This window comes from Thamnophis sirtalis, unplaced genomic scaffold (assembly GCF_051295495.1).
Source record: "Thamnophis sirtalis isolate CommonGarterSnake01/CBP01778 unplaced genomic scaffold, rThaSir2_p1.2 scaffold_13, whole genome shotgun sequence".
NCBI lineage: Eukaryota > Metazoa > Chordata > Lepidosauria > Squamata > Natricidae > Thamnophis > Thamnophis sirtalis.
In genome coordinates, this window is record NW_028261393.1 from 39,850,011 (window position 1) to 40,088,557 (window position 238,547).

Consider the following 238,547-nt stretch of genomic DNA (forward strand, 5'->3'; position numbering starts at 1 on the left):
ACTTTAAATGGCTAATCCTGTAAGGAAGGCAGGAAGGAAACATTCTGGTGTTGTTTCTAGCCTGATCTTTATTGCCCTGCTTACAGAAACTGCCTCTCCGGTTAACCCTGATGACACTGTCACAGCTAAGGCGAAGCGCCCATCGACTTGAATGATGTCAGTTTGGTCATGCCTATCCAGTCACATGACCACTGAGTCACGCCTGCCCAGATGGTCATTAGGGCAGAGAACCGGTTGTTAAATTATTTGAATCCCACCATTGGGTTGCACCTACGGTACCTATTACTACAGGTAATACTACCAGTAGAAAGCAAAGGTACTACTACTTTTGCTTTCTCTTGCCATGCTCCTTGTATTTGTATTTGCTGGTCTTTGCATTTCGTTGCTTTTCCCGGATCTATCTTTTCTCTCCAGGTCTTGCCATGTCCACTCTCCAGACTGTTTTGTCTTTCTTATTGACAATTGTTAAGTCTGCGTTATCATGGGACAGAGGCCTGTCTGTTTAAGATGAAATTGCCTTCAGTAGCCTTGCTGGTTGGGAAATTCCGGGAGTTGAAGTCCATTACATCTTATAGATCAGTGATGGTGAACTTTTTTGTAAAGACATGACAAAATTGTGTGCCCACGCATGGGGAGTTTTCACCCTCCCCAGGCTCTGGAGGCTTTCCTTCAGCTTGGGGAGGGTGAAAACGGCTTCCCCTTGCCCCCGGAAGGCCCTCCGGGAGCCACAAACATTTTTTTTCTGAAAATCCAGTTGGCCTCTTGGGCCCGTTTTTCAACCTCCCCAGGCTCCAGAGGCTTTCCTAAAGCCCGGGGAGGGTGAAAACAGCCTCCCCCAGCCCTCTAGAAGGCCAAAAATCAGCTGGCCGGCACACACAAGCGTGCTTGAGTTGACGGCTTGTGTGCCGGCAGTTATGGCTCCGCATGCCACAGGTTCGCCATCACGGTTATAGATGCTCAGGTTGACAGACATTGAACCAAATTCCTAGACCAGTTCTCCACAAATGAAATGACTCCCTTCAACCCAATGCCCTCCCAAAAATACACACATGTTGCCCTGAGTAGAATTGCTACAATGACTATAAATAGTCACCAGTGGGAAGTAAATGTCCATACTTTCTAGGCCAGCAGTGCTAAAGGCTAAAAGCCGTGCCGAGCATCTATGTTCCCTATTTCCCACAGACTGGCTTAAAGGCTCCTTATGTTACACTAAGGCTTTTGATGTTCCTGTGAGCAGCTGAGATTCTTTCCTGGATGAAATGGAATTGAAGAACTGATGGGGTGTGCAAAGAAGGATCCAGGATGAAATTCGGGAAGGATATTAGCAATGGAATTCTAGGTGTACTCTCTGGGAGTTAATCTCATTGAGTTCAGCTCGGGGAAATGCATTTTGGTTAGCATTAAGCCAAATAGTAGAGTGCTTGCAGTGTGGGAAGTAGAGCTGAGGACATCTGTTAGGTTTATTTCTCTCTTTCTCATTTGTGCAAATCTGTTTTGGTTTACCCCTCCCAGATTTTCTTTCAGTTGGTTCATGCCATATTTAAGCATTGTATTTGTATATAAGCTGTGTTTAATTTTGCTCAGATTTTCCCAAAGGTGTACATTTGCATTTTTGCTAAAGGGACACCCAGTTGACAAACACATTTCTCCTGCTACAAAGCAATTTTGTAAAAAAATATTATTATTATTATTTACAGACCCCTCACATCCTGGACATAAATTGCTTCAACTCCTGCCCTCAAAATGATGCTATAGAGCACTGCACACCAAGACAATTAGACACAAGAACAGTTTTTTCCCAAACGTCATCACTCTGCTAAACAATTCCCTCACCACTGTCAAGCTATTCACTAAGGCTGCATTACTATTACTATTAGTCTTCTTATTGTTCCTATCACCCATCTCCTCCAATTTATGACTGTAACTTTGTTGCTTGTATCCTTACGATTTATATGGATATTGATTGTTTCCTGACTGCTTATTTGTACCCTGTGACTATCATTAAATGTTGTACCTTAGGATTCTTGACGAATGTCTCTTGTCTTTTTATGCACACTGAGAGCATCTGCACCACAGACAAATTCCTTGTGTGTCCAATCAAACTTGGCCAATAAAGAATTCTATTCTATTCTATTCTATTCTATTCTACTCTATTTAACAGTTATTAAAGTATAAACAAGTATAAAGTATATCTTTATGCTTAAAGCAAAAAAGAAAGAGAGAAAGAAAGAAAGAGAGAGAGAGGGAGAAAGAAAGAAAGAAAGAAAGAAAGAAAGAAAGAAAGAAAGAAAGAAAGAAAGAAAGCCTACAAAAAGGAAAAGAAATCAGCAGGAAGACAATCCCAAGCAAACTTTTTCTCTTTTTCTTTCCTTAGTTTGCACTCTTAATTTGTTTGGGTTTGTCATGAACTATTATTACTTTTTATTATTTGTTATTCCCTTTATACAATTGTTTTCTTTTTGAAGAGTTATGATTAGAATTAGAATTTTTTATTGGGCAAGTGTGATTAGACACACAAGGAATTTGTCTCTGGGGCATAAGCTGTCAGTGTGCATACAATAGTAATAGATCATTATCATACAGCAGTTCATTTAGTGACCGTTCACAGTTACAAATGCAGTGTAAAAAGTGACTGATGACTATTTTCACACTTATAACCATTTGCAGCATCCTTGGGATTGCGGGATCAAAATTCAGATGCTTGGCCACTGACTCATATTTATGCGGTGTTGATCCACTTTCGCATCCTTCCGACAAGCAAAGTGAATGGGGAAGCCAGATTCACTTAACAACCGGGTTAACTAACTTAACAACTGCAGTGATTCTCTTAACAAACTGTGGCAACAAAAAGTCATAAAATGGGGTGAGATTCACTTAGCAAATATCTCGCTGAACAATAGAAGTTTTGGGCTCGCTTGTGGTTGTTATCCAAGGGCTACCTGTCATACTAAAGTAATAGGAGGAGGATGTTAGTCATATTTAATTCAGTGAATTTATACTGAATCCCGTTTCAGTTCAGCGTTTGACTTAGTGCAGATGTAGGTTTTTTTTTGCTGCTGTTACCCAGAAAGCTAATTATGAAAAGTCTCAGAATGGGGGAAGCGCTTGGCTGACCTGATCTTAACTCAGAAGCCAAAAAGGTTTGATTCTGGTACATACTGGGATAAGACACAGGAACTGACATCCCAGAAGGGGGTGGGGGGGGGAGAAACCCTTCTGGATTGTTGCCAAGAAAACCAAAGAGATCTCTTTTTGAAATCACCAGGAGCAAAGCTTGACAAAGTAGGAAGTTTTATTCTGTTTGATCTTATTTTATTTGGTGAAAAGGTAACAGTGGAGAGCAGTGCTGATCAATTTTAGCTAACCTCAAGAAATGAAGCTCAGATCAAGCCTAGTTATGATTAAAAGGAAATGTTCATTGTGTAACTAGGTGGGAACATCAAGATGTCTTCCCAGAAGACTGACAAACAAAGGCTATGTTCTACATATGTAAAGGGTTACTTGTACTATATTTGTATGCATGCATGTGTGGGTGAGGGTGTGCAGGCACATTGATAACCGAGACTCCCAATCATTTCATCACCCTATTATAAAGAAGATATTGAGACTCTGGAAAGAGTGCGGAGAAGAGCAACAAAGAGGGGACTGGAGGCTAAAACATATGAAGAACGGCTGCAGGAATTGAGAGTGAATAGTCTAGTGAATAGAAGGGCTAGGGGAGACATGATAGCAGTCTTCCAATATTTGAGGGGCTGCCACAAAGAGGAGGGGGTCAACCTATTCTTCAAAACACCAGAAGGCAAACAAGAAACAATAGATGAAAACTAATCAAGGAGAGAAGCAACCTAGAATTAAGGAGGAATTTCCCGAGAGTGAGAACAATTAACCAGTGGAACGACTTGCCTTCAGAAGTTATGAATGCTCCAACACTGGAGGTTTTTAAGAAGATGTTGGACAGCCATTTGTCTGAAATGGTATAGTTTTTTCTGTTGGACTAGATAGAAGACCTTTGAGGTCCTTTCCAACTCTGTTATTCTGCATTATCTTGTAATCAGGGATCGCTGGATTTCACAGGAATACTTTGGACCCTTGCAGCCAGCTGGTGCTGTGCAGGAAGAGAAGGAAGTATTGAAGATCCCATTTCACTCCCTGAAGGAAATTGCTAACATACTTTCCAGAGGTCAGACATTTCTGGGCCAAGCATCTGCCTGAGACCCACAGGTGTCACTTTACTAGCTTTCCAGTGGCAACAACTGCCACCATACCTACGTGATCCCTTGGTCCTCCAGCTCCTTGAGTCATTTCTCCTCAGGAAATATATTTTATTCAATTTTCACATTCCATTTGCAATCATTTATATACAGGGTATTTACTATAAGAAAAGAAAAAAAAAGAGAAAAAGGGAATAAAACGAACAAGTAAAAAGGAAACACAACTCATCATTCACAACCCCACCTAACCCTTGCGTCCTCCATACACCCCATCTACCCCCTCCAACTTTCCTTTCTCCCTCTAACACTCCCCTCCTACTTCCCTTTCCCCTCAAGCCTTCCTTCTCCCCTTACTCCCCAGACACCCTCCTTACATTCCCCTTACTCCTTACATTCCCCTTACTCCTTACATTCCCCTTACTCCTTCCTTACTCCTCCCTCTTCCTTCCCTCTACCTCCCTCCTTGGTGTATGCCTTTGTTCGAGTGTTGTTTGATCTGATAAAAGTAAAGTAAACCAAGGAAAATAATAATAATAATAATAATAATAATAAAAAAAAAAAGGAACCACCGTATATAAATACATTCTTGTTCTTATTAAAACTATATTAACACCCCCCCACCCCACCCCCCACAATCCCCATCCCTAATCCTCCCGACTTCCCAGGGTCCACACCTGGCACTACCTTCTATCTAAGATATCTTGTATACATATGGATTAAAAAATAAAAGTAATATATCAAAAAAAGAAAAAAAAAGAAAAGAAAAGCAGAGAAAGAAAAAAAAGGAAAAAAAGAAAAGAGAAAAGAGAAAAAAGAAAAAAAAGAAACCACTCTTTGTGTTGATCTCAGCCCCCCATCTTTATCTATGCTTAAATAGTATAAATCATTCTATCTATATTTTATTCTCATCTCTTACTTCTTTGCTATTTACCCCGACCTTCTGTAGACTCTCCCGTTCCCTTCCTAAACCTCATGATCCCTTCCAGTAAGATTTAAGCAGCGTAGTTTATGCCATATATTCAAATATAACTTTACAGACAAATAATCAAACTTTCCCATCTAATAAAATTTAAGCAACGTAAATGATCTTTCTTTACCCCTTTTTCAAACAGTAATTCAAAATAATCTAACCCGATTTCCCCTTCTTAGTAAAGTTAAGCAGCGTAGATCAGATATTACTTTACACAGGAATCAATTTCTGTAATTCCAACCGACTTCCCCTTCTAATAGAATTTAAATAACTTAGTTCATTCCACATGTATTTTACCCTCATCCCCCACTTGTCTGATATTTACCACTATCAAATTTATACTACCATTTGTTTAAAATATAACTCAGAGCGATTTGTAGCATGAATCCTTCCACATATTCCAATAATACTTTCAGCAAAATTCAGTTAACCTTCTATTTTAAGGTAGTCGCTTCTAACAAAATTTAAACAGCATAAATCATTCCACATTCTTTTTACAGTTATCTTAAGATAATCCCAAGCGGCTTCCTGTTCTAATAAGCTTTAAACAACGTAAATTTTGCCCTCATCCCTTGCTTGTCTAATATTTATCACAAATAACGTAGTACTACCATTTGTTTAAAATATAACTCAGAGCGATTTGTAGCATGAATCATTCCACATATTCCAATAATACTTTCAGCAAGATTCAGTTAACCTTCTATTTTAAGGTAGTCGCTTCTAACAAAGTTTAAACATCATAAATCATTCCACATTCTTTTTACAGTTATCTTAAGATAATCCCAAGCGGCTTCCTGTTCTAATAAGCTTTAAACAACGTAAATTTTGCCCTCATCCCTTGCTTGTCTGATATTTACCACAAATAACGTAGTTCATTCCACATGCATTTTACCCTCATCTCTTGCTTGTCTAATATTTACCACTATCAAATTTATACTAGCGTTTATTTGAAAAATAACTCAGAACTATTACAACCAACTTTCCCTTCAAATAAAAGTTAAATAGCATGGATCATATTCAAATAATGCTTTCAGCAAGAGTCAGTTAACCTTCTATTTTAAAATAGTCCCATCTAACAAAGTTTAAACAACATAAATCATTCCGCATTCTTTTAACCACTATCAGATTTATGCTAACGTTACTTTAGAATCTAGCTCAAAGTAGTTTCACCCAGCTTTCCCTTCTGATAAAAATTAGTCCACTTTTTCTACCGGAGAGAGGTCTCAAACCCCCATTCAGTCCTCAACTTTAGGAAGTCTTTTGAAGTATCTAAATTCTCGATCTGCGTTCTTCTGCTTCTCCGAGGGAGGAGGGGCTACCCCCTCCATCTTGCAGCCGCATGGCCAGCCGTTTGCTTTCTCCTTCCGCTTGTCTCTCCTCTCTTCCAAGCGCGTCAGGAAGTCCCGCCTTCAGAATCCTACAATAAAAATCTTGAGCTTCCGAAACAGAGTTAAGACGAAATCTTTGATTCTCAAATGTAACCGTGATGCCGGCAGGGGCCTCCCATCTGTATCGAATCTGTTGACTCCTAAGCTCTTTAGTTAAAAAGGCGTAGTCCCTTCTTGCTCTCAACATTTGGAAAGGTATATCTTTGAAGACAATCACGTCCTGGTCATCAACTCGGAGACTGTTATTATGGAACTTTTGCACAATCGCGTTTCTAGATTCTTTTGTAGAGAAATGTATAATTATGTCCCTCGGGAGCTGTCGCTGTTCCGCTATCAAAGAGTTCTGGCGATAGATTTTCCGAATCTGCCAATCAGAGTTAAGTCCCGGGCTTCCCAGCGCATGGCTGAAGGCTTCAGCAAATGTCTGTTTCAAATTCTCTTGCTCCTTTTCACGGAATCCTCTGACTCTTATTGAAAATGCCCTCCTATCAAAATTTAGCGTCATAAGCTGTTCTTCGTTATTTCTAATTTTTTCTTGTAAAATTTGAATATTGGTAGTCAAATCAAAATTAGCCTTCTCCAGACTTTCCAATCTGTTCTCTATTTCAGCAGAGTAATCTGACAGGGCAGACACGGCTGCAAACGTATTCGCCTTCATTTGATTAACTTTAGATTTTAGATCCTCATAAAGTTGCAATACAAATTCCTTAAGTTCTTGCTTAAGGGCATTAAATATTTTAAAGAGATATTCCTGTGTTAAAACTTCTCCAGTAGAGGGCGTAGGAGACAAAGGCTGAGTTTCCAAAAAAGATTGTTTAAATTCTTTAGACACATTTGTAGCAAGACGTTTCTTTGATCTGGGTGCCATAATAGATAAACAAGTAAGCAGTGCTTCGCTCCCCTCTATTTCCAAAGAAAAAGAGTTTATTTTGTTAAGGAGCGGTCTGCAGGAAGATAAGCCCGGCTAAGTACATCCAGTAATCATCCACGGAGAGAAATCGCCATTTTAAAGTCTATTTAAACAAAGAAGTCTTTAAGACAAATGGTGCTGGTATTTAAGATAGTAATAAAAGCATAAATCTCACAGGGGTGGTACCCTCCCGTATCAACTCTAGCTTGAAAAAAAACTTTGTTTTGTCCTGGGGGGGGCTAGCCTGTCTGGGGCTGCCAAAAAAAAAAAAAAGGCAGCTGAGAAGAACTGGCCGGAGATAAAGGCTCCGCTTCGGCTGGATCTAATCTCTTCCACAGCCAAAAAAAGAAAAAGGCTGTGGCTTACGAATAGACCCTAACCTGCGGAGCTATCCTCCCTGCCCCTCTCTTAGCCAAAAAGGGGTGCTATCTATGATCTTATTTAGATATACAGACCAGATCTCTGAGGAGCTCGGTGGAGCCCTCCTCGGCAACAGGCCACGCCCACAGGAAGTCGAGTCATTTCTCCTCAAAAGAGTAGAGGGGACACTAATTATTAATGGGAATAACCCAAAGTAGCTCTTCCTGACACTTTTCCAAGAAAGGCACTGCAATCCATCTGCCCATCTGCATTGAGCATAGGTGCAGCGTTTAGGTCCATGTACTCCTTGACTTATGACCACAACTGAACTCAAAATTTCTGTTGCTAAGCGAGACAATGAGTTTCATCCCATTTTACAACCTTCCTTAAGTAAAATCGCTGTAGTCGCTAAATTAGGAAAATGGTTGTAAAGGGAATCTGACTTCCCCATTGATTTTGCTCATCAGAAGGTCATAAAAGGGGATCACCTGACAACGGGACACCACAAAAGTCATAAATATGAACCATTTGTCAAGCATCTGATTGTAAATCATGTGACCATGTGGATGTTGCAATGGTCATACATGTGAAAAATGTTCATGTCACTTTTTCAGTAACTTTTGTAACTTTGAACAGTTACTAAATGAACTGTTGTAAGTCAAGGACTACCTGTACACTCTGGGTACTTCTACTCACTAGTAGAAGCGGGGATGTAACTCAGAAATACTGTAGTAATGTAGGAATTCCTTTAATACTGACATGTATTTACCTGGATCCAAGGGTGAAACTCAGCAGGTTTTGACAGGTTCTGGAGAACCAGTAGCAGAAATTTTGAGTAGTCTGGAGAACCGGCAAATACCACCTGTAGCTGGACCTGGCCCCATCTATTCTCTGCCTCCCGAGTCCCAGCTGATCATGAGGAAATGGGGATTTTGCAGTATCCTTCCCCTGGAGTGGGGAGGGAATGGAGATTTTCCAGTATCCTTCCCCTGGAATGGGGAGGGGGAATGGGGATTTTGCAGGAACCTTCCCCTGAAGTGGGGAGGGAATGGAGATTTTGCAGTATCCTTCCCCTGGAGTGGAGAGGAAATGAGGATTTTACAGTATCCTTCCCCTGCCATGCCCACCAGCCACGCCACAGAACCGGTAGTAAAAAAAAATGAATTTCACCACTGCCTGGATCGTATGGCTCAATGTGTCACGGTTCCAAGTAATACACCCAGAGAGAACAAAACTCCGAGGCAGGTAGATTCCTCAAAGAATAGCTTTATTTGGATATATCATATTGGCACAGTTCTGGTGAAAACCAACTCTAATGGCTCCCGCGGTTTTCACATAATTAAAAGTTTTTTCCTCCTTTCCCAAACAGTCAGTCACATGGTCCAGTCACGATGCTGTCTGGTTGCCTGATGGCATCACTCCTCCTCCCTCTGACCAGGATGAGAATGTCCTTGGTTCCCAAGAGAAAGTATTTTGTTTTAGCTACAAACCCCAGCTATCTCCATTCCCCCGTCCCTATTCCTCAGCTCCAGTGTGGCAATACTGAAGCTCCAAGATGGCTTCAGTCAGGTCAGCTTCAGGATTGACACAGTGCAGCTAGTTTCTTTAAGAAGGTGGATGCCCAAACATTTGTGCATCAAATCTTTTCTTTAACTCTGAGATGTTTATTCCCATGTTTTCTTCAAGAGTGCCATGGAGCATACATAGACAATTCCTCATAACAGCCCTGTGAGTTAGGCTGGGCTGAATGTGACTAGCCCAACATCAAATTTTACAGCCCTGCCTTGTGTAAATATGGCTGTAATTCCTAGTGTTAAGTTCTTTGTCTTGAAGAGGACATAATATAAACCAGACTATTAAAACTGAGAACTAGGCATACAGCCCAATAAGGTGTATCCTTTGTTTCATAGCTTATTATCCTGTAGTGCGGTGTTCTCAATCATGGCAACCCTTAGGTGTGTGGACTTCAACTCCCAGAATTCCCTGGCATACATTCTCTCTCTCTTTCCCTCCCTCCCTCCCTCCCTCTCCCTCTCCCTCTCACACACACACAATACTTACTTATTATTTTCTCTGTTGTTTTACACTGAGTCCTTCTGTACCAGAGAAAAATTCCTTGTGTCTAATCAAACTTGACCAAATAAAGAAGTCTAGTCTGGTCTGCTCTAGTCTTTTTCTCTATTCTATTCTATTCTATTCTATTCTATTCTATTCTATTCTATTCTATTCTACTCCTATGCTATTCTATATTCTATTCTATATTCTACTCTAGTCTATTCTATTCCCTATTCTATTCTATTCTATTCCTATTCCATTCTATTCCCACTCCCACTCCCAATTATATTTGCTTTGGAATATTTAGGGACATTCCTTAAGAACACAACAAAATGATCATCTGGAACCCATCAAATATGTTATTTTTACTTACACACTTTCCAATCCATGATTTACTTAGCCCTGGCTTACTATATAAATCACAAATGACTGGACTTATCTAAACTATAGTAAGGAAGCCACAAAAGCTGGACTCACAATCAAACACAAGCAAACCATACTTAGGTTTAGTGTATGCAGAGAAAAAACAACAAATCACAGGACATAGTGAATTGTGTGAACTCATTGCAATTTGTAAACCAAGTGTACTGTTTAAGCGCAGACAATTGTGGCTTATTCAGTAAATAAATTCAAGCTGAACATTTCCCCTCCTCCCCCATGCTTGGGGATGTTAAAAGGGGCCAAAATATCTGATCTTATTTATAAAATATCAGAAGAAGCCAGGGCAAAGTAATAGAAGATAATAGTTTTCCTTTAAGTAAGTAATCCATCAAACAACAGAGTAATTTATATTACTAAGAAACCAGTTAATTAGGTATCCAAAGAAATAAATGTGTTGTACAGAGCCAGGCTGAAAAAGATTAAAATAGGCTATTAAATATCCATCTCTCTAAAGATCTCCTTCCTCCCCTTCCACCGTGTTATTTAGTTCATTAAAATTCCTCACCAGTCCAGTTTGTGCAATAAACAGATATTTAAGGCAGCAAATGAAAGGCTAACCAGCTTCAAGGCTCTTTTTGATGTAACCGAATTTAATTAAAGTTCTTCCTGCGTGGTTTGGTTGAAAGAGAGCGACAGTTACGTCATTCCCACACCCTTAGGTTGAAAACACAAATGAGCCTCTAGTTCTCTTGAAAATGTCTAAATTGGAAAAGAAGTCTTGGATGGGAGGAAGGGGACCATGCAGTACTCCGAAGTGTTGAACCTGGGATTATCTGAGATTAAATTGGGTGCCTTCCTAGAGGCAATCTACATGTTAAGATCAGAAATAGAACCATCATGAATACTGAATACTCATCATGGTCATATCATGGATTGGCCAGGATGTTTCTAAGCAGCAACAGAAGGCAACTTTAGTTGGGTTAGCCCTTTGAAAAGGAGGGACAGGTGTCTATGGAGATTCTCAATCATCCAGGTCATAGTTGTCCCATGAATGGAAAAACTGAAGTTTCAGTTTTATTTGTCTTGTATGCCGCCCACTCCCGAAGGACTCCGGGTGGTTTACAATAAACAAGGGCCTTGAAGAGGCTTCTTGGATTAGAAGTGAAATGTTTTCAAGGAAAAAAACAAGAAAGATCAGTTGCCTTTTGGAAAAGCACTTTTGGGATAAAAAGAGGGGCAGTTCTCCATCATTTTATAATAGACCCAGAGCCAAGATAGAGCAGATCATTGAATCAGTGCTACCAAAACTGATGTCAGGGTTCCAAATAGCATCCAAAATTAAATCAGAGTCTGAGGCAAATGATTCCTCAAAGTTCCAATTTATTAAGAGAGCCATGTTGGCAATGTTCCCTCTAATTTTTTTTCAGTGTGAGCGGAAAAGTATAGTGTTTGAGCGGCACATTTTCATGCCTGAGCACCTGAATTTTTTTCACAGATGTCACCTAAGACAACAACGAAATCAGTATTATTTGAAACTCAAAGTTATGTTTATTCAAGGTACCCGCTTAATTAAAAGTGTTATATAATATCAGTATCACTTAACAACGGTCCTGCTTAGCAACCAAAATGTTGGCTCAGAAACTCTGGCATTGAAGCGTGCAAGTCTTAAAGCTGTCAAGTTACAAGACCCTCGCACCCCTAACCCTTTAGGAAAAAAACCCCAGGGGTCTTCAAACCTGACAGCTTTAAGCCTTGTGGACTTCAACTCCCAGAATTCCTCCTCCAGTCATGTTGCAGCAACGTCATCTGCGTGGATCTGCTCCATCTTCGGTTTTTTCACAGGAGGCAGGGCTGCTGCTGAAGATGCCAACGAGCTCCCGCCGCCACTAGAATATGCATTTGTTTAGCATGACATAGAATAGTCTTTCAACCAGAAGTATGGAATAAAAGAGAGACTGATAAATATTAAAAAAAATAAAACCAAAAAGCAGCTATTTATTTGAGTTCTAGATAAACATTTAGTTCAGAAGAGATTAGAATAGAACAGAGAAAGAATAGAATATAGAGAATACAATAGAAATAGAATTGGAAGGGACCTTGGAGGTCTTCTAGTCCAACCCCCTGCCTAGGCAGGAAACCCTACACTACTTAAGACAAACGGTTATCCAAAATCTTCTTTAAAACTTCCAGTGTTGGAGCATTCCCAACTTCTGGAGGCAAGTTGGTCCATTGGTTAATTGTTCTCACTGTCAGGAAATTTATCCTTAGTTCTAGGTTGCTTCTCTCCTTGATTAGTTTCCATCCATTGCTTCTTGTCCAGCCTTCAGGTGCCTTGGAGAATAGTTTGACTCCCTCTTCTTTGGAGCAACCCTGGGCCCTGAGATATTGGAAGACTGCTATCATGTCTCCCCTAGTCCTTCTTTTCATCAAACTGGACATACCCAGTTCCTACAACCGTTCTTTATATGTCAATATCATTTAGACAAAGTTGATCCCCTTATTCTCCACTCCAGAACCTTGGAGTTTGAAGTTCTTTGGTTCTCTTCTCCCACCCTCTGTGTTCCCACGAGGGGATTAGCATCATAGCTCAACTGCCCCCCTCCCACCCATAAAGACCAGGAGAGCATCGCTGCGCATAGCCAAATGCTACCATAGCAACTATGGCGTTGTCTGATGTCTTTCTTGCACGCTAAGATGGACTGACGGGGTGAAGCATAGCTTGCATTGTCCCTAGTGCGGATTCTTTTCCCAGCCTTGGTCACTTTACGAGGGGTGGACTTCAGTTCCCAGAATTCTTCAGCCAGGGAAATTCTGGGAGCTGAAGTCCTCTGTCCCTCCCTTATTCCTGTTTCCTTTTCCTTCATTATATTCAATTGTTTCAATATTAAGTGTAATTCTTCCTTCCTAACATTTTTCCATTTTTTTCCTTATATTCTTTTCCATTTCAACATTGTCTTTGTTCCTTCCATTCTTTCTTCCTTCTTTCAATCCTTCCAATATTTTTTCCTTCATTCCCTTGTCTGTTTCAATATTAAGTACATTTCTTCCTTTCTTCCTATACTTTTTTCCATTTTCTTCCTTATATTCTTTTCCATTTCAACATTGTCTTCCTTTTTTCCTTCCTTCCTTCCTATACGTCTTTCCATTTTCTTCCTTATATTATCTTTTCTGTTTCAACAGTCTTTGTTTCTTTCTTTCTTCCTTCCTTCCCTTCCTATACTTCTTCTTTCATTCATTATATTTTCTTTTCCATTTCAATATTAAGTGTAATTCTTTGTTCCTCCTTCCTTCTTTCAATCCTTCCAATACTTTTTCCTTCATTCTCTTTTCCTTCAATATTAAGTGCAATTCCTTCCTTCCTTCCTTCCTAAGTTATTTCCATTTTCTTCCTTATATAATATTTTCTGTTTCAACATAAAGTGCCTTCCTTCCTTCCCTCCCTCCCATCCCTTTCTTTATGTTTTCTTCATGCTTTCTTTTCTTTTTCCTCTGCTCTTTTTAAATCCCCCCCCCTTCTTCTCCTCCTCTACATTTAGGTTGGATTAGTTTGTACAATGGTCATCAAACTTCTGAAGTAAAAATAAATAAATAAATCATATTTAAGAAGAAGAAGAAAAAGGAAGACGTTTTTAGTTAAGTCAAACGTTTTAATAAAAGTTTCATCTTTTAAGATTTGTCCAACACATCCAATTGTAACCTTAACAGTAAAGAATATCACCCCAGCTGCTAAAGGTTCAACCAGTCTGAGAACCATTGAAAAGACAACAGTGCAAAATCCAAAAGACACAACTTCCTCACCGCCATTGCTTTGGTACCAAATCTTTGAGGAAGGGGCTCCAGAAAGGAGGAGGAGGAGGAGGAGGAGGAGGAGGAGGGAACCAAAGAGAGGCTTTTACCGAGTCTGCGCCCCACAGCCAGGACCGTCCTGGCGCCTCAAGCCGCGTTTCTTCCCCGCAAAGCCCTTCGGGCAACCCGAGAGTTCCTTTTGGCGCCAGAAGGGCTTTGCAGGAAGAAACGCGGCGTTTCTTCCTGCAAAGCCCTTCTGGCGTCAAGCGGAACTCTCGGGTTGCCCGAAGGGCTTTGCGGGGAAGAAACGCGGCTTGAGGGGCGCAAGGACGGTCCTGGCTGTGGGGCGCAGACTCGGTAAAAGCTCTCTTTAGTTCCCTCCTCCTCCCCCTCCTTCCACAGTCTGAGTGACGCTGCCGCCAGGCTGAGAGCTGCCGCTGAAACAAGTTTGGGAAGGTCCTTTGCGGGCGGCCAGTTCTAGCCGCCTGCAAAGGACTCCCCCACGTTTGCTTTGAAAGAAACCTCTGCGCGGGAGTTAGAAACCTCTGCGCGGGGGTTTCTTGCCATGTGCGCGGCCGCGCGGCCGTGCACCTTAGAGGGAACAGTGCATGTTGGTACATTTGGGAAAACCTGAATCTGAAAGCTTTCTGGTTTCCCCCACACAGTTGAAAGTTCAAGATCTTGCCCCGACACCCACAAGTCCATCACATGGTCCAATCTTCCACTGCTATGTTGGCAGTTCCACCCATCCAGTTCCGGTCAGGTGCAGAGACAAAGATGACCTTGAGTTTCTAGGAAGAATGTTGTTATGGCTACATATCATCTAACTCCGTACAATCTCCTCCCTCCCATTTTCCCACAATAGAAAATGCATAGTAGAATAATAGAAATTGTGGCAGGCCAAAGATCCAAAAGAAAAGATGGCTGCAGACCTGACAGGGGGAAAGATCTCTGGCTTTCCTTTGGCTCTTGCATTTACATCTTGAGTGAAGAACCTTGAATGAGAAGTGAAACATTTTCAAGGAAAAAAACCAAGAAAAAGTTCAGTTGCCTTTTGGAAAAAGCACCTTTGGGACAACCATGATGACCTGGATGGTTGAGAACATCCAAAGAGGCACCATACTTTCAGAAGATAAAAGTCTAGGGGCTCTGCAGTTGCTTGTCCCACAGAACCTTCTCCTGATAGCACCATCAAAAAATTTAGCAGCAAAGTGTCTGGTTTGGGGTAGACTTAATTTACAGGGTTCCTCCCCTCAAATAAAGATCAGACAGGGTGGATTAAAAAAAAAGATTTTTTTTAAAAAAATTAAAAAATTGATCTTTAGAATTTAAATCAGATTTTTAAAAATCAAACTTATTTTAATAAAATGCTTTTGGAGTAAAAATCTATCTAAGGATACTTTTCTATTTACAATACATTAATAATTTAGTTTATTCAGTATGAAATGGAGCTTAGTTACTGCACTTTTCGAAGTATAAGATGCACCTTTTTTCCTCAAAAAGAGGCTGAAAATCTGGGTGCGTCTTATACACCAAATACAGCATTTTTTGCCTCCCAAAGCCCCACCCCTTCACCAAAATGGCCATGTATACCCCTATGGAGGCTTTCAGAGAGCTCCTGGGGGCTGGGGAGGGCAGAAATGAGCAAAACATGGGGCATTTTTGCCCCCAGCCCCCAGCAGCACTCTATAAGCCTCCATAAGGGTATGCTTGCATTATTTTTACTCGTTTGCTCATTTTTGTCCCCCCCCCCACTCCCCCAGGAGCACTCTGCAAGCCCCCCACAAGGCTATTAATACCTTTTTTCAGGGGGGAATGGGTCCATTTTTGTGAAAAATGGGCCGTTTGTGGGATGTTTGCAGAGTGCAAAAAAATTTTTTTTCCTTTCTGAAAGCTCTTTAACTGATGAGAATTACATTAATCAAGTGCTGTGCCAGCAGAAACACCTATCTATCTACTGTATTTCTCTCTCTCTCTCTCTCTCTCTCTCTCCCTCTACCTACCTACCTATCTATTTACCTACACATTCACACTCTCTCTCCCTACCTACCGACTGTATTTCTCTCTCTCTCTTTTCTTTCTCTCTCTCTAGCCTTTTCTACCTACCTAACTACTCTCTCTCTCTCTCTCCCTACCTACCTACTGTATTTCTCTCTCTTTCTCTCCCTCATTATCCCTCTATCTACCTACCTACTTTTTAAAAAAATTGTCTCTTCAAACCCTTGGTGCGTCTTATATTCTGGTGCGGTAGGTAGGATCAGGATGTATTATTCTGCAATATTTACATTTTTGGTAAACTCATTCAATGAATCCAAGCTCTCTGCAAGCTCAATAGGAAACCTTCATTTTGTTTGCAAATAATAATATTAAATATTCTAATTACCAGCAAGAATGAGTCTTTACATTTAAAGAGCATCTGTCATTTCAGATCCATCAGGACAGTGCCTGTTAGCGGGCATCCCCTTACCTGCTTCCCCCCATGTCCCTCATCTTGTTGGGTCACTGCCGCATCACCAGCCCTCCCATTAAAGTGATTGGGACTGTCGGTGAGTCAACCAGTGGGTCAGAAGAGGAGCTGCTGGGTGACAAGCGAATATAGTTGCTGTTTAAAAATTATGATTTAAATCAACTTGATTTAAATCCACCCTGAAATCAGATATACCTGTTAATCCTTACTAACACTTAAGGCATCACTTCTGAATTTCCATACCACAATGTTCTATAATGTTTGTATCATGTTTTGGCTACAACTGCAGGAAGCCTATCGTGTAATACTGCCCCATATCCATAATCTCTTCATAAATATAAATGTTTACGTTCACCTACTACTCTAGGCTGAAAATGAGAATATTGAGCTGTTGCCTGAAATGATGTAATGAACCAGGCCATTTCCTTGAGCCACAATATGATTTATTTGTTCAGGCATCGTACGTTGACATTGCATTTCGATTCTCAAGATTTGGGGTGTAAATCCGAACAATCTTATAAATTGGTAAATACTTTTTGAATCTTCCCTGGTCAGTCTCAGAAAATGCAAAAGACATCTTTGGATCTACTGTTGTTGTTAGTTGCGAAGTGGTGTCCAACTCGTCACGACCCCATGGGCAACATTCCTCCAGGCCTCCCTGTCCTCTACCATCCTCTGGAGTCCATTTAAGCTCACACTGACTGCTTCAGTGACTCCATCCATCCACCTCATTCTCCGTCGTCCCCTTCTTCTTTTGCCTTCCATCTTTCCCAGCATGAGGCTGTTCTCCAGTGAGTCCTTTCTTCTCATTAGGTGGCCAAAGTATTTGAGTTTCTTCTTCAGGATCTGGCCTTCTAAAGAGCAGTCAGGGGCAATCTCCTCTAGGACTGACCGGTAGGATGGCCTTGCAATCCAAGGGACTCGCAGGAGTCTTCTTCATCACCAGAATTCAAAGGCCTCAATTCTTTGGCGCTCAGCCTTCCTTATGGTCCAACCTTCACAGCTATACATTGCAAGTGGGAAAACCATAGCCTTGGCTGTACGCACTTTTGTTGGCAGGGTGATGTCTCTGCTTTTGTCTAGATTTGCCATAGCTTTCCTCCCCAGGTGAAAGCATCTTTTAATTCCTTGTCTGCAGTCCCTATCTGCGGTGATCTTGGAGCCCAGGAAAATAAAATCTGTTACTACCTCCATTTCTTCCCCATCTATTTGTCAGGAATTGAGAGATCTTAGTTAACTTAATGTTGAGTTTCACCCGCATCAAGAAGCTCTTTAGTTCCTCTTCATTTTCTGCCCTTAGGGGTATCATCTGCACATCTGAGGTTGTTGATATTTTTCCCGCCAATCTTAATTCCAATTTTTGATTCATCTAGCCCTACCTTTCTCATGATGTGCTCTGCATATAAGTTAAATTGGCAAAGCGACTGTATATAGCCTTGCTGGACTCCTTTCCCAATTTTGAACCAATCAGTGGTTCTGTGTCCAGTTCTCACTGTTGCTTCAAAACTAAAATATAAAGCGGGAGGGGGATTGAAAAAGGCAGTCTGTTTTTGTGCCCCCTCTTCTATTTCATTTTTTTTGACATTTTTTTTTCACTCCTTGCACACGCAGAAACATGACTAATTTTTTTCTTTTTCTTTTCTTTCTTTTTTCTTTTCCCCTAATTACTTGCATTGGGATTATTCCTTATACTATTTATGTTGTTTGTATTTGTTATCATGGACTGCACCAGTGAGGCTAAAACCATTTTTGCAATTGGATCAGAGAGAGTTTTGGCTGTTTGGGGATTCGATTCTAGTTTTCCTGCCCTATGAGATAAGATTTTGACTCAGCAAGCATGAACTTTGTTCCTCGCAAGTGATAAAAAGAGGGCAGCAATGCAATCCCATTGGAAGAAATGTCCTACTGGGTTCAGCTCCAAGTGGGGAAAAAGACACTGGAAACATGGAGGCTGCTTGGAAAGATGGTTTAATGGTGGGCAGGATCACATGGCTTGAGCTCCTGAACAGAAAAGGGGAATCATCACATGCTTCCAGATGTTGGGTGAAGAAGAGGCAAAGATGCTGAAAGTCCCTGGTTTTATGCCCTCTCTGGCCTTTGATCTTGTATTCTGATTGGTTGTCAGACTCCCATGGGGCCATGCAGGGGCAACTCTCTTGGCTGCGTTTTGAGTCCATGTTTGGTTGAGCATTGCTTCTTGCCAGGTGTCCTGTGGCGAGATGGGTAAAGGGCTAATACTACCATGCCTTAATCCTATCACCCTGGAGCTGAAGGAGGGAGATCTTTGTTATGTAGAATAGACAGACTCAGGCCTTTTAATAGCCCATTGACAAAGTTGGGGGCTATTAAGAGTGAGTCTGTTTCCTGCCTAAAAACATCTTTCTCCATTTTTTACCCAGGGAAATATAATATTCTTCCTTTTCAATATTTTCCAGGATATTTCCTTTTTCTAGGAGAGAGGAGGGTTTTGAACTTCCTACACCCCATTTCACATGGACTTGAATGTTAACGTGTGTACTATAGAGGTTCTGATGTGAATCACAAGGCTGGAAGGTCACCTTGTAAATGCCCAACGCTGGAATCCTGTTCCCCCAGTTGGGTGTCACTGCAGTTCAAGACAAACCTCTTTATTCCCAGGGATGCTATTATGGAGCAAAATTGGAGGAAGATGCATAATTCTGTCTTAACTCCAAAGAAGGAGTAAACTAACAGGCTTGGCCAGCAGCAAAGCCAAAACCAGTTTGCCAACTTACCTGATGGAAAAGAAGCACAATGCTGATTGTACGCAGCCTTGCGTTTTAAAGCCTAAATGGGATAAACAGAAAAACAGCGGTTTCAGTAGCTCAGAAACTTAAGAGATTCCTCTGGGAATCGGCCGTCATTTGGATTCATTTATGCTGTACATTCAAATGAGTATTTCAAACAGTACAGCTGTCCTGGGGCCCCATTTTAGCTCTGCAATTTTAATTTAGGAACATGTTGTTTAGAATAAATAACTCCTCTAACAGTTATTTATTTAAGCTGTCTAGAGTTTTGGTAATCGGGAGGGCTTTTCACATCAATGATGATTGAGCACCTTTTGATTGTTGTGGGTGGAATTAAGAGAAGGATAAGCTTCTCCCATTGAAAAGATGTTTGGGTTATAGTTCCTGGCATTTGGGTCAAATAGTTGGTTTGGAAATAGTTTAGCTACTGTTTCTGTGATTTGAAATGGAACAATTGGTTGGTCTCAGGTGTGTAATTACATTATGGCTGTTTGGTTCGGTTTTAAAGACAGTTCTATAAATTGTGTTTTTGTTTCCTGGAATTTAACTCTTAATATATCATCTAGAACAGTGTTTCTCCTCCCTACAATATTAAAATGTCTGGATTTCAATTCCCAGAATTCCCCACCCAGCCAACCATGCTGGCTAGGGAATTCTGGGAGGTGAATTCCAAACATCTTAAAGTTGCCAAGGTTGAGAAACAGACCTAAGAGCAGTGGCCCTCAATCTTTCTGGCACCAGGGACCAATTTTGTAGAAGACAATTTTTCCATGGACTCTTGAGAGGAGGGAGGAGTGGTTTCACATGCAACCTAGATCCCTTGCATGAGCAGAACCACAGCCCAGAGGTTTGGGACCCTGGACATAGAGAGAGATGGATGGTTGCATGAATTACTTAAATAACATAAAATACATCATCCTGGAACCTGATTGGAACATGATATATTTTTATTTCCCAACTATAAACTCATTTCATCACTTTGCATCTTCTGTGACTTACACGGTAGCCCGAGAGGTGCTTAATCAATAATATTAAGTGGTCAATAAACAGTCAGAGTGAGACTGGCCGAGCCAGGGGGAGGAGTCAAACATGGAATTAGTCTGGAATCCTTATGTGGGCATAAGAAAACAAAGTCTGTAAATTGTCAGTTTGAGAAGATTCCTGTGTTTTATAGGTTTGAGCAATAAAATAGCTAATTCACATTGGATCCGATTGTTCCGCTTGTTATAAACAGGGCTTTTTTTTTAAAAGGAATTTAATCTGCATTTCAACATTAATGTCCTGAAATATATATGAAGAACAGTTACATGAACTGGGTATGTCTAGTTAAATGAAAAGAAGGACTAGGGGAGACATGATAGCAGTGTTCCAATATCTCAGGGGTTGCCACAAAGAAGAGGGAGTCAAACTATTTTCCAAGGCACCTGAGAGCAGACAAGAAGAAATGGGTGGAAACTAATCAAGGATAGAAGCAACTTAGAAGGAGAAATTTCCTGACAGTTAATCAATCCAGAACAATTAATCAATGGAATAACTTGCCTCCAGAAGTTGTGATTGCTCCAACACTGGGTGTTTTTAAGAAGATATTGGATAACCAATTGTCCAAAGTGGTGTAGGATTTCCTGCCTGAGCAGAGGGTTGGACTCCAAGGTCCCTTCCAACTCTGTTATTCTATTCTATTCTAAATTGCCTGCATGTTTTTAGAAGACTCATTAAACCAAAAAGTCATGCATTTTTGTGATAGTATCTAACTTTTCTGTGTCCCTCTGTTGGAACTCTTCTAGTTTACACATCTCAAGAATGACCATTCTTTTATTTCGCTGCAAAAGCATGAACTTTTCCAGCTTGAGACAGAATGATAGATTCTGTGCTTGACCTTTACATTCCTCTGAGTGATGAGTTTTATAATTCTGAGCAATCTCCTTTGGGGAGGGAGTCACTTTATGACTTTCAAAGCCTTTGACATCTTTTCTGCACTGATGGATTGAGTCTTTTTTACAGTCTGGGACTAAATAACAACAGTGATGCAAATCCCAAAGTCAAAACAGACAGAAAAAAAGATAAAGTAAATCATAGAAGAATAAACTAAGGTAGACTAAGATACATAATGTGGAGATAAAATATTCAGATCCATGGATCAAAGGTAAGTTAAATAGGCAACTCCAGCATTTAAAATAAATTGTCGGCACTGATATATTGCATTGGAAAGATAAACCAAATAATGCTGTATTATACAGGTATGCCTCAACTTACAACAATTTGTTTAGTGACTGTTCAAATTTAAAACAGCACTGAAAAAAGTGACTTGATTGATTTTCATACTTATGACCAATGCAGCATCTTCATGGTGACATGATCAAAATTCAAACGCTTGGCAACAGGCAAGGTGAAGTGGACTGGGCTAAGAGAGAGAGGGGCTGGTCCAAAGTCACCCACCTGACTTTTGTGGCTTAGGTGGAACTAGAACTCACGGTCTCCTGGTGATTGGGCCAGTCACCCAGCCACCTTTCATGCCTAAGGCTGGATTAGAGCCAAGAGATGAAGAGATGGTTTTGCCAGCAGGCCAGAGACCCCAGGGCACTACGGAGCCCACCAAGGGGTGGGTTCAGTTGTTGTCGTCAGGGGTATCATGATGCTTTATCAACCATGAAAGACAGGGAAGTGCTTTTGACTACACAGGTAGTCCTCACTTAGTGACTTCGTATTCAGCAACCATTCAGAGTTACAACAGGGTTCAATAAGAAGACTTACGGCCGGTCCTTGGAAGTTGTGGCTGTCGCAGTGTCCTCACAGTCACAGGATCATGAATTGGGGCACTTGGCAACCGGCACACAGTTCCAATGGTCACACCTTCCCACAGTCACATCATCCCCACTTGTGATCTTCACTGCCAGCTTCCAATAAGTCAGGTCATCAGCCACCACCTGATGATGTGCTTAATGACTGCACATGATTCCTTAACAACCACAACCTGAACTGTCATTGTACACGGAAGATCACATTTAATTTTGTTGCACAAGATGCAATGACAGTAGAGTAAGAGTCACCTAGCTGGCTTTCATGCCTAAGGAGAATTAGAACTCAAGAGTCTTGTTGTGATTGGCTCAAAAACTCACCTGACTTCCATCCTAAGGCAGGTCTAGAACTCACTGACTCCTGGTGACTGGTCCAAAGTCTCCTAGCTGGCTTTTATGCCTTAGGTGGGACTAGAATTCACAGTCTCCTGGTGATTGTTCCAAAGTCACTCAGACAGCTTTCATGAGTAAGGCAGAACTGGAACTCATGTGTAGTTCCAGGTTTAGAAACTTGGCGCCTTAGCAACTAAACTGGCTTAACCAGGGGCTTCCAGAGATTCTCCACAAATACACGTGGTTGTAAGGAAGGGCAGATTCCCTCAAGTGGAGTCCACTGAAAGCATGTTCAGTTCAGGGGTGAAATCCTACCGGTTTGGGCCAGATCTCCCGAACTGGTAGTAAAAAAATGCTTAAAGAAAGTAAAAAAAAGTTCTGACATTTTTTAAACTTTTTTTTAGCATTTGGGGCAGAGGTGGGTTCCTACCAGTTCGCACCTATTCGGTAGAACCGGTTCGTCAAATCTACCAAACCGGTTAGAAGAGGTTCCACCAGTGGACCTGGAAAGCAGGCCACACCTACAGAAGAGGTTCCAATTTTTTTGAAACCCACCACTGGTCCTTGGATATGATTATCCTACACTATCATGCTCCTATTTATAAAACTCAGTGCCCCTGTGAAAGGTAAGGATGACTACTGCGTTTGTGGTACAATCAGAACATTGCGTGTGTTGAAGTTGTTTTAACGCAAACCAAAGATGCCTTTTAAAAAACAAGTTTACATCCTATTCTTATGCATGCCAGTGCTGTGTGTCAGGTAATTTAAGGTGGTTCTGACAAGTGTCGTCGGCATCTTCATATCCGGCCACATGGGCGGCAAGCCACTCCCATCCGGTCACATGGGTGGCAAGCCACTCCCACAAAGGAAGCCACACTCACAGAGTAGGTTTGAACAATTTTTGAAACCCACCACTGATTTGGGGTCTGATTTCATTCCCAGGAGGCTTTCCTGAGAGAAAGAAAGAAAGAAAGAAGAAAGAAAGAAAGAAAGAAAGAAAGAAAGAAAGAAGAAAGAAAGAAAGAAAGAAAGAAAGAAAAGGAGGAGGAGGGAGGGAAAAAGGAGAGGGAGGAAGGACCACAAACCTGGCACTAGATGCCGCTTCAGAGGATACTTTGAAAGAACACAGCAATCCAGGGCTGGAAGGGACCTGGAGGTCATCTAGGCCTCCTCTCCAGGAAATGACCGGGGTCAATGCTCTTCAGAGACCAGCCAGGCCTGCTAGAAGTTGCTACCTCATGAAAATAAGACCTCCCCGGATAATAAACCCAATTGGGATTTTGAGTGCATGTGCTAAAATAAGCCCTCCCCCAAAATAGTGCCATACAGCAGCAGCCATGTGGTGACTATGCTCGCCGCCTCCTGCACCTCAGAAATAATAAGATCTCCCAAAAATAAGACCAAGCGCTTATTTCGGGTCAAAAGAAAATAAGACCCTGTTATATTTTCGGGGAAGCACAGCACTCCCATGTGTTATTGTTGCAATCTATACAGGTAGTCCTTGACCTACAACTATAATTGAGCCAAAAATTCCTGTTGCTAAGTGAAATATTTGTTAACTGAGTTCTGCCCCATTTTGCAACCTTTCTTGCCACTGTTCTTAAGTGAATCATTGCACTTGTTAAGTTAGTAACATGGTTGTTAAGTGAATCTGGCTTCCTACTGACTTTGCTTATCATGTTATCAAAGGGGACCAGATGACCCTGGGACACGGCAACTGTCATAAGTATGAGTCAGTGGCCAAGCAGCTGAATTTTGATCACTTGACCATGGGGATGCTGCAATGGTCATAAATATAAATTTGAACGGTCATAAGTTACTATTTTTCAGTGTTGTAACTTTGAACGTCACTAAATGAACTGGTAGTCCTTGACTTACAATAGTTCATTTAATAACCATTCCAAGTTCCAAATTTAACAACTTCATTAATTCTGCTAAACAAATAATTCCCTCACCACTGTCAAACCATTCTCTAAGGCTGCATTACTATTAATATTAGTCTTCTCATCATTCCTATCACCCATCTCTTCCCTCTTATGACTGCAGGACTGTAACTTTGCTGCTTGTATCCTTACGATTTATATGGATAATGCTTGTTTCCTAGTTACTTATTTGTACCCTGTGACTATCATTAAGTGTTGTACCTTAGGATTCTTGACGAATGTATCTTGTCTTTTTATGTACACTGAGAGCATCTGCACCACAGACAAATTCCTTGGCCAATAAAGAATTCTATTCTATTCTATTCTAGCCTATATTCTATTCTATCCTATTATTCTATTCTATTTTATTCTATTCTATCCTATCCTATATTCTATTCTATATTCTATTCAATCCTATTATTCTATTCTATTCCATCCCATTAACAAATTGGCCAAGAAAAGTCGTAAAATGGGGCAAAACTCACGTAACAAATTTCTCACAGCAACATAAATTTTGGGCTCAATTGTTTTTTTTAAGTAAAGGACTACCTGTACTGTATATCTATTTTTTCCCCATGCATAGGCACAATCTTGTTAGTTTTAAGGTGAGACGCACCTCTAGATGCCATGGAATAGAGCTGGTGCTAGGCAGGGCATTCCCAAAAAGAATGGGGGCATCTTGCCAGGTTGGGTTGCGAGGAATCAGCGCTGTATAATTACATCTTGGAGCTCCTGCCAGTCTTACCTCACTGGTTTTGAAATAGCCAGCCCGATGTTTTCGGTGGCACCGGTTGGGCAACTCAAGTTTGGGTGACGAAGGCTGTTTATCCCTGGCTAGAAACAAACCCAGTTCAGCCAGCCAAAGCCCCCCCACCCCAAATCCCCTTTGCCAGCGTTGCTGGGAAGGGATGACCTGGCTTTTCTGAGCGCCAAGCAAAGGGGCGAGGGGTCCCCACTGCAAGGTCAGGTCGCGGGGGAGTTTTGATCCCACCGGCTTTGCTCCTCTTAAGCAAAAACTCCTATCCGGCTCTGTCCTGGGTTTGGGGACTGCTGAAGGGCTGCAAAGCCGGCAAGGGTTCCAATGGCCTCCAACACAGGGAGCACCCCCCCCCCCTTTGCTGACCCTCCTTTCTGGAGAGATCCTGAGTAAGAGCTCCCCACCTGCAAAATGGTCAATGGTCAGTACCCATTGACTGTGTTCATATTTATGTTTATACTTACACCTGTTACTTTTTACATGTCTGACAAACTAAATAAAATAAACTCCAGAGCAGGAGCTGGCCCTTCGAGGGAGGTGAAAGAATAGGATCAAAGGCGGCGGCGGGGAGGGGGGGGGAATGGCATATAGAAAGCTGGGTGGGGGGAAGGAAAGAGAGTTGACTAACGGCTTTTTTCTTTCTTTCTCCATCACTTTCTCTCTCTTGTCCTGTCCCCCTTTTTGGCCCCCCTTTGCTCCTCCTCTCCCCGCCTTTCTCTGCCCCTCCCTCCTCTTTCCACGCCCCTTCCCTTCCCCTATTTGCTGGGATTCCCCCTTGCGACCCTTCCTCAAATTCCCCCCTCCCTCCTTTCCTGGCTCCTCCCTGCCCCTTTTTCTCCCCTGGTCCCTTCCCCAAATTGCCCCTCATCTACCCTCCGTCTCCCCCTTCTTCCTGTTCCTGCGCCCCTTCCTCAAATTCCCTCCCTCCTTTCCTGGCTCCTCCCTGCCCCCCCCTTTCCTCCTGGATCCCTCCCCCCCCGCCCCTACTCCAAATTCCCCCTCCTCCCTTGTTTACGTCCTCCCTCGGCATCTTCGCCCCGCCTTCTCCCTGCGCCCCTTCACCAAATTCCCCTCCCTCCTTTCCTGGCTCCTCCCTGCCCCCCTTTTCCTCTCCCGGCCGCTTCCCCAAATTGCCCCTCTTTGCTTGCTTGCTTCGTCCTTCTCTCCTCCGCCTCCCCCTCCCTTCCCTGGCGCCCTTTCCCCAAACTCCCTTCCCGCCTCCCCTGGCCGGTCCGCCCTCCGCTCCCTCCCCCTCCTTTCCGTAGGCGGAGCTTCCCCGGCAGGAGGCGTGGCCGCGGCTCGCCCCGCCCCCGCCCGGCCGCGCGGCCCCCCCGCCATGGGTCGGAAGCGCTGCGTGGGGGGAGACGGCTCCAAGATGGCGGCGGGCTGCTGCGGGGTGAAGAAGCAGAAGCTCTCCAGCTCCCCTCCGTCGGGCTCGGCCGGCCCGGGCGGCGGCGGCGGAGGGCCGGCGGGGAGCTCCCGCTGCGGGGAGCCGGGGCTGCTGCCGTCGGGGGCCCCGTCGGGGGCGTCCTCCGGGGGCATCCCGCGGTTCAACGGCCTGGGGGGTCTGGCGGGGGGCTCCCCCGGCTGCGCCCTCTCGCCGCCGCCGCGCCCGCCCGGCTGCGGAGGGACCCCCGGCGGCGGCCTCTCGGGCCCCGCCGCGCTGCTGGGCTCCCCCGGCGCCGGGCCCGGCGGCTGCAGGAAGATGGTGGTGTCGGCCGAGATGTGCTGCTTCTGCTTCGACGTGCTCTACTGTCACCTCTACGGCTACCAGCCCCCGCGGAGCCCCCGCTTCACCAACGACCCCTAGTAAGTAGAAGCCCCCCCTTCTCCCCCCCGCCCGCCCAGGGCGCCCCCAGACTGAGCCCCCCCCCGCGATTCCAATGGACCCCAGCCCCCCCCGGGGGGGGGAAGAGGGAGAAGCCCCTCCCGAAGCCAGACTGGCCTCCTCCTTGATCCAGTCCCACTTGGGCGGGATGGGGGGGCTTCCACGTGTCCCCCCCTTTCCTCCCCTCCCTGCAGAAACCCCCTTCTTGGCTCCGTGCCAGGCTGGGTTTCTTTGCCCCCCTCCCTGTTGCTCTTTTTGGGGGGCAGACCCCTCCCAGGATTTGATGGGGCAGCTGGCTTTCCCCTTGTAGGCAGTCCCCTCCAACTCTTTGTTGTTCTATATATATATTCTATAGGTCCTGTTTGGGGGGGTTCAGGAAGCCCAGCCATCTCTAAGGCGACTCCCCTGGGGTCCTTTCTGCGCCAGGGGGTATCACATTGAGCTTAGCTTGAGTGGATCCCCTATTATGCCTTGTCTTGCTTGCTGTGCTGTGATCATTTTCCTGGGTCCCCCCCCCCCAAAAAAAAATCTCAGTCTAGGGATTTCCTAATGGTCTCCTTATCTACAGCTGGGATTAGCTTTTCCAGGTTTTCAGGGGAATTTCCCCATGATTAATATCTGGCAAGCCATATCTGGTAGGAGACCCAAACCCTTTCCATGGTTAGCGTCCGTTTTCTTCTCCACCTTTGCCTGGCTCTCTGTGTAGCTTGGCACTGGATGAATGGGGGCCCGTTTCAGCTGTCATTCATACATTTTTAAGATTTCCTCTGGCTCTTTGGCACAGTCCCCGGATGCAGCCCTTGGGTGTAACTTTGGCTTCGGGTTGTGGGATCTCTCGGGAAGGGTCTCTCTTCTTCCATACTTGATCCGCAGGGAGGGTGAAGGGCTACGAGGTTGGAGGATATGGTGTTTGTACATGCTCCTGCTGGCTTCACCAAATTTAGGGGACGTGATTAATGGCTTGATTCTAGCTGTCCATCTGGCAGGGTTTCTCCGAAACCTTCCCTGGATAGTTTCAAAACTTGTTTTTTTGCTGCATGGTCTCAGGGTTAGGGATTGAGACCTAAAACCAGCATAACGTGTGTTTGTGTGTGTGTGTGTGTGTGTGTCTGTCTGTCTGTCTGTCTATCTGTCTGTCTGTCCGTCCCAGAGTAGTTGTGGTGGAAAGTTAAAAAGAATATGAAAAAAGGAAGACGTCCTTTTTCCTACTTACTAATCTCATGCTGCTCCCTCGCCCCCATATCTCTCACTGTAACATCTCTACTACCCTGTTTCCCCCCAAATAAGACTTCCCTGGATAATAAGCCCAATTGAGCTTTTGAGTGCATGTGCTAAAATAAGCCCTTCTTGAAAACATTGCAACACAGCAGCAGCCGTGAGGTGACCACACTCACCGCCTCCTGCACCTCAAAAATAATAAGATTCCCCGAAAATAAGGCCAAGCGTTTATTTCAGGGGGCAAAAAGAAAATAAGACCCTGTCTTATTTTGGGGGAAACACGGTATCTTGGCAAATATTTATTAATAAAGGTAGTCCCAGTGGTGGGATTCACTTAACTTCCCTACCAGTTTGCAAATATGATCATGCTTACATGCTTGCTTCACTCACACGCACCGCACCTGCCTTCTGCACATGCATGCAGTGCTCACACATTACGTTTGGGTGGGTGGATGGAGCCTCCCGCAGCCGCCACTTCAGGTTTATCCGAACTGGAGAGAATCAGCTGAATACCCCCTCTGGGTAGTCCTCAACTTAACAACCGTTCATTTAATGACCGTTCAAAGTTACAACGGCACTGAAAAAAGTGATTTATGGCTGTTTTTCACTTACGACCGCTGCAGCATCCCCGCGTTCAGGTGAGCCAAATGCAGGTGCTTGGCAACTGCGTCATATTTATGGCAGTTGTCATATCCCGGGGTCGTGCGAAATCCTTTGGCGACTCTCTGAGATGCGAAATCAATGGGGAAGCCAGATTCACTTAACAACCGTGTTACTAACTGAAGAGCTGCTGTGATTCAATTAACAACAGTGGCAAGAAAGATTGCCAAATGGGGCAAAACTCACTTAATAAATGTCTCACTTTGCATTATAAAATTTGGGCGCAGTTGTGGTCGTAAGTGGAGGACTCCCTGTTATAGGGTTTCCAGAGTAGTCCTCGACTTAACAACCATTCATTTAACAATGGCTCAAATTTACAATGGCCTTGGGAAAAGTGATTTATGACCTGTCCTCGCATTAAGACCTGTGACCATGTGATCCTAATTTGGGAGTTTGACAGCTGAGCTACTAGTGGCAACCTTCTGTGGTTGCAATCTGCAACCTTCTCTTTCAATTTCCAACAAGCGATGTTAATTGGGGATGCTGGATTCACTTAATAACTGTGGTTTTCTTAATGGCTGCAGTAAAAATTGGCACAAAATCAAGTCCAGCCATGTGATGACTCACTTTATGACCAGACCGACTCAGGATGGACCACAATTGTGATTGCAAAGCTGAGGAGTAGCTGTCCTGTGATTCATTAGTGCCTTACTAATGAATAATAAGGGACACGGTGGCTCAGTGCCTAAGACACTGAGCTTGTGGATCAGAAAGGTCAGCAGTTCAGTGGTTTGAATCCCTAGCGCCCCGTAATGGAGTGCTCTCCCGTTGCTTGTCCCATCTTCTGCCAACCTAGCAGTTCGAAAGGATGTAAAAAATGCAAGTAGAAAAAAATAGGAACCACCTTTGGTGGGAAGGTAACAGTCTTCCGTGCGCCTTTGGGCGTTGAGTCATGCCGGCCACATGACCACAGAGACATCTTTGAATAGCACTGGTTCTTCGGCTTTGAAACGGAGATGAGCACCGCCCCCTAGAGTCTGGAATGACTAGCACATAGGGTATATGCGAGGGGAACCTTTACCTTTAAGGCAAGGGTGTTACTCCTGTATATAGTAGCTGCATGAATCTATATTTTAAATTCTATGTTGTTCATTCTGTGCCGTTTCCAGGGCAGTTTTTACAAAAGAATAATGCAAGAACAAGCCAACCCTAACAACATTTCTTCTATCTTACCCCAGAAGCACCAAAGGTGGTGTTTCCTGTATCTGCTCAGGACTAAAAGTTAGAGACTCAAGGGAAAGGGCTAGAAGTTAAATTTGAAAAGCTGATAGGAGATAGGGATAAAACATAAACTGCCTTGTGTTCCTGTCTGTGGACTTTTCTTGACTACAACATAGACACGGTGTTGTGTTATCTTTTTGGCCCCAGGCAATGTGTGGTCAAGTTAGTCTCCTAGAAATGGAGGTATTGCCAGTGGGAAGCGATATCTCACATTCCCATATATTCCTAACCCAGGAGTTGGCAACCTTAAATACTCAAAGAGCCATTTGGACCTGTTTCCCACAGAAAAAAAAACAAACACCAGGAGCCACAAATCCCTTCCCGTGCCTGACTATTTCCTGAGCGCCCACAAAACTAGCATTTGTATTTGAATTAAAGCTTCTGTTTTCTTCTGAAACTTTTCGTTTCTTGGATTAATCAAGGGTTGGCCTACTGGGAGTAAAAAAGCTCAATAAATCGTTTGCTGGCAAGTGTCGCACATTGGCGATTGTGATGCATAATTTGAGCGACAGTGAGCCACAGCAGAGGGATGAAAGAACCACATGTGGCTGCAGAGCCGCAAGTTGCTGACCCCTGTCCTAACCTAAGGTGACCCTCATGCATTGCAGCGGTGAACACAGTTCTTCCTTCAGCCACCCAGCTACGCATCCCGTAAACATAAACGAACGCTTAGAGGTGGAACAAGAACTAGTCAAAGTACAGTCCTAATAGCCATTGAAGTACAGTCCTAATAGCCAATCCATATTAAGAGGTGATTTAACATCTATCTTTATATCTAGGTAGTGTCAGAGCCATACAATTTGCATTACAGTAGACTGATCTATAGAGCTTAGGAGAATCTAAGAGTGCCTGGACTATCCATGACCAGGAGAGCCACAGCTTAATTCAAGAAAGGTGTTCTATGTCACAGAAGCTACGTTGGCCTTGAGTGAAAGACTGATCTTGACATCAAGACTAAGCATTTCAAGAAAATGCAGTTTCACAGCTAGACCTAAGAGTAGATCCACCCATATGAACATGGCACGTGACAATCAACCATTTCTTGAAAACTAAATTATCAGAATAGTTGCTCTAAATTAAAAATGGGAGAATGCTTCCTTCTCATTCTTCCTAAATTTGTTGATAGCTTTTGTCAGCCAGAAGTCTTTTTTTTAAATATTAATTTGCTTGCAGATGTTGTCTCATAAAGAAGTCACTCTTAGACTGTGTAGTAAAGCAAATTGATCGAACAGTTCTTTCTGGTTACAAAACGTGCACATAAATAGTCTTTGAGCCAGTCAAGGCCATCTAAAATGTTCAAAATTTGTAACTGAATTCCCTTGGGGGACACTATAAATTGACCATTAAAAGGGAAAAAAAGATCTGAGAAGGAATGACAGAGACCCAAACGGTGTAAAGATTTCCTGAAAATTGCTGATTTATCGGATTACAACATTTTTGCCTGTCTCTACCTTACCTTTGATTGGTTTAAAATTGGTTTAAATATTCTTCTCTTGGCTTGTGGACAATTTGTTGTGTAACTATAAAATTGTGATATTTAAGCCCTGATTTTTAGAAAGAGCTTGGCTTATTAATGCCATGAAAGTAATTTCTCATTATACAATTTTATTTTGCATAGTTATATGCACTGACAATTTATTTCTAATGAGCAAATAGGGGTATATGCATCCGTGAATGTTTAAAGATGCAGTTTTACAAAGCTAAAATGGTGTCTTCCAGGGTACCAGCAGTTTCTATATTTGCTGTGTTCCTTGGTTCTGAGAGAAAGAGATTTGATTTTCTGTATACTGGCACATAGATTCCAAGGGTGTGCGGTTTTTTTATTCAGTTCCAAAAGTTGTTTCAGAAACCCTGGAACCATGAATGTATCATCAAGCTATGAGAAAAGACATAGCTGCTTTAAAGAGTTGTACACAGGTCCAATGCTGGCTGTTTTGTGTTTTCCAAAACACCTTTTGGAATGGAACACAAAGGCTCTAACAATTGCTAGATTCTGCTTCCATACATCACTTCTCATGAAGATATATGGTTTCTACCAGCATTTAGGTTAGGAATACAATCCACATAATATAAATATATTAATCAACCCCTGGATAAATTATAACAGGAGAAAATAAGGACAACAGGATTGCATCTTACTTAGCTTTTAAATTTGCACAAAAAAGATAAAAGTACATTAAGCATAAACATTCATTTGGTGGGGGGGGGGAAGAAGACATTCTGAATTCCTCAAATGTACTTGTGATCTTTGTACAGCCTACAAAATTTCAGCTGCCATATTGCAGCAATTCTTATGCAGCACCTTTTATCACTTCTCCCACATGGGAACCCTATTTTAATATTCAGCAGTCTCCCCCCCCCCCCCCCCCGTGCATTAGTTGCCTTATCCTATTCCTAATCCAGTTTATTGACCTCATTGCTGATGCTCCCTCATGTGCCAGGCTGAGCACATTAGATTTGTTTCCTGTAACAGTGAATTCAAAATGGAAGGCAGAGCAGTTGGAACAAAAGGTGCTGGAGAAGATAAGGGAGATTCCATCATGGGTGGGCAAGGATCTCGAAGCTTGCTGATGTACAAAACGTTTTTTTTTAAATGTTGAAGGCAAAAAAAGAAAAATGAAAAAAGGAAGGATATTCGGTAGCTTTGAAAAACTGAGCATGAGGATGTGGAGATGGCATATACTCCTTTTTGGAGAATAGCAGCTGGTTGGGAGGGTCTCCAGCTAAGGAATGAAGTTGTGGGCACAAGTCTTGTGGTTGTGTCACTAGAAGACACAGCTGGCAGATCCACCCTGAATTCTTCACATTTATTCTGTGGCTCTGTGAGTTAATTCCACTGCCACCAGTGTGAGTTTCCAGTGTGCACATGCATTCCGCCCAGCTGGTCTTCGCGTGTGCCTGAGTACCAGAAATCCAAAGACCAGCGGGCCGGTGTGCGTGCATATGCCTCCCTGCTGGTCTTCGGGTTTTCGGCGCATACACGCACGAACGTTCCAGTTGAGCACTCAGTGCCGAAAAGATTCGCCATCACTGGGCTAGGTCTTTTAGAAGAGTGGGCGGGACCCATCAGTGCTGGTCTTCTGCATGGCTACACCGCCTCTTTCGCCAAATCTTCCCTTAGGGATTCCTCTTCTCTAAGCACATTTCCGCCTAGGCTGCAATTCCATAGGTGCCCTGGCCAGAGTTGGAAGGAAAAAACGAACACAGGTAGTCCTCGACTGAACAACCACCGTTGAGCCCAACATTTCTGTTGCTAAGCGAAACATTTGTTAAGTGAGCTTTGTCCCATTTGATGACCTTTTTCCCACAGTTGTTAAGTGAATCACTGCGGTTTTTTTAACATGGCTGTTAAGTGAATCTGGCTTCTGCTTGTCAGAAGGGGATTGCACAACCGCAGGGCACTGTGACCGTCATAAATAGGACTCGTTTGCCCAGCACCTGGATTTTGATCACGTGGCCGCAAGGATGTTGCAATGGTCGTAAGTGTGAAAAATGGTCGTCAGTCCAGTGCCATTGCAATTTTAAATGATCACTTAAGGGAACTCTTGTAAGTCAAGGACTATCTGCAATAAGAAAAACGGTTTGGTGTAATAGTTAAGGCACCAGGCTAGAAAGCAAGAGTCCATGAGTTCAAGTCCCATGAAAGCTGAGTGGATGAGCTTGGGCAAATCACCCTCTCTCAGCCCAGCTCACCTCACCGGGTCGTTGTGGAGAAAACAGGAAGAAGGAACATTACTGTATTTTTTGGAGTATAAGACGCAGCAAGGTTTTGAAGAGGAAAATTTTTTTAAAAAGTTTTTGCACTCTGCAAACCTCCCCCAAATTGTGAGTTTTTCGCAACAACGGGCCTGTTTTTTTTTTTTTTAAAGGGCATGGATAGCCTTTAGGAAGCTTATAGAGTGCTGCTGGGGGCTGGGGGGAAAAACGTTTTTTGCTCATTTCCGCCCTCCCCAGCCCCCAGGAGCACTCTGGAAGCCTCCTAAAGGCTATGCACGGCCATTTTGGTGAAGGGGGCGGGGTTTCAGAAGGCAAAAAATGCTGTATTCAGTGTAGGATGCACCCAGTTTTTCAGCCTCTTTTTTGAGGGAAAAAGGTGCGTCTTATGCTCCGAAAAATACGGTAGATATGTTTGCCATTTTGAGTTGTTTATAAACATAATAAAAGTGGGATATAAATAAACAAAAGAAATAATAGCCTATTATGAGCTGAAAGGTATGGTTTGAAATAACCAGGAAATGCCTGTTGAAATTCCCAATAGTGAATATAATTTTGGAGGGTAGGAGGGATGGAGATAACTTTCTGTTCTTTGTCCTTTGCTGATATATATGACACCAGATGCAAAATAGTGTAAAGAAATGATTAATCTGTTTGTGGCCAAAATACCATTCTGCTTCTATGTGTCCCCTCTTCTGCACACTTAATCTTTCATACCATTAAAAGAATTCCCTTGCAAAACTCACCAGAGCTTCCCTGGGAGAACATTTAGGCTAACTCAGCTACTCTGTGTTTCTTGACAGGCTGCAAAGATTTGGTTTTTATCAGGAACACCCGATTGACTATTGCGAATGTTTATTTTGAGCGACGCGGTGGCTCAGTGGCTAAGATGCTGGGCTTGTTGATCAGAAAGGTTGGCAGTTCGGCAATTCGAATCCCTAGCTCCGCGTAATGGAGTGAACTCCCGTTACTTGTCCCAGATTCTGCTAACCTGGCAGTTCAAAAGTATCTTAAAAAATGCAAGTAGAAAAATAGGGACCACCTTTGGTGGGAAGGTAACAGTGTTCCCTGCACCTTCGGCTTTTAGTCATGCCGGCCACATGACCATGAAGACGTCTTTGGACAGCGCTGGCTCTTCGGCTTTGAAATGGAGATGAGCACCGCCCTCTAGAGTCGGGAACGACTAGCACATATGTGCGAGGGAAACCTGGGCACAACTTAAACCAGATCACCAGCTCTTCTGGTTTCTGGCATTGCCACATGTGCAAAGGACAGGTGATCATTGCGCACGCATGCGCACCAGAAACCCAGAAGAGGAACGGGCGATGCACATGTCAGCTGACATGGCTCTGTGTGCCGCTTCAGGCACGTGGCCCATAGGTTCACCATCACGACTCTAGCCACTTCTTTTGGGTAGAACCCAGTTGTATCTCAGTCAAGGTTGAAGGATAAGTTCTGATAAGCAGGTGCTCAATGTCTTGGAAGAAGCAAATGAAGGATGACCTAAGTCATTGGGGACTTACCACCTAGTCTGTATTCATGTTAGATTTGGATAACATTTGGAAAAGGCTTGGAAATTTCATAGCTAAAGCAGAGAATTTTTGATTTCATTTTCATTATATTAAGGAAATACTGCATCTGTCTTTCTCTATTCCTTCCCTCCCTCCCTCCCTCCCTCCCTCCTTCCAGAAATGCATGAATTCTGGAATACTAAACAGCTTTTTAACCAGCCACCCCCAAAACACATATCTGCAGTGTCTTGAATTCTCAATGTAATCTAATTTACCAGTAGGATAACTGTAATTGGATGAACACAAAAAGAGCTGAAATTGGAATAAAGGCTGGATTCAAAAGAAACTTCCAAATGGGAAAGCTTCATTCAAATATTCTAAGTTATTGTGTTCCTTGCCTTAAATTCTCCAGACCTACATTCTTGCCTGCAAGACAAAACTGTCTTGAAAGTGTGGTAAGATAATTTTTAGATATTGTATAAGAAAAAAACAACGTAAAAAGGTTGGATTGTTTTAACTTAGAATGAAATTTGCACCTACAGTTTTAATAAAACCTTAAATCGCTTGAATGCCATTGAAGCTTGCCCTGCCTCCCCCTGTTGCTTTGCAGACTTTAATTTGCAGTAAATGCTTGGTGATGCAAAACTACAAACAATTTGCCTGTGAACATACTAGTCCAATATTGTCACCCTGACTATACAGCTTTCTGAAATTTTATGCAAAGGTCACTTTCAGCCTACCCAGATAATCTTCTTACCAGGAGATGCCGGCCTTTGAGACTTTCTGCCTTCAACGTGTCTTTTTCGGTGGAATTGTTTCTTACTAGGACACTGGGAAGGGTTTTGTGGCGGGGGGAGGTATTTTGGGTCATTAAATTCATTCTGCTTTTAGGGCAGCTCGTCCACCTTTGGTCCCCACCTGTCACTCAGCTCTCACCTGTGACTCCTAGTAGCTATAGCATGCACAGCAGCCACACCGCAGGCTACAGTTTCGACAGGCTGGCCAAACTAGGTTGAGAGTAGCCTTTGGGTCATTGACATTCTCCATAGTAAGGGGAGGAGTATCCAGGATGGATTGACCTTATCCTCTCGTTGATTGGACTGAGTCAGATAAGCTCTTGGGATACGCCCCTGGTCCACCAGGCACCGCCCAGTTATAGATTCAGTTCCTCAACTGGACGCTTTGCCATCCTGGATCTCCGATAATTTTGATGAATTTTAAGGAAAGAAAAGGATAATCATCTCCCAACAGCAGCAGTCGCAAGCGAGCTGAACAGCTCCCCGAGTGGAAGAAAGCTCTGCCAAAAGCCCCCTTGGGGGCGGCATGCTGCCCAGGCGTCTGAGTGAGACAAGTATCACTCAAAAAAGGAAATCTGCCGGGCAAGCAGGAAACAAAGGGCACAAGCCTTCCAAAGGCAAGCCCTCCCGCGTAGGTGCCAGTGGCGCTGGAGCGCTCCGCCGTTCCCCACAGGGTTGAGCGGCGAGCCGCAGCTTCCTCAAGTGTCGCGGGGCGCAAATTGGGCCACCGTCAAGCGAGGGCGGCGCTGAATCTCCACCCAGAAGGTGGTCCTCACCAGAGGAAACTGCCGGGCACCGGAGCACTCCGCTGCTCCCCAATGGGTCGAGCAGGGAACCGCAGTGTCCCAAATGCCACGGAGCGCCCGCGCCATTCTCCACATGGCCCACCTCATTGGAGGGAATCCACGGGCAGAGCCAAGCCTATAGAGGCGCCAGAAAGAAGCAGAAGAAGGAAAAACCGGAGGCGGAGGCACACGTCAGCTCCTCGGAGCACAAGCTACAAGAACAGGAGATTTAAAAGAGGCGCCCTTTGTCTCCTGGCGCTCACTTTAATCCAATTCACACGCAGGTCTTGACGTACCCCAATTCCCATGAACCTTCAAAGTCCTGTGGCGATGGGCGAGCGTTGAAGCAGCCGGTGTGGATACACTGGGAGCTGTAGCCGCAGGACCTGCACACAGGCGACTCAGGTCTAATGGTACCCTTGGGACTCACTTTGCTTTGGCACCTTTGGAGGAGCATCAGCTCTTGCCCAGAGAAACATCACCAGGTGTATGCCTGAAAGTCGAGTCATGGCAACGGGACTTATTTTCTTGTTGGTTCCATACATTTCGTTGTCCATTCAAGCAGCTTCTTCAGTCTGAACAACATGGTTAGGGGAATCTGAGTAGGCAGAGAGTCGTTGGAATATGCCAGTTCCTAAAATTTGAACTACCACCTGGATTCTAACTGGATGACTGTGAATTGTCATTGACATACCATCAGGTGTACTTTCTACAAAAAGGGATGGGTTGAATTCCTGCTATTGCCCTCCAGCGCTCCAAAATTCATTCTGTGCTATATTTTAGTACAGTAAGACCTTTCTGAGGGATGCGGTAGATCAGTGGCTAAGACGCTGAGCTTGTTGATCAGAAAGGTCGGCAGTTTGGCAGTTCGAATCCCTAGCCCCACGTAACGAAGTGAGCTCCCATTCCTTATCCCAGCTTCTGCCAGCCTTGCAGTTTGAAAGCATGTAAAATGCAAGTAGAAAAATAAGAACCACCTTTGGTGGGAAGGTAACAGCGTTCTGTGAGCCTTTGGTGTTTAGTCATGCCGGCCACATGACCACAGAGACATCTTTGGACAGCGCTGGCTCTTCGGCTTTGAAATGGAGATGAGCACCGTCCCCTAGTGTCGGGAACGATTAGCACATATGTGCGAGGCTTTACCTTAAGACCTTTCTGCATGTCTTAACCTTGCTAGGAAATTATAAAGCATTGGGGGAAAATACTGGAATTCAGTGTAACAAAATATTGAAGCTAATCATCTCTGAAGCTCTACCTTCACATGTATTTTGGTTATAATTGTTTAATAGGTTTACAGATAGTAGTCCTCGATTTGTAACTTCTGACCAGTCCTTGCATTACGACAGTGGTAGACTCCCCATGGTTACATGATCAAAACTTGGGTGCTTGGCAACCAGTATGTCTGTACAACAGTTGAAGCATCCTGGGGTCATGAGATCATCATTTGTGACCTTCCCAGGAACCTCTGACAAGCAGCGTCCATGCTTAAGTGATTCACTTGACAATGCAACGATTCACTTAACGGCATGGCAAAAAAGGTTTTAAAATTGAGCTTGAGGCAGTTAACAACCACCGTTTAGCAATGGGAATTCTGGCCCCAATTGTAGATGTAAGTCGAGAACTTGTTGTTAGTTGCGTCGTCGTGTCCGACCCATCGCAACCCCATGGAAAACGTTCTTCCAGGCCGTCCTGTCCTCTACCATCCTCTGGAGTCCATTTAAGCTCACGCAAACTGCTTCAGTGACTCCATCCAGCCACCTCATTCTCTACTATCCTTTTCTTCTTTTGCTCTCCATCTTTCCCAGCATTAGACTCTTCTCCAGGGAGTCCTTCCTTCTCATTAGGTGGCCAAAGTATTTGGGTTTCCTCTTCAGGATCTGGTCTTCTGAAGAGCAGTCAGGTTTGATCTCCTTTAGGACCGACCGGTTTGATCACCTTGAGACTCACAGGAGCCTTCTCCAGCACTATAGTTCAAAGGCCTCAATTCTTTGGTGCTCAGCCTTCGTTATGGTCCAACCTTCACAGCCATCCATTGCAACTGGGAAAACTAGAGCCTTGACTTGATGCACTTTTGTCGGCAGGGTCGAGAACTACCTGTATATAATAATAGAGAAGTCACGATTCGTTTTGTGGGTGAAGTTACAGAGAAATTAGTAGGAATATAAACTGAGATCCATGGCCATCTTTCATTAGCTTGGTCTTGTCAGTTCTATCCTCATGCCCCAATTTCCGCTTCCCAAACATAACAATCTCTGATTCTGGGTTAAGTGTTCTTTGATATAGTCTTCATTTTTAGGGGAAAGGGGTACCATTTGTGAAGCCACATTTCTAACTTGTACCCTCAGGTTAAGGGTTCCCAGCCCCTAGACTGTTTGGGAGCTGGCTGTGAAAGCAGTGGGCGAAAGCAGCTCTGTTTGCGTGAGCGCACATACCCGCCACTCATGCAAATGGATTTGTGTGTGTGCTTGCCACTCACACAGAACCATTTTCTCCCCCTTTGATGGTCTGCCTACCCGGAAATGTTGGAGACCCCTGCCTTATTAAGGGTTTGTCCACAATGTAGAATAGAATAGAATTCTTTATTGGCCAAGTGTGATTGGACACACAAGGGATTTGTCTGTGGTGCAGATGCTCTCATTGGACATAAAAAGACAAGGTATATTTGTCAAGAATCATAAGGTACAACACTTAATGATAGTCACAAGGTACAAATAAGCAATCAGGAAACAATCAACATCCATATGAATTGTAAGGATACAAGCAACAAAGTTACAGTCCTGCAGTCATAAGTGGGAGGAGATGGGGGATAGGAACAATGAGAAGACTAATAGTAATAGTAATGCAGACTTAGTGAAAAGTTTGACAGTGGTGAGGGAATTATTTGTTTAGCAGAGTGATGGTTTTCAGGGAAAAACTGTTCTTGTGTCTAGATGTCTTAGTGTGCAATGCTCTATAGTGTCGTTTTGAGAGTAGGAGTTGAAACAATTTACATCCAGGATGCCAGGGGTCTATAAATATTTTCATGGCTCTCTTTTTGACGCATGCAGTATACAGGTCCTCAATGGAAGGCAGGTTGGCAGTCATTGTCTTTTCTGCAGTTCTGATTCTCCTCTGAAGTCTGCGTCTGTCTTGTTGGGTTGCAGAACCAAACCAGAAAGTTATGAAGGTGCAGATGACTGACTCAATGATTCCTCTGTAGAACAGAATCAGCAGCTCCTTGGGTAGTTTGAGCTTCCTGAGTTGGTGCAGAAAGAATATTGGAGGCTGCCCAGGTAGAACAAACCTTTGTCAACTGAAGTCCTTTGTCAAATGCTTCAGCTAAAGAGCTTTACTTTTGACTCTGCATTTAATTAATGTGTCAGAAATTAATTCCACCCACAGGTTAGTTTGTGACTAATCAGAGAATATATTCCCCATGGAACTCCTTTCAATAAACTATGTAGAGGTTTCTTCCTGGCCTATCCTTATTTGTTTGTTACAGTTATTTGCCACCTGTCTTCGATGTGGAGCTACTCTAGGCAGCTTACCATAATAAAAAGGAAGGAAAATGAAAGGAGTGTAAAGAGAATAGAAATAAAATAATAGAACAATAAAATAATGCCAAAGGAACACAATGAAAATAAGCAAAGATTCTTGCTAGTTCTTTGGGGAAAAATATATGCTTTCTTCATACATAAATGTTGGTTTTTAGAAAAGATCTGGTGCAACTTCATGGGAGTCAAACCTTAAGATTACGGTTATTCTACCCTGTTTCCCTGAAAATAAGATCTCCCCAGATAATAAGATCAATCAGACTTTTGAGCGCATGCACTAAAATAAGCTCTCCCCGAAAATAGCACAACAGCAGCCATGAGGTGACCAATATATTGGATATAAATCCAATAAACCTAAACCTAATCCAGCAACTCAAAAATAATAAGACCTCCCCGAAAATAAGGCCAAGCGCTTATTTCGGGGATCAAAAGAAAATAAGACCCTATCTTATTTTCGGGGAAACACTGTATATTTGAAGAAGTTTGGGGCAAACTTAGGCTGAGCCTCATTAATCTAGAATAGTAACAGTCATCACCATCTAAGCCAAAGCAAGATTTTCTAGCACAGTGGTCTCCAACCTTGGCAACTTTAAGACCTGTGGACTTCAACTCCCAGCTTTGCTGGCTGAGGAACTCTGGGAATTGAAGTCCACAAGTCTTAAAGTTGCCAAGGTTGGAGACCACTGTTCTAGCAAAACTGCTTTTAGAAGTTCTTTTTCAGTCTCCTGCATTCTTTGATGTTTCATCCGCTGTGGTGATGCAACCTTTTTTTGGGTGAAGGAGCTGAACAGATGAGTGGCTGGCATCTGGTGCTGATGTGATTACAGGCATACCATGATGCCTGAGAAGATCCGCAGTCATGATGGTTGGGAATATGGAGGTTAAGTCCAGTGTATCAGGAAGCAGATCATTTTGGGAAAGGCTGGACTCTTCATGTGTTTTGGGAATCCTTGCTTGCTCCAGAAAATGGTTTTGCAGTAGCAGATGGTAAATTCTTCGCTACTCAAGGATAGTCCAGATGGTGCTTTCTAAAAAAGCAACTAGATTTTGTTTCTTCTTGAAGAGGTTTCGCTTCTCATCCAAGAAGCTGCTTCTGTTCTGAGAGCTGAAGGTGAGAAGTGAATTTGGTAACACCAAGCTGTATCAAAATGCATCCAGGTAAAATGATTTTATTAAAGAAGTCATACTACTTGGAAATGGTTTGGAGGCACAAATTGTAGAGATCGGCTACATTATGAAATGGAGACTTATAACAGCAGAATAATTGTGAGTGGAAAAGTGATACCTGATGCAGAGGTACCGTATTTCCCCAAAAATAAGAAAGGGTCTTATTTTCTTTTGACCCACAAAATATGGCTTGAGCCTTATTATCAGGTGAGGGCTTATTGTTTTGGGGTTGCCGGGTAGCTGCTCCATTGCTCACTGGCTCCCGAAGAGCCGGGCACAGCCTCGGGGGAAGCGCAACAGGCGCTCACACAACTCCCCTCTCCAGCCGGGCAGAGCACCATTCACTGACCTAGGGGGTATCCCTAAGGCTCCAAGACACGTGGCGATCTGCCCGCTCCCCAGCTCCCACGACTTGGTGCCTGTTCCGCCCTCAGCAAGCATGCCTCCCAGCCTTACCATGCCCTGGCCCAAGCTCTCTCTGCAGGGCCAGAGTACCGCCACTGCCGCGCTCCGAGCATAACTTCTTTTCCGGCTTCCAAACTCCAAAACCGGCTGCTGAGTCTTCCAGCAGTGGCCGCTCTAGGAGTGCGCTCTATGGTTATGGGCCGGCTGCCAGACAGAGGGTCTTCCGGCAGCTATCCCACAACCGTAGAGCGCTCTCCTACAGTGGCTGCTGCTGGAAGATTGGTGAGGCTGGGAGGCATGCTTGCTGGGGGCGGAACAGACGCTCGCGCAACCCCCTCCAGCTGGGTAGAGCTCCATGCACTGACCTAGGGGGCATCCCTAATGTGCCAAGCCGTGGGAGCTGGGGGGCAGGCAGAGGGCCACGTGGCTTGGTGCCTTAGGGATACCCCCTAGGTCAGTGAATGGCACTCTGCCCAGCTGGAGAGGGGGTTTGCCAGGCGGCTGCTCATGAGCATGGTCACCTCATGGCTGCTTCGCCCCTGAGGCTGTGCCCTGCTCTTCAGGAGTCTGCTCACAAGGGAGCAGCCACCCGGCAACTCCCCCATCCGGCCAGGCAGAACGCCACTCCCCAACTTAGCGGTATCCTGAAAGCACCAAGCAACATGAGCGCCTTCAGGATACCGCTAAGTCGTTGAGCATTGCTCTGCCTGTCCGGAGGAGGGCGTTGTCCAGGGGGCTTATTTTTGTCCGTGGGCTTATATTTTTGCCCACCCGAAAAATGTAGCAAGACCTTAGTTTCAGGACAGGTTGTATTTTTGGGGAGAGATGGTATTTGTGGAGAAAAGTGGGAGTTTGGCAGAGATGAGTGTAAAATGAATGTGAGAAAGGGATTCTTTGAAAGTCTGCAGTGTGGTTTTCATTTTTCCTTCTGTGGCATCTTCCTTTTAAGTGTTCTCTGAACACAGCGAGAAATTTTTTCCTAAAATAATGGTGAGGCCATTTGGGGAAAGCATCCCAACTGGTGATTTCCACTGATTGTTTCAGAACAGCATTGATAGTTATTTCAAGTTATTTTGTGGGAAGATTACTTTACGCTAATGATTAGCTTGTGCATTTGCCTACTCACATTATTGTTTTCTTTCTTCAGTTGAGGTTTTTGTCTCAGCAGCAAATTATTTCTAAGAACACTCAAGTTGCTTGGGTTGGGTTGACAAACATTCAGGGCTTTAGACCTCTTTGTTCTCTGGTATTTGGATGCCAGCGTTCAAAGCAGCTCCGATAAAATAAGCTAATCGCGATAAAGAGAGAAATCTTTGGCATGTTTCATTTTTCCACTGTTGAGTGCTGGGCAAAAATAAGTCTCAAACAACCAGCAAATTGTGCAAAGCTCTTTAATTCAGTTCAAGGTAGGAAAATTAGTCATAGGGTTGGGCAGCCTTCTCCACCCAAGGCCTTTCTGGATTGCTGACTTACAGTTCCCAGAATAACCCATCCTGTTGGCTGAGTTTTTATGGAGATTGTGTCCCATCAGTGGAAGGGCCCTCAGTGGAAGGAGACTTGGCTTCTGTGCAGTCTCCATTTTCTATGTACCTTGTTTCCCTGAAAATAAGACCTCCCCAGATAATAAGCTCAATCGGGCTTTTGAGTGCATGCGCTAAAATAAGCCCTTCCCCAAAATAAGCCCTCCCCGAAAATATTGCAACACAGCAGCAGCCATGAGGTGACCACACTCACCGCCTCCTGCACCTCAAAAATAATGACCTCCCCGAAAATAAGACCAAGCACTTATTTTGGGGGTCAAAAGAAAATAAGACCGTTTCCTATTATCGGGGAAACAGGGTAGCATAATTAGGACTTTATCCCTATGTCAGAACCTGCTAAAAGAATTAGCAGAATTTCCCTTCGAAGCAGAACTAGAAACCCACTTGGATTAGTAATTTCTAATTCTGGTTTAGAAGGGGATTTTGTGCTGTAACTTGCCAGTTTTAACATGACGGTCATTTGAGTTCAGAGTTGTAACAGCAGGGGGTCGTCTGTGGGCGTGCCCACACCCGTAATGCTATGCCGGCGCGCCCCCCCGCATGCATGCACACACAACCCCCGCCTTTCCCCCCATTTTTGGTGCACAATGGACCCATTTTTCGCCCTCCCCAGGCTCCTGAGGCTTTCTAGGAGCCTGGGGAGGGCGAAAACAGTGTCGTGCCCACCCCAGGCCTTCAGGAGGCTTCCCTGAAACCTCTGTAGCGTGAAAAATGGCCCTACGGGCAACCCGGAAGTCACTTCACGCAACGCACAAATCGGAAGTCCGTTCCCGAACTTCTGGTTTGCGCATTGGGTTGTTTTTCCCCCTCCGAAGGCTTCAGGGAAAAACGGCCTTAAAAGAAGGCCGAAGTCAGCTGGCCAGAGTGCGCATGCACACTGGGGCTGACGGCAATGCCTCACATGCCCTAACAAATGGCTCCGCGTGCCGCCTGTGGCAAGCATGCCATAGGTTTGCCATCACGGCCCTATACCATTTCAGACAAATGGTGTCGTCTCTTAAAAGCCTCCAGTGATGGACCACCCACAAAGCAAGCCATTCCACGGTTAATTGTTCTCACAGTTAGAAAATTTCTCCTTAATTCCAGTCTGCTTCTCTCCTTGTTTAATTACTATCCATTGTTTCTTGTCTTGCCTTCTGGTACTTTGAAAAATAGGTTGATAGGTTGACCCCTTCTTCTTTGTGGCAGTCCCTCAAATATTGGAACACTGCTATCAGGTGTCCCCCTAGTCCAGTGATGGCGAACCTATGACACGCGTGTCAGTGCTGACACGCTCCTGCACGGCCGCCGAGGATGAAAGAATCTGTGCTGGAGGAACGGGGGCTGGGGGGGCGGGACGTGTGATCTCCCCTGCCCACACTCACTTACTGTATCGCCACCGCCCCTTTCTGAGCGCAGGGGCTGCTGGTAAGGCGTGCGTGCCGTGCGCACACACGTCATCAGCGCGGCGAGGGAGGACCCGCAGGAGAGGAGCGGGGGAACAGTGCGCGCCTCTCTCCAGTCAGGCCGGCACAGAGAGTCTACTCCTGGGACTGTCGGTTACGACCGCACCACAGCAGTGGAGTGCCAACGGGAACTGTGAGCGCCATTTTTGTAGTTTAAACTATAAATTGCGCAAAATTATGTTTTTGTCGAAGTGACACACAACGCGAGTTATGCTCGATTTTTTGCCGATTTTTGACACACCACGCCAAAAAGGTTGCCCATCACTGCCCTAGTCCTTCTTTTCACTAGACTAGGCATGCACAATTTCATATATTTTAGTCATCAATCCCCTAATCATCTTTGTCATTCTTTTCTGCACTCTTTCCAGAATCTCAATATTTATTTTTTATGTTGTGGTGACCAAATATATTGTGGCAACCTGCACCATTTGCAGGTGTCTATAGAGAATGGCCAAGGTATATATTTGCTAGAGTTTCTTACAACCCGCCTTTCCTCCAGTTGCTCAAGTTAGCTTACACGTTGGTCAATCTCCATTTTTAACCCCAGCAAATTTATAAGATAGGTTAGGTTGGTACTGAGTGACTGGCACCTGATGAGTTTCAGTGGTTGAAGAAGGATTTAAACTTAAATTTTCCCAGTCCTCATCCAACAGTTTAACTATTAAATTTTCTGTCAACAAGGATTTAAAAACTGGCTCATGATACAGGAAAAACACACAACAGCCACAATAATAATAACTATCTAATACCCTAAATGGAGAAAATCTTATGTGGTCAGTAGGAGTTAAAAATGACATGATAGCACATAACCAATCTAATATTGTACAGCTGTGGTCCCCAATCGTTGCGGCTTGGTGGCCCAGCTGGGGGGAGTGGGGGGAGCCAGACCATGCAAATGGCAGGCTGGCACGCACACCCGCAGTTCCACTCACACAAGAGAGGAGTTTTTGGAGCATCACTCACACGCATGGAGCTGCATGTGTGCACCAGCCTGACCCTTGCATGGCCCAATTCTGAATAGGCCGTGGACCAGTAGTGGGCTGCAACCCAGAGGTTGAGGACCCCTGCTGTCGATCAGTCTTCTCAAACTGATCTGGTTCTAGACCAGTGGTTCCCAACCTTTTTTTGGCCATTCCCCACCTAAACATCTCTAAAATCCTGATGCCCCCCCTGTGACATATAATTTTTACTTTACTCAAAAAGTGAACTCTACTCAGGCAGAAGAAGCCTAAAAGGCCATTTACTTGGTTTAAACAAGGTTCAGATTGCCCCCATTAAAAATCAAATTGCCCCACGTTGGGGACCACTGTTCTCTAGAATAATGGCAGAGATATTGAGAAAATACATGGTTTTTTAAAAAAGCATCTTTCTTCAGTAGGTGAAGTATTCTCCTCCGTTTTGCAAGTTGAGAAATATTCCTTATAACGGAATATTTGAAATGCTCGAGGGAAGAAGTCATGCAATTCTCTTTTCCCCACATATTTTTCTTGTAAACATTTAAGATGATTTGCAGAATTGGTAATGCTTTAAAAAGTAGCATCTTTAAGCGTCTCCTGAATGCTGTATATGGAAAGAAATAGCAGTGTGGCGCTCAGCAGGAGTTTCCTCTTGCGAGGATCATCAATGAATGGATTTTGGCAATGAGAACCAAGAAGAAATGAGGATCAGAAAGTTACTGAACAAACCGTGCCAGCTCTTCTTGAATTCACTATTTTTTCCCCCTGGAATAATTGGGGACAAAAGAGATGAGTTGCTACTTGGGTTCTGAATTCAGGGCTATTCACCCAGCAGATTCAAAGCGGAACACTTGAAAATTAATATGAAGAGTCCCATGACAAAGAAACATCACACCGATTATGCAAATGGTGAAGTCATCTGATGTTGATTTTGACTTGTGGTGGAGGAGATACTACTTGAAATCTTCCTGGCAGAGTTTTAGAAGATTTCTTAGCTACCCAAGTGGGCAGTTAATGGAAGAGCCCCTCAACTATTGGAAGACTGCTATCCTGTCTCCCCTGGTCCTTCTCTTCACTAGACTAGCCATGCCCTGCAACCGTTCTTCATATGTTTTATTCGCCAGTCCCCTAATCATCCTGGTTGCTCTCCTCTGCACTTTTTCTAGAGTCTCACACTATAAAAAAGATATTGAGACTCTGGAAAAAGTGCAGAGGAGAGCAACCAGGATGATTAAGGGACTGGAGAATAAAACATATGAAGAAAAGTTGCAGGAACTGGGCATGGCTAGTCTAGTGAAGAGAAGGACTAGGGGAGACAGGAGAGCAGTCTTCCAATATTTGAGGGGCTACCATAGAGAGGAGGGGGTCAAGCTATTTTCCAAAGCACCTGAAGGCCAGACAAGGAATAATGGATGAAAACTGACCAAGGAGAGATTCAACTTGGAAATGAGGAACTTTCTGACAGTGAGAACAATCAACCCATGGAACAGAAGCCTTCGGAAATTGTGGGAGCTCCATCACTTGAGACTTTCAAGAAGAGATTGGACTGCCATTTGTCAGAAATGGTGTAGGGCTTCCTGCTTGAGCGTGGGGGTTGGACTAGATGACCTATAAGGTCCCTTCCAACTCTGTTAATCTGTTAATCTGAGATTGCAAAGAGGGGTCTGATGGACAGCACCACTGTTCTAAATGTCACCAACCATATATTTTTACTGTTGTTATTTTGAGGAGGTTTGCCTGATTAGAATTATGCTTCTATGCTGCAGTGACTTTGAAGCATTCTAGACGGACAGTTCCATAAAAGATGCTGAGAGGAGCTACTTAGCATGGGGAACAGGATATCAGCCTCCCTTGTGTGAGCTAATTCAATCTGGTAAACCTAGTTCTAAGTAATCAGATTTCATCAATCCACCACGCTCACTCCTGGAACCCTGAGATTTAATCACAGAAGCATGTCTTGGTTGGTTACCCCGAAACCAGCTGTAACAAGCTGGGCTGTGAAAAAATAAAGTGATTTTGCTCTCTCTGTCTCTCTTTGTCTCTCTCTCTGCCTATTTCTCACTGATGGCCTTGTGTTTTGGGAATTTAGGGCCTAGTAACAGGAAGGTTTCATTCTTCTTTCTAGTTTGCTTTTAAATTTTTTTTATTACAGAAGCTTTTAACAAAAACACAGATTTTGGGGGGGATTGAAAAGAGGATGAATAGAGAAGAGTCACAAGAAAGCAAGAAAGAATTAGAAAAGAAAGGGAAAAAAGCAATAAAGAAGTGATTTCTGTTCTTCTTTACATTTATAAATATATTGATATTTTACCCTCTCTCTCCATCATAATCCTCCTTTCTTTGTCTTCCATGGTTTGCTTCTTTGTCTTTATTCAAATGGGTATTTGCTTTATACTTTTTAAAAAATTAAACTATTCTGTTTTAGGGTTTGTTTTATGAATGGGAAGATAGGGCCAGTTAACTAAATAACTAGCTAAATGAATGAATAAAGCCATTTCTCCCTCCATTCAATTGTTGAATGCAAGCACACTCCACCCATTGCATGTCATTGCTGCAATTTTTAATTACTGAACCTCCATTTCTTTGATTGTCTCCAGACTGGGTTACACCCAAACAGCAGATGCAAATCTTGCTTCAAGACTTAAGCAGAGATTAAATTGGAAAGCAGCATTAGTGGTCCTACCTTTCTAAGCAGCAATTAAGAATTAACACTCCCCCCACCCCTCCTTCTCTTTGTGAGATTTTCCCAGAGCTGCCTTCATTAAAGTGCTAATGCCTCAGGGTTCAGGCAGCCTTGGGTGAGAGAGGATAATTTTTGTGTCTGAGACATCCAACTGGAGCCTAAGAAGGCTAGCTTGCTTTTATCTCCTGTCTGTCTCTGGCAGGGCTGTTTTGGATGATTTATGCTGAATTGTGCTGATGAATTTCTTCATAGCAGCCATTAATTACCTGCTTTATTTCCTTTCTTCTTTGTGTCCGAACTGCTATATTTTTAAGGCAGTTCTATGCTTGAGCTAGCAGGTTAGCATTTCTCTCTGTCTTCCTCTTATTCTCCTCCTCTCCCTTTCTCTCTCCCCCTCGCCCTCTCCTTTTCCCCACTCTCTCCCTCTTCCATTCCCTCCCTCTGTCCCTCTCTATTCCCCCTCTCCTTTCCCCTACCCTTTCTCTTCCTCCTCTCCTTTCTCCTCACTCTCTCCCTTTCCCTCTCTTTCCTTTTCCTCTCTCCCTCTTCTTTTCCTTCCCTCTCTCCCTTTCCCTCTCCTCTCCTCCACCCTCTTTTTCCCTGTCCTTTCCCCTTCCCCTTTCTCTTCTGCCTCTCCTGTCTCCCCATTCTCTTCCTTTCCCTCTCCTTTCCCCTTCTCCTTCCCTTTCCCTCTCTTCTCTCTCTCCTCTCCTTCCCTCTCTTCTCCCCCTCTCTCCTCTCCTTCCCTCTCCTCTCTCTGTCCATCTCCTCTCTTTATTCCTTTCCTATCTTTTCTTCCCATCTCATCATCTGATTTCCTTCTGTGCGATTTCATTCCAAAAGGAGATCAAACAATTGAAGTCAAACATTTTTTTAATAAAAAACAACATTTGAAGTCACGATTGTAACCTTTTGGCCCACGAAGGATAATCAAACGTCAAACAAAACTCCACAAGGGGTTCATTAATCATAGCAGTTCCACTCACAGGATTTTTCTTCAGAAACCAGGTTTGAGTGTCTTTTCTAAAACAAAATCTTAACATCTTTTTAAAAGATGCTTTTATATTTACAGTGCGGTTATTCAGTCCAATCAGTTGGAAACTGATTGGACTGAAAGGCATTGCAACCTACTTTCCCAAGGAATATCACAGAAACTATAATTGTCAAATTTCTACAAGTAGTATTCAACTTCCGACCAGTTTGCTTAATGACTACTCAAAGTTACAATGGACTCAAAATTAGGTCCTGTCCTCGGATTACAACTGCAGCATCATCATTCCTATTGTTACATGATCAAATTTTGGCCACGTGGCAACTGGCTTGCATTTATGGGCGGTTGCAGAGTCCTGTGGTCACGTGATCGCATTTTGTCATGTGATACGATTGCAACAATTTATGGTTTTAATTCTGATCTGTAATTGGGGTCGTAAGTCAAGGCATACCTCTGTAGGACTCTCCTGAAAAGAAATTGCTTAGTCTGCTGAAGTGCCCAGTTGCACAGAAGAGGGTAGGAAGACAGACAGAATTCCATACTTGTTTTGTCAGCTGAGCTTTGTCCAGTAATATATTGCACTTATACATTTAATTAGAATAAAAACTATTATTGTTCTTTCATTGTATGGTTGTTCTATATCAGTGATAGTTAACCTTTTTGTCCTTGTGGGCCAAAAGCATGTGTGCATGTGCCCAGACCCATAATACAATGTGTGCGCTCCCCCAAAAATCCCCCTGTGCATGCGCGCGCAACAATCCCCCCCAAACCTATTATGGGCCTAGCAGGCCTCCCTGAAGCCTCCTGGGACCAAAAATGGGTGTGTGTGTGCATGTGTATGCTGTTACAGGAGTTACACTATATTGCCAAAGTATTCGCTCACCTGCCTTTACTCACATATGAACTTACTGTAAGCGACATCCCATTCCTAATCCATAGGATTCAATATGACGTCGGTCTACCCTTTGCAGCTATAACAGCTTCAACTCTTCTGGGAAGGCTGTCCACAAAGTTCAGGAGTGTGTTTATGGGGATTTTTGACCATTCTTCCAGGAGCGCATTTGCGAGGTCACACACTGATGTTGGACGAGAAGGCCTGGCTCTCAGTCTCCGCTCTAATTCATCCCAAAGGTGTTCTATCGGGTTGAGGTCAGGACTTTGTGCAAACCAGTCAGGTTCGTCCACACCAAACTCTGTAATCCATGTCTTTATGGATGTTGCTTTGTGCACTGGTGCACAGTCATGTTGGAAGAGGAAGGGGCCAGCTCCAAACTGTTCCCACAAAGTTTTGGAGCATGGAATTGTCCAAAATGTCTTGGTATGTTGAAGTATTCAGAGTTCCTTTCACTGGAACTAAGGGGCCAAGCCCAGCTCCTGAAAAACAACCCCACATCATAATCCTCCCTCCACCAAATTTTACACTTGGCACAATGCAGTCAGACAGGTACTGTTCTCCTGGCAACCGCCAAACCCAGACTCGTCCATCAGATTGCCAGATGGAGAAGCACGATTCGTCACTCCAGAGAACGCGTCTGCACTGCTCCAGTGGCGGCGTGCTTTACACCACTGCATCCAATGCTTTGCATTGCACTTGATGATGTATGACTTGGATGCAGCTGCTCGGCCATGGAAACCCATGGAAGCTCTCTGCGCACTCTTCTTGAGCTAATCGGAAGACCACATGACGTTTGGAGGTCTGTAGCGATTGACTGCAGAAAGTTAGCATATTTAGGAGCGAAGAAATTTCACGACTGGATTTGTTGCACAGGTGACATCCTATCACAGTTCCACACTGGAATTCACTGAGCTCCTGAGAGCGACCCATTCTTTCACAAATGTTTGTAAAAACAGTCTGCATGCCTAGGTACTTGATTTTATACACCTGTGGCCATGGAAGTGATTGGAACACCTGATTCTGATTATTTGGATGGGTGAGTGAATACTTTTGGCAATATAGTGTATGTCGGCCTTGTATGCAGCTTTTTATTTCTCTCTAGCATTCATCTCCATTGTTCAGTGATACATTTCCTTCCTCTCTAGGATTTACCTCTCTCTGCTCCTGTGAGGCACTTCCTGTTCCTGTTGGATGTATATCGATGGCTTGTATAGTGTTTTGCAGAGACCTGAAAACCAGCTGGCTGGTGGTGCATGCTTGATTGAGCTCAGTTGGGGCTTGCATGCTAACAGCGAGGCCTCCGCGTGCCACTTGTGGCACCCGTGCCATAGGTTCGTCATCACAATTCTATATTCTTGCTCACACAGCCCTGTTGTTCTGCTTAGCTAATGAAAACCAGTGAGAGCGATCACTTTAATAGTTATAGAGTACAAAAGAACCAACATTTAGTGGAAGTGAAAAGTATTCTGGTTTTTTAAAATGACCAGCAGTTGACCTTAGATGGGGGAGAACAATTCATTCCTTTTTATTATTATTATTATTCTGAGGAAAAACAAAAGGAAAGCACCAAGGACTAGATCTAATTTGGAATCTCCTTCCATGTTAGGTGTGTTTCTGCTGGTGGTTTCAGTAAAGCTGGATAAGCCCAGAAGTTTACCCAGAGGTTAATACTGGTTCCATAACTCACCCTCCAGACAATGCAATAGATCAGGGGTCTCCAAACTTGGCACATTTAAGACTTGTGGACTTCAGCTTCCAGAATTCTGGTTGAAGAATTCTGGGAGTTGAAATCCGCAAGTCTTAAAGTGGCCAAGTTTGGAGATCCCCTTCAATAGTTGATTCCTACATGGAACAACAGATTTCAACTCTGATTTCCAAGATCCCTTTCAGTGCTTTCTTTCTATGGTTCAGTAAGAACAGAGCAGATTTAGCTCCATACTCTACCTCTGTGCCCATCTTTCCATTTTCTTTACTTACGATGGAATTCTGCTAACGTACATGGAATAAATAAAAAATGTCCTCGGAGAAAACAAAACCTCATTTATAGCAATAGCAAATTTATATACCACCTTACAGTGCTTTACAGCCCTCTTTAAGCGCCTTACAGAATCAGCCTCTTGCCCCCAACAATCTGAGTCCTCATTTTACCCACCTTGGAAGGATGAGTCAACCTTGAGCCTGGTAAGATTTGAACTGCCAAACTGCAGTCAGCTGGCAGTCAGCAGAAGTAACCTGCAGTACAGTATTCTAACCACTGTGCTGCCACGGCTCTTGATGTATCTCCAAATGTCTTCTGTGGAGGAGTTATCTCCAATTCTGGTTATCCCCATCAAGACATATTTACTTTCTCCATATAATCCACTAGGAGCCATCAGTCTGGTTGAGCTATAAGGCTGTCTTAAACACACCTGCTCTGTCTTACAACTTTGCCCGGAATGGCAAACTTATGGCATGTGTGCCAGAAGTGGCACAGTCATCTCAGGGCACGCGAGCTGTTGTCCATTGCTCTTCCAGGTTCCGGTGCGCTGACCAGCTGGTCTTCACGCATGTGGGAGTGCCGGAAATTGCGGCTGCCCAGTGTGCATGTGCACACCAGGAAGATGACCTCCCAGTTTCTGGCGCCTGCATGCGTGCTGGCCAGCTGGTCTTCATGTGCATATGCGCACCAGAAACCAGGAGGCTGATGCACATGCACGCACAGGAAACTGGAATATCATTTTCCTGGCGCATGCATGTGCATCGGGCGGCTGCTCTTCCGGTTTCCAGCACACACACGCTCCCATTTCGGCCGAAAAGGTTCACCAACACTGCCTTATGCAAATCCAAACAATTGCAATTTGTTCAATAAATGAGTTTATTGAACTAATGGTCACACATTCCATTAGAAAGAATTTCCCTGAGGATGGGCTCCAGCACAAGTCAGAGAGCTCAGAAGACTCAACCTCTGGTCCCAGTGACCGACCCAGATTGGATCCTGCAACATTAATCCTGGGACATGTTTGTTCACCTTCATTCATAATGATAGTTTAGCATTATAGGTGGACTAATGAATTTAATGAATAAGGTAGCTTTATTCCCTGTCCCAAATGTGCTTTTTCAAGAGACAGCTGGAGTTTCTTTATTTTTCCTTGAAGACGTTTCACTTCTCATCCAAAAAGCTTCTAGTTCAGATCAGTTCTCAGAACTGAAGAAGCTTCTTCGATGAGAAGCAAAACATCTTCAAGGAAAAACAAAGAAAGCCTAGTTATCTTTTGAAAAAGTATCTTTGTGACAAGGTACAATACTTAATGATAGTTATAGGGTAGAAGACAGAAGAGGTTAAGCGGCGAGATTATGCCGGAGTCAAACTTAGTGTTTTATCTTTCTTTAACTTTTTTATGGATGGAACTTTTACAAATGCCATTTACTTTTTAAACTGGACCGGTTTTTATTTTCTTCTTCTATTTTTCTTTTTTTAATACTTGTTGATTAAGACTTTCTCTCTTTTTTTCTTTTCAACGCTCTATTGATTTTTTTATCTAAAAACTTTTCTCCTTAAGTTTGGAATATAAAGAGGGGAGTAAAAGCAGAGGAAAAGAAGTAACACTGCCACTTGGAGGCTTGGAAATATTGTTTTTCTTGTTTTCTTTGAACATTTGATCTACATTTCAAGGTTTCCGAGCTTGTTTATTGAAAATGATAGTGGGAAGAGCATGGACTGTTTATACAGGTGCTCCTCTAGGGTACTATCAGTAGCTGGATTGGAGTGGAAAGAAAGCCTTGACTTGAAAGAATACAGTGAACTTGTTTGGAATTTAATAAAAAAGCTTTGGATGATATAGTGGCAGTGTTTACTATCTGGAGGAATGGTGCAACATGAAAAAGAAAACGAAGTAACATTACAAATGATTATGCAAGAAATTCAAAAAATACAAGTAAGAACAGAGAGTATTGAAAAGAGAATGGAAAACATTAAACAAAGAACAGAAAAAATAGATGAAAAATTGAGAATATTTACCAAATGATGATGAAATTTGAGAATAAGAGTTTAAAAAAATGAAGAAAAAGATGAACAAGGAGACAAGAAAATTGGTGATATTGACAGCAGATTGAGCGTGGTTGGAAAAGACAGGAGTGGAATATTGAAATGGGAGATTGACATATTGGAACTTTACCTCAGACTCCAAAACAGAGAAGAAGAAAAGGGAGAAAATTTGGCAGAAGTAATGAGAGAAAGTTTGGTAGAAGCATTGGTGATAACCAAAGGGAAGTTGATGAAAGGAACAGATGGAGGGTTTCGAGTGTTTATAAATATGCAATGAAAAACAAGTTGCCAAGAGAAGTCCATATAAGATCTACCAAGAAAACAATTAGAACACAAATATTACAAATGGCAAGAGATATAAGATTGCACTACTTTTTGAAGGATACAGGATGATGTAATGAAATGCTATAATAAAAACTAATTAAAATTTAGTTAAATTTAGAATTTTACCCATAAAATGAAGTAATAACAGTTATAGTCAAATAAATGATTAACAATGATAATGCATATATATATATATATATATATATATATATATATATATATATATATATATATATATATATATATATATATATATATATATGATTGATAATAAGAAATTTTATATAAATTGTAAGTGAGGATTATGGAGAGCATGCTCAAAGGTTTTGTAACCAAAGATAAACCATTTTATGTAGAATATAATGTAAAGATGTAATATTACTGGATGATTTTAGGATGATGAAATGAAATGCCAGGAGGAAGTTATTCATAAAATAATGGAAGGTTCTGAAATGAGTAAATTGACATTTGAAATTAGAGAACAAGAAGATAAACAATTTTATAAGACATAGGATTTATTTTATCAATGGTTAGATAAAAAAACATGGAAATGAAAGATAGTAGGGAATGTTATCAATACAAGAATAATAGAATGATACTGAATATAACATAAAGATATATTATTGGATAGATTGAAAATGATGTAATGAATTGTTATAATATAAATGAACCCAATATTTAGTATATCTCATTTAAAATGAAGGAATAATGGTGATAGTCAAACAAATGAGGTATAATGATAATAATGTATAAGCATATTCGATTTGATATGTGATTATATAAAATTGCAAGTGATGACTATGGAAAGGATGCACAAAAACTTTGTAACCAATCGATACACTGTATGTAATGGAAGATGGTTTTATGTTTTATGTCTTGTTTGTCTGTGTAAAAATATTTTTTTTAAAAAAAAGATAGTCATAGGGTACAAATAAGCAATCAGGAAACAATATCAAATCCATATGAATTGTAAGGATATAAGCTACAAAGTTACAGTCCTGCAGTCATAAGTGGGAGGAAATGGGTGATAGGAATGATGAGAAAACTAATAGTAATAGTAATGTAGCCTTAGTGATTAGTTTGACAGTGGGTAGGGAATTATTTGTCTAGCTTAGTGATGGCGTTTGGGGGGAAAAACTGTCCTTGTGTCTAGTTGTCTTGGTGTGCAGTGCTCTATAGTGTCGTTTTGAAGATAGGAGTTGAAACAATTTATGTTCAGGATGCGAGGAGTCTGTAAATATTTTCATGGCCCTCTTTTTGTACTTGTTTAGTATACAGGTCCTCAATGGAGGGCAGATTGGCAGTAATTGTTTTTTCTGCAGTTCCAATTATCCTCTGAAGTCTGCGTCTGTCTTGTTGGGTTACGGAATCAAACCTGACAGTTATGGAGGTGTAGATGACAGACTCAATAATTCCTCTGTAGAATTGTATCAATGTTGTCATAGTTTTGATGTGTGCTCCTGGCATAATTTAAAGTAGGTGTAGATTTTAGTATCTGCTGTTCTACAGTCATACAGATGTGAGCAAAATCTGTTGGTTCGCATAGGTTTTCCTATTGAGAATTTCCAAGTTCATAAAAAAAGGAATTGCTTCACATTCTCTCAGAAGAAACAAATAGTTCCAGTATTCAGTACATGCTGTTATTACTTGGTGCTGCAAAAAATTACAGCCCGGTGAAACTTTCACTTCCCATAAATATCCAATAATAACTGTCCGTAACGTGCTACCATGTTGATTATGTCATAATGAGACCAGACATGACGTTCTGGAGGAAGGAAAAGTAGAACAAGCAATGTGGGTCCTAGTTTTGGGTATCAGAGTAGTTTTTCTGGTATTCTCAGATTACACAAAAGTTTCTTTTATCAGGTAGAGCCCCTTTTGTTTATAAATTGCCATCGGAAAATAGCTTAAGAACATAGAATCAGCATCTTCATAAACAATTTAGGTGAGGGGATAGAAGGGGAACTCATCAAATTTGCAGATGACCCAAAACTGGCTGGAGTATCCCGCATACCAGAAGATAGGCTCAAGATCCAAATGGATCTCCACAGACTTGAAGACTGGGCCCAATCTAACAAAATGAAATTCAATGTAGAGAAAAGTGAGGTTTTACACTTAGGCAAGAAAAATCAAATGTCCAGGTAGAGATTAGGTGAAACCTGGCTCAATAGCAGTAACCGTGAAAGGGATCCTGGAGTCCTAGTGGACCATCATTTAAAAATTAGCCAACAGTGTGCTGCAGCTGCCAAAAAAGGCCAATGCAATCCTAGTCTGCATTAACGGATAGAATCAAGATCATGTGAGGTGTTCATACCACTTTATCATGCTTTGATAAGGCCACACTTGGAATACTGCATCCAGTTTTGGTCACCATATTATAAAAATGATGTAGTGGCTCCAGAAAGAATGCAGAAAAGAGCAAGAAAGATTATTAGAGAGCTGGAGGCTAAAATATAAAAAGAATTACAGGAATGAGGTATTTTTATTCTAGTGAAAAGAAAGACTAGGAGTGACATGACAGCAGCATTCCAAGATTTGAGGGGCTGCCATAAAGAAGGGGGTCAACCTATTTTCCAAAGCATCAGAAGGCAAAACAAGAAACAATGGATGGAAACTAATCAAGGAGAGTAGCAACCTAGAACTAAGGAAAAATTTTCTAACAGTGAGAACTAGTGGAACGGTTTGCCTTTAAAAGTTGTGGGTGCTTCATCACTGGAGGCTTTTAAGAAGGGACTGGACAACCACTTGTCTGGAATGGTATAGGGTGTCCTGCTTGTGCTGGTAGTTAGACTAGAAAACCTCCAAGGTCCATTCCAATCCTGTTATTCTGTTATGTAGGATGATGACATAGTAGATATTTCTCTGTCTAGCTCAGAGCCAGTAATGCTCAGGAACTGTTGTTTCCCAACGATGTAATATCATGGAATGACACCTTGGCTGTGTGCTTCCAAATTATATGGTCTGCCTTCAATTTTCTACAGTTGCAAAATGGCTAGAACAATTCTTACAACATACACAGAGCTGATAATTTCTCAATCTATTAAATCCGATTGCATAAAAGCTAGCATCGCAGCTTGATGGCAACCCCTAACAAGCCTTGGTGGATTAGAACAGATTAGATTAGATTAGAAAATAATAGAATAGAATTCTTTATTGGCCAAGTGTGATTGGAAACACAAGGAATTTGTCCTTAGTGCATATGCTCTTAGTGTACATAAAAAGACAAGATACATTTGTCAAGAATCATAAGGTACAGGAGAGGCGGGGCTGACGTGGCAATGATACGACATGCGATCTTGGATCACCGTCAATATCTCTGCTGCTGGATGGTCTTTTTGGACCTCACCGTTACGTAGAGACAGTGATAGAGAAGGGCACATCCTGCCGATCCCAGAGACACCGCAAAGTCCCCAGTAGATCCAGGAGAAGCCCTTTTTTCCGGCCACAGAGAAGCAGCCATTGAAGCTGCTGAAAGTTGGAACAACTCCAGAACGGGAGCAAAGCGGAAGAGGAAGTGTGTTGAATTGGTGAGATAATTTTTATTATTAGAGTACACCCAAAAAGATCAAAAGTAAAGTTAAAATTGAAGACAGAAGAGGTTAAGAGCGAGATTAAGCCTGAATCAAACTTAGTGTGTTATTTTTTTCTTTTTAATATTTTTATTGATGGCATTTTTACAAACAGTTGTTACTTTTTAAACCAGACTGTTTTTTTTCTTCTTCTATTTTTCCTTTTTTAATACCTATTGATTAAGATTTTTTTCTCTTTTTCTTTTTTCAATGCTCTATTGCATTTTCTCTTTAACACCATTTCTTTTTCTCCTTAAACCTGGAATATAAAGAGTAGAGTAAAAGTAGAAGAAAAGAAGTAACACTGCCACTTGGAGGCTTGGAAACATTGCTTTCTTTTCTTCCTTTGAACATTTGATCTACATTTCAAGGTCTTTGAGGTTTTTTTATTGAAAATGATAGCGGGAGGAGCACCAAAGGGAAGTTGATGGAAGGAACAGACGAGGGGTCTCGAATCTTTACAAGATATGCAATGGAAAACAAGTTGCCAAAAGATGTCCATATAAGATCTACCAAGAAAGCAATTAGAACACAAATACTACAAATGGCAGGAAATATAAGATTGCACTACTATTGGAAGGATAAAGGATGATACAATGAAATGCTATAATAAAAATTAATTTAAATGTAGTTAAACTTAGAATATTATGCATAAAATGGAGTAATAATAGTTATATTCAAATAAATGATTAACAATGATAATAATGCATACACACACACGATTGGTAATATGAAATTTTATATAAATTGTAAGTGAGGACTATAGGGAGGACACAAAGGTTTTGTAACCAAAGATAAACAATTTCATGTAGAATACAATATAAAGAGGAAATATTGGATGGTTTTAGGATGATGTAATGAAATGCCATAATATTTTATTTTATTTTATTCTAAATTTAGAATATTTCACATAAAAGGAAGTAATAATAGTTATAGTCAAATAAATGTTTAATAATTATATGTATGTATGTATGTATGTATGTATGTATGTATGCATGCAGGTCTTGGCATATTCGGGTCTTTTCCCATGTAAGATTAATAGTATCTTGGCGACGTTTCGATGAAATCCCACTCGCCATCTTCAGGCTGGTGCCTTTGGCTTCATTCTTTAGCACGAAGCCAAAGGCACCAGCCTGAAGATGGCATGTGGGACCTTGTCGAAACGTTACCAAGATACTCAATTTTACACGGGAAAAGACCCAAATGCGCCAAGACCTGCATACCTGTACCCATGAAAATCTACGAAAACATATATATGTATATACATACATACATATATTAGATTGATGATATGAGATTCTATATAAATTGTAAGTCAAGACTACAATGAAGAATATTGGACTAAAATCCACACCTGGTGGGGAAAAAAAGAGAAAATACCATGCAGGAGGAAGTTATTCATAAAATAATGGAATGTGCTGAAATGAGTAAATTGACATTTGAAATTAGAGAACAAGATGATAAACAATTTTATAAGATATGCGATTTATTTTATCAATGGTTAGATAAAAAAACATGGAAATGAAAGATCCTAGAGAATGTTATCAATATAAGAATAATAGAATGATACTGAATATAACATAAAGATATATTATTATTGGATAGATTGAAAATGATGTAATGAATTGTTATAATATAAATGTACCCAATATTTAATATATCTCGTTTAAAATGAAGGAATAATAGTGATAGTCAAACAAATGAGGTATAATGATAATAATGTATAAACATATTTGATTTGATATGTGATTTATATAAATTGCAAAGGATGCACAAAAACCTTGTAACCAATCGACACACTGTATGTAATGGAAGATGGTTTTATGTTTTGTTTTATGTCTTGTTTATGTTTGTCTAAAAATAAAAAATAAATTTTATAAAAAAAGAATCCTAAGGTACTGTCAGCGCCTCTTAATGATAATCATAGGGTACAAATAAGCAATCAGGAAACAATCAATATAAATTGTAAGGATACAAGCAGCAAAGTTATAGTCCTGCAATCATAAGTGGGAGGAGATGGGTGATAGGAACGATGAGAAGACTAATAGTAATAGTAATGCAGACTTAGTGAATAGTTTGACAGTGGTGAGGGAATTATTTGTTTAGCAGAGTGATGGCATTCAGGAAAAAAAATGTTCTTGTATCTCGTTGTCTTGGTGTGCAGTGCCCTATAGCGTCGTTTGAGGGTAGGAGTTGAAGCAATGTACGTCCAGGATGCCAGGGGTCTGTAAATATTTTCACGGCTCTCTTTTTGACTCATGCAGTGTACAGGTCCTCAATGGAAAGCAGGTTGGCAGTCATTGTCTTTTCTGCAGTTCTGATTCTCCTCTGAAGTCTGCGTCTGTCTTGTTGGGTTGCAGAGCCAAACCAGACAGTTATGGAGGTGCAGATAACAGACTCAATAATTCCTCTGTAGAACTGTATCAGCAGCTCCTTGGGCAGTTTGAGCTTCCTGAATTAGGAAAGCTAAGCAAAGTCAGACTTGATTCCTACTTGGCTTGGAGATCTCAGAAATCACCAGGTCTATAGGCTAGACTGAGAAGTTGAAAAGAGCACCTGAGAAGAAAGAAACAGCTATCCACTTTTGTATACTTGCCAAGAAAACAACGTGAATAAATCCAGGAAGTCAACCTGAAGTTGAGTTAACATCAAAGCAGACTTTATTCTTGAATTGATCAAAGCTTACATTGGTAGGTGATCTGAGTGAATTTAACTCTCTGTCATAACAATATTTTCTGACACTTCCTGTAATTTTTGGCTGCCAAAGATAAACTGGTGCAAAGTTTATCTAATGTTGCAATTTTTAAAAAACATAAAGCAGGCTTGGCAACCAGGCCTGAAGAGTCTTCATAGATTAAGCAATCTTTTGTGAGCACCCAGTCATAATTAACTAGCAAACCATTTGCTTCGTTTAAAAACTTGGTGGAGCAGAGGAACAAGCTTTAAAACTTTGGTTGTACGATAGTCTCTGCAAGCCTCAATTGAGTTCATTATATTTCTCAGTTGCATCTTCCAACCTAGAACATCAAAGCAGAATAGGCAGTCTAAAGCCTAAATGGATTACAGCACCTGAATAAACAGCCATTTCTATTTCTATACAGATTGTGGAAAAGCCCTAGGGGTGGAAACCTAGAGAACGCTAGGGAAGGGATAGAGAATTACGTGTTTCGCTGAAAATAAGACAGGGTCTTGTTGGCTGGCAAGAATGTGCCAGAAACAGAGACACAACTTCCTGCCCTCTCTGGATTAGCTGATCCATGGGCCGAGGTTAAGAGGCCTCCTGCACCTCAAAAATAATAAGATCTTCCCAAAAATAAGTCCAGGTGCTTATTTTGGGGGCCAAAAGTAAATAAGACCCTGTCTAATTTTCGGGTAAACACGGTAGAGCTGTGATGGCGGCTTGCGGAGCCATTTGTCAGGACACACAAGGCGTTGCCTTGTCAGCTGGCCCGCACGCGCCTCCTTTTGAGGCCATTTTTCACCCTCTGGAGGTTTCAGAGCCTTCAGGGACTCTTCCTGAAGCCTCCAGAGCACGAAAAACCAGCCCTATGGGCAAACTGGAAGTTCAGGAATGTACTTCCGGTTTGTTCGTAGGGCCGGTTTTAGCCTTCAGGAGGCTCCAGAGGGCAAAAAACGACCCTATGAGGATTGCTCGTAGAGTCATTTTTTGCCCTCCAGAGCCTTCAGGGAAGCCTTCTGAAGGCCCCTGAAGACTCCGGAGGACGAAAAACGGCACTACAGACAAACCAGAAGTCACTTCCGGGTTGCTCGTAGGGTTGTTTTTTGCCCTCCAGAGCCTTCAGGGAAGCCTGAAGGCTCCAGAGGGCTAAAACTGGAAGTCCGTTCCTGAACTTCTGGTTTGCCCGTAGGGCCGTTTTTTTGCACTCCGGAGGCTTCAGGGAAGCTCCTGAAGTCTCCAGAGGACCTCCAGGGGGCACGGGGAGGCTGTTTTCGCCTTCCCCAGGCTCCCATAAAGCCTCTGGAGCCTGGGGAGGGCAAAAAAAGCAAGCCAAAAATGGGAGGGAGTGCTGGTCCCACGCGCACACGCGCTGGGTCATGCACATAGAATTATGAGTGTGGCACGCCCACACACAACCCCTCTGTGCTCCCCCACTTTTGGCACGCGAGACACAAAAGGTTCATCGTCAGTGGGTAGAGTATTGAATCCTTATTCATTTTTTTGTGTATTCTCTCAAAATCTCATTTGTTTTCTAGTGGATTTTGGTATTAGCAGTTTCATTTATCAAAGGCATTTTATTGTAACGAGTAGCCAGCAACTGAAGCTTTGGGGTGGGATACAGATCTCAAAGTGGTTGGGTTGGTTTGTAAAGGGAGGATTATGTTTGAATTCTTAAAAATACATTTAAATGGTATTTTACAGCTTGGGCTGGAGGTTTAAAGTAGGTGCAGTTTTTATTAGACTGATTTTCTTTGCATAGGCCTTCCCCCATCTCTAGGAAGGAGCCCAACTGCCAATTTTCCTGTAAATAGATATTTCTGGCTATCCTGTAATCTTCTGGTTTTCATTGTTTGGCCTGCTTGGACTTTGCTTCTTGACCACGAAAGAGCAAATGCCGGTGTGTGTGTGGCGTGAATTTCTTAGTCTTTGGCTGTGTCTCATCATATTTCAGTCCAATCTGTTAAGGAGTTGCATCATTGCCCTTTAATTTATTTATTCATAAATCCGCCCGACTCTTTAACTATTCTGGTTAGCAATTTTCTTCATTTGCTGAGTTAGCTGGTGAAGCACAGCTACCACGAATGTTGGTTTGCTTCCAGTCAAGGAGGAGAAAACACTTTCAGATCGTAATGTCTTGGGGATATGGCATAATGATAGCTATAATACAGGTAGTACTCAAATTACAAGCAAAGTTGAGCCCAAAATTTCTGTTGCTAAGTGAGAAAGTTGTTCAGTGAGCTTTGCCCCATTTTACGATCTTTCTTGCCACAGTTGTTAAGTGAATCACTGCAGTTATTAAGTTATAACATGTTGGTTAGGTGTAAATCTGGCTTCCCCATTGACTTTGTCAGAATGTCGCAAAACATAGTCATATAACCCCAGGAAATGCAACTGTCATAAATACAAGTCGGATGCCAAGCATCTGAATTTTGATCAGGTGGCCATGAGGATGTTGCAGTGTGTGAAAAATAGCCATAAGTCACTTATTTCAGCGTCACTGTAACTTTGAATGGCCACTAAATGAACTGTTGTAACTCAAGGACTACCTGTACCTGCATTTTGTTGCCTTTTAAAATACTGTGCCATGTTTCCCCTAAAATAAGACAGGGTCTTATTTTCTTTTGACCCCCCCGAAATAAGCGCTTGGCCTTATTTTTAGGGAGGTCTTATTATTTTTGAGGTGCAAGAGGGGACGAGCGTGGTCACCTCATGGCTGTTGCTGTGTTGCAATATTTTCAGGGAGGGCCTATTTTAGCGCATGCACTCAAAAGCCCAATTGGGCTTATTATCCGGAGAGTTCTTATTTTCAGGGAAACAGGGTAGTATTATATATTACTAGGGACGTGGTGGCTCAGGGGCTAACACTGAGCTTGTCAATCAGAAAATTTGGCAGCTTGGCAGTTCAAATCTCTAGCACCACATAACGGAGTGAGCTCCTGTTACTTGTCCCACCTTCTGCCAACCTAGCAGTTTGAAAGCATGTTGATTGATTGATTGATTATATTTCTATGCCGCCCTTTTCCCCGGAGGGGACTCAGGGCGGCTTACAAACCAAGTCAAGGGGGGGGGGGGTGGTTATAAATAAGGGAAAGAAAAAAGCACAAAACAAAACAGTACCACAATTTAAAAGCACACAGCAATCATACCATTCGAGAGGGGACAAAAGCTCGTTAGCCCCAGGCCTGTCGGAAAGGACGTTGGTCTTACCTGAACGTCTATTTTCTGATGGGAGGAGGGAATGGTCACACGTGGGTTTTATCACAGCCTGATTGGTCCAAGGCTGAGAGGAAATCTATAAATACCGGTGCCTGTCCATTGCTGGCCCAGATTCTCGAACATGAATGGTACAACTGAAAAACAAGAAACAACACAACAAACCCCGGGAAACACCCCCCGGGCCCTCCCCTTGGCCCCAATAGACGGAACTCAGGGCGGGTTGTGACCATTCCCTCCTCCCATCAGAAAATAGACATTCAGGTAAGACCAACGTCCTTTTTCCAGAATGGGAGGAGGGAATGGTCACACGTGGGACATACCCAAGCTAAAGTCCCAGGGAGGGAGAACAGGAACTCTAGGGCCCAAGGGGAGCCTCAGCCGCCACCCCCTGTAGGACCCTATGACCGAAAGACGCGTCCGCCGACGCGAAAGCATCCAGACGATAATGCCGGATGAACGAGGTTGGAGTGGCCCAGGTAGCCGCCCGGCAGATGTCTTCAAACGGGGCCCTCATGGCCCACGCTGCTGAGGTCGCCGCGCTCCTTGAAGAGTGCGCCGTGATGCCTGACGGAACCGGCCGCCCTGAGGCCACGTAGGCCTCCGAGATGGCCTGACGCAGCCAACGGCCGATGGTAGCCGAGGACACCCTCGAACCCAGAGCTCCAGGTAGGAAGGAGACGAACAAGGCCTCAGACTTGAGGAAATCCTTGGTCCGCCGGAGGTAGATCCGCAGGGCACGGCGGACATCCAGACGATGCCAAAGACGCTCCCTGTCAGTGGACGGACTCGGGCAGAAGTCGGGCAGGACGATCTCCTGAGCCCTGTGAAAGGGGGTATTTACTTTGGGGACGAATGCCGGGTCAAGGCGAAGGACCACTCTGTTCTGGTGAAAATGACAGAGGTCGTCCTTACAAGACAGGGCGCCCAGCTCGGATATACGCCGGGCGGAAGTGATGGCCACCAGGAAGACCATCTTCAGTGATAAGAAGCGCAAGTGCACCGAGCGGAGAGGTTCAAACGGAGCTCCCGTTAAGGCCTTGAGGACAAGCGGAAGATCCCACGTGGGGAATCTATGAACGGGGGGAAGCCTGAGATTAGCCGCCCCCTTGAGGAACAGCTTGACCAGAGGAGACTGGGAAAGGGAAGAAGACCCCGCCCCCCCCAAGACCGAGGACAGAGCCGCCACTTGACGTCGCAAGGTGTTTTGTGAGAGCCCGTCCTCCAGGCCCTTCTGAAGGAAATCCAAGACGTTGGGAATGGTGGCTCTGTCGGGAGAGATGCCCTTGGGGGAGCACCAGCGGGCGAACGCCGCCCAGGTGGAGTTATAAATGCGGGTCGTCGAGGGGCGACGTGCCGCTTCGATGATGCGAATGACCCCGGAAGATAGTGTCAACCATCGGGAGCTGAATTGCCTGAGCAAAGGTTTGCTCCATGTTATAATGCCGACGGTCGGTACTGCCTGGAGAAGAGAAATTAGAAGGTTTAGCCCACTGGTCGGTCAGAACCTCTAGGAACAAGGGAGGGGCAGGGATCTCTTCCTTGTTGGTGGCCGTGGCAGAGAACATGACCATGTCGGGATCCCTTGGGGGGGGGCACAGAAGGATCCCCAGTTCCGACCTTGGTGGTGTGCCTCGCCTTATCCAAGAGAACTTTAAACAAGGCGGGCATAAATAGGACCTTAGAAGAAGGTTCCTCCGAAACAGTGGTATTCTCATCATCTGAGAATCCCATCTCCTGGGGTAACTCCCCCCCCCAGGAAGGAAGTCTCACTGATCATGGAAGGGGAGGAAGCCCGAAACTGAGCCCTGTTCAGCCCCCCATGCCTAGAGTAAAGAGAGCCTTTGTCCCGCTGGGCAATACCCCGAGTGATGGCTGCAGAAATAAGCCTCTTAATCCCTTCAGGGAGATTATCCAGATCCTCCACATCCCCATAAGTAGAAGCAGGGCCCTGAGGGGCCAACCTTTGGGGGGAAGAGGGGCCTCTGGACGTGCCCTCCAGAGGATCATCTATGGGGGATGGAGAAGGCCCCCTCCTGGAGAAGGCCCGCGACCTACCAGGGGAGCTGCATGAAGAAGCCGGGCTAAAACCTCTAAGTAGAGACCTTTCTGAAATGGGCCTAACAGGGGACCTGGATCTGTCCCTAGATAAAGACTTGGAGGACTGGGCCTGCCTTTCTGCCCTGGCAAAGGTCCTTTCCAGCGCCCTATGGCGAGCTGCCTCATCCCTAGAGACAGAACTGGAGGGGCGCCTTGAAGAAAGGGGTCTCTGAGGGGGAGCCCTCCCCCCCACCTCCTGATCCAAGGCCTCCTCACTCCCAGTAGGGCCTGCCCCCTGCCCCTGGGGAATCTCCGCTCCCTCGTCCATGCCCCACTCACGTGTCTGACGAAAGGAGCAGGAATCGGCCTCCAAAGTCCCACCTGAGACCAGGGCCTAAAGCCTGTGGGGAGACCTAGGCTCAAGGCCTCTCACTAGGCCGCACTAGGCCCGTCGAGAAGGGCCAGGCCTCACGCACGTGGCAGCCTCCAAAATGGCCACCGGAACTCCGTGCGCGGGAGAAAAGGGCTGGAAATAATCACCAGCAGCCCAGCCAGGCTTTTCTAGCCGGCGTTACTTTAAAATGAGCAGGGAGAGCAGCTCTCCTCCCCCTGCTCTGTCTCCCTAGCAACACAAACAAAAGAAGCCTGCAGCGAGGCCCCTCCGGAGCGATCTGCTCGCACGAGCCTCGAGGCTTCAAAGTTTCACTTTAACTTTCCTGCTGCAAAAACAGCCGCTTCAAGGCAGTTTGAATGAAGCAGTTTGAATGGAGCTCGCACCCCCGCACCCGGGGACGGGCAAAGGCTCCTGGCCTGCGGGGGGGAGACTAGTGCCCCACTGGGCTCTCCCCCAGCCGCCCGAGGCAGAGATCTGTCCCTTGGGGCCGCAGCAGATCAATTTAGAATTTAAAAGGATTTAAAGTGCCCAATTAGCCAAATAGGAATCAGATTGAATAGAACTCACCCAAAAGGAGAAAACAAATAGAAACCTATCAAACTACTCTACAGCTTGGACCAGGCTGAGAGAGAATCTGGGCCAGCAATGGACAGGCACCGGTATTTATAGATTTCCTCTCAGCCTTGGACCAATCAGGCTGTGATAAAACCCATGTGTGACCATTCCCTCCTCCCATTCTGGAAAACAGCCAGGTTTTAAGGGCTTTGTGGAAAGCCTGGAGGGTGGTAAGGGTTCGAATCTCCACGGGGAGCTCGTTCCAGAGGGCCAGAGCAGCCACAGAGAAGGCCCTCCTCCGGGTGGTCGCCAATCGGCATTGGCCAGTGGATGGAATTCGGAGGAGGCCTAATCTGTGGGATCTAATCGGTCTATTGGAGGTAATTGGCAGCAGGCGGTCTCTCAAGTACCCAGGTCCAATACCATGAAGGGCTTTATAAGTGACGACTAGCGCCTTGAAGCGTATCCGAAGACCAATAGGCAGCCAGTGCAGCTCGCGGAGGATAGGTGTAACGTTGGTGTACCGAGGTGCACCCACAATCGCTCGCGCAGCTGCATTCTGGAAAAAAATGCAAGTAGAAACATAGGAACCACCTTTGGTAGGAAGGTAACAGCGGGCCATGTGCCTTTGGTGTTTAGTCATGCTGGCCACATGACCACGGAGACGTCTTTGGACAACGCTGGTTCTTTGGCTTTGAAACAGAGATGAGCACTGCCCTCTAGAGTCGGGAATAACTAGCACATATTTGCAAGGGGAAACTTTACCTTTGCCTTTAGTATTCTGTAAAAGTAAATTCATGGTGCAGAAAGAGGATATGCACAGTGATATTAGCTCTGGAGAAGAGGTGATGCATTATGTGATTGTCACTTACTCTCCTAACCTTCCAAAAGCTCATAAAAAGCTGTCTGTTTCAGAGGTCCTTTGGGACCTAAGTACTGTAAAGCTCAAGGAATTGTCCATTAATGGCAGTTTTTACATTATGTCAAAAATTTGCAGAATGATATTTCTGTTACTATGTGTTTACTGTATCTCACTGTTATTACATTGGCCACATTCCATGCCTCTTAACACGGTTTAAAGTAGCCTCCCCTGAAGCAGTCTATAAATTCATAAATAAATAAACTTGTAAGTTTATTTTAGCCAATAAATGTTTCCAAGACAAAAAAATATACATAATGAACTTGGAAATTGGATCCCTCATCCCCTGTTGTGTGATATAAAGTAATGTCATAACAGAATCTAGGTCTGAAGAAGCAAAATAAAAGAGGCAAATAAAGAATGAATATTATATATCAGAAGTTCAGCAATTTGGCGGTTCGAATCCCTAGTGCCACATAACAGAGTGAGCTCCCGTTACTTGTCCCAGCTTCTGCTAACCTAGCAGGTAGAAATGAAAGTAGTTGGCTTTGAAATGGTGATGAGCACTGCCCTCTAGAGTCAGGAACGACTAGCACATATGTGCAAGGGGAACCTTTACCTAAATCAACATATCCATACAACATTCTCTATGGACATGTGCAGTCAACTAAGTACTAGGAAGCAATTACCGATTTAATAAGGAAGCATGATTTCCTAATTCCTTCTGCCGAACCATAATCTCTACCTGCCAATCACTTCAGCAAAACAGTAACTGTTTCTTGATGTCATTGACCATTAAGGCAAAGAATCTCTTAATCTGACCTTTAGAAATACGACTTAAATACTTCTCATGCCGCTATTAATACAGATCTTTTTGACTTACAACAGAAAAAGCATGAATAAAATGTCATTTGTAGGATTGAAGTTTCTTTTAGATACATGATGATTAAGTTGGTATTTCATTAAATTGGGATCCATTCCATTTACAAACTTTTATCATCATCATATTTTTTTTAAATTCTTGTTATGCCTACTAAGAAATCAAATGAAAATAACCATGAACCTTCAGCAGAGCAAGACCCGTTACTTAGAAACAGGGGTCCTCAACCCCCAGCCCATGAACCAGCATAATTTAATGTATTTTATATAATTTACATAAGTTATTGAAAATTAAATACTAAAGAAACTAATCTTTTAATACTTAGCTCAGCTCAGAAATTGGAAGGAGAATGGAAGTGTTTTATTGTAAACTGTGATTCTTCAAATGAAGCTTGGAAACTATGATGAAGGCATAGGCCCCTGATGGCGAACTTATGGCACGCATGCCACAGGTGGCACACAGAACCCTCTCTGCAGGCACGCCAGCAGTCGCCCCAGCCCAGCTCCACTGTGCATGCGCACATGTCTCCAGCTGGTCTTTAGGTCTCTGCCGTGTATGCATGGGGGGGGGGCTTCCCCGATCTCCACAGGTCCCCCCCCAGCATGCCCTACTTTTCTACTCAATTTCTGTCATCCGCACCAATCTGGAAACCAAAATGGGGCGCAGGGGCAGTGTACAAGGCCACCCCGTGTCCCTTTTTGGGCCTGGAAAGCCTCTTGCACCCTGGAAGCCAAAACGAGGCATGGGGTTGCCTTGTGAGCCGCCCCCTGTGCCCCGTTTCGGCTTCCAGCTTAGTGTGGGCACCAGAAATGGAGTAGAAAGGTGGGGGGCGCTGGGGGGGGGCAGCAGGCCCTACCTCAGAAAGCCCAGAAAGAGCTTTTTTTTAATCGAGATTAAAAACGGTACCTTGGAAGGAGTCAGCCTGTAGCATTTACGCACGAGATGGGCTCCTGGTCCTGTCTCCCTTAAGGTCTGGCAAATCTACCAATTTCATTGTATTTAAGTACAATGACAATAAAGATTATACTTATACTTCTCTCTTGTTTAATTGGCTATGCAGATGAAAAAGTACCTGTTATTACAGAAACGCCTAACCTTTTTGTGCTGCTAAGCCTAATTACTTCTAAATGCCATAGTCACATATACCACCTGTCTCTGCTACTTCTTCATCACCATTGTGTGTCATCCTCATATATTGCAATTCATTTATGGCCGTGACGTAACACTCACTTCGTGAAGTGCAGTGCGCATGGATGGCACTCTAAAGTGCTCAAGTTTATTTATTACTAGCAGTTCTCTCACAGCAGGAACCCTGAAAATTAGCACCTTAAACAGATTACATTACCCTATAATTATCTACAGTAGTTTCTCAGGGTGGAAACTTACTGTGGCCTGCTGAATAATAGCCTCCATGCCTATATTTGCAGTCTTTCTTTCTTTCATCTTCTCTGAGCACGAGACGACTGCTTGCTTGCTGCTAATAGATCTTGCTATACCTGTTCTGTGGCAAAAGGGTCAGTTATATATTGTTCTACCGCTCTAGGATAGAGTGACATACATGGTAACCAGTAGAATAGCTGTGTCAAGCCGGCCTCCCTCAGCAACCAGGAAAGAAACCACTTATCTCCATTTTGCCGAATTAAGAGTACTTTTACTGGTTATGAAAAGATAGCAGCTAAGCAAAGCAAGATCTGAGGCAAAAGCACACGAAATCATACATATCAATATGTGACCAAACACCCCCCCCCCCGTAACCCTGATCCCACTGTCCAATCTGCAAATCCCTCAGGTGTCGTGTGGTTTTCATCTTCAAGGAGCATCATCAGGTTGGTGTGCAGGATGACCAACATCAAGCATCAGTCTCCAGCATGTGCAGTAGACGATGAGAACAAAATTCCCTTTTTACAATCTCTCCTGTACTAAAACTCCCCCCCCCCCCCAATACCAAGCCCTCACACACTGTTCCAATAGCAACCGAAAACAAATAGCGAAGCAGAGACTGACAGGCTGAAGTTGTGGGGGCTTCATCACTGGAGGCTTTTAAGAAGAGACTGGATAGCCACTTGTCTGAAATGGTATAGGGCAGTGATGGCGAACCTTTTTTTTACGGCGTGCCAAAATTGCGCACTATCATGCACGTACACATGCCCACTCAATCCTCCCTGCCCATCTGCGTGTGCATGCACAACCCACCCCGTGCATGCGTGGACACCTCGCCAGGCTTTGGAGGCTTTCCTGAAGCCTGGGGGTGGCGAAAGCCTCCCCCACCTCCCTGGAAGCCGGAATCCAGAGGCTTTCCTGAAGGCTGGGGAGGACAAAAATGGCCTCCCCTGGCCCTCCAGAAGGGCGAAAAATAAGTTGCCAGGCGCACACATGTGCCACCAAATATGGCTCCACATGCCAACTGTGGCATACGTGCCTTAAGTTTGTCATCACGGGTATAGGGCCTCCTGCTTGATTAAGGAGTTAGATTAGAAGACCTTCAAAGTCCCAACTTCTGTATTTTGTATGATAGATACCTTATAAAATCAAATAGAACTGGATGTGCTTAGCCCTAGAGATTTGAGGTTTTAATTATTTATTAGGGTTTTGTTTAATCCTGCCATTATTCTTTACAAGTAACTCAAGGGAACAAACATACAAATACTTCCTCCTCCTCCCCCTATTTTCCCCATGACAACCTGTGAAGTGGGGGGAGCTAAGAGACTGACCTGCCCAAGGTCATAAATAGGCTTGCATGCCTTAGGCAGGGCCAGAACTCACTTTCCTGATGTTTGGCCCAGAATCATCCAGCCAGCTTTCATATCTAAGATAGGACTAGAATTCACCATTTCCTGGTGATTGGCCCAAAGTTAGCCAGCTGGCTTTCATGCTCAAGGTGGCACTAGAACTTACCATCTCCTGGTTTCTTGCCTGATGCCTTAATCACTAGACCCGTGATGGCGAACCTATGGCAGCCGTGCCACTGGTGGCCAGCAGAGCCCTCTCTGTGGGCACACAAGCCGTTGCCTCAGCTCAGCTCCACTGCGCATGTGCGCGTGCCCCCTACCAGCCAGCTGATTTTCAGGTCTCTGTCGCACATGCGCGGGGCTCAGGGGCACATGCAGGAGACACATGTATGTGTGTGGGCAGGTGGGTCATGTGAAAATGCACGGGGGCGAGGAGAGTAAGGAGGGGTGTGGTGAGCCCCCCCCCCGCCTGTTTTATGGTCTCAGGAGGCTGCAGGGAGGCCTACTAGGCCCAAAACGGGGCGCGGAGGGGAATGCATGCATGCGCAGGGAGGCGGGGGTCACACACACATGCACGGGAAGGTGAGGCGCAGGGGGTTGTGCTTGCATTGCATTATGGGTGTGGGCATGGGTGAATGCTGCTGTGTGTGCATGCACACTTTCAGCACACGACAACGAAAAGTAGGCCATCACTTCACTAGACCAAACTAAAGTTCCAATCACTGTTGACATCCAGCCTTTCTGTGAAAACCTATCAAATAATCCAGTTATAGTATTTTAATCTATGCCTAATAATTGGGGGGATTTGGCATGAGAAAAAACGTTTCCTCCTGTTTATGGCCTTGGTTTGCAACATCTGGTTGGCCCTCTTGGAAACAGAGAGCTGATCTTTGATCTGATCTGGGAAGCTTTGGGCATTTTTATGCTAACAGCCATCTGCTCATTACAATAATATGTGGGACACCCTGTTCCACATTCATTAAAAAAAAAAGGAAAGTGAACTGTATGTGAATAGTAGAAGGAAAATGCTAATATTTATCCCAACTCCACCCATTGGCCCTTGAAAAGCTTAGTTTCAGCTTCCATTAATTGAAGCCAAACTGTAAATGGGACAGTAATAGAAAATTATTAAAAATATGGGATGATGTAATCAATGTCCTTAGATTGAAATGAATTGGAATCAAATATGCCGTGTTGTCCCAAAAATAAGACAGGGTCTTATTTTCTTTTGACCCCCAAAATAAGTGCTTGGCCTTTTTTTTTTTTTTTTTTAAGTAAGATTTTATTGGTAAAACGAAAATACAACATCCATAACTTGTAAAAAACAATACAACTACATTTCGAGATATTCCCATACTATCAAATCATATAAACATCAAAGGTTAGGTATCTTATTCCTTCCCTCCCTCTTCTCTTCCCTCATTTCTTTCTTTTCCATACCCTTTTCTTCCCTCCCCCCCTTACTTCCTTCTCCCCTGCCTTCCCTCCTTTCTTTTCTCCTTTCCTCCTTTCCTTCCCCCTCCTTGGCCTTATATTCAGGGAGGTCTTATTATTTTTGAGGTGCAGGAGGCAGCAAGCGTGGTCACCTCATGGCTGCTGCTGTGTTGCAATATTTTCGGGGAGGGTTTATTTTAGCGTAGGCACACAAAAGCCCGATTAGGCTTATTATCCAGGGAGGTCTTATTTTCAGGAAAACAAGGTAATTTTGGTCTTGTCTTTTGCCCTAAGAGCAGTGGGCTCCTTTTACACTTATCAAATAAATATTTTTGCCCAGAGCTGGTTGTGAAACATTCCCCTTTTGTTTTTCCCACAACAACAACAGCAATAATCCTGTGAGGTGGTTTGGGATGAGAGTGATTGGCCCAAGATCATCCAATTGGCTTTCATGGCTAGGATGGCACTAGAAGTCCCGGTCTCCCACTTTCTAGCCTGGTGCTTTAACCATCTAGCACAGGGGTCCTCAAACTTGCATAGCTGGCTGGAGAATTCTGGGAGTTGAAGTCCACAAGTCTTAAAGTTGCCAAATTTGAGGACCCTTGAATTAGACCAAACTGGCTCTCCATAATGCTCTGTCTACTAAGCCATTCAATGAAGAAGGCAATCAAAGGTCAAGGAAAGCAAGAAAATAGGTTTAAAAATATCTATTTTCCGCACACCGATATTAACCAACCCAGACAAGCAGGAATCATCTCCAGATAACCAAGAACAATCACCGAAGAAAGAATACCACGCTCAAAAAGCAACCAGAAAAGAAACAGTCCAATAAAGCTAGTAAAACAAACTATATATATGAACAGCCAATAAATTCCACTCCTACCCTCACCGGTGATGTTACCTAGTCTGGTGATGAAACATCTTCAGGAAAACTAGCAATCTTATAAAGCACTAAGACAAATATTCTAAAGAGTTTAGAAAAGGGTGCGTGAAGCCAACATTAGAGATGTCTTGGTAATTTGGGAAACACCATTTTATAGGCACAGTTTGGCTTTTTGGGATAGTAGCACCAGAGGTGGCATTCAGCAGGTTCTGACCAATTCTGGAGAATCGGTAGCGGAAATTTTGAGTAGTTCAGAGAACCAGTAAATACCTCCTCTGATTGGTCCCGACCCCATCTATTTTCTGCCTCCCAAGTCCCAGCTGATTGGGAGGGAATGGAGATTTTACACTATCCTTCCCCTGGAGTGGGGAGGGAATGGAGAGTTTACACTATCCTTCCTCTGGAGTGGGGAGGGAATGGAGATTTTGTAGTAACCTTCCCCTGGAGTGGGGAGGGAATGGAGATTTTACAGTATCCTTCCCCTGGAGTAGGGAGGGAATGGAGATTTTGCAGTAGTCTTTTCTGGAGTGGGGTGGGAATGGAGATTTTACAGAATCCTTCCCCTGGAGTGGGGAGGGAATGGAGATTTTGCAGTAGTCTTCCCCTGAAGTGGGGAGGAGATGGAAATTTTACAGTATCCTTCCTTGGAGTTTGGAGGGAATGGGGATTTTGCTGTATCCTTCCCCTGGAGTGGGGAGGGAATGGAGATTTTACAGTATCCTTCCCCTGCCACGCCCACCAAGCCATGCCCACCAAGCCACGCCACGCCCATCATGCCCACATGACAACTGGTAGTAAAAAAAAAATTGAATTCCACCGCTAGGTAGCACCCTCTTCATTCTTCTTTTTCTCTCATTTCACAGCCCGCTCTTCGTAACGTGGAAGATTGGTCGAGATAAAAGGTTGCGTGGATGTATAGGTACCTTTTCTGCCATGAACCTGCATTCAGGACTCAGGGAGTACACACTTACTAGGTAAGACTTGGTGGTTGTTCTCTTCACTTTGAAGAGGGTTGTAATTTATTGTCACTTCTTTTGTTAAATTGGCCCACTGGAATTTTTGAGCTTTTGCTCCCCACTAGGATTTTTCCAAGCATTCCTAAGTCTTGTTACCTGGGTTTGTTTGCTTAATCCTAAATGCTGAAGTAGCCTGGAACTTGAGCATTTACCGATTTCTAATGCTTCTTTGCCCAAAGCAGACAACTTCAGTTCTATTACATTTTTTTTTAAGACAAGTGGAAGAAAGTTAAAGTCTGTGGGGAAAAACCACCCAAGTGGTCCAGCAATCCAAAATGGCTGGCGTTATCTCTATTTCTCCAACCAGGACTTCTTACCAGCTACATTTCATTTAATTTGCTTCATTCTTATTCCTCATTGTTCTTTGGTTACATTCTTGTTCTTGAGCGGAAACCTGTTAAATTAGGGAAGCAAATAGTCAGAGCTCTTAATGATCATCCAGAGTCTTCCTGGACTGCATCTGAACTAGTTCATTGTTGTGGTCTTCTTGTTGCCTTTCTCGGTGTAGTGTTCATCAACACATCACAACACAGTTAGAACAATTAACCAGTGGAACAGCTTGCCTCCAGAAGTTGTGAATGCCCCAACATTGGAAGTCTTTAACAAGATGCTGGATATCCATTTGTCTGAAACGGTATAGGATTTTCTGCCTAGGCAGGGGGTTGGGTTAGAAGACCTCCAAGGTCCCTTCCAACTCTGCTATTGTATTGTATTTTACATCAAAAGGTAGCTGGTGTTGCATTTTGGGGGATGGAAGAGAATTTGATAGGGGTGGTGTATTCTGCACTAGACTGAAGATAGTTAATCATTTATCCAAGTCCTCATTTTAAAATCCAAGGACTAGAAGTGTACAGGTAATCCTTGACATACAGCCATTTGTTTAGCAACCATTCAAAGTTAACAACGGCACTGACTTATGACCATTTTTCACACTTAAGACCATTGCAGCTTCCCCACAGAGGTGTCAGGGTTCCAAATAGCATCCAAAAGTAAATCAGAGTCCAAAGCAAAGGATTCCTCAAAGTTCCAATTTATTAAGAGAGCCATGTTGGCACATCTGGGAAAACCCCGAATTTGAAAGCTTCCCAGTTTTCCCCACCCAGTTGAAAGTTCAAGATCTTGCCTCCCACACCCACAAGTCCATCACACGGTCCAATCTCCCACTGCCATGCTGGCAGTTCCACCCATCCAGTTCCGATCAGGTGCAGAGATGCAAAGAGAAAGGATGACCTTGGCTTTCTAGAAAGAATTTTGTTATGGCTACATAGCATCTCACTCCTACAATCCCCCCTCCCATTTTCCCATAATAGAAAATGTTTAGTAGAATAATAGAAAGTGTGGCAGCCAAAGATCCAAAAGAAAAGATGGCTGCAGGCCTGACAAGAGAAGGTTGGACTGCAAAAGTTCCTATAATCCAAGTCAAGATAGGCCTGGCCTTTGGAGACATCTGGCCAGACAGACTTACTGTTACTCAATAGTAGTAACTGTAAGAGGGATCTTGGAGTCCTAGTGGACAACCATTTAAATATGAGCAAGCTGTGTGGAACAACTGCCAAAAAAGCCAACACAGTTCTAGGCTGCATCAACAGAGGGATAGAATCAAGATCACGTGAAGTGTTAATACCACTTTATAATGCCTTGGTAAGGCCACACTTGGAATACGGCATCCAGTTTTGGTCACCATGATATAAAAAAGATGTGGAGACTCTAGAAAGAGTGTAGAGAAGAGCAACAACATTAGGGGACTGGAGGCTAAAACAAATGAAGAACGGTTGCAAGAACTGGGTATTTCTCCTAGGCGCTGCTTGGAGTGTCCAAGCACGGGTTAACTTCAGCTTGCTGCCCAAGGAACTGAGTTTTAAAACTATTGTAGCTCCGCCTCTTGCTTGCCTCAGAGGCTCAGTTTCAAAAAACTCAGTTGCCCCACAGGATGTTTTTTCTGGGGCTCCCGTACTTGGGCAACAAGCTGGACCCCGATCCTTCTAGTGTAGTTTAGTGTAGCTCCCTTTTAAATTTCATTTCTGTTTTAATTTCCTCAGATAGTGCATGTAGCCTTTAAATTCCTGCCTATTACCTTCCGTTTGTTCCGTTTGCCTCTAAATCGTGCGGACAGGCTTCCTGGAGCGCTGCCAGCCCAAGCACTGTTTTGGGCAGTTCTTCGCGTCGGGACTCGTTTGGCGGCCGCCTGCGAATTCGAGGGGTGAGGTAGGCAGCTAGGATTCCCCTCGCAAGGAGCACTAGGCTCCTCAAAGCCCTGATGCTGCTCCAGGTGCGCACGAGCGAATGGCCGCCATTTTGAATAGCATTTTTGGCTTCCTTTTGCTTCCCAGCCTCCAGTCTTGCCGCACAGCCTGTCAGACTCAGCAGATCGCCGCGGAGGGCCGCCATAAGCATAGGGCCTCACTCTGGGTGGCCAGGCAGGCTCTCTCCCTCCTTCTCCAGCCACTGCAGGGAATCTTGGCCTGTCTAGCCACTCTACCTGCCTCAGCGTGGATCTGTGGGTGTTCAGCTATCTCTCCAATCAGCCTCCCCTTGCTACCGCTCCTGGGCCCAGTACCACTGGAGGCCCAGCGCTTGGCCTAGGCCCATCCTCCCACAGGCCTGTACCTCTGCATACCAGCGCCATGGAGAAGCAAGCAAGCCCTCATTGCAGCATCGGGGAGAGGCAAGAGGACATCCAGACGGGGCCCACTCCCAGTAAATGCAGTAGGCCCAATCCTGTGGCCAAGGGTATTGGGGTGGGCTCCCCCTCCAAAGGGAAACAGCCCAAACCTGGGATGGCCTCTAAGGCTGAGGAAAAGATGGCTGTGAGATGCCAGAAGGCCCTGGAAAAACAATTCCAGAGGGCTCAGGCTGCACAGCGTGAAACTTCCATGGGCTCCAGTTCTAATGAAGTGGGGTGTGGGTCTTCACTGCATAACCCCCAGCAGGAGTATTCTCCTTCAGGCCCAATTAATGAGGATTTTGGGTTTTCCTCCAATCCCTCCAGGGCTTCTCTGGGGTCCCCGATCCATTCCATGGCTGAAGACTCCCTTGAGGATATGGATTCAGGGGCTGAGGAGAAATCCTTGGCTCCTTCTGAGTTAGAACCTCCCCCCCTCCCCCAGGGTCAGGAGGTCCTGTTATCCAAGGCCATGGAGGATGTAGTGGCTCGTGCCATATCACGAGGCATATCTGATGGCATGTAACAGCTGGCAGCTAAACTGCCCGTTGTAGCGACCAACCCTAATGCGAGTTGCAATGCAAAGCCGAAGGTACCTGCAGCTAGGGAGGCCTCTCCAACACCCACGGGGATCAGTGAGGTCTCAGATTTGGAGGAGGCCAAGCTAGAGGACCCGGTTCTCTCTGATGATGAGAACACCGCCCCTGAGCAGGCCACCGGTTCCGATCTCTTTAATCCCGCCATGTTCAGGGCCATTCTCACCAAGGCTCGGGCAGCGGGGCCCCAAATGGGTCTTCCAGCCCCAGCGGCCAAAACCCCTTCAGATCAGGGCACCAGCGAGACCATAGGACCCCAGGACCCGGGTGCAGGAGGTGCCTCCGCCTCTGGACCTGGTCCCAGTCCCCCAGCTGTTCCTAGACATTATACAACAGCAATGGACCCAACCGGGGTCCATGGCAAATCCTAGTGGGACGGATAGGAAGCTCTATACTATGGAAGCCCCCCTGGAGGAGCTGTTGAAGCTCCCCTAAGTGGATGATCCTATTGTGTCCCTTACTTGTCCATCTTCTCTCCCTGCAGATTTGCTGGAAGGACTTAAAGCTGAGGACAAGAGAGCAGAGTCAGCAGCTCACAAGACCCACCTGGCTACTGCCTGCGCCATGCGGGCCTCTTCGTCCTCTTCCTATTTCAGCAGGGCAGCCCTGTTCTGGCTTCGAAAATTGCTGGCAGGGCTTCCAGCAGGGGATACCAGAGCCAGGCAGGACACCATTAAGATAATTGCGGCTGTGGAGTACTCCGCTGACGCCTCTATCACGGCCACAAAGTTTTCCTCCAGGGCCCTGGCTTCTAATGTTACCTCAAGGCGCCTACTGTGGCTTCGCCACTGGCAGGCGGATGTGAAGGCAAAGTGGAAGGTGACTTCCACTCCCTTCAAAGGGGGGGAACTCTTTGGGGAGGCCTTGGACCCCTTTCTAATTGAGTCCAAGGATAAGCGCAAGGTACTCCCCGCGATCACTAAGAAGCAGGAGCATAAGGGTCAATCCTTTCGTAGGAATTCCTTTCGGAGTAATGAACCCTCTACCTCCTCTGGAGGTTGCAGTCACTCCTACGTTCCGCCCCAGGACCGTTCCCAAGATAGGTCCTCATTTAGGGACAGGGGCAGGCAGCAAGGGAAATCTAACTGATCCTTTTGGAAGTCTAAGTGACCGTCACAGAGCTCCCCCCCATAGGCGGCCGTCTCCAACTTTATGCCGCCCAATGGGAGGAGTCTACGACGGACAGTTGGGTCCGGAACACGGTCCGTCATGGGTTGACCCTGGAGTTCTTGTCCCTCCCTCCGAGAACCTTTATCCCTTGTCCCATTCCCAGGTCTGCCCATAAGCTCCAGCTTATGAGGGTGGAGATTGACCATCTACTGGAGATAGCAGCCATAGAGGTCCACAGGAGTCAGGAAGGCAGGGGGTTCTATTCCATCCTGTTTCTGGTCCCCAAGTCATCAGAGGGGGTGAAGGTGATACTGGACCTCAAGAAACTCTACAAGCATCTGGCATACAAGCGCTTCAAGATGCAGTCCCTTCAGACCATTCTGGGCTGCGTCAGGCAGGGCGATCTGCTGTCTTTTATCGACCTGAAGGAAGCATACCTGCATGTTCCAATCCTCCCGGCGCATCGCAAGTTCTTGAGGTACCAGTTCGCCAATCGTCACTTCCAGGACAGGGCCCTCCCCTTCGGTCTCTCATCGGTCCCACGGACATTCACCAAGCTACTGGCCGCCATCGCTGCGCATCTCCGATCCCTTCCCATGAGACTGGAATGCTACCTGGATGACATCCTCATCCACTCGTCGTCATGGGGGCAGGCCCAGAGGGACTTGAACACCACCATCAAAGTCCTGCAGCTCCACAGATTCTCGGTCAACCTCGCCAAAAGTCACCTGACCCCGACCTGCAGAATCCAGCATCTCGGCACGGTGATCGACTCCGGGGACTGCAAAGTCTTCCTCATGCAGGAGAGGGCGGACAGCATCAGGGCTCTGGTGAAGACCATTCGCTCGGCCAGATTAGTGTCGATTGTCTCCCTCTCCCAGCTGATGGGGAAGCTAGTGTCACGCATTTCGGTGGTCCGTGGGCACGGTTGCATACGCGGGAGCTCCAGTGGTTCCTGCTCCCTCTACAGAGACACAAGGCCAGCAACTCCAGACGGGAGATTTGGGTCCCCCTGAAGGTCCTCCATTCTCTTAGATGGTGGCAGTCAGAGGCCCTTCTGAAGGGCAGTTACTTCAGGGAACCGGAGCGCCTGATCATAACTATAGACGCCAGCCTCTTCGGTTGGGGTGCTCACCTACGAACTCTGGTGGTCCAGGGCAGATGGTCGCAGGCGGAGCTCACCCATAACATAAATTAGCTAGAGCTTTGGGCGGCCAGGCTAGCCTTGCACCACTTCCTCAATCAAGTCAGGGGCCGCAATGTACTGATTTTGACCAACAACATCGCCGCCAAAGCCTACATCAACCATCAGGGTGGTACGTGGTCCTTGGCTCTAATGTCAGAAGCGGAGGCTCTGGGTCGCTGGGCGGAGAGACACCTGGCCTCGATACAGGCGGATCACATTTCCGGCGTGAACAACGTGACAGCAGACTGGTTAAGCAGAACCACCATCCAGAACTTCGAGTGGCGTCTCCATCCAAGGTTATTCCACCAGCTGTCCCGGAGTTTTGGCCCGTCAGTAGTCAACCTGTTCGTCTCACCGACCAATACGCATCTCCCCAGTATTTCACCAGGTTCCATTGCCCCGGAGCGGAAGGCACAGACGCTCTTCGGTCCCGCTGGCCACCCGGTTGACTGTATGCCTTCCCTCCTCTCCCACTGATTCCTCTGGTCATAAGGAAAGTTCTGGAGGAGGGAACGGAGGTGTTGCTTGTGGCTCCTCACTGGCCAAGGAGAACTTGGTTCGCCAACCTGGTCAGCCTGTCAGTGTCCCAACCATGGCGCATACCTCAGGAGCAAATCTCCCTCAGCCAGGGGGCCGTTCAACATCTGGAGCCCCAGTTGCTGCAATTGGCCGTCTGGCACTTGAGGGGGACCTCCTGAGGCTTCACAGTTTTTCTGACAGGGTCATCCAGACTATTCAGGCGTCTAGGCGGCCTTCCACTGTCAGAATCTATGAAGCGACTTGGTCGTCCTTCTTACAGTGGTGCTTGAGCCATCAGATCACCGCTTCCTCCGCAACCATACCACAAGTTCTGGACTTTTGGCAAGACGGCTTGGACAAGGGTCTTGCGCCCAACACGCTCAGGCGGCAGGTGGCCGCCTTGAACACCATTCTATCCACGGAATCTCAGTTACCACTTTCTAAACATCTCCAGGTTTGAGGCTTCCTTAAAGGGGCTTCCAACATCTGTCCACCCACAGTCCACAGATACCCTACCTGGGACTTGGCTATTGTTCTACAGTCACTCTCTGCGGCCCCCTTTGAGCTACTCTGGACGGTGGGTCTGCGCCACCTGACTCTAAAGACTGCCTTTCTCGTTGCCATCACCTCGGCACGCATTATATCGGAGTTGGCTGCCCTCTCGGTTAGAGGCGACCTTTGTATCATTCACTCTGACAGAGTCATCCTAAGACTGGATCCTGCCTTTGTCCCAAAGATCAACACCATTTTTCACAGAGTGCAGGAGATGATACTCCCGGACTTTTGTCCACGTCCCAGGCACCCGAGAGAGGTAGGGTGGCATAAGCTGGATGTTCGCCGGGCAGTACTTATTTATATGAAGCGGACTGCCCCATTTGGTATTTGGTATTTATTCGATTTGTAAGCTGCCCTATTCCCCGAAGGGACTCAGGGCGGCTGAACAAAAAACAGGGGAAGGGGAAAAACAAATACAGAAAGTAAGACAAACAGGCCAGTGATACAAGAATTTTAAAAAGCACAGCAAGCACAGCAAATTCGAGTAGGGGGGGGACTCAACCCCGGGCTTGCTGGGACAGCCAGGCCTTAACGGCTGTCCGGAAGGCCTGAAGGGTAGCGAGGGTCCAAATCTCCACGGGGAGCTCGTTCCAAAGGGCCGGAGCAGCCACAGAGAAGGCCCTCCTCCGGGTGGTCGACAGCCGGCATTGGCCGGCAGATGGAATTCAGAGGAGGCCTAATCTGTGGGATCTAATGGGTCTATGGGAGGTAATTGGCAGGAGGCGGTCTCTCAAGTACCCAGGTCCAATATCATGTAGGGCTTTATAAGTAATAACTAGCACCTTGAAGCGTATCCGGAGACCAATAGGCAACCAGTGCAGCTCGCGGAGGATAGATGTGATGTGGGTGTACCGTGGCGCACCCATAATCGCTCGCGCGGCTGCATTCTGGACCAGCTGAAGTCTCTGAACACTCTTCAAGGGCTGCCCCATGTAGAGCGCATTGCAGTAGTCCAGTCTTGAGGTCACAAGGGCATGAGTGACTGTTGTAAGATCCTCCCGGTTCAGGTAGGGACGCAATTGGTGCACCAGGCGAACCTGGGCAAATGCCCCCCTGGTCACAGCCGACAAATGGTGATCTAAGGTCAGCTGTGGGTCCAAGAGGACTCCCAAATTGCGAACCCTGTCTGAGGGGCGTATAATTTCTCCCCCCAGCCTGAGAGATGGAATACCTTGCCAATTTGTGGGAGGAAAAAGCACAAGCCACTCGGTCTTGTCAGGGTTGAGAGCCAGCTTGTTAACCCCCATCCAGACCATCACATCCTCCAGGCACTGACACATCACGTCAACTGCTTCACTGAGCTGGCACGGGGCGGACAGATACAATTGAGTATCGTCCGCATACTGGTGGTATTTTATCCCGTGCCGTCGGATGATCTCTCCCAGCAGCTTCATGTAAATGTTAAACAGGAGGGGGGACAAGACCGACCCCTGCGGCACCCCATAGTTAAGGGGCCTAGGGGTCGACCTCTGTCCTCCAACCAACACCGACTGCAACCTGCCCGAGAGGTAGGAGGAGAACCACCGAAAAATGGTGCCTCCCTTACTTTTGTAAGTCGGAAGCATTCTTCGTGTCCTTCCAACCCGCTTCCATGGGCAAGAAGGTCATGTCTTCCACCATAGGATGCTGGCTTAGAGCGAATATCAAGATGGCTTACAAACTTCAGGCCAAGCCGGTCCCTCCTCGCATTACAATGCATTCAATGAGGAGCGCCGCAACCTCGGTTGCTTGGGCTACTCAAGCGCCGATTGAGGAGATTTGCCGTGCCGCTACGTGGTGAAGCCCGTCCCCATTCATAAGGAACTACAGACTTGACATGTTCACCTCAGCTGAGGCGTCGTTTGGGAGGAGAGTTTTGCAGAGGGTCATAGCGAACCCCACAGCCCTGGACTGTCCTTCTTCCCTCCCGAGTTCGACATAGCTTTGGCATGTCCTGTGCTTGGACACTCCAAGCAGCGCCTAGGAGAAAGACTGTTTGCTTACCTGAATGATCATTCTCTAGGCACTGTGGGAGTGTCCAAGCACTTGAAGTGGGGCCGCGAGTCCTTCTACCACTGTTTGGGGGTTGGACTTGTTCAAGTTATAGACTATTGGATCTTGTTTATTTTTCAAAACTGAGCCTCTGAGGCAAGCAAGAGTCGGGGCTACAATAATTTTAAAACTCAGTTCCTTGGGCAGCAAGCTGAAGTTAACCCGTGCTTGGACACTCCCACAGCGCCTAGACAACGACCATTTAGGTAAGCCAACGGTCTGTCTAGTTTAATGAAAAGAAGAACTAGGAGAGACATGATAGCAGTCTTCCAATATCTCAGGGGTTGCCCCAAAGAAGAGGGAGTCAAGCTATTCTCCAAAGCACCCGAGGATAGGACAAGAAGCAATGGGTGGAAACTAATCCAGGTGAGAAGCAGCTTAGATCTTAGGAGAAATTTCCTGATAGTTAGAACAATTAATCAGTAGAACAACTTGCCTCCAGAAGTTGTGAATGCTCCAACACTGGAAGCTTTAAAGAAGAAGTTGAATAACCATTTGTCGGAAGTGGTATAGGGTTTCCTGGCTGAACAGTGGGTTGGACTAGAAGACCTCCAAGGTCCCTTCCAACTCTGTTATTCTATTCTATTCTATTCTACTCTATGCTCTAAACACTAAAACAGATCCAGGTGCTTCCAAGTTCTACCAGTATACAATAGTCCGTTCTCTTTCCTATCCCAAATCTCCCCACTTCCTTTTTATTTCCTTTCCCAACTGGCATCTCAGTATGCTATGCAGAACTTGGAAACAGCTGGGCCTTTGCCAGATTGTTTAATCAGTTGTTATTACTGGTTCCAGACCAGAAAACTTGCCAGGTCATTTGTGAATAATTCCTTGCAGTTTTCTTTTAAATGTAGAAATCATGTTTTTCTGTCTCCGGGAGCCTCCTTGGGCATAGAAACTATGCCCTTATTTTGGGGTGTTTTGTTTCTGAACCAAGTGCAAATGCCTGGTGTTCAAATGCCTGTTGAGTGGCGATGACGTTCGGGCTGCTTCAGGCCAAGCCTTTTGTGACACTTTTCTATGCATGAGCCATGCTTGAAAAGTGTGTCCTTCGGCCTAGCTCGTGAATCATGGGCTGTAAGTTTTAACGGCACCTTGATTAAATTGGCTGGCTCAGTGGGAATACAGAAAGACAGAATGTTTTGAAATGAAAGGTGAAATGAAAGAATTGTTCTGTGGCTTAGCTGGGGTGCCTCCCCTTCTCGGGCTAAATTAATTCTTGAATGGGAACATTAGGAGTTCAGCTCAAGCAAGCTAAAAAGATCTTTTGGTTTTCCTTTGAGCTCTGAAGAACAGAGTATGAAGCCAGGAAGAAATTCCAATAAATTTTGTACTTGGAAATACAGTTTTCATTCTTGAAAGTATCTATGGAGATTCTCAGTCATTTAGGCCATGGTTGTCCCAAAGGCGCTTTTTCAAGAGGCAACTGGACTTTCTTGGTTTTCTTTGAAGACATTTTGTTTCTCATCCAAGAAGCTTCTTAGCTAGAACTTGCAAAAGCCCCTTTGAGACATTCTTATAAGTGCTTAATAGATCTAGAACAGGGGTCCCCAATCCCCCGGTCCGTGGACCAGCACCTGGCCGTGGGATGCCAGAAACTGCCCCACACAAACAAGCGAAGCTCCATCCATGAGATGCAGGCAGCACACAAAACCACACCCACTCCAGTCCATGGATACCCCTCTCTGCACGGAGCTGGTCCTTGGTGCCCCCAAAGGTTGGGTACTGCTGATCTAGAATAAATAGATCTAAAATTGACTCCTTGGAGTAAAAAATACTTTATGTTTGCAGTAATAGAGGCTTGTTGGATTTGATTAATACCTCTTACTCTTGGTAACAATGATAACCATAATAAGTAGTCACTCGTCTGGTAGCAGGTATTACAAAAAAAATACATGTACATAGGTCACATGGTATTTTTTTGGCTTGGTTTTATTATCATTTTTGCTTTGGACTCATAAAAGAATACCAATTATCCTTGACTTACAATCAGAATTGAGCCCAAAATTTCTATTTGCTAAGAAAGGAAGGCAGTTTATTACAAGTATTTGCTCCATTCATTGTATGATCTTTTATGGGACATGGTGGCTCAGTGGCTAAGACGCTGAGCTTGTCGATGAGAAAAGTCGGCAATTTGGCAGTTCGAATCCCTAGCGCCACATAACGGAGTGAGCTCCCATTACTTGTCTCAGCTTCTGCCTACCTAGCAGTTCGAAAGCATGTAAAAATGCAAGTAGAAAAATAGGAACCACCTTTGGTGGGAAGGTAACAACATTCCGTGCACCTTTTTGCTACAGCTGTTAAACAAATCACTGCAGTTATTAAGTGTGTCACACAGTCATTAAACAAATCTGACTTCCCCATTGACTTTGTTTGTTGAAAGCCACCTGGGAAGATTGCAGATGGTAATCACATGAACCTTGGACAGAAAACAGGCATAAATACAGTCCAGTTGCCAAGCACCCAAAAGTTGATCACATGACTGTGGGATGCTGCAATGATTGTTAGTGTGAAAAATGGTCATAAGTCACCTTTTCAGTGCCCTTGTAACTTCGAACAGTCGCTAAATTAATGGTTGTAAGCCGAGGACTACCTGTACAAATTTGGGACAGAGCATGATGTTTTTTTCCCTCATTCTACATTATGGAGTGAGATTAGGAATGCAACCCAACCATGATGAGAGCAGTTGTCACCAAGGGAAAGTAGTAATAGTTGAAATCCACTGTATTCTTTCGCTCACGTTGGGGCTGCATCCACATGTAATGGTAAGCTAGAATTTTAGAATTGCATGACTAAGAAGGAACTCGTGCAAAGCCTTTGTCATTTATATATGAGTGAGTAATTGTTGTTTTAAAAAGCTCTGCAGGCCTCACAAAAAAAAATCCGAAACGATTTGCTTGCGGATGAGTTTGTTTTAAAATATAATTCCAGATATGCACACAAGTTTGAACCAGCATCTGCTGTTTTGACAATAGATTTTGGTATATTCCCTCTTATAGGTGTGCCTTGACTCTTGTTGGCAAATTTCTTCGCATCATATAACTAAATTACTTGCCATTTTGTGCAAACTCCTTTATTTTGATAGGTTGGTTTTCAGATATGAAACTTTATTTTATTTTTAAAGTTTTTAACTCTGGGATGTTACATTAATAGAAAGTATTAGAAATAACCATTCCCCCCTTCTAATCATGTAAAGAATGGTACTATTTTAATTAAATGTAAAATATCTCTGATTAGCCATTGAGAACTTCTGAATATTATGTTCCTGTCTAATTCACGGAAAGTAACAAGAATAGGTGAGGACACTTCTAGATTAGTGTTAAAATGCTTATAATTGCTTCAGATTTAGGTGTTAAAGAACAAGCAAATAATAATTTCTCTTCAATTATTTGGATAATTCTTGGTTATTTGTTTATTTAAAGATGGGATATTGCAACTCACGAGGTAAGGAGCTCTAAATCAGGAAACCAACTCCATGGGCAGGCTAGAATTACTTTTATTAGGATTGGCTACATTTAACAGATAGGGTTGCAATGGCTCAAGGACTAAGACGCTGAGCTTGCCGATCAGAAACGTTGGCAATTCGGCGGTTCGAATCCCTAGTGCTGCATAACGGAGTGGGCTCCCATTACTTGTCCCAACTTCTGCCAACCTAGCAGTTCAAAAGCAGGTAAAAAATGCAAGTAGAAAAATAGGAACCACCTTTGGTGGGAAGGTAACAGCGTTCCGTGTGCCTTCGGCGTTGAATAATGCCAGCCACATGACCACGGAGACATTTTCAGACAGCGCTGGCTCTTCGGCTTTGAAACGAAGATAAGCACCTCCCCCCCCCTAGAGTTGGGAACGACTAGCACATATGTGCGAGGGGAACCTTTACCTTTATAATTAACAGAATCTTGCAAGTCTGAATGTGCTGTATTTCTTATTTTTCCTTACATACTAGCAAATTAGGGAGGTTTCTGTCTGAGCCATTGATGAATGTTGTCTGGACATTATGCATTTAAATAATGTTTTAGCCCAGGGGTCGGCAACCTTAAACACTCAAAGAGTCACAAAGGTCTTAATCGGAAGCCCCCTGTTCAATTCTGGAGCTGACCAGAAGTTCAGTTCCCCCACCATAGAGTCTCCCCCTAGCGCGGCATCTTTTTTCCTCTACCTGTCCTAACTGAAAGCCCTATCAATTGTGAAGCCAACTGGTGACAGGGAGCCGCAACAGAGGGATGAAAGAGCCACATGCGGTTCCAGAGTCGCAGGTTGCTGACCCCTGATTTAGCCCTTTTGCTAGGCAACAGTACCTGCGTATCTCTATCAAAACCATCTTTCTCATACAGGTAATCCTTACGACCACAGTTGATTCCAAAATTTATGTTGCTAAAAGTCAGAAATTTGTTAAGTGAGTTTTGCCCCATTTTATGACCTTTCTTGCCACAATTAAGTGAATCACTGCAGTTGTTAGGGTTAGTGACATGGTTGTTAAATGAATCTGGCTTCCCCATTGACTTGTCGGAAGGTCGCAAAAGGGGATCACGTGACCCTAGGACATGGCAACTATCATAAATATGAACCAGTTGTCAAGCACCTGAATTTTAATCATGTGACCATAGGGATGCTGCAATGGTCGTAACTGAGAAAAATGGTCATAAATCACTTTTTTTCAGTGCTATTGTCACTTTGAACACTTGTGTTGTAAGTCGAGGGGCACCTTTATTTAAGAACCAAAATGTTCCATTGAGTGGGAAATTATGAACATAGCAAAGCATACGACAGGTTTCATATCAAAACATAATTCTGCTCTAATAAGTGCAAGCAAGGAAGCCTAGCGTTTTACATGGTCCTCGTTCCATAATATAATTGGTTTCAAAGTGCATCTTGCTTTTAAGTAGACACATCTAAAATACATTGCTAAGGGTTATCCCAGTGCAAGGTTATATTGTAAGTTTATACCCACCACTTGCTTTTTTTGCTGTCAGGTGTACGATGAGCCAATTGTCAATTAAAAGATTGGGCAGTGCTAAAACCCTAAGAACAACAGCAAGAGACACTTTTACTGGCCTTCTGAAAATCTTCCATAAATTGATCGACTCAGCCTCTCTTGGAACCAGTCTTTACAAGCATGAAACCAATTTTTTTTTTAAAAAACTAATAGAACAATAGAGGTCTTTAAATGGGAAACATAATTCTCTTTTGTCCCTGGGCATAACTTTAGTCTATGTGCAATGTTCCCTCTAATTTTTTTTCAGTGTGAGCAGAAAAGTGTAGTGTTTGAGCGGCATATTTTCATGCCTGAGCACCTGAATTTTTTTCACAGATGTCACCTAAAACAACAACGAAACCAGTATTATTTGAAACTCAAAGTTATGTTTATTCAAGGTACCCACTTAATTAAAAGTGTTATATAATATCAGTATCACTTAACAACGCTTCTGCTTAGCATCCAAAATGTTGGATCAGAAAGTCTGGCATTTGAAGCACGCAAATCTTAGAGCTGTTGTTACAAGATCCTTGCACCCCTAACCCTTTAGAAAAAAACCCCAGGGGTCTTCAAACCTGACAGCTTTAAGACTTGTGGACTTCAACTCCCAGAATTCCTCCTCCAGTCATGTTGGCTCAGAAACTCTGGCATTGAAGCATGCAAGTGTTAAAGCTGTCAAGTTACAAGACCCTTGCACCCCTAACCCTTTAGAAAAAAAACCTCAGGGGTCTTCAAACCTGACAGCTTTAAGACTTGTGGACTTCAACTCCCAGAATTCCTCCTCCAGTTATGTTGCGGCGACGTCATCTGTGTGGATCTGCTCCATCTTCGTTTTTTTCACTGGGGGCAGGGCTGCCGCTGAAGATGCTGACGAGCCCCACCACCACCAGAATGACTGCTGCCGCCTCCCCCTCCTCCTCCAACAGCACCACCACATTTGCTGCCCGGCACTGCAGCTGAGGGGAAGCCGCCAAAGCTCCCGCTGGCACCCCATCCACTCGGAGCACGTGAGTTGGGCACTGCATTTACCCCTGCTGCCGCCTCATCCTCTGCCGTGCTTTTGAGAAGACATGAGGCCTTTTTTTCCTGGTCTCGCCCCCTCCGCCGCCTTCCTACTGGCTCCCGCGGCCTCATTGCTCCTCAAAAGCACTGCGGAGTAGGAGGGGGGAGGGATAACGCAGGGCCCAGCTCAGGTGCTCCGCGTGGAGGGGGAGGCATCACTGCCACAGGCGGGGGTGCTGACGGGAGCTTTGGCGGCTTCACCTCAGCCGCGAAATCGGGCAGTGCTGTTGGAGGAGGAGGAGGAGGCAGCAGATATTCCGGTGGCGGCAGGGGCTTTGGGGTTTTACTTCAGCCGCAGTGCCGGGCACAAGTGGCTAGGATTGGCCGCCCACAAAGGACCTCCCCGGGCTTGCTTTGCTGAACATGGGGGCGACTGATGCTAGTTTGAGCGGCCGCCACAAACTACCGTCAGTCGCTCTGTGCTCATCAAAACAAGCCTGGGGAGGTCCTTTGCGGGCGGCCAGTTCTAGCCGCCTGCAAAGGACTTCCCCACGTTTGCTTGGACAGAAATCACTGCGCGCAGTTAGAAACTGCTGTGTGGGGTTTTCTTGCCACATGCGCGGCCACGCAGCCGCGCACCTTAGAGGGAACAGTGCCTATGTGTAGTTTTTACTAAAGGGATGCAGTGGCTCAGTGGCTAAGATGTTGAGCTTGTCCGTCAGAAGTTCGGTGGTTTGAATCCCTAGCACCGTGTAATGGAGTGAGCACCCATTACTTGTCCCAGCTTCTGCCAATCTAGCAGTTGTAAAGCACGTAAAAAAAATGCAAGTAGAAAAATAGGGATCATTTTGGTGGGAAGGGAACAGCATTCTGTGTGCCTTCGGCATTGAATCAAGCCAGCCACATGACCACGGAGACGTCTTCAGACAGCGCTAGCTCTTCGGCTTTGAAACAGAGATAAGCACCGCCCCCTAGAGTCAGGAACAACTACCACATATGTGCGAGGGGAACCTTTACCTTAATTTTTACCTGTTTTCTAATTTCTCTAGACCTTGGCCACTTTAAGAAATGTGGACATCAAGCCCCAGAATTCTCACAGGATTGTAGGTGAGGATTAGGTTGGCGTCTCAAAGATCATAGGTGTTGTGGGGATCAAATCTCCTTTAGCCACCCTTCAAAACAGGAGTCTCAGCTCTTATCACCTGTCATTGTCCAGTAATTTATGAATTTAAGGAAAATCCCCTCATGCTAATGAGATCACACACTGGCCCACTTGGCTGATTTGTGACCAGTTTGTGGTTCTCTTGGGACTTTCATCATCTCAGATGAGGAGCTGGGTCAGTGAAGAAGCTGCTTTCATACTACCGTATTTTTCAGAGTATAAAACACACTTTTCCCCCCCTCAAAAAAGAGGCTGAAAATCAGGGTGCATCTTATACACTGAATACAGCATTTTTTGTCTCCTGAAACCCCGCCCCCTTCACCAAAATGGCCATTCATAGCTTGTAGGAGACTTTCAGAGAGCTCCTTGGGGCTGGGGAGGGCAGAATTGAGCAAAAAATGGGCCGTTTTTTGCTCAATTTTGTCCCAGCCCCCAGGAGCATTCTTTAAGCTTCCTAAGGGTTATGCATGCCCTTTTTAAAAAAAATGGGCCCGTTTTTGTGAAAAATGGGCCATTTTGGGGAGGTTTGCAGAGTGCAAAAACTTTTTTTTTTAATTTGCCTCTTCAAAACTTTGGTGCGTCTTATACTCCGGTGCATCTGATACTCCGAAAAATACAATAACTTCCACTACTGTGTCACTTAACCTGAATTCCCATTACAGGTAGACCTTGAGTTACAATTATTTGTTTAATGGCCATTTGAAGTTACAACAACACTGAAAAAGTGACTTATGATTGTTTTTCACACTTACCATCATTACAGTCATGTGATCAAAATTCAGGCACTTGAATATTTTGAAAGGAATATTTTAACTAAAGTGTACATAGGTAGTCCTCAACCTACAACAGTTCATTTAGTGACTGCTCAATATTTCAAAGGAACTGAAAAATGTGATTTATAATCTTTTTGCGTGAGTTATGGCCTTGATCATGTGATCAAATTCCAGATGCTTGGTAACTGGTTGATATTTATGACAGTTGCTGTGTCCCAAAGTCAAGTGATCAACTTTAGCGACCTTATGACAAGCAAAGTCAATGAGGAGGCCAGAGGGGGCCACTTAACAACCATGTTACTAATTTAACAACTGCTGTAATTCACTTAACTCTGGCAAGAGTGGTTGCAAAATGGGTCAAAACTCACTTAACAACTGTCTTGCTTTGCAACAGAAATTTTGGGCTCAATTTTGGCCATAAGTTGAGGACTATATGTGTTTCTTTTCCAAATATTCCATTTTCTTATGATTCCCTTCTAATTAAAGTCTGAGGAACAGGATCTTTTTAGGAAGGGAACCGAATTCACTGATTCTAGTAGATTTTTTTACATTTTGCTCCTCTGTAAGGGTGCACCTTTAGTGTAGTTCTCTCAACCTGTGTTTTTCTCTTCGTCACCCTTGCTTTGTTAATTTGAGACCAGGTTTTCAATCCCTTTAAGCAAGAATCCTGACTTAAGGGACTACAATATAGGTGCAACCCATTCTTCTTTGTGACTTCTGCTTGGGTAAGTCAGAAAAACACATCATGTGTGGAAACCTTCTGCAACATTTCGACCTTGCAGCTTGGTTTATTGCAGTATTTCCCAAAATTGGGTAAATTTCCCAAAATTGGGCAAAAGTGGTTTTTCTTTGGGTAAACAACAGACAAATTCGTTACCCAATCACAAAGTGTTTTATTTACATTGGCTAAAGAGGACTTTCTGATAAGGGGTTTTCAGGGAAACATTTGGGAAACATTGGTTCATAGCAACCAAGTACCATGTTTCCCTGAAAATAAGACAGGGTCTTATTCCCGCCCCCTGAAATAAGCGCTTGGTCTTATTTTCGGGGAGGTCTTATTATTTTTGAGGTGCAGGAGGCAACGAGCATGGCCACCTCATGGCTACTGCTGTGTTGCTATATTTTCGGGGGAGGACTTATTTTCGGGGGAGGGCTTATTTTAGTGCATGCACTCAAAAGCCCAACTAGGCTTATTATCCAGGGAGGTCTTATTTTCAGGTAAACTGGGTAAGTGTGCAAAATCGTCATGAGTTACTTTTTTCAGTGTGTTGTAACTTTGAACTGTCACTAAACAAATGGTTGTAAGTCAAATACCGCCTCTATATTCCTAGCTATTTATTAATTAAATCTTTCTTTGTCCTCCTGCCAGAACTTCCTCGCTGGCAGGTTTGAAGGAGACAGAAAGAAAATGCTTTTTCAGAGGCTCCCGTGGGATTTGAAATGTTCCTTCTGCCTTGAATCTACCTCTGCCCTTAATTCCCACGGGACAGTAGCAGCTCCCATTTTTCTTTAATTAGTTTTGCTAAGTCATTCTATATATTAAACATTATGCTGGCATATGCATGAATTTTTATGTTGCAAAGATTTTTTTTTTATTGTTTAATTTATCCAGTGCCTAGAAAGAAATTGTGTTACCAAACATCGAAGAAATCGGATGTCACAATGAGTGGATCAAAGCTGCACACAGCAGCCTAAAATTCTGCACATTGTGATTTTATAAAGCTAGAATTCAGAGTCTAAAGTGAAGCGCAACTGTAATTCATTTGGTAATTGGTATTTAAAGGATTAAGTTCTCTTCCATTTTTGACAGGTTTATTTTATCACATTTTAAAAATTCCTGTAACTCAGAATGTAGTCATTTTTGTGAACAGCTAGAATTCACAATTCACTGTTCACATTTTTGTGAACAGCTAGAATTCACAAGGGAGAAATGTGTTTCTGTGAGGTGGGAACCCATTTGTTTTTCTCTGTTGTGGATCCCTAAAGAGATGAGCAAAAAACATTGGGTGATTTCACCTATCACTACAAAAAGATCTGAATTAAAGAGCATCCGTGATCCGTTGGAATGATTTCCAGTTTGAGAGACTGTTTTATCCTTCCTTTGATACTAATGGATTAGTGATTTAGGATTGATACTAATGGACTAATGACTATAAAATAGCAGTGTTAGAGAGTAACTGTCCAGTTCTTTGATTTTTTGTTTTTCTAAGTCCAGTTTCTCTGGTCTACAAACTTCTGCAGTTAAAAGCAACTGTTCTACATTATAAACTGATCTATCGTTGCCATCTTTTTGAAGATGCTTCTGCTTTTTGGGAAATTATGTCTCAGAGTTTGTATGGATTCCAGGTATTGCAACCTCCATAACTTCTAAATTCCAGATAAAACCACAACTGAGTATAGCTTCTTCAGCTTTCAGAACTGAAACAGACTCATGTCCTTGTTCGTGTCGGAAACGAGGAGCTGGAGAAAATTTAATTTTGTATACAGGCAGTCCTCGACTTATGACTAGTCACTTAGCTGATTGAAATTAAACAGAGATCAAACAAAGGTACAGGTAGTCCTTGAATTACGACCAAACTTGAGCCCAAAATTTATGTGTCTTAAGTGAGAAATTTGTTAAGTGAGTTTTGTCCCACTATATGACTTTTCTTGCCCCATTTGTTAAGTGAATCACTGCAGGTGTTGCATTAGGAACACAGTTGTTAGGTGAATCTGGTTTCCCCATTGATTTTGCTTGTCAGAAGGTCACAAAAAGGGATCACATGACTCCGGGACACTACAACTGTCGTAAGTGTGAATCAGTTGTTAAGCATCCGAATATAAATCACATGATGTCTTAAGCGCGAAAAACGATCATAAATCATTTTTCAGTGCCCTTGTAACTTTGGTCGGTCACTCAACTAACTGTTGTAAGTCGGGGACTGCCTGTACTTATGACACAGACTTAAAAGTTCTAATGGCTGCCCCTCCCCTTCACCCCAGGGTCAAGCCGAGCAACCAGCCCTCATGTACGGCCATTTATAGTGTCCCCAGTTACATGACTACAATTTACCAATATTCACTTCCAGTTTTGAGGACAATGGATTCACTTGAAGACCCTCGTGATTCACTTGGCAGCTGCTGCAAAAACAGTCATAAAATTAGATCACTCAGATGATAACCTGCTTAATGACCCACACAATTTACAACCCTAATTCCGGACTTAATTACTATCTTAAATCGAGGACTACTTTATATCATGTGAATAAGAAAATCGCTACCTCTCTATCTATCCCATGTTCCATGAGCTCTTCGAAGCACCGATTCAGTCATTTATTCTTTTTCTTTCCTTCATTTATACTCCACCACCACCTCCAATTTCAAATTGAAATTCAATTTAAACTTGAATGGATGCTTGATAGATACGGCTCAGCTCCCCTTCACCTTTGCAATTCAAAAGCGGTAAATAGGAATTTGACATTGGGTTCATATTTGGGCCGGGCAGGACATTGGGAGTCCAGTAAGCCTCCTTTTAGGATTTCCCTGATCGCCTGAATACCGTAATTCCCCCCAGAAACATATAGAGAAATCTGTTTTAAATTTTAGCTCCTGGCTGTCTTTCCATTCTGTGCTCACGTGGATCCTATTTATTTTTGCATAGAGTCGGTATAGATGGTTGTTTTAGGTCTTGCTGGGAACATTGGCAAAGCCGCATTAGTTTTTGGCAAATGACAGCAGATGTTCTGTCCCAAAACTGGCACTTATAATGACACTTCCATTTTCCCCCCACCTTTGGAAATTCATACTTTTGAACTCCAATACAGAGATATTCTGTATTTTCCTACAGAGGAGGTTTGCTTCAGACTCCCTGCCTTTATTCTCCGTTCCTTCTCTCCTGTGGCTTCTTATGTTAGACTTTGTAATTGTGGAATAACAAGGCAATTCTAAAATTAAGTGGTTTTGCTAGTACAGTATCATTTAAAGCGAGAAGATAATCCAGAATGTACAACAGTCTAGAGCCGTGATGGCGAACCTATGGCACACGTGCCAGAGGTGCCATGCAGAGCCATAGAAAATAGCCCAAAACATGTTCTGAAAAGAGCCCCAAAAACTGCCTGAAAAGGGCTCAGAAAACGGTCTGGAAACAGCCTGAAAACGGGCAAAAAACAGGCATGCGCGTGCTGGCCAGCTGGTCGTCGGGTTTCCAGCGCATGCACACGTGTCCTGGTTTGGGCACTCAGTGCTGAAAAGGTTTGCCATCACTGGTCCAGGTGAATGTTTTTCAAACTTGGGCACTTTAAGATGGAGGATTTCAACTCCCAGAATTCCCCACTCAACATGTTGAGTGGGGAATTCTGGGAATTGGAAGTCTTCCCCCTCCTTGCCAAGTTTGAAAAACTTCTCTAGAACATTTCATCTCATTAGTTTACAAAGCAATGCAAAAACCAATTTTTTAAAGATGAACTAGCACTGAGTTGTTTTTTGAAACACATTTTTAGCAGCCCTAATAGCATTTTCTGAATAATGAGCAATTTAGGCACTGTTAACTGTCCACATCTGCTCCAATTATCTGAAGGAGTTAAAAAAAAGTATTCTCTAAGCCTTTTTAATGTGATTTTTTTCCCCCTGGATGGGTAAAACATTCCCTTTTTACTGTGCTATACAAAAGCATAATGACATGTGAGGGAGAGAAAGCAAAACAAAACAAAATTCTCTATTTCCAAAGAACACCCCCCCCCCCAAAAAAAAAACCCCATCAATGCATTTATTACCCTTTGCACTTCAAGAAAATATACTTCAGCTCAGGATGTATGGTTTGAGATGGAATGTGTAAAAACAGAGCAATCTGGATCATTAAAAAAATGCCTTGTGTTTTACAGCTTCTTCAAGAACTTTCTGAACTTGGCAGAAGTTTACCACATCATTTCACAACAGGTTGACAAATTATTTTTCACATCTTGTCGAGCAGTCGTTCTTAAGGTCTTAAATTCATTCTACAATTCTTAGAATTGCTGTTTTATTGGATGAGTACATCTCCCCCCACGAGTAGTTCTAGTGTCCCTGCTTATCAGGTCATAAATGCCTGACGAGAGCCTGTTTGGTCTAGACTAGAGGTCAAAGCACTAGGCTAGTAACCAGGAGATGGTGACTTCTAGTCCTGCCTTAGGCCTGCATTGGGTAGCTTTCGGCCAATCACCAGGAGATGGTAAGTTCTAGTCCCACCTTAGGCACGAAAGCTAGCTGGTTGACCTTCCTCTCAATCCAATCCACCTCACAAGGCTGTTGTTTTAAGAAAAACAGGAGGTGGAAGTTCTGTTGGATATATTTGCCACCTTGAGTTATTTGTAAAAAATAATAAAAGCTGGGATATAAAATAAATAAATCATCTTCTTAGTGGCATCTTCAGGGAGATAGGGGCTGCAAGCAACTGGCTCACCTTCCAGCCTGCGCAGGCCTACTGCCTTCTTCCTTTACCTTAAAACGTATTTGGAATAAGCAGGTAGGAGTGGAGAAAAGGTCACAACAGAGCTCTGATTGATGCCTCCCTGTTGGGGGTCCTTAGGAAATTTTAGTTTGGGATGTCTCAACGGCCTTTTTCAGAAATCCAAGTGAAATAGTGCTAAGGTCTAGCAGGCATTCTGCAAAATAACCTCTCTTTCATTGTTTGACAAAACTGGACCAGGAAAAAAGATGCTGGCTACAGGTAGTCCTTGAGTTACGACCCTAATTGGGACCTGAATTTCCATTGTTATGCAAAGCCGCCGTTAGGCAAAACTTCACATGACCCCATCACCTAGCATTGGCAATTTGGATAGTTCTGGTTGTTGTTACGGTGGGATTTCATGCTTCTCCCTGCGCTGCCATGGTCATCTCCACTTCAACCTCCCCCCCCCCCCCCAATCTGTATCCTTTGGGCTGCGCTGCACTCCGCTGCCCCCTGGCATCTTTGCCATCTTGTTGGTGACAAGGCCTGCTCAATCAGGCAGGCCTTGAAACTGTCTTGGGTGGACACATCTCATTAGCAGTGAGGAAGAAGATGGTGAGGGTCGGGGGAGGGGGGGCTGGAGATAACCTGTTTCCCTGAAAATAAGACCTCCCTGGATAATAAGCCCAATCAGGCTTATGAGCCCGTGCGCTAAAATAAGCCCTTCCCTGAAAATAAGCCCTCCCCGAAAATATTGCAACACAGCAGCAGCCATGAGATGACCGTGCTCGCTGCCTCCTGCACCTCAAAAATGGTAAGACCTTCCCGAAAATAAGGCCAAATCCTTATTTCAGGAGTCAAAAGATAATAAGACCCTGTCTTATTTTTGGGGAAACACAGTAGAGATGGAAGAGGCCAGAGAGGGGAGTGCACCCTGCATTTGTAAATGTGGGGCAGGCTGCCAGGCATCTATAGTTTAAGTCACTTGGCCTCAGGATGCAGCAATGGCCAGAATTTCGAGGACCAGCCATAACCGCTCAGCCCTACTGTGACTTGGAGCAGTCACTGAACGAAAGTCGCCTGACACAGGTAGTCCTCGACTTTTGACTGCAGTTGAGCCCAAGCTTTCTGTTACTAAGTCTGATATTTTTCGTGAGTTTTGACCCATTTTGCAACCTTTCATAGCCACGGTTGTTAAGTGAATCACTGCAGTTGTAAAGTTAGTAACAGGTTAGATTGTTAAGTGAATTTGGCTTCCCCATTGACTTTGCTGGTCAGAAAAGGGGAATCACATGACCTTGGGACCCTGCAACCGTCATAAATATGAGTCAGTTGCCAAGCTTCTGAATTTTGAGGGATGCTACAATGGTCATAAATGTGAAAACAGCCAGAAGTCACTTTTTCTCAATGCTGTTGTAACTTCAGGTGGTCACTAAACAAACTGTTGTAAGTCAAGGATATGGAAGAAAGGAACTGTTGCCAGTTAATTCATTCTGAAATCGACCCAGCAATTTGAGAAGAAATGGGACAGCACACAACTTTAATAAGGATAATAATAATACCGCCAACATGTTTGGCTCAAATTTCTCTCCTGCTCTTGGACAAGAGCCTTGTTGTTAGCTATGAGTCCTCAAGGAAGTATATTTTTTCATTAGTTTAAAGCCTCATGAGCATAGTTGGTGGCCATTGATATTTATTTATTGAAAGGTGGAGTTTAGAGTACCCGAGCCCACAAATCTTGGCATAAACTAAAAATATAGTGTTTACCCTCAGCGTTGCTGGTCCGTTTCCATGGGGAAAAAAATGGAAGAGAAGCATAATAGAAACTAGCAATAATGTGCGTACTCTGTACTGTTAAATGACATGCATTTTGAGGTAATTGTGCTTCTGCTTATGACAGTGGTTCTGACATTTAAACAGTCATAAACAGTTTTTTTAAGATTCTTGCTTGAAGGGAAAAGTATCTGTCTTTAGAAATGGGTTCAGAAAAAGAATTTCCTTCTCATCCAAATAATAGTTTGATTTTCCATAATAATCGTTATGAGCTCCAGCATGTTCTGCTTTATTTGCATGCTTGATCGCTATGAGTCTGCATGTTGTGAATGAAATACTACAGGACGTCCTCAACTTAACGACCGCCAATAAGCCCAAAATTTAGGTTGACAAGCGAGTCATTTGTTAAGTGAGTTTTGCTCCATTTTACGACCATTCTTGCCCTAGTTGTTAAGTGAAACACTACAGTTGTCAAGTTGGTTACTCAGTTGTGAGTCTGACTTCCCCATGGACTTTGCTCATCAAAAGATCGCGAACAGTGGCCACATGCCCTGGGTACCCTGCAACCTTCATAAATATGAATCAGTTTCCAGGCATCTGGATTTTGATCCCATGACCATGAGGCTGCTGCAATGGTTGTAAGTGTGAAAAACAGTCATAAGTCACTTTTTTCAGTGCAGTTGTAACTTGGAATGGTTACCAAGCAAACTCTACCTGTACCTGTTCCCTTTGTATTCTACCTGTATTGGTGCCTTTGTGGCTTTATCTCTTTCTATATAAAACCGAAAAACCATTCATGCATCATCATGAAATCTCCAGAACTGTAAAGTCTACAAACTTGAAATTTGGCACGTATGTTCCTCTTGGCTTCTAGGGGCTCGCTAAGAAAGGATTTTTCAAAATGACGCATCAGATCATTAGTATTTTTTATATTATTATTAAAACGCTCTGATGCTAAGGAGTTAGATGTTGTACTCTCCCTCCCCACCTGAAAAGAATTATGTTCCAACTGCCAGTTGGGCGTGGCCAGCATGTGACTCATCTGGCCTGCAGGCTGGGAGTTTAGACATTCTACTCCCCCTCCCCACCTAAAAAAACACTCTGATGCTAAGGAGTTAGACTGAGGGAGAGAAGGGGGTAAGATAGGAGAGGCCTCTGTGGGGCAAACCTGAGGGAGAGGAGATAGGAGAGGATCAATGGGGCAAGCCTGAGGGAGAGAAGAGGAGAGGAAAGGCCGATTGTAACTAGTCATTTATTTTCAATAAATAAATAAACAAGTGTCAAGCCCGATTACATAGTTTCATAGCAGAGCACGGGTATTCAGCTAGTAGAGTATAGAACAGAACCATTCCAGTTTGAGAGTTTACAGCCTAAAATTCAAGCAAAGGGGGGGAAAATAAATAAAGTGAAGAGCTGCAGAATTTCTGGGAAGGGTTAGGGGTGGGGTGGGATGCTTCTGGGATGATGGGAGCCAATATATCTGGTTTTAATCATTCCAGACAGCTGCTGTTGATTGCAGGGTTTCTTTCAAATGGCTCCCGGCAATTTGCCTTTTTCACAATTCAATGATGAGACCACCCAGGGACATTAAAAGTTAGTCTTGTGGTCCCTGTAAAAAGTGGAACCCTTGCTGGAGAACTTCCAAAGGCAACTTCTGTTCCATGGGTTGAATGTTCTCACTGTCAGAAAGTTCCTCCTTGTTTCTAAGTTGAATCTCTCCTTGGTCAGTTTTCCATCCATTATTGTTTGTCTGGCCTTCAGGTGCTTTGAGAAACAGCTTGACCCCCTCCTCTCTGTGGCAGCCCCTCAAATATTGGAAGACTGCTATCCTGTCTCTCCTGGTCCTTCTCTTCACTAGACTAGCCATGCCTAGTTCTTGCAACCGTTCTTCATATGTTTTAGTCTCCATTCCCCTAATCATCCTGGTTGCTCTCCTCTGCACTTTTTCTAGAGTCTCAACATCTTTGACCAAAACTGGATGCAGTGCTCTCCTTCCTTATGACAGTTGTGGACAGCCTTAGAAACAAGTCTTATTCCTTTTTTCGTTGTCTGTGGAAGTTACTGCTGGCAGCTCCTGGGCAGCAATTTAATATGAAATTTAAATGGATTCAAATGCAGTCATAAAGACTGAATTGGAGTACATGCTCTGTGATTATAGAAGGTTGCATGGTTGAAGTTTTCCATGCTTGCTTTTGGAGTACAGATAGTCTTCAACTTATGACCACAATTGAACCCCAAATTTCTGCTTCTAAGCGAGATATTGGTTAAATGCATTTTGCACCATTTTATGAACTCCTTGCCCTAGTTGTTAAGCGAATCACGGCAGTACTTAAGCTATCAATTCAATTTTAAGTGAATCTGACTCTACCCCATTGACTTTGCTTGTGAGAAGGTCACAAAAGGTGAACACATGATCCAGGGACACTGTAACCGTCATAAATATGAGTCAGTTGCCAGGTGACTGAATTTTGATCACGGGGATGCTGCAAGGGTCGTAAGTGTGAAAAACGGTCATAAGTCACTTCTTTCAGTGCTGTTGTAACTTTGAATGATGTCTAAAGAAAGCCGGTTTTGTAAGTCCAGGACCACCCATAGCAGATATTTTGTTATCCTAGAAGTAGTACATGTGGATGAGTTTTGGAGAAGGGTTATAAACAGTGGTGAAATCTTTTTTTGTGTGTGTGTCATTGGTTCTGTGGTTGTGGCTTGGTGGGAGAGGGGGTCATGTGACCGGATGGGCATGGCCAACTTTTTTCCACTTTTTAAAGCATTTTTTCCCTGCCGGTTCAGGTGAATAGGTGGAAAAAAATGGTTTAAAAAGTGTTTAAAATGGTTCCGATGATCGCTCGGCTCACAGCTGATCCGCGCAATCGTTGGAACCATTCCCTCACACACACACACACACTTTTTAAAGCATTTTTCCCCTACCTATTTGCCCCAATCAGCAGGGGGAAAATGCTTTAAAAAGTGAGGTAAATGGTTCCAACAATTGCAGGGATCAGCTGTGAGCCGCGCGACCTTGGGAACCATTCTCCCCCCCCCCCCACTTTTTAAAGCATTTTTTTACTACCAGTTCCATCAAATAGGTAGGGAAAAATGCTTTAAAAAGTGAAAATAAAGGTTCCATTACAATAAACTCTGCCGTGCAATCGTGGGAACCTTTTTTTCCCACTTTTTAAACCTTTTTTTTACTACCGCTTCGGGCGAACCTTAGCATTTTTTGCTACCGGTTTTAGCAAACCAGTCAGAACCGGTAGCATTTCACCCCTGATGATAGAATTTGATAGGTATGCCCTAAGGCCAATGGTGGGGAAATAGTTGTGAAGAAGAATCTTTTTCTCTGTACAAATCTTTTTTATTTCCATTTCATTCTATACAATCACATGTTTACTGTGCAACCGAGGCATATAACATTGGGTAATAAACACAGCCCTCACTTTTATAGAAAATGCCCCCTACAATACAAACCCAATATACCGCCTTAGCCCACCATACACCCTCTTTCATCCCCCTCCAACTTTCATTCTTCCTTCTCTCATACCCCTCTACACCTACTTCCCCTCCCCCTCTATCTAACCCTAACCCTATCACTCCCTCTCTTAATCCATTCCCTCCCTTCCTTCTCCTCCTCCTCTCTCTCACCCTCTCTACTCTCCTCCTTCTTTCATTCAGCTCCTCCCTTCGGTATACTTCTATTACTTTCCAATATATTCGGTTTGTTCTGTTTTGACACTAACATTAAGAAAACCACAGTATACAAGTGCAATCATGCTTTAAAATTTAACACATATTATATTTCCCCCCTCCCCCCCTCCCCCTAGATCCCCGCCTCCCTTCCCTCCCCCCGACTTCCCAGAGCCCATACATGGTATAACTTTTTGACAATCACAGCCTAAAATATCTCTACATTGAACTCAGCTTCTTGCTGTTACCCAAATTTTTAACAATTTAAGTTATTACTAATTTTAAGCATAAGCTATCTGGAATTTCCTAGTTCCGTGTTTGCTTTGTATATAATCAATCCATTTTTTCCAGTCTCGTTTATACCTCTCATTTGAATGTTCTTTAAGATATGCTGAAATTTTTGCCATTTTGGCTAAGTTTGTAACCTTCAAAGTCCATTCTTGAATTGTAGGCAGGTCTTTCTTCTTCCAGTATTGCGCCACCAAGAGTCTTGCTGCCGTTATTAAGTACAGAACCAAATTAATCTCTACTGCTACAAAGTCAATACATATACCTAGTAAAAACAGTTTGGGAGTGAATTTTATCCTTTTTTTGAAGATATTTTGCAGGATCCACCAATTTTTTATCCAAAATGCCTTAACATTACGACATGTCCACCATATATGAAAATACGTAGCATCAAAAGAACCACATCTCCAACATTTAGGCTGAACATTTGAATACATAGAAGCAAGCTTTTTGGGATCTAAGTGCCATCTATAAAACATCTTATAAAAATTTTCTCTCAAATTTTGTGCTTGTGTAAATTTTACATTTCTTACCCATATTTTTTCCCATGTGTCCAGCATTATAGGTTCTTCAATATTCTGAGCCCATTTTATCATACAATCTTTAACCATTTCGGTTTCTGAGTCCATCTGTACTAATACATTATATATCCTCTTTATGTGCATTAAACTTTGATCTCTTATTTGTTTAAACAAGTTATCCTCAGCTATTACAAAACCTATTTTTTGGTCTATTTTCCACCTGGCCTGTAGATGGCCATACTGAAACCACGTTTGAACTACCTTCTCTTTTTTAAGTACCTCTAAGGATTTTAATTGCAACACCCCTCTTTCTGTAATAAGGAGTTGTCTATAAGTGGTTCTATCGTGTTTTTGTTCTATATTCATATTTTCAATTGCATGTCTAGGAATTGCCCACATGGGCAATTTGTCATTTAGTTTATGTTGATATTTTTTCCAAACCCGCAATAAGGCATTTCTTAAAATATGATTTTTGAAATTCTTATCCAGTTTTTTGTTAAATAACAAGTAAGCATGCCAACCATATACCAAATCATGTCCCTCAATATTCAATATTCTGTCATTGGTTAAATGGATCCAATCACTAATTGCAGATAAAGCCACTGCATCATAATATAATTTTAAATTTGGTAATTTCAATCCTCCTCTTTCACGTACATCTTGCATTATTTTCATCTTAACCCTCGGCTTCTTTCCTGCCCATACAAATTTGTTGATACCCTTCTGCCATTCTAAAAGATTCACATCTCTTTTGAGTATTGGTAACATTTGAAACAAAAATAAAAATTTTGGTAAAATATTCATTTTCACTGCCGCTATCCTTCCCAACAAAGATAAATGCAGTTTCTCCCACCTTTTCATCTCCATTTGTATACTATGCCAGAGTGGTTCATAATTATGCTTGTATAATTTCCCATTTGAAGTTAAAATATTAACTCCAAGATATTTGACTTTTTTAACAACCTCACATCCTAACATCACTCCCAATTCTTCCTTCTGTTTGGTATTCATATTCATTGCTAATATTTTGGTTTTTCCTAAATTGATTTTAAATCTAGAGACTTGACCATATTGATTAATCGTATTCATTAAAACCTTACTGGATTCCTGCGGTTGTTTCAATATTATAACCAAGTCGTCCGCAAAAGCGCGGACTCTGTATTCTTGCTGTCTGATCTTGATCCCTTTTAAAGCATCCAAGGCCCGTATCTTATTCAGCAATACTTCCAAAGTTATAATAAACAATAGTGGGGACAAAGGACAACCCTGTCTTGTACCTTTTTCTATTTGAAAGGAATCTGTTAAACTTCCATTAACTATAATTTGGGCTTTTTGCTGCTGATATATTGCACCAATTGACCTTAAAAAGCCATCTCCTATCTGCATTTTTTGCAGTATCTTCAACAAGAATTGCCAATTGACTCGATCAAAGGCTTTCTCAGCGTCCAAAAATATGAATGCGGCAGGGATTTGATTATTCTTTCCCAAGTATTCTAAAGCATTAGTAATTAACCTGACATTGCTCTTCATCTGTCTGCCCTGTATAAAACCTGTTTGGTCAGTATGTATCAGTTGTTGGATAACCACCATTAACCTATTTGCTAATATTTTGGTAAAAATTTTATAATCTACATTAAGTAATGAAATAGGTCTATAATTTTTCGGCTGAGTAAGATCTTGGTCTTCTTTGGGTATCAACGATATGAACGCTGTCTTCCATGAAGGGGGCACTTTACCTTCCGATTGAATTTTATTAAATAATTCTCTAAGATGTTCTACCATTTCTAACTGTAAGTTTTTATAGTAAACGGCTGTTAAACCATCTGTACCTGGTGCTTTCCCTAGCTTTAATTGTTTGATTACCTGCAGGATTTCCCCAGAGGTTATTGGTTGGTTCAACCTATACCTATGTTCTTCGCTAACTAGGGGGATTTTCTCTTTATCTAAGTATTTATTTATATCTAAGTCCCTAATTTTGTCCCCTTTATACAACTCTGTAAAAAATTCTCGAAATCCCTTTTGGATCTCTTCCTGCTGAAACACTTCCTTCCCTCTGTAACACAATTTGGATACATTTCGAATTTTCCTTTTTTTCCTGATCTGATAAGCCAACCACCTACCGGGTTTATTTGCATTGCAGAAAGTATTATGTTTAGCATATAATAAACTGGTGGCTACCTGGTCAGAGATCAGCATATCAAATTGAGATTTTAATATGGAAATTGCTTCTTTAGTCTTTGTATCACCTGGGTTCAATATTAATTCCTGCTCTTTCCCTTTAATTTCCTCTTCCAATTCTTTACGTTTTTGCCCTTGTTTATGTCTATGTATTTTGTTTATATTTATCAATACTCCTCTCATATAGGCTTTGCTTGCATCCCATACAAAGAAGAATCTTGTCTGTACCTTAATACACTACTTTGCCTATTCTACTACAGGTTGTCCTTGACTTATTCCCACAAAATTTCCATTGCTAAGAGAGAGATTTGTTAAGTGAGTTTTGGCCTGTTTTATGACCTTTCTTCCCACTGTCGTTAAGTGAATCACTGCAGTTGTTAAGTCAGTAACACGGTTGTTAAGTGAATCTGGCTTCCCCATTGACTTTGCTTGTCAGAAGGTCGCAAAAGGGGATCAGATAACTCCGGGACACCACAAACGTCATAAATATGAACCAGTTACCAAACGTCTGGATTTTGATCGTGTCACCATGGGGGTGCTGCAGTGGTTGCAAGTGGGGTGGTGCTCTCCCACAGCGCCCAGAGAACGACCGTTCAGGTAAGCCAACGGTCATTTTCAGTGGCATGATAACTTTAAACAGTCACTAAATAGTGGTTGTAAATCAGGGACCACCTGTATACGACACAGACCAGATCACTCTTTTGTTTGTTCCACCACAGATCTTCATTGTTTTCTCTCCCTTCTCTCCTTTGTCTTAATATAGAATAACAGAGTTGGGAGGGACCTTGGAGGTCTTCTAGTCCAACCCCAGGTAGGAAACTATACCATTTCAGACAAATAACTATTTCAAAGGCTAGCTACACATGTACGTAGTAGTTTATGAATCATGAGTCTATGAATGTATAGGTATAAGAGTAAACCCAGATAGTTGTATTCCAAAATATTAAGTCCACAAAGAGAGCACAAAATTAATACTCAACCATCCAGTGTGAAGCAGTGTTCTAAATACAATGGAGAGCGATGGAGAAGTAGACCCACAATTCACAAACTGTTATATAGGTAGCCTTTGACATTTTAGTTACCGTTATCAATATTTGGAGTATTTCCTCCATATGGGAAACTCAATACAATTTTCAATTGGGCTCCAGTCAAAAGCCTCTCTCTATTTGGAGCGTTCATGATTATGTCAAAATAAATCCGATTTATGCATTCCCTGTCAATCCTGTGCATTGCACGTTGCATTACAACATCTCCATTTGGGGAAGAGGCACTTAAGCAAAGTAAGTCAAGTCTCTGCCAGCCAGTAGCATTACAGGGGTTTAGATCCATCTGCCAATAGCACAGTTGGTCTCCCGGTTATTAACTCCATCCTTTATCTGGCACTAACCTTCTCTGGCCGACAGATAGATCCATTTGATTCCCCCAGTTGGACAGGAGATCCATTTGTTCTCATGATGACATGTGTTAGTGAGCAGAAAAAGTTGATTTGCCACTGGAAGCATAGATGATAAACCTTGAAAATTTGAGTGAATTATTAGGAAACGAAGTTGGCAGATATCTTCAAATTTAAGAAAATTGACCTTTCCCATTCTTTTCTTGTTTCAAATGTTGAAGCCAAACATTCAATAACTTCTGGGTAAAACAATACTTAAATCCCCTTGAGAAAACATATCCATGCAGAACTAGAATAAATATGCCTGTATGAGTTAACCCAAAGGGACTTTCTCTTCACTCAAGTAATTTTTATTTAGAGAGATAAATATACTCAAGACTCTATATATAGAAATCAAGGAACTTCCTTGATATGGTATAGGACAGTGATGGCAAACCTTTTAGACACCGAGTGCCTAAACTACGTGCCCGCGCATGCCCAAACTGAAAGGTATGTGAATGTGTGCATGCATGGGCATGCGCGCGCATGCGCAGCTGAGACCCGAAGATCAGCTGGCCGACGGGAGGTGGTGCATCCCAACACCGGCAGTGCAACAAGAGGTAAGATCTTTTCTTTTGTGAGCTTCTGTTTCGTCATTTGCAGGGAAGCAGAAGCTCACGAAAGAAACGCCACAGAGATCTGACCTGGGGCGACGGTGCATGTGCCAGCAGAGACGGCTCTGCATGCCACCAGTTGGTCATCACGGGTATAGGATCTTCTGTTTGAGCAGTGATTTGGACTAGAAGACCTCCACAGTCCCTTCCAACTCTGTTCTTCTGATATAAATAATCTTTGTGAATCTAGTCAACTTAGCTAGAGACATGCAAAGAATATGAAATACATTTATTTCACATTTTTCTTGTTTCTTCTCATCCTTCCACCTAAAAACATTTTCAGTTTCTTTTCCAATTGCATTGTACAGCTTATATGTTATGTTAAAGGTGGAAATAAATACTGAGGGATTTATTGGTCTAATTTTTTTACATTTCAGAAACCTGGCAGGGTGTATAGACTTTCTACATCCACTGCTTACTTCCAGAAAGTAAACTTATAATTAATTTCATAGAACTTGTTTCATAGCTTGTTAGAAAAGCTTGCTTCTCTTTGTTTTTACTAGCATTACCAGACTTTGAGAGCAAAATCCCAGAGGACCAGTCGGGGGCAGCAAAGAGTTTCTTCTCTCTCTCTGCTGCAATCTGGTGATAGTTTGTATTTTCACAGCCGAGGTCTAGTAGCCCTTATTTATTATTATCCTTCCTCTCTACCACTAAAATGAATGCCAGGATTCCATGGCAGTATGTTCAAAACAAACACAACTCCTTGTCTGGAACACTGGAAAAATGAAATAGATTTTAATAAACCCACGGGAAACGAGTCAGTGCCTCCAAAATTTCCAGGACATTTTAAAAACAGATTTAGGACAAGGGATTTATCTTCCTTTCACCAACCCTCCACTAGTAATCTTTATCCAGAGGAAACCTCTATTTCTCTGTTATTTTATTATCCGTTCCAAAAAGTTTTCCCCATGCTCTTTTTCATGACTTTAACTTCTGTCCAAACTGGAACGATTATATTTGCAAAATTCCTGCTTATTCGTTATGCAGTACGTTATATAGGTTGTCCTTGACTTACAACCACAATTGAACCCAAATTTTCTGTTGCTAAGAGAAATATTTGCTAAATGAATTTTGTGCCGCTTTACGATCTTTCCTGCCACCATAATTAAGGGAATCACTGCAGTTATTAAGTGAGTAACATGGTTTTTGAGTGAATCTGACTTCTCCATTGACTTTGCTCGTCAGAAGATCGCAAAAGGGGTCACATGACCCCAGGACACTGCAACCGACATAAATATGAACCAGGATGCTGCAATGGTTATAAATGTGAAAAAAACAATCACAAAACACTTTTTCAGTGCCATTGTCACTTTGAACGGTCACTAAATGAACTTTTGTACGTCGAGGACTACCTGTACAGGGAATCTGCATGCTCTTGGCTCTGCAGCAAAACTCAGGATGTGACACATGGCATGGGCCCAGCAGTGGGGCAAAGTGCCTTCCTTTGCTTTGTGTCTAAAAGTAGAACACCACAATATAGTTGGCACTTGTGTTTAAATTCAGTTTCTAACGTGTCTGTTGGGAAGAGGATTTCAACTGCTCACAATTACCATATTTTTCAGACTATAAGATGCACCTTTTTGTCTCCCAAAAGTGGGTGAAAATGTCTGTGCGTCTTATATACTAAATATTGTTGAAGCCCCACCCCCATGCCAGCCTTTTTTTGCCTCTGCATGCCCCGTTTTCAGGCCTTTTTTCGGCCTGTTTTCAGACCTTTTTTCAGCCGATTTTTTAGTCTTTTTTGGGCAGTTTTTGAGGCTTTTGGGGGATGTTTTTGAGGGGGTTTTGTGAGGGCATTTTTGAGGCTTTGGGGGGGCATTATTTTGGAAAAAACAGCCTGAAAAAAGCCTCAAAAATGCCCCCAAAGCCTCAAAAATGATCTGAAGAAAGCCTCAAAAATGGCCCGAAAAAGCTTTTAAAATGTCCTGAAAAAAGCCTTTAAAACAAGCCTAAAAATCCGTAAAAATGGCCGAAAAAAGCCAAAAAAATGATCAAAAAAAGCCTAAAAATCAGGGTTGAAAAAAGCCTCAAAATGGGCCAAAGACCCTTGAAAATGGGTAGAAAAAAGGCTGGCAAAGGGCCGAAAAAAGGCCTCCCAAAAGGGCTTTAAAAGGCAGCACATGGAGATCAAAACCCTTCCCCCCCCCCTTATAAATTTAGGTGTGTCTTATAGTCAGGTGCGTCGTATAATCCAAAAAATACAGTAACTATTTCAAGCACTGCCATATTTTTCAAAGCCCATGTTATAAAAAGACGCTGGGTGTGGAGTAGCAATCTAAAAACATCCCCGACTAAACAGAGCTGGGAAGTTCAGCCCCATGACTTCTATTCTTGGTTCTCTCGGGGAATCACAGCTACCCTTTGCATCCAAATATGCAATGTTGGAAATTCCCTGGTTGGCAGTTAAAAGTACAACAAGCGGGCGGGTCCCTCCAATCTTTATTCAACCACAGGTACTCCTCGACCTATGACGACAATTGAGCCCAACATTTATGTTGCTAAGTGAGAAATTTGTTAAATGAGTTTTGCCACAGTCGCGCAGTGGTTAGAATGCAGTACTGCAGGCTACGACTGCTGACTGCTGGCTGCCTTCAATTTAGCAGTTCAAATCTCACTGGCTCAAGGTTGACACAGCCTCCTTTTTTGCTCCTCTTTTACTTCCTATGGGAGGGGCCATTCATCGTCTACCTGTGGCTTTACTCCCGAGTCGACCCTGATTTCCTATTTGTTCTTTTCTTCTGGCAGCTCTGTGCATGCGCAGTCTGGGAACAGGCTCCAGCTGTTCCTCTCCCTCACTGCTGTCTAGCTCTGAAGGTAGCTGAAGACTGCCAGACGGCCTTGGCCCTATCTCTGCCTCTGACACAGAGCCCTCGTCCGAGCCTTCTCCAGCCTCTAGGACTGGCTCATGTTCCTCCCAAACTCCTCACTGTCTGACTCTGCTGCCAGCTCCACTGGCGGGCCACAACACTTTCTCAAATGTAAAGGGCAAGGAGATGTTTCTTAAGCCCAAAGTAGTGGCCTCTTATTCCTGTCACAAAATGAACAAACCATTGTTCTTCACCTTCTACCCTTGGATATCATGGATATTCTTTCGCTAACTCAATGCCACCTGCATCCCATCCCTACCCTTCAGTCTGCTAATCAGACTAGTTACTTGTAAAACTCCCTTGCATTGCCAACACAACTCCTTTGTGATATGCCATCTTTAGCTTCTTGGGGGAGGTTTTATGATTGTTGTTTTAGGCTGCTTTTTAAAAAAAACTACACATCTAAAATTAAGCTCTGAAGTGCAGCCTTGATTGCCTTCAGTTCTCTTATATTCAGAACATATTTGAGGGATCATTAACAAATACCTCCCTCATCTTGTCGCCAATGTTTCATTGTGATTTATAAATAAATTTACTCTAATCTTACAAACGCCTGTGTGGTGGAAATATCTGCTGTTCACTAGGCTGTTACTGAGTCACAAAAGTGAAATGATATTCTGCTCCTCTCAACATAAATCTGTAGGCTTTATTTTAAAAGTAGAAAGAAATGGGTTATTTCCAGGGGTGGGCTGCTGGGGATTCGCACGGGTTTGGGCAATCCTCTAGCTAGATTTCTATCCAGTTCAGCGAACCCCCAAATGCCACCCCTGGCTGGCCACGCCCATCCTGCCCCTTCCAGGAGTCTCCACGTGGCCCGCTCATCATGCCAGGTAAGTGCAGGACACGCACCGAGGTTCGGGGAGGGGGGAAAATGGGCCTATCCTAGGATCCAGAAGTCCAGAAAGAGGCCTGTTTCCAGCCTTCGGAGAGCCTCTGGAGCCCGGGAGAAGCAGTTTTTACCCTCCCAGAGGCTCGAGGAAAGCCTCCAGAGCTTGGAGAGGGTGAAACCTCCCCCCCCCCCGCTGTGGTGCAGGAGGCCAACTAGAACACACCCACCATGGCCACGCCCACCCAGCAACGGGTCAGCGAACCCGTTGCGGCAATTTTTGAAGCCCACCCCTTGCTGCCATTCTTTCTCTTGACAGGAGTATAGCATCTCTTGCATATACAGGGAGTCCTCGACATACGACCACAGTTGAGCCCACAATTTCTGTTGCTAATTGAGGCACTTGTAATGTGAATTTGGTCCTCATTTTATGACTTTTCTTGCCACAGCTGTTAAGCAAATCTCTGCAGTTGTTCAATCAGTAGCACGCTTTTTTAACTGAATCCGACTTCCCCATTGAACATCACAAAAGGTGATCACGTGACCCTGGGACACTGCAGTTGTCATAACTATGAGTCAGTTGCCAAGCATCTGAATTTTGATCATGTGACTGGGGATGTTGCAATGGTTCTAAATGCGAAAAATGGTCATAAGTCACTTTTTTTCAAAACCTTTGTAACTTTGAATGGTCACTAAATGAATGGCTGTAACCCAAAGACTACCTATATTTTTCTATAGCCATATTCCTTGCATTAAGGGATGCGGTGGCTCAGTGGCTAAGATGCTGAGCTTATCAATCAGAAGGTTCAGTGGTTTGAATCCCTAGCACCACACCATGGAGTGAGCTCCAGTTACTTGTCCCAGCTTCTGCCAACCTAGCAGTTTGAAAGCACGTAAAAAAATGCAAGTAGAAAAATAGGGACCACCTTTGGTGGGAAGGTAACAGCGTTCCAATGCCCCTTCGGCGTTGAGTCATGCCGGCCACATGACCATGGAGACGTCTTTGGACAGCGCTGGCTCTTCGGCTTTGAAACGGAGATGAGCACCGCCCCCTAGAGTTGGAAACGACTAGCACATATATGCAAGGGCAACCTTTACCTTTATTCCTGGCATCTAATTGTCAAGAGAATAAGTTCTGCACTGCAACCCAAAGACATTCCAAATGAAGACGCAATGAGTGCCACCATCAGCCAGATGTTTATCCAGGGCCATACACTATTAGCACACAAAGAGAAGCTAGATTGTGGAATTTTATATATACTCCATTTCTACTCCCATTTTGAACCCAATGAGCTCTTGAGAACTTGCTGACATTTTCATTATTACAGCAACACTCTGAACTTAGGTAGACAGAGGTCTGGCCCAAGGTTTCCCAGTGAATTTCAAATAACAGAACAACAAGAGTTGAAAGGGACCTTGGAGGTCTTCTAGTCCAAGCCCCTGCTCAAGCAGGAGATCCTATATCATTTCAGATAAATGGCTATCGAGTCTGTTCTTAAAAACCTCCAGTGATGAAGCATCCACAACTTCTGTTGGCCACCTGTAAATTGTTCTCACCGTTAGGAAATTGCTCCTTAGTTCTAGGTTGCTTCGCTCCTTGATTAGCTTCAATCCACTGTTTCTTGTCTTGCCTTCTGGCATTTTGGAAAATAAATTGACCCTTCTTTGTGGCAGCTCTTCAAATACTGGTTAATTGTCCTCACCGTTAGGAGGTTTCTCCTTAGGTTGCTCCTCTCCTTGATTATTTTCCACCCTTTGCTTCTTGACCTGCCTTCAAGTGCTTTGGACAATAGGTTGACCCCCCCCCCCTTCTTTGTGGCAGCCCCTCAAATGCGGAAGACTGCAATTATGTCACCCCTAGTCTTTAAAATATGCCATTTAGTGGGGGGAAAGGAGGTTTCTAGCTGCTGATATCAAAAGTGCTGGCCAGTATATTTGACAGACCAATCCGCTTTTGCAAAAGCCAGGAAGGGAGGAATAGAAGGATTTGTAGAAGCTACCGAATGAGTGGTAGAAAAATGTATCGCCATGGAGCTGTTTTAGAACAGAAGTCTTTATTGGACAAGTGTGATTGGACACGGAAGGAATTTGGCTTTGGTACAGATGCTCTCAGTAGACATAAAAAAGATAAGATACATTTGTCAAGAATCCTAAGGTACAACACTTAAGGATAGTCATAGGGTACAAATAAGCAGTCAGGAAACAATATCAATATAAATCGTAAGGATACAAGCAACAAAGTTATAGTCCTGCAGTCATAAGTGGGAGGAGATGGGTGATAGGAACGATGAGAAGACTAATAGTAATAGTAATGCAGCCTTAGTGAATAGTTTGACAGTGGTGAGGGAATTATTTGTTTAGCAGAGTTATGGCATTCGGGAAAAACTATTCTTGTGTCTAGTTGTCTTGGTGTGCAGTGCTCTATAGCATCTTTTTGAGGGTAGGAGTCAAAACAACTTATGTCCAGGATCCGAGGGGTCTGTAAATATTTTCACAGCCCTCTTTTTGAGTCGTGCAGTGTACAGGTCCTCAATGGAAGGCAGGTTTTGTAAGGATCCATTAGGATCTCCATGCAACGTTGTTGGATGCATCAAATAAGTGGTTGAAACGAAGATGAGCACCACCCCCTAGAGTCGGGAACGACTAGTACATATGTGCGAGGGGAACCTTTACCGTTACCTTATCTTGAACAAAGAACCTGGATGTATGCTTGCTGGTTTGCCAAATCATTTGCATATTATTTTCATGACTGAGGTCATTCTGCTATTCATTCAACTCTTCAAAGGGTACTCTTTTGCATAAGCTTTGAAATAACTACCACCAGAAAATTAAAACGTGGGAAGGAAAGATTAATTTAGTTTCCATTTATCTTCAGTTTCCAGATCTTTTATTATTTAGCCAATTGTGTTTTCAAATTGGGCAGCTCAGTTTAGCAGTCTTCAAAACGGAGGACCCACTTATTTTGAGGGGACTTCTCTCTTTTAAATGAGAAGCTGGGATGGTTCACACTATACAGATGCCTACTTGGGTATTTCCAGCCTCTAAGAAAGACTTATTGTATTGTAAAAATTTAAAGTTGTTTGTGGTAACCTAACCAGCCTTACTGAAAGTCCATTTTGTCCCGTACAAAATCAGAATGCATATTTCTGGAAACTTTACTACTGACTATGAGGACATTCAACATTAGTCCCTATTATCAAATGATAAATTATGTTAAGGCTCTCGCTGTCTTGATTTGTTTCATTTTCCTTTATTTCAAACTAGCTGATAATCTGGCATTGCCTGGGTATTTATAGACGTCAAAACATTTGTCTGACAGGGAGCCATTGAGAGGGGCCTTTCTTCCCCCTACTCCCATGCCCATCATCCCTGTCCTCTCTCTTCCCCCTCCCATACGCTCCTCTTTTCCGCCCTGTCTACGATCCTGGCATTTTGCCCCAAATTCATCAGGTGCTTCCCCATTGGTCCACTGGAGTGCGAATGTCACGACTGGCTTACCAAAGGAAGTTGCAAGGGAACTGACATCACAAGCAATTGCCACTCTAGGATGCCGGACTCGGCCTCCTTAACGGCCCAGGCTTTCCCTTCCATGTCATCACAAACAATTGTTGCTCCAGGACTCCGCACTCACTCTCCTTAACGGGCTACGCTCTACATGGGGCAGCCTTTGAAGAGTATTCGGAGACTGCAACTTGTCCAGAATGCAGCCGCGCGAGCGATTGTGGGTGCACCTCGGTACACCCACGTTACACCTATCCTCCGCGAGCTGCACTGGCTACCGATTGGTCTCCGGATACGCTTCAAAGTGCTAGTCGTAACTTATAAAGCCCTTCATGGTATTGGACCTGGGTACTTGAGAGACCGCCTGCTGCCAATTACCTCCCATAGACCCGTTAGATCGCACAGGGTCGGCCTCCTCCGGGTTCCGTCTACCAGCCAATGCCATCTGGCTACCACCCGGGGGAGGACCTTCTCTGTAGCAGCTCCGGCCCTTTGGAATGAACTCCCCGCGGAGATTCTGACCCTCACCTCTCTCCAGGCCTTCCGGAAAGCCGTCAAAACCTGGCTGTGCCGGCAGGCCTGGGGTTGATGAGTTCCCCTCCCCTCTCGACTTGTATGGCTGTATGACTCTGTATGTATTTTAATTACGTGTATTGTGTTTGTATCCCCTTTCCCCTTTTGAGTTGTTCGCCGCCCTGAGTCCCTCCCGGAGAAGGGCGGCATACAAATAAACTAAATCTTAATCTTAAATCTTAATCTTAATCTACGCGTTCCAGAGTTATGCTGGAACACACACACACACACACACACACACACACACAGACACGGGTATCTTACCAGTATTTGTTTCCAGAGGGTAAGTACCAAACCAAGTTTGTTGAAATTGCTCGAAGCACTCCAGAGTTATGCTGGAACATACATATGTACATACATACATACATACATACATACATACATACATACATACATACATATACATACAATATCTAGAAGAAGAGGAGGAGGAGGAATGAATGAATAGGTGGATGAGTGGATGGATGTATGTAGCTTTTTTGACTCCCATCTCAGATATATAAAGGTATTTTAGGAACTGTCTTAATAACTACTATAAACGGCAAAAACAGGTTTGGTGGAAAATTGAAGATAAGGTGGTAGGACGTTATCAAGATTTAAGTTGGTTTGGCTTTTCACAGAAACACCTCAGGGAAAACTAATATGACAGAAAAACAGGATGGAGGAAGAATTTTCCTAAGGATTACTTCAGTCCAGAAGCCACAAACTCACACTTTGTAGAAGTGAGAGTTTGATTGTCCTGGGGAGCATGGAGTAGCTTTTAAGGAGTTGCTGATAAAATGCTTTGCAATAGGTTTGGGAGCGCTGTCAACTTCTTAATTCAGGTTTGCATTTCCCTGTTGTAGTAGATCCTTTTGAGTTTTTCCTGTAGCAGATTTTTTTTCCTGATCCTTGATAAAAGATTATGCATAATCAATATGTATCTATTGTGACTCATGAGGTAAGAGCATCTAGCTGACCTTGACTGATCTAGAAAAGCTGAGGGCTTAATTCTTGGATGAGAGTCAACAAAGAAATGCAAACATCTTGGCTGGAGAAAAAAATATGGAATCTCTTCTTCTCTACCCAGCATAAATATGTAGTAGGCTATAGCAGAAATGAAAGAGATCTGTGGTCTTTGCCAGCCCTCAAAAGGATAATAAAAGGGGCTTTAGTTTAGGAGTACACAAGAGTCTTATCGCTCTCCACTTTCTCTTTTCAAAACAATATTCCAAGAATTTGTTCCACTCATCCATCAAATGTTATTCCACTATGGGTAGTCCTCGACTTACAACTATAATTGAGCCCAAAATTTCTGTTGCCAAGCAAGACGTTTGTTAAATGAATTTGTCCCACCTTACGATCTTTCTTGCCACAGTTATTAAGTGAATCACTGCAGTTGTTAAGTTAGTAACATCTTTTTAAGTGTTAAGCTTGTTTTTGGCTTGTCAGAAGGTTGCAAAAGGGGAGCACGTGACTCCAGGACACTGCAACGGTCATAAATATGAGTCAGTTGCCAAGCGTCTGAATTTTGATCATGTGACCATGGGGATGCTGCAACGGCCCTAAGCATTAAAAATTGTCACAAGTCACTTTTCTCAGTAACTTTGTACAGTCAAAGTCCATTGCCAGCTGAGTTCCGCACCTTAAGAAAGAAGTAGAATGACCACAGGTGTGCAAAATAACTTCTGACATCCTGCAGGCTTCCCCATTGTCTGACTTTATAGGAAGCTGCAGGAGCATTGGAAATGACAGTCATGTGACAGCAGGCCGACCACAGCGACACAGCAGTGGCCACAATTTTTAATTTCAGCAATAATGCCTGCAAAACGTCCCCAGCTTTCCATTTCTGTTTGTACCCATGGCCTTTTCCTGTCATTCCATAAACCATGAGTGCTTTTATGCACTTACTCACTGGGGATTCCCAGCAGGCAAATAATCATTTATTTTAAGGAAGGATATTTGCATCACCGCTTTTAAAAACGTTGCTTTAATTGCTCTTCTTTTAGAAGTAGGGTGCAGTGTCTCTTTTGTTTTGGCAGAGTCGTGCAAACTAGCAAGCCAGTGTGTAACCGGTAGCTAGAAGGAATTTCAGTGGTTCATGTGGTGACATCACAATCTGAAAAATATTACCTTGTAGTCACACATAAAAGAAGAGCAGGAAAAAAGAGAATAATGTTTGTAAAGCACTAAGAAACAAGACTTGGTTCCTAAGGACATTTTGGAAATATTCTTTCCTGTGGATAATTCTGGTAGAACTTTGAAAATTTGAGTAAGGATGTAAAAATTATTCACATTTAAAAAAAAAAACAATTATGCCACAAATTGACTCTTGGTCTATGTTGCACCGTACATATGAAAGGAGAAAGAAAATTAGAATGAACAAAAATTCATTCAGCCGCTATTAATATGCATGGAGTTCTATAGAAATCCAAGATAAAAAAATTACTGAAAAACAAGCCTCTCCAGTCATTTTGAATCTGATTAATGTAATTTTCACTTCATTGGATCTTCTGTCATAGACAGTTCCATCACATTATACATTTTGCCTCCTATATTTTAAAACAAGGAATTGGTTCAGTTGGAAATCTTCATTTGCTTCCAGTGGCGAGAGAGAATTGATGTGCAGAAAACATTTATTCATCTCACACTTTCTTAAGTTTGAGGAAGGAATAAGAACTGAAGCAGATATTCAGAGTTCACTGTGAGACATTAAAAGTCAAAATTTGATTGTGATTTTTTTTTAAAAAAGTCTTAGAGATTGACTCTTCTGTCAATCATTTTGCTCTAGGCCAATATCAACCAAAATACACTGCATGCCACAGGACATAGGTAGGTAGACTTGAAAGGTGTTGCAGCCTTGCTGAAGTTAAGCCATCCTTGTCCCAAAGGTTCTTTTTCAAAAGGACTTTCTTTTTCCTTGAAGACATTTTGCTTCTCATCAAAGAACCTTCCTCAGTTCTGTCTGAATGGTGGAAGATGGAAGGATTTATATTCCTTGCAGTCATCTGGTCGTTAGCACTCTTTCTGAGAGTCATTGAGGCCACTTGGAGGTTTATCTGTGCCCTCAGAGTCACTTGAATAGTGCAAATGGATGTGGAACTTTCTTGGAACTGCTGAAAGGACTGTCTTGTAGAGAGGATATGGTATATCTCTCTCCCCCCCCCCCCCCTTCCAGCATGGCTGGCTGGAAGATTCTGGGAGTTGAAGTCCACAAGCCTTAAAGTGGCCAACTTTGGACATCCCTGTATTAAGCCATCCTTGCATGATTGACCAGCAAGTGAGAAATTATTTGAAGTTTCTTGTATAGCATCTTCTGAACTTCCACCGTGTAGTAAATCCATGTCTGGATATCCATTTTTCTGTGAATATTCAGGAAGTATTAAACATTCATCAAATGGCTGAGTATTCAGTGTCACACTTTTCAAAAGAAAATTCTTAGAATAAACTGAATGTGCAGATTTTCTTAGTCTTTGCTTATGTTTCCTTTACTCTCACAATGTTGTTTCCCTGTTTCTTAAACATTTTCACCTTGTACTGGTTGCATTAACAGTTGTTTCTACTTTTTACGTCATCAAAATTCTGGGATTCAGTTTTTAGTGTATTACTAAGTTAAAAGCGGGGCTCAGTGGCTAAGATGCAGAGCTTGTCGATCAGAAGGTTGGCAGTTCAGTGGTTCGAATCCCTAGTGCCGTGTAATGGGGTGAGCTCCCGTTACTTGTCCCAGCTTCTGCCAACCTAGCAGTTAGAAAGCAAGTAAAAAATGCAAGTAGAAAAATAGGGACCACTTTGGTGGAAAGGTTGAGTCATGCCGGCCACGTGACCACGGAGATGTCTTCGGACAGCGCTGGCTCTTCAGATTAGAAATGGAGATGAGCACCTCCTCTAGAACTTAAATGACTAGCACGCAAGTGCAGGGGAACCTTTTACCTTAAATTAAAAGTCTGTAAAGTCATCTAGGTCATGGTTATCCCAAAGGTGCTTTTTCAGGAGGCAACTGGACTTTCTTGTTTTTCCTTTGGAAGGCGTTTCGCTTCTCATCCAAGAAGCTTCTTCAGCTCTGATAGGATAGTTCAATTCCCCATTGTCCTGCCAGAGCTGAAGAAGCTTCTTGGATGAGAAATGAAACGTCTTCAAAAGGAAAAACAAGGAAGCACCTTTGGCATTACTAAATTCGTTTTTCCAATCAGGATACGATTCACTTGAGGATGATCTCAAGTTCATAATCTCCTCACTGACTGACCATTTTTTAGGATTTGTCTTATAAGGGTTAGCTACACGATGTGCAAATTTTAGCTGCCTGCTACAATTTTGTAGATATGTTTTTTTTTAATATGCAGCTTGCTGAACTTCAAAATATATATTTGTGTACATCTAGAAATGAGCACAATGTTTCATTCTTACATTAAATTATTACATTGTGCATGACTAACCTATCCTTGAGGTAATTCTATTGATTACATCTGTGGTTCTTAACCATTCCTTCACCACGGATCTCTTTTAAATGCCTTTTGGTCACGGATGCCCAAAACTCAAGATTTAAATCATAACATTTTTGTGATGACATCATGGCCCCCCAGGGGTCCATGGTCCACAGATTGAAAACCACTGGATTACATCAAGAAGTTTCCAAATACCCTAGACTTGTGTTTCAGTCAGCAGTGAAAGCATAACCTTCTTTTTCATTGTTTTTCTACTTCTTACCTATGGAGTATGGTATTGATTTGCCCAGCAGCATGTCTTTCTCTGTAACTGGTCTGTTCATAGGTTGACTGGCTTGTGAATATGGATTTCCCGTTTCCTCAAGGTAGGTTTGGTAATGAGCTGTCTTAACAGCAAGATGTCTGATGTTTGCATGGGTGAAGTTTCAGAGAAGGACAGTAACACCCAAATTTAGACTCATTCAGCCACAACATCGAGGCTGTCCTGAAATCAACCCTTGCGTGTCAGTCTGTGCACATCACAACGTTCTCGTGAGAATTAAGTGGGATGACTAGTAAGTAGGGAAGACCACAGATGCAGCTCAAAAAACTTTGGCAGAAAAACAGGTATAATAATCGTTCTTGGAAGAAGACCAGTTTTGATGAGAAATCATCTGCTAACAATTGCCTCCTTTGCTGATTTCAGTGTCTGTTTTTTTCTCATTTGCGTGTGTGTTGTTTTCTTTCTCTGCAGTGCCCTTAAAGATAGCAGATTTCCCCCAATGACGAGGGACGAACTGCCACGACTTTTCTGCTCAGTGTCTCTGCTTACTAATTTTGAAGATGTCTGTGATTATTTGGATTGGGAGGTAAGAAACCTCTAACCTTTGCCTATTTCATGCAGTGAAATTTCTCCATTCTGATAATTGAACAGCCTAGAAATTTGTCTGGAACTTGTTTGCAATTGGGGCCTGTTTTGTACTGCAGGAGTATTAAAAAGCAAGGAGGGGACTCATATGCTCTCCTTGATTCAGTGAAAATGATCTCCAGACCATGAGTGTCCCACCCTGAATTTTACCCCTCTTCATCCTGTGAAATGTGTGTTCACATTTTGATTTTACTGTTGGCTCCCCTAATTTATTACTTCATTTGTTGAAGTTACTGTCCCAATGAAAAAGATGAATTTTCAGTGGTGAATTCAGGTTCATCATTTTAGATGTCCAGAAGGAGGGGACATGAAATGGAACATTTGTATGTATTAAAAACAAAACTTTAGGCTTTAAAAAAGGAGGAAACATAAAGATTCTAGCCCAGCCTTCTCACATATATGCTATTTAATGAAATATGGGATAATCCCCTCCCCACATGAGAGATGGTGCAAGCCTGAATACAGACTTAACATTTCCCTGAAAATAAAGCTTTAAAATAAATTTAGATAGAATGAAACCAAAAAGAATCATGTAGCAATCTTTTTTATCCCTTCCATTTTCAACTTTATTTGGAGCACAGCAGCTCCCACATCTGCACTTATTATTAGAAAAAACCTTACTTGATGCTTTACAAATTTAAAATATTTACAGAGCAAGAGGAATTCCGCAAAACTGCCCTTGCCAACAAATAGTTTGCAAGGGGCATCTTAGTAATTTCAACAATAATGGGCACTTGACCATCCCAGCATGCCACTGAAATTCCAACATTCTGCCTGGATCTCCATCACATAAGCTCTAGAGCAGAGCTATGGAGGTTTACATATGCGGACATTTAACATTTCCATGCCAATCTGGTTTCAGAACAGATGGGCCTATAGGATCTGCACACATTTTTAAGTTCATAAAAGTGAGGACAGTCTCCGAGAAGGTCAGTTGAGCAAGAGTAGTTAGAATTGTAGAAGACAAGAGAAGTGTAGCCTTCACAAATCATTCCAAATGGCATGAACTTAGCTAGTTTCCCGAGTGTCCTTCATACCAAGTGTCCTCCAACCAGGGTCACTCATGATTTGCTGGAATTGGCAGAAAAGGTTGTGTCCCATCCAGTATCCTCTAGAAATCTGTGTAGGGCTAAAATTTAGCCTGCCTTACACAACGAGGTGGGAACAACATCTGTCACAGTTCCCAGACCGCACAACCATGTTGATTAGGTGGTCCAGAGCTCACTATTTTAGCATCTTGAGGTTGTGAATGGGAGCATTGGGACACTATAAGTATTAGATTTTTGTTTGTTTCTTGGCTTAAGAAAGACAGAGACTGGAACATTGGACTGTGCCACAACAGAAATAGGATCTCTCTCCTTTTTCCTCTTTTTAAACTGCTGGAGTAAAATGTACTATGGGATTTTTTTTTCCAGAGCTGGCAAATAATCACCCTCATAGCATTTTGCATGCAACTCTGAATTGGCTGCTCAGACTGAATAACTCCTCACTCGTGAACTGCCATTTGCTTGGTTTCTGAATCAGAATACATCTAAAGCTTTAGAGATTTATTCTAAATCCCAGTCTGGTTACAGAAAACGCTAAGGAACTCCTCTTGGTGTTAGCTACGTCCCGTAATATTTGATAGTTGTTGCATTGTGAATGATACAAGGCAATGTGCCGTGAAGAGTGTTGCCTTTGCAAAAATGCATGCCTGAGGTTTCCAAAAACTCACAATGTGGCTTCAGGTCCATCCACCCTAGCTATTCTCTCCTGGGATGTAGGGCTTAACTAAATACGAGAGTATAAATTTAAGTCCAGCTCTTTGTGTGTAAAATCTGGGACTTCTCCATTCCATTGCCAACTGTCTCTATGATGTATAACTCAGCAGCTGAAGATCTCTTGCAGACAGCAAAGGCCCATAGGTATTTATAGATGGCTGTGTAACAGACCCAGAAAGGAGTAGCAGCCTTTTTATATCTTTAAAAATTTTAAGGATAGTTGGCTAGATTTGTTGTTTTGATTTGTTTTGTTTAGAGCACTTGCTTTTTGGGGAACATGTTTCTCTGGATGAAATAGTCTCAATAAAGAGAGGGGAGGAGAGGATTGAATTGACTGTCCTACTGGGAACCTTGGGGTAAATCTACACGTTACTCCCAAATGCAAAAGAACAAAGGGCTCTCCTTTAGCACCCACAGAAAATATGATCTCTGAGCTTCCCCCTTTCTGCCCTACAAGCTTATTTCCCATTTTGAAACCTAAGTATGCGGGTGGGTGGGAACAAAATAAAAGGATTCTTTCTAAGGAGAAAGGGATACTAATGGACAGTGACTGGTACTTGGACATCGAGGTTGGGAACACAACAGCGACTTCATTTGGTGTATGTAGTTTTGTTGGTTTTTTTTAAAAAAAATGGAAAACCAGATCTTGCAGGTTCACAGTTGGGAGAATAATCATGTCGTTTTTTCCTCGCATTTTGTTGATTGGAAATAAAAGCTAGGTAACAACTGCGGAGAAGCTACTCCTCCTCACCCAGCAGTTCCAATTAAGATACCACCTTTGCTTAATTTTGCATTCCTTCACACCGCAACGGTGGCAAGAAAACAATGCAGAATTTAGAAGACCAATTTTTGGGGGGAGATCCTTTGATGCTCTCTGAGCATGATTGTGTGGCGCCGATATTACATAGTTGGGCAAGGAAAAATATGCAAGAAAACCACCAGGCTCAGAGAGCACCAAGGACCCCCCAATTCAACCCTGAGCTCCAAATATTCTCTTCTACTGGGACCATTTTTTTTTAGCAGTTAAAGCTGGGGAGCTGAGAGAGGAACCAAGATAAGTCATCTTCTTCTTCTCACTGCCCCAGGGGGAAGACATCATTTTCAAAGACATGGATTTTCTAAGTGGGAATTTGGGGTTTCAGTTTGACCTAGAAAGGTATTTTTAAAGAAATATTTCCCATTACCTTTATTTCATGGCTCCATAGATAAGGAGGCAGGAGGGTAGGGTTTTATTGAAATGTTGGATCCTTAAAAAGACTAATGCGTCACTGTATTTGGCCCTTACATACAGTGAGACTGCTTATATCATCCGTGTTTCTTTTAAGGGGGACTGCAGTTATGCAATGTGAATGGCAAAAAGTCATTTCAAGATGGCTAGAATATGACCTAAAGAGAGAATGTGGTTCTTCCACCTGGTATAACTGCTCATTTCCAGATCATCCCGAAAGGCCATCCACCTGGTTAGGAGACCTTACTTCTGTAGGTATGCTATTGATGATCTTGTGGGAGCTAATCCAGCAATTTGCTAACGAATGCCAAACGCTTTCCAAATTCCAAAAGTTCTCCAGAGCCCACCGTGCTCCTACGGTTGGTCGCCCTGATCTTGCTGGGGGGGAGGAGGGGATATCAAGCAGTCTTCTGCTCGGGGGAGGGGGGTGTCTCTCGGCTGGCTCCATGTGGCCTTTTCTCCCAAGAGAAGGAATTTCGAAGTGAGGGGAGGAGTGAATTGGCTGCCATTAGCTTCCACGTGGTTTTTCAAATTGCTGCCATTTTTTCACTTGTTGTTTAAGTATACTTTGCACGTTTCTCTAGCCACTTTGCCCCCGAGGGTCACCTGGGATCGTAGAGTGCAAATGAAGGCCTTCCATTTTGTCCATTCATCCTTCCATAGCATGGCTATGTGTGACTTGCTCTGCTCATCAGCTCACGCTGCCTGTGGCTTTTTTTTTTTATAAGGACCGGGGGGGGGGGGCACAAAATTCACATCTCCAGCAAAAAGTTCCCCTCCCCAATACTTGTCCCACAAACTTTGTCAGGGTGTAAATAGAGGAGGCTCATGGCAGATGGCAGGGGGGGAAAGTTGCAGTGGTCCATAGAAGATGTAATTTTGACCCAGCCTCTGTATCTAAGCACTGTTTGGTGGCCATTGCATTGCACACATTTTCCATATAGAAGAAGACCCTGAATTGAGTTACCAGAGAAACTTACATCTCCAAACACACCTGGAATCTTGGAAAACTACCCACAATCTGATTAGCCACGGTTGATAGCTACTACAGTATTTGCTTTCATTCCGTAGGTCAACTACCATATTTTTCGGAGTATAAGACGCACTAGAGTATAAGACGCACCAAGATTTTGAAGAGGCAATTTTTTTAAAAAAAAGTGTTTGCAGTCTGCAGACCTCCCAAAAATGGCCCGTTTTTTGCGAAAAAGGGTATGCATAGCCTTTAAGAGGCTTATAGAGTACTCCTGGCGGTTGGGGGGGGCAAAAATGAGCAAAAAACGGCCTGTTTTTTGCTCATGTTTGCCCTCCTCAACCCCCAGGAGCACTCTGGAAGCCTCCTAAAGCCTATACACAGCCATTTTTGCAAAGAGGACAAGGTTTCGGAAGGCCAAAAATGCTGTATTCAGTGTATAAGACGCAGCGAGATTTTCAGTCTCTTTTTTGAGGGAAAAAGGTGCGTCTTATACTCCGAAAAATACGGTATATATTTTTGAATCAGCTGCTATTTTTCTCCAGATGACTTTGTCTTAGAGAACTGGACTGTTTTCTGTAGAGCCAACACTGACCTACATTTGCATAGGGAATGGCATCCATTATGGACCCTTCTCTAACCTCTCTAACCTTTTTCCTTTTCCTGAGGGTACAAAAATGTCAATTATTTTTCCCTTCTGTCATCTTCCTGGATTAAAAAGTAGCCCTTTTTGTCACAGGCTCTGAAGCTCTTTCTCTTCTCAAGCATATGAAATGTATGTGTGCATGTATGAAAAGGCCAAAGAGAATTACTCTTTCCTTCCTTGCTTGCGTTAATAACGTGACATGTTTGGCTTAGCTGGCGAACACATACATGGATCCAACCACTCTCTGACTTTCTTCCTAATTAATTTTGCTCTAACTGATGAAGTTGCTAGGATGAGCAACAAAACATCTCAAGATTAGCAACGTTTGGTCCGATTGTCATGATTCAACCTTTAAACACCTTGGTCTGCATGATTGAGGTTTCATTGATATACATGGATTAGGTTGTTGCTTGAACATATGGGATGACAATCTAAACAAGGAATGGCGGGTTCTATTCATGTGAATTTTAGGAAGGTCCGTCCCTCCCGACCAAAAATAACAGTCCTCGACCTACAACCGTTCATTCATTTACCATCTGAAGTTACAAGGGCAGTGGGAAAAAAAGAACTTAATACCTGGTCCTCACACTTAGAATTGTTGCAGCGTCCTCACAGCCACATGATTAAAATTTGGGCACTGGGTAGCCAGAATTTATTTACAATATGTCCAAGGTCACAGGATCATCATTTGCAGCTGGCTTCCAGCAAGCAAAGTCAAAGAGGGAAGGCAGATTCACTTAATGGCCAAGGGGGAAAAGGTCATAAAATTGGGTGTGACTCCCTTAATGACTGGCTCACTCAGGGATGGAAGTTCCAGTCCCAATTGTGGTCGTAAGCCGAGAACTACCCATATTGTAAATGGGTCTGAAAATGAGAGGCGGTGGGCATTGTGAGTAAAACCATTGGCTAGAAACCAGGAGACTGGGAGATCTAGTCCTGTCTTAACTATGAAGTCAACAGTGTGGCCTTGGCTCACAGTTTTCATTCTCATTTCAAGGAAGAAGAAAATGTGGCCAGGCAGTTGCCAGGAGTCAAGATTGTCTGTAGGATCCTTGGTGCTCTCTGAGCTTGGTGGGGTTTTTTTTTTAACAGACATTTCATTACCCAACCAGGTAACATTCTCGATGATGATGATGATGCCTTGAAGACATTAGTTGTGTGATGAAACGTCTGCAAGGAAGGCACTAAGGACCCCACAGTTCAGCTCTGAGCTACAAATAGAGGCTAAAACATGAAGAATAGTTGCAGGAATTGGGTATGCCTTGTCTAGTGAAAAGGAGAACTAGGGGTGACATGACAGCAATCTTCCAATATTTGAAGGGCTGCCACAAAGAAGAGGGGGTCAAACTATTTTCCAAAGCACCAACAGGCAAGACAAGAACCAATGGATTGAAACTAATCAAGGAGAGATGCAACCTAGAACCAAGGAGAAATTTGCTTCTTGCTTTCAGAAGTTGTGGGTGCACCATCATTGGAGACTTTCAAGAAGAGACTGGACAGTCATGTCTGCAATAGTAGAGCTCCTCATCTACTAGGGGAGTTGGATTAGATTACCTCCTGGGTCTCTTCCAACTCGGTTATTCTATGTTCTGTGTTCTAAATATTCTCTTCTGTTGGTATCTAGATTGACTGGAAGGGACACACACTCAAAGTTAAAACATTGCGAAAAGGATTCTCTTGAATGTACACTTCTCGTCCTTCCGGGTGAGCTCCCTGGTGTTTTCCATTTAAGAACCACAAACATATTCTCTCATCACAAACAGCGTGGATAATTGGCTGGAGAGCTCGGAGGTGTTGACGAGTTAGTGTATAGAAAATTACATTTTATTGGGAAGCTTACAGAATCATTGGAATTTATTAGTGGTGTCAGACCTTTTAAGCACATATGACTAAAGCAAATCATACTTGACAGCTGTGGGCAAACGCTTATTTGAACACGATTTATGTGGGGGTCTGTATTGAATTTATTATTTCTTAACCCACCATTCTTAACTGAAGCCTGTAGATATGTAGAGCAGATTACAGGATGAAAAAAATCACAGCTTATCTCCTCAAGGGAGATGCAGTGTGGGATGGTTCCTAAGAAAAGAGAGAAAAGCATTTTCCCTGAAAATGTCTAAAAGGAAAAAAAAAGATGATTCCGATTTTAAATCTCATCTTTCCTTCAAATCACATAAAGCAATCAGAATGGCCCAGACAAATATAGTTTATTTTTAACATGACTTAGGAAAATAGTAAAAGATGTTGCTGGGGAGTGAGGGGGAAATTATTTTGCACATTTTTCAACTGAAAATCAAAAGCTTTCACTTAGTTTTTTTCTAACTTGGCTCTCTTCTTTTTTTTTCCTTCTTCAATCGTTTTTTATATTCTTTATATATATCCATGCGTGAATGGTATAATATCTGAGTATTATACAGTTCAATGCTCATAATCTTATTGCTTCTGAATGTTACATTTCATTTCCATTATTCGTCTTATTTATACATGCCTTTTATTATCACCTCTCATTTCTAAACCTCCTTCCTATCCTTTTGTATATCTTAACATATTAATATATAATTGCTATTATTTCACACTTTTTCTATCCCTATTTGAACTCCCCCCCATATCGCTATAATATTGAGAGATGTGTTTTTCACCTATTTTGTTATTCATATTTCCTTAATTAAATCAAAATTTCATCCTTCATTCTTCCATTTTTATTCAACATCTCCTTATACAGTTTTAGTACCCATCACAATCATTTATACATTTAAAGCACTGCTATTCATGTTCTTTCCAGTTCTTCAATCCATATAATTCTACTATTAATACACATGTTTAGCTTAATATCTATGTCTGTCTGTCTGTCTAATCTATCTCTATATCTGTCTGCCTGTCTATCTATCTCTATATCTGTTCGTTTGTCTGTCTATCTATCTTATCTATCTATCTGTCTCTATGTCTGTCTCTCTCTCTCTCCCTCTCTCTCTCTCTCTGTGTCTGTCTGTCTATCTATCTATCTATCTATCTATCTATCTATCTATCTATCTATCTATCTATCTATCTATCTCTATGTCTGTCTCTCTGTCCATCCATCCATCCATCCATCCACCTTACCTTAACTTGACTCTCTTCTGATGGATGAACTTCAACACACAGAATTTTCAACAATGCCTTTGCTGGCTTGGGAATTCTGGAAGTTGGTGCATCTAACTGGAGGGCATTCCATTTTAGAAAAGCTGCCCTAAATTTAGAGGGTGTAGTGGCTCAACGGTTAAAGACACTGAGCTTGACAGCCCAGGTTCGATACCCGAGCACTACGTGACAGAGTGAGCACCTGTTCCTGCTCCAGCTCCTGCCCACCTAGCCGTTCGAAAGCATGGACATTTGAGTAGATCAATAGGTTCCACTTTGGTGGGAAGGTAACAATGCTCTGTGATGTCATTCTAGCTCATGACTGTGAAAATGTCTTTGGACCACACTGGCTTCCTCGGCTAAGAAACAGCTCCACCCCTAGATTTGGACACAATTGGACAGGGGAAACCTTTGCCTTTCTTTTACCTGCTCTAAATTAGTTTTTTTGGGGGGGGATTGTATCCCACTTTTGTTATTTCTACAAATATTATATACTGCATTCCTGTCAAGAGAGGATGAGAGTAAGGGAAGGAGAGGACAGGGCTATCAAAAACTGTAAAATAGAAATAGAAAAGAACAAGGGCAAAAGCGTAAATCATGATATTGGGGACAACAAATGGCTCAGAGCTGATAAAATACTTTTAAAGTTGACCAGGCAGAGTTCCTTAAAAATGAGAAACTGGCTGCATGTATACGATAATACAGCTTGTGAATTCTAAATCCTTTTTCACCCACAATGAGTCTGCTATATGGGTACATCAGTAAGAACGTGATCTGGCTTAAACATGCATTTATTTAATTAATTTCAGGCTCATGGCACTGTTTTTCTTTGCAGTCTCTTAAGGCATGTTGCTCCTGTGATGCATGCATATAATTGGCTGAAGTTGGCATGAGTTGAATCTTTTTAGGATGGGAAGTAATGCTGAACAGATCCCCAGACTTGGGGTTCTTGGTTGGTTTGTTTTGACTTTTTCTTTTCTTTTTTCCTTCATGCCTCGTGTTTATCAGTTGCCAAATCCCTTCAGCAACAACACTGGGAATCTAATTGCAGAGTGCCAGAAACTGTGTTGGGAATAGTTGGTTTGAATGGTCTGGGAAGAATTTGTAAAGGGGCCATAGTTGCCCATCCCTGTTATATGAAGCTTCACAAGGAGAGATCCAACCTAGAATTAAGGAGAGATGTCTGAAGCAGTGGGACTGTTGTGGCTGGCCAGTGGAGCTGGCTGCAGATTCAGACAGTGAGGAGGCTGGGGAAGAACATGGGCCAGTCCTAGAGTCTGAGGAAGGCTCTGTCGGAGGCAGAGAGGGGGCCAGGTCCGTTCGACAGTTATCAGCTGCCTTCAGAGTCAGACATCAATGAGGCAGGCGAACAGCTGGAGCCTGTTCCCAGTGTGCGCATGTGCAGAGCTGCCAGGAGAAGGCAACAGCTAAAGAACAGGGGTCGGGTCGACTTGGGAAGAAGGCCACAGGTGGATGATGAATGACCCCTCCCAGAGGAAATAAAAGAGGAGCGAAGGGGGGGTGGAGTTTGCAGGAGACAATTAGTTCGCTTAATTGGTTCGTCACTCTCAGAGACTCCTTGCCAAGTTCTGCAGATATGGGCCTGGCAGCTCTCCAAGCCAGAGAAGGTCTGTGACTGTAAATCCTCCCTTGAAAGACTTTGCTGGCTGTGAATGAGCAGAATTCACAGTCAATTAATAAAAGGGGGTTTTGTCGGGACCAGGAATTAGCTTCAGGCTCTTGGGAAGAAGCCTCGGTCAGAAGAGGGACAGCTTGCTTCCAGAAGTTGCAGGTGCTCCATCACTGGAATTTTTAAGAAGGGATTGGTTGCCATTTTTCCAGAATGGTATAGGACAGCAATGGCGAACCTTTTTTGGCTCGCGTGCCATAAGCGAGGGGGGGGTCGTGCGTGGGCGTGCCGCACCCATAATGCAATGCACTCCCCTCCCAGCGCACATGACAGGCACTTCCTACCATTTTGCATGATTTTCCCCCTCCCCAGGCTCCAGAGGCTTTATAGGACCCTGAGGAGGGCGAAAACAGCCTCTCCCCCGCCCCCAGAGGCCTTCCAGAGGCTTTAGGAGCTTCCCTGAAACCTCCCAGAGCGCAAAAAAATGGCCCTACGAGCAAACTGGTACTTCCGGAACAGACAGGAAGGCACTACAGAGAGTGATCAATTCGGCACAAGAAACCATTGCTTGCCCTCTGACACCACTGGTTGACATCACCAGATCTCGCTGCTTTAGCAGAGTAAGAAAGCTACTCAGAGATGATTCACACGCTGGTCAGTGTCTCTTCGCACTTCTATCATCGGGCAGAAGACATCAAAGTATAGCCAGCCGAACAAATAGGTTTAAAGATAGTTTCTGTCCTTGGGCTGCCAGACTTTTAAATACAACCACAATCACTCCATGCACATGCTAGTTTTTTTTTTCTTTTTCTTTCTTTTTTCGTTTCTGCTATAATTTTGTACCAGTGAAGTTAAAACCAATTTCGTTGTATTTAAGTACAATGACAATAAAGATTATACTTATACTTCCGGTTTGCTCGTAGGGCCAGTTTAAGCCCTCCAGAGCCTTCAGGGGCTTTCCGAAGGCTTCCCTGAAGGCTCCGGAAGACGAAAAACAACCCCACAAGCAAACTGGAAGTGACCTCTGTTCCTGAACTTCCGGTTTGCCCGTAGGGCCGTTTTTTTGCACTCTGGAGGAAGCTCCTGAAGCCTCGGGGGGGGGGAGCTGTTTTCGCCCTCCCCAGACTCCTATAAAGCCTCTGGAGCCTGGGGAGGGTGAAAAATGGCCTCAAAAAAGGGCTAAAGTCAGCTGGCCAGCACATTCCCTGACAAATGGCTCCGTGTGCCACCTGCGGCACGCGTGCCATAGGTTCGCCATCCCGGGTATAGGATTTCCTGCTTGAATCGAAGGTTAGAAGGAAGACCTCCAAGATCCCTTCCAATTCTGTTGTTCTGTAATTCTCTATCATGTCTGCAGCTAATTCAAGCAGCTGCGTCTGTTTCCAAGATCATCTGGCTACAGTGAAAATCTCCCTGCAGTCGTTGTGCCTTTCTGGAAATAGACATGGCTGCTTTAATGGGTTGCATATATTGCATTCCTTTATATTCTGAAGCACCACTTTCCAATTGATTGCAAGGATCTGCACAGATCTTTCCTCTCTATTATTTTGGCAGAGGTTATTTCCATGGCTAATACTGCAGCCCTATTTTTGCTACCACCATTGGTCATCCTGATTGATGCCTGGATTATTTGCAATCTTTCCTTAAATACTTATCATACGGCTTTTTACCAAATATCCAATCCTCCCCAGGTTTCTAAGTTTATTATCAAAGTTTTCTTCTTTTGCAATCTCTTCCTCTTATATTTTATTTTACTCATATTTCAGACCTTCACTTACCCCACTGTACCTTCCTTATCTAGCCAAAGATTGACTGAAACTCAAGGGAGTCCAGTCCACCGAGAGCCCAAACCGGAAGGCGCATGTGTGCGCATGCCAGAGCACCAGAAACCCAAAGACCAGCTGGCCGGTGCTCATGTACACGCCGGCCAGCTGGTCTTCGCGGGCGCCAGAGCACTGGAAAATGGCCCCAAAACAGCCAAAAGCAGGCATGCGCATCCCAGCCAGCTGGTCTTCAGGCCTCCGGTTCTCCAGCATGCGAAAAGACCAGCTGGCCGGTGTGCATCTGTGTGCTGAAAACTCGAAGACCAGCTGGCCGGTGTGTGCATGCTTACCGGTCAGCTGGTCTTTGGGTTTCTGGCGCTCCGGCACATGCACGTGTCTTCTGGTTTGGGCACTCGGTGTCAAAAAGGTTCACCATCGCTGCCCTAGTCCCTCATTTGTGAGCTAGAGCATCAGTTGCACAGGTTTTTTTGTATTCTAATTGGAAAAAAATGACAAGCCACTTTATATTACAATAGGGGGAAAATTAAGAGGCTGTAGACAGGAATAATTTTATAGTCATTAGTCTCTCCTCTTTCTCTTGCGTGCTTTCTCTCTCTCCTGCCCAGAGAGGCAAAAACATCCACAGGATTTCTTTCCATTATTCTAATAACCCTTAATATCGTTCATTTGCATGCATTTGCATATCTTTTTGAAAAGTTCATCCGGTTAATACATCTTACATAAAAATACTAATCAAAATAACAAGGTAATTAATAAGACAAGGCAAGATTTAATGGGAGCTAAATGCTGATATCTAGATCGACTCAGTTTCCCGCAAAGCAGGGAAAACGAGGAGCCACAGCCTCAGAAAGAAGAGTTGCTAAAAACAAAAACTGCAAATCCAAATTAGGTTGGATTTTTTCATATGGCCAGTAAACTCAGTCCCGCTTCAGTGCAGTAGTGTTTTGCATTGCTGTTTATTGCCAAGGGAACAGACAGATTCAGTTAAAGCAGCCCCTTAGTTATCCAAACTCCTCTTCTTGGTGAATAGAATCAGTTCAAGGAAGTTAATAGGAAGATGTAGCTGCTGTTGCTACCTTGAATGAATAAGGATGCAATACTCTACCAGGTTTCCCCGAAAATAAGACACAGTCTTATTTTCTTTTGGCCCCCAAAATAAGCGCTTGGCCTTATTTTCGGAGAGGTCTTATCATTTTTGAGGTGCAGGAAGCCCCTTTACCTTGGCCCATCCATCAGCTGATCCAGAGAGGGCCGAAGTTCTGTGTCTGTTTCTGGCCCACTCTTGCCAGCCCTAGCGTAACTGGGCCGGGCGTTCTTTTTGCGGCCGCCACTAAGAGAAGGGACACGGTAGCTAGGGCTTGCAGGAGCCGCCTTCACAAGACCGTTTTGCGTGGATGTCAGGTGCATGTGGGGCATGTTCCCTCCTTCTCTCCCCAGGAAATGGCGGGGACCGGCTGTGCGTGCGTTTAAATATTTTCGGGGAGGGCTTATTTTCAGGGGAAAGCTTGTTTTAGTGCATGCACTCAGAAGCCTGATTGGGTTTATTATCTGGGGAGGTCTTATTTTTGGGGAAACAGGGTAGATCCCAGCTTGAGTCCTGTGCAGGGTTTTCCCAGCACTTCATAAAACAATCAACGGATACAGATAGTCCCCAAATTGCAACCATTCGTTTAGTAACCATTCAAAGTTACAGCGGCATGAGAAAAAGTGACTTATGACCATTTCTCCCACTTACAACCTTTGCAGTATCCCGACAGTCACATGATCAAAATTTGGCCGCATGGCAACTGGCTCATATTTATGTCAGTTGCACCATCCCAGGGTCCTGTGATTCCTTTTTGTGACCTCCTGCCAAGCAAACTCAGTGGGGAAGCCACACTCACTTAACAACCATGTTACTCACTTAACAACTGCAGCGACTACGAATCACATCAACCACAATTACAACAAGCTCATATACAACTTGATTTCACAGCGTTCCCCAGCAAGCTGGCATCATCGGCACCCCTGCCCTTCTCAGTGATTTCTGAAAATTGGTTTTTCGTTTTCATTACACAGTTTCATTATTTGGACCTGTCAAATTTCCTGAAAACCACCTTTGATGTGACCCTTGGTTAGATGCTAGAAGAAGATCTTATTTTAACCTAATGATGTCTAATGCCTACGGCCATTTTATTTTTGGAAAGTGAAGTTTTTCTCGATAAGTCCCTTTCGTGATCAGGAAGTGAGAGAAAGAGGGGTCGAGATGAGTAAATGATGCTTTTTCCACTCCTGACTTTATTTCCACCTACAAATAAGGTGAAAATCAAAATTGTTGGTCAAATCGCAGCGGCTAAACGAAGGGAATAGTTTGTGGCAGGACACCCTTAATCTACTCTGGTAGATAATTATTGACAGGGGGGGTTAATAATTATTAGAATCTCCGCCTGCTGTTTTCACATTTTTGCGCCTTAAACATCTGTAAAGTCAGTTATCTGTAACAAGAACAGCAAAGCACTTAGTATAGGTAGTCCTCAATTTACGACCACAATTAAGCCCAAAATATCTTAACACAGTTCTTAAGTGAATTTTGCCTCATTTACAACCTTTCTTCTCACAATTGCTAAGTGAATCACTGCAAATTTAAAGTTAGTAACATGGCTGTTAAGTCTGGCTTCCCCATTGACTTTGCTTATCAGAAAGATGCGAAAGGTGATGCATGATCCAGGACCCTACAACCATCATAAATGTGAACCAGTTGCCAAGCATCTGCAATTTGGTCAATGACCATGGGGATGCTATAAGAGTCATAAGTGTGAAAAATGATCATAAATACTGTAATTTACCACTAATTTTGAACAGTCACTAAATGAATTGTTGTAAGTCTTAACAAAATATTACTAATCCACAACTGATGGCATTTCTAGAAAAGGACGAGAGCGAGCGCTTGATAGATTGATAGACAAATGATATGCAGGTTGGTATATAAGTAGGTAGATAGATGCTGTAGATCGGGAGTATCAAACTGGTGGCCAGCTCTACAAATGGGGAAAACGTCACATGGCGGCAATGTGACGTGGTGACTTTGACACCTGTGCTATAGAAGAGGAGAATTGTGAAAAGAGCTGGATTATTCCCCTCAAGTAAGTGATACTATTGTTCTTTAATAAGACTTTCCTAATCAAGAAGAGTATGCATATATAACATGGCTAAGCAAAGGGACATGGTGGCTCAGTGAGTAAGAGGGTGAGCTTGTCGATCAGAAAGATCTGCAGTTCGGCGGTTCGAATCCCTAGCGCCACATAACGGAGTGAGCTCCCGTTACTTGTCCCAGCTTCTACCAACCTAGCAGTTTGAAAGCATGTAAAAATGCAAGTAGAAAAAATTTGAACCACCTTTGGTGCGAAGGTAACAGCGTTCCGTGCACCTTTGGTGTTTAGTCATGCCGGTCACATGACCACGGAGACGTCTTCGGACAGCGCTGGCTTTTCGGCTTTGAAACAGAGATGAGCACCGCCCCCTAGAGTTGGGAACGACTAGCATATATGTGTGAGGGGAACCTTTACCATTTAAGCACATTTATTGTGTGCATAACTGGATCAACATTTCCAAAGCATATTTGTAAACCTTGATAGCTCTTGATTGTCATCATCTGTAGCTTTAAGGAGATACGTGGGAGGAATAACTTATGCTTAGAGTTCTGTATTACCAACTTTTTAACTCAAAAACACACTTTTATATCAGGTTCAAAACTACTTAGTTATACAGCCTCAGTCTCTCTTCATCCTGCACTTAACATAGCTGCAATACAGTTGTAACTTGTTTCAGAGCTGGGTGCAAAATTCAATCCAACTATGTTGTTGACTTTATCAGTAGCCCATTTTAAAAGTATTATAATGCATAGTTAAGCATGAAAACAGCCCACAGGGGAGGGAGGGAGGGAAGGAAGGAAGGAACAAAAGAAAAGAACCTTTGAGGCAATTTATATATTTTTTGCCAAATTGGTCTAATAGTTGAAGGATCAGGCTAGAAGCTAGGAGACTCTTGTGTTCTAGTCCAGCCTTGGGCATCAAGACAGCTGCGTCACTTTAGGCCAGTCACTCTCTCTCAGCCCTAGGAAAGGGGCAATGGCAAACCACTTCTGAGAATCCTTGCCAAGGAAACTGGAGAGACAAACCAGGTTGTCACTAGAAGTCAAAAGGCACAAAGCAAAAGAAATATTTTTTTCTGCAGCTCACATGTCCTAGTAGTCAAAAACTTAAACTTATTCTCCAAAGCACCTGAGAGCAAGACAAGAAGTGACAGATGAAAGCTGAACAAAGAGAAATCCAATCTAGAACTAAGGAGAAATTTCCTGACAGTGAGAACAATTAATCTGTAGAATGGCTTGTCTCCAGAAGTTGTGGGTGCTTCATCACTGGAGGTTTTCAAAAAGAGATTGGACAGTCATTTGTTGAGAATAGTATGGCACCATGATGGCGAACGTATGGCACACATGTTTGAAGTCGCACGAGAAGCCATGCCACCTGGCACGCGGGGTGTCGCCCGTTCCTCTTCCAGGTTCCTTTTTTTAACTTTTTTTTATTTTTTAAAAAACACAAATAATACAAATAGTACATAGACATATGAATACAAAAAAAGAAAGACAAGAAAGGGGAAAAACACATATTACAGTGCATGCCCACCCCCTAGAGACCCTTTCCCCCCCCCTATATTTCTTAGATATACAATATATTCCAATTGTGCCCTTATCCCCTCCAAAACAACATATATTCTTGAGTAGGTTCATTCTCTTCGCCTTCCACCAACACTTATTTAATTTTTAAAAGCCCATATTTCATTATAATTCCTTGCTTCAATCACCCCTTTTTAAAATTTAATTTCTGTTGTTTCTTTATCATTTGTTGCCATATTCCAAATTTCATTATACCACTAATTTCTTTGAATATCCCAATTTCATCCCCAATATTTAGCCATCACTAATCTAGCTGCCATTATCACATTTGCAATCAATTCCTTTTTTGTTTCATTTATATCCCGTTTTTCCACCAGCATTCTTCTGGGTTCCTGGCGTGCATGCGTGCGCGATAATCAGCTGCCCTTTGTGCGTGTGGCAGTGGTGGAAACTGGAAGAGCTAGTCTTTTGTTTTCCAGCGTGAGCATGTGTGCTGGCCAGCTGATTGTCGCCTGTGCATGCACGCCAGTAAACGGAAGACTAGCTGGGGGGCACGCATGCATGTGCCGGGAACTAGAAACTCATTTTCCAGCATGCACATGCCCCCTGAGCAACTCCTCTTCCAGGTTGCGTCCCAGACGAGAGTGTGCACACACACACCCTTTTCAGCACTGAGGTTCGCCATCACTGGCATAGCATCTCCTGCTTGGGCAGAGGGTTCAACTAGAAGACCTCCAAGATCCTTTCCAACTCTGTTATTCCATAATTCTTCAATTCACAATGGTGTCCTGATCACTTCTTGTCCAGAGACAATATATATTTGCCTGACTATCCTTCGGTGGTGGCATTGCATGGGGAAACTTGATGTGGATATAAGTGGCAGGTTTCGTGCTAGGCCCAGCAATATGTCTCAGGTCTCCAGATGCCTAACCTATATTCACAAACAAGCTTCTTGCCAGAATACTCCCATATATGACAAGATGGGTTTCTTTATTGCAAGAATAGAGCAACACACACTAAAAGATTTGCCACTTTAGCGCACAGAGCACATTTCCAAGTGGACAATTAAGTGACCAAGGCTGTGGGATGGAGTGGGAGACAGCTACGTTATGGCATTCTCTTGAGCATGTGAACTGCACATTTCAGTCTCACCAGCTTTATTTCTAATAGTAACTCTGCAATTACGGGACCTTGTTATCCATCTGACATATTACTGTTGGCTGCTAACAGTCAATTCCGTAGTAATAATTCTCCATGCAGTCTGGTCCTCGGAAATAGCCATCAATTCTTGCTTATTCATTCTTGTATGTCAAAGCCTTGCATTTTGGAAGTGGAGTTCAGAACATAACTTACAATAAATGCAGTGGTGGGATTCAACAAAAAATTTTTTACTACCAGTTCTGTGTGCATGGTGAGGCTTGGTGAGTGTGGCAGGGGAAGGATCCTGCAAAATCCCCATTCCCTCCCGATGAGCTGGGACTCAGGAGGCAGAGAATAGATGGGGGCAGGGCCAGCCAGAGGTGGTATTTACCGTTCTCCAAACTACTCAAAGTTTCCGCTATCAGTTATCCAGAACTGGTCAGAAGCTGCTGAATACCGCTTCTGAGTAAATGCATTATTAACCTAGGAGTCCCAGAGTTTAGAAGCCAATTGATTTTTTCCTACTCTGTTAGTGACATGGTGGATATATTTTATATCTTGAACTATACCTAGGTGTGGCATTTAAATGGTGTTGAATACTCTTAAGCCTCATAATTCTGGGACATAAGCTCCAAGTAGCTGCAGAAGAGGATTGGGGAGGGATTTTTATCGATATTTCACAGCGGGTTGGACTAGAAGACCTCCGAGGCCTTTTGCCAGAGCCGGGCTGGTGTGGCGGCTGGCGTGCCCACAGAGAGGGCTCTGCATGCCGTCTGTGCCACGCGTGCCATAGGTTCGCCATCACGGATCTATCATATTTTTAGTCCCATCTATCTAGCCACCTGCACATTTAACTTCTTGGAATCACCACCAGGGCCAAGAAAAAAATAGTATCTCATTAAAAATAAAAAACAACTCGGACCTTCCTTCAAAAAGGAAATCTGAAACGCACCATTGGTCCAAAGTCATTTGTACCAGTTGTATTTGAAACTCTCAGCAATGCCTCTATAGTAAACTCAGGAAAATCTTCTCTTCCTTTCGTGCTTCATAGCCACATGTCTGGTCTCCTGGCCTCTTGAAAGAAAGTTAACCTTGTTGTTGTGTTTGTAAAGTATGCTCTAATCTTATGACCAGCTGCTTCTCCTGAGCATTGATTCAGCGGCTTCAGCCTACTATATGTCACATGTTGAATGTCATCACTTTTGACAGGGGAAGCGAAGCGGATAACGTTTGCAGCAGAGACTTTAGATTTGAGCTGCCACGGGTGCCATAAGACAGGCGTCTCCAACCTTGGCAACTTTAAGCCTTTGCTGGCTGGAGAATTCTGGGAGTTGAAGTCTTCCAGGCTTAAAGTTGCCAAGGTTGGAGACCCCTGCCATAAGAGACTGTAAATGGTTCCATTCCTCCCCCAAAACATCCTGAATGAGAAATATTTTGGTCCCGTGTTTTCCCATTCAAGGAAGCTAAACTGAAGTGCTTTTAAAGGGGGGAGGGGGAAATACCTACAAGGAAGAGAGAGAAAAACAAAACCATCCAATCCAATAATAATCATGCAAACTCTTGAGTTTTCTATTTCTAACCATCTTTGTTTCATTTTCTTATCATTATTGTTATTATTATTTTTAATATACTAATCAAACTGCCGGTTTCTTTCAGGTGGGTGTACATGGCATTAGAATAGAATTCATCAATGAAAAAGGATCAAAACGCACAGCCACCTACTTACCCGAGGTTGCCAAGGAGCAAGGTCATTGTTGCGCTTTATCTCATATGATCTGATCTGGGTGAAGAATTTAAACATATCCTAGGAACTTATAATGCAGTTTTTGACCTTGCCCTGATGTCAGATGACGGAGCGGCCCTTTGACTGTAAGGGATGACTCTTTTTAAATGCCACTTACACACTTGTAGAATGCAAATCCCTTGTGTCAGAGATCACTTCCCTAGATTAAAGGGATCCAGAGATAGGCAGCAGCGACTAACAAGGCAGCATGGGACGAAACAGTGGTGGAGAGACAGTGGACAAAATGATCCATCCAGATATAACAGAGAGAAAACTCCAGCTGTGCAGAAAGCTCTCTTAAAGAAGGGCCACTGTCACCCTTTATGAAAGCAGTTCAGGGTTTGGTTTGGCCTCTTACCCAACTGCCTCTGACCCAGAGGTGCTTTCTCAAGAGGCAACTGGACTTCCTTCATTTTTCTTTGAAGATGTTTCGCTCCTCCTGAAGCTTCTTCAGTTCCGACCGAATGGTGGGAGAGAATAGAAGGATTTATATACTTCTGCAGTCATCTGGTCGTTGGCACTTTTGTCTGAGAGCCCCTGAGGCCCCTTGGGGATTTATCTGTGCCCTGAGTCACCTGAATCCAAGTGCAAATGAGTGTGAAACATTGGAACTGCTGGAAGGACTGTGTGGTAAACAGGAGAGAGCTGGTATCCTGTGTCTCCCCCTCTGCTGACAGAGAGCTGCTCAATTTACACTCTGATTCGGGTGATCCTAGGGGCACAGATAAACCCCCACGTGGCCTCAATGATTCTCCGAGGGAATTGCTAATGACCAGATGACTGCAAGGAATATAAATCCTTCTATTCCCTCCCACCGTTGTCAGAACTGAAGAAGCTCCTTAGGTGAGAAGCCAAACGCCTTCAAAGAAAAACCAGAAAGTCCAGTTGCCTCTTGAAAAAGCCCCTTTGGGATAACCATGACCTGGATGACGGAGAACCTCCATGGACATTTCTTTAATGATTCTATTCCACCATTTCCTGCACACAATTTGGTCCCCAAGCTTAGCTTTAGTGTGCTGTAGAACATGTTGAACGCCAAGTTCCATCATCCTGAGCGAGCGCCAGCTTGCAATGCCCTTGCATTACATGGCATCTCATAACTGAACACAACACTGATAACGAGGTAACATTGTTTATTTAGGATTATTCCTAGTCTTATGTTGTCTTTGGGAAATGTTCAGCTTTAACCAGCTTACCTGCGGGAATTCCCCCTAGAAATACAAATCTCTGGGTAATTTGCATTCTTTGCAATCAGTTCAACCTTTTTCCAAAACTTGGGAGAGCTGATTTTCTTTGTGTCTTCTCTTCCAATGACTCTCCACAGGCTGGGACCATATTCAGACCATAGATTCCTTATTGAGGAAAGGCGGTTATAAGGCTTCAATCACAAACGATTTCAGGAAAACAATAAAACTGACCAGGTAAGAAGTCCTATCCTGAGTTTTGCTGAGGTTGTGTGCAGGATCTTAGCTGTCCCTATCCCTGCCCTCTTCTGGATGGAGAGCTCTGATGTCATTCCTGGGATCTATTGATCTCAGCTTGAGAGTCATTTGAGTTATTATTACCATATTTTTGGAGTATAAGGCGCACTGGAGTATAAGATGCACCAAGATTTTGAAGAGGTAATTTTTTTTAAAAGTTTTTGCATTCTGCAGACCTCCCAAACCTGCTCCACGCTTAATTTTTTTGTGAAAAATGGGGCATGCAGAGAGTTTGAGAGGACTGCAAAGTGCTTCTGGGGGCTTGTGGGGCAGAAACGGGGAAGTTATATCTTAACCAAGTAAGTCTTCCTGGTCTTAATGCTGTTGAATTTTTCTTGTTCTTCTGGTTTTCCTTTAATGCTTAAACCAGGCATGCCTAATCCACAAAGCTTTAAGGAAAGCTAGTGATGCGGCCGTACAAGATATAATAAAAATATTTTAAAACTCAAAGCAGTTGATTTGTATATACATTAACAATATTAAATATTTCCTATGCAGTCCAAAACAATTCCTCTTCAATCAGTGAGGCCCAGGAAGCCAAAGTCTTGTCTTAAATCTAAACAGAATAGTGGAAAAATAATTATTTTTCCAGGCTTAGCAATAGCACTTAGATTTGCATACTATCCCATAGTGCTTTACAGACCTCTCTGGACGGTTTACAGAGCCAGCATATTGCCCCCAACAATCTGGGTCCTCATTTCACCAGCCTCGGAAAGATGGAAGGCTGAGTTAACCTTTAGCTACTAGTCAGGATTGAACTCTTGACAATGGGCAGAGTTAGCCTGCAATACTGTATGCGAACCACTGCGCCACCAAAGGCTTTAGAGGATTAAACTTGTCCCTTTTTTGTCCCTTTACCTCCTTCCCCCCTTTCTCTCTCTATCCCCTTTTCCCCCCACTTTTCTTTTAGGTATCGTAGTGAGAAGATGACCGTGAGCTACACAGAATACCTTGCCCACCGACAGCATCACCACTTCCAAAACGGCATCGGGCACACCCTCCCCCCCTACAACCATTATTCCTGACACCGAGCCGTATGACCAGTCTCTGGACTTTTCTGCAAACCTCTTCCCAGGAGAACCCCCTCCTTCTTGGTCTAGCTATCTCTATTACTGTACCATTTTATGATGATAATTTCCGTTGCCATGTTGATGCTTCTCCACGGCAGGTTAAGCTCACCATGGCAACGGGTGGAAACGCTGCATCGTTACAAAGATCCCCTTCGATCTCTTCTCTCCCTCCCTCACACACTTTTTTTTTTAAATGAGTCACTGTGGACTGGCTGGGTTTTCTTTTTTTCTTTTTTTTGTTATGACAACATAAAAAAAACCCGAGGTCTTTTTTTTTAATAGCATTTTAAAGTTCTACTTCATTTATCACTCAATTGTATCAATCACCTTTTTCTGTGAAACTGTCAATGGAAGGAAAGAATGCAAAAGCCTCAGGCTAGAGAAGAAGGAAATAGAGTAGTCTGCTCTTAAAATCATAAAATATTGGATCCCAAGACAGAAGCAAAGCAAAGATTGCCTTGAATAGGATGAGTTCTTCAGCAGTTCCCCAAGATAAAGCTTGTAAGAGACTACACAGACATCTGCTTCCTGGTCTGGTTGGGCCAGATAAATAACAGTGATAAGCTGAATTAATTATGATGAGGAACAGATGGTGATTTTGGTTTGTACCAGGGGTGTCCAACCTTGGCAACTCCCAGTTATTCCCCAGATAGTATGAGTGGCTGGGGAATTCTGGGAGTTGAAGTCCACAAGTCTTAAAACCACCCAAGTTGGACACCCCTGGTTTAGACATAATCATAGCAAGACTTTTATTCCTGACCTGGATTGAGGTCCTGGTTCGAATCCTTTCAAATCACTGGAACTAAAAATTGGGCAGATAAATAGTCTGTGTCTCCCCACTCCCAGTTCCTAAATCTGCCTTCGGGTGGATGCTGTGATCTGCCAAGCTCTATCCTCCATCAGTAAATTGATAAAGGGCATCAGTCAGAGTCACTCCCAGATTCTTTTTTCAACTTCTCAGATGTTTCTTGTGGAGTTTAATCAGGACTAGCAGCTTGAAGAAACGGCCGAATTAGGAAGTCAGCAAATTTTGATATTAGTGCCTTAGGGGCCACAAGTTTTGGAAAAAGGAAGGGAAGACAGCAGAAGCACAAGAGGAGATGCCTATTCCAAATTCTAAACTTTCCAGGCAGGTAAAAAAAAAAGTTCTTTGGAGAGCAGGATCCAATTTTTTGTCTCCTACCTTACAAGGCTTGCCCCTGTACAAATTAGCCATTCTTTATGGCACAATTTTTGGTGCTTTTGTTGATGAAAAAAAAAACCAAAGTAAGGTGCACTGAAACAAAAAAGAGAGAAGAGAGAGCAAAAGAAAAGCTCACTGATTTTTAGAAAAACCGTAAAGGATAATAATTTTAAATTAAAAATCTAAGAGCAGTTACCTCTTTTTAATGAAGCTGCAAATGCAGCGCTAGAAATATTTTTGGATAGCAAACAGAGGGCATTGTACCAAGTTACCGGAATCGGAATTGTTAACCATCGCGGGGTGGAAATAGCAGAGGTAGCTCGTCCTAACCGACCTTGAAGTCTACAAAGGGAGAATTCATGGAGTTCTCGTTTCAAAACTCATACAAACTTTAATGAAATAGATCTCAGAGCTCTGTTTCAGAGATCCTTCTTGGTCATTAGAAGAACGTCTTAGAGGAGGCAGATACCATTTTGGCAGAAGTCGTTCCCGCCCCCTCATCCATTTCATCCCATTTAGGGATCTTCATAGACATAGACTTAGAACCAATAGGAAGCCGTATCACAGGCTCTGAAGGATGGTTGAAAAGAATTGACTAGGGTCCCAGATGGAGAAGCCAGGAAAAAGCCCATTTCGTCAGTCTTTCCTTCCATCCACAGTATTTGAACGTCTGAATATTAACTTTCTGTTTTGATGCCTTAATTTTCAAATAAGCAAAAATCCTGGAAAAGAAAAAAAAAGAAAAAAGAAAAAAAAGGGCAACGGATGAGGAAAAGAACCCGTTGGAGCTTCAGTTTGAAGTTCTTGGGACGTCTTTCCCTGTCGGGAGGGTGGAAAAAGGGGTTGGTTTTTTTTATGTGAAAAGTATTGTCAGTTGCTGTCTAATTGCAACTTTCCCTGTTTTGCCTTGAAAGGGAAACTTGAGCACAAGTTAAAAGCAAAATTTCTCTGCTGCAAGCATTTGGAATATCTACCATTGCCACCCAACATACAAACAAACACACCAACACAAACACACAACACACAGCCATCTTTCTCATTACAGTTCATACTTCTGGGTGAGCTCAATGTTAAAAAGTTTTTTTTAAAGAAAAAAAAAGATCTATTATATATATTAAAATATATATGTGTATTTAAAGGTGCTAATCATCTTAAGCAGGTCACGTGACTGGTCATGCGGACTCTAAAATCATATCAGATTTTTTTTAGAAAAAAAATCCTCAATATATGCAGATGTTATACAGAATTTCTTACCAGTGTAATAATGATATACTGATTTAAATAAAAATAAAAAAAAATCCTGCAGGGTTTGAAGGAAGAGGTCAGCAATACTTCCCACCGTGGCTTGGAGGAGGAACAAAAAAACAAAAAGGATCATCTTGTCAGCGTAATGCACAATGTTTTTTTTTTAATTTTCTCTTGTTTTGAGTGTCTCCGTATAGCTATCCGCTTTGGGAACTTAATCAAAAAAAACAACAGCTGTCGTTCAAAGGGTTGAACAAACTGGAAAGGTGCGCTTTAAAAAAAAAAACCAAAAAAAACCTCCAGACTCTTTTGAACCTGTTGTAAATCTCTATGTTTGTTTTGAGAGCTATTCCTGGAATCTTGCAAGGCTGGCGAGATGCATCAGCGGATAACCTTGGACATATGGGTGGAGATCTGTGGGCTTCAGTGGCACCTGTGCTTTGTTTTTCGCTGGTTGCGTTCCTTGGGTCAGGGAAGGGCATGGCCATGCCATGTTCCGGCAGGAGTCTCCAACCTTGGCAACTTGACGACTCGTGGACTTCAACTCCCAGAATTCTGGCAGCTGAAGTCCGCAAGTTGCCAAGGTTGGAGACCCCTGCCTTACTAAATTGCCCCAACCGTGCTGCCCTCCTTAGGCATTCCCCCCCTCCCCAGGCCCAAAGTAGCTTTTGCGGTTCCTCTTCCATCTGCAAAGCCGTGCCCGTCTCCAACCTGGGATTTTTTTGGTCCCTGAGCCAAAGGTCGGGTGTTGTTCAGGCAGCGATTGTGTTTTTCTCGCCTTATTTCATTCCAAAAATAATAAATCAAAAAGGCGGTTTAGTTTTTAGCTTTAAATGTTTTCTTTCTTACACCTGTGTGGTGAAGGACAGTTTGGGAACGAACGTCCGGCTGAAGCTCAGAGAGAGGAGGAGGCGATGGGGGCCAACCACTGGCCCATCCGGGAGAGATGCGGGTGCCGCGCGGTGTGCATTTCCATGGTGCCATCTTGGCTCTGGGGTTGGGCATGGGGTCCCGCGAGGAAGGAGGCTCCCTGTGCTGATGCACCGTCAGCCGGGAGCACCTGGCCCACCCACCCACCCCATCCCACCCCCGTTTCCTACGTTGATGATCTCAACTTCTTGATGTGTCTTCAACTTGTTTCTGAGTTCTTGAAACTGTTTGGAGTAGCCGACATTATTGTGTGTTGGACTGAACCAAAGACACCTCCAGCCGAGCCTCAATGCTGCTTCTTAAAAAAACAATGTCTGCCTTCCGATCCTTCAAAGCCTCTGCAGGATGCAAATGGGTTAACTTTTTTTATTTTTGTACAGTTTCTAACTGATTTTTTGCTAGTGATGTTAATTAAGTTTGAGGAGCCGCGGGGGCTCCTCCGATGAAATAAAAACTGGTGACTTTTATGTTTAAATAAAATAATATAGAAACCCGACATGTGCCTCTCAGATTCTAAGGGTTTCTGGTTATACTTCTTCTTAAGACCAGCAATGATTCTTTATATACAAAGATGCGTTTTTTTTTCCTCCTTGTTTCCTTTTTTATTATTACTGTTTCGGAAGGAAGGAGAGAAAACTTTCCTTCTGCTCTGAAGCCAGTGGTCACACTGGTACATAAATGCACTGAGTTAAAACGGAAAAAAAAAAAATCAAAAAAACTTTTGTAACAACTTATGACTGTTTTTGTATATCAAAGCTGATTCTTTCCAAAAGATTTGGATCTAGTTTCTAAGTTATTTTAGTGTTTTATATGTTACAAGAATTAATTGTTCACCAGCATAATAACTAGTTATCTTCAATGGAAAAAAAGTGACATAGGTGGGCAGACGATCTACCTGGAGTAGCTCAGAAGCCCCTCCCCCTACTTTTCCTTTGACTATCGATTACAATATTATCACAGATTACCACAAACCTCCTTCCATTAAGACTAGATTCTTATTTCCATGTTTATTTGCTATTAGTGTGAAGAAACTGTTGATCTTTTTTTTAAAAAAACGGGCATTTTATAAGTATGGCTTAAAGGTAAAAATGAGGAAAAAGCAAAAAAAATAAATAAACTACTTTAGAAGGTAATTTGTGGGTCTGTGAGATATGGCTGTGGAAAGATATTGTAGTAGTTTTAACACTATTGTTATTACCTTTTAAATCATTTACCCAATAAAATGAGGAAAAATCGCAGCTGCTTGTATTAATGGTTTCCTTGCACTCTGATGCCTTGCCTTAAGTTTTAGCTCTGGTTGCCGTCAACCAGAAGGGATAACAGGATCTAGAAAAGCCCCACCCCACCCCTTAGAGAGGCTTGAAATAAACTTTAGGGAAGTTTACATATAGTCCTTGACTTACAACCACTTCAAAGTTACAACAGCATTGGAAAAAAGTGACTTGGATCAGAGATGTATCTGTATAAAAGTGGCTAGAATGAAAACAAACTATTCTATTTTTCGGAGTATGAGACAGACACACACACAAAGAAAGGTGAAAATGTGGGTGCGCTTTATTCACTGAATGTAGCCCCGGGCCCCCACCCTTTGGCCTCTGCCTCTCAGCAATTTACCTCCTTGCAGCAAATGGAAAAATGGGGCTTGCAGAGACTGCAATAGGCTATGGAAATCCCTGCAGCCTGAAACAGCTGATCATCGGGAGGCTGAAATTGAAAGTGAAACGGGCTTTTTGCTGTAAGGAGGCAAATTGCTGGGAGCAAGAGGCAGAATTTTTTTCTGGTGCTAATCAGGCTAAACTGAAACAGGCTGTTTGCTGTTTGCTGCAAGGAGGAAGTCAGTAACTATAAATGCCTATAGAATGTTCAAATTATTAGACTTATTTTTTAAAGACTACTTTATTATTATTCTAGACAACAAAACAGCTTTTTAAAATAAATGTTTGATCTGAAGAGGCCCAGTGCTATTGCAGCTTCTTTTAAATAGCAGAGAATAATGTATACTTCCAGAAAGGCACATCAATTTTAACAGCATCTGTGCAAGTATAGTCTCAAATGTAACACCACAAACTCTGTATATCATCTGTGCTGTTTGCTGCAAGGAGGCAAATTGCTGGGAGGCAGAGGCAGATTTTTTCCCCCTTGTTTTCCTCACCAAAAACTACTCCGTTTCCCTGAAAATAAGATCTTCCCAGATAATAAGCCCAATCGGGCTTTGGAGCGCATGCACTAAAATAAGCCCTCCCCAAAAATATTGCAACACAGCAGCAGCCATGAGGGGACCACACTTGCTGCCTCCTGCACCTCAAAAATAATAAGACCTGAAAATAAGGTCAACCGCTTATTTTGGGGGTCAAAAGAAAACAAGACCCTGTCTTATTTTCAGGGAAACACAGTAAGCGTGTCTTATACTTTGGAGCGTCTTATACTCTGAAAAATATGGTAGTTGTACATCCTGAAGGAGGTGGTTGCATTTAAGAAATACGATAGACATCATTCTAATAGGTTGGGTTCTTTGGAATACATAGAATATTAAGGTTGAAAGAGACCTTGGAAGTCTTCTAGCCCAACCTACTGCTCACAGCAGGATTTCCAATACCGAAGCTGACGGAAGTCTAATCTGCCCAACCATCCACCATGTTGAAGTTAGCACCAAGGGATTAAATTTGAGTTAACAACCATTGGTATAAAATATTTATTTCCCTGAAACAAAACATAAGCAGGTTTTTTTTTTCCACAAACATTTTATTTTGAGATAGAAAAAAAAAACATTTGAGACAAATTCTTACATAGCCATAAACCCAAATACACAATTTTGTTGGAAAATGACTTTTACATTTTTTTAAAAAATCATTTTGTTTTTCAAAAATATCTTAATAAAATGATCTTAGTGGGCAATTCTATTTTTAATTCACCAAAAGTGGAAATAACTGTACTTTTGACTATCCCTTGATGGGCAGAATGAGCTAAAACGCTACAACATTTGAAGGCTATTTTGATTAGGAAAACAAGAAAAGATTGTATATCCATGAAGACCAAGGTTATGTTTCTTTTTTTTGCCAAGCTGCCAACTGAACTAAGACACTAGAAGAAAAGGAACATTTCAGATAGCTACAGCAACACCAATAAACTTCCAATTTCCCAGATTTGCAAGAGCCAAACATCTTAGCTGTTTGTAACAGCCACATGTTTAAGTAAAATTACAGCAATTCAAGAAACTTCCAGCCCTGAGGCGCCACAAAAACTCCTTTGAAAAGGTCCTGCTTTGAAAAATAAATCTTTAAAAAAAAATATTCTTCCATCACGGAAAGTTAATGGCAGTATATCTCATCCCTTAGCACAACTTCAGGTGCAGGGGTATGTTGCTCCCGGCATTACTGCCAGTTTGATGCGCGCAAAAATTTTGTGCACGTGGGCTTGCTTTGCTCACGCTCGCCTTTTTGCACATTGGCACAAAAATAGGTCTGTGCACGTGCAACATTTTAAAAAATCTGTGCAATTACAATTGTTCTTAGAACCGAAAATCAAGATGGCGGGCCCGTAAGAGAACCAGTTCAGGGGCATGGCAGGCCTGGGTCGCTGACGGTTCATCCGAGCCGGTCCAAACCAGTAGGAACCCAACTTTGCCCAGGTGTAGATAAAACCAGTGTGAATCTGACGCACATTGAGTGTTTGTGCCTTTTCGCTATGAGAGGAGAATTCAGTTCTGATTTTTTTTCCCCCAAAGCACACTCAATTTCCATGATGAGAAAGTTTCAAAACTGATGCAGGCCACAAAAGGAGCAGCTTCACTGAGGTACTCGACGTTAAAAGTGCACACAAGCCAATCGCCCGTTAATGGCGGTCTTCAAAAGACAACATTTGACTGTAATTCCAAGACGTTCTACAGCCATAAATGGAAACCATGAGCAACCTTGGGCTCAACAATCATACAAGATGTTAAAAACACAGGAAAGCCAACACCGAAGGATTCCATACCCAATAGATAGAAACAACTGGTGGAAGCCAACTTAAGATTCTTCCCAGACTTTATGGAAAAAAAGAGGAGGTGATGGAGATGAGGATGCTAGAAGGGAGAGGACCAAAGCTTTCCTAGGCTCTGTCTTTGGCCTCCATGACAATCTCTGCTTGCAGCTTTTTTCAAGTCTCATTCCAGGATGCTTCTAGACAACCTTTCATTCAAAGAATTTAGCACAGGCCAACGAAAGCTGCCAGGCACCATTAAACGAGAGTAACCCCACAGGGTTTTTAGTTTGGAGGAGGCCAAAAGGGATGTGATCTGCAAATCCTTCTCTCTTCAGGTTAAACGATTTATGCTGCTGCTATTATTCCCTTCTGCCAATCAATCTATAAATTAAAATGTGTAGCCCTCTAACTGCATTTTTCACCCCTGCATGGGAAATCCTTCCACTCTTCCATTTCAAGAAGGGAATATGGCAACTTCTTTCTTGGCACTTCACCATCTTTACAAAGATCGTGTCTGACTGGGGCGCCACAAAGGACACTGGATTAATCTTAAAAATTCAGAATGGAAGGCAATAATGTCCTGCTGCTACATTCCCCTCCCCCCCAAATAAAGCTCGCCATCTTAAATTTAGAAAAAGGAACAAGAAAAATCCCAGAACAAAGAATATTAGCTATCTTTCCTGCCGAAGATGCTATTTTTATCAAACGAGGCTTTCAACCTCTGTACAGATCTGGCACCAGCAGTCCCTAATCTCTCCAGGATCTGATTGCTTCAGCCCAGAGCCAAAAATCTAGTTCACAGAAGTTGCAACTTGGATCAAACAGCCTCCCCAGCTCTGCCAAATCTCAGAACGAAAGGAAATGCTCCCCCAAAAGAGGTTTACAGGCCCCCTGGTCTATTTATCCAGGGGGCACGTAGAAGAAAAACTCTCCAAGCGGCTTGAAAAGAAATTTCCCAATCTGTTGTGCTAGCAAGGCAGCTTTTTCATCAAATAACCTGCACTCGAAAACAGGACACAGAATAATGTTTTTTTTAAAAAAACATCTCGGCTATTGTATGATCTGGAAAGAAAACAAGTGGCACCTCTTTGACGAGCAAGTAGCTCTGAAAGGAAATTCAAACTCCCTCCTGCGATCAAGAGGCACCCACAGACTAATTGCATGGTCTAGAAAAAACTAAGGCCATAGTCTGGATGATAAATATGGCACAGAATCAAAGAATAGGACTAGATTGATCACTGAGATCACAGTAGGAATAGAGAGATCACTTTCATTGGCAGATCCAAATAAGAAACCCGCCCTAGCTAATTCTTGGCTTTGAAAAAGAAAAAGAAAAGTCAATAGTCACGATTTAAAACAGATGCGCAATCTCCTTGTAAGTTTTATGGTTCTATATAGAAGGAGCCCAGAACAACTGTCTCACACACACACTCTCACACAAGCACAAAAACACTGTGACTATGTTATTCACGTCTAGAAATTTCATTGCACGTACATATATCTGTTTAAATATGCCACGTCAAAGAGTAAACATCAAGATTCATCAAAGCAGCAGAAGAAGACACCTCGCTCCCCAGGGCCCCACTGGGGATCTGACATCAGGAATTTGGCCCAAGAAACACAGAGATGAGATTTCCCACTGGGCAGCATAGCAGGAACTCTCTCTTCGGATAGAAATGGGGCAACTAAAGAATATTCACAGTCAAATATTCACAAAATGTCTCAACAACTACGAATACATTAAAAAACAAAACCACCAAGATCTATAAAGCCCCCCCAAGGAGAAGATTAATTATCTGATCAAACTGGAATGAGATTCAAGTTTTGGTCAACTGGAATTATATTCATAATTACTTTTGAAGTTCTTCATGGTGAGTACCCACCCCACCCCACCCCACCCCATTACTTCCCCCATTCAGGTGGAAAGAGCAGATAAGGTTGACCTTAAGGCAAATTATCTCTGCTTGAGGTATCAAAGGATGCCCAACATGGGACTTGTAAGGCAATATAACTGGAGACTCTGGCTGGGATGGGACAAAAAGAGGAGCCAGGATCTAATTCAGAACAACTATCACAGCGACAACTCCGAAAGCTAGAGATTCGGCTTCTGAGGGTTACTTTTCTCCAATTTACACCAATGCGGAAAAGACAATTATTCCTCAATGTCTCTGAATGATGACTTTCGCAGGTTGGCTACTTCAGCCAAACCTGAATGTGTGCTGTTTCCCCAAGGATCTCCAGATATGTTGGTCTGCCGGACTCTCATCCAGCAGTCTTGCTAGATCAGGAGTCCTCAAACGTGGCAACTTTAAGCTTGTGAACTTTCAACTCCTAGAATTCTCCAGCCAGCATGCTGGCTGGAGAATTCTGGGAGTTGAAGTCCACAAGTCTTAAAGTTGCCACGTTTGAGGACCCCTGTGATAGATGGTGCTAGATGGTGAATCATGGATGAAGAATATGCTTTTTTCTGGAGTATCCTACAAGGGGGTAGTTGATATATATGTGTGTGTGGACATAACATTGAATACATGTATGTACAATGTGTAATACATTTATGTAAGTATACTTAGCTATGACATAGAGTCCAACTCCAAATTGGCAGATTTTCTTGGTCGGTGCCTTTAACTGAGACAAATCCATCTCCTAAATCTTAATCCAGCAATTAAGTTTTTTCCCCCACCAACTAATTTAGATAGAAACAATCTGGGAGGTGCCCGCAGATATAATGGCATCTGAGCAGGCTTCAGCTAAAACTTTCGGGAGTTTCAGAAGGCAGTGTTTGGCAAGTAGTTGTTATTGTTCCCTATATGTTTAACCAAATTTCAACCACGCAAAGAACCTTCGCGTCTACGCTGATAGTGAAGAAGCACCCAATACTATTCACCCTCAAAGTCTACATGAGACAAGGAGAGGTTCTGTGCTGAAGGTAAAACCTAAGAGCTGCCACAAGGGAGGAAAAGTCACTGAAGTCATGAGCAAAAAGAATAGTGCTTTCCATCAACCACAGTCCTTGATATGACGGACATCTGAAACTCCATAGGTCTAAGGTGGCAAGATCAGAAGTTGAAGTCTACTTGTGGCTTCTTTTGTAAATACGCCCACGTGCTTCGCCATCCTATAGGTCACGAAGATTCAATGGAACATTGGGAAGATAAATCTGATGTCATAATAAAAGAATGGAATCAAAAACAATATAGGCAGTGTTCTTCTCCAACCCCAAATATAAAGGCTCTCCTCAAGATCCTTCAACAAAGAAGAACCAGGATGGAGTTTCAGGATACTTTCTTAGCCGGAGAGCATTGTACTTCCACACTGAGCTTAAAGAAACGGGCAGCATAATAGAAAAGGAAAAGTATGAGTTTTCCATGGAACATGGTCATGATGGACTGGTGTCCCGATGCCCAGATTCTATACCAAGGGCCATAGAAAGGGTCGGAAATAGCCGGGCACAACATGTTGTTCAAGTTCACTTCCGTGATCTAGAAGAGCAGGAGAAAAGATGGATTTTTTTTACAAAAAAAATGTCTTTATACTCTCTTACACCAATTTGCCCTACTCTGAGAAAAGTAGTAATGTTCCCAGTCCTTAAATATTTATTTATTAAATCCATATATCACCCGTCTCACTATCCATAGTGACTGTGAATCTGAAATATGTCAGTTCTTCTTTGTCTCCTCTGGCACCAAAAGTGGTATTTAGCAGGTTCTGACAAGTTCTGCAGAACCGGTAGCGGAAATTTTGAGTAGTTTGGAGAATCAGTAAATCCCACCTCTGACTGGCCCCACCTCCATCTATTCCCTTCCTCCCGAGTCCCAACTGATCGGGAGGGAATGGGGATTTTGCAGTATGCTTCCCCTGGAGAGGGGAGGGAATGGGGATTTTGCAGTATCCTTTCCCTGGAGTGGGGAGGGAATGGGGGTTTTGCAGTATCCTTCCCCTGGAGTGCAGAAGGAATGGAGATTTTACAGTATCCTTCCCCTGGAATGCAGAGGGAATGGAGATTTTACAGTATCCTTCCCCTGGAGTGCGGAGGGAATGAGGATTTTGCAGTATCCTTCCCCTGGAGTGGGGAGCGAATTGAGATTTTGCAGTATCCTTCCCCTGGAATGCAGAGGGAATGGAGATTTTACAGTATCCTTCCCTTGGAGAGGGGAGCAAATGGAGATTTTGCAGTATCCTTCCCCTGGAGTGGGAAGGGAATGGGGATTTTGCAGTATCCTTCCCCTGGAGTGCAGAAGGAATGGAGATTTTACAGTATCCTTCCCCTGGAGTGGGGAGGGAATGAGGATTTTGCAGTATCCTTCCCCTGGAGTGCAGAAGGAATGGAGATTTTACAGTATCCTTCCCCTGGAATGCAGAGGGAATGGAGATTTTACAGTATCCTTCCCCTGGAGTGGGGAGGGAATGAGGATTTTGCAGTATCCTTCCCCTGGAGTGGGGAGCGAATGGAGATTTTGCAGTATCCTTCCCCTGGAATGCAGAGGGAATGGAGATTTTACAGTATCCTTCCCTTGGAGAGGGGAGCAAATGGAGATTTTGCAGTATCCTTCCCCTGGAGTGGGAAGGGAATGGGGATTTTGCAGTATCCTTCCCCTGGAGTGCAGAAGGAATGGAGATTTTACAGTATCCTTCCCCTGGAGTGGGGAGGGAATGAGGATTTTGCAGTATCCTTCCCCTGGAGTGCAGAAGGAATGGAGATTTTACAGTATCCTTCCCCTGGAATGCAGAGGGAATGGAGATTTTACAGTATCCTTCCCCTGGAGTGGGGAGCGAATGGAGATTTTGCAGTATCCTTTCCCTGGAGTGGGAAGGGAATGGGGATTTTGCAGTATCCTTCCCCTGGAGTGCAGAAGGAATGGAGATTTTACAGTATCCTTCCCCTGGAATGCAGAGGGAATGGAGATTTTACAGTATCCTTCCCTTGGAGAGGGGAGCAAATGGAGATTTTGCAGTATCCTTCCCCTGGAGTGGGAAGGGAATGGGGATTTTGCAGTATCCTTCCCCTGGAGTGCAGAAGGAATGGAGATTTTACAGTATCCTTCCCCTGGAGTGGGGAGGGAATGAGGATTTTGCAGTATCCTTCCCCTGGAGTGGGGAGCAAATGGAGATTTTGCAGTATCCTTCCTTTGCCACCCCCACCAAGCCACACCCACAGAACTGGCAGTAAAAAAAATTGAATCCCACCACTGTCTGGCACCCCAGTTTACACCCAAACAACACCCTCAAACAGATGTAATTCTGAAGCTTATTAACACAATGCAGTTTCCTCTGTTTAATCTATTTGGCTAGATCATTTAAAACAAGAATTCTTTTCTCTTTTCTCCAAGCTACATCTTCTGGGGCTTTTTTTTTCTTTGCTTACCTGCTCCATTGGTTTTGTTTTTTTTTACTAAACCTACCCGTATACAGCCCAAAGTGAGATCTACAATCCATATAAGTAAATTGACTTACGAGTCCCAAGATCTGTAAAAAAGTGTAGTGGTAAACAAACATCAACCCATTGGAGAGCAAGGCCCACCAAAAATTCCAGGATGGCTCAGGAGTGTAAACACCTTTTAGAAAGAGAGAAAAAGAGAAAATTGTTTTCTGCTATTTCAAGGTGGGCAGCATCCTTTCTTTAACGACGTATCAATTTTCACCCTGTAAATCCAAGATTATTGCAATAGAAAACATAAGGTGGTAGAAATACCTCTGTTGTAGGCCAGATTGAATGCCAAAGATTTCTGCAAACATTTCAAGATAATGAGAAAACCATGGCTGGCTCCTGGCTTGAAAAAGTTTGCACACTAATCCCTTACTACAGTCCTCAATTTATGACCACAACCGAGCCCAAAATTTATGTTGCTAAGTAAGAAGTTTGTTAGGTGAGTTTTGCTCCCATTTTACGACTTTTCTTGTCACATTTGTTAAGTGATTCACTGAAGTTGTTAAATTAGTAACACAGTTATTAAGTGAATCTGGCTTCCCCATTGTCCTGGCTTGTCAGAAGGTTGCAAAAGGTGAATCACATGACGCAACCGTCATAAATGTGAGTCAGTTGTCAAACATCCAAATGTAAATCATATCACCATAGGGCTGTTGCAACAGTCGTCAATGTAAAAAATGGTCATAACTCACTTTTTTTAATGACAACGTAACTTTGGTCACTAAGTGAACTGTTGTAAGTGGAGGACTACCTGTATTCCAGCAAACCAGGACCACAGCCTCAAGTCAATGCCAGAGCAGGCAGGAAAGTTAATGAAATACACAGCCTCATTCAGCCAGACTACGGTTAGTCCTCCACTCATGGCCATTCATTTGGTGACCAAAGTTGCAACTACAGGTGGTCCTGCACCAGGGGTGGGTTCCTGCCAGTTCTAACCTCTTCTATGGAAGAGGTTCCACAAAACTACAGTGCCATTTAGAACCGGTTCCAGCTCCTTCCCCCCGTCCGTCCGCACATCATCAAGATGAAGAGCGAGAGGAGGAATTCTGGGAGTTGAAGTCCACAAGTCTTAAAGCTGTCAAGAACAGCCCTGGGTTTTTTTTTTCTAAAGGGTTAGGGGTGCAAGGGTCTTGTAACTTGACAGCTTTAACACTTGCACACTTCAATGCCAGAGTTCCTGAGCCAACATTTTGGTTGCTAAGCAAGAGCGTTGTTAAGTGAGTTTCACCACATTTTACAAGTTGGCCATGACCACCCAATCACATGACTGCCAAGTCACTCCCACTCAGTCACATGGCTGGCAAGCCACTCCCACTCAGTCACATGGCTGGCAAGCCACTCCCACCCGGTAACATGGCCAGCAAGCCACTCCCACAAAGCAGGCCACACCTACAGAAGTTCTAAAAAAATTTGAAACCCACCACTGTCCTGCACTTACGACCGTAATTGACCCCAACATTTATGTTAAACAAGACAATTGTTACGAGAGTTTTGCCCCACTTTCCAACTTTTCCTGCCAAAGTTATTAAGCGAATGCCTGCAGTTATAATAACCCAGCTGTTAAGTGTGAAAAACATTCATAAGTCACTTTTTTCAGTGTTGTAACTTTGAATGGTCACTTAACGAACGGTTGTAAGTCAAGGACTACCTGAATTCTATTTGAGAAATTTGTGTAATCCTCCCCCATTATTTGGACTGATGCAGTATTTTCCTTCAGAGGTAGTCCTCAACTTACAACCAACTTGTTTAGTGACAGTCCAAAGTTTGCAGCAGCACTGAAAAAAGTGACTTTCACACTTTCATGCACACAACCGTTGCAGCATTCCCATGGTCATGTGATCAAAATTTAGGCACTTGGCATCAGGCATGTATTTATGACGGTTGCACTTCATGCAATCACCATTTTTAACCTTCCTAGCTGGCTTCCTATAAGTCAATTGGGGGTGGGGGGCTGATTCACTTAACAACCTCATGATTCACCTAACGACTGCAGCAATTCGCTTAGCTATGGCAAAAAGGTCATAAAATGGGACTCGCTTAACAACTGTCTTGCTTAGCAACACAAATTTGGGACTCAAATGGTGGTGCTCTGTCAAGGACCCCTTGTAGGAAGTTCTTGCATGCCTCACTAATGACAATTTGGTGCATTGCTCTAGAAACAGTTAACTAGAAAGTTTGCTTAACCCTTCTAGACATGCTCCAGAAACATCTGGTTTGAAGGCAGGAGCTTTCAAACAATGCATTGTGAAGCCCAGGGAAAAAGCCCAGGGAAATTCCTGGCAAACAAGCCAGCTGGAAAAGAAATCTACATGCTTATTTTTCCAAGCGTTAATGGCCCCCATTCTGAGCTTTTGAATTTCGGCTCAGAAATGCTTTCTCTTCCCTCTTTGATGTCTCTCCAGATAGAAATTCCTTCTCCACATAGAGTGGAAAATCATTGAAAGGAGACCAGTAACTACTCATCTGGGAAATGGGTAAAAAGGAAGAGTGGAGGGGAGAGAGACGGTTGAGAAGAGCTGAAATTACATTTTTTTTCTTCCTAGCCTAACTCAAAATTCTCTGGGAATCATTGCAGCCAGCCCTCCACTTACCACCATTTGTTTAACAACAAAATTTTCAACATCGAAAAATGTGACTTATGACCAATTCTTGCACTCATAACCACTGCAGCATCCTTAGAGTCACACGATCAAAATTGGGGCACTTGCAACCAGGCATGCATATACGAAAGTTGCAGCATCCCAGGGTCACATGAGCAACATATACCAGTGATGGCAAACCTTTTTGGCACCAAGTGTGCATGTCTGGGCCGAGACCCGGAAGAGGAACTGCCCAGGGGGCATGCATGCACCAGAAAGTGAACTTCCAGTTTCTGGAGTGTGCATACGTGCCAGCCAGCCAATCTTCCGGTTACTGGCGTGCATGCGCGGCAACGATCAGCTGGCCAGCACGCATTCTCACACCGGAAAACGGAAGATCAGTTCTTGTAGTTTACGGCACTGCCACACGCACAAAGGCTAGCTGATCGTCACGCACATATGCCTGCCAAAAACCCAGAAGTGGAACGGGTGAACACCGCCCGTGCCAGGTGACACGCCTCCATGTGCCACTTCGGCTAGGTGCGCTATAGGTTCGCCATCCCGGCCATATACTGTCTCGGCCAGTTTCTGACAAGCAAAGCCAATGAGGGAAAGCGGATTTATTTAAAGTCCAAATGATTCAGTAAAAGCTGCAATCATTAGCTTAACAATTCACAACAAGAACAAAATGCTGTGAAACAGAGTGAGACTCACTTAACAACTGCCTTATGTAGCAGTGGAAATTCTAATCCCAACTGTGGTTGTAAGTTGAGGATTACCTGAGGAAAAATGGTTAGCACAATCTTCGGAGGCAAACTCCTTTTTCTAAATCAATACTAGAGAAACTTCACCACAGCTTAGCAGAAATCTGAATGGAGTCACATATATTTGGTAAGTGATGGTTTGTATTTAAGCTCTGCTGAGACCTTAATAGCAAATTTCAAGCTTTCAAAATAGGAGGAAAAATCACAATTTCAAAAGAACATCCTACCACATCAGGTACTCAACAGATCTCAAAGAAATCCATGGGAGGTGGACGAGATCCAGAGCCTGAGTTCTTGGATCTTGCCGCCAAGATCCTTTTTGTTTGTTTGTTTGTTTAGAAAATTTATATAGCTGAGGATTTATATTGCTCATGGTACCATGTTTCCCCGAAAATAAGACAGGGTCTAATTTTTTTGACCCCAAAAATAAGCGCTTGGGCTTATTTTCAGGAAGGTCTTATTATTTTTGAGGTGCAGGAGGGGGCGCGTGTGGTCACCTCATGGCTGCTGCTGTGTTGCAATATTTTCAGGGAGGGCTTATTTTCAGGGAGGGCTTATTTTCGGGGAAGGGCTTATTTTAGCCTATGCGCTCAAAAGTTCAATTGGGCTTATTACCGGGGAAGTCTTATTTTCAGGGAAACAGGGTAGTTATGAGAACTATGAACCACTCCACTGTTGAGAACCTTCCCATAGATAGAACACTAGAATCATAGGGTTGGAAGACAGGAGTATAAACCTTTCCATTCCCCATCATCCCGGCAGAGCTGAAGAAGCTTCTTGGATGAGAAGCGAAACGTCTTCAAAGGAAAAATCAGAAAGTCCAGCTGCCACTTGAAAAAGCAGTTTTAGGACAACCATCACCTGGACGACTGAGCATCTCCATAGACATTCTGAACAAATGGCTATCCAACATCTTCTTAAAGACTTCCAGTGTTGCAGCATTCACAACTTCTGGAGGCAAGTTGTTCCACTGATTCATTGTTCTAACTGTCAGGAAATTTCTCCTCAGTTCTAGGTTGCTTCTCTCCTTGTTGGTTGTCCTGCCTTCAGGTGATTTGGACCAATGGTGAGTTCCTAGTGGTTCGGACCGGTTTGGTCAAACCGGTAGTAACTTAGTGGTCTGGGTCACTGGAACCAACAGTGACTCTGGCCTGCCATGCCCCCCAACCGGTTCTCCCTACAGAGGTGCCATCTTGTTTTTTGCTTCTGTGCATGCACAGAGCAATTTTAGTTGTAATGCACATGTGCCCGGGTGTGCGGCGCGTCCCTGAGCAAACCGGCAGTAGTCTCTGCTGGAACTCACACCTGATTTGGACATAGCGTGTTTCCCCCAAAATAAGTCAGAGTCTTATTTTCTTTTAACCCCCCCCAAAAAAATGTTGCTTGGGCCTTATTATTGGGGGGGGCCATTGGTTTGAGGTTGCCGGGTGGCTGCTCTCTTGTGAGAGGGCACCCGAAGAGCTAGGCACAGCCTCAGGGGCAAACGGCTATGTTGCGCTGTCACAGCAGTGCAACAAAGTCATGAGGTGACCACATTCACAAGCAGCTGCCCAGCAATCTCATTTTCTAGCCGGGCAGAGCACCACTCACCGACCCAGTAATATCCCAAAGGCGCTAAGCCGCGTGGTGCTCTGCCCGGCTGGAAAGGGAGGTTGCACGAGCGCCTGTTCTGCCCCACCAAACATGCCTCCTAGCCTGACCATGCCCTGGCCCAGCTCTCCCTCCCACCACCGCGTTCCAAGCATAACTGGCTTCCAAACTCCGGAGATCCGCTGCTGAATCTTCCGGCAGCGGCCGCTCCAGGACTACAGTCTATGGTTGTGGGCTGCCTGTTGGGTTCCGGCAGGGAGAGCTGGGTCAGGGCATGGTGAGGCTGGGATGCACTTGAGCTGGGGGCGGAACAGGCGCTCGTGCAACCTCCCTTTCCAGCCGAGCAGAGCGCCATGCGGCTTAGCACCTTTGGGATATTACTGGGTCGGTGAGTGACATTCTGCCCAGCTGGAAAGGGGGGTTGCCGGGCGGCTGCTTGTGAGAGCAGCCACCCAGCAACCCAACCCCCCCCCCCCCCGCTCCAGCTTGGCACAGCGTCACTCACCAACCAAGCAGTATCCCGAAGGCAGCAAGCAATGTGAGCACCTTTCCCCCCTCCCCTCCGGCTCCTGCGGCTTGGCGCCTTCAGGATATCATTAGGTTGGTGAGTGGCGCTCTGCCTGGCTGGAGGTGGGGGGGTTGTCCAGGGGACTTATTTTCGGGGGAGGGCGTATATTTTTGCCCACCCGAAAAATATGGCATGGCCTTATTATCAGGACATGTCGTAGTTTTGGGGAAAACACTGTATATGGTTACCTATTTTATGCATGTTAATCCTAGGTAGGTCACAACAACATATTCCCCAAATAAGGTCATCAAGGCAATGTTAGTGGTGGCAACTAGGCTTTCATTCATTTGGTGTTTTTTTTCCTATTACACATTTCAACCCCACCTTTGACAAACATTAATTGAAGATGGAGTTCAGGGTTTGCAGGCCACCAGCAGAGGGCAGCAGAGAGTTGCAGAAACCCCAAGGTCTCCTTAAACAGGTTTGAAAACTCTCCTGTTCTCCTGGCCAAGAAGTGGTTGGACAACAAATGAAGAGGTCCTTATGCAAAGTCAGTGGGGCCCTTTTACAAACACAGAAACATCTACCATTTCTTTTGGGGGGGGGGGACTCATTTGTCTATGATTCTCCCTTTGTCCAGAGGGCAGAGAAGAAGTCATGAGTAAGAAGCTTGTTTAAAGGGAGATCCAACCTAGAAGTAAGGAGAAATTTCCTGGCAGTGAGAACAATGAATCAATGCAATGACTTGCTTCCAGAAGTTGTGGGTGCTCCATCACTGGAGGATTTTGAAGAAGAAATTGGATAGCCATTTGTCTGGATGGTATGAGGCTCCTGCCTTCAGCAGGGGGTTGGACCTTAAACACTCAAAGAGCCACAAAGGGCCTAAGCCGAAGCCCCCTGTTCAATTCTGGAGGCAACCGGAAGTCTGGTCACCCACCGGAGTCTCCTCCTAGCGCGGCATCCTTTTTCCTCTACCTGCCCTAACCAAAAGCCCTATCAATTGTGGAGCTGACCGGCGACAGGGAGCCGCAGCAGAGGAATGAAAGAGCCACATGCAGCTCCAGAGCTGCAGGTTGTTGACTCCTGGACTAGAAGGAAGGTCCCTTCCTGCCCTATGATTCTATGTTCTATGTTTTTAAACTGTGAAAAGCTTTGTTAAAGTTTTGTTGGATTGCTGAACTGTAAATATAGCGTCTTTGGTAAGAATTGAGGAGCAAAATTAACAGCGATGGAGGTCCTGATTAGCTAGGAAGACCGGATGTAATTAAATAGTATCAGTAAGGCCCCACACACAGACAGACTGTATTTTTCAGAGTATAAGACCGCACCTTCCCCCCTCAAAAAAAGAGGGTGAAAATCTGGGTGCGTCTTATACACTGAATACAGCATTTTTGGCCTCCTGAAACCCCTCCCCCTTCGCAAAAATGGACATGCATAGCCTTTAGGAGGCTTCCAGAGTGCTCCTAGGGGAAGAGCAAAAATGAGCGGAAAAAATGCAGGGTTTTTTGCTCGTTTTTGCCCTCTCAGCCCCCAGGAGCACTCTATAAGCCTCCTAAAGGCATGCCCATTTTTTTTGGCAAAAAACAGACCTGTTTTTGCCCTCCCCCCACAACCCCCAGTAGCACTTTGCATACCTCTCAAACTCTCATGCCCCATTTTTCACAAAAAATGAGGCATGCAGAGTGCAAAAACTTTTTAAAATTTACCTCTTAAAAATCTTGGTGCATCTTATACTCCAGTGCATCTTATATTCTGAAAAATACGTACCTCCTTTCCGTAGCAGGTAGATTGGGACAACATAGAGCATGATATGTTGAATGTAATAAATTTCCAATTCAAAAGGTAGCTGCAAAAAAAAAAGAAGAAGAAGAAGGAACCGATTTATAAATAGAGACTGGTGTGCACTCAGCTCAGAGTAATTTTCCTTGCCTAGGTGATCAACTTTGATTCGATTTCAGGTCAGTTGTATTCAATTGAGGTACTCCTCGACTTACAACACTTCATTTAGTATTCGTAGAAAATTACAACGGGGCTGACAAAAAGTGACTGGCAAACGTTTTTCACATTTACGGCCACCATTGGTCACCGTTCCCCAAATACTTTTAACCCAGTCAAACGTCCTTATTGGTGGTTCTGGGTGTGATCGCAGTACGGGATCCCATCAACTGAGTCAAAGGTCCAACTATTTGGGAAATAATAAAGCCTTCCCCACTTCTCTAGGGAGGGGCCACTATCCCAAGAGCCATTGCAAAGGATGTTTTCCTCTTGGTCAGTGTTATTTAGATAAAAACTTGGTGAGTCAAAAGTAGCCAGGATGGTAGAATGGAAGCTTTGAAGAGTGCTGAACACAAACTGGAATTCTGAATTCTGCCTATCATGATATGGTCACAAAACCACAGAACTATTCATTTTCATCCGGTTGTCTCTGCTGTCATAAAATGTTTTTGTCAGTTGCTCAACAGAGAACATTTCCGCAAACAAATTCACTGTAACGTCACCCAGACTTCAAATAACATTCTTTGGTATGAAAATGTTTTATCTTAGACATTAACTACAAGTAGCCCTGGACTTAAAGATAAAGGTTCCCCTCGCACATATGTGCTAGTCATTCCCGACTCTAGGGGGCGGTGTTCATCTCCGTTTCAAAGCCGAAGAGCCAGCGCTGTCCGAAGACGTCTCTGTGGTCATGTGGCCGGCATGACTAAATGCCGAAGGCGCACGGAACGCTGTTCCCTTCCCACCAAAGGTGGTTCCTATTTTTCTATTTGCATTTTTTATGTGCATTTTTTTTGGACTGCTAGGTTGGCAGAAGCTGGGACAAGTAACGGGAGCTCACTCCATTATGTGGCACTAGCGATTCGAACCGCCGAACTGTTGACCTTTCTGATCGACAAGCTCAGCATCTTAGCCACTGAGCCACTGCATCCCCCAGCTCTTGACTTACAGCCATTCATTTGGTGATTGTTCAGTTACAACAGCACTGAAAAAAGTTAGTTATGCCTGGTCCTCACACTTATGCCTGTTGCAGTATCCCCATGGTCATGTGACCCAAACCCAAATACTTGGCAACTGGTCCCATGTTTGTGACGGTTGCAGCATCCCAGGGTCATATGACCTCCTTTTGTGACCTGACAAGCAAAAGTTATTGGGAAAGCCGGATTCACCTAACAACTGCAGTGCTTCATTTAATAACTGTGGCAAAAAGATCATTAAGTGAGACAACATTCACTGAATAACTGTCTTGCCAAGCAATGGAATTTTGGAGCTTAATTGTAGTCAAGGTAGTATAGGTAGTCCTAAACGTATAACCAAAATTGAGCCCAGAATGTTGGTCCTAATTCATTGCAATCATTAAGAAGCCCCCCCCCCATGTGATCTGACTTGATTTTACGTTCGGTTTTACAATGGTTGTTAAACACTGGTCACTAAGTGAACCAGTGGCCATTAAGCAAATCCAGCATTTCCAATGGGTGCAAACATGGTATAAAAGTCACAAATCAGAATCACGTACCCAGAGTCACAAATGCAAGGGGTTGCTAAGAACACGGAACGTGGTACGCCAGTTGTAACTTTGAGGACGTGTTGAAAGTAGCTTTTTTCAAGACTGTCATAATTTCACAAAGTCATTAATAACTGATCGTTAACAGAGGATTTGTATTACGGCTCCCACATTCCTTGGTAGACCAAAATTAAGAACTGCCAACACCCTTCATAAATCAGGTCATTAGCATGTGAAGCAACAACCCCAGTTGTGATCAAACGAAAAGAAAGATGACACCATTAACAGACTCAACTTATTACAACACTTTTAACCAAAGAGTTATTACCTGGATCAGATATTGGCACCACAAACATTGTGACATAACCAAGCTTCACCACAACTGAATTAGGAGCATTAGATTGGATGCAAGAAACAACTCAACAATTATTCTGACCGAAGTTTCCCAACAGCATGAAGCGAACTCCTTGTCCCAGCAAAAAAAAAACCTTTTATTAATTTACTGTGAATTCTGCTCATTCACATCCATCAAAGTCTTTCAAGGGAGGATTTACTGTCACAGACCTTCTCTGGCTTAGAGAGCTGACAGGCTGATATCTGGAGAACTTGGCAAGGAGTCTTAGAGAGTCACAAACCAATTAAGTGAACTAATTGTCTCCTGCAAACTCCACTCCCCTTTCGTTCCTCTTTTATTTCCTCTGGGAGGGCCATTCTTCATCCATCTGTGGCCTTACTCCCAAGTCGACCCCTGTTCTTTAGCTGTTCCCTTCATCTGGCAACTCTGTGCATGTGCACACTGGGAACAGGCTCCAGCTGTTCTTCTGCCTCACTGATGTCTGATTCTGAAGGCAGCTGATAACTGGCATACGGCTCTGGCCCCCGCTCTGCCTCCGACACAGAGCCCTCATCAGAGCCTTCCCCAGACTCCAGGACTGGCCCAGGTTCCTCCTCAACCTCCTAACTGTCTGAATCTGCTGCCAGCTCCACTAGCTGCTGGCGGGCCACAACTACTATTTTACTACAACCCAAAAGAATATACAGTATGGTGTATGTTGACTCTTTTGGAATAAGCTTTTAGAAGCTGGAAGCTTTGACATTTAAAAATATCAAATGTATACAAACACAGCAGTGGTGGGATTCAAAAATTTTTACTACTGGTTCTGTGGGCATGGCTTAGTAGGTGTGGTTTGGTAGTTGTGGCAGGGGAAGGATACTGCAAAATCTCCATTTCCACTCCACCCCACTAACCTGCTTTCCAGCTCCGCTCTCCTGTGCAGGGCAACAAAAGAAGACCCAGCTGGGGCTGGGACTCGGGAGGCAGCAAATTGATCAGGGGTGGGGTCAGTTAGAGGTGGTATTTGCCAGTTCTCCAAACTACTCAACATTTCTGCTACTGGTTCATTAGAACCGGTTAGAACCGGATGAATACCACTTCTAAAACACAGTGTGTTAAAATATCCATCCATGCACCATTTTCTTATCATAGTCCTTCCTTTTCCCCAAAGGAGTTCCTTGCACCATTAATTAAGATTATCTCTACACTGGTTTGCTCCAGAGACAATGAGATGGTCTTTAAGGTTTCAGGGGGCTTTGAATAACTGGCTTTTCCCCTATACATTTGAGGTTGAGCAAACTGCCATTTAAACTGGTTTTTATTGTTCCTTTTTTTAAAAAACTGAAAAACTTCTGCAACCCTGGACATTAATTATTTGGACTGTTGACTTTTTTTTCTCTGGTGCTTTTAATCTTCGTATGCCTCCAAAGTTATTGCCAAAACATGAGCTGCCAGCAAAATGAAATGAAATAAATCAGTCCATGAATGGTGCAAGCTTTAAAAAAGAAGAAGGGAAGTATCAAAGAGTACGGTATTTTTCGGAGTATAAGATGCACCTTTTCTCTCCTAAAAGAGGGTGAAAATTTAGGTGTGTCTTATACGGTATTTATCTTGAGTCCATTCAGCCCCGTATTAGAGAATCTTGGCATGGGGATCTGTGTGGGACTCAGGCCCAGCTCTATCTTTAACTGCGGAAACTTGTTATGTGACTTTAGACCAGTCCCCACCTACCGACCTCAGCCTAACGTGACCTGCCAGAGTTGTTGCTATGGGAAAATTGCACAGAGAGATATGTAATCCACCTGGAGAGAGTGAATGAAAGACAGGAGAGAAAGTTAGCAAATAAGCAAGCAAGAAAATATACAAACAAAGGACAGGTTGCTGGAGAAACCCAACACGGATCACTGCTTTGCCTTCCTAAAAGTTTAAATCAAGTGTTTTTCACGCTTGGCAACTTTAAGATGTGTGGACTTCAACTGCCAGAATTCCCCAGCCAGCCATGCTTTCTGGGAGTTGAAGTCCACACATCTTAAAAGTTGCCACAAACCCATAAGAATTGTTGTGATTGCTGAACAAACTGATTTCCTCCAATGCAGTATTATGCAATTCTGAATTCTTGGCTGAAAGAAAGGACTGTCCTGTACTTCTATATACATTTGGGGGATTATACAAAACAACACAAATAATTTCTGTATTTTATCAGCTCTCCATAGCCACCCAGGAATCCCAGTTTGTGTCAAACTAAAAGGAGTGGAAATGACAGCTGCCGATCGTTGGCCCAAGAACTATAATTTCACAATGTTGACCCTTCTTAGCAGGAAAATGATGTCAACATTTTCCTGTACGTACGAAGGTGGGGCAGTTCAGAGAAATTCTGAACACAAGCTTGCACGCTATCGGCAGCTCAGCTCAGCCACACCAGCCTAACCTGATCCTTAGCTACCCTGTTTCCTCAAAAATAAGACCTCCCCAGAGAATAAGCCCAATCAGGCTTGAGCGCATGCACTAAATAAGCCCTCCCCTGAAAATAAGCCCTCCCTGAAAATATTGCAACACAGCAGCAGCCAAGAGGTGACCACTCTCACCGCCTCCTGCAAGGCCAAGCACTTATTTTGGGGGTCAAAAGAAAATAAGACCCTGTCTTATTTTCTGGGAAACATGGTAGCATTTAAGTAACATGCTGCATGATCAATGTCTCCAATATTTGTTGTCCCCATAACACATTGGAAGTTCTCCCTGTCCTCTAGAGATGCAAGATAAGCTATAGAATCTATATATATAAAAGTGAAATACCACTCATGCATCATCACAAAATCTCCAGAACCGTAAAGCCTATAAAATATGAAAATTGGCAGGTATGTTCCTCCTGGCTGAAAGGATTTTTCAGAATGACCATCAGATCATTAGTATTTCTTATATTATTAACACACTCTGATTCTAAGGAGTTCTACTCCCCCTCCCCACCTGAAAAGAATTCTTTTCCAAATGCCAGTTGGGCATGGGTGTGGCCAGCGGGTGACTCATCTGGCCTGCGGGCTGGAAGTCTAGAAATTTTACTCTCCCTCCCCACCTGAAAAACACTCTGATGTTAAGGAGTTAGACTGAGGGAGAGAAGGGGAGAGGAGAGGCCAATCGTAACTACTCATTAATTTTCAAGCTCTGTGTCAATTTATCAAGCCCAATCACAGAGTTTTGTAGTGGAGCACAGGTATCCAGCTAGTATAGAATAATAGAGTTGGAAGGGACCTGGGAGATCTTCCAATCCACCCCCCTTGCTCAAGCAGAAGACCACCACCCCCTTGCTCAAGCAGAAGACAAATGGCTGTCCAGGCTCTTGTTAAAAGCCTCCAGTGTTGGAGCATACACAACTTCTGAAGGCAACTGTTCTACTGGTTAATTGTACTCACTGCAAGGAAATTTCTCCTTAGTTCTAGGTTGTTTCTCTCTTTGTTCAGTTTCCATCCGTTGCTTCTTATTTTGTCTTCAAGTACTTTGGAAAAAATAGATTGACCCAGTCTTCTTTGTGGCAGCCCCTCAAATATTGAAACACTGCTATCATGTCACCCTTAGTTCTTTTTTTCACTAGACTAGGCATGCCCAGTTTCCTCATAGCATCTCATCACAAATTAATCAATTAATCAAGACCAATTAGTCGACAGAATAGCTTGCCTCCCGGAGTTGCGGGTTCTCCATCGCTGGAGGCCTTCAGGAAAAGTTTGGACAGTCATTTGTCTGGAATGCAATAAGTTTCCTGACCTGAGCAGGGAGTTGGACTAGAAGACCTGAGAAGTTCCTTCCAGTCTTAAGATTCTTTGAAATGTGGGAGACTGAAAAAAGCAAAAGTTGTGATTGGGCTTCACATGTTGGAGACCCCAACTATTTCAATTTGTTAAATTGTAGTTTGAGGTTTGGTGGAAATCCAGCCAGTTGTTGGTCACCATCCAATAAGTCTTCTCCAGTTACCAAGCAACACTCCTCCACCCTCAGCAAGTATTCAGTTGTAGAACTACCGTATTTTTCAGAGTATAAGACGCACCCCCCCCTAAAAAGGTGAAAATTTGGATGTGTCTTATACACTGAATGTAGCCCCACCCACCCACCAGTCCCAACTCTTTAGTCTTTCTTGCAGCAAATGGGGGGCTTGCGAGGCTGCAATAGGCTATAGTAATCCTTGTAGCCTGAAACAGCTGATGATAGGGAGAATTTGAAAGTGAAAGTTTGCTCCATGTGGCAAATTGCTGGGAGGCAGAGGCAGATTTTTTTTTCTTGTGCTAATCAGGCTGTTTGCTGCAAGGAGGTAAGTCAATAACTACAAATACCTATAGAATGATCAAATTATTAGACTTATTTTTAAAGACTGTTTTATTATTGTTCTAGACAGCTTAACAAAATGAAGAAGCTGCTTGATCTGAAGAGGCCCAGTGCTATTGTATCTCCTTTTTAATAGCAGAGAATAACTATACTTCCAGAAAGCACATAAATTTTAACAGCATCTGTACAAGTATAGTCTGAAATGTAACACTACAAAGTGTGTATTGTCTGTACTGTTTCCTGTTTGTTGCAAGGAGGGAAATTGCTGGGAGGCAGAAGCAGATATTTTTCCCCATGTTTTCCTCCCCAAAAGCTAGGTGTGTCTTATATTTCGGAGCGTCTTATACTCTGAAAAATATGGTAATCCAAATTGGAGATTCTCAAGGACAGAGTTTCATGAATACTATTGTGCTTCTGCCAAAAATTTGTATCTGTTCATTCAAAATCCAGTGCTGGCTTTAATCATTGATACTAGGCCCTGTAATGAAAAGGGATGCAGTGGCTCAGTGGCTGAGACGCTGAGTTTGTCGATCAGAAAGGTTGGCAGTTCAGCGGTTCAAATCCCTAGCACCACGTAACAGAGTGAGCTCCCGTTCCTTGTCCCAGCTTCTGCCAACCTAGCAGTTCGAAAGCGTGTAAAAATGCTAATAGAAAAATAGGGACCACCTTTGGTGGGAAGGTAACAGTGCTCCGACTTTAGTCATGCCAGCCACATGACCACAGAGACATCTTCGGACAGCGCTGGCTCTTCGGCTTTGAAACAGAGATGAGCACCGCCCCCTAGAGTCGGGAACGACTAGCACATATGTGCGAGGGAAACCCTTCACTTTTTATCTTACAACAATTTGCTCACAAGTACGCCTTTGTGTGGAGTGGGGAGAAAGATTTGTTTATACAAATGGCTACATCAGAAGAGAGTGGTAGAAACAACGAGGATGACAAATGAAACAATTGAAAAAAGGAGAAAGGAAAACTGATCAAGTGTCCCTTCTAATCTGCTAGGCAGGCTCAGATTTCCAAGAGCCAAGAGAATTTGCTGTAGGTGGAAATGGAAATGTCGAAGGTCAGACTGTAGAAGCCAAATGTTCCTAATATTTCATTCAAGGAACACTTTGTGCATCTCCTTCTGTTGAAGCCTCGGCAAGCTTTTAAAATAGAAACAGCCAAAATAAAATTACGCAGGTAGTCCTCCACTCATGACCACAATCGCACCCAAAATTGCTGTGATCAAGTGAGAGAGTTGTTAAGTGGGTTTGGCCCCATTTTACGACCTTTCTTGCCACAGCTGTTAAGTGAATCGCTATAGTTGGTAAGTTAGTAAACTGGTTGTTAAGTGAACCTGGCTTCCCCATGGATTTTGTTTGTCAAAAGATCACAAACGCAATCACATGACCTTGTTGTCACTGCAATGGTCATAACTAGGAGGCAGACAATGGGGATGCTGCAAAGGTCGTAACTGTGAAAAACGGTCGTAAGTCACATTTTTTGGTGCTGTTGTAACTTTGAACGATCATCAAACGAACTGTTTTAAGTCGAGGACTACCTGTATTAAAAGGGACGTGGTGGCTCAGTGGCTAAGGTGCTGAGCTTGTCGATCAAAAAGTTCGGCAGTTCGAATCCCAAGCACTGCGTAACGGAGTGAATCAGAAGTCATTTCAACCACGTTCAGTGGGAAAGAGTCCCTGCTAAGCTTGAGTAAGGCTTGGAGTTGAAGACTGCAAGGTTCTATCTTCTCCCCTATCTCAGCGATGTGATTAAGAGTTAAGATAAGCCACTTACATTTAATCAACAGGTGTGGTAGCTCTTCACACCCCAATCAGCTTTGCTTGGATATGACTAGAGAACACACCCATATCTTGCTAGAGAGAAGGGTGCCAAGAGTCTCCAAGGGCTGGCTGACTGAACCCTTAATGCAGGTAGTCCTCAACGTACAATGACAATTGAGCCCAAAATTAATGTCGCTAAGTGAGAAATGATTTAGAAATTACTGGGATGCAGTGGCTAAGACGCTGAGCTTGTCAATCAGAAAGTTGGGCAGTTCGGTGGTTTGAATCCCTAGCACTGCATAACAGAGTGAGCTCCCGTTACATGTCTCAGCTTCTGCCAGCCTAGCAGTTCGAAAGCACCTAAAAATTCAAGTAGAAAAATAGGATCCAACTTTGGTGGGAAGATAACAGTGTTCCGTGTGCCTTTGGCATTTAGTCATGCCGGCCACATGACCACAGAGAAGTCTTCGGACAGCACTGGCTCTTTGGCTTTGAAACAGAGATGAGCACCGCCCCCTAGAGTCAAGAACAACTAGCACATACTGTATTTGCGATGGGAACCTTTACCTCTATTAAACCCAACTGGTTATACAAACAGGTCTCCTCTTGTCCATGCAGGAAGTTTCTGAACGGACTTTCTTAAGCGTGTAAAATGCTGGCTTCCATTACCAGAGAGGATTTGGCTCTAATTAAAGCCATTCCACAGGAAAAGTGGGATTAGGAAGAAAGGCACCGGGGCTGATCCAGCTTGTACTTTATTTGAGGAGATTTGGGGAGATTAAGCAGCTAAATTATCCAGGCGAATCTTGGCAAGGCAGGACCGCAATATGCCATGTTCTTGGCTCTGGAATGTGTTTCTTCCTGTGTTTGGTATAAAGCAGGTGTGAAATTCAGCAGGTTCTGACAAGTTCTGGAGAACCAATAGCAGAAATTTTGAGTAGTTCGGAGAACCGGCAAATACCACCTCTGGCTGGCCCCAGAGTGGGGTGGGAATGGGGATTTTACAGTATCCTTTCCCTGGAGTGGGGAGGAAATGGGGATGTTGCAGTATCCTTCCCCTGCCATGCCCACTAAGCCACGCCCACAGAACCAGTAGTAAAAAGAAATTGAATTTCACCACTGGTGCAAAGGCAGAATATCGTCCAAGCAGATTCCAAAGCAGAGAAATCAGAAATGCTTTCCAGATGGAGCATCCCAGGTGAGGCATACTCTGGGAGGCAGTCATCCCAAAACAGGTTGTTGTCACTTAATGACGGTAATTAGGACCAGAATTTCCCTTGTTAAGCGATACCGTCATAAAGTGTGACATCATGAGGCCACACCACTTAGCCATACAACTCCTGGATTTTGTCCGTTCCACACCATTGTTAAAGTCTAATGACAATTAGAACAATCTGTCAGTGGAACAACTGGGCTTCAGAAGCTGTGGATGCTCCATCACTGGAGGTTTTTAAGAAGAGACTGGAAAGCTGTCTGAAATGTCTCTTGCTTGACCAGGGAGTTGAATTAGAAGACCTCTAAGATGGCTCAGTGGCTAAGACCCTGAGCTTGTCAATCAGAAAGGTCGGGAGCACCGCCCCCTAAAGTTGGGAATGACTAGCACATTTGTGTGAGAGGAACCTTTATCTTTATCTTTAAGGTCCCTTCCAACTCTGTTATTCTGTTACTACTGTGTGAAGGCTTGAGTAAAAAAGCAAAAAAAAGCTGACTGAGACACAACAACCATAGGATCACTCTTGTAGGACCAGAGATAAATCAGATCGACACAGTGATAAGCATCAACAGGTGACAATAATAGCATAATTTGTTTTGAATAGGCATTTTTACATCCATGGCCTGATTGTCACACCACTTTAATTATTGTGATAATAAACCAACTTGGTTGCACTGCACTGCTCTGCAACAAAGCAGAAAACTCCCCATTTTAACCAATGCACCTCAACTATTTTGGACACAATAATGCTCATCACCTCTCAAAACAATTAAGGCAGAAGGGAAGCATCCCGTTCTCTAAAATCAAAGCCAGGCTAATCTTCTCTGCATTGTCCATTGGGTCAGTGGATGGGGCAATGAATGGAGAGAGTTAGGTTCAATGACCCATAATAAAGTTGGACTATGCCTAAAATCAGAGCCAGCAGTTTAAGGGAGAAGCATTAGAATGAGTTATAAGTTAAAGTCAGCCAGCCGGGGGTTACAGCTATTAGGTCTTCTCATAATGTTGTGTTTTAAGCCAGGAGATCAGAAAGATTTTTCTGGCTGCTGTTGCGGAAGAATTAGCCGACTCTATGCCATTGCCCAGGGGACTGTAGGATTCATACAATCTTTGGGGAGGCTAACTTGTTAGTTTGAATTTGTAAACAAATAGTTGCGTATTTGCTCATCAAGAATGCAATTGTGGTGTGCTTTTTAAACACTGCTGCTCAATAAAGAAACAATACAGCTTCAATTATAGAAAGCCGCAACAGGTATGGATAAACAGAATGCCACATGCTCACACACTATCCTTACTCATGACTTTATTATTTACAACTTGGCACACTGTGCCTGCTCAACTAATGATGATTCAAAGCCTTGATTTCTGGATCCACTCAAGGGAAGAACCTGGCTAATTGAGGCTTCTTTAACAAACCATGACTGAATCAAACACAGCCAAGTACTTTGCAGTACTGACTTATTTTTTTTCTCTCCAGCCCTGCACAGAGAATGCTTGTGGACTCTGCAGAATCCAAAGTAATCTGGTAAGAAATCTAATTCCTTATCTGATTTAAGGCATCTAGCTGCTGATTTGTAAGAGGGCAAGTTGTTAAGACTACATGTGCTTCTACCAAGTGAGGATGAATGATTTAATAACTGCAGTCAGCAAAACTCCATTATGCATCTTTACCATCAATATCATTAAACAGGATATCAGTGTAAAATAAACATTCAATCCAGGCCTAATCCAGCCCACTACGTGTCTAACACGCTTCCTAGGCCATGCTCCATTCATCAAACCCTCACCCAATTTAACAAAATAGATTTCACCAAAATCTCCAAAATAGGAAAAAGAAGCTAGGGGAAAGAGGGAGAAGAAGGAAAAAAATTAAAACTGGAATTTTTGAGTGCCCAACAGAAAATGGCTAAAAGAGGAAGAAAGGGAAAAAGAGTTACATTAGTAGACTAAAGAGAATAGTAGTAAGATTGTTATTGTGATGTAAGTAATTAAGAAACATAGAAATGATAGTATATTGTTAATTGTAGAAAAGAAATGCTCTCTACATTTAAATTGAATTGGAGGATGTATGCTGTTTATAGGAAAATATACCAAATTTGGTGTAACTTTGAAGGAGCAATTGAAGATATTGTTTATGAAGTAAGAAAAAATAACTATAGAGATGAAAAATAATGGAAGAGAATAATTTGGCTGAAAGTGAAAATGAAACTATGATGTAAAAAGGACTATGTAAATGAGAGGATGTAAAAGAAAAGACCCAGACAATTCTTTGTTCCTATAATATGTATAATTTGTATTAAAAAAATAAAAAACCTTGAATGAAAGAAAGCAAAAAAAACCACCCTAAAATTCATTTTAATAGAAGAAAATCTCTGTAGCTCCGGGTTGAACTATGGAGTGTTTTGTACTATCTGAGCTTGGTTGTTTTCTTGCATGTATTTCATTACTTAACTAGATAACATCTTCAGCTGACACTGGTTATGTTACCTAGTTGGGTAATGAAATGTCTGCAAGAAAACAACTAAATTCAGAGAGTACCCAAAATTCACAAACATTAATTTCGATGTAAAGAGGAATTCTGATTCTTTTCTAGCAACTTAAGGATCAGAAGATAAATTAGATTTCTCACTGTAAGGGATCCGACTGAAATTTTCTCCCAAAACCTTAAGTTTCGAAAAGTAGTTCAGCTCTTAATGATGGACCAAACAGCAATCTTTTCCTAAATACGCTTCAGAGGCTTCTTTTTAAAGTCTGAATGCTTAAAAGTGGATAGAAAACACTGATCTAGCAGAAACCTTCTAATTATCATCCTGTTTTTCAAAAAAATGTTTCCCCCATCAAGCTAAATTATCTTCAAACATTGGGAGGGGTTGTGTTTTTTTAAATTAACTAAATGCAAAAACAAGGAAAAAACAGACAAAACAGGAGGAAGGCTGAAACCCACAATGTGTATTTACAGGAGGGTTGTGTGGGGGTGTGTGTGTAAAAACTGAAGCTATGATTCATGAATCCTCACCCATTTTAAATAATAAGTCCCACTTTAATTTCACCAAATTCTACAGGCTGAAACAATAAGCACAAATTGTGCACAAATACACAAGCCCTGGACTCAATGTTGGTGTGAAAGATTAAGTTCACACACTAAGTTCCAATTAAACTAATTTATTGCTAAGCAGAGCTGGCAGCAGAGTTGGACAGTGAGGAAGTTGGGGAGGAACATGGACCAGTCCTGGAGTCTGGGGAGGCTTGGATGAGGGCTCTGTATCAGAGGCAGAGACGGAGCCGAGGCCATCTGGGAGTGATCAGGTGCCTACAGAGCTAGTCAGTAGTGAGGCAAAGGAACAGCTAGAGCCTGCACAGAGCTGCCAGAAGAGAAGAACAATTCAGAAATCAGGGTCGACTTGGGAGTAAAGTCACAGGTGGAAGGTGATTGGCCCCTCCCATAGGAAATAAAAGAGGAGCGAAAGGGGAGTGGGCTTTTGCAGGAAACAATTCGTCCATCCGTTCGTTAGATTTGTATCAGGAGTGTGAAGATCTGTCTGTGAATCTCAGAGTCTCTGTGCCCAGTCTTTCCTTGCACAGCACCTTATTTGGAAAATATTTACATGGCAGATTTCCAAGATAGATACGGTGAATAATCATAAATATTCCTTTGAAAGACTGTTTGCCAGGCCTTTGCTGAATGTGAATGAGAGGAATTCACATTTGTTTAATAAAAGGGGTTTTGTCGGGATCAGGACTCTGCCTCGTGCTTTTGGGGGAAGCCTAGGTCAGAACATAAATAGCCTATGCACAGGAATATTCTCAAGTAAAAGTTGGTACTGCTAGAAATTAAATAGGGGCTAATAGAGACCAAAGCGGGGAGTGGACTTAGTTTGCTTGTGATTATGTAAGGATTCTAGGAGGAGTCCTCTTTTAACTCCACCCCCAGGTTCTGGCCCTCTTTCTCCTACAACCAGGACATTCAGAGAAAGACTTTGTAAAGAGTTTTGTGAGAACAATCTTGCAATTGTTTTATTACTTCACACAAAAGATCAAGCACCAAAAGCCAATTAAAAAAACAACCTCCCACATTAGCAAAAAGAAAGAAAAAAGTACACCAAGCTGTGCATTCAAAAATAAATGGCAAATAATAATAATTTTTTTTAAAAACTTATCTGAAACACCTCAGATAGCCCTGAAAACATAAGACACTATTTGATGCATACAGAAAAGTCTTTACTGGAAAAAGGGAGCTATTTGCACTCTCTTTAGTGCTCTGTACGGTCAAAGATCCTGTGATAATGTGGGCTGCCAATTCGTGTAATTGTCATACATGTACAACTTTTTTTGCTGAATATGAACTTTTACCTGGACTCATAAAAAGAAAGAAAGAAAGCAAGGTTTGGTGGAGACGCACTGCTGTGTCACATACAAGGCAGAGGTGGTTTTCAGCCAGTTCTGACAGGTTGTGGAGAACCGGTAGTGGAAATTTTGAGTAGTTCGGAAAACTGGGAAATAGGCTGGCCCCACCCCTGCTGCTTCCCAGCTGATCTTCTTTTGTTGCCCTGAACAGGAGAATGAAGCTGGAAAACAGGTCAGTGGGGTGGGGAGGGAATGGGGATATTGCAGTAACCTTCCCTCAGGAGTGGGGAGAAAATGGGGATTTTGCAGTATCCTTGCCCTGCCACACCCACAAAGTCATGCCCACCAAGCCACGCCCACAGAACCAGTAGTAGAAAAAATTGAATCCCACCACTTAGGCAAGGAATCACTTCATCCAAATTAAACCTGTCACCCCTGGTTTTATAAGAGGAATGAAATCCGTTCCTTTCCAGTAGCAAGTTGAGATTAACTCACCAGGCGTGTGTTAACCACAGGAAACAGGAGAGCAAGAAGGGCCCCATTCAGCATATGCATTTGCAACCTACCAAAATAAAAAAGGGGAAAAAAGAAATGTCACCTTTGCAGCATAAGGGGGTATTTTGCAAGCAATGCACAACAATTGCAGCGGGTTGTAAAATAAATCACCCAGCTGGTTTTGTGACTAAGATGGGATCTAGAACTCACAATCTCCCGGTTTGTAGTCTGGTGCCTTAAATAATATTTCAATTTCAATAGTATTTCAATTCACTCTATTATTATGTATTTATTTATTTATTATTTATTCCTGCCAGTTTTCTTGGTTCAGTCCAATCGTTTGTTTCTTCAATGACTAAAGCAAAGTCATGATAAGTTGTGCCACACAGCTCCATTTCAAAGCCGAAGAGCCAGCGCTGGCTGAAGACATCTCCGTGGTCATGGGGCCAGCATGACTAAACGCCGAAGGCACACGTAATGCTGTCACTGTCCCACCAAAAGTGGTTCCTATTTTCATTACTTGCAATTTTAGGTGCTTTCGAACTGCTAGTTTGGCAGAAGCTGGGACAAGTAATGGGATTCAAACTGCCAAACTGCCTACCTTTCTGATCGACAAGCTCAGCGTCTTAGCCACTGAGCCACCGCACCCCATGACTCTATGATTCTATATATAAAAAGATCTTATTGCCCTGGCAGATGAATTATTTAGATTTCTCTCTGCCATCAGTTTGCACACCAGAAAGCCAACCAAGGGAATTCCTGTTGTGTACATCCACCTGAGCATCCCAATTGGAGGGTCCATAACATTAGACATCCTTTGGGGCTCTGCTGCCATCCGAAACATTCCCAAAAGGTGTAACCCAATTGCAATTGTTAATAAAACAGAAGGGGACAATCCTTATTAGGGGGGAATAAAAAAAAAAAAACAGATCCACATGCAAAGCATGAAGGTAGAAAGGCTGGATAGGAATCCAATCAGAAGGCAACTGGACTTCCTTCATTTTTCTTTGAAAATGTTTTGCTTCTCATCAAGGAGCTTCTTCAGTTCTGACTCAAAGTTCTTGGGTGAGAAGCAAAAAGTCTTCAAGGAAAAACAAAGAAAATCCAGTCGCTTTCGAAGAAAAAAAACACCCTTTGGGGACAACCATGACCAGGATGGCTGAGAACTTCCACAGACATTCAGCCACACGGATACAAATTACAGATGGTCAATGTACTTCAACATAAAGTATAGGCCACCAAGCCACAGAAATGGTCATCATTTAAACGAAGTACTGTATTGGGGGTAACTCACTTACCTGAATAGAATCATGGCGAAATGGCAAGGTGGACAAGCCAGTAGAAAAATCTGACATTTAAAAAAACAAAAACAAAAAGGAGTTAGCATCAATCTTTCTATTTAATTTATTTGCATCTTTACATAAATGCAGAAAGACAGAGAGAGGGAGCACACATGAAAGAAATGACTTGTATTTTATTTTTAAACCGCTCGGTTGGACGTTTAAAGCTTGCAATAATTACTATTCAAATATTCCTAGGACAACATTGATTGATTGATTCATTCATTTATAAAAATTATATGCCTCCCATTTCACAATCGAACCACTCTGCTGACATCCAGGAGGAACTAACTAACTAACTAACTAACTAACTAACTAACTAACTACCATAAGACAAGGGTAGGTTCCTGTACTGGTTGGTACCGGTTCGCTTGCGTATGTGCAGTTGACTTTAAATTGTTCTGTGCATGCGCAGAAACATGCCGGCAACGGCAGAAGAGACTGGAGAACCGGTTCAGGGGCATGGCAAGCGTGGGTCACTGCCGGTTCTGCAGCCCAGGCCAAATCACCACTACCAGTTCGGCTGAACTGGGTGCAACCCAGCTCTGCCATAAGGGACACAGTGGCTCAGTGGCTAAGATGTTGAGCTTGTTGATCAGAAAAATCTGCAGTTTGGCGGTTCGAATCCCTAATGCCACATAATGGAGTGAACTCCTGTTAAATGTCCCAGCTTCTGCCAACCTAGTAGTTCGAAAGCATGTAAAAAAAATGCAAGTAGAAAAATAAGAACCACCTTTGGTGGGAAGGGAACAGTGTTTCGTGCGCCTTTGGCATTTAGTCATGCCGGCCACATGACCAGGGATACGTCTTCGGACAGCGCTGGCTCTTCAGCTTTGGAACAGAGATGAGCACCACCCCCTAGAGTCTGGAACGACTAGCACATATGTGCGAGGGGGACCTTTACCTTTACCGCAACTACGATAACTACCATAACTAACTAACTAACTAGGAATAGTGCTGTTGCTCTAATCCAGTGGTTCCCAAACTTGGCAACTTTAAGACTTGTGGACTTCAACTCCGAGAATTCTCCAGCCAGCAGAGCAAGTCTTAAAGTTGCCAAGTTTGGGAACCACTGCTCTAATCCAACATCCATCCCCACCTCCCAATTCTCAACCGCTCCTTCTGTTGTGCAAAGAAGCAGAAGCAGGGTGGAACAACTGATGGACTCAAGAAGCACACCAGGTAGTGAAGATGATGTCTTTGAAAAGTCCTTCTGGGCCACTTGTGGGAATGATCCCGTAGGATAGTGATGGCGAACCTTTTTCACCTGACGTGCCAAACGAATGTGCGTGTGCGCTATCGCACGTACTCACATGCCTACCCTCATAATTTAATGCCCCCCCCCACGCTGGAACCCCTGCGTATGAACATGTGACACACACACCCCACTAGACTTTTGGCTCTCTTGGAGCCTGGCAAGGGCAAACATGGCCCCCCCACCTGCCATAGGCCAGAAACATCCATTTTCTGACTCCCAATGAGCCCGGTAGGTCGGTTTTTCGCCCTCCCCAGCCTCCAGAGGCTTTCTAGGAGCTTGGGGAGGGCGAAAAACAGCACAACACGGAAACAGGAAGTTTGGGAACGGACTTCCGGGTTGCCCGTTGGGCCGTTTTTCTCCCTTTAATGGGCAAAAAAACATCCCAACGCGCAAACTGGAAGACCGATCCCAAATTTCCGGTTTGTGCATTGGGTGGTTTTTCGTCCTTCAGGGAAGCCTCCTAAAGCCTCTGGATGGTGGAAAAACAGCCGAAAACCAAGACCAAAAATCAGCTGGCCAGCGTGTGCATGTGCGCTGGAGCTGACAGGGCAATGCCTTGAATGCCCTCAGAAATAGTTCCGCTTGTCACACTTTAAAAAGCAACACTTTCTTTGCATAAAGATGAAAGTTATCTTCCATCTAGATCAGGGACCACAAACTGTTAACTTAAATTCATCGACCACTTCAGGAAGCGTCAGATGATCCGTTATTTCCCATTCGACTTTAACAACAGGTCGTCCTCAACTTAGAACCACAATTGATGCTAAAACCTCTGTTGCTAAACAAGACATCGAGCTAAGTACATTTTTGCCCCATTTCACAACATTTCTAGCCACAGTTGTTAAGCGAATCATTGCAAGTTAGCAACGTGGTTGTTAAATGAATCTGACTTCCCCATTAACTTTGCGTATCAGGTGGTCACCAAAAAGGATCACATGACACCAGGACACTGCGACCATCATAAATACATGCCAGTTGCCCAATGTCTGAATTTTGATCATGTGACCATTGGGATGCTGCAACAGTCATAAGTGTGAAAAATGCTCATAGGTCACCTTTTCAGTGCTGTTATAACTTCGAACTGTCTCTACACAAATGACTGTAAGTCACAGACTTTCTGTAATAGTGCTATAAATAAGAACAATATTGACCTTGGATAGTCCCATCATTTCTTGGGGGTTGATAGTGGTGACTTTGGGGAACCTTGCTATAGACAGGCATAGTCACAAAGGAATTGGGTGATGCATTTATTTCGGCCAAGAATGGCCCAGTTTATTTCTTTATAATATTTGTCAGGAGTACTTGTCCAAAATTATTTGTCATCAAAAATGTAGTTATGGGATCTCAACTTCATAACTCATTTAAGGAGATGTCGAACTGGATCATCTCCAGGAACTGATTATCCAAATTTCCAGCAAAGAAAAATCCACATCAATGAGGGAACTGAATTTGTTGATGAAAGTTGCTCATAATATTAAGGGATGTCTTCTAATGTCAATCAGCTCTATTTTTCCATAGTAAGAATAGAATGGGATGGGATGAAATGGGAGTGGGAATGAGAATGGAAAGGGATACCAGTAGGAATAGGAATAGAATAGAACAAAACAGAACAGGATCCTTTATTGGCCAAGTGTGATTGGACACACAAGGAATTTGTCTTCAGTACATAAACTCTCAGTGTACAAACAACAAAGCAGTAAGTATAGATCATAAATCGTGAGATGCAATCATAAATATTAAGGTACAAACAAGAAGTGATAAATCTTAAGATACCCAATAGAAGAAGAAAGTAGAGAAAATGAGAAAAGGTGATAAATGAGCTGACAAAGATGAAAAGATAACAAGGATAATAGCAATACGGCCTCCTACTACATGAGTAAATATTTTTAGGCCCAAGACAGTGCTGTGGGAATTGGGTGTTCAACAGAGTGATGGCACCAGGGGGAAAGCTGTCTGTGTGTCTAATTGTTTTGGCATGCAATGCCCTACAGCACCATCCCAAGGGGAGGAGTTGAAGCAGTTTATGTCTATGGATTTGAGGGCTCTGTAGAAAATTCCTCAGCTTCTTTTTGGTTCGTGCAGTATACAGGTCCTCAATGGAAGGCAGGATTTAAAATTATTCTCACTGGACTCTTTTTGTCAAACTCCTAGTTTCTATGAGTTCATTTCAAATTAGTTATGACTTCCGTAATGTACAGTCAGCAATGAATATGGTCTTACCAGCTGCCAGCAATTATGGCCAAAAGAGAGACTATTTCTAAAGTCACATTTCTTTTAATTATCCTCAGATTCTACTCCAGAAAGATGAAATTATGCGATCCAAACAAGCTACAATGCAATTCGTTAGATTTAGCCTTATGATGTTGTGTAAACCCAATCTTTGAAGCATCTACAATAAACCATGAATCAGCTTGACACATTATGCTAAGCCATAGCTTTTTACCTGTTGCACCCCACTCCTCCCTTGCTTCCATGGGGATTAGCTTGGTCTAGTGCCGGGATGATGAACCTATGGCATGCATGCCACAGAGCCATATCTTCTGGCATGCAAGCCATCAACTCCAGCCCGCATGCACGCACCAGCCAGCTGGTTTTCGGCCTTTTGGAGCATGGGAGGGTGAAAGCTGAGCCTAACAGGCCTACTGGAAGTTCAGAAATGATTCGTTTCTGGGTGGGGGGCAGGGGAAGTCAGTTTTGCTCTCCCCAGGCTTCAGGAAAGCCTCCGGAGCCTGGGGAGGGCCCATTGGACCTGTTTTTCACCATCCCCAAGAGGGTTTGGAGGCTTGCAAACTGCTCCTGGGAGCTGGGAAGGGCAAAAAACAGACTGTTTTTTGCTCGTTTCCCCCCTCCCCAGCCCCGAGGAGCAGTCTACAAGCATCCCGAAGCTCTGCATGGCCCCCTTTTTTTGTAAAAAACAGTCTGTTTTTTGCTCTGCATGCCCCTCTCCCCAGGCCCCAGGAGCACTCTGCAAGCATCCCAAAACTCTGCATGCCTTTTTTTGTGGAAAAAAAATGAGGCGTGCAGAGGGTTTGAGAGATCTGCAGAGTGCAAAAACTTTTTTTAAAAATTTACCTCTTCAAAATCATGGTGCGTCTTATCGTCTGAAAAAATATGGTAGGTAACATCATCTGTGCTAGAAGGAAGGGAGGGAGGAAGAGGAGGAGGAATGTGGAGCCTTTGGTGCTCTCTGAGCTGTGCTACATCATCAGTGCTACAACCCCATTCCCTTCTTGCACTGATGATGTTATCCACCTTGGTAATGAAACATCTGCAGAAAAATCACCAAGCTCAGAAAGCCCCAAAGACCTCATGGATAATACTACATTAAGAAGAGAAACGGTGCTGGATGAAAGAAGAAATTTCCCAAGCCAAGTGAACCTTAAAGGCATTTCAGGGTAATTCTGGCACTTTTACACTATGACACCGAATGGTTAGAGTACCTGAGGAAGTAACAAGAGCTACAGAACTTGGCTGTTTTGTGAGGGGGGGGGGAAGAGATAAAACAAATTCTGCTCACTTTGACACAGCTTGTCTATTACGGTAAAACCACAGAGAAGGTGCCGGGCCAGGCGAAGGAAGTCTCGGATTCTAATCCCCCCACAGCTCCAGGAGACTCAGGGGTTCAGTGCAAAATATACAATTGTTGTTGTATAGAAAAAAATAGAGCCTCCAACTGGTTAACAAAAGGAGCAGCAGGCAAGAAGTCAAATAAACGTCCAAACCTAATTGCCTAGGCTGGCACCATGTGCTGATTCCTAATCCAGATAACAAGCCACCGTAGATGGGTTTGTGCTGTTCGCTTAACCAAATGAATCACTTCCAGCTAAGGGCAAAGTCTGCCTGAGCTTCACTATAAGTACACAAAAGGGCCCAATCCTTCAGTTCAACCACGTTCAGTGGGAAAGAGTCCCTGCTAAGCTTGAGTAAGGCTTGGAGTTGAAGACTGCAAGGTTCTATATTCTCCCCTATCTCAGTGATGTGATTAAGAGTTAAGATAAGCCACTTACATTTAATCAACAGGTGTGGTAGCTCTTCACATCCCAATCAGCTTTCCTTGGATATGACGAGAGAACACACCCATATCTTGCTAGAGAGAAGGGTGCCAAGAGTCTCCAACGGCTGGCTGACTGAACCCTTAGTACAGGTAGTCCTCAACGTAGGATGGCAACTGAGCCCAGAATTAATGTTGCTAAGTGAGAAATGATTTAGAAATTACTTGGGACGTGGTGGCTCAGTGGCTAAGACACTGAGCTTGTTGATCAGAAAGGTAGGCAATTCGGCAGTTTGAATCCCTAGCACCGCGTAACGGAGTGAGCTCCCGTTCCTTGTCCTAGCTTCTGCCAACCTAGCAGTTTGAAAGCACATAAAAATCCAAGTAGAAAAATAGGAACCACCTTTGGTGGGAAGGGAACAGTGTTCCATGCGCCTTTGGTGTTTAGTCATGCCGGCCACATGACCACGGAGATGCCTTCGGGCAGTGCTGGCTCTTGGGCTTTGAAATGGAGATGAGCACTACCCCCTAGAGTCGGGAACCCAAACACCCACAAAACAGCAGGCTGGCGGGAGGCAGGTGCACATGCGCGGTAGAACTGAGCTGGGGTGATGGCTCATGTGCCTGCAGAGAGGGCTCTGCATGCCAACTGTGGCACATGTGCCATATGTTCGCCATCATGGATATAACCTGTTTCCCTGAAAATAAGACCTCCCTGAATAATAAGCCCAATCGGGCTTTTAAGCGCATGCACTAAAATAAGCCCTCCCCCGAAAATATTGCAACATGGCATTAGCCATGAGGTGACCACGTTCGCCGCCTCCTGCACCTCAAAAATAATAAGACCTCCCCGAAAATAAGGCCAAGCTCTTATTTCGGGGATCAGAAGAAAACAAGACCCTGTCTTACTTTAGGGGAAACATGATAGGCAGTTCCAAGTTGTTGTTGTTATTCTTAGAAAGAGAATCTGATTTAGAACAGGGGCCACTCCTATCCCAAACAGCAATGTCAGCCAAGGTAGAAAACTCTTATCTCTTCTCCCTTCACAATAGCACTGAACTCAGCAGCTGCTTAATTGGAAATTATTTAACTTTGTCACTTGATTGGGAGATTTGTGGCTTTTAACAGCCAAGTTTGTTTTCCACTGTGGGATAGAAATTTAAAATCCAGCATCTGTGATGTGCACTCCTGCAAGCAATTAATCGTGGCTTGCAGAATCCCCCAACTTAAACCTGCCTGTAGAACATGCTTCTATATTTAACATTAAATCACCTCCAGATGTTCTCAACACATACAAGCTGTCGCTTGGGGTTTTTGTTAGAGAAAGAAGGCTGGGTGGCACTTATTTCAGGCTGGCATTTGCACCGCACGAAGTACCTGTGAATTAATTTTTACTTTGCCCTTTTTTGCAAAATAACCCACCGCCACAACTGCATTTCAAACGGCGGATGGGAAATAATGAGGAGCTGTTTTAAAATGTTGGAGCTGAGCAGGTTCTCTCTCTTTTTTTTTTTACATTTTTGCTGGCAGTTCCAGTGACTGGGTGCTTTGTCTAAAGCAGAACTTTCCCCCCAAAAAAGGGGAAATGACAACTCCACATATCTTCTGCACCACCTCTCTTGCTCAAAACTTGTTTCTAAATATTAGTCTCCTATAGCAGATGGTATATAAGATTAAACATTGAGAAAAATGGAAAATGACCAGCTGCAATTTGTTAGGCTGCTGGCTGCAATTACATTACATGTACATTCATTTTAATTAAAATTTTAATGAAATAAAAACTTCCATTGCACAAGGCGGTTACATCAGAATCAGCAATGAAAGTTTTTATTTCATTAAAATTTTAATTAAAATGAATCTAGGACAAACATAGGTAAGACATCTCCGTGCCCACCAATATCAACAGAAATTAAATTTTCAGACATCTTGGAAGCAAATAATATCTTGCAAGATGTATTTATTTATTGATTAATTGAATTAATATAGCATTACTCCAGACAGCGCATTGTGACCTAATTATATTTCAGTGATCTAAATGAAAGACTTTTATCTGTTTGCTCAAGAAATTAAAATATATGGAGCCTTGGAAACTTCTTATGCAAGCTGGCATGTATTTACAATAGTTGCAGCATCCCTGGATCAGGTTATTGCCATTTGCACACCTTTCCAGGTAACATCTGACAAGCAAAGTTAATGGGTTCGCTTAACGACTGCAGCAATTCACATTACAAAAGAGTTTGTAAAATTGGTTGACTTAACAACTGCCTTGCTTAGCAATGGAAATTCTGGTGCCAATTGTGATTGTAAGTTGAGGACTTAGAAATGCCAGGTAAATACCAGGTGATAAATACCAGGTGCTTACAAATACCAGGTGAGGCCTTTCTCAATCTTGTATAGCTCTTCTCCCCACCCAAGAGGCTTTCTAGTCTCCCACATTGCAAAAGAGGACCATTTTACTCTACTCAATTCTATTTTCTCTTCCAAGAGGCCCTTTTTATATTCCTAGACCAGTGTTTCTCAGCCTTGGCAACTTGAAGATGTCTGGACTTGAAGTCCCAGAATTCCCCAGCCAGCATTTGCTGGCTGGGGAATTCTGGGACTTGAAGTCCAGACATCTTCAAGTTGCCAAGGTTGAGAAACACTGTCCTAGACCAAGTCAAGTTCAAAACCGGTAGGCTAGGGGATTTCTAAAGCCTGGTATTGGTACAAATTAGCCATCAACAGGCACATAGACATAAACAGTACCTACAGAGTATGCAAAAGAGACAATCAACAGGCCAAAAAAAGAGAACCAGAAAAATCCAAACATATCCTCACCAGCAATCAGCACCCAGAAGAGCAGAGATGGACACCAAGATTAACACCAGACCAACAATCAAGTAAATACCCCCATGAAGAAACAGCAAAAGAGGCCAACAATAAACAACCCAACCAAGGAACCTCTAAGACAATGATGCCAAACATTTTTTAACACCGAGTGCCCAAATCAGAATGCGCATGCATGCATACTGGCCAGCTGGTCTTTTGCAGGCACCAGAGCGCCAGAAAATGGTGTGAAAAACAGCCTAGAAAACAGCCTGAAAAAGCCCAAAAAACCACCTGAAAATGTTTTCCGGGCCATTTTCTGGTGCTCCGCGCTCACAAAGACCAGCTGGCTGGCATGCACTAGCAACTAGAAGAGTAGCTGGCGATGGCGCATGTGCCTACAGAGAGGGCTTTGTATGCCACCTCTGGCACGCTTGCCATAGGTTCGTCATGACAGCTCTAAGACTACACCCACCAATAATGACAGGGCAAGCCACTAGAACAGGGCTGTCAAACTCCCGGCCCATGAGCAAGAAGCATCACGCACTGGCCATGCCCACGCCCAGTTTAGCAAAGGGGGGAAAAGTCCCAATACATCACATGATGCCATTGTTACATGCACTAGAATATAAATATACATTCAGAGCAAATCCCACTCCTTACTAGCACTGATGATGTTACTTAAAGGTAAAGGTAAAGGTTCCCCTCGCACATGCCCGCTAGTCGTTCCCGATTCTAGGGGGCGTTGCTCATCTCCGTTTCAAAGCCGAAGAGCCAGCGGTGTCCGAAGACGTCTCCATGGTCATGTGGCCAGCATGACTAAATGCTGAAGGTGCACGGAACACTGTTAGCTTCCCACCAAAGGTGGTCCCTATTTTTTTCTACTTGCATTTTTACATGCTTTCAAACTGCTCGGTTGGCAGAAGCTGGGACACGTAATGGGAGTTCCTGCCGTTATGCAGTGCTAGGGATTCGAACTGCCAAACTGCGACCTTTCTGATCGACAAGCTCAGGGTCTTAATCACTGAACCACCGCACTTCATGATTCTATATATAAAAAGCTCTTCTTGCCCTGGCAGATGAATTCCTTCGATTTCTCTCTGCCATCAGTTTGCACATCAGAAAGCCAACCAAGGGAATTCCTGTTTTGTACATCCACAAGCTCAGCGTCTGAGCCACCCCACTGAGATGTTACCTAATTTGGGTAATGAAACATCTGCAAGAAAACATGCAAGAGAACCCCAAGGACCCCCTCATTTCAACCCTGAGCTACAAACATTCTCCTTTATTGATATTCTGGTTTCAACCAAGCAACTCTAAACCACACTGCGGTTCTCCCTGAAAGTAGAAAGGGAGGCCTTACAAAACACTAGCAATCCACATCTGTGCGAAAGCCCATCGGTAGCTTCGGAATAGCACTCAATAGCTCTTAAGGGCCTACAGACTCTCTCTTTGTCTTTTGTTGTTTCCTTGGCACATTTTGTAAAGAGCCGCATTCACAAAAGATAACAACCTCCTTTTTCATTCCACTATTTTTAGAAGAGGAGGAAGAGGAGGAGGAGCAAAAACAACAACTTGAATGGGGTTCCTGTCAGATTCCATTTACGTTATTGCTTTCCTCACAGACTTCAGCCTCACAGTTTGAAAAGCAGCTTCAGGGAAACTAATCTGCCGATGACAGAGTTGAAAAGTTGGAATATGACAAGAAAACACCCCTATCTTGCTAGACTAGACTAGACTAGACTAGACTAGACTAGACTAGACTAGACTAAACTAGAAAAGAATAGAATAGAATAGAATAGAATAGAATAGAATAGAATAAATATTGGAATAGAATAGAATTCTTTATTGGCCAAGTGTGATTGGACACACAAGGAATTTGTCTGTGGTGCAGATGCTCTCAGTGGACATAAAAAGACAAGATACATTCGTGAAGAATCATAAGGTACAACACCTAATGATAGTCATTGTGGCACGACATAACCACGAACGTCAAAAGCGCGCCGACAACACCGCGGCGCTAAAACCGCGATGTCAAAAGCGCGCCCACAACAGCGCGCCGACAACAGCGCGCCGACAGAAGTGCGATTTAACTTAAGGTAAGGTTTAGGGTTAGGTTTAGGGTTAGGGTTAGGGTTAGGTTTAGGGTAGGTTTAGGGTAGGTTTAGCGTTAGGTTTAGGGTTATTTTTAGGGTTATGTTACAGCGCGCTTCTGTTGGCGCGCTGTTGTCGGCGCGCTGTTGTCGGGCGGTTTTGACGGTGCAGTTTTGTCACCGCGCTTTAGTCACACGCGCTTTAGTCTACCGCGGTTTTGTGGTGGAACCGATAGTCATAGGGTACAAATAAGCAATCAGGAAGCAATCAATATCAATATAAATCGTAAGGATACAAGCCACAAAATTACAGTCCTGCAGTCATAAGTGGGAGGAGATGGGTGATAGGAATGATGAGAAGGCTAATAGGAATAGTAATGCAGCCTTAGTGAATAGTTTGACAGCGGTGAGGGAAATATTTGTGTGCCAAGGCTCTTCAAAGGCAGGCTGGCTGGCTGGATGAACAATTAGTACAGGTAGTCCTCAACTCATGATGACAACTGAGCCCAAAATTTATGTTGCTAAGTGAGAAATGTGTTCAGTGAAATATAAATTTTACCCATTTTAAGGTCAGCCGTACAGAATGTGGCTGCATGGGGAAGTTAACACATCCCACTAAGCTAGGAATCAGCAACCTGTTCAAACATGGGGCCCGCTTGCACAATGTTACGCAACGTCACAACCTCGGAGGAATCGTGTTTTTGCAAGGGAGAAAAATGAAGAATGACAAGAAAGCCCGAAGCTTCTGAGAGTTCAGGGTGAAAACACAAAAGATTCAGGGTGAGATTTGGTTATCTCACGAGCATCAGAAGCTGTTTAGAAAGAACATAGCAGATTGAATCGTAGAACATAGAAGCAGAAGGTTGGAAGGGACTTCCTAGTCCAACTTCCTGTTCAGGAGCAGGAGGCTTACAGCCATCACACTCAAATGGCTGTGCAGTGATCCTGCATTAACCCCGCCATTCTGGGCCCAACGTTTGGGAAGCCAGGCTCTGCCTGTCACAAGCGAGGACTAAGTGTGAGTGATGGAGGAGTAACACCTTCTTAAAAAACCTTGGCTAGGCTCTGCCTGTCACAAGCGAGGACTAAGTGTGAGTGATGGAGGAGTAACACCTTCTTAAAAAACCTTGGTCCAGTTGGCGCGGCTGAGAGCACCTTGTAAGGGCCCCTTTCCAGGGTTACAGGAGAAGACGGTCAAGGATTTTGAAGGCAGAAGAGGGCTCTACACCCCAACGGCAGATCAAGCGGCAGAGCCATCTTCTAGGAGAAGGGAAACTCTGATTGCAAGCCTCCACTGCCTTGTGGCTCTATCCACTACTGGAAAAGGCTTCAGGAGTCAACCTCCAGGCAAAATCCAGAGATAGAGTCCCAGAAGCAGTTTGTGACTGTGTACAACCACGTTCTGGTAACTCCTGCGATGCAACTGGAACAATCGGCTGTGCAGTTCCATTGGACTATTTCAGCCACGTGGAGAGGGGGGATCTGCTGCTTGGGTAACAGTCTATCCCCCATATTAATCTACCCAGGCCTCGTGCTCTGGAGAGGACACTCCAGCTTTGACCTCTTTCCAGAACACCATAGTCTTTTGAGACTGAAGGATGCCAATGCAATGATCCTGCATCAAGAAGGGGGTTCTGCCAGATGACCTCTGAGGTCACCATCAACCCTATGACATGACATTTAAGGGCAGTTGAACAGCATCGAGCATGACAGCTTAGTGAAGTCAGACAACAAACTCTAGTTAACACCAAGCAACACTATTCAACAAAAATGCATACTGTTTGTTCATATAATCCTATCTGTTACTTGCACAATATCTAAACTTAGCTCTCTGCTAGTCAGTTTCAAGTCTCCCCAGGTCAATCTGAGTTCTTTCTATAACTTTTAAGCGACCGCTGAAATTGTCTCTGGTTAGGGTCAATGTTGCTTTTCATTTTCTTTGCTGGTAGTGCAAATAGTCCTCATCTAACAACATTTCATTTAGGGACTATTTGAAGTTACAATGGTGCTAAAAAGGGGACTTACGACCATTTTTCACACTTACAACCATTGCAGCCTCCCCATAGCCAAGCAAAGGGAAGCCAGATTCACTTAACAACCATGTGACTCATTTAACAACTGCAGTGGTTCAATTAACAATTGAGGCAAGAAAGGTTGTAAAATGGACCAAAACTCAACAAATGTTTCCCTTAGCAACAGAAGTCTCAGGCTCAATTGTGGCCATAAGGACTACCTGTAGATTTTTACCATGCATTCAGTTTCTTGTTATTACTAACAATGTATTTTTTTTCTGGCTTTAGCAAATGTATTTGATTTGTTTCAAAGAGCTTGGGCCTTCGTGGCAAACATTAAGAAAAACAAAAGCATTATGCTGTTATTATGTATTGCACAGTAAGGTAAATAGAGTCACCTAAAGTCTGGTTTCTAAAATATACATCAGCAGGAAGTTCTGCAAAACAGATTAGAGGGTGAAAAAGGGGAAGTAACAAATTAAATCATTTACCTATGTTATTTTTAAGGCTGGTTCCCCCCCCCCTTTTTTTTGCTTGTTTTTAAACATTTATAAATAACAATGTAGCACAGATTTTGTTACTAAGCTCAAAAAAATTACATTTCTTTTTTAGTATCATGAAAACAACTCAATATATTCTGCTCAGTGTCTCTTATTAAGGTTAAATGGAGCATTAATTGTCTATTTTCAGGGATTATCTTAACCTTTCCCCCCAAAAAATGTCTTTGTTTTAAATTTAAAAAAACAATGAGAAAGAATGTTATTCTCCCAATGAAATTGCTAGAAATAATTATCTTTGGAAAGAGTCACTGAAGGTCCAGTAATGGTGCTGGATGAAGGATGCATGCCGTAAAAACATTCTTATCTTCATAAAAGATTTTAAGAAAAACCATGAAGTGCTAGAATTATAGGGGGGTGACTAACTATGGATTATGGTAACAACCCACCATTGTCTTAATTTTGTAGATGAGCTTCCTGGCACCTGGAATTCATCAACATCTGAGGGTCCCATCAATGAGCTTTATTAATGGGCTTCCAGTTTGCTAGTAGCATTATCTACACCAGTGGCAGAACCATCTTTGACTCTCTTGAATCTGTTGGATTTCAACTCCCATCAGTCTTCTCCTCCCACGTTATGACTGTATGACTGTAATTTTGTTGCTTGCACCCTAATATGATTATTTGTACCCTATGGCTATCATTAAGTGTTGTACCTTAGGATTCTTGATGAATGTATCTTGTCTTTTTATGTCCACTAAGAGCATCTGCACCAAAGACAAATTCCTTGTGTGTCCAATCACACTTGGACAATAAAGAATTCTATTCTATTCTTAAACAGGACCAATGCCAAGCAATTATGGGATCGGTAGTCTCAAAACTCAATCCCCTTGCCTTGTTGCTAAGGCTTGGCCACATCCAGATGTTTGACCTTTGACTCTCAGAATTCCCCCATAGAACCATTACTATCGGAAGTTGCTATCTGCACATCAAGAAATCACCAAAGTTGGATAACTGGTCTCCACCATAAATGCTCCTTTGGCAGAAATGGGGGAAGGGAGGGAGAATTTTCATAAACTTTTTTCAAGAGCATCTATTTTTAGTTCGGATTAATAGACACATCACAATATTCAAAATAATTGAAAAAACTGTCTAGGTCTGTGATGGCAAACCTATGGCATGCAGGCCACAGGTGGCATTCAAAGCCCTCTCTGCGGGCACGCAAGCCATTGCCCCAGCTCAGCTCCTCTGCGCATGCACATGTGGCTCCCGCCAGCCAGCTGTTTTTTGGGTCTCTGCTGCGCGGGGGGCAGACGGCAGGGGGCAAGCATTGAATCTTTGGGGTTCAGACCAGAAAAGGTTAGCCATCACTGGTCTAAGTAATCTATGCTGCTCAATTGTCCAGAGCAATGTAATGTAATTTGGCTCACTCTCTGCAAAATCATGATTTCTAGTAAAATAGTAAAACATCACACCATTTAAAGTGAGTAGTCTTATGGAGAGTGGTGAGGACACTTACTCACCAAATTGCAGCAAGGGTGGTGGGGAGTAGCTCTGGTGACCCCAAAAATGAGATTGGAAGGCCACTATCCAGTGTGGGGTGACCAACCTTCTTATATTTCACTGCAGTCTCAATGCCTCCAGACCCCAGAATTTAATCTTCCTGATTTCCCTGCCTTTTTTTGTCCTTGTGTCACTTTCTGTTGTGGCCCGCCAGCAGAGCTGGCAGCAGATTCGGACAGTGAGGAACATGGGCCAGTCCTGGAGTCTGGGGAAGGCTCTGACAAGGGCTCTGTGTCAGGGGCAGAGAGGGGGCCAGAGCCATATGCCAGTTATCAGATGCCTTCAGAGTCAGACATCAGTGAGGCAGATGAACAGCTGGAGCAGGTTCCCAGGGTGCACATACACAGAGTTGTCAGATGAAGGGAGCAGCTAAAGAACAGGGGTCGACTTGGGAGGAAGGCCACAGGTGGACCATGAATGGCCACTCCCAGAGGAAATAAAAGAGCAGTGAAGGGGGAGTGGAGTTTGCAGGAGACAATTAGTTTGTTCAATTGGTTCATGACTCTTTGAGATTCCTTGCCAGGTTTTGCACATATCAGCCTGGCAGCTCTCCAAGCCAGAGAAGGTATGTGACTGTAAATCCTCCCTTGAAAGATTTTACTGGATGTGAATGAGCAGAATTCACAGTAGATTTTAAAAAGGGGGTTTTTTGTTGGGAGCAGGAGTTTGCTTCATGCTCTTGGGAAGCCTCGGTCACAACACTTTCTTCCCAGCCCAGTCCTAATCATGGACAGTTCCACTATCACCAAGTTAAGACTAAAACAAACTCAAAGCTTGTTTAACTTTGTGTCCTTTTCCACAGATCTCCCTTTTGAGTTCTGTTTGGTTTTGTGCACCTGGTAGCAATGATTGAAAGCTGACAAATAACTACACTGAAGATTGGACCAGTGGAAATTATTTTGCCAAACGTGTACGCTCTGGATTTTATACATTCCCCACTGGAAAACAGAAAGGTGACTGAACTTGCAGCTGGTCAAAGTGTAAACGTCCAGTGGCTACCTTACTGAAAGAAAAGCTAGGAAAACTGGATAAAAACAAGCAAGTCCACCTGCTGAACTGAAGAAGCTTCTTGATGTGAAGCGAAACGTTTTCCAAGAAAAAAAATCAAGAAAGGAAGTTGCCTTTGTTTTGGGGACAACCATGACCTGGATGACTGAGAATCTCCATAGACATCTGCCAGCTCTCCTTCCCCAGAGCAATGGAGCACTATTCTGCTTCCCATGATTTTCAATCTTCCAGGTCATGATTGTCCCAAAGCTGTTTTTTCAAAAGGCAACTGGACTTTGTTTTTTCTTTGAAGACCTTTCGCTCCTCATTCAAGAAGCTTCTTCAGAGTTCCTTCTTCAGAACCGAAGAAGCTTCTTGGATGAGAAGCAAAACCTCTTCAAAGAAAACCAAAAGTCCAGTTGCCTTTTGAAAAAGCAGCTCTGGGTATTCCACCTCTTCTGAAACTAATCTTAGCATCTCTTGAGGGTCTCCAAAAGGCTGCTTACAACCGCCACCCACACTGTCATTTTCACCCGGCAAAATGGAGAAATAATTAAACATCAGGCCAGTAATTATGTTAACGGGATTTAAAATTAATTTGAAGTCTGAATGGAAATTAAAATTACAGCTGGTGTTTCACCCTGACCCACTCCCTACATTCTGCTTCCTTCTAGGGAGCACCCCCTCCCCTCACCTACCAGCATAGGCTTTCCAAGCAGAGGGAAGACCTGTGGGAGTGCAAGGCCAGGTATCAGCACCTGGAGCCTCAGCTGGCTGAGATGATCAGCCAGTTCCAGGCTATGATGCAGTCCCACTGGAACGAGGCCCTCTGGCTCTTCACCACCAGCGGAGCTTCCCTCCAGCCTTTGCCCAAAAGCCCCCCATCAGGAGGCTGAAGCAGACCCCAAGTCAGAATTTCTTCCCCCCTTCCCCCCCTCCCCACACAAAAAGACCCCAAAGGGGGAGAGTCTCTGCAGCAACACATATCCGGCCCAGGGGCCATAATTTGAGGACCCCTGATTTAGTGCAATATAAAAAATGCAAATAATTTTTCTGCGGACCCTGTTCTACTCCAACCCCATACTCAAGCAGGAGATCCATTTCAAACAAGTGTCTGTCCAGCCTCTGCTTAAAACTACTCCCCACCAACACAAAAACAGCTGGTAGCATTCAACTCACATTCCTAGGTTCCTCATTTGACTGGGGAAGAGGGGGAGAGAAGCCAGCCCACAGATTGGTCCTGAAAGAGCCTCCCCAGCAGACTCCATTGGCACCAACCTTGTGGTCTTTTAAGAGACCAGAAAAGAGATTTGGATTCTTTCAAGTATTTGAATGCTGGGTTTGTTCTTTCAGCCAGTCTCACCTCTGCTAAGGAGAGACACAGTTGCAAAGCAAAATTTGGCACGGATAAAAAGAAGGGAATGCAAAAAAAGAACTATTGGCTAAAAGAAAAACAGCCGCCTCTATGGATACAAAAGGCCTTTTCCCTCTTTCAAGCAGCCTTGACCATCCTGAGGTTGCCTAGATAGCTGTGGCTGATGGTAGTTGTAGTACAAACCTTGGGCTCCTTTGGTGCTCTGTGAGTTTGCCGGTTTTCTTGCAGAGGTTCGCGTAACCCAGCTGGATAGGAAACATCTGCAAGAAAACCACCAAGCTCGGAGAGCATCAAGAAATCCCCCCTCCCCAGTTTGCAAAAAGATTGGAAAGCTGAAGAACTCCCAAAAGATGAAAATGTGATTAAGAAAATATTAGATTGTGCAGAAACGAGCAGATTAACATTAGCAATTAAAGGAAAGGAAGAATCCAATGATTATAATATATAGGGGTTATTTTATCATCGGTTAAAAGATGAATATGGATAAAATGCATAAAATTAAATAATTTAGGAAGAAAAATGTTATAACAGGAGATATGTTAAGCTGTGACGTAAAAATAAGAATATAAAGAATTTGGTGGTAAGCTATAACTATGAGGACCCCAAAAAAATTTTGTACTCAGACAACACACTGATTAATGAATGATGAAATTTTGTTTTAAAAGGGGGGAAAAAAACATTTACAAAAAAAAAGGATCCCTCCAGTTTAACCCTGAGCTACAAATATTATCTTCTACTGCAGTGGTCTCCAACCTTGGCCACTTTAAGACCTGTGGACTTCAACTCCCAGCTTTGCTGGCTGAGGAACTCTGGGAGTTGAAGTCCACAGGTCTTAAAGTGGCCAAGGTTGGAGACCACTGTTCTACTGGTAGTTCCAACTATCTGGAGGAAGACAGTTCATTACCTGCATCATCGTAACCACGTGGCACGGGTTCAACAAGTAGATGACCGTCCTGGTGGCAAATTTGAATCCCACTTCAAGTCCAAAGGTCAGGCAGAAGGTCACCAGCAAAAGGTTTTTGCCCCAACTTTCCTCCTTGACTCGGGACTGAGCCAAGAGCTCAGCAGCTTCCTGGGTCATGGACCTCCTGATCTTCCGCAAAGAGACCAGGATCTCCAGCACTCCCACCGCGGTGAAGACCAGGCTCTCCAGCAGACGCTGCTCCCAAGGGAGGAAGGCAGCGCACTCGTGGCCCCCGTTGCCTTCGAAGCTGGGGTCCACCCCGCCATACATCCAGTCCATCAGGTTGGAGAAGCTGTAGCGGCTCATGGTCCCTCCCGAGCTGGGAGGCAGCAGGGGCGAGTTAGAGAAGCTCAAAGCCAGGACACCGTTCAGGGGGCGAACCATCAAACAGTCAGGATGCCTTCCTCCACAGACTGCCTGGCCCCTTTGGGGACCCAGGAGAGGCAGAGAGGGCACTGAGAAGACCCCAAGAGCAGAACCTGGTAAGGAAAGAAGCAAAAACACAATTTAGCTAATGAGCCTTCCTTGATCTCCTGCCCCACATCTGGCTAACACCACTTTGGCCAGTTTGTAACCGCCTGGATGACCCCTCCCCTCGCTCCCCCCCCCAAATCCCAGGCCATGCAAGCACCACAAGAACCCCACTAAGGCGGGCTCACCCCCAGCCAGCCAGCTCACAGAAGCAGCTGTCCAAACTCTCTGGCGCTTGCTGGCTGATGAAGTGACTGGGGCGGAGTCTGCCTTTGCACGACGCCCCTGCGAGGGAGGACACTTGGGGAGGGCGGGGGAGAAGGAGCAGAGGGAAAAACCACCTGTGTCATATCTGCGGCAGGGACGGGACAAGGAAGGTCTTCCCCAACTCTCCCTCTCTGGAGGGGGGGAAGAGGGTGAGGGAGGGAACCCCCTCCCCTCCCGTGCCCAGGCTCGCCCTCCCTCCCTCCCCCCCGCGCGCGCTTCCTCTGGCCTCGCCGCCCCCCCAGCCAAGCGGGAATCGGGAATCGGGAACCCACCGCCGCGCTCTGCCTTCCCAGCCCCGTCGAGCTGCAGCCGCGGCGGGGACTAGCCCGCCGCCGCCCGGAACTCAGCAGGGACGCAACAATGTGGCCGCGCCGCCCGCGCCCTGCCTTGGCCCCGCCAGCCGAGCAGCATCCCCCGCCGACGCGCTGGGTTCGGTCGGAGCAGCGGCCGGGGCTCCGGAGATTGGCTGCGCCGGGGCGGCCCGCTCCGCCTTCTCGGAAGGCGGCTCTTTGGGAGGGCTGGAGGCGGCCGCACTTGCGCGGCTGCTCCCGAGGGGAGCGGGGCTGGCTGTGCCCACTCGCCCCACCTTCAACGCGCGGGGCAAGCTGGCAGCTCGGGGAAAGGCAGCCGGGCAGGGATGGCGCTTTCGCCCCCGCGTAGCCCGGCTTGGGGCTGCTGGCAGCGGCGGAGCCAGACTCGCCCGTCGGGTTCCTCGGGGACGGAAAGGGAGAGGAGGGGGAAGTGGGGCCTCCGCTGCACGTGGACATTTCATTTCGATTCCGTTTCTTTTAAGCGTGTTTAAGCCAACAGATGCAAGTGCAAACATGATTTTGAAGACACGAAGTGGATACGAATTAAGAGGAATATTAAGACAGGGACGGTAGGCAACCTGCAGCCTCTTAGGAATGGTGTGAGATCGGCAGGAGACCGTTTAAAGTTAAAGTTTTGAGGGTTTGGGGAGGAAACCACAGAGTCAGGTAACACATTCCAGGCGTTGACCAGTCTGTTGCTGGAGTCTTATTTTCTGCAATTGAGTTTGCTGTGGTTTACATTCAGTTTGTATCTATTGTGTGCTTGTGTATTGTTGTCGTTGAAGTTGAAGTAGTTGTTGACTGGTAGGATATTATAGCAGATAATTTTGTGTATTACGCTTAAGTCCCACCACAGGCAGCATAGTTCTAAGTTGTCCAGGCCCAAAATATCAAGCCTGGTGGTGTAGGGCAGTAATGGCTAATCTTTTTTGTCGTTGGGTGCCGAAAGTACACCCGTACCCATAATGCAATGTGAGTGTGACACACACATACCATGAGCCCAATTCCCTGCACATGTGCTCACAACCACCACCACCCCGGCACCTCCCCACTCCCCCACACATTTTGGGCCTAGTAGGCCTCCCTGCAGCCTCCTGGGAGCAAAAACAGGCTGCAGGGAGAGGCTATGCCGCCACCCCGATGCACTGCACAGACATGAAAATCAACTGGCCAGTGGGAGCTGAGATAGCAATAGCAATAGCAGTTAGACTTATATACCGCTTCATAGGGCTTTCAGCCCTCTCTAAGCGGTTTACAAAGTCAGCATATCACCCCCACAGTCTGGGTCCTCATTTCACCCACAGATGTGGCGATGGCTCTCTTGCCTGCAGAGGGTTCTGCGTGCCACCCACTGTGGCACACGTGCCATATGTTCACCATCTCAGGTGTAGGGTATTCTGTTGCGAGCAGAGGAGTGGAGGACTCTTCTCGTGAAATACCTCCCGACTCGCTCAATTGTATTAATGTCCGATATGCAGTGCAGATTCCAGACAGACGAGCTGTATTCGAGAATTGGTCTAGCAAAGGTTTTGTATGAAATGCAGCAGGCGTGGCGCCCGAGGCTTCTCCTCGCCTTGCTGGTGCCCGCTTTCTGCACGCAGGGACCCTGGGCCATCGGAGGCGGGAAAACGGTGGTGCCGTCGCCCAGGAAACCTACAAGGTGTGGAGGAAGTAACTTTGGTTTACTCCAGCTGAGCTGCAAGTTTTCTGCCTGCAGGGATTGACTTCAGCAAGAGCTGAACACAGCTGAGCGCATAGGCAATACCTTCCTGTGGTAGCTGAGCCCTCTTTTCCCTCTCCAGGGTGCATTAAACATCCCTGGCTGGGGTTAGGTGGAGTAGTCATTTAGCATTATATGCAAGGCAACAGGTCCTTCATCCCAGTCAGAGGCCATAATGGGGGACTTTGGACATGAGCTTAGCTCGGAGATTGCTCTGAAAGAGGATCCCTTTTCTTAAATTTCTTTGTTTCTTTAGTTTGTCAAACATGTACAAGATAACGTATAAATATAAACATGGACATGAACACAGGAAATGGGTACGAATAAATGGGGACAGTAGAACAGGGATGGTAGGCACGCTGGTGCGCTCATGCACACCCCCTTACAGTCCTCTTAGGAAAGGTCCACACTAGACCATTTAAGGTTAAAGATATTGGATGAAAAAGCTGGTCAGAATTGGTCCAATTTGAGAAGATGAATTTACTCATCTCATTCTAATTAAGTCAGATTTCATTCTTCATCAGAATTAAGTTCAGCGCCCAAAGCTGATGGAGGAATGGAGACCACCAGTTTAATCTAATGCAGGAGTGGCAGTTCCTGGGAAATTTGGGTCTCGGTCCACAGGTCTTAAAAGTTCCCAAGGTTGGACACTCCTGGTCTACTGTTTAAGGCACCAGGTTAGAAACTGGGAGACTGTGAGTTCTAGTTCCGCTTTAGGCACAAAGCCAGTTGGGTGTTTCCACCCGTGACTCTCAGCCGTAGGAAGAAGACCGGGGCAAGCCACATTGGAAATCTTGCCTAGGAAATTACAGGAGCATGTCCAGGCAGCTCTCACACTTCCTTGAAGAAGATGATGGATGGATGGACAGACAGATTTTTCACCCATAGGAATTGGCTGCTTAACAATGCGGTGATTGCTGACTAATTGAAATGCCCTCTGACCTTTGCTGCAAAATCATTACCAAGCTGCATTGCTTTCTTTCATGCCAACGAGCAGAAAATCCTTCACTGAAGGTCTGAAAACTCCTTTATGTCAACACAGAAGAACTTGTAGAAACAATCCGTTGCCAGTTAGAGAACATTTTGTGCCTTTTTATTTGTCGTTTGCTTCATCCACTCATTGGAACGATTGAGGATAATAAGCTACTAAAAATGCAAGGGCTTCTCCACTTCTTAAGACCGCTTCGCTTGGATTTTGTCACCCCACCCATTTTTGCTCAGTAGTTAGATCAGTGGTGGGTTTCCATTTTTTTTTACTACTAGTTTGCTCATGCGCTCGCACCCAACACTTCTGCACATGCACAAAAGCGTCTGGGTGGGTGGGCTCAGCCTCCCACCACCACCACTACCAGTTCACCCAATCCGGGCCAAATCGGCAAAACCCCACCTCTAAGTTAGATATTTAGTCTTTCTAACCTTCCACTGTACAAGTAGTCTTTGACTTACAACTGTTCATTTATTGACCGTTCAAAGTTACAAAGGAACTGAGAATAGAATAGAATTCTTTATTGGCCAAGTGGGATTGGACACAATCAAGGAATTTGTCTTTGGTGCAGATGCTCTCAGTCTACATGAAGAAAAATAAAATAGAATACATTCTTCAAGAATCATAAGATGCAACACTTAGAGATAGTCATAAGATACTAATAAGCAATCAAATTGTACTAGGAAACAAATAAACAATATAAATTGTAAAGATACAAGCAACATGGTTATAGGCATAAGTTGGAAGAGATAGACACTAGGAAGGAAGAGAAGATTAATAGTAAAAGTAAAATAGTAAAAGTGACGTTGCAAATTTCTGTTGCTAAGTGAGTCAGTTGTTAAGTGAGTTTTGCCCCATTTTGCCACCTTTCTTGCCACAGGTGTCAAGGGAATCTTTGCAGATGTTAAGTCAGTAACACAGTTGTTAACTGAATTTGGCTTCCCCGTTGAGTTTGCTTGTCAGATGGTCGCAAAAGGGATCATCACCATTAGCCTAGGACACTGCAATCGTCATGAATCAGTTGCCAAGTGTCAGAATTTTGATTGCATGACCACGGGGATGCTGCAATGGTCGTAAGTGTGAAAAATGGCCATAAGTCACTCTTGCTATTTTATTTTTACTATTATCCTTCTCTTCCTTCCTAGTACCTCATTGGTCAATCTCATTGGTCATGTATCTCTTTCCCAGTATTGTGCTAATATTGCAGGCTTTAAGAACATTTCAACAGGCTGTGAGGCCTCTGAAGCATCTTTGCAGCTTCGGATCAAAGGGTAGCAGATTTTCAATTTATTCCCATTCCTTCTACAATAGCCTATAATAAATTCTCCTCTCCAATGTTTCCCAACCCCAGACCACAAAATTAAGCTACCTTCATCTCCACAAAGATAACCAAATCTAGAGAGCCATTTGAGCTAACGACAAAATAACTATATCAGTGTTTCTCAACCTGGGAGTTGAAGTCCGGACATCTTCAAGTTGCCAAGGTTGAGAAACACTGAACTATATTATCAACTTTATCACAAATACATTAAGAGCCAAGATAACTGACATCTTTCCTGATGCTCTAATCTTTGAAGGTCCCCAAGAGTGAATTCTCAAGAACTGCAAGTTAAATAACAAGTGAAAATGTTTGCACTTGAGTACTTCGGAACTATTTGGGGGAGAGCCACTTGTTTGAATAGAGGGACTTGGTGGCTCAGTGGCTAAGACGCTGAGCTTATCGATCAGAAAGACCAGCAGTTCGAATCCCTAGCACCACATAACAAAGTGAGCTCCCATTACTTGTCCCAGCTTCTGCTAACCTAGCAGTTCGAAAGCATGTAATAATGCAAGTAGAGAAATAGGAATCACCTTTGGTGGGAAGGTTACAGCGTTCCATGTGCCTTTGGTGTTGAGTCATGCCGGCCACATGACCACAGAGATGTCTTCGGATAGCGCTGGCTCTTTGGCTTTGAAATGGAGATGAGCACTGCCCCCATGCTTCACTTTGCAGTTATGTTCAGCCAAATGCACATAAAATAAAATTGAGTGGGGATAAAGCAGAGAAGGAAGCAAAGAAGCCGAAACAGAAAGATTTCTCACTTGCTGACTTGGTATCACACTTCCTTCCCGCCTCTGTTTTGGCTTTGCATCTATTTACATAAATCAGCAGATTGAGCCAGATATAAATTATCACCCTCTGGAGTGTAATTCTTTTTTTAGAAGGAAGAAATAGGTACTGATTTAGTAGCTACACCTACCCACTCCTACACAGTGAGAGAGTTGAGCATTAATAACAAACTCTCATTCTGGATCTCTCTTGAGTTTTAAAACGGAATACATTGATCAGTTAATTTCTGAGAAGCCGTTTCGCACAGTGGCTGGCCTTGAAAACACTGGAGCAACCCTTAAATTGATGACCACCTCTGCTGGCCGAGAGTTCATGTGCCTTTTCCACGCTTTTGACCTTACAGCTGTGATGCTGCTAAATTCTGTTCTTACTCTTGGTCTTAAATCTCAGATGGTTGTCTTACTGTGCTATTGGTGAATTAAAGAATCCAAGCCGGTCGACTCTTTTTTAATGAACTAGCTGTACCCTACTTATAATAAGGATAAAGGTAAAGGTTTCCCTCGCACATATGTGCTACTCGTTCCCAACTCTCGGGGGCGGTGCTCATCTCTGTTTCAAAACTGAAGAGCCAGCACTGTCCCAAGATGTCACCATGACTAAACACCAAAGGTGCATGGAAATGGTGGGTTTCGGATCCCGTTCCATCTGGTACTGGAACGGTATCCGGTGCTCCAGGCTTGCTCCAGTATGCCCGTACCGGGGCATACCACCTGCAACCCACCACTGGTGCATGGAACGCTGTTACCTTCCCACCAAAGGTGGTCCCTATTTTACTATTTGCATTTTTTACATGCTTTCAAATTGCTAGGTTGGCAGAAGCTGGGACAGGTAACGGGAGCTCACTCTGTTATGTGGTGCTAGGGATTTGAACTGCTGACCTTTCTGGTTGACAAGCTCAGCATCTTAGCCCCTGAGCCACCACATCCCATAATATTTATAATATATTTCTCTTATTTACACAAGGATCAATTCTGGCACATGGTTGGGCTTCTCTCTTCTGAAGAAAGGAAAAAGTGTTTGCAATTCTACAGAATGGACTGTAAAATGCCCTGGCAAATGTGACAGGTACAACTGTACAGGTTGTCCCTGACTTACAACAGTTCATTTAGTGACCAAAGTTACAAAGGCACTGATAAAAAGGACTTACGACCATTTTTTACACTTATGACCATTGCAGCATCCCTATGGTCATGTGCTCAAAATGTGGACACTGGGCAACTGGCATGGCATGTATTTATGACGGTTGCAGTGTCCCAGAATCACATGATCCCTTTTTGCAACCTTCTGATAAGCAGAGTCAGTGGGGAAGCCAGAGTCAATAGAATAGAATAAGTAGAATAGAGTAGAGTAGAATAAAATAGAGTAGAGTAGAATAGAATAGAACAGAATAGAATAGAATAAAATAAAATAGAGTAGAATAGAATAGAATAAGTAGAATGGAGTAGAGTAGAATAAAGTAGAGTAGAATAGAATAAGTAGAATAGAGTAGAATAAAATAGAGTAGAGTAGAATAGAATAGAATAAGTAGAATAGAGTAAATGGAGTAGAGTACAATAAAATAGAGTAGAATAGAATAGAATAAGTAGAATAGAGTAGAATAAAATAGAGTAGAATAGAACAGAATAGAATAGAATAAGTAGAATGGAGTAGAGTAGAACGGAGTAGAGTAGAATAAAGTAGAGTAGAATAGAATAAGTAGAATAGAGTAGAATAAAATAGAGTAGAGTAGAATAGAATAGAATAAGTAGAATAGAGTAGAGTAGAATGGAGTAGAGTACAATAAAATAGAGTAGAATAGAATAGAATAAGTAGAATAGAGTAGAATAAAATAGAGTGGAGTGGAGTAAAGTAGAGTAGAACAGAGTAAGTAGAATAGAAGGGAAGGGGACCTTGAAGGTCTTCTAGCTCATGCAGGAGAATCTATACCATTTCAGATAAGTGACTGTCTAGTCTTTTTTTTAAAAAAAACTTCCAGGGATGGAGCGCCCACGTTTTCTGGAGGCAGGCTGTTCCACTGGTTAATTGTCCTCACTGTTAGGAAGTTTCTCCTTAATTCCAGGTTGCTTCTCTCTTTAGTTTGTTTCTTGTGCTGCCCTCGGATGCTTTGGAGAATAATTTGATCTCTTCTTTGTGGCAGTCCCTCAAATACTGGAATACTGCTATCATGTCGCTCCTCACTCTTATTTTCTTTAGAGTTCAAGTTTGTCAAGATCTTTTTGGATCCTGAGTTTGTCTTCTGGGCCGTTGGCTATTCCTGCCAGTTTAGTATCATCTGCAAATTTGATGAGTTCCCCTTCTATTCCCTCATCTAAGTCAATTATGAAGATATTGACGAGTACTGGGCCTAAGACGGAGCCTTGGGGTACCCCACTGCTGATTTCTCTCCATGTGGATGTAATACCATCAAGGAGTACTCGTTGAGTATGGGTTGTCAGCCAGCTACAAATCCATCTGGTGGTGATGTTGTCTAGTCCACATTTTTCTAGCTTACCAAGAAGTAGGTTGCAGTCTACTTTGTCAAATACCTTGCTGAAGGCTAAATATACTATATCCACAGAATTTCACTGATCTAGCAATTTAGTCACTTTATCAAAGAATGAAATAAGGTTGGTTTGGCATGATCTGGGTTTTTTTTTAAAAAAAAAAACTGGCTACTAGTTATTTTACTTGCTCCTAGTTGTTCACAGATTTGTTTTTTTTATTAGCTTTTCCAGGATCTTCCCAGGTATTGATGTTAGACTAATTGGTGTGTAGTTTCCTGGGTCTGGTGGGTTCCCCCCACCCTTTCTTGGAGATGGGAACCACATCAGCCCTTTTCCAATCCTCAGGCACTTCCCCCGTGCTCCAGGATTTTTGAAAGATATGATACAATCGTTCTGAGATAATATCTGCCAGCTCCTTCAGAACTTTGGAATGTAATCTGTCAGGTCCCAGAGGTTTATATTTGTCAAGGGTATATAAGTGTTTTCTCACCATGTTCGTGTTTATTTTAATTTTTATTTCTAGTTTGTCTTTTACAGTAGCTTTTTGGTACATTGGGCTCTTTTTTTTTTTGCGTGAAGACTGATGCAAAGAACAAGTTAAGCAGCTCTGCTTTCTCCTAATGTGTGTTACTTCCTTGCCATCTTCTCTCTTTAGTGACCCTACTGTTTCCTTGACTTTTTTCTTGTTATTAATATGTTGAAAGAAACTTTTTTTTATTATCTTTGACTTTTGTTGCAAGTCTTTGTTCATTCTGAGCCTTTGTTTTCCTGATTCATCTTTGCTTGTTCTGGCTATTTGCGATAATCAGCCATAGTTAGGGGCATCTCTTTCCATTTTTTGGACTTGTCCTTTTTGTCTTTCAGTCTGTCAGAGAGATCTTTGTTCAGCCATGCTAGTTTCGTCTTGAATTTCTTGTTTTTCTTTTTCAATGGTATTGTGTTGGACTGGGCTTTTATGATCACATTTTTCAGAGGATCCTACACTTCTTGAGTTGTTTTCCCCTTTAGGATTTTCATCCATGGAATCTTTCCTAGGCTCTCTCTGAGTTTGTTAAAATCAGCTCTTTTAAAGTTTAAGAGACTGGTTGGATTATTTTATATTGCTTGTGTTTGCATTATATTGAATTCCAGCATGACCTGGTCACTTACACCCTAGGTTCTGACAACAATCTCTATCACTTTTTCTCTGACAACTTAATTGTTAAGATTGTTAGACTCACTTAAGAACCATGTTACTAACTTAATAACTGCAGGGTTTCACATAACAAAAAAGGTTGTAAAATAGGGCAAAGCTCACTTAATGAATGTCTCACTTAACAACATAAATTTGGGGGTCATTTGTGGTCATAATTCAAGGACTATCTGTACTTTGGTGCATAATGGTAAGATCTAGGTTTGAGTTTTATTTGTGACTGTGAGGTAGGTGTGTGTGTGTGTGTGTGTGTGTGTGTGTGTGTGTGTGTGTGTGTAGCTGTCATAATTTTGAAAACTGGTCACAAGTAGCTCCAGGGAGGTCTGCAATAATTTCAAACAGTCATTAAGTGGCCAGTAATAAGTCAAGAATTCCCTGTATTGCTGATAATCGTTGTCTAACATGTAGAATAATATCATTTCCCCAATTTGTCAATGTGATTCTCTTAGCCTTAGCTTTAGTCTATAGTTCAACATTACATAAACATCTTTAATATGTAAAGATTTTTCCATAAATCTGTTCATTCCAGCTGTATTTTAATGCCACCTGCCTTCATGATATTTTGAAGGGCATGGCTCCCCCTGGTGGTGGGTTGCTCTAGGAGAATATTTGTGCCTTCTTTTTCACTTCAGTGTAAGAAGCTCATAATTCTTTAACTCTTCTGGCTAAAGGAGAGGAGAAGGAAACTTTTTAAACATCAGCAAAATAGAGGCAGTACCACAATGCTCACAGACACAAAGAGAGTGCTATTCAGACTGAAAGTTAGCATTTGAAACAATCAGAAGAATCAATATTGCCCTTCCTTCTCTCTATCTTTCCTCCCGCCCGCCCTCCCTCCCTCCCTCCCTCCCTCCCTCCTTCCCTCCTCCTTCTTTTCTATGCTGTTTAGGTAAAGATTTCCCTGCACATGTGTGCTAGTCGTTCCTGACTCTAAGGGGCAGCGCTCATCTCCGTTTCTAAGCCAAAGAGCCAGCGCTGTCCGAAGACTTCTCCGTGATCATGTGGCCAGCATGACTAAATGCCAAAGGAGCACGGAACATTGTTACCTTCCCACCAAAGGTGGTTCCTATTTTTCCATTTGCAATTTTTATGTGCTTTCAAACTGCTAGGTTGGCAGAAGCTGGGACAAGTAACAGGAGCTCACCCCGTTATGCTGCACTAGGGATTCGAACTGCTGAACTGCTGACCTTCTGATCAACAAGTTCAGCGACTTAGTCACTGAACCACCACATCCCTTCTGTTTTAAATTTAAATTTAAGCTGTTTAAGTTGTCTCAAACTAGCATTTCCAATATCCTGAAAATTTTGCCCACTGCTCAGCTAAAACATTCCCATTCACCTGGCTCTCCTGCTAAGTAAGAATAATGATATTATCCACTCAGTCACATCCGACTCTTGGCGAGGTCTCTCCACATCTTCCAGCCTTGCCACTGCTTCTTTGAGTTTCCCGATACTCTAGCTGGTGTCAGTTTTCATGGTTTCCAGCCACATGTCCTTTGGTGAAAGGGTTTCCTTTTACCATAAACCCTTCTCAACACAATTGCTTTCTCCAGTAGGAGGGTTATCCAAACAATCTATATAAAAGTGATAGAAAAAACTCCCGGCAATTTGCCCCCTTGCAACGAACGGTACAGACAACATACACTGTTTGTAGTGTTATATTTCAGACTATACTTGTACAGATGCAGTTAAAATTGATGTGCTTTCTGGAAGTATAGTTATTCTCTGCTATTTAAAAGAATATCACTTGTTAAAACAATAGCACTGGACCTCTCCAGATCAAGCATTCATTTCAAAAAGCTTCTTCATTTTGTTAAGTTATTTAGAAGAAGAATAAAGCAGTCTTTAAAAAATAAGTCTACTAATTTAAACATTCTATAGGCATTTATAGTTGTTGACTTACCTCATTGCAGCAAACAGCCTGATTAGCACAAGAAAAAAAATCTGCCTCCCAGCAATTTGCCACTGGAACAAACAGCAAGTTTCACTTTCAGTTTCTCCATATCATCAGCTGTTTCAGGTTGCAGAGATTGCTATAGCTTATTGAAGCCGCTGCAAGCCCCCATTTGCTGCAAAGAGGTAAATTGCTGGGAGGCAGAGGCCAAAGGGTTCGGGCCAGTGGGTGGGTGGGGCTACATTGAGTGTATAAGACACACCAAAATTTTTGCCCTTTTTAGGGAGGGAAAAGGTGCATCTTATACTCTGAAAAATACGCTAATGAAGAAGAAGAACAACAACAACAATGAGTTAGTAGAATAAAATGAAATATGTCATTTCAGAGAGGGAAAGAAAGAGAGAAATACCGGAGGGAGGGAGGGAGGGAGGGAGGGAGGGAGGGAGGGAGGGAGGGAAAGAGAGTAGGTAGCTAGGTAAAGGGATAGTGAGAGAGAGAAATAGAGAGAGAGTGTGTGTCGGTCGGTAGAGGGATAGAGAGAAAGAAATGGAAAGAGAGAGAGAGAAATACAGTAGATAGATAGGCAGAGAGAGAGTAGGTAGGTTGATAGGTAGAGGGATAGAGAGAGAAAAATAGAGAGAGAGAAATACAGTAGAAAGGGGGAGAGAGAGAGTGGTTAGGTAGATAGGTAAATAAAGGGGGAGAGAGAGAAATACAGTAGGTAGATAGGTAGGGAGAGAGGGTAGGTAGGTAGGTAGGTAGCAGAGGTGGGTTCCTACCAGTTCGCACCTATTCGGTAGAACCGGTTCGTCAAATCTACCGAACCGGTTAGAAGAGGTTCCACCAGTGGACCCGGAAAGCAGGCCACACCTACAGAAGAGGTTCCAAAATTGGTCCTTGGATATGATTATTCTACACTATCATGCTCATATTTATAAAACTCAGTGCCTCTGTGAAAGGTAAGGATGACTACTGCGTTTGTGGTGCAATCAGAACATTGCGTGTGTTGAAGTTGTTTTAACGCAAACCAAAGATGCCTTTTAAAAAACAAGTTTACATCATATTCTTATGCATGCCAGTGCTGTGTGTGAGGTAATTTAAGGTGGTTCTGACAAGTGTCGTCGGCATCTTCATATCCAGTCACATGGCCGGCAAGCCACTCCCACAAAGGAGGCCACACCCACAGAGTAGGTTCAAACAATTTTTGAAACCCACCACTGGTAGGTAGGTAGAGGAATAGAGAGAGAGAGAGAGAGAAATACAGTAGTTAGGGAAAGTGTGTGTGTGTAGGTAGGTAGGGATAAAGAGAGAGGGAAATATAGTCGATAGGTAGGTGTTTCTGCTGGCAAAGCACTTAATGTAATTCTCATCAATCAGTTAAAGAGCTTTCAGAAAGGAAAAAAAGTTTTTGCACTCTGCAAACCTCCCCAAAACGGCCCATTTTTCATAAAAACGGGCCTGTTTCCCCCCCCAAAAAGGCATGAATAGCCTTGGGGGTGCCTGCAGAGTGCTCCTGAGAGGGTGGGGTCAAAAATGAGCAAAAAATGGTCTGTTTTTTTGCAAAAACAGGCCCGCTTGTTGACAAAAAAATTGCATGCATAGCCTTATGGAGGCTTATAGAGTGCTGCTGGTGGCTGGGGGGCATTTCTGCCTTCCCCAGCCCCCAGGAGCTTTCTGAAAGCCTCCATAAGGGTATGCATAGCTATTTTGGTGAAGCGGCAAGACTTCGGGAAGGAAAAAATGCTGTATTCGATATATAAGACGCACCCAGATTTTCAGCCTCTTTTTTGAGGAAAAAAGGTGCGTTTTATACTCCAAAAAATACGGTAATGTAAAATGAATTATGTTTATGTGAGGATGTTAAAGGGGGGAAACCAGACAACACTTTGTTTACAAAAGAATTTTAAATATGTAATAAAAAACAAAAAACTTTCTTTGTCTTTCTCCAATGAATTCCCTCGCACGACATGGCCAAAATAAGTCAGACACAGGTTTGAGATTTTGCCATCTAGTGGCATTTCTGGTGTTGTGCATTCCAGTACAGGTAGTCCTCGAGTTATGACCACAATTGAGCCCAAAATTTATGTTGCTAATCAAGACATTTGTTCAGTGAGTTTTGCCTCATTTTACGACCTTTCTTGCCACAGTGGTTAAGTGAAACATTGTATTTGTGAAGTTAGTCACACAGTTGTTATGTGCATCTGGCTTCCCCAGTAACTTTGTTCATTGGAAGGTTGCAAAAGGAGATCACATGACCTTGGGACATAGCAATGGTCATAAGTATGGAGCAGTTGCCAAGCACTTGAATTTTGATCATATGATCATGACAATGCTGCAAAGGTCATAACTATGGAACCATCGTAAATATGAACCAGTTGTCAAGTAGCCAAATGTAAATCCTGTGACATGGGGATGCTGCAATGGTTGTGAGTGTAAAAAATGACCAAAAGTCACTTTTTCAGTGTTGTCGTAACTTAGAATGGTCACTAAATGAACTATTGTATGTTGAGGGCTACCTAAACTTGCTTCTTGGTCACTTTGTGTTCAAGGAATATCAGTGGTGGGTTGCTCTTACCGTCGCTACCGGTACACTGCTCGTGGTCTGTTCGTGCAGGTGCTAGACATGTGCTGTGCACGCACCAGACATGTGCTGCACACGTATATGCACTCTACCGACCCTGTGACACCTAGCTGCTCACCGGAGGTCACGCAGGTGCCTCATGCTTGTTCGCGTGCACAATTGGCCCGGTTGCTTCAAAAACAGGTATGGAATGCAGGTGGGCCAAACCAGCCACCGTACTGCTAAGGTGGCAACTGCTCCTGACTACTACAGATACGGCCATACCAGGCCATACCGGCTGAAACCCACCACTGAGAAATATGCAGGAGCCTTCTCCAACACCACAGCTCAAACGAGTCGATTTTCTTCTTGTGTTGCTTTTTCAAGGTCCAATTCTCACAACCACAGGTAGTAACTACGGGGAACACAATAGAGCTAAATCACCTACATTTAGTTGCCAGGCTTGCTTGATGCCAAACACTTTGCCAAACACCTTGGGATTCACAATATTTGTTGGCTGATAGCTGCTTAACATTCCCCCGCTCCAGCTAAGATGCTCAGTCTGGCTTTCTCATACTAAAACCTTTAAACCTGACTTTAAGAAGAACACTTTTTAAAAGGGCATTATGAAACAATCATTCATTTGCAGCCAGGATTTTAGTAATTAGGATAAACCATTTCTTTATCCAAATCGTCTTACACACTTCCTAAATCTTTTTTTAGACCAGTAATTTCACACTTTGGAAGGTTAAACTCTGAACTTTTACAGAAATTTGTTCTTTTGCAGTGCTGTTCTAATTACCACATTTCCCTAAAATAAGACAGGGTGCTATTTTCTTTTGACACCCCGAAATAAGCGCTTGGCCTTATTTTGGGGGGGGTCTTATTATTTTTGAGGTGCAGGAGGCAGATAGTGTAGTCACCTCATCGCTGCTGCTGTATTGCAGTATTTTCTGGGAGGGCTTATTTTTGGTGGAGGGCTTTTGGTGGAGGGCATGCGCTCAAAAGCCCAATTGGGCTTATTATCCGGAGAGATCTTGTTTTGGGGGAAAACAGGGTACACTCACTCACTAAACAAATGGTTGTGTCAGAGCGTACATGTATATATCTATCTTGATATATCTACCTTGTACAAAGCCACCAGGGATTGAAAATCGAGGGGAAAAAGTGAATTTCAATGTAGTTAAAAGTATGGTTTTATAACACTTAGGCAAGAAAAACCAATTGTAGAGGTATAGACTAGAACGAATCTTGGTTGAACAGTAGTAACTATGAGAGGGATCTTGGAGTCCCGAATCCCAGCTGATCAGGAGGAAATAGGGATGTTGCAGTATCCTTCCCCTGCCACGCCCACAGAACCGGTAGTAAAAAAAATTGAATCCCACCACTGATCACTAGCAATAAGTGCAGGAGGGATCTTGGAGTCCTATTGGACAATCCCTTAAAAAGAGTCAAGGTGGTGCAGTGGTTAGAATGCAGTACTGCAGCCACTTCAGCTGACTGCTAAGCTGCAGTTCGGCGGTTCAAATCTCACCGGCTCAAGGTTGACTCAGCCTTCCATCCCCCCGAGATGGGTAAAATGAGGACCCAGACTGTGGGGGCAATATGCTGACTCTGTAAACCGCTTAGAGAGGGTGAAAGCCCTATGAAGCGATATATAAGTCTAACTGCTATTGCTATTGCTATTAAATATGAGCCAGCACTGTGCTGCAGCTGCCAAAAAAGCCAATGCAATCCTAGGCTGCATTAACTGAGGGATAGAATCAAGATCACGAGAAGTGATACTATCGCTTTTTAAAGCCTTGGTAAGAGCACACTTGGAATAATGCAGACTGCATCTGATTTTGATCACCGCAATATAAAAAAGAGGTTGAGACAATGGAAAGAGTACAGAGAAGAGTAACAACAATTATTAGGGGACTGGAGGCTAAAACATAGGTTGCAGGGTATGTCTAGTTTAAGGAAGAGAAGGACCAGGGGAGATAGGATAACAATGTTCCAATATCTAAGGGGCTGTCACAAGGAAGAGGGGGTCAACCTATTTTCCAAAGCACCTGAAAGCTTGGAAGAAGTAATAGATGGAAACTAATTCAAGGAGAGAAGTAATCTGGAACTAAGGAGAAATTTCCTGCCATTAAGAATAATCAACCAGTGGAACTGCTTGCCTTCAGACGTTGTGAATGCTCCATCACTGGGGAGATTGGAAAATTATTTGTCTGGAGTGGTATAGAGCCGTCATGGCGAACCTATGTGGTATGCGGAGCCATTTGTCAGGGCACGTGAGGCTTGCCCTGTCAGTTGGCCAGTGCGTATATGCACGCTGGCCAGCTAATTTTGGCCTCCTTTTAAGGCCATTTTTTGCCCTCAGGAGGCTTTCCGGAGGGCAAAAAACGACCCTACAAACAACCTGGAAGTGACTTCTGGTTTGCTCGTAGGGTCGTTTTTTTCCCCTCCGGAGCCTTCAGAGAAGCCTCCTGAGGGTCCCTGAAGGTTCTGGAGGGCTAAAAATGGTGCTACGAGCAAACCGGAAATCCATTCCTGAACTCCAGAGATTTCAGGGAAGCTCCTGAACTCCTGAGGAGCGCCTCCAGGGGCGGCAAAGGAGGCTGTTTTCACCCTCCCCGGGATCCTATAAAGCCTCTGGAGCCTGGGGAGGGTGAAAAAGCACACCAAAATGGTGGGGGGAATGCTGGTCCTGCCCGCATGCGCACTGTGATCGTGCGCATAGCATTAGGGTTGTGGCACACCCATGCACGACCCCTGCGTTCCCCCCACTTTGGCATGTGAGCCAACAAAGTTTCACCATCACTGGTACAGTGGGTCTCCTGCTTGAGCAGAGGGCTTGGACTAGAAGACCTCCAAGGTCCCTTCCAACTCTCTTATAGTGTTATTCTGAATTTAACTTAGAGACTTTTAGTTACCAAAATCATTCTAGTTTTAGGGCTTTGAACATACCGTTGCAACAAGTGCCTTGACTGAATTTACACATACACACACACACACACACACACACACACACACACACACACAAATATTTTACCATTCCAGCTTACTGGAATGGGAGGGGAGGGAATTAAACCCTGGAATAGGATCAATAACATACTTTTTCCAAAATACAAGAAATACAGTGGACTCTCCAAATCTATTTGAAGTTTTGATTCATCTTTTCACTGGTAGAGTAAAGTTCCAACTTGGAAAACAATCAATCAGTAGAGTGGATATGTTTTTAAGTACTGTGGTTTGCCTTGTCTGAATCTCATCATTAGCTCATCTAAATATATATAAAAGTGAAATACCATTTACGCATCATCATAAAATCTCCAGAACTGTAAAGCCTACAAACTTGAAAATTGGCACGTATGTTCTTCTTGGGTTCTAGGTGCCCGGCAAAGAAAGGATTTTTTGAAATGACCATTAGATCATTACCATTACTTATATTATTATTAACATGCTCTGATGCTAAGGCGTTAGACATCCTACCCTCCCTCCCCACTTGAAAAAAACTCTGTTTCAACTACCACTTGGACATGGGCGTGGCCAGCGTGTGACTCATCTGGCCTGTGTGCTGGAAGTTTAGACATTCTACTCCCCCACCCCACCTGAAAATAGGAGAGGCCTCTGTGGAGCAAGCCTGAGGGAGAGAAGGGGATAGGAGAGGATCAATGGGGCCAGCCTAAGGGAGAGAAGGGGGAGAGGAGAGGTTTCTGTGGGGCAAGCCTGAGAGAAAGAAGGGGAGAGGAGAGGAGAGGCTTCTGTAGGGCAAGCCTGAGGGAGAGAAGAAGCTTCTGTGGGGCAAGCCGGAGAGAGAGAAGGGGATAGGAGAGGATCAATGGGGCCAGCCTAAGGGAGAGAAGGGGGAGAGGAGAGGTTTCTGTGGGGCAAGCCTGAGGGAAAGAAGGGGAGAGGAGAGGAGAGGCTTCTGTAGGGCAAGCCTGAGGGAGAGGAGAGGTTTCTGTGGGGCAAGCCTGAGGGAGAGAAGAGGAGAGGAGAGGCTTCTGTAGGGCAAGCCTGAGGGAGAGGAGAGGTTTCTGTGGGGCAAGCCTGAGGGAGAGAAGGGGAGAGAAGAGGCTTCTGAGGGGCAAGCCTGAGAGAGAGAAGGGGAGAGGAGAGGTTTCTGTGGGGCAAGCCTGAGGGAGAGAAGAGGAGAGAAGAGGCCAGTCGTAACTACTCATTAATTTTCAAGCTGTGTCACTTTATCAAGCCCGATCACATCGTTTCATAGCAGAACACGGATATTCAGCTAGTTTAGCATATATTTGAGCTCGGTTCCCAGATCAGTGACAACATTTTTCAGCGTGTGCAGTTTGAACTTTGGGAGTGATGCGGTTCATTTCAAGTTTTTTTAAGATAGCAGAAAAGGAGATAATTCAATAACTGGGTGAGCCCAACCACTGTAAAAATGTGAAACCTTTCAATCTGAGTGTTATTTTTGGCTCCAGGTCTTCTGCAAATATCAGGGTCAAATCCCAAAATAATACTCATTCACTTGCAATGACTCCAGCGGCTTCAGTAGCTGATAATATTAGTCATATTCTGCGTATTAATCTGTCAGGGTTTTTTTTAAATCCCGAAAACCCCATTAGCAATGTCCTGACTGCAGTTATTGGAATTTCAAAACTGGCCTGTACTTTTCCTTTTGTAGGAAAATATCCCTAAACTTTGGCTCCTATTTTTAGCACTGCTCAGAAGGTCCTTAGAGAAATGTTCCCCAGATGATAGCCTAATAAATTCCTCCATTAAAAGTTCCCTGCAGATATTTTATTTCTTTATTTCATTTCTGTCCTTTAAAAAAAAAGCACCAGATGATTCTTCAAGGCAGCTAATACCATGTTTTCCCCAAAATAAGACAGGGTCTTATTTTCTTTGGACCTCCCCCGAATAAGCACTTGGCCTTATTTTTGGGGAAGTCTTATTATTTTTGAGGTGCAGGAGGCCCAGTGATGGATTCCTACTGGTTCAGCCCAGTTTGGCCAAACCAGTAGTGGTTTAGCGGCCTGGGTCGCTGGAACAAGCAGCAATCCTGGCCTGCCACGCCCCCCAACTGGTTGTTTTTTGCTTCTGCGCATGGCACACCAAGCACACATGTGAAGTGCCCACGAACGAACCGGCAGTAGTGACTGCCGGAACCCACTCTTGAGGAGGCCCCTTAAACTCGGCCCGCGGCCCACAGATCAGCTGATCCAGAGAGGGCTGGTCTTTGTTTCTGGCACACTTTTGCCAGCCCTAGTGTTGCTGGGTCTACTGCTTTTTTGTGGATGCCACTAAGAGAAGGAGTGCGGTAGTTAGGGTTTGCAGAAGTGGATGGCAGGTGCATCTGGGATGCATGGGGCATGTTCCCCCCTCCCCCCAGGAAATGGTAGGGACTGGCTGCCGATGCGTTTAAATATTAAAGCCCGATTGGGTTAATTACAGTGGTGGGTTGCAAGCAGTAAGCCCTGGTATTTTGCAGTATCCTTCCCCTGGAGTGGGGAGGAAATGGGGATTTTGCAATATCCTTCCCACTGGAGTGGGGAGGAAATGGGGAGTTTGCAGTATCCTTCCCCTGGAGTGGGGAGGGAATGGGGAGTTTGCAGGATCCTTCCCCTGGAGTGGGGAGGGAATGGGGATTTTGTGGTATCCTTCCCCTGGAGTGGGGAGGGAATGGGGAGTTTGCAGGATCCTTCCCCTGGAGTGGGGAGGGAATGGGGATTTTGTGTTATCCTTCCCCTGGAGTGGGGAGGAAATGGGGATTTTGCAGTATCCTTCCCCTGCTATGCCCACCAAGCTATCCCCACAGAACCAGTAGTAAAAAAAAATGAATTTCACACTGCTCCTACCTCCCAGGAGTAGGTTGCTGCTTGCATTACTGCTAGTTCGCAACCCTTGTGCAACGTGTGCACACATGCTTTTGTGCACACATGTGCCAGATGCATGCACACTATGCGTGCATGTGCTGTTCAATATAAATAGTTCTGTGCACATGCGCAGAACAATTTACAGCGAACCTATGCAGTCACTAAAATTCAAAATGGCGGCACCCAAGTGGCAGCAAGGGAACCAGTTCGGGGGCGTGGCAGGCCTGGGTCGCTGCCGGTTCTGCGACCCAGCACTGAATTGCACTACCGGTTTTGCCAAACTGGGCTGAACCAGGAGCAACCCACCTCTGCTACCACCACTGGAACCCTTTGGCCTTTATTTTATTACATTTATTTTAGATTTTCCACATCATCTTTAGTTCCTCCTGCTGGTACTCTTCCAGCTTCTCATATTCCTCCTTCTTGCGGTTGCTGTCATTTGGTACTGCTAGATCTATCTCCACCACCGCTGTCTTCTGCCCCTTGGCTGCTACTACAATGTGTGGTTGATTGGCCAGCAGATGCCCATCTTTCTGGATCTGAAATTCCCACGGGCTTCCTGGGAAAAGGATGGGAAAAACCTAATAGTTCAGTCAGGGTTGCCAGCATTAAGCCTGGTTCTGCAAAGCACATCAAAGTGTTTCAAAGTCATATGTTATGAGACATGGAACAAGCCTGTTGCTACAAGCCGGAAGAGTGTTTTCTTGGAATAACTACTAAGCAGGTGGTGTTAAAATAATCAGGACTCAACCTACTCTCCACCATCTTCTGACCCTCTGGGCTTGGGAGGGATCTATGGCAATTCACCATGGCTAACCCATTACAACCAACCTGCCATGGGACAACTTGCCACAGGGCAATGTGGCATGGACAACTCACCACAGCCAACTGACAGTGGCCAACTCGCCATGGGACAACCCACCATGGTCAACTCACAATGGGACAACTCACCATAGCCAACTCACAATGGGACAACTCGCCACAGTCAACTCACCATGGCCAACTCATCACAGCCAACTCGTCATACCCAACTCACAATGGGACAATTCACCACAGTCAACTCACCACAGGACAACTCAACCATGGGACAACTGACCACAGTCAATTCACCACGGGACAACTCACCATAGCCAATTCACTATGGCCAACTCATCACAGCCAACTCAACACAGCCAACTTGCCACAGGACAACTCGCTGTAGGACAAGAGTTACACTTATCAACGAAGTGGTGGAATTGAATCATTAAAGAATGGATGCAAAAGGAGGAACAGATTAAAATGTGAATGACAAAAATTAAAATAATGTTTTATTGATTTTAAATAATTAAACTGTCCTGCAGCTAGCTGTCAGTGGCGAATTGTCCCAGAGCGAGGTCAGCTTGGAGGGTTGGCTACAGCCATGGGGTCGCAATAGGTTGGCTATGGCAGGTTCTCTCATCCTGACTTGGGAGGGTCTAACTTCATGCTGGGCAGATGTTCCCGTAGCCCATGCCAGCTACTTGGCTATGCCATTCAGTGTATCTCTTCCTGCCTGCATCTGTTTGATTAAAAAAAAGAACAAATATGCAAAATGAGTAATTCAAAAACACATTTGCAACCTCATCCCTCCCTCCTTCTGGGATATGATGAATGAACATCCTCATGCCTAAAATTCTTACAAAGGGATTTACGCTGGGACACTATAATCTGATCCAAGGAAGTCAAGTTGAAACAGAGGTTTCCTGACGTGTGAGGGTAGTAATTAATGCATGTGCAATATTGGTTTCTGAATTTAGGAATGGTAAAGAATGTTTTAACACCACCTGCTCAGTTAGCTGTTCCAAGAAAACACACTTCTGGCTTGTAGCAACAGGCTTGTTCTGTGTTTCATAACATATTGACAAAAATTTTGATCCATTCTGCAGAACCAGGCTTAATGCTGCCAGTTGGGTGACCTTGGGCCGGTCTCGGTCTCGGTCTCGGTCTCGGTCTCGGTCTCGGTCTCGGTCTCTCTCTCTCCCTCCCTCCCTCCCTCCCTCTCTCCCTCCCTCCCTCCCTCCCTCTCCATCCCTCCCTCCCTCCCTCCCCTAGGAAGCAGTCAAGGGCAAACCATTTCTGAAAAACCTGGAAGCCAAAAACCCTGCAGGGACTACTTTAGGTGCTCAGCGAGACTCAACACTGATTTGAAGGCACCAAACCAACTGTTGTGGCCAGCCAGCAGAGCTGGCAGCAGTTTCGGACAGTGTGGAGGTTGGGGAAGAACATGGGCCAGTCCTGGAGTCTGGGGAAGGCTCTGATGAGAGCTCTGTGTTGGAGGCAGAGGGGGGGCCAAGGCCATCTGACAGTTATCAGCTGCCTTTGGAGTCCGACATCAGTGAGGCAGACGAACAGCTGGAGCCTGTTCCTAATGTGCTCATCCGCAAAATTGCCAGATAAAGGGAAAAGCTAAAGAAAAGGGGTTGAATTGGGAGTAAGGCCACAGGTGGATGATGAATGGCCCTCCCAGAGGAAATAAAAGAGGAGTGAAAGGGGAGTGTTGATGGAGACAATTAGTTCGCTTAATTGCTTCGTGACTCTCCGAAACTCCTTGCCAAGGTTTGCAGATATCGGCCTGGTAGCTCTCCAAGCCAGATAAGGTCTGTGACTGTAAATCCTCCCTTGAAAGACTTTGCTGGCTGTGAATGAGCAGAATTGACAGTCAATTAATAAAAGGGGGTTTTGTCGGGACCAGGAGTTTGCTTCAAGCTTTTGGGAAGCCTCGGTCAGAATACCACCCACCCAAAAGAATCAACCAATTAACTCAGTCAATAAAATAATTGCTGGTGTGATATCATGTAAGGATAGGACCAGTCAGGCTTTTAGGAAGAGACTGGACAGCCCCTTCACTGGAAAGGTCTAGGGTCTCCTGCTTGAGCAGGTAGTTGGACTAGAACCGTGTTTCTCAACCTTGGCGACTTTCAGTCCTGTGGACTTCAACTCCCAGAATTCCCCCAGCCAGCTATGCTGGCTGGGGGATTCTGGGAGTTGAAGTCCAAAGGACTGAAAGTCGCCAAGGTTGAGAAACACTGGACTAGAACACCTCCAAGGTCCCTTCCAACTCTGTTATTTATTCTGTCTTCCACTTTGCATCAGTCTGAACATTTTGGCACGAAACAGCAGTTGGGACAAAAGTCATTGTTTTCCTCTACCTTAAAACCAAAATACAAAGCAAATTTGGTGTGATGGTTAAGGCCAGGGGTGAAATCGACTTACCTTCGCTCCTGGTACACAAATGTGAGCGTGCATGCTCGCACGTGCCACCTTCCATGCATGTGCAGGACCTTCTGTGTATGCACAGAGGGTAAAAAACGGGCTGTGATGACGTCAAGGTGGGTGGGTGGAGCCTCCCGCCACCGCTGCTACAGGTTCGTCCAAACCAGACAGAACCAGCTGCATTTCACCACTGGTTAAGGCACCAGGAAGAAACCAGGAGCCCTTGACCCAAAGGTGCTTTTTGAAGAGGCAACTGGACTTTTCAAGAGGCAAGTCCAGTTGTCTCTTTAAAAAGCATCCTTGGGATAACCATGACAAGGAGCCCCTGAGTTCTAATCTCACCTTAAGGCACAAAGCCAGCTGGGTGAGATTGATCCAGTCAGGCCCTCAGCCTTAGGCACAGTGGTGAAATTCAAATGTTTTTACTACTGGTTCTATGGCCGTGGCTTGGTAGGCATGGCAGGGGAAGGATACTGCAAAATCTCCATTCCTGCCCCACTCTGGGGCCAGCCAGAGGTGGTGTTTGCCGGTTCTCCGAACTACTCAAAATTTCCGCTACTGGGGTTTAAAAAAGACAATTACTATATATGTATACTTGTTTGTTCTATTTCTTTAAAAAAAGAAGGAGGAAGATATATGTTAAAATTAAATATGTATATAGAAATGAAACTATAAATACCATCGACATAAAATGGAGCTCACTCAGAGGCTGAAATACACCAAGAAAATGACAGAGCCGAGGTGGCGTAGTGGTTAAATGCAGCACTGCAGGCTACTTCAGCTGACTGCAGTTCTGCAGTTCGGCTGTTCAAATCTCACCGGCTCAGGGTTGACTCAGCCTTCCATCCTTCCGAGGTGGGTAAAATGAGGACCCGGATTGTTGTTGGGGGCAATATGCTGACTCTGTAAACCGCTTAGAGAGGGCTGAAAGCCCTATGAAGCGGTATATAAGTCTAACTGCTATTGCTATATGAAGAGTGCGGAGTAGAGGAGAGAGGGAAGGGAAGAAGAGCGGGATAGGAGAGAGGGCAGGGGGGAGAAGAGGAGAAAGAAGGTGTGGAAAGGGGAGAGAGTAGAAGGAGAGTAGAAGGGGAAGTAGAGAAGAGAAGGGTGACAGAGGGAAGAAAGGAGGTAGGGAGGAGGATGAGAGAGGGAGAAGAAAGTGATGGGTAGGGTACAAATACGGTTATGGAGAGCAGAAGGGCCAATAATCGTTTTTTGGGAGTTGATGGTAAGACAAATTAATGTAAACATTTAACAATATAATATGATGTTGGTTATGCACTAGTATACATGTGGTTATTTGTTATGAAAATGGAAAAAAAAACTTTATTAAAAAAAATTCCGCTACTGGTTCTCCAGAACGTGTCAGAACCTGCTGAATTTCACCCCTGCTTAGGAAGGAGGAGGAAATGACAAACTACTTCTAGAATCTTGCCACAAAAAAAACCCCGCAGGGATTTGTCCCAGCAGGAGCCAACACTTGAAAACACCCACAAACCTATAAAAGGTGGAAGCAGGTGCTTTCTAGTGAGCTGGACGCAATGAAGTTCAATGTGGTACAAAGCATAATTCCTTTTGTTTGGGCTGAAGGCAATATGCCAACCCAGTCGCTGTGTTTGTAAGCTGCTGTTGGACTCTCAACAGCAGCTTACTGTAAGCTTAATGGACTCTCAAAAGAAACATTCTACTGAGTCAATCTTAACTCCTGGCACGTACACAAATAAGTCTCTGCTATTTTCTTGGCAAGGTTTTTTTGGAAGTATTTGGTCACTGCCTTCTCCCTAGGGTAGAGAGAGAAAGAAAGACTGGTCCAAGGTCACTCAGATGGCTTTGTGCCTAAGGCAGGATTAGAACTCACAATCCTTTGATTTCTGGCGTCCTTTAGCCACCTCACCAAACTAGTTCTCAGTGTTTACATTACATGTATTTATCCCAGGGGTGAAATCCACTTACCTTTGCTACTGGTTCAGTAGCAATTTGAGCACGTATGCACAGAGATTCTTGGGCGGGTGGGCAGAGCCTGCTACAGAGCACGCCTGGCAAGTGAGTAAGGGAACAGCAAGGTAAGTGAACAGCAAAGGGGGAGGGAATCTGCTGTGCCACACTATTTAGATTAACTAGAAAGCAGGAAATCTTGCTTTCTAGCTAATCTAAATTGCAGGACACATCTGATCGTTGGAAAAACTGGTTCAGGTGAACAGCTGGCATCTTTGCTAACGGTTCAGGTGAACTGGTCCGAAATGGTAGCATTTCACCCCTGATTTATCCACATTTGAACTGTGGTGCTGATTTAAATTATTGTATATACCATGGACAGCCAGAGTAACAACAGGTAGTCCTCCACTTACAACAGTTTGTTGAATGACCAACAGTACTGAAAAATGTGACATGACCCTTTTCCATAGTTACAACCTTTGCAGCATTGTCATGATCACATGATCAAAATTCAAGTGCTTGGCAACTGCTCCATACTTATGACCATTGCTATGTCCCAAGGTCATGTGATCCCCTTTTGTGACCTTCTGACAAGCAAAGTCAGTAGGGAAGCCAGATTCATTTAACAACTGGGTTACTAACTTATTAACAGTGCTTCACTTAACAACTGTGGCAAGAAAAGTCATAAAATGGGGGAATGCTCACCGAACAGATGAGAAATTTGGGGCTCAATTGTGATCGTAAGTTGAGGACTACATGTAACAGAAAGGTGCTAAATCATATAAAACCAGACACAGCACTAGAAGTTAAAATCATAAGACGAGATCTGATTAACCATATTTTTTGGACTATAAGACCATCTGGAGTATAAGATGCACCTTAGTTTTTGGGAAGGAAAATAAGAAAAAAAATTCTGCCTCTGCCTACCAGCATCCATCGATATTCATCTGGTTAGCATCCTGTCAGCGTGTGAGAGAGTTGAGGGTTGTTTGGAAACAAGCAGTATTTGCTGTGTGAGCAATAAGGAAGGAGACAGCAAGGAGCCTGGGCGTGGCTTGTTCTGTACTAAAGCTGCATGCTGTGCTGATATCTGAAACTAAAAGTGAAAGTGAAGCTTCTCTGCTAAACTGCCACATTGGAAAACCTGCTTTAGGTATTGTATATTTACTTAATGTGGTATATTATATATAAAGAGAAGTTATTGAATCCTGTTGAATCAGTTTCCTGTGTGTGCTTTCTGAGTGTGATTGCTGCTGCAAACTCTGACACGTCCTTGCAGCAAATAGCGAACAGCCAGGTTAGCTTTAACACATTACTGCAGCCTGATTCAGCACAAGCAGCTGATTGGCGGGTGGATTGGCCGCCCGGAATACCTCCAATCAGCTGTTCCAGGCTGCAAGGATTGCCACAGACCCTCGCCTCCTCTGTGCCTTGCGATTTTGGCTACATTCGGTGTATAAGACGCACCCAAATTTTCACCCTCTTTTGGGGGGTGCGTCTTATACTCAGGAAAATACAGTATTTTGGCAATATCATGCATGCAGATTCATTGGAGAAGGCAACGATGCTAGGAATGGTAAGAAGGACTGGCTTGATAACACGCTGATTTGTTAATATCAAATCTGAGACAAAGAACATCAAACAACTGAAGCAAACTGTTCTTGACAAAAGAGCAGTTGCCTATAAAATTGCAAAGAGCTGAACACGAATAGTTAAAACAACAATAACTTATCCACATTTAAAAAACAGTAAAATAATTTTAAAAAAACTGAAAAGAAGGACTAGAGGTGACATAAAAGCAGCCTTCCAATATTTGAGGGGCTGCCACAAAGAAGATGGGGCCAACCTATTCTCCAAAGCACCAGAAGGCAGGACGAATAACAATGGTTGGAAACTAATCAAGGAGAGAAGCAACCTAGAACTAAGGAGGAATTCCCTAATGGTGAGAACAATAAACCAGCGGAACAGTTTGCCTTCAAAGGTTGTGGGTGCTCCAGGGGTGGGTTTCAACCGGTTCGCAGCGGTCCCCGCGAACCGGTTGGTCAGCGAACCCAGAAGTAAGTAACTTCCGGGAACGGCGAAGGGCGCACCCGCCCGCCCGCGTTCCTTACCCGGTTTTGACGAGTTCTACGCTTCCACACATGCGCAGGACGCATACAGCGCCTGCGCGATCCTCCAGGAGCAGCTGGAGCATCGCACAGACGCTAGTACGCATGCGTGCGCTGCGTGCATGCACGAGGACGCCGCTGGCCCCGTTCCCACCCCTGGGGTGCTCCATCACTGGAGGTTTTCAAGAAGAGATGGGACAGCTAATTATCTGAAGAGGAAAAGGGTCTTCTGCTTGAGCAAGGGTTGGACTAGAAGTTGCCCAAGATCCCTTCCAACGCTATTATTCTATGTCCTAACAGGCTATTTTTCATTAAAGTGTGAGGGTAGCATGCCAACTGTATCATTGGAGGTGGCCTCCCTCTGACAGGTTTTTCTTTTGCAACAGTGTGACACAACTGGCTAAATGGAAATGTTGGTGATTCTGCATGCAAAATAGGTCCTCTGGTGGTATTCAGCCGGTTCCGACCAGTTCTGGTCGGAGAACTGGTAGCGGACATTTTGAGTAGTTTGTTGAACCGGCAAATACCATGTTTGGCTGGCCCTGCCCCCATCTATTCCCTGCCTCCTGAGTCCCAGCTGATCGGCTGGGTCTTCTTTTGTTGCCCTGCACAGGAGAATGGAGCTGGAAAGCAGGTTAGTGGGGTGGGGGAGGGGAGGGAGATTTTGCAGTATCCTGCCACGCTCACCAAGCCACACCCACCAAGCTAAACCATGCCCACCAAGCCACATCCACAAAACTGGCAGACCCATCAGGCATCCCCTTCAGGCAGACCCATCTAGCAAAAAGAAACTCACCACATGGCACCTGAGAAAATTACATCAGCCAGCAAGGCAATCAAGCTTGGGTCTCTTAGGACAGCCTACAAAGGTAGCTAAGTTAGCCCCCTGGGAGTTTGACAGCCAATCAGAGTGCATTTCTTGCACAGGAGGGGAAGGCCCCGGGGTGTGGCCCAACAGAGGGCATAAAACCCAGAGACTCTCAGCAAGCCAGTTCTTTTTTCTTCTTTAACATATTTGAGGCATGTGCAGAGGTAGGTTCCTACTGGTTTGGACCGGTTCGGCCGAACTGGTAGTAACTTGGTGGCCTGGGTCACTGGAACCGGCAGCGACCCTGGCCTGCCACGGCCCTGAGCCGGTTGTCCTATGGGTCCGCCATCTTGTTTTTCAGTTCTGCGCATGCACACAATTTTTAGTACAAACTGTTTGTTTCATTTTTTAAGGTTTTGCTCATGCACAGACCTTTTTATTTGCAAATGGGCATGTGCGCGGAGAACACACACAAAACCTTTGAGGCAGTGAACCAGCAGTCATGCCAGTGTGAGGTTTCCTAAAAATGCCCTAATTGATTCATAAGTACCGAGTTAAGTTTCAATACAAAACTAGCCATTTATTAGGAGCACTATTAGGCAAGATCTGTTCGCAGTCAAGTCTATGCTTTGTTTGATTTATTGCTGAACTTTACCCCTGTTCCTTCCCTCCCCTCAGTCTGAGTCATAAATCACATTCCCCTATAAGATTCATCCCTCCCAAACCAGCTTCAGTAATCTGAGATCTGACTCCAGCCGACAGTATGCGTGGAATCAGTGGTATGCCCCAGTACGGGCATACCGGTGTCTGCTGGTAGCATTAGGTACCATTCTGGTACAGTGCTCCAGAGGACCCACCCACCCATGCTCCTTACCTGTATTTGAGCCGATTGGGGCTTTCGTACACGGGCACGGAGCATACAGCGCCCGTGTGAGGCGTCACCGAGCAGCTGGAGCATCGTGGGTGGTAAGTATGCATGCGTGCACTTTGCGCGTGCTGTGCCTGTCCATGTGGTGTACGCGCGGCCCCACTGCACCATACCGGTTGCATCGGAATCTGGAACCCACCACTGAGTGGAATGCAGTCCCCCTCCTTCTCTCCCCATGACAACACTGGGAGTTGACAGCTGGCAGTAACCCACCTCTGGGCATGTGGTCCCCCTTTTCCCCAGGACCTCAAACCATGTGGCCCTGTCTACCATTAAAACCATCTTTCCAAGTGGCCTCCATGTTTCCAGTGTCTTTTTCCCAACTTGGAACTGAACCCAGAAGAACATTTCTTCCAACAGGCTAAAGGCTGTTCTGAAACCAGAAGATAAATGAGTCAGTCTCACTTGCCCCACTCCCGGTCCTGCTCCCACTCCACTTTAGTTGCTGTGGTTAATGGGAAAACCCTCAGAACATTACTAGTCCTCATGGCTCTCCCTTCCCCACCTCCCCCCCCCCAAAACCAGTTTGTTTATGGTTGTGGGAAAACTGTCCCCTGCATAATTATGCGAATGCTCTAACTGCTGTGACCTTTGAAAAGAGAAGGTAGAACAAATGCTGGCTTCAAGGGAGGGGCTCTCAATCTGCATTTCAGATGAAGGTGCCTGGAGGGCATCCCAAAACATGGGTGATTCATGCTCATTAAAAGTGAGGAGGGTGGTTGCCTGGCCCTGTTGGGTGTTTCCATTCAGAGCCGTTGGGGAAGTTGAAGGACCACAAGCAGCTGCCGAATGTTGCACAGGAAGTGGGAAGGGGTGCCTGCAGAAAACAACTTGTCCTCAAAGAGGGTGTCCTGGACAGACGTCAGGGCCCCACCCCAAGACGCACATCGGGTGTTCAGCTGCATTGTGCAAGTCTTTATGTCAAAGAGCATACGTCCTTTCCATCTCTCTCTCTGTCTTTCTCTCTCTGTCTCTCTCTCTCTCTGTTTCTCCCTCTCTCTGTCTCTCTCTCTGTCTCTTTCTCTGTCTGTCTCTTTCTGTTTCTCTGTCTCTCTCTCTGTATGTCTCTCTCTCTCTGTGAGTATATCTCTGTCTCTCTCTGTCTCTCTCTCTGTGTGTCTGTCTCTGTCTCTCTCTGTGTTTCACTGTCTCTCTCTGTGTGTCTCTGTCTGTCTGTCTTTCTGTCTGTCTGTCTGTCTCTCTCTCTTTGTCTTTCTCTCTCTCTCTCTCTGTCTCTGTTTCTCTCTGTCTCTCTTTCTGTCTCTCTCTCTGTCTCTCTCTCTGTCTCTCTCTCGGTCTCTCTCTATTTCTCTGTCTTTCTCTCTCTCGGTCTCTCTCTGTATGTATGTCTCTATGTGTATGTCTCTGTCTCTGTGTGTCTCTCTCTGTCTGCCTCTGTGTGTGTGTGTGTGTGTGTGTGTGTGTATCTCTCTGTTTCTCTGTCTCTCTCTGTGTGTCTCTGTCTCTGTCTGTCTTTCTGTCTGTCAGTCTCTCTCTCTCTCTTTCTCTCTCTCTTTCTCTTTCTCTTTCTATCTTACATAGATACCCAATCTATCAGCTTCATAAAGAGATTGATGAGCTAGGTCATCAGCTAAATGGCCCCGTTTCTAATCTGAAAGGATTAGCTCGCCACACAGCCTCTTTTCCATATTTTCTGAGACAAACATTACAGAGAATGGATTTCCTTCCATCTGTGGCAGCCCTTCAAGGAAACCATAGCAACCTCTTTTATGGAGAGTGCGTAAGGATGTGCAAAGCTGCGTACGCATGACCTCAAAGCAGACACTGTCGGTGCTCTCCCCAAGAGGTCAGAGGGAGTGGACCATCAGATCTTTTCCGGATGGAGATGTTTAAAAGGCTGAATCACACAACCAGAGTAGGGGGGAGGGGCGAGAGCTGACTCAAGAGTAACTTAGCTGAGGGGGTGTGTGGAACTGTGCAAACCATTCAGGAGAAGGGAAAGGAGGGACCCAGTTATGTGTCACTCATCTTGTGCATGTAACATGTAACAGTAACAGAGTTGGAAGGGACCTTGGAAGTCATTCTGCTCATGCAGGAGGCACCTGCTGCAGTGGCCTAGAGGTGGGGCTCTCACCTCACAATTAGGAGATTGCGAGTTTGATCCCAGGTAGAGGCAGATGTAGGGTCTCCTGCTTGGGCATAGGGTTGGTCCAGATGACCTCCAAGATTCTATCAGATGTGCTTCCCTCAATAACCAAGGAAGAAAACCCTTAACTCCATTCTTCGTGGAATTAAAATACTTTTACTGGTTACGAAAAGATGGCAGCGAAAGTAAAGCAAGATCTGAGCCAGAAAGGCGCGAACAAATACATATCAAATGATAACCCAGCCCCTTCCCTCCAATGACCCCACCCCAGTGTCCAATCTGCAACTCCCTTAGGTGTCATGTGGGGTGCATCTCCAAAAGGCATCATCATGTTGGTATGCAGGACGGTTGGCCTTGACCAACTCCAAACACCGACCTCAGCATGCGCAGAAGATGGTGAGAAGAAAACTCCCTTTTTCATATCATTCCTGTACCATTTATTCCCTTCCCAAATACCATGCCCCCACCCTCCCCGTTTCTATGGCAGCCGATAGTAAGTGAGCGAAGCAGAGGCTGGCAGATCCCTTCCAACTCTGTTAATGCACCTATACGAGGGGTTTAAACCGCCGAACTGCTGATCTTAGCAGCAGCAACATCAAGAAGCAACGGTTGGTACAGAAATACATCCCCCGTTAAAAGATGCACAATAGTTGGGTCTGGATAATGAAAGTGAAATCAAAACTCTGAAGAACTTCTCTGCACACCCGAAATCCTTGACTTATGACCACTACTGGGATGAGAATTTCCATTGCTAAGCAAGGCAGATGTAGCTGAGTGATGCTATTTTGCGACCATTTTGCCACAGTTATTAAGGGAATCACTGCAGTTGTTAGGTGAATTGTGCGGTCGTTAAGTGAACCTGGCTTCTCCTACTGTTTTTGGTCTTTGGAAGCTGCCTGGGAAGGTTGCAAATGGCCACCACAGGACCCTGGGAGGCTGATAAACATAATCAATACATCCGGTTGCCGAGCACCCAAATTTTGCTCGTGTGAGTAGGTCACGCTTTTCAGCACCATTGTAACTTCAAACCAAAGGTGGTATTCAGCAGGTTCTGACCAGTTCTGGAGAATCGGTAGCAGAAATTTTGAGTCGTTCAGAGAACCCCGCCCCATCTATTAGAGTAGAATAACAGAGTTGGAAGGGACCTTGGAGGTCTTCTAGTCCAACCCCCTGCATGAGCAGGAAACCCTACACCACTTCAGTCAATTGGTTACCCAACATCTTAAAAACTTCCATTGTTGGAGCATTTACAACTTCTGGAGGCAACTTGTTCCATGGATTAATTGTTCTAACTATAAAGAAATTTCTCCTCAGTTCTAAATTGCTTCTCTCCTTGATTAGTTTCCACCCATTGCTTCTTGTCCTGCCCTCAGGTGCTTTGGAGAATAGTTTGACTCCCTTTTCTTTGTGGCAACCCCTGAGATATTGGAAGACTGCTATCATGTCTCCCCTAGTCCTTCTTTTCATTCAACTAGACATACCCAGTTCCAGCAACCGTTCTTCATATGTTTTAGCCTCCAGTTCCCTAATCATCTTTGTTGCTCTTCTCTGCATTCTTTCTAGAGTCTCCACATCTTTTCTACATCATGGCGACCAAAACTGGATGCAGTATTCCAAGTGTGGTCTTGCCAAGGCATTATAAAGTGGTATTAACACTTCACGTGATCTTGATTCTATCCCTCTGTTTATGTAGCCTAGAACTGTGTTGGCTTTTTTGGCAGCTGCTGCACTTGGCTGGCTCCTATTTAAATGGTTGTCAAAAAGTCAACCATTTGCAAATGCATGCACTGACCAGCTGGCCTTTGCATTTCTGGCACATGCATGCACGCTGGTTAGCTGGTCTTTAGGTTTCTGGAGATCCACCACATGCAAAGACCAGCTGACCAGCGTGCATGTGTGTGCCAGAAACCCAAAGAGCAGCTGGCAACAGCGCGTGTGCCCACAGAGAAGGCTTCACCATCATGGCCCTATACCATTTCAGACAAATGGCTGTCCAATCTCTTCTTTAAAATTTCCGGTTTTGATGCATCCACAACTTCTGGAGGCAAGTCCAGAATTAATCCTCTGATTAGAGTAGAGTAGAGTAGAGTAGAGTAGGGTAGGGTAGGGTAGGGTAGGGTAGGGTAGGGTAGGGTAGGGTAAGGTAGAATAGAATAGAATAGAATAGAATAGAATAGAATAGAATAGAATAGAATAGAATAGAATAGAATAGAATAGAATTCTTTATTGGCCAAATGTGATTGGACACATAAAAAATTTGTCTTTGGTGCAGATGCTCTCGGTGTACATAAAAAGACATTAAAAGATACATTCCTCATTAATTGTTCTAACCATCAGGAAATTTCTTCTTAGTTCTAAGTTGCCTCTCTCCTTGGGTAGTTTCCATCCGTTGCTTCCTCTCCTGCCTTCAGGTGCTTTGGAGAATAGGTGGACTCCCTCTTCTTTATGGCAGCCCCTCAAATATTGGAACAGTGTTATCATGCCTCCCCTAGTCCTCCTTTTCATTAAACTAGACATATCCAGTCTCCTAATAATCTTTGTTGCTTTCTAGAGTCTCAACATCTCAACAACATAACAGAGAGTTTTGAAACTTTAATTTCATTTTGTTTTAGTGTTATTATTTTTCCTGTTAACTATTTTGTCACTAATATAATATAGAACATAGGTCAATAATTTGCAAGTAGATTTAGTAGTTTTAAAAATTAAACTGTTTTGCAAGGACTGGGAATTCATATCATAGTAATGTATTAATCAATATTCAACTAGGGGAGGCAATATGTGTTGGTCTTATTTTATTTTTTATGCACCATTTTCTTTTCAAATGTTTTGCTTGTTCTGTGTCTTTGGGGTGTTTTTCTTTCTTTTTGGAGGTGGTTTTTTTTTAGTTTTGTATTTTGTGTTTTAACTTTGTCTTGAAGAAAATAAATATACATGCAAAAACAAAAAAAGGAGGCATAGATGTAGCTCAGGGCTGAGTGATACATTCTCAGCATTCTCTGACCTTGTTTCTTTTCCTGCAGCTCTCTTATTGCAAGATATTCTGCAGAAACCTCTCCAGGAAGAGAAGCAAATTCAACACCAAGAACAAACATTGATTAGGAACAGGTCTTTTTAAAAAAAGGAGAAGCAAAATTATTGTACTAATTCCTTTTGCAACCAGGATACAGTGACTATCTACTAAATAAAGCCTTACAGACTGCTGCAATAATCATTATTCTCTGAGGAAGTTATAAAGAGTTATCTGTGCAGAGAATACAGGAAAAAGTTTGCATAAGCAGAGAGGAAATTTCTGTCCAGTGGATTACTAAGAATTCATGATCGTTTAGAAAAATAATTAATGGAGAAATAGATATTTTTCCATGAGAAACAAAAACCAGCATGATTAATATGAATAAGAAATATATAATAGCAGACTAAAATAAAGCAGCTCTTATAAATTGCTTAAAAGAGACCAGAGGAATAAAGGGAATTAAATGTAGGAGAGGAAGTGTTAGAGTTTTACTTCCTCATGCATAGTTCAACTTCGCTTCCATTTAAATTCTTGGGAAACTGAGAATGTATTGCCAGATTATGGTTAGATGAGATGTTTCTTTTAGGCACATAGATATTTTCACAGTGTTTGCCTAAATGCAAATATTGTTTGTTCCTGGGAAAGATCACTCTAAGGTTCTGTGTAGCCAGCTAGACATATTCCAAATGCACCTCTGTCTTCTCTTTGAGAATGCGGTGGCTGGATGGAGTCACCGAAGCAGTCGGCGTGAGCTTAAATGGACTCCAGAGGATGGTAGTGGACAGGAAGGTCTGGAGGAAGGTTGTCCATGAGGTCATGATGGGTCAGACACGACTTCGCAACTAACAACAACTTCTCTTTTTCATTATTTAATGTGGTGTTTCTCAAACTTAACAACTTTAAGTTGTGCGGACCATCTCCCAGAATTCCCCAGCCAGTTGGCCAGATCCATGGACCAATTGGATTACATCCCAGAGTTCTGAAAGAGCTGACAGATCTGATCTCAGAACCACTGAACCAGTGGTGGGTTCCTACCTGTTTGGACTGGTTCGACCAAACCGATAGTGGTTTGGTGGCCTGGGTCGCTGGAACTGGCAGTGACCCAGGCATGCCACACGCCTGAACGGGTTCTCTGGGCAGTGTCGTAGGCGCCGCCATCTTGTTTTTTGCTTCTGCGCATGCACAGAACATTTTTATTCCACTGTGCACATCTGGTGTGTGAGTGCACAGCGCGCACATGAGCAATAGTGCCTGCCGGAACCCACCCCTCCATTGAACTATATCTTTCAAAGATTCTGAAGCATTGGGAAACTGAGAACAATGCTGATGTGGTTCCCATCTTCAATAAACCCTGACATGAATATGTGGGAAGATCCAGGAAAAGATAATCAAGCAATGGATCTGCGAACACCTAGAAACCAGCAAAGCTACAGTATCAAAAACCCAACATGGGTTTGTCAAAAACAGATCATGCCAGACAAACCTTATTGCCTTCTTCGAGAAAGTGACTAAATTGGTGCACTGGGAAAATGCTGTGGATATAGTATAGTTGGATGTCAGTAAGGCATTTGATAAAGTAGATGACAACTTACTTCTTAGTAAGATAGAACAGTGTGGGATAGACAGCATCACCAGCAGATGGATTCATAACTGGCTGAAAAACTGCACTCAAATTGTAGAACTCAATGGAACTACATTGATGTGGAGGAAAACATGCAGTGAGGTACCTCAAGGTTCTGTCTTAGGCCCAGTAGTCTTCAACACATTTATATATTATTTAGATGAGGTGATAAAAGAGGAACTCATCAAATTTCAGATGATACCAAGCTGAGGGGAACAGCCAACACTTTAGAATATAAGCTCAAGATCCAGAAGGATCTTGACAGAATTGAACAGTAGGCCTTATCCAGCAAAATGCAATTCGGTGGTGAGAAAACTAAGGTTTTACACTTTGGCAAGAAAAATCAAATGCACAGGTGTAGCATAGGTGGTACATGGCTCAGTGGCAGTAACTGTGAGAGGGATCTAGGAGCCCAAGTGGCAGCTATTTAAATATGAGCCAGGAATGTGCTGCAGCTGCCAAAAACCCTAATGCAATCCTAGGCTACATCAACAGAAGGATAATCTCAAGATCACAGAAAGTGTTAGTATTGCTTTATACTGCTTTGTAAAGATCACGCTTGGAATATTGCATCTAGTTTTGGTCGTCATGATATAAAAAAGATATTGACACTCTAGAACAGTGATGACAAACCTTTTTTGGCTCGCGTGCCAAAAGCATGGGGAGCGCAGGGCGGGCGTGCGCAGGCATGCCACACGCATAATGCTATGGCATGACCCCAGCGCACATATGTTTTCTGCCTTCCAGAGCCTTCAGGGAAACTTCCTGAAGGTTCCTGAATGCTCTGGAGGGCTAAAACCGGCCCCACGAGCAAACCAGAAATACGTTCCCAAACTTTCGGTTTGCCTGTAGAGCGAAAAAATGGCCTCAAAAGAAGGTCGAAGTCAGCTGGCCAGAGCGCATATGCACTGGCCAGCTGACAGGGCAATGCCTTGCGTGCCCTGACAAATGACTTTGTGTGCCACCTGTGGCCCACGTGCCATAGGTTCACCATCACGGCTCTAGAAAGAATACAAAGAAGAGCAACAAGATGACAGGGAAGGAGGCTAAAAATATGATGAACAGTTGCAGGAACTGGGTATGTCTAGTCCATTGAGGGGTACATCATGGTTGTGTTTGACTTCAGGGGAGGTGAAGTGTGTGTGGCCATCTCAACGTCACTCGTTTCAGGGGTGCCTGTGGCAGCCCAAGTGTTCTGCCAGCAAAAACAGGCTCCTGAGCTCTGTTTTCGGCTGCAACAGCCTCCTGCAGCCCTCTGCCAGTGAAAATTGAGCTTGGGAGGGCTGCACATGGCCTTTGTGGCAGTAGTGGGTTCCTACTGGTTTGGACTGGTTCAGCCGAACTGGTTGTGGTTTGGTGGCCTGGGTTGCTGAAACCGGCAGTGACCCAGGTCTGCCACGCCCCTGAACCGGTTCTCCGGTTGCCGCTATTTGTACTATCATCTTGTTATTTAGTTTTGCTCATGCACAGAACAATTTTAATTGCGCTGGGCATCTGCGCGCAGCACTCACACAAGTGAACCGGCAGTAGTAATGGCTGGATCTCACCCCTGCCTTGTGGGCTCTGTTTTCAGCTGCCGGATTCCACCCCCAGGCCTTGAGTTTGACACCTCTGGTCTAGTCTGACAAAGAGAAGGATTGGGGTCTTCCATTATTTGAGGGGCTGTCACAGAGAAAAGGAGGTTAACCTATTCTCCAAAGCAGCTGAAGGCAGGACAAGAAGTAATAAAGGGAGACCTATCAAGGAGAGAATTTCCTGACAGAAAACAATTAATCAGTGGAAAGGTTTGCCCCCAGAAATTGTGCGTGCTTCAATTTTTTAAAGAAGAGATTGAACAATCATTTGTCTGGGTTGATGTAAGGACTCCTGCTTGAGCAGGCAGTTAGCCTAGAAGACCTCCAAGGTCCCTTCCAACTCTCACATTCTGTAATTCTGTTAAAATTTCTGGATGCATTTCCCTCCAAGTTTGTTATGAAGTGTTTATAGCTGTAAAGAGCAGTTTGTGGAAACATCGTTGTTACATGAACAAAATGGGTTATTAAAATGCTGTTGCTATAAATTACGTGGCTTAGCATAATGTATAAACATAGTTTTCATAGATATGAGCAGGTGTGCGTTTCTCCCTCTGGGTTAACATTATTTGACTACCATTTGAATTCAGTAATTAAAATTAAAAGGAGAGTCTTGCTATCTTCAAAAAAATAATCGTGTTTTTTCTAATTTAAAAATGTGTTGTTTTTAAAAGGATTGTATGCCATACTTCAAACTGAATTGAAGCTTTGCCAATAACTAATAACTATAGTTACAGTAACTAATGTAAAAGATTGGTGATGTTTGCACACTTTTTTTTCCATTGGAGAAAGAGTTAACTCAAATAGCTACTTTAGAATGAGATTTTACTGGAATTCAGCAGCATGCTATTCAAATATGAGTCAAGCAATTCAACAGAATTTGGTTGCATCACCAAACCATTATTTATCAATTATTTGAAACCCCGAAAGAGAGAAAATAGAAGGAAATGCATCAGAAGAATTCCTTGGCAAGCTCTCACCAACTTGCTTCAGTAGAATGAAAAACAAAAAAATCCAAAATATGCTTTGGTGTTAATAGCAGAGTGGCTGGTGTATAAATTGCTGGCTTTTAGCTTGAAGTCACCAATATCTAAAGGAATTGCAGTTATAGAGGTAGTCCTCGTATTATGGCTACAATTAGAACCACAAGGTTTTTTACTAAATAAGGCAGTTAAGTGAGTCACACTCAATTTAAAGATCTTTTTTGCCACAGTTGTTAAGCCAATCACTGCAGTTGCTAAATGAATCACACAATCATTAAGCAAATCCAGTCGTCCCCCCATTGACTCTGGCTGGCTGAGAAGGTCCCAAGTAATGATTAGGTGACCTGGGATGCTGTAATCATCATAAATAGTTGCCCAGCACCTCAGTTCTGAACCAGTAGTAAAAAAAAATGCTTTAAAAAGTTTTTTAAAAGTTCCGACGATCAGCGGCGCCACAATCAGCCATTCCGCACGATTTATATTCACTAGGAAGAAGGAACTCCTGCTTTCTAGGGAATCTAAATTGCATGGCGCAGCTGTTCCCTCCCCTCATGGTTCTACTTATTTTTGCAGGCTCAGAAAAGGCTTTTTAATCCAGTGTGCATGCGTGAGAAGTGCGCATGGGTCCACAAAGCAAACCGGTAGCAAAGCTAACCAGCAGCAGACTTCAAGAGCATTTCACCCCTGCCATGGGGATGCTGGGATGGTCATAAATGTGAAAAATGGTCATAAGTCACTTTTTTCAGTCCCTTTGTTCATTTTGAATGGTCACAAAATGAATGGCTATAAGTTGTGGGTTACCTTAATGTGAAGAATATTTATTTCCAATGGCTTTTTGGAACAAGGAGTTTGCTAATCTAAAACTAGATGATAAAGGACTCCCAAGGTTAAAAAAAAGTGGAAAGGAAGCCAAACCTCACAAGGCCAAACCTTGGAACAGAGGGAACATGATGCAAGAAATAAACACAAAGCAGGGATTTCCACTTTTCTGAGTAATGACTATTTTGCAGCAATTGGGGGTTTTAAAGATTCCCATCACGCAACATAAAGTTTCCCTTCGAACATATGTGCTAGATGTTTCCGACTCTAGGGGGACGGTGCCCATCTCTGTTTGAAAGCCGAAGAGCCAGCACTGTGCCAAGACGTCTCCATGGTCATGTGGCCAGCATGATTAAACACCGAAGGCTCATGGAACACTGTTCCCTTCCCACCAAAGGTGGTTCCTATTTTTCTACTTGCATTTTTTATATGCTTTCAGACTGCTGGGTTGGCAGAAGCTGGGACAAGTAACGGGAGCTCACTCCATTATGTGGCGCTAGGGATTTGAACTGCCAAACTGCTGACCTTTCTGATCAACAAGCTCAGCATCTTAGCCACTGAGCGACTCTGGGATTGAGAGTTTTAGGAGACCACAAAGCATTTCCAATGAGCTTGTCGATCAGAAAGGTGAGAGGTTTGAATCCCTAGTTTAGGTGTCCTCCCTGAGCAGAGGGTTGGACTAGATGATCTCAAAGATTCCTTCCAACTTTGTTACTGATAATCTGTTAACATCAGTTATAGGAAAACTTGAATGGGGGCCACAACAGGGTTCTTTTATAACTTCATAACTGATCAGGCCTTTTCTTTTTTTTAATTAAAGGTAGCCCTCTACAATTGAGGCCAATTTTTCCACTGCTAAGCAGGACAGTTGTTAAGTGAGTTTTGCTCCAATTTACGACCTCCCTTGCTGCAGTTGTTAAGTGAATCACTGCAGTTGCGAAGTTAGTAACACAGCTGTTCAAGTGAATCTGGCTTCCCCATTGACTTTCCTTGTCAGAAGGACAGAAAAAGGGATCACAGGACCTTAGGATACTGCAGCCATCCTAAATATGATCCAGTTGCCAAGCGTCCAAGTTTTGATCATGTGAGCATGGGGAATGGTTGTAGGTGTGAAAAACGGCTGTAAGTCACTTTTTTCAGTGCCGTTGTAACTTCAAACAGTCACTAAATGAAAGGTTATAAGTCAAAGAATATCTGTATATGCAAAAGGACTTCAGATGATTGTTGTTGTTAGTTGCGAAGTCGTGCCTGACCCATCACGACCCCATGGACAACGTTCCTCCGGGCCTTCCTGTCCTCTACCATCCTCTGGAGTCAATTTAATCTCACGCTGACTGCTTTGGTGACTCCATCCAGCCACCTCCTTCTCTGCCGTCCCCTTCTTCTTTTGCCCTCCATCTTTCCCAGCATGAGGCTCTTCTCCAATGAGTGTGCAGTGGGTTGCCATTTCCTTCTCATATTTTGTCAGAGCTCTCTGCTATGACCTGTCCATCTTGGGTGTCCCTGCACAGCATAGCTCATAGCTTCACTGAGCTACTCAAACCCCTTCGCCACAACAAGGCAGAAAATGTTTAGCTCCTTAACCCTCAACATTTATTTCTCCCCCCCCCTCCACCCATGCTCTTTATTTTATTTATTAAACAATTCTCTTTATTTCTTCTTTCTTTTTTCATGAAGATGTAAGCCACCAGCAGTGTGCTGAACCTATTAGAGAACAGGAAACAGCCATCATAGAAAGCAGAGCTTGGATACAAAGGGCCTTCTCTAATTGAATTATTCTGACGTCAAATTCCACTAATCTCTCTTCTATCGGAATTTCTATATTTGGCAATCATGTGAGAGGGATCTCAGGTAGCATGTACTGGTTTGAGAATATTGTTAAATGGCTGCATCTCGGTCGCCAAAGAGAGGGAGGATGTAATTTATGATTGAAAGAAACAGGGACGCAGTACCTCAATGGCTAAAACACTGAGCTTGTCGATCAGAAAAGTCGGCAGTTCGGCAGTTAATCCTAATCCTAATCCTAACCCTAGTGCTGCGTAACGGAGTGAGCTCCCGTTACTTGTCCCAGCTTCTGCCAACCTAGCAGTTTGAAAGCATGTAAACATGCAAGTAGAAAAATAGGAACCACCTTTGTTGGGAAGGGAACAGCGCTCTGTGTGCCTTTGGTGTTTAGTCATGCCAGCCACGTGACCATGGAGACGTCTTCAGACAGCGCTGGCTCTTTGGCTTTGAAATGGAGATGAACACCGCCCCCTAGAGTCAGGAACGGCTAGCACATATGTGTGAGGGAAATCTTTACCTTTAGGCAACATTTTATGTTACCTTGGCCATTGTGATTCCTCTGACATGTTATTTATAGCCTCTCCAAAAACTTAAATAAAGCATACAAAATCCAACAGCAATATCATTGAATTTTAGCCATTTCTTGGGAGAGGTGTCATTATTTAAAATTAAAGGTCTTGTTCCTATTCCGAAGCCGTATTGTAGAGATTGCACTTCTAAACCTAATACTCAGAGAGCCTTTTTATAGAGGAAGGGAGGATGGAAAGGATATGAAAGTAAAGACTTGAACCTGTGAATGTTTATTTAGTTCTTCCTCCTGTTTTCCAAAGAAATGTAGTTTTCTGAAGAAGATTGCTACAGATTAAAAGAAACACATTTTTAAAATGTGCAGAAGGTTGCAGGTTTGAAAAACCTTTCTCGGTAGCTGACAGCAATTTTCACATTAGAAGTATCGGCAGACACATTTGCCTATCTAAAATTGGTGTCTCCTCTCATATTGATAAGTAAAGATTCACGTGGATAATGCTTTTCTCGGCAAGTCTGATATAAATTGGGCTGTTCATACTGACTGCCATTAACACATATCCCAGAATGGGGCCATGTTGTGCTATTGTTGTAGAGCACCTCTGCTCAAAACAGTAAGGCTCGGGACTGAAGGAGGAGGTCCCACAGCAGAGCTACCAGCTGAATACATTCCCTGTTCCCAGTAGTCACATTTACCCTTTTTCTCCATTACACCCAGATTGGATGAATGGGGTGTCCTTTGAATTTTCTAAAGACAACACTATCTAGACTTGGGTATTTATGAATGGCCTCAACCTGCCACAGAAGGGAGCTTCTGTGATATGGTGACATATCTTTAGCCAATACTAAAGAGGTGCATCTAGGGATGTGGTGGCTCAGTGTCTAAGACGCTGAGTTTGTTGATCAGAGAGCTCGGCAGTTCGGCGGTTCGAATCCCTAGCACTGTGTAACAGAGTGAGCTCCCGTTACTTTTCCCAGCTTCTGCCAACCTAGCAGTTCGAAAGCACGTAAAAAATGTAAGTAGAAAAATAGGAACCACCCTTGGTGGGAAGGTAACAGCGTTCCGTGCTCCTTTGGTGTTTAGTCATGCCAGCCATATGACCATGGAGACGTCTTTGGACAGCGCTGGCTCTTTGGATTAGAAACGGAGATGAGCGCTGCCCCCTAGAGTCAGGAACAGTGAGGGGAATCTTTACCTTTTCAAGAGGTGCATCCCCCCCCCACCCCTGGTCATGTCCTATATCTCTCTTTCAACACCAAAATGCCATTTTCTCTATTTACAAATGAGGGTCATGACATTATACAGCCTGCAGGAATTATTCAACTAAGTAATCTGGTTCTTGGCCAATGAAGGGGGAAAAAAAGAAGCTTCTGTATGGAACGTCTGCAAAAATCTAAATAATAAGAATCAAGAGGTTAAGCTGTTGCAGCTACGTTTTAAACTGTTTTTCTGAGGACTGGCAACGCAGACAATGTAGGAGGAGAGTTACGGGACACCCCCCCCCACACACAAAAAAAATCAAATGTCTGGTTGCGTCTTTTTCCAACAAACCACTTACATTAAACAGCATCAGGCTTCAGCATGTTATCTTTTGTGAGTTGGAAATTATTAATTCAAAGAAATAAGTGGCAACCGTATCCCAAAATATTGTGAAAGAGATCCTGCTGATGTTAATGCAACAACCTTGTAACCCTGAATGACTAAGTCCACTGCGGACTTCCTGCAATCCTTTTTCAGTGGTCAGGCTCAGAAAAATAACGCAGTGGGAACTTTAGCACAGAAATCTGACTCTGATCTTTGGTGGATGTGCTCTTCCTTGTCTTTAATCATAGCTTGAACTTCAAGTCAACATGCCAATGATGCGGCGCGACACACCAAATATGGTGCTTGATCTGAAGTGTGGTAGAGGAAGGGGGAGGAAGGAGCAGGAGAGCCCATTTCAAGGAAGTTCATGGTTGAACGGGGTTTATCTAGGACTCAATATTTCATCACAGTATTTACGAGGACATTTTGAAGGACATTTTGAAGGACTTCTTCGGTGGGGCGATGCAGAACTTGAGAAGATTTATAGTTCTGTTCAGACAGCTTGAGACCATGACACATTGCTTTTGCTCATGACAGATTCTAATTTCATTGCATACTTTTTCTAGCTCTGTTATCCTCACATCCACAGGTTTCCTTCCCATTGTCCATTCATCCATGACAATAATGGTTAAATGAATTCAGTCGTTATGGTATGAATTGCTTGGCACGATATCCAAGTCTAGTTAATTGGAGCTTTGTTTTGTACACAAAGTTTAAACAAGCACACTTATTTTAGCATGTGAACATCTAATGTTCCAGAGTCACTATTATGATGTGGCTTTTCAATTATGTTAG

At 43.7% G+C, this 238,547-nt stretch overlaps 2 protein-coding genes across 3 annotated transcripts; one reads left to right on the top strand and one right to left on the bottom strand.

The window, feature by feature from the left end:
* Positions 1-26,436: 26,436 nt before the first annotated feature.
* Positions 26,437-146,469, top strand: AMMECR1 (AMMECR nuclear protein 1). Of its 2 annotated transcripts, none has more exons than XM_087727297.1 (6): positions 26,437-26,909; positions 74,898-75,008; positions 120,437-120,551; positions 139,196-139,286; positions 140,647-140,743; positions 141,714-146,469. In XM_087727297.1, exons 1-6 carry the CDS (start codon positions 26,437-26,439, stop codon positions 141,826-141,828), a joined length of 1,002 nt encoding a protein of 333 aa, XP_087583423.1. In that variant the 3' UTR covers positions 141,829-146,469. The 2 variants fall into 2 exon arrangements, with proteins under 2 accessions (XP_087583423.1, XP_087583424.1); XM_087727298.1 differs by having other exon boundaries at positions 26,471-26,909; positions 141,723-146,469.
* A 4,188-nt stretch (positions 146,470-150,657) lies between these two features.
* Positions 150,658-196,138, bottom strand: TMEM164 (transmembrane protein 164). Its single transcript, XM_014065897.2, has 7 exons — positions 195,918-196,138; positions 194,848-195,386; positions 177,321-177,370; positions 176,023-176,089; positions 161,828-161,906; positions 154,646-154,746; positions 150,658-152,673 (listed from the first exon to the last, which is right to left on the bottom strand). The coding sequence occupies exons 2-7, from the start codon at positions 195,289-195,291 to the stop codon at positions 152,467-152,469; spliced, it is 948 nt and encodes a 315-aa protein (XP_013921372.1). The 5' UTR covers positions 195,292-195,386; positions 195,918-196,138; the 3' UTR covers positions 150,658-152,466.
* Positions 196,139-238,547: the final 42,409 nt, after the last annotated feature.

Coding starts and splice junctions, on each gene's coding strand:
- AMMECR1 (XM_087727297.1), top strand. CDS start 26,437: ATGGGTCGGAAGCGCTGCGTGGGGGGAGACGGCTCCAAGATGGCGGCG. Junction 26,910..74,897: donor CGCTTCACCAACGACCCCTA/GTAAGTAGAAGC, acceptor CTCATTTCACAG/CCCGCTCTTCGTAACGTGGA. Junction 120,552..139,195: donor GTGATTATTTGGATTGGGAG/GTAAGAAACCTC, acceptor GGTTTCTTTCAG/GTGGGTGTACATGGCATTAG.
- TMEM164 (XM_014065897.2), bottom strand. CDS start 195,291: ATGGTTCGCCCCCTGAACGGTGTCCTGGCTTTGAGCTTCTCTAACTCG. Junction 177,371..194,847: donor ACGTGGTTACGATGATGCAG/GTAATGAACTGT, acceptor TTTAAATGTCAG/ATTTTTCTACTGGCTTGTCC. Junction 161,907..176,022: donor CTGTGGTTAACACACGCCTG/GTGAGTTAATCT, acceptor TTTTTTTTGCAG/CTACCTTTTGAATTGGAAAT.